The sequence below is a fragment of the Aythya fuligula genome, chromosome 2, assembly GCF_009819795.1.
Source record: "Aythya fuligula isolate bAytFul2 chromosome 2, bAytFul2.pri, whole genome shotgun sequence".
NCBI lineage: Eukaryota > Metazoa > Chordata > Aves > Anseriformes > Anatidae > Aythya > Aythya fuligula.
This window is the reverse complement of record NC_045560.1, coordinates 97852940-98141297: the sequence shown is the minus strand read 5'-3', so window position 1 is coordinate 98141297 and position 288358 is coordinate 97852940. Positions and strand designations below refer to the sequence as shown.

The following is a 288358-nucleotide window of genomic DNA, read 5'->3' as shown; positions in this document are numbered from 1 at the left end:
CTGGTACTAAGCATAATCTAATCCGCTCATAATTACCTAACTACTCAGAGGATTCAAATTATTTAATGATGCATCTGAAACTTGGAGTGCTAGAGGTCGGGAAATGCAGTTTCTTCTATCACTAGAAAATGAGAGAAACCAAGCTCTTGGAGACCTATGCAGCCTATAATGTACCAGAGACAATAGAAAGAGGAGAGGGATTATTCCTTCCACATAACCCCCCATTCTGCTGGCACTGGAATCAAAATGTGGAATCTGAATTTTAACTGAAGCTTATTTTCCTGGACAAATAAGGAAAAGAAGCATTCCACCAGCATTTAGGTCCTCCAGCAGAATGACCAGAGCACCCATGGATATGACTTAACCTTGCCTATCCGAGTGACATCCCCAAGCTACACTAAGCATGTATACAGTTAAGCTGTCTATGATTTTCATTTTAAATAGGAAATTTGGACGCAGGGACTGTCTTCTTCCATATAGCAGCACAAAACAGACCCGTTTAACATCAGGACAGAGAATTCATCCTTTGATGCATATTTAATATGTCAGTAATACATCAATGTTAGTTCAGTATATAAACACACATATGCTCTTGGACAAAAGCACCCATGCATCAAAACTCTGCATCCGTATTTTAATGTATTTAATTAAGAGAGAAACCCATTATCACTAATTATAGTTTATATTTTCATAATACTGTTTTATGGTTATTACCTATTCCCTTCAGTTCTATTTATCTATAAGCCTTACATGCTATGATGCTATGACATGATGTAGAGAGCTCTTCAGCTCTCCAGAGCTAAAACAAAACCTGAAATCAGTACCTAGACTGATCTTAACACTTCGACACTGGATACTCTGCAGTATCTGGAATGCAAACTGACTTTGTCTTCTCACACATCTGCTTGCAGATAATCTCATGAGGAATTTCACATATGATTTCTCATTTTGAGAAACCTATACATGCACATGTGCCCACTCCTTGGGAGGCTTTCCCAGCATTTTCATGAAACACTTCATAACAGCAAACATCACTGGGACAGAAAAGGTGGTGCAAAGATTGGCCAGAAACTACTAATTGTTTTTAAAGCATATTTTTGTTTATTTAATTTTAATTATATTTATTGATTGAAAAGACTGAGGTTGAGGTGAGTCTTTCTTTTAGTTTCTAATAGCACCTCCAATAAGAAACAGTATCACTAAATCACTGCAATATTTCTTATAAAGAAGATAGAGCTTTTAAGCTAACACCTTATTAAACTACATTTACCAGTGCTTTTCAGAAAGCTCCTGGCTCACCACAGTAGGGATGTGGGGTGAAATCTACCCCATTCCAACTCCACATAGCCTTGATCTGAAGCACAGCACTTTGATTTCTGTGAGTGCTGCTGGTGGACTGCTGCAACTGCACAATTGCACCTTGGCATCAGACCAGCACTGCACAGGTTCCTTGGATGCATCACAAGAAGCAAAGCTGCCTCCATGGAGATCTGCCAGGTCTCACAGATTTTTGACACAACCCACAGCTTTAGCTGGGGTGGTCGCACTGCAAAATGCTTCAGTTTTCCTCATCTATATTGTTCCCTTTACTTTTTCTCTGGCTGCAAGGGCAGATATAAGACACAGAGGAAATGGGGTAGGATTTCAGCGGTCAGTTCAACAGCGCAGAAATAATACAAAAAAAAAAAAAAAAAAAAAAAAAAAAGGTAGAAGTAGGACTGTAAACTTTTTTTGTTTTATCAGAATTTGAAGCCACTGTCTCAAAGAAAATTTGTCATCAGTAACCACTGGGAGGTTTTTTAAGGACTCCAAGCAACTCACACAGACTTGAACAACAACTGCAAAATAATTTAGAAATATTAAAACAGACTGAATATACCTCAGTACCCAGAATTAATAATGGTAATTTTTGAGTGACAAATAAAAAAAAATAAAATGTTAGCATATGTATGAAAGTAGGCAGAAAAATATCCACCCGTAATTTAAGTCATTCTGCACTGTGTCTTTAATGAATACAGAAGTATAGACGACTAGTTCCACTGCAGCCCTGTTCATGTATGCTCAGCCTGACCCTCTCATCTTCTCAGTGGTAAAATAAATATTATAGAAAAAAAAATCAAGGGAATTTAAAAAAAAAAAAAAAAAAAAGGAAAAAAATAAAAAAGAGGGGGGGGAGAAAAAAAAAAAAAAGGATAGACAAAGACACTAAGAAAGAAAAGAAGAACTATTGAAAGCCTGTGCAGACAAGTATGAATCAATTATTCTAAAAAGCAGATGTAAAATGAAGCTGCTTAAACATATAAGGCACTTCTACATTGTATTCAAATAATGCTGAAATTATAGAGCTGTCATTCGCAGACCTGTCGAGGGTGCCTTTCTTACTACATTATGATTTAGCGTTTCTCTTGGAAGGTTGTAGCAATTTTGACGTTAGAGTCATTGGACAGAAAAACCATAAAATGTACGTGAAGAACCACCTCTCTTTTTTGAAATCTCATATAGAGCTCCAAGAACTGATTTTGTCACTAAATAATAATAATAATAATAATAATAAGCAAAAAAATAGAATGACCTGAAAGGAAAGTATTCGTGGAAGTGCAGAAATGCTAGTCTCAAGAGAGAGAGCACATGTCTGTAGAACAAATGTAGCTGTGAAGATTTAAATAATTTGATGGCACATAACCTAATCTGACATGGCAGCAGGTTATTTTACAAATTGTGAAGAGCTCTGCCCACCAGTGTCATAATAAGAGCCTCTTTGAGAGACAACTCAAAGATATGGATTTTTTGGAGGCAAACACGCAGGTGACAGAAATGGAGATGAAGCAAGTGAAGGAGTTCCTGCAACATGCTCAGCTCTATGTGAGGCAGTATATACCACATTTCTTCCTAGATCCCCGTACAGCCAGTGGGCAGACCAAACCTAGCACTAACAGTAGGGCACGATTTCATAATTATTTAACAGACTGCACTAGGCAGGGTCCTGTCCTGCAGGTGGGTGGATGGGGGTGCTCCCTGGGGTTGCCACAGCACAGCTCGCCTCTGCCCTGTGCTCGTGTGCTGCTCTGGGAGGAACAGGGTGGATAAAGGTGGCTCAGTCAGGGAGCCTGAATTGCTTGGAGGTAAATGCTGACCCTCACAGGTCTCATTATCTGTTACAAGCTCCCTGAGACAGCCCACGGGGCCAATCCTTTTCCAGACACACACATATTGAAACTTTCACTGCAGTTGGTGTCATGGCTACAAGTGTTACAGTTGCTTTCCAACTGATCAAAGGTATGCTAGGAAGAATGAATGCTGAACCAGCTCTGGACATGAACAGATATATATAGATATCTATATTTATATTGATATCAATATCAATATAGATAGGCATGCATGCATATCACTTAAATACATGAACTGCAAAATGCTGATGAACAAGAAACAAATGCAATATATTTCAGGGGGTATTTTCAATCATTTGCTCTGATTGTTAAAATTTGATGAGATAATCCTAGCCATTTAGCTCTAATAAACTCACAGTTCATGAACAATGGCTGCATTAAATCTATTGTCACCAGCAGTAACACAAGGAGCAAAAGCTCACTGGCTCTTCTCACAGCATTTGTTTTATTCACTCAGTTTCTCATTCCACATCAGCTGCCATCTGGACAAAATTCAGAAACCAAGACACCTGCCTGAAGAATAAGATGCTGATCAGATGGAATGGGCTGGGGCTTCATCTTGAGAGCAGAGATGTGAATTATTGGTAACACAATCGCTTAAAAGGTTTGTAAATTATATGCCTTCAGCTTAGCATACGGCTTATGTGAAATATGGACTTGTGAACTTTTCACAAAACTTGGGCTCAGATGATATAGTGGTGGCTGTTTTATAAACATGTGAAAAATAAGTATGACTTTACATATATACACAGAAAAGAGAGCGTCAATGTCTTTCAACAGCCTTTTAAATAATGTTAATATTTTGTGTTTTCTTAGCAGCATATCAATATTTATTTCACCCAAAATATACAGGCAGCACTCACAGTACTTCTGGAAAAGCCAGTCAAGAAAACCTGTGACTTTCTGGCTATACTGCCCTGGCGTGGAAACAAGCCCCTTCATTGTGCCTGGTCAAGGGGTACTAACATACATGTAAGTCCTCCTTGGGCTGGGCCTGTCTCCCCATCACAAAAGGATAATTTCTGGAAGGGTAAGGTAGGGACAAGAATGTCCTCTTCTCCTCTCCTTGATTTTCATTTTCCACTAGACTACGTTTTATATGGCTTATCAACTAGGAGGGTAGGAGGTCTTTCCAAATGAAGGTTGAGATGGCAGTTAGAGATGAAAATGAGAAATTTTCATAGTGCAGAATTGTTATTTTATGTAGGATTCCTGTAAAATACAGAAATCAAAGTTGAAAGCAAACTCTGAGTAAATTTACAAACACTTTGGCTAGTACTGTACCTGTCAAAAAAAAAGCTTTATTGAATAGTACCACATTATACTGGCTTTTTTGATGACATACCAAAGCCTGAAGCTGGGTATTGCTGTCATCCGAGCATAGGATGCTGCTTTGGTCCCTCTGTGGATTGTGCACAAAAATGGATCTGCAATATCCACTGACCACTTACCTACATGCGTCTTCTAGAAAGAGATTCACAAAGACTGTCAAAGCTTTGATTGCTGTGCAGACTCACCTGAGCAAAAAAAGGCACTTGAGTGAGTTATGGAGGACAGGAACAGTGAACAGCTTTCATCTTCACTGAGTTTGTAGAACTATACAAATCAGTTTGCACACATAAATGAGGACACTGTAAGTGTATCAAGCCTGCTTTTGGTGACCCTCTGGGATATACATCTGTGTAGGTTTCTCACAAAAGAATGAGCGATTTCTGGGTGCTAATAGTAAACCAAATCTGAAAAAACATGGCCTGTTATTGCCTTCACTGAATATAACTAGTGCTGCTGAGACATTAATGAGTGTTGGCTTTTATTTCCCTATTTTGAGGAGAAAAAAAATCCCTTTCAGGACTTTGGAAAGGGGGAGGAGGGTGATAGAGATTTTCAAAAGTTTGTTCCCCACTTTAATGCCAAGTTATGGTGCTTTATAGCAGCCAGCTTTTCAGTGTTAAATAGTTTTCTGCAGCCTCATCCTTCTGCCTGACTACAAGAAATAGTGACAAATTACAGCTGGGGGGGAGACTGAAGAAAGAAATATTCCATTTTTAATTGCCTTTTCATTTTCTTTTTATAGCCATGCTTAAAGTGTGAGTTATCAGAAGCTGTTCAAAGTCTTTTTCTTTTACCATTTTAAAATATATTCCTCCTAAAGCCAGATGAAAAATACGGTTAATGGGGTTTTGTGACTCCCACAAAGTCCCCTACAAATTAAGGGACTTTGAAAAAATGTCAGCTGCCCAGTTCCCAAGAAAGAAAAATTAAACAATAAAGGCTTATCGACTTGTTCCTGAGAAGATAAAGCACTTATGAATGAGACCCTCTCATACTCTCTGGTTTGTGATCAGAGTCTTCAGTTTCCAAGATTCACAGAAAATATTCTGATTAGCAAAAAATATGCCCTGATTAAATGAGTTTTAAGATCTTATAACTGAATCCCATCCTCCCTTCAACCTGTTTTCATACAATGCACTGTCTCTTTCAGTTGTGCTGCTATCACTACCAATTATAACCAGTGCCATAAAAACATCACATTCATGTAGATCAGCTGATTGTGCCAAGTTCAAGAAAGGACAGCAGGATGGAAATGACAGCAGCTTCTGTTGGCTCTGCTCCAAAGTCCCTTCAGGCTTGTTGTTGTTTCTCTCTGTTGCAGACCCCCAGGATTTCAATTCCTCAGAAATTTTAATGCCATCCCTCTAGAGAGAGGCTACCAATGCCATTGAGGGTATTTCTGTTGACTTCAACAGGTCATCTGTGGATCTCTTTATCTTTCATGTCATTCTCTTTTACACTGTTTGTGATCTTTCTGTCATGTGCCAGCCTGAGCAAAAGCCATAAACAACAAACCCCAGTCCCACTATCATATGTTCGACATATACACACCACATACAGATAAACTGCAGGATTGTGGTTGCCTCCTTTGTTGTGCATGTGGCTTGTACATGGTCTAAAAAGCCTTGAAGCCAAGGGGAAATGCGAACTATGAAAGACTTAAAATTTTAAATTTTCTGACTTGTGGAGCCCCACTCATTGCCATTAGAGAAAGGGAGATAACACAAAAGGCAAAGAAGCCTACTAGCTCTGTCTTGTCCAAGTATGGTAAACTCCAAGTACTTCCAGTACTTGAAGGGAGCATAAAAACAGGAGTAAGAACACCTGTTTACATGTGTTGATAGTGATAGGACAAGGGGGAATGGTTTTAAACTAAGACAGGGGAGATTTAGGTTAGAAATCAGGAGAAAGTATTTCACTAAGAGGATGGTGAGGCCCTGGCACAGGCTGCCCAGAGAGGTTGTGGATGCCCCATCACTGGAGGCATTCAAGGCCAGGCTGGATGTGGCTCTGGGCAGCCTGCTCTAGTGGTTGTTAACCCTGCCCAGAGCAGGGGTTTGACACTAGATGATCTTTAAGGCCCTTTTCAATCGAGGCCATTCTATGATTCTATGAAATAAGGCAACTTTCTAGAATCTTGTTAGATTACTGTTCAAAGCACTGGTGCATTTCCATATTTCATTTCTTTGGAAATGGAAAACTGTTTCACCTGGAAGATATTTATAACCATATCTAGATATCCATATTAATTAGGATGATATAGAAATTGAAAATTGGTTTTAAATGTTTTACTCTTGTTAAGGCCATTAGGAAGAGTATGCTGATGAACCCAGTTTCAGCTCTTCTTATGCTGTACAAAGGAAAATGAGATTTCTTCTGTCACTCCATTTTCTTGATGTTAGAAATGTGAGGGCAATTTCATAAACAAGAGAGTGGTCACTTGCTAAAAGAAGGAGACCATTTACTTTTCTGAGCAGCAAAAAAGCCTGTCCTAAAGTATCTACTGCAGATTTTTTAAAAAACCCTACATCGCATTTAAAGACAAATAAAGCATTTTGATCTTATTAGTTTATATCTTAAATAAATAAATAAATACTTCTAACTTCAAGGCAGTTGAATCAGTATTCAACCATCCTTCAGGCTCATAACCTGCCCAGTGCTGTATATTTTTAGCATTTAGCTGATTTGGCAAACTAAGCTTGACAGCACTAATTGCTGCAGGAGGCTGACGTGGAAGAAAGTAGTCACATTCTTTCTTTAACATGGCACAATCTTCCATGACTCTGCAGAGTGACACAGTGAACTCAGAATAGTAACCAAACTAAGCGAGTCTTCCCAATGCCAGATAGGGATGATAGAAAATGATGGATTGTCTTCAAATTAAAGACAAGAAGTTAAAAACTATGTGAAGTCTGGAAAGCCAGCGCATGCCAAAGGAATAGTTGCTTTGATTTAATTGATGATAAAAGAAAACCCAGAAGAAGGGTAAGTTTGGATGACATTCAAGTGTTTGTCCTGTGTTAGGAGGAGGGTAGAGATACCATCTGCTTACCTTTGTTGCTAGAACCACAATGGATAAGTACAACTATGAAAAGAGCCTTTGCTACACAAGAAGAGGCCATAGCCAACAGTCAAAGATTTGTAGTTTCATCAGGTGCTGGCCTCTCCACTAAGCCATCTCCTCTGCAGCTGCTGGAGGAAGGCAGAGCTAGCAGCAGTGGCAAGCAGCAGGAGGAAGCTCCCTGCTCCCTTAGGAATGAATTTTCCCCATACACATTCTCTTCCACATGACAGAGAAATACCAAAGCAGAGCAATAATGCTTCCCTTGTTCCAGCAGAAGTAATTCCAGGCCCATTGGTCTATTGACATGTGGAAAGCGATGCACAGAAATTCTGAAAAATGAAGGTGTGTTTTTTTCCAAGGTGGTATAAACAAGCAAGGAAACAGAGAAGACATTTTCTAAGCTCTGGGAAGAGAAAATACTTTGTCTTCTCAAACAAAAACAGGTTTAAAAATGAGCCAGGCTTCCTTCATCTCATAAAATACCTGATCACTACATCTCTCTCACTCCAGTACAAGATGCAGGAGGCATACAATCACTTTCCTGGTCAAATGCTAAAGAGTCATTGTATATAAAATACACAGACAAGCAGAATAGGTTTACATAATGTTAATATAGACAAATGGCATGTACAACATATCTAGCTGCAATTTAATTAGATTAATTAGATCAATATAATTAGCAGTGCTATATTACACTATCAAGACTTAGCCTTGCAAAGAACAGTGCTAAAAATGGTTTACAGTCTTAAAGCATTGTAACAGTGCATGCTGTATCCATGCTATCACGCATCAATATCACCACTAACACACTGTTCATACTGAGAGTTTATAGGACACTCAAGAGACACATAAAATACTACCCTTGCAGAGGAAAATTTTGATAATGGAGTCTGTGAAATTATTTCAACTGTAGAAAAGAGCTCACTCGAACTTAATTCCAAACTACAGCATGGTCATGATTATATAGCAAGTTAATTTAACCCATCAAGGCAGGGGTAGACATAATGAACAAAACAGATCAAGGTAGCAGGACTTACCAATGAGCGTTTTGCTCAGAGTTCTTCATGAGTTTTGTACACATAATAAATCACAAGTGGCTGTTTAACTATTGCATCATCAACTTGGACGTGGACTAGATGTCACACTTGGTGAAATCTCAAACAGTTATTCTTGGTTTTAATTGTGATTTTGCATTAAACAGGGCTGTGGGATTTTTCTTGGACATCTAAACCTCCAGAGTGGTAAAAATGTTAATTTACATCTGGAAGTGTGCTCAGTACACTTGGGCTTATAACTCACCAAACAAACATGTAGAATCCAACTACTGTGATGTTCTATATTCTGGAAATTTCCTTGCAAGGAGAAAAAAAAATGAATTAAAAAAAAAAAAACAGCTTGTTCAAAGTACAACAGCCTCTAAAATTTAGCAACATGAAGCCATGAAATGATAAATAAACCAGAATTCATGTCTGTGCATTTCTTCCACTAATCAGAGAAGCTAATCTTAACTATTCTATCTGCACTCTCAATTTGATACTTGCCCAAAATTTTACTAAGATAAAAACTGGTACATTCACCACTTAGGCTAGACCAAGACTATTTCTCTTTGCATTTACACACACATAAGAATAAATTTGTTCATGGAAGAGACATAGTAACAGCCCTGGTGTCTGCTGTCTATGCACAAGATACACAGACAAAGCCAAAATGCCAAAATGCATATTTCCTTTAGTGGTGAGAGACAGATGAAACTATATGTCTATTTGATCCTGGAGTACTGAGGAAATAAAATCAACCTATTTCATACAGAAGACCAGATAGTTCAGTTGCAACCAAACTCATCTCCCTAGAAGACTGAAGAGTATCTGAACAATCTGTTTTGTTTCAATATATGCATCCTGACTGACCACAAGAATTAGGTCCCAACCATCCTCAAACTCATTGAGGAAGAGCAAGTGCAGACAGTTTAAATGTGATTTGAGTTTTCTTGATAATAGATGCAATTAAAATGTGTATATTGTTCTGTAACTGTCCAAGGAAGTCCCATTTTCCATAGTTTTGGGGGTTCTACTGTTCACCATTATCAATATAATATGGTTTATGCTAATGGTACTTCAAGTCATCTGTCTTGATCATAATTTTTTGTCAATAAAAAGTTATATGCATGATAAAGAGCCCCTCTGCCTGACCGGTGAGAGCTTACATTAAATGCTGAACTGATAGAAAAAGCATTATTCTGGCTTTAACTGTCTTCAGTATCATGTTGGATGTGCAATAGCTGATTTTGACTTTGGTTAATTTTGCATCATTATGACCTAGTCAGTCTAGTCTTCACTAGATACATGCTGCCAAATAGACAGCACAAATAGAGTAAAGCACTGAGGATTAATATAAATAATGTCTTGTGTCTGGAAATAATCACCTGTATTATAGGAACTGTGAAAGCTTAAAATGAACAATATAGCTTTCTAGCTTTTTTAATGTGATGTTGCTTTTAGCTTCTCTGGTAGAAAACTTTGCTCAGTTTCTGCATGACACGTGCAGAAGAAAGCAGTATTGCTTTTATGTGTGAGTACAATTAGTAAAAAGCGGATAGTCCAGCTGATATTAAAAGAAAAACTTGGGAGCAGAAGCTATCTGTGCGCATTTTCTATTTTGTTACTCTCATTTTCAAATAGCTAATGTAGGACATTCTGTCACACACTAGTGTTTTATGAAATGCATATTTTATGACAACTAAATGACAAATTTGTCTGAAATGAAGATATTCTTTGAAGAGTTAATTATAACCTGTGTAACATTAAAGAAAATCAATATATGTTTGGAATGAGTCACTATTGAATCTTATTCCAAACAGAGGAAATCTCTTCTAAAAAATAAAGCTCTAAAAGTTCTGAAATTTAAAGCTTTTGTTAAATTAACCTAATTTTGGTGTTAATTTATTAAAAAAAAAAAAAAACTGTCAATATATCTGTGTAATAATCTTTTTGTAGAGTAACATTACATAATCTGCTTGTATGATGTTCAGCTGAAAATTTCACATTTAATGCTATTTGACAGCAAAACAATAGGCCAGACTGGTCTAATTGCTGAACACCTTGACATATGTAATATTTGGACTTTGAAAGGCATTGCCAAATGTTGGGTATCTGTTCCAATCTTTCAAGCTCGTTCAAATAAATAGACAAAGATCTAAGAATTTACTCTGAGAATTGCTCATGGAAGAAAAAAAGAAAAATGCATAGAATTTTTCCCATCCTTTCCAGAAGCAGGGGGTTTGTCTCAGATATCTCTCAGTAATTTCAGTATACAGGTTTTTCATTGTTGTTTGTTATAATGTATTCTATTTGCTACAGGAATAGTGTCTCATTTCTGCAGCTACAGTCATCTGGAGTAGAATGAACTACAATTTTAACAAGAAATAACTAAAAATGTTTTCAAGTTGACCTATCCTTTTCTAAGAGTGACTACAAGGCTTAGAAACAGATGTTAAATATTTAATTTGTACACACTGGCAAAATATTAAAATAATAAAGCAAGAACATATACAGTACTAAGAAAGAAAGATATTGAAATAGATTTAAAAAAAAAAAAAAAAAAAAAAAAAGGTTAAGGTTTATCATATTCATTGGTTTTGTAGTTCCAAAAAAAAAAAAAAAAAAAAAAAAAAAAAGTTTGAAGAAAAAACAGGACAAGTCTAAAATAATTTCACACTCTACTTAGGGGAGTACACCTTTTAGTTATATGTGGGTGTTAACTTCACAAACAATTATCTGTAGGTATCTAGAATTCCATCTCACCTGATCATTCAGATAGGTTAGGTAGGCTCTGCAACTGTGTGGTCATTTCAAGAAAATTGGTTTTCTCACAGTATCTGCAAAGAAGCCTGAGGTGATGCAAAACCAATCAATTGTAAAATTAGAGGCAGATTATTATTGGGATTACAGGAGAAAATAGATATATCATCTGCATACAATGAAACTATATTTATGGGGTTTCCAAATTTCATTCCTTGAAGCAGTTCTTGGTTGCTGAAAAATAAGGCTAAAGGTTCAATTACAATTGTTAAAAGAAAGGAGGATAATGGACAGCCTTGTCTAGTTCCCTGGTGTCATTTTAAAAAGGGCGAGTTTAAATTGCTAGTATGTACACACCTGGCCAGGATATTACACAATATTTTTAATCCAATTTTTATGAAGGTCTTTCTAAAATGAAGAGTGTGGGTTTTTTGTGTTTTTTTTGTTGTTGTTGTTACTGTTGTAGATTTTTGCTATTGTTGTAGTTGTTGTTGTGGGGTTTTATTTATATTTTTTTGTTTTGTTTTGGTGTTTCTTTTTTTGGTTGGTGTTTGGTTTTGTATGTGTATTTAAGAACAGTCAAAAATATTTCCATTTTAATGAATCAGGAGTTTCCCAGCCAGTTAAACAGACAAACCTACATTATCAAATTCTCATGGTGAATAAACATACAACTTTGAATCATCCTCAGTGAAATACAATGGAAATAATCCAGATTGATCTGTGTGGACAAGGTTTCCTAATGGAAATCCTTTGTGATGAGCTGAAGAAGTGCTTCAGCAGGCCTCTGCTCCTCTTTAAACCTTCACTTAAGGCTTGCTAGAGATTTGAGTGCCTGTATGTGCACTTTGGGTACAGAAGTGTATTATTTCAGCAACAGTAAATTAATCTAGTCCAGGGTTTAAAACCGATTTCCAATGCAGCAGATTCATAGGAAACAGTTCATTGCGATTGTCAAGTTGTGTAATAGCATGTTTTTTGATTCGAATTTTCAGTTAAACACTTCCAATCACAGTTCAGAAGTGTATGTACAATTTCTCAATGAATGGTTACTGGCAGCTCATCTAAGCATGTTACTTTTTCCAGTGTTAGGCTTTAGCAGTATTTATTATTTCTTACTAAGTCTAGGGTTACACTTTGATCTAGTGAAAGTTTCAATAAAGTGCTTTTGTTTACAAACTTTATCTCCTGTTTAAAGCAACTTGGAAGATTAGAGTGTCTGACAGTGCTCTTTGAAAGTGTTATTTATGATTTCTAGATCATGTGTCAAAGTTTGAGACTTTAGTTTTAATAATTGACGCAGCTTGGGATACTTCATCTTATTCTTTACACAGAACATGTGCCAGCAGTTTCTCATTTGTATTCTCACTGGTTTACTTTATATGAAAGCTTTTCTGCAACCGTGGTGTGTTGTAGTTTGTTCATTTTTTGTCAGCTAATTCAGCTGAGATTTTTTTTTACTGCACATATTAGTATGCATTGATTTTTGTCATTTAAAAACTATTATTCAAAATTACTATTGTTGTATCTTCTCTTTTTTTGAGGTCTGCACCATTGTTAATTGTGGTTTTTAATGATTCTTGTCTTGGATTTTATAGCATATTATTACCATCACAGAATCAAGTTTCAAATTAATATTTTGGTCTGAAGAAGAAAAAAAAAAAAAAAAGAAAGAAAAAAAAAAAAGCACTCCTTTTCTTTTCTCAAGAAGTGTTTGATTTGTTCATGCAGTTTCTTGCTTGTGAGAATTGCAATAGGAAAAATTACTGCTACTTCTACAGTGGGAAAACTGAAGATTTGCTTGGTCATTGGTGGTGAAGATTTTCTGTGGAGAAGAACCTCCATCCATTTCCAAGATAAATACTCTCAAGGTCCATCGTCTGCAGCATACACCCTCCCCCCCTCCCCCTACCACCAGTGGGCACAGGACTATCTTCCAAGTGCTGCAGACACCAGGCTGGTTTTGAAGAGTGAAATATCAAAAGAAAAGTCAAAACTGTATATGTAACACTTGTGTGATATTTTCGCTTTGGCCTCATTTTTCTAAAAGACCAGAGCATATTAATCCACTTCCCATATCTCGTTCATAGGCATCCCAAGACAAAACGAACTGAAATGCTGTAAGCCTGAGACAACTAATAGGCAGATCATTGAAGTTAGTCAATCACTCCAGGAAAATGAGCATACATTTCTTTCTAGCCCCTTAAAAAGGAAGACTTTCCTCAGCCATGCCACCTGTGTACTTTCGAGTGACAGCACTCCCAGCTGAAGTTTGGATCTGTGAATCATGCTGATGATCAGTAGGTAAACCTTCAACAAAAGGTGAGATCCTTGAAGCATTTCCTTTCCCTGTGAAACTCACTGTGTCTTATCCACAAAGAATTGGATCCAGCTTCTTTTCATCCATGTACGTATTTCTCACCAGCACTGGGACATCTGGGCAATAACACTGACTGCCTCTGCAAAAGTAGACAGGCAGCTGTGCGAGTGCTCTTGGTGATAGATCCCACAAATATGTTTGCAAAGGTAGAAGATGGGATTGAAAGCTACATATCCCATGAGGGAGAGTCTTCTGTTATCTGTCCAAGAGGAACATGCAGAGCCCACACAGAGCTGCACATCCAGGCCTGTCAGGTCCTGTAAGTGAACCAGCTGCACCCGAGGGACTGGTGGTGTTGAAGGTTGTTGATGGATCAAGTAACAGTAACATACACGTCTTCCCTCTTTCAGTGGCTGTAAGAAGCTCACCCACCAGGATCATTACAGCTGTACATCATGCTGTACTCCAGACTGATGCCTGATTATGGAAAGCATTGGATTTGGCAGCTGGCGTATTCCTGGAGACTCCTCTACCTGTATTCTGTTTAGACGTGAGAGTTTATATATCTAAAGAATTCATGTTTCACATACTTGTTGAAGTGAAGATAGATGGCAGAAAGAGGTCTAAGAAGCCTTATGTGCCCTAGTTTTCAATCAGTTCTGAGCTTAGCTTTAATGTAAAAATCTATTATTTCAAACCTTAAACCTTCTGTTAGAATTTTAAGTTTAAAATCAAATGCTTCTTTCTCCCAAGATAATTAATTTCTTTATGGATTGTTGTATTAAAATAAAATTTTCCTGTCGATCTTCTCCCTCTTTTTATGATCCTTCCTTATGCACAAGTTTCTTGGTTCTGTACAAGAAATAGATGGAGAAAAAGAGAAAAAATATTTACATATATATATGGATACTTTTATATATGTATATATATAATGGATTTAGAGAATATTTTCTAGGAAGATAATAAAGGAAGGAACGTAGGACAGCAGCTTTATTATGCATAATAGTTATTGCAAATAGAGAGAAATGGTGATGCATTGTTTGTTACTGAAATGACCCACACAGTAACAATTGCACTGTATCATGGGAATTATTGAAAGATCATGTAAAAAATTTCACCATATCTCATGTATTAATTGTCCACATAACTTCCACTACAACTGCACATTGAGAAACAGGCAAGTAAATTCAGAAACTTGAGACAAGAGGTCCTGCCCATAGAATATGAGAGATCATAGAATCATGAAATCATAGAATCACTTAGGTTGAAAGAGACCTAAAGACCAAGTCCATCCATCATCTAGCACTGCAAATCCACCAATATACCGTGTCCCTAGGTGCCATATCCACACATCTCTTAAATACGTCCAGGAACTGTGACTCCATCACTTCCCTGGGCAGCCTGGTGCAATGCCTAACCACTCTTCCCATGAAGAAATTCTTCCTGACACCTAATCTAAACCTCCCCTGATGCATTTTGAGGCCATTTGCTCACATCCTATGAACACCCTTAAGTTATTTTTCATATATTGATGTTCTAAATTCAAATTTCAAATCAACAGTAGTTCCCACGGAATCTCAAATTAAATGCAAGAAATGCTGGAGGTCTATAATTTATTTCTGCCATGCCAAGGCAGCACATATAGCTGCAGATGCAGTGGTAACCAAGGTACTGATATGCTGTTTACAAATACTAACAGGCAACCATGAGAGCACTAGGAGAATGCTAGATGTTCAATTAGCATAGGACAGGGCCTGTACCCTACTTTTATTAATGTAAATATAACTGATTAAACCAGAGGGATCATTCTAATAAATAGTTCTTGTTTAAGCAGGACATTAACTGAAGGAAAAATTATATGAAGACTTAAGGTTAAGATTTGATTGAAGATTTTAGGCTACTGAATCTATTTAGTAATTAGATAAGGACTAAAGGGAACATTTTATCTCAGAATGAATATGAATTATTTGTTGGAACAAAGAGCCAAAGTCCCGGGTGTCATGCTTTCATCTACTTACGGCAAATGGAGGAAACTTGGCTTCCTAGCAGTGGTCAGTAATCAAACGTGAAAATTCAGTGAAGTTAGTATTTTATCAATTACAAAGCTTTTTAATGTATTGTTTTAAAATAATTGAAAATAAGCATCAGTGGGAATAAATTCCTCATTTTAAAAATGTTTCTGCAGCAGGAATACCTAAACAAAATACAGCAAATAACTATTCTGAACAGTCTCTCAGGTAAGTGCTGATGTTAATTACACCAAGGTTCAGAGCTACATCATTTTCTACACTGTATTTTTCTGTTTTGTTTCCAAGGGTAATTTCACATAGGCAGGGTGAAGAGAACCATCAGGAGAGGCCAAATTTGCACAGGACAAGGTTTTCCTCACATTCATTTCTATCTAGTAGTGGATATACAGAAAAAGATTTTTTAAATCTGTAGTGTGGAGAAGGACTTCTTAGTTCAAGGCTTAATTGTGTTTGATCATTTGCAAATGCATAATTACAAACATTTACATGTGGAAACTTTTCAGTGGCTTGTTCAGTCAGGCTTGCTCACTGTGCAACAAACAAAAGAATCACAGGAAGTGGCCACCAACTTGTTTCTTCAAACACAAGTGTTATCTAAAAAAAAAAAAAAAAAAAAAAAAAAAAAAAAGGCAGCTTTTGCTCTCTAGAGCATATGCATGATGGTACAATCTACAGAAAATAAATTGTTATATTCAAATGAGGGATATCAACACTTTACCAGGTAACCATATTTTGTCATTAAATTTGTTTTCCAGACTTCAAGGGATTCGATACTTATTTTTTTTTTTTGTATATCACTTTAAAATAAACCAGAATCCATGCAAAATCTAATTCCAAATTTGTATTCATGATTCAGAATGCATGGATTTGCATTTGTCTTCTATTAAAGCACTATTCTGAAGGATCAAAAGGATTTAGATTTTGGGGGTGTTTATAAACGTGAAATGTAATGAACTTGTCTTCCAGCCCCAGTTTGTTGGGATCAGTCTCTCCAGTGAAGTATACAAGAATCTGAACCTTCACATTGATCCTTTCACATCCTGTTGATAAAAGAGGAGATACAAAGTAGTGTGATCTGCATATTTGCTACTAAAAGCACCCATCCTAGTCTTAGGATACACGGAGCATAGGTACCATGGTGGCATCAGCACAGCTTTGTCTAGTATTCTTGAACAACTTTTGGGCAAGGAAGGCATCTGATATCCTCTTCTGACAACCTTAATGGGGAAAAGATTCAGGATACAAAGAAGAGGTTGTTTGTAATATTTCCATCTGAAATCTGGGAAGCATCAAATGGTGTTATGCAAACTAAGCCAAAATTCCAGAGACAATCTTGGAAGTGGGTTGAGATCTGCCATCTGATGTTTGTCTCAGCACCCATAATTTGAACAGAAAGTTTCCGGAGCTTAGTAGTGCTGAAAAGCCAGGCACAAGTTGACTACATTTGGATGTTTAAAATAGATGCACCCGGGAAGAGGATGAGCTTTGCAAATTCAGCTGCTTAGGCAAAAAAAAAAAAAAATCCAGCCATGACACTTGTGTATGAAGGCAATCTTAGGATAGGAACCACAGCCAAAAATGAAACAAAAGAAGCAAGCACAGTGTGAGTTCTGTCTGTGTAGAAGATAGATCTCCAGAAGGGTATGCGGAGATTTCATAAAATTCTTAAAGTATTTTAAAAATCTATTTATTAAGAAAGTCATAAATAAATAAATAAATAAAATCCTCTTGATTCCCATTATACCAAAATGGAAATTGAAAATAGTTTTGTAAACCTCTCAATTTTGGATATGGGGTATGTGACTATTACAAGCCTCCAAGAAACATACAGCTAAATCAATCAGCTAAAATTGTCATTAAAGCAAAACAGGCTGCAAGTGAAGTAGACAAAATTTGAAATATCAGGCAAATGGAACAGAAAGTAGCATAACAGACAGATCAATTTAGTGACTATCTAAGACTCAGTTCTAAAATAAGTTGAAGGACAAGTATGGGTGAAAAACCTTCCTGACGACATGGTCATTTCTTCATGATCAATTCCTTCATCTGTACTGCATAGTGTTACACAAACTGGTTGAGATTAAAATCTTAACGCTCTTTTTTTTTTTTTTTTTTTTTTTTTTGGATTTGTCTCAACTGGCAGCTTATTCGAGGCTATTAATCAGATCTGATTCATAAGTCTCCAAATGTCATAAAGAGGGCTCACATAAAAAAATAAATAAATCATGTATATCATGCAAACATCTTTCTGAGGATGACTCAGATAACTGTAGGTTGTGCCACAGTTCTGTTCCTTGCTGTGCTGCTGTTTGCTTGCTGTCACTGATTCTAACTGGCTTTTCTGAAGCATATTTTCCATGGAAATCCTACATTTTTCTCTTCTTTTCCTATCCTTAGAAAGACAGACCTTCAACATACCACAGTAATGGAAAACAGTACTTATATCTGTTTGTCTTTTTTTTTTTTTTTTTTTTTTTTTTATGTTTTGGGTCAGATCGCTTTTACTTTCACCAAGCATGAATCAGCTATTAAAGGATCAACAGTCTTCAGGACCAAAAGACCTTTTCTTGTGCAATTTCAGTTTCTGGACAAAATAATCCCTGAGAGGAATACAACGAACGTGGGAAAGCCTGTATGAAGATGCCATCCATGCTGAAGGCTTTTCCGGAATCCTTTAGTTTTCTGACTGAATGTGGAGGATAGGCATGTTATGTCAAGTTAGTTCAGTTAGAACCTCAAGACATCAAAATACTGAGCTGTAGACTGCAGAGCCTGACCCAGATAGCTGAAATATTTTACTAAAACATTACAAAACAAAGACTTTTTCTGAAGGTAATAGCCCTCTGGATTAAGTCTTGAATAAAGCTCATTTAGAAGTCAGCATTTTCCAGGAAAATTTGTTGCTCTTTCAAATAAATTTTAATTCAAATACTAAAAATTTTCTGCAAAAATTATGAACATGCTGGTGTGGAAATACTCCTAAGATGTCACATATATATAAAAAAAATATATGTCACATATATATATAAAAAAATACAATGTCTGATATATATATATATATATATATATATATATCAGACGTATTTTTTTTTCTCTACTCTTGGTCACTTGCAGACAGCTTTCACCCTCAGAAAGTCATTATAACCTTCGCTTTAGGACAATGCAAAGGCAGCATGCTAGGAAGCATTGTGCAGTGTATGTCTTTGGCTACAGTGCACCAGTTGGAAATACTGTATCTGTACACTGTCCCTAAAAGAGAATGGAGACAAAAGAACAACAGCACTGCAACTCTCATGAAGGCAGTGTTTATTTCCAATCAAAATACGTAGCTCTTCAGCCAAAGCTACATAACTTTGTGATCTCTTTAAAGCATATATATATATATAATTTAATTTAGAGAAATTTCAAAGAGAAAAAATCATCTTTAGCAAAACTAACAATATCTGTTGAAAATAATATAAGAATGGAATTACTAGAATGCCTTATCTTTTCAGCTTTAAATACAATATAGAGCTACAATAAATATGATTAATGCAAGAATAGATATTTGTAGAAAAGATAATGGAGGCTCAAATAATACTCATACAGAAAGTTTCATATACTTAAGAAAATATCCAGAAATCACAAAAGATATTTCAAAGTTGCTTTATATGAAAAATATACAGATGTAATTGTATACTGTTTCATTTTTCAGAACAAATTAAACTTCATAAAACAAAAAATCCATCTTTTACCTGTCTATTATATAGTGTCATAAAAGGTAGGAAATGTTTTATCACTGTCAACATGAATATGCAGCTTGTGCTTTTCTTCCTCCATTTTAAGAATAGTCAAGAAGGAAAAAAAAAAAAAAAAAAGAAAAAATATAGAAAAAGCCAACTAATGTAATGTGCTTTATACTGAAAAAGGTAAAAGGCATATTTTGTGATCTTCTGGGTGAACATACTCTTGAAGTTTTATCATATAAATCTGGTTTATTTTAAAGGAATATTTCTTTCATGCTACAGCTTGTACATTCCAAGTTCTGCTTATTTCAAAATACTAAGACAATCTTCTTTTAAGTATTTTCTAAACAGACGTAAAATATGAATGTTTTTAGTTTGAACTGTAAGTATTCATGAACCTATTTCAATTTCACAATTCTATTCAGGTTTCCTAAAAATTAACCTTGTGTTTCTCAAATTTAGGTAAATCTAAGAATATTCCCCAAATTATTATTTATTTTTATTTTTTTTTTTTTTACTAGAATATTAAATCACATTAATGAAATATTCCTGTGTTTGTATCCACCCAAGGTCACCAAGTTCAAATCTATTTTTCTCCATTTTCTCCATTGCTTCAAACTATTGCTGTCAAAGAAGGCTGGGATGGTTTTCCATCACAGAAATGCAGACACAGTAGAAAGCATAACATAACTCTGTATGATCTTAAATAACTCTGTGATGCCCTGATGTGGGTAGAAGCACTCTTAGAAGAATCACTGGAACCTTGTATTATTATTTTATTTTTTGTGTGTTGTTGTTGTTTGTTTTTCCTGAATGATGGCAGATCTCACATGTACCATTATAGCCTTACAATAGTAATTTCCATACATCCACCTTAATATAGTATGTTACTATATGTTAGTATTATAGTCAATATTATTAGTAGTAACACTAATAAATTCACACAATCACACACACATATACAAAAATAGAATATCTATTTCCCTGAAGATAAGTATAGAGCCAGAATGGTCAAAAATGTGGAGGCTATTGTTGTTACAACTAGCTGCAAATACTTCTGATAGAATCATTTTTTAAAGGAAAATTCAAAACTGTCCAAACTAAGTTGCTCTGAACCTTACGTTTTTTTTGTCAAAATTTTGTTTCAGCAAAAAATGAAGACTAAAGTTGCAGAAATGAAGAAAAATGTACTGTTTGGCTATCTTCCAAATGAATCATTTCAGATTTTTAGTGATGTAAGCCTGTGTTTTTCAATACAAAAGTATCAAAAGAAGAGATTGTAATCAAAGGATGTGATTATTTCAGAGAGACATATTTTGATTGATCGGCAATATTTTCATGTAAGTGGAAGAAAGGATCTGATTTTCTTCACTGCAGTGATATGTAAAGCTTGCATCTGTCACGTTTTCTTTCTTTCACCTGCATCCTTCCAGATAGATAGCAGAATGGCAGTTTAGGTTAATTGACTGCTGCTGAAATTCTTCTTGCACAAGGTGATTTTCCTTTGTGTGGAAACTTCACCACAAAATCTTCTGTAAAGACAAATTGAGGTCCATGATGCCCAAGACATGGCCAAACAGATGTATATATAGCTTAATCTACAACAATCTCAGTAGATATTTTTTCCCAGGGATGTTCCTGTAGGCCATGACATGTTCTGGGGAATGTCCTGCTCAAGTAAACTACCTTCACAGGGTACACAAAACCTCTTACAGTAACATTGTCAATGGCTTTGAGAGTCTCAAATGCTTTTGTACATCTGCAAGTTAGAAAAACATGTATATACTTCAGGGAAGGAGCATTCTGGGTACAAATTCAAAAGCTTCATTTCCTCCAGTGCATTAAAAAAATAAATAAATAAATAAATAAAATAAAATAAAAATACAAATATACATTCAAATTGCTACGGAAAAGACATAACTTTAGGAATAACTCCTGCACAGATTTTTGGCTAGCATCAGTAGTTTTGTCTAAGGACATTTTCTGTCTAGTGCCGGCTGCTTGTTGCTTCATAACACCTGACAAATTCTAGGTTCCTAAAAGCAACCATAAATGTTTTGTGAATTGCTTCATTTAACAGAGAGTTCTCAGGACCTCACCCTCATATTCAGTGTGGTTCTGTCTTGCTTTTTTCCTTCCTTTTTTTTTTTTTTTTTTTTATATATATATATATATATATATATATACATTTCCAGCTCTTTTGACCACAGAATAGATTTACCAACTGTAAGACGGAATTTGCCCAGGCATGAGAAATTCTTCTGGAGGGAGCTCTATTTTGGGAGGTCTAAGGCATATGGGAGCAGCCCTTATAAATCCAGCGCTTAGAAGAGAAAGAAGAGGGTAGAGTAACTACAGATTTTGTGCAAGTAAAACAGGATTACTGAAGCATCTATTATATAATCACTCTCCAGAATTACAATATCATATGTTTTGAATAATAATAATTCAAGAAACCAGAAACAGCACCCCTATTCTTTTTTTTTTTTTTTTTTTGAGAGAGAGAACGGGAAAAAAGAACGTATAATGAAAATCCAGTTGAATACCTTGTGAGACTGGCTTCAAACACTAACCTTCAGAAAGCTAGCCTTGTCTGTAATATTTTGCTGCATAAGTTCTATTAAAAATAAGATAGCATATTGTAAATGTAAGATCATGTGTTCAATCGTTGTGTCAGCACTCATAGCTTCTGGTTCACTCCCAAAGTGCAATATTCCAGATATTGTACCACGGCTTTATGGTGCAGGCTTCTATTGCTCAGAAATGCTACCTTTTAAGCTAGAGCATTTTAATGAAATACTTTACACTACAAAACTAACCTTAGGACCAGTGTAACATAATCCTGATTCACTGCTGTGTCCTGTACTACTGAAGGTAGAAAACTTAACCTGCACTAATGAAAAATATCAGTCCTGATTTCACCAGGCGCCTAGACAGGCACTTAAATAATAATTTTGTGCTTCTAGCAAGATTAACAAAGCAACACTCAAGTCAAAATGAAAAACTCAGCTCAAGTTACATTAAATATTTGCTTATGAATAGCTCCAATTTTGCTTTGATTGTATGCTTGAAGTCCACTTTCCTAGAATTCTATAATAATTGCCTGTATAATATTTGTTTTGCATGCAACTAGGGAAATGAAGTTAAACAATCTATTTTCTCTACTATCTTTTAGTTGGTAGTCATGGTAATACCCAAAACATATATTATTTTTGTAGGCTCTCTGACTTCTTCAGTTTGGCAATAGCAAAATAACAAAAGCTATATCAGAGGACATTCATTCTAAAGCCACACAAGCAGAGCTAATTTAGCTATGTGGACAATATAATTGTCAGGAAGTACCCTGGGAATCCTTAGAGATGCTTTTAGGATCTCTCACTCATTCCTAGGACAGCCCTGATTAGTGTTTCCTTCCTATGAAATCAAAGATAGTGTTCAAATAGAAAGGGAATCCTCTTGGAGTCCTCCTTTCAATGTGATACAGCCTATCCTCTCACAAAACAAGAAATTTGCCTTGAAAAATAATTGCTTTGTTTACATCAAGGAGACATGTTAGGTACCTGAAATTTTTACTCCTGCAGAACTATAATTCACATCTTGTTTAAAATGTAGATTCCTGAAATCCTGAAAGCTTGGCCTGTAGCCATGCTCTACCCTTGTCTAAGCAGCATTCCAGATACCTTCATAAAAAAACTGGGGACAGAGAGACAGGCAGGGCCGTGAAGGACAAAAGTGCTGATGAGGAAAAGGAAGAGTATGACCAGTGTATGCTTACAAGTTATGTTATTTTTAAATAGCAGGTTGTTGGGAGAATTTTTGGAGGTGGTTCCTGGCTTTTTCTTTTTCCTTTACTGCATATAGCCTACCAGCTGTTTAAGTCAAAAATATAGTCATCTGCACTCCAGTCATGACTATGGATGAAAATCAAGGCTGGACAAGGTAATATACAAGCAGAACAAAACGAAAATCTCTCCCAACTAAAATCACGTCTACTGTATCATCATTTTTCCAAACAGACACTTGTAAAAAACTGTTAACTTCCTTTTCCCATCCTTTGCTGATTTACAACAGGCAGGTTCTAGGAACAGTTCCTCCTTTTATGGTATACCAGTTTGGTTATATGTGCTCAGTGGTCCATTTCTACACTTCTACAACATTTCTCACCCTGGATACCAAAAACATAAACTTAAAAAAAATAATAAAAATATAAAGCAAAAAGTAGACATTGTGAAAGTTTCAAAAAGCTGTATGTCATTAAAGGAATTGTGCCCCAAATCCTGCTGGTTTATCCCACTGTAAGCAGCACTACATGCTACTTGCATTCTCAATGTGCATCTCAAGAGGCTTTTGGGAGCAACAAGGTCACTCATATTTTTCATATTTGTTGCAAGACTTATCCAGAGAATTTCAGTGTTTCGGCTGTAAACATGATTAAATTGCAGCTAATGCATAATAGGTGCATGTCAGCGTATCTTTGTGTAAACTTGTTGTTCTGTTGTTCTGTATTTGGAGCAGTGACAAATATATTTTATATTCCCAGTCCCTCAGAGCAGCTGGGTTCCCACCTAATCTGAGCAGATCATGGCAATGGAAGAATGTAGAAGAGAGCCCTCTCCTCCTGCAGCCCACAGCCTCAGTAAAGGTGACAATAGGCTTGCAAAAATCATGTCTTCTTTGTTTCTTTCCAATATATATGCCCCTCATTTGTTGCTTTTCTAGCACACTGCAGCACAGTCCTTCCTTCCTAATTTTTTGAGGTAGCATGAAACCTCCACTTCTTTTCTCATTTTGAAGCTGTCTTTATTACATACCATCAGGTAAACTCAAAAAGTTCTTGGAAGATCATGAGATGCTCCGATAAGACCTACATGCCCGTCTCTTTGTATCTAGACTGTCTCCTTGTGCAAAGAAAGCCCTGTATGCTCCTTGACAGGTTGGAAGAAGAGATGTTTCCCAGAGTCAGGAAAGTGCCCTGAGGGACACTTCTGGTCAGTTTGTCCTCTGCTGGCTAAGCAAGCCCATTGTGTTTCCAGGCTTTAGTGGCAGAGCTACTAAGAAACTAAGAGCTACTAAGAGCTATTTAGAAACCTCTAGAGTCCCCAGATCTCCTGCTAAACAGAAAACACACCCATACAAACCAGTTTTCTGTCTCTGACAGATGCTTCTGGAACCATGTTTTTGTATGGCATCCATGTAAACAGGAAACCCCCCAAAACGTAGGTCTCTGCCTCCACACAGCTCCTCAACAAGAAGGCATGTGTTCTAGGCCTCTAGGTCTGCTGAGCTATACCAACCATCCATCCAGGCTGTGATGCCTAGAGATTTGTAAGCGTTACCTGACGGCATATTTCCACAAGTACTGCTGGTCTCCTACCCCAAAAAGGAGACTTCAGCTCCTCAGGCAGGTGAGGATATGATACTGTGCATTAGAATGATATAATACTTTGCAGGCAGAAGGTCATTCCTTCACAAATAAAGGCCTCAGAATACAAAAGCAATCCTATATGTGATGGGCTGCAACAGGTGAGGACAAAGCATGAAATAAACCTTTAAGCTAGCTATCTCAAAGTAAGTATCTTGCACAGTCTTTTCTCCATTCATTGCTGCATCTTGGAAAAGCTGCTGCTTTGCATTTTACTTTTTAAAGATTCCACTTTTTATTAGGAAACTGGACAGTAAAAGCAAAACATTAGAGGAAAAATTTGCAAGTATCCATGCAGCTGAGCTCCCCTGTAGTCTACTCAAAACTTGACCAGTACATCTGCTTTTCAAGTCAGAGAAAATTACAAGCAAGTTAATATGGCAAAGGAGCTTTGGGAATCAAAAACACAGCACCACAAGCATTGGCTAGTGCTGGAATGTGAAGCAGTCCTTGGGAACAGATGGTTTAATACATCACAATAAATCTCTTACCAGCCTTTGCAACATAGTACTTCAGATAAAAATAAGTTTAAGTTACAATCTGTGAACAAAATGCTGTCCTCACAGGCAGAGAGGAACGGCTTTTGACATTCCTGAGAGTTGCAGCTCCATTTTAGAAAGCATTTAATTAATTTGTATTTTTAAAGGAGCTGATCAAAACTCCCTTCTCACCTTATTTCATAATTATGAAATTCAACCCAGAAGACTACTGAATGACTCAATACCAACAAACCCTCAGATAAAAAAATGCCATTCATTGTTTATCCTGCTCACCTGGAACAGCAGCTCATGATCCACCTGCTTCACAGACATTAGAGAGTGCAGGACAATTATCACAGCAAAGGAAGAATGTCATTTGAACTACAAGCACTCATGTTACACACAGCTGACACATCAAAATACCTGCTTTGAGCAACTGTATTTTCATAAGTGAAAGAGCTACAGACCATGACTGTCACAAAGATGTCATGTCAATTGGACTGCGCTTCCTTCTTCATTAGGTTTGTATCAGAGGCAGTCCAGGGAAAGGGAAGAATAAGGGGAAGAAAGAAGGATTAGATATTCTGGATGACATAGTACAGCTGCAGTTTCCGATTTCAACAACTTAAAGATCATATTTTTAGAATTACGAACTTATAGGGGACTAGGTACAAGATGGTAATTTCTTGATCTAAGGAACATTAACATTCATTTATAATTCATATAAGTTGGCACACATCTTCAATTGCATCCACAATGTTTATTCCACCATTTGCTTCATTTCACATGAGTTCTTTCATTTAAACAATATTCTTGTGCAGTAGGGGTGATGGGTCCTAAGCTCTCTCCAGTGGTATCAGCAGCATCTTATGTCTCCCTTGCAGAAGTTAACGGTGGGCAGAGTTTGTACCACATAATTTATCATACTCATGAATGCAGTTCATGAACAAACTGCAGCTTTTACAAGTTTGTTTTCTATTTGAAGCTGTCCAATAAATGTTTTGTGCAAACCAATTTCAGCCTACAAATAGCTCATAAACTGCTCACCGTGAGTAGCACTCCCAGTATTTGCTACTTGTAATTCAGTAGTCAGCCCTTGGGATTGGTTGGGCCAATCCCATGGCTTGTTTTTTTTTCCTGAACATTGAACCAATCTTGCCAAATTCCAAGCAGAGGAGAAAATGGGAGGTTGACTAGGTAATAAACCAGGATATGGTAGGTTTAATGCCCAAGGGAACTGGCAAAAATATGAAGGTCAGTAAGGAGAGACTAATAAATGTTAAAAACAAAACAAAACAAAACAAAACAAACAAACAAAAAAAAAAAAAAAAACAGTGTCACCTTAGATGTTAGATATAGAAGAAAATGAAGAGCAGTTCCCAGTCAGGAGCTATGAGCTACATTTATTCTCTCTATTCTTTATTTGGCAGGACAGCTCAGGCCAAGAGGAAATTCAGGCTCAATCTGGCCAATTACCAAATTTTCAGTGATAAATAAAGTCATTTCATTTCATGAAATTTTTAAAAGTTACATTTGTCACTACTTGACATACAATAAGCCTGTGCTCTTCCCAGATTATTTATTTCAATCATCAGTTCAAAACAGCCAGGTAGGAAAGTAGAAAGATTTGTAGAATATGGACACTAACTTTTTGACACTTCTTAACAAAGCAAATCAAAGCAAAACAAAATGAAAGAATCTGAAAGTATTCTTTGGCCTGCAAGATTTGTTGATATTGTTTGAAAGTGCTTCAGACTCCACTTTATAGAAAACAGGAATACCAAGTATGGAATATCTTCTCCTACTTCTCAAATAGTAATTTTAGAATTGTGAGAGGAAAAAATGTTATTTCTCCATATTACACATAAGCTTAATCACAGTGCATTTTTTTTCCCTTTGCCTTAAGGCAAATTTAAAAATAAATAAATAAATAAATAAATTTTGAAAAGGCAATTTTAGAGAGGGCTGAACAGACATCGATAGTTGGTGGAGGTGTCCAGAAAGGCAGGAAAAGGACGTAACGGTATTATTGGTAAAGCAGAATAATCAAACAGGGACTCAGTAGGAGAATTAGCTGAAATGTAGGTCACAGCTAAGGTCTTCAGGTCCCTGGAGGCTAGAAAAGAATGTATGAAACCACAGTAAAGTCATACAGGGGAAGTGTTTTTCAAGGTGTGATTGTGCACATGACCACTAATGCTGAAGGAACTTGAAAGAATCAACAGTATAATGTAACTGCAATTTCTGTAGTGGGTATTGCAGGAGTTAAATTCTAAAACATTCTGGCACTTTTAATTCAGCACAGAAAATGGTGTTTAACAGGGTCCAGAGCCATTTTATTTCAGCCCTGCAATCACTATTGGAAGAAAAAAGAAATTCAGGCCATGTGAAAGGAAATCCAAAAGACCTATGCATTTGCTTCACTTGAGATGGGTGGATTTCTTTTGAGATTGGGTATTCTTACATGATGCCAAGGCTTCTGCAGCTGGCCGGGTTGTTTGTTGCTTCAAACACAGCAGCAGCCCAGAGCTTCCCAGAGAAGGAAGGGCTCATTCACAATGCAGACATCTAACCCAGAATCTGCTCTGGACTCAAATGTGTTAAACACATCGTATCTTGCCAGTCATGGACAGTTAGTTATCTGTAAATGTTAGGCATAGGAAATACATGTTGGAGAATAAAAATAATGCTTAGAAATATATTTATCTGGTGGGATGAGATTTGGAGGAAATCATGACAGTTTTCCAATCACCAGTCATGAAGAGAAGAAAAAAGAAAAAATCAGCTCCAGCAGAGAATTATCATGAAAAAGCTTGATAGCCTGGAAAGACGAAGTTGAGAACTGAAGCAAGTGTGAAGTAGAGACAATACCACTCATTACTCTTCCATCAGTTAGTGGCAATAGCATTGAGAGGCCAAATATTCATCACCTCCCACCATACAGGTGAACTGTAATTTTGCAGCTTGGAAAAATGTCATCCATCAATTGTACCTTGTTTTTCAATAGGTAGCAAAATACTGCCGTCATGTGTGGGCACATACCATAATGCTTTCAATGCATATCTTTGCACAGATAATTTTATTCTGTAACATCCAGAGAAATTAAATGAGGTCATATGTGAAATACAAAGTGTTATGTGAAAGCCAGCAACACTTTGATTGCATCAAAGCCAGCAAAACATCATACTAACAGCAGTAATAAAACCATTTGTCCAATATTGTTGGATATACACATTTTCAACTCCTCCAGATGGTAGTTATTGTTCAGAGACTTCTAGAATAATAACACATTCTGCATGTAACTCTGTTAGGAGGCATAAGTAGGGATGAGACGGATGATCTTTCCAACTTTCACTCACTGGAATCTTCTCTGCACTTGGTTTCCATAGTCTATCCATTTCATCTGGTCACTTGGGATGTCAGCAAGCAGTGATGATACAAGTATACAGTCAGGTGCTGCTATTTACCAAGCATCATGTTACACCTATTGCTTGAATAAATCTGAACAGCATCTTAAAGCAAAGGAGACACTGCTGCAGTAACATTGACAGAAGACCTAGCTATTAAGCTGTCTACAGAGTCTAGTATCAGTGAAATGTTTGACAGCCGCAGGGACAAATATGTATTAGCAACATTGCTTAATCCATGTTTCAAGGGCAGAATTGAAACCATGCCTTCACCCTATGCAGGCACAGATTGCTGGAAGGATACTGTCATAAATAATAGTGCTGGAGGCCATACCATTATGCACCTCCTCTTCTCCCTCATCCTTCCACTTAGCTCCCCTAGGCCAAGTATATCTCATAAAGCAGAAGATGCACAAGCTCCTGGAACATCAGAGAGTGCAAAAGAAGTAATCGCAGCATACCTGTAGTTCCTGGGTCTTCCTTTATCAGCTCAGAGTGGGGCAGTACCTCCCAGGAAAAACTCAATTTGTCTGTATCATGGGAAGAATCTGTCCATTATGAAAGGTCTATAGGTGTCATGGGAGACCTTTTCATATGCTGGGAAGTGAGAAGTTGACTTTCGAAAAGATATGCTCTAGTTCAGAAAGGAATTAATTCAGCAAAGCCTATGGCCTGTGTTAAGCAGGAGGTCAGATTTGATGATCACAGAGGTCCCTTCTGGCTTTATAATCTATAAAGGCTAACCACTTTAAGGGGAGAAAAGAAAAAAAAAAAAAAAAGGAAAAAAAAAAAAAAAAAAAAGACAAAGAAAGAAACCAATACTAGTATTTTAAACCTCCAAATTCCCCACCATCCAATATGTTCTCAGATTTCATTTTAAGGTATGTTTGTGGCACTGAGACATATCAAAGAAGTGGGCTTAATAAAAAGCACAGCATAGAGCACCTCTTTCTTAAAGGCGTAATTGGAAAGGCTTAGCGAGTTACACATGCAACATGCAGGTGACTCTCTAAATTAGCCTAATGGAGGAGATTGCAGAGGAATCCATCAATCAACATTCTTACAGGAAGGTGAAGAAGCGTATTACCAAGTGTTATGCTTGTATTTCTATTCCCTTTTTTCTCACTTCTCAAACGTTATATAAAAGATTTTCTCTGCTCTCTGCTTGAATAATTTGGCAGAAGTTAAGAATTTTGTGCAAATCTCTGTTTTGTGAGAGCTTTTCCTGAAGCTTTGATTCACCTGGGTTCATAAATCTCTAGGCTTTGATTTGAGGGTTAAGGCCACATAAGCTACAAAACTGCAAACCAATCTCACATTAATAACATGCAAAATTGCAAAATTACAAAGCCATAAATGGATTTGCATTTGCAACTTAGGAACAATGGTCTGACTTTCCCATTTGTAACAAAAATCTACAGTCAGGCACATATTGCTGTACATTCACGGCACTTGTGCACGCAGATAAACATGCAGCTGATTTACTTGCTGGAAATTTGTAGTGAATCTAAAGAGTGAAAGCTCATAGAAAGAAAACAATTTGGAGAATATTCTTTCTCAAAGCACCCTTCATCGTAGGCTTCTAGGGTTTTTCACTTTTATTTTCTCTTGTAGGAGTGAATGCTAAATCAAATAAAATCCACACCATGTAAAACAGGAAATCAGTCAGACTATTCAGACTGTAAGGCTTCTGTTTATATCAGAATATTTAAACAGAAAATACAAATCCCAGATTTAAATGCACAAATCGAGGTAAATTCAGCAGATACATTGAGTAACCATTATTTTTTTTCCTGCACTAATTTCATAATAGAAAAGGTCTTTTCAAGAAAAAGTCAGGAAATAGCCATTGTACTGATATGACACTAACTATTATGTTTACATATCTTCTCTAAAAGCAGTATAAGCAAGCTGCATTACAAAAATAGTAAATTTATCTTCATTTGAAAGGGAATATTTTTGTGAAGGTAGACATGGTGGCTGAAAGGGGCTATTTCACTGATAAAAGTAATTTGGCAAGGGAGGGATATGGTAAGGCATTTACTTCTCGTTTTCCATTTCACACCTGAAATGAAGAGGAAAATGTCTATCTCACTTTTTTCAAAAGACTGACTTTTGAGATCTTCTCTTTTTATTTCAACCATACAGATGTTCCATCATTACTGCTGCAGAGACAAGTATGTGTCTGTTCTCTTGTTATCATCATTACTGGCTTTTCTGGGTGAAAAAAAAGGGGAATCTAGGCTTGAACTTCATTGTCTTAAGTGTTAAGCTTTGGCCTGAAGCTGGGCTCCAACAAGGCTATTTCATGTGTCTCAAAACAGCAACTTTCAGGTTAGCTACAATCCCTAGAAACTACAAAACAGCAGCATTTCGAGATACAAAGTTGTGGAAACATCCGTGTCTAGAAATGGTCCACTTTTCAAAGGAAATTAGGAGCATAACAATGCAGGTAAGCAGAGACAGTTTTGAAAATTCTTCTCTTAAAAACTTTTTTTCCCATGAGATACATGAAAATTAGGTACATAGAGCAAGATCCTCAAAAAGACTAAACATTTCCCTTCCCTTCCCTTCCCTTCCCTTCCCTTCCCTTCCCTTCCCTTCCCTTCCCTTCCCTTCCCTTCCCTTCCCTTCCCTTCCCTTCCCTTCTTCTTTTTTTTTTTTTTTTTTTTTTGCTTTGTGCTAGTGCAAAAGACCCTGCTGAGCTGGGTAGGGGTTCTTTCACCTCCTAGCATTCCTAAATGAAATGACACCCTATTAAGAAGCACCATTGTTTCTGACTATACAGATCTCAGTAGCTCCTCTTGTCCTGGGCAGAAGTGCCAAAACAGCTAATCCTTGCTTTTAGACATGGTAGCTCATGTGTAGCTTGCTGGTTGTGTAGCTTGCTGGTGAAACTACTACCACATGGCTCCCAGCACCATGCAGTTTGCAAGGATCACATTCTGTCTGCCACATCAGTGTTCAAGGACTCTCTTATGCTACCTGGTGCTAAATATAGGGGGAAAACAGACTGCATAGGTAGCAATGGCACTGACTGCTCAGAAAGCAGGTGGGAAAGAGCCTCCACATGCAGGCTCTGAGCACTGTGCTACCCTGTTCTCAAAGATACACACACACAAACTTACAGGCAGACAATTATGCTAAGCAGCTCTGGTGTTTGCCTTCTCTGTCACCCTCAAGACAAGTCAGTCTGGAGAAAACTACTTTGAGATTCCTGCTGCATCCAGATAGCTTCATGACCAGGACCCAGTTACCTTTATGAGCATCCATCAGCAGAAATTCAGGCACTCTGAGGCAGGGACTGTATGTATCAGAAACACATGATGGGTACCTTTACTGCTTCCAGGGTCTGGCAACAAAGCTGCTGCAGTTCTGGAGAGGTGGGTGAAGTTTCATCAGCTAGACAAGGGCATGAAGAAATTTCTGAGGCCTTAGGTCTAGAGCCTTGCCTTTACTAACAACAGTGAGAATCCTAAGGCAAAGGCCTTTCCTGCTGTCATTTTAAAAACTACATTATTTATTCCCACTTGGAACAGAGCTACTAAACACAATATTTAAAAATTACTTTGTCTTCCTATATGAGAGCTCCCAATGGTTTTGGACCTGTGAAGCAACATTGAGAAATATCTGCCAAAAAACCTCCCTCAAATCAGGAAGTATTAGAAAAAAGAGTCTCAGGAAAGCCTAATCCCTCAGTATTTGTAATTCACAGAAGTTTGGCTGAGTCTCCAAGCCTCTGGATGCTTATGTGAACTGGAATCACTGATCTTTTTAAAAATTCACTTCTCCCTCAGAAGCACTTAAAACACCCCAGTCTTGCTGCTCATTTGAACTTAGGTAAAATCTAACAATTTTGTGTCCCCACCATAGTTTTATGCCACCAAAAGCACAGCTATAGCACAGATAGGCTCCTAGCTGGCATGGGTAATGGAAGACCTCTTGGCACAGACTTCAGCTCAGGCTGTGAGATCTCACCAGGGATCTCAGGCATGTGCTCAGATCACTGGTCCCTGCTGAAGCCCATACCAACATGTGTTCACACCTTTTGCTAAAACTCAGGCATTACAGGCTATTCCCCAGCTTCCTGTCCAAGTAACCTAAAACAAGTAGATCACCAGGAGTAAACCCAAGCTTTTTTGTGATTGTTCAGGACTATGTCTTGGCCAGCTGTGCTCTAGCATCATCAGCCAGCTTCGCCTTCCAAGAATGGCAAAGTTCTGGCAAAAATAAATATATAAATAAATAAGGGAGCAGTCAGCAAGAGGGAGACAAGCAGAAGAGAAGGCTTTGCCCAGGGGCAGGCTGAGAGGGGCTGATAATGGATGACTGATGATGGTTACCTGCAATTTTTTACTTCCTGCAAAACGATAGATGCTGGCCAAATCAGCCCCACAGTGCCAGAGTGCTGTGGAGCCAGGCTGGACCCGCCAGCAGACCTCAGCCTCCTCGGCAGGCAGATGGTGGCATGTCCAGCTGCAGAGGACGAGATGCCCTGGGCACCCACAGGGCACCTTGCATGCAGCAGCTCCTGGTGCCATGGTCCCTCAGCAGGAACAGCCAAGGGGAAGGAATGGCAGGAGGTAGGGGAGGAGGAGAAAGGCATGTAACAAAAGTGATTAATGGGTGGGATGAGAGGAAAGTTTGCATACGTACTTGGAGAGGGGAAAGGATGTTCACTAGCTTCCTCCATGACAAATGTAGGTAAGAAACAGGAAGGAAAGAACTATTAATCAGTGGCACAAGCAGATATTTCTTTTTCCCTCAGGAGGAGCTGGCCTAGGTAAACTGCTCAGAGCAGTTGTTTCCAGCTTGCCCTTTTCAGCGTGCCACTCGGCAGGCCCCACTGCTGTCTGCGATGAGCCAGCACCCTTTACACCCAGATTCTCCTTCATCTCCTCACACAAAGAGGAAAACAGTCCTAAAGGCAATGTATGAGTAAAAACCCTCATCTTCTTGTTCCAGAAAATGTTGTTATTCACAGTGTACTGTACAAGCATGGCTACCTGCCAGTCAAACAAATACCACTCTTCCGAGTCCCCTAAACAGCCATCTGATCCTTTCCTAACTGTTGTTTAGAGTTGTTTAGGGGTGCCCATGGAGTGATGATTAACAGCTCCAGGCGCTCTGCAAGCACTTGGAATATGCATTTCTTACTGGTAGGGACATTTTTTCCTTCATATTTTTATTGGTTGTGTTTTATTAGTCACATTGCTCTTCAGCCTCCCTGCAGCATTGGCAGCAATGCCATTAGCCTGAGATGAAGGTGCATGTCCTCCCTTCATGGCTGAGGTGAGGTACCACAATAAAAGCAATATCAATAAACAGTACATTGCAGAAAATTAATAAGCGGTATACTGATGAATTGTTGGCAGCCAGTAGTGACTACAGAATAGGTAACACACTGAATATCAAGTCATTTCTTGTTTTGGTTTCCAGGAATGTATTTAGGAGTCTTGATAGCATGCAGTAAAACAGACCAGGGAAGGTATACAAATATTAAGTGAAGTCCAAGCACATTAATTACTTAGTAAGTGCTTGTAATTATCTGACATCTAGAGCACCTTGTTTGATCTAACATGTGTAGTGTTACTCCCTTACATCAGTCACAAAAAAACATTGTAGAAACATTGGTGCTGTGTGATAAAATATTCCACACTTTTACCCCAGAATCTCAAAGAGCCCTACAGCAAGCTGAGGACTCACTGCATGCCAAAAGGTAAACCTTTCTATACCTATTTTACAGGTGGGCAAACAGAAGCAAAGACCCCCAGAAGGTCTTAAATTATACACCGAGATAAAAATGGAAAGCATCATCCTGCACCAACACTCTCATATAGGAATAAGGACATCCAGCTTTTAATTCTTTGCTTTATCTTAAGGTTCATTTTAACATTTCTAAAATAAGGATAGCAGTACATGTCATCATATGTGAAAAGATCCTACACAACACAAATTAACATGTCATCCACCAAAAAAGCAGTTCCATGTCACTAGTAACAGAGTTAGACTGTAAGCCACAGACATCACTGTGTTCACTACATACAGGAGTGCAGTTTTGGGTGGCAAATTCTTCAGGGTTAAGGACAACCTTTCCTTACACACAGGTGCAGAACAGAGCACAGACAGGGTCTGATTTTGCTTCGTATTTCTAGATGCTGCTGCAATCCAGCCATAAAGAGCACAAGCATGCACACAGCATTCTCCATGTACAATGGATGAGGCATAAAACATGTAGAGAACATCATACACCATCTCCAGCTTTGCAGTGAGAAATAAGAGGTACCACTACAGATGATTTTTTTATTTTATTTTTTTTTCCAGAATTTTGTGGAATACTTTATGGCTCACTGTTTTTATTGTGTTGTTTAGTTACAAAGAGAAAAATTATATGGAGGAAAGAAACGAGGATTAACATATATCCAGCCATGCTATTAATAAAAAAAAAAAAAAAAATAATAAAAAAAAAAAACTGATCCTTACCAGAACTTTCCTGAATAAATTGTTAAAAAGGAAAAAAATTGTACAACATCCCATCCAGATGGTAGTTCCAGTGCTCCGTGGTCAGCCTGTTTATTAATGAACATCTGTTTTCCTTACAAAACAGTGTGGACTTTCTACTCTAAATTCTCCTTTCACATATTTCTTGAAAAATGACATTAGGAGTAATTCACTGTCACATAGATAAGCCAAATTTATTTTTAATTTTAGATATTGCATATTAATTATAGTATTTCTGTCACTCACTAGATTATTGATGTATTTGTAAAACCTGTAGTTGAATATTGAAAATCTAAAAATATGACTTTGTGTTTGAAGATGATTGGCTCCAGTCCCCTTAGTTGTCCTTTCCTTTTAGCTCTCTGCACAACTGGATGAACGTTGGTGGTAGAAATGATAATGGACATCAGACTTCAAAGCACTACAGATATAATGCTAGAGTTTCCTGAAATAATCAATAGACTTGAGCACATCATTGTCTGGTCATGGACACTTTTTGAATAGAAAAATGGCTTAATTGTAATTCAAGGTAAGTTTCTTCTTAATTTTAACCATATCTTACCATTTACTGAATGCTATACATTGAATTATACAGAAAGACTGAGATTTGGTAATCTGAGAGGCAATTAAAATTTGGAAACAGACCAAAGCTACAAGTACATCACCATATGTAGGGCAATATTTTAATTACAAATGAGAACGTGATGGAAGATTTCAGTCCAGTCTCAGGATTTTGAAACATCACAAAATAAAGACATTGAAAGGGAATGTTTAGATGCAAACATTTTTAAAATAAGGTTTAAATTTAAATGCAAAAAACTTTAGTTTTCTATTAATGGTATGCATCTTTAAACACAAGAGCATAAAGATCTGGAAGCTCTTCTAGAACTTTTCTCAATACAATGTCTGTTTTTAAACTCCAGTGCAGAACAATAGTACTCTAACAATATCTTTCCTTTTGTGCTCTGACATTTCTTTAAGAAAGATTCAAGCTAGGAGTTGGCTGGTATACCTACTTATGCAGAAGTTTCAAAGCCATAGACAAGTGACTTCTGTTTATTTTAAACAGAAATACGTATGTGCCTCTGTATGTGAGTGTGTGTGTATCTGTGTGTACAAGTGTGTCTTTGTTTCTGTATTCACCCTGATATCCAAGGTACATGGCTATCTGCAGTTCAGTGGCTGTGATATCACTATGACACATGACAGATCAAAAACGTGTGAATAAACAGAATACTGCTGGAAGCCACTGTTGTTGCTGGAAGCCACAGTAGTGAGGGTGGTGAAACTGTGTTATGTAGAAACTATGGCTCCTTGCTAGTTTCAAACTATGCAGCATGGCTAGCATCAAACTAGTCTTTCCACATCAGTGAGGTGACATTTATAAATTATAAACAATATTTTTTATTTTTTTTTAAAAAAAGGCAACTAAGTGAATGAGATGAAAGCCAGACATTGACTGTGTTGTCCACCCTGCAATCTGCTCTTCCAGCAAAAGCATGTTGTCCATGCAAAATGTCCAGCAAAAATGTTCTTATAGGAAATAGGTCAAAGCAGAGCAATACTGACCTCAGAAGAGGAGACCTTGGGAAGGGAGTTTGGCTTTCAGCTGAGAATGTAATTCCCTTTTTCTGATTGCTTTCTGTCACCGGTAATTAAGATTGCCATGGCAGGAGTTAACTGATGTCATACAAGCAGGGAGGGACCTGCTGGAGGCCCCAGTGGGCTCAGACGCTGGGCAAGCCCTGGGCACCCCACAGCAGCAGCCAGGCAGCTCCCACCTTCCCCGTGCAGTTGTCGTCCGCTCACCTGGGACAATTGCACTGTCCAACAATGAGCTGCTTGGTCATGGACAAGAGCCCAGCCCCTGGTGTGAAGATGTTGCCAGAGTAGTTTTGGCATCCAACCCTTCAATCTGAAGTGAAAGTGCTTATTTAAAATGCTTATTTGAAGATCCAAATGCCCCAGCCTGCACCTGCAGAGACCTAAGGAGGCAAAATCAAGCCAGAATTGCATTTATCTTCACACTACAAGCACAAAAGACAGTTTAAATATCTGGTCTTAAATGCTTCTAAAACTGCAAGTGCAAAACCACACAGAAACATCCTCCCCGAGGAAGGTTTGCAGCCGAGTCACGGAGCAGAAACTGCTCGGGTCTGTTCCAAGTCCATTACAGATGACACAAGTCATATCATTTTTCTGTGCCTCACTGCCACCTTTGGACTCCTCTGTTCAGGCAGTAAACAGTTTCCAGAAGAAATCATCTCTGACTGTGTCTGTGCTGCTCTTAGTTTAGTGTAGCTCAGCTGAGGAGGTATTGTAACTATCTGTTTCTCTGCTGCAACAGCAAATCTCTAATTATAAGCTTAATTTAATGGCCTCAAAAAGGGGGCAGAGCATCATCTTCTATGTATATACATTTAATACAAATGGGGCTGGGAGAAAGCATTGTTCCAGTTAGCAGCTTTCAGAAAAAATTAAACACGATAGAATATTTTGGGATTTTTGGAGTGAGCTCATGACACCCGTGCACTGCTGCATCTAGGAGACATGCATTTTAAGCCCCAAGGTTCTTTCAAAACCTGGCTGCAGTAGTTATTGCTGTTTTATTGCCAACTGAGGGATCCCTTTCTAACCTGAGGGGAAGTCAGTGTCATCTACTGGATAACGTAGTGGCCTGGAACTGCGCAGACTTGCCTCTAATCCCAGCTCTGCTGTTAGTTGGCTGAGATGACCTTGAGTACATCACCTTACTCCTCAAAGCTCTTACTCCCCATACACAAAATGGAGACCCTGACAGTTACTTCATTTTTAAAGAACATGAAGATCCACTGGTGAAGATGTCTTAGATAACAGCCACATATTATCATTAATAACTCATGCTCCTTATGCAATATTCTCTGTGCCAAAGATGGAAGTCATTCAGTTTGCAGAATCTGCCATTAATTGCTCTCTTGCTGTTAAAAAAGAAGAATAAGAGCTTGAAAAAAATTTGTAACAGGAGTAGTGGGGCAAAATCAAGGCCAGTTTTCATGTGAGACTGGTTGAATTTATTATTGATGCAATTGCCTACAACAGAATGAAGGTAGGTCCGCTGACCCAAGGAACTCCCTCCCCATACTCTTTCAGGGGTGTCCTAAATGCTCTTAAAAATGACAGAAGTCTTTTCAGTTCCTCAATCACTGAATCTCTAATCAAGATGAAAAATATTTTGACCCTTTGCTCAATTTCAGTGTTCTTACTCAAAATAGCATAAGGTATTTTAATTAAAAGTAGACTTTATTACGCAGGTTTCTTTTTTCCTTTTTCATTGGCACCTTGAAATTACAAGGTACCAGGAAGCTAAAAAACAATGTGGCCTGTTTGCAGGTTTTTTGTTTTGTTTTGTTTTGTTTTGTTTTGAAATGAAGAAGGTTTAAAAAAAAAAATCCTTGCGTGCATAAAGTGAACATTTGGTAGGTAAGGTGTAAGCACTTCTTTTTTGTTCCATAATTGTAAGAGAAACATTCTTTAATGTGCAGTAATAACATTCAAGCTATGCTATTTTGCAACAAATAATAATACACAACAGCGTGAGGCATGATAGCTAACAAAGTTTTTCCAGTTAATGTATCGCCCACATCTATCTACCTTATTTTCCAATGCCTTGGCTTTGTAATCCAGCCTTTTTTGCTGGAAATCTGATGCTGAGTGGAGCAGTAGTTACTTACCTTTTTAAGGAAAGAGTTTGAAGCAAGACTGCTGAGTATCTCAAATTATTTCCATACAGAGCAGTGTATAATAGATTTCTTTTTCTTGTTTGTTTGAGTCAAATAATACTCAAAGTACAGAAAAGCTGGAGATGTGACTACTTGAATCCTTTAGTCCTGAAAAGCCTTAAGTTGTTTCCAAACTTGCACAATGTTATCTAAACAGGGAGGGGAAACTGTCAGAAAAAAAATGCAGAGGTCATCAAGACCCAGCAATGTGCATCAGTTTTGCTCGCAAATGAAGGAATAAATTTATCATTGCAGAGGTTGCATTAGTTACCGTAGACATGCACCATTTCCAAGATTTCTCGGGGGGTGAGAATACTGCGTATCAGAGCCAGCTTCTCCATTAGGCTTTTAACCGCAATGCTTCCTTGTTTTGTCGATGAGGAGTTAGATTTAGAAACATAGGGAGGGGAAGCAAGCACACACAAAAAAACACCAACTCTCTAGCTAAATTAAACTAAAACCTAGGTGAAGCCTCAGTGGGAAGCCTGCTGTGCAAACTGGATCTCCAAATGCAGAAAAAATTAATTATGCGATGCACAGCAATGAAGTAAGCAACATCTTGAAGTTAACCTGGGCAGAGCTATTGATTCAGCAAGAAGAAAAAAAAAAAATCATTTTGCTTCACCCTCTCTGTTGTTCTAATGTTAGTTTGGACTGTTGCCTGACCATTTCCAGCTAGCATTTCGTTCATCTGCAGCTGTTCTAAATGTGCACTCTTCCCCAATAGTTCAGACAAAAACTGATCCCATCTCAGTTAATATGTTGGTTTTGTGGGGGAAATACTGCGTGTGCAAAAAAAAAAAAAAAAAAGAGTTTGCTGTAAACACAGTAAAACAGACTTTGCCACCAACCTGGAGCTCTGAAGTGGACAATTCTCAAGGTCTCGAGGGCAGCAAATAGAATTACTCATGCAGTTTTGCCTACCTCTGCTCCAACAGTGCCAGTAAATCACTAGCAACCGATGACTGTTCTCCAACCCAGAGAAGTCTCATCTTGCCCCGTCCTACAGAGTTTTCTGCCATCTCCACTTCTACGTGCTGTGTAAATGGGAATGCTGTGGAAGAAAGATGATTTGGGTTGTGCACAAGAGTGATGCAGGGAGCACACAGTCTACCTGACTGCAGTAGCATGCTTGAATTTTAGAGAACTACCTTCAGACTGTTTAGTGGCATGAGAGAAGGCCTTCTTAACAGCAGTGCCCATTTTGCTGTTCAGAAACCCTGTGAACCCCAACATTTTGCTGACCAAAAAACTTTCTGTTTCAGATTTGCTCTGCTGATCACAATCAGCCCCTAACCCAGTACAGCTCCATACTGAGAACTGGTGCTGCTAGTGCATACAACACATGCCTCTGCAATCACTGCTGCCTCCTCGTTCAGCCCCCATCAGCCAATCCTAGAAGATTTGGATCTGGGCAGCTTTAGCCACCCAGGCATCTGTTCAGTTGAATTGTCTTGAATGATAGACCCCTGAATTACCTGGGAGGAAGCACAGCCACAGGACTCTCTAATTGAGGGGTTCCTGGTTCCAGAATTTTTATTTCCCTCCTTAGTTGAGCAGAGCCAAGATTTATTGACCTTCAAGTCGTGCTGCAAAACCTTGCTGTTGTTCTTGGCTTTTCCTGAGGAGGCTATGGAGGCAGACTGAGGCACTATGGAACTTTCTGCTGGAGTACTTTTTCAGATGCTGAACTATTAAAGTCTCTGTATTTTATAATGATTGCTGTTGTGTCTGAAGTTTCAGTCCACTGCCTTTATATAAACCAAAAATAATCAATCAATATATTGTTCTTTATGAACAATGATAAAATCCCATTTTTTGTCAGTGGCTCATCTTTTTACTTCAGCTTCCACTGTTTTACAGGAACATGAAGAAAATTAAGATACATTTAAAAGAAAAAAATTACCTTTTGCTTATTTGGCAGGCTGTATGTAGAAGGTTCTAATCAACTTTCTCTTTTTGTGTCCTCTACTTTGCAACAATGAAGACAAAGTAAAATTTTCCACTGTCTTAATTAGGAAGAAAACAACTTTGTCGCAGGATGAAAATAAGGCCCTCCTCCCCTCCCCACCAGCACTGCAGAGTCCTTTCAGCTGACTCACACAACAGGCCTGGAAGAGCATGATCTCACTTCACAGAAGGTCTTAACAGCTGACATCTGGCGGATTGAAGTGTGTCAACACTAAGGCATTATTCTTTAGGGTAGGAAAAAAATTTACAGTAATGAGGCTGGGATGAGGATACAAAACCCTAGGTATGGTGATGTATTATTTCACTTCAAGAAGAAACAAAAATGTAGACTTATTCCCTGAAACGTTTTCCTAGGAGTAAAGTCTGTTAGACTGTGAAATAGTTTTAGAACAGAGAGAGTCTGTAGTAAAGGAAAAAGAGAAGTAATCCAAAAAAAAGCCAATGAAGGCTTCTGTGGCATTTACTAATTCTAGGCAAGAAATATAAAAAAATAAAAAATAAATAAAAACTGAGATAGATTCATAAGAGGGGTGAGACTCAGTACTCTGGCTTTCAGATATCTTGGCACCTAATGCAAATGCCAGCTACAGGTCAGGTGTCAGTAGTTGCCTACAGATGGAATTCAAAGAACCCAGCATTGTCAGCCAAAAAAACTAAGAAAGCTTGAGGGATTTTTGCCCATAAGCAAAAGAAGTGGCATTAAACCTGCTTTGCAAACAGTATTGAAGCTTGGCATTTCTTTCCCCTTGGGATATGCAGCCATGTAACTCTCCTTAGAGCATGGATGTCCAAGAAACAAATCCAAGCTCAAATCCTTCCTTTGCAAGAGTGGGGGTTGACTCTCCCACATCCCAGTTGGCTGCTCTAAACAGCCTGTATTAATTAAGCCATAGGAGTTAGGTATAATTACCTACATATTATGTTTTCTGAGCAGTTTATTGCTTTCAAAGCATGACTACCGTATTAAATCCTAGTTGCAGATACTGCATGTTAGTCCAATTGGGTTTAGGCACAGGAAGAGCCCAAAGTGCCTTTACAGTATCAAGACAGCTGATTTTGCATACAGTCAATAACAGAAATAGCCAAGAATCTATAAAAGAAATCTAAAGGTATCTCTAGCACGAGAGAAGAGTTCTGGGTATTAATGTCAGACACAAATATCTAAAGAGACATTTAGTCACACAGCTTCTCCCCCTCCCAAAGTTATAATGGTAGCAAATAAAAGCATAAATCCCTGAAACAGTATTGCTTTTCTGATTTCTACTTTCATCATCAACGTCTGAATTTGGATTATCCATATCAGGGAATTTTCCCTTGTTAAAAGGCTCTCTACACCCGTGAACCGTCTTTGACCCCCTGTCCCTCTGAACAGCAAACTCTGTGACCATGCCAAATACCTTGACAGGAAGCACTGTTTGAGCTTCAGTTTCTTCAGCTCAGTAGTTTCTGCTGCAAAGCGGAAGCAAACTACAAGGGATGATGAAACTAGTTTTCCCATCCCTAACGCTATGCTCAACACAGGACTTCTCTAGAACACGATGCTTCTCGGAATTGGTTTGAGACCTGGAGTGGAAGTGCATTACAGGGCATTAAATATGAAGTGGACTATAAAAGCAATATGACCAACTAGAAACTCAACTGGTCTTAATATATGATACTACATCGTTATTACTTCAGGTAGCCAGTTCAATTAAATGCAGTTAAGTGCTTTAGTGACAAAAAAACAGAAAAGTTAGTCAAAGTTGTCATTGACTTTGATGTCTATTTAACACACTCAGTCCCTTGGTGCAACTACGTTGTTGCAAGTTAATTAATGACTGCTTAAATATAAAGAGCTTTACATTTTCTTTCATTTAGGAAACACATTACATTTCAAGGGAAAACAGAAAGCTCATCAACCTGAATTATCCAAAATGATTCAGAGCAAAATGTAGACACTGAGACAAAGCCCACCATTAATATAACAGAACAAGGACATTGAGTATGACTTTGTTTGGAAAGGGAAGCATACCATTCCCAGTGAATAAAGTTAATCATTTTGCTAGGCCTTTTTTTCTCTCCATGAGTTACCTGTTAAGTCCCAGTTGCTCCAAGTTTGCTTAATGTACCCCTTGGATTCTTCATAAACATATGGCACAAATATTAATGAGTCACTGTTGCCCCAGTGTAATTGGTCATCTAACCAAATGGCTCTGTTTGCATTCCTTGATTGGATTACCTCATTTTCTTTACAGAATTGTCTAAAAATTGATTGGAGCTTGGTTTCTTTCAGGAGGTTTTTTCATTACCAACAACACCTTCGCCCAAACCACCTACCAACTCCTCATCCTTAAAATGATTTCTTAACCCCTATGTTCCTCTGCAACAAGCTCATTCTCTACATCCAGTTAAATTACCAATCTATTGTAATGAGCATGGAGACTTTAGCCTAAACGACTTGTGAATTTTATTTGTAGTCTTATGAAAGACACTTTTTTTCTTTAATAACTTCAGTTGCTCAGCTAAATATTCATAAATAATGGACTAGAAGACATTGTAAATGCCAACAAAGCAAGGTGGGATTTTTTTTTTTTTTTTGGTTGTTGTTTGGAGGGGGTGTTTGTTTTTGTTGTTGTTGTTTGTGTTATTTTGTATATTCATCCTGCTGGAGGCAAAAGGAACCCCTAGCATCTATAAAGATCTGAACCATGCATTCCTCCTAGAGTTAAATGCTAATACTTTTAGATAAACTGAACTTATTTATAATAACACCATCTGTGGGATTCTGATAGTGTTGGGGGGAGAGATTAATTTATCTTGCATTTTAAATAGAGATGGCCGCTGGCATCAAAATCCAGATCTAGCTTTTAGCCACCCAGTTATCAGAGAATTCCACATTCAGGGTACTGCATCCCTCACCAGAATGTTTCCATAATACCTATGGACATGTGCTATGAGGTGATGTAGTGGCAGCACAGAGCAGTCCCTCCTTCTCCCCAAAGCAGGCAGCATGTCCAGATGGATCACAATGCAGAATTCCCCCAATAATGGTAAGATCTAAGAGTTAAGAGTGGATTTAATCTCTAGGTTTCTAATTAGCACATTACATGGCATAAGCATCTCACCGTATTTGTGATCAATTGAGTAGGTAGCTTTACTTCTGGAACAAAGGTTTGCAGACCCAGGAAATCTCCACTAAACAGACTATGTAATACATACATACATCTATTACCCACCCTAAACCTGTTGCCATGCTCTTTTTTTTTTGCCTCACTTCATTCAGCATGACTTGTACAGCATTACCAAATGAAATACACCTAGGACAGGAGCCCATATGAACCATGGTGCTGCATTTTCCCTTGCTCAGTATTATACTTCATACACTACTTTTTTTTTTTTTTTTTTTCCATAGTATTGGTTCTTGTAAACTTTATAGCTACCAAAACAGTAGTTGCTGAAATAGAAGTGGTTGGAAAAGAATGCAAAACAAAGTCCTCTGAAAAAAAATAAAAATAAAAATAAAAAATAAAAAATAATTAAAAAAATGAAACAACATAAAGCAACCGTGAAATTAAGTGTTCCATATGATAATGAAAGAGAGACTGGTTACATGACACCCTTCAAACTTCACAGCAGCAGCCTATAGGGAAAGGAAAGGAACTCTGAGACCTTAGGTTTTGTTTCTTACTGTCTTTCACATATTTCCTCCTTTAGCCACCTGAACAGTGACTGTAGATGGTATATATCTGACTAATGAAATCTAAAATGCAATGCAAATACTTGTAGCAGATAAAATTAACATTGGACTCCATCTATAACATTTTATTAATTAATTCCAAGTTGCTCAACCATTTCCTAATGAACATGAAGAAAAGTTTTATTTGCCCTTCCAGTAGAAATAAAATACTGGTTTCCCCTGATGAAAACCAAAATCAGTCTTGTTAAGTCCAAACAGAAGTCAGTTATCACATACCAACATTTCCTTCCTGTGACTTTTTAACTCATCCCAGCCTGTAAAGAAGTCATATTCAACCTGTAAAGGAAGGAAAAAAATGTCATGCTTCAGTAATGAATGACTGCATACGCACAAAGTGGTCAAATGAAAGAAGATTCATGAACACAAGCTCTGGTATTTACTAACTTCTAAGTGTTCCTGTAAAGTTGTAAACCAATATTCTTTTAATATCAGTTTTTCACTTAGTGCCTACGATTTGCAGGTGTGATAAAACTGGGCCTATAAATAAGCTGCATAAAATTCTTTACATTCGTCTCTTAGTTGAACATGTAGGTTGCACAGGAAAAATGGCTGCTGTTCTTGCCAGATAGGACACTGTACACTTTTATATACGATGCATGCTTTGGAAACATATGCAAGCTAATTTCTGAACTGGAAGCAATATAACCATGTTAGTGTCACCAGCACAATCAAGGTGAATTTGTTCCCCTTTGCCTGAACTTCACTCAGGTACCTCCCTGCAGTACTCACCACAGACATACTGCACAGCTGCACACACCTTCTGTGGCATGCTACAAGGTGTCTGAGCAGCAAAGACAGTAAATATATGCAACTCTGTAAGAAGAGGGATTAAAATACACTCAAGGAAGGATTGTATACACATGAGGCAGTATCACGTATGTGTGAATACTATGTGTGAACTTGATACATGTCAGGCAGCATCATGTAAGGAGTGCGTATGCCTAAGAATTTTCACTGAATAGCCAAATATATCAATGTATCCTTGCCACTCCTCCCCAGGCTTCCACTCTAGGTCTCCTGAAGGCACAGATTCAGAAACAGATGCACCCCCACTTATTAAAATACCACATTTACAGGGGAGGAACAGGATTAAATAACAAGAAAACCTTCCCCTCTTAACACAACAGTCTTTAAGAGTCACTGCTTTCTAACTCTTAGAAAAGCTAAAAGCCTTTCTTAGTTGTAGAGTAAATGAAAAGGATACTATGGAGAAGGGGAGTTCATGAGGATAGCAAGGACTAGAAGCAGGAAAGAGGAGTGTATTTGTATTCATCACTCTTGGTGTAATGCATTACTGTTGCTTTAGCTTGGTCGAAAATGTCCATGCAAAAGGATTGGGGGAAGCCTCCTTGTCCCCCCTCCTGCCATGGAGCCTGGTGTGAGGAAGGATGTGCAGGAGGAGCCTGGCAAGAGGCCTCCGTGTGCCAGGTTTTGACTATGTGAGCCCAGGGAGAAATCCACAGGCGGCTACAGGGAGGTGAGAAATCACTCCTGACAACACATTTTACCTGGCAGTCCGACATTTTTTATCAGCATAATAAAAAGTGCCAATATTTACCACCTGTCTAAAATATGCAGTAATAATAAACACAGTTACAGGGCATATTATGGTCAATGATGAGATATTAATTTATACCCCTGGAAGCAGGGGAGGAAGGCAAAGGCTACAGTGCCTTACAGGGGGGTGAAGCTTGCTGTAGATGAGGCCAAGGCCTTTTCTTCTCGGATGAGAACAAATGGAAAGTTGCATTGATTTTTTTGTTTGTTTGTTTGTTCCTTTTTGCTTGTTTTTTTGTTTGTTTGTTTGGTTGGTTGGTTTGTTTGTTTGTTTGTTTGTTTGTTTTTAATTTTAAAATAAGATCCCTGTTTATATGATCAGGTTACAGAAAACAAATGGCCAGGATATCACCTTTCAGCTCCTGTGTCTACTCTTAATGTCTGCACGAGAGCATGTGTTGATTTTGTACAGAATTAAAGATAAATTATCTCAAGTGTGTCGGGGCAGCAGGAGCTCCCCACAGGGTCCACCAGAGAAGGGCCTGTCAGCCTGTCCCCATCCCACTACCCCACCAGGATCAGAACAGCTGGGGACACCAGAGCAGCCCCAGTACCAGGGACTGCTCCTCCAGGCACCTCCCTGGGGAAGGAGAGAGGCCAAGGCCAAGTCCGGAGGTGGACCCGCAGCTAGGCCTGGCTGGGCAGGGCCCATCAGACAGGGCAGGGCTGTCGTAGCTGGAGGCCAGCCCTGCTGGGGCCTTGCTGGGTCCCCAGGACTGACATGGCAGCCTGGGCCATGTGAGAGAACCAGGGACCAGACAGGGACAGGCAGAGCTGGCAGTGCCTCAGGGCCATGGTAGCCAAAATAAATATCAACATGCAGCACTGTCTCATCAGCCTCTGTGTCCTTCACTGAGTTTTTTCCTTTTTCCCCTCCTAGCTCTGAACAAGAGCTCATTTAGGATGCTTTCTTCTTCTCTCTTTTGGCTGTTTTTCCCCTGAGGAGGGTGAGAAGCCATCCAGTGGCCACCACTGGTGCCAGCACCATCCTCATAGAGAAGGAGGAGAGGCCACAAGACATGCACAGCTCTGTCACCACCACTTGTAACCCAATTAAACTCAGTTACCTCTAGTGCAAATTTGGAGGTTTGGGCTCACTGCCAAGTAACAATATATAAATTCTTTGTGCACAGAAGCATTTTTACCTACAAAAGCCAGGGGGTCACCTTCCATTCACAAATAAGAGCCTTGTGAGCACCTCTGCACAATAGAAGCTGCAGGTGGTTGTTACAAAAGATGTGTTTTAATAAACTTGTTCTGTTTTGTAATTTGGAGATGCAATACATTTCTTTCAGAAGAATATCTTCCAGGGCTGTTTTTCACAGTTTTGTTCTGCAGTTTATACAGAAAATTAGGCCACCCATGTTGAACATAACCTTGCAAACATCACTGGTTATCTGCATAATACAGAGAACTTATGTTGTATTTTGCCTTTCGGTTAACATCAGCTGTAAAAACACTGTCATTTGAAAAGGCCAGACTATACATAGAGTGGTAAGGGCTGGCACCAAGTCACTCAACAACTGCATGTTTTTCTATATTATGCTACTAGTTAAGAATATAGTTGGCTGGGAAATTTTCAACAAAAGGCTTATTCTTGCCCATGAAATTTCAATTAGCTCAAGCTTAATTTAATGTCATGGCTATCAAAGGGGTTCACTAGTTTCCCGAAAATGACACGGCACAAGAGCATATCATAGGAAACAACCATGCTCTTAACTACAGTGAAAGAGGTGGACATCTTCTTACCATGCCTATGGACTTCTACAGATAGCTCTCTGCCTATAACTTCAGACCTATGATGAAAGGAGGAGGTAGCCCTATATTTAAAACACCCTTAAGTACTGCAGCAACTGAGTATTCCTCACTGCCATGCCTATGCATGCAACCATCTAGGATAAGACTGGGGTTTCACTTGCCTCACCATGCAGCATATCTGGGAGAGAAATGTGTATGGAAAAGCACACCTTCTCCTGACTTTCTGCCCTCCTGCTGGAAGGCAAAAACAGGGTCCAAGCACTCACGTGTGGGAAAAAGGAGGAAAAAAAAAAAAAAAAAAAAAAAAAAGGTCCTATTGTGTAAAGAGCAGACCTCCTTGGGCCACCTGCAGGATGAGCACAGGGGGCTGCTACAGCATCTAAAGAAGTAGGGGTGCACAAAGAACTGGCACAAGCTCTTTTCCACATACACCCAGGGATGCACAGATCAGCGGTCAGCCATGTTATAGCAAACACAAAGTCGCATGCAGATTTTAGCAGAGCAAACAATTCTTAGTAAATATGTTAAATAGAACTTGTATTCTAATATCTGTGGCCAGAGAAAAATCTTCTAATTAGCACCATAGAGCACAACAGAAAGTCCCAGGAGAGAGAAACCCTAGGATGTTCTTGTTTAAATGTAACCCCCAGTTTTGCTGATGGTCATATAGAAAGACTGGGATTTTTCTGTTTGCCTTCGGCTTTTGGACCAGAAGTACTTTTTCTGTATGTAGCACTAGAGAGCAAAGATGCAGGAAAACAATAATTTTCCTGTCTGATTATTTGGGGAAGTAAGTAGCCCTATGCATCACTTGCCTGCACATTTGTTCTGTATTTTCATAGTATACTATGTGGAGTTATCCCTACAAATGAAATAAAAAAGACAATCTCCCAACTTCAGGAATCTGAGGGCAAGTCAGTTCTAGAAATCCCACATGGACATTTTTGTGGTCTGCAACATGAAGTCAAACACAGGATTTATTCCTCCCCCATTCTCTCCTTCCTTTAGTTCTATCAAGAGTTATTTAAAACTGGTCTGGTTGTGTACCAAACATCTATGCTCTTTCTCTCACACAGACATACACACAGGCACCCCCACACTGCCGCACTGGTGTGTGCATACACATCTCCAGCTGTGTCCTGGAGGTTCCCAGGAGCCTGAAGGGAATGCTCATGAAACATGACTTTCACAGATTCTCAGTCCATCTGGAACACTAGGGCAGCATATGGTGGGGCAGCACAGTAACTGTTTGTGGACATGTCAGACTATTTTTATCTTGTGTATTACCTGATTAAGGTAAGAGAAGATGTGCTGATTTAAGCTCTTTCTCCCACATTAACCCTCTCCAATTTTATTTTTCAATTTAAAAAAAGAAGACATTTTAGCCAGCCCTGCAGGGATAGTATTCCCCAAAAGGTACAAGAATGTTCACATAAACATGCCATTGCTGATACAATTATACCAGCTTAGCATAGACAGAGATTAAAAAAAAAAAAAAAAAAAAAAAAGGTGTGCAAGGGAAGAATGTTTTTTAATATAAATTGTAGGGTTATCCCTGGGGCTGGAGAAAAAGGTACAGTTAAAAAAAAAAAAAAAAAAAAAAAAAAGGATTAGGAAATAATAACTAAAGCTGCATGCTTTATTACTCCAGGTAAAAATATCTTATGAATAATATAATCATTGTCTCTGGTTATTGGGTATGAAAAAGATAAGTGTAATCAGTGTACTGTAATACAGGAACATTAACACTTTCACATTGACTGGATACAGACTTAGAAATGAGTTAAGAATCACTGGGTCATCTAAGTGGAGGATTATTCTACACACAGGCCCCTAGGTCAATTTAAATTATTTAATTTATCTCAGTGACCGCAGGGGCCTAACCATCCCTGTGCCTGCATTTTTATCTTGCAGTCCTGTTAGAATAGGTTTAATTCTAAGGGATCAGAAAAGCTAGACTAACAAGACAGTGCACCAAAATGCAGGCACTGGCTCTTGTAGGGTTAATAATAGAACCACAAAGAGAAATGACTCAAATTATACCAAGGACATTTTATTACCCAGCAGCCTTAATCATTTTTTTTTTTTTTTTTACACATTGTTATACCAAGGGTCCTTTCAGTGCTCATTGGCTTGTTACAGGCATTAAAAGAGGGGACGATGCATTGCAATTAATTCCATGTTTTACTCTGAGTCTCACTGATTTCTTTGAGTAGAGTTGGGAGGAAGCAGACAGATGCAGCCTACCCTGCTGCTGAAAGCTGTCCAAAAATTACCAAGAAGGAAGATGAAGTAAGTTTATCACCACGGTACATTGTCTCTCACTACTTCCACAGACCATTGCTGTCATTTGCCCATGGAACATATTCAGTGCCAAGGCATGCAAGGTTTTCGTAACCTACCATCCAGCCCCACTGCATGTGAACACTAGTCTGATTTCACTAAAGGGTCAGTGTGTCTGATATTCCCACTGATATGTTTTGGAGCTATAAAAATTTAAAATTTTGGCTCTTGCACCTCTAATGAAATATTGTAAAATAATTCCTATTTGGTAGCGTTTCTCTAGAAGTTTCAGCTATAGTGGCTTTCAAGTAGAGGAAGAAAGAAGAGAGTGCAGTAGGGCCAAATGTAAGATGCAAAAGCACTGACAAAACAAATCAGGAAATAGTTAGCGGCTAAAGTCTATAATGAATTATTGACAAATATACTCATGCTTCAATTTGAATTTAAATTAAATCAGTTACACAACCAACTCATCTTGACCCCACAGATAGGAAAGATTAAAAGCTCACTTTAAAATAAAGAACAACCTTCTTTAAGAAACCAAGTCAATGACACCTGTGGGCTGATACAAGACACAACCAGGCTGTGAAATTCCCAAAGGCCACGTGCTCTTATTCTCTAGGAAGTTGGAAAATTCATATTATCCATTTACTCATATTCAACAATAGATCAACATGCTTAAACTTCTCATTGGTTTCACTTCTGAAATGAAGGGAAAATTGTGGTAGATATTAGGGTACTTCTCCTCATGTGGTGCTCTTTGCACAACCATATGGTAGAATGTTATCATATCTCTGTGATCCCTTCAGCTGTGAAAAGCTTCAGCTAAAGTAATCGCAGTTATTGACCAATAATATTTTTTTTAAAAAAAAAAGAGAAAATACCTGCACTGAACCTAGGATATTTAAGGATGACATTTAACAGAGAGCTGACAGCTACCAGTGCTAATTTTTTGAAGCATTATGCCACCAGTTTTGTCTTCAGTAACAGCTGACTAAGAACCATCCAAGGCAATGCTAAACACTCTGTGGAAGTTTTCCTACCAGGAATAAATCAAAAGTTGGCATACATTGTTTTGCAGGGAAACTGTGCCCAGTGAGGCAAGTTGGTTCTGTAAGGTTTTGTTTCTTCTCTATCCAACTTTTTCCTTTTTTTCAGTTCACTTTAAATTTAATGCATTTAAAAAAAAAAAAAAAATCCCAGAAAAAGAAAATTTACCTGAAACAATCAACTATTACCTATTAGCTGCCTGCAAATCTGCAATAGCTCAAGGTTGTCTATTGAGTGAATCTCAGTCTTGACACACAAAGCAAATTCAAAGATGATATCCTCTTGGGAAGCTAAATTTTATGCCAAAACTGGATGCAAAGAAAGAATTACATCTGCTTGGTTGTTTTTGTTTGTTTGTTTGTTTTCCAAAGGGCAAACAGGAAACTCAGACAACTCTGCAGTGCCAAGGAAATTCTGATCTGGATAAAGCTTCTGCAGCTTTAAGTCATGGCAAGGTTTCAAATTGGTTACAAATATTAAAAAATGCAACAAAATCACAGATTTGGTGTAGGTTAGGAGAATAAATGTTTTTTATTTATTTATTTTTAATTAACCACTGAGAAGTCAGTCTTGACAGTATTCCCAGGGCTGGTACTTCCCCTCTGACAGATTAGCCTAGGTTACTTTCAATGGTTTCATACAGCATACTCTTTTTAGCATGGCAAACTTTTCCACCAATGTCAGGGAAAAAAAATAATAAATAAATAAAAATAAAAAAGGTTCTAGTCTCCATGTAGAAACCTGTTTACATGCAGACTTAATCAGTCTATATATAATATTTCAGAGGAAACTCAAGGTGAAAATTGTTGACTCTCTGTATACATTACAACATGAACCTGAAATAATAGTAATTCAATACAAGTGAGTCAGAGCTATTTATTTACTGCTTATTTTTTCCTTTAATTGGAAATTCACAACATTAATTTTAAAAATAAAAACATTCTTTAACAGATTACCTTTTAGAATATGTTTAAACTTAGAAAAAAAGGTCCTACAAGATACTATGTTTCAGTCAGCCAGGTAGAAGAATAGATAGAAGAACAGATACTTTAGAGTTGACAGGCACCAGAAAAAAAAAAAAAAAAAAAATCAGAGAAATCTGGAAGTCTTGAAACAAAATCCTATAGATCAGCAACAGAGCATTTTAGCCAAAAAACATTAGGGCACCTATTGAAAATGATTCTGAAAGCATTTGTAGGTGAAATATTCCTTTATTGTTCCTCCAAGATGCTCAAGAGAAGCAAATTGTTTTATTTGCTAACATTTCTGTATTGGCCAACAGGCTTAGATGTCCACAAGTATATAACTGCTTCTTCCAAAACATTACAGAGAATTGTTGATTATTACCCCACTGCAGCAATGCTCCTTGCCTCAATCAGTATTTTCTTTTTATTAGGGCAATGCTTTGTTTTCCTTCACTGAATAAGCAACACGCAACCAACCTCTCCAGCAAGACTTCAGCTTTACTCCTCTTATCCCTCACATTAATGGTGGAAGGTGAAGTTTGTAAACACACTAGAGCTCATAACATTAGAAACTCTTGCAGTTCCCCATATGCACAGCCTCATTTGCTGCTCAAACTCAGTAGTTCTAACAGTTACCTATGCAGGTCTTACTCTAGAGTTTGAAATTCCCCACCTACAACATATATAGTTAGTCTTAATAAATAAATGACTTGGACCATGCATTATATATCATTCAAATCCATGAGGACACAAATTATGTATAATACATTGGCTGTGTAATTTATTTATTAAGCAAAACGTGAATTTTCCATGCTTGTGTTTTGAGGCACAGTTTGTCACACACAGCTAAATGATGTATTCTTATTAGTCCCACTCAATTACCAAGTCATCCCTCTGTGCACTGTATATTTGTTAATGATAGTGCCACAACGCTGCATCTACAATACCTGTGATTTTAGTGATTCATAACCACTCACTAAAACTGTGAAAATGATAAATTGACTGCTGTTGATTAAATGCCGCCAACAGTATGTTTCGTATGTGTTTGTCGCAGTTAGAAGTTAAAGAAACAGCATTGCTCCAATCATTTAAATATCTAATTAAGCAGAGCCAAGGCTAGATAGAAAGAGCTTGTTGGAATGAAATATCATTAAAAAAAAAAAAAAAAAAAAAAAAAAAAGTATAGCCTCGATTTTTGCATGTGTGTACATAAAGACTTCATCACAACCCTGCTGATCATAAATATGTCATGAACAAAACAAGACCAAAAGATAAAAATTAAAAAGGATGAAAAACTTAGAATGGAGTGGAGTCTTCCCAGACTTACTGCACAGCTGCACATGGTTGATTTGATGGCCTTAGTTGATATCTAAGATTAGTGTGAGACAACAGTGAACTCCAGTAACATATAAGGCAGTCCTTGATGACAGCCCTTAAGACTGGGGCAAATAGAGTGGAGAGGAGATGATGGGAGTATGGGGAGAATGCTATAATCCAGTAAAGCAAGCAACAGCTTTCAACCTCTCACTGTAGGAAAAAGTAAATAAATAAATAAATAAATTTGCACATTTCTAGCAAAGGAATGGCAGATGAAGGGGAAAGCATCTCTTTCAAACTTAGATTAATTATCTTTATTGCTGTGCTTAATGCTTCCCCCCTCCCTCCCCCTGCCTTTAGATTAATCCTGCGTAGAGTCCTCAAGCTAATACTGGAAGCACAGTGGAACGAGACCAAGAAAAGTGGATGTTTCTGTGCCAACTATTTGACTCCTATCTGAGGAAGCTGGAGTAGAGAGTAATAAAAATAAAGACTTGCCAACTTATGGTCATCTATTAAGATAAATTGGAAGTTTGTTTTTTGTTTTTCCCTCCCTCATTTTGAATTTGGAGCTAAGCATATAGATGCCAGAGTACAGTAGAGGGTTTCTGGCTTTTTTTTTTTTTTTTTTACCCTCTTAACCATTCTTCACACAAGCAAAGCTTCCAAATTTCTGTATGTAGATAGGGACTTTCATTTCAAATCATTCTGCACTCTCTGTGCCCAGAAAACTGAGGAGTAGCACATGAGCTGATGCAGGTATGTGACATGCAGGTATGTCGCAGGGACAGCACTACTGAACAGGAGAAGCAGAGAAAGGGGAGTCTGACAAAGAGTCTATGTCTTCTGCAGTCCATTGTAGGTTTTCTATTTCAAACGCACAAACTGTGTCATGTCTAAAAATGCTTCCCATTTAAAAGCTGCAAAGAACACGTATGTGCCATTTATCACACCTAAAGGGTGGAGGTTTGAGCCAATTCTGTTTAAATTTATGCCCACAAGGACAGTAAATACTTCAGATGTGATGCTTACATCACAAAAGTACTTCCTTCAGCAGAGTCTTACCAATATAACATGTATGGTCTTTTTCATTTTGTATGCAAATAGTCTTCTCTCTACAGAAAATGAGTCCCCAATATGGCATATTCCTTCTTGCTCCTGTATCTCTGGACTCCCAGTCAGGGTTTTATAGAAGCCAGTAAGTTAAGAGGAAAGGAAAGATACTTGTCTTTCCTAAGAACAGCTTCCTACAAGAGGAGCAAATATTAATTATGATAAAGAAAGCTCCAAGCTGTGCAACACTCTCACAGAGAAAAAAGCCTTCAAGGTGGGCAATGCCATGGTTAAAGAGGCATGCCTGAATCAACAAAGAAAATAAGGGCTACAATTGTAACTTATACTGAGTCTCTCTGAAATTTAGACTAATGCCTTATTTCCAGATCAACAAATCATCCAATCCTCTTGTCAGTTAATGAGTCTCTTAAAGATACTTTGCCCTTCAAACATTTTTCATCTTTAAAACTGAAAGTGCATATTCCTCTTTACCCTGTACACTTACACACCACATTAGTCAGACCACACAGACTAGAATATTAAATGTTGTTCTGGTACAGAAATCTTGATCTTTCCCCTCAAGTCCAGCAAGTAGTGGTATTGGATAAATCATTTACCTGAGCCATCTTAGTCAGAAATGAGAATCTCCATGCAAAGTCCATCCTTACACCTCCATCAGTAGGACTGTTTACCCAAAGACAGCAGAGTAGGATTTGTTGCTCCCTGCTAAATTTCACACAGCAGCAAAGAAGTTACAACAGTGTAAACTAACTAGAAAGTGCAGCAAATCAGCAAGGCCTTCACTTCCATGCAACTGTGCAGTCACACCTGCCTTAGCCAAGCAGTTCTACAGCTGGCTGTGGGTAAGAAGAAACAGTTTTGTCTTTTATCATTTAGCTACATGCAGTAATGCAGCACTGAGCTTAGCACTGGTTAATTCACCACTTCAAGAAAAAGAAGCCCCTGACACTGTTGCTTTTTTAGAAAAGACTCTTTGGGTGAGACTTGGGTTTATCTCAGGAAATATTTCAAATAAAGAATTTAAAATAAATAAATAAGTAAATAGAAGAAGAATGGAGTAGAAGGAAAGAAAAAGAAGAATCCTTTTTAATCCATGATAGAATGGTCAGAGGATTTTCTCAGTACAGTGTTTCTACTACTACCTCCTCCATCTGAAGCTCTGAGCAACTTGGAAAATCTTCATAAATAATTTCTTCAGCAGAACTCAATTCCTTCAGTGCTCCAGAAGATAAGTCATCCCTGAAGACAAATATACAAAGTACCTGTAAGGAGCTGGCAAACCACTAGGGACCTTCAAAAGCCCTTGGAAAAAGCCTTCTCATGTCAAAAGAGCAAATAACACAACCAAGTTCAACAGAACAACTCAAGAACATGAGCTTATAACCACCAGAGTCCCACTGTTAGCTTATTCAGTGACCTGCCTCAAATACAAGAGAAATTTGACAAAAAGAAAAAGAAAAAAAAAAAAAAAAAAAAAAAAAAGAGAGAGAGAAAGAAAAGGCAAGTGAGCATCCAACCAGAAAACCAGAAACAAAACATATCTGGGCTACATCAAGCTGGGGAGAACACGCGCAGCTATTCATGCACACTTGTGTGTGTGTACACATCAGCCAGTTGTGTATGAGGAAGACAGGCAGAAAAGAAAGACCCAGGGTGCTGGAAAAACTGTTGCTAGGATTAGTTTGTTTTTCCAGGTGAGGTGTGTGCAAGGTAGCATTTGAAGCACATCAGCTAACTGTATGGCAGCAGAAACTTTGAAGTACAGGGAGAAAAGGCAAGATTTTTCTACATGTCAGAGACAAGAGAGACCAGGAATTAATGCCTTTTCATTTTTTTGTGTGTGTTTTTTTTTGTTTTGTTTTGTTTTCATGCTTAGCCCAACCAGACCCCAAATATAAACTCTGAGTCTTGCAACAATGCAAACAGTAAGCCTATTATGCACCAATGGAGAGGGGACCTGGAATCATGGATGTATGTCTAAAATGGGAAGAAAAGATTGTCTAGCACCAAAATAATAAAAGTGGCTTGATTTTTCATGACAAATTCACCATCCCAGCAATTAAATACTTTTAAAAGGCCAGATCTCATGTTACTTTGCATCTGAAAGCCCACAGGAAAAGAATAAATAAAAAGCACTGCATAGAAATACCACACATTAATACTTTAAACACAAAAATCTATAGTATAACAGAATTCTAATGAAACTTACCTTTTAGACAAACTTCTAAATGAGTCTCAACTGTAAACAACTGGGGGAAAAGGGAGAAAAACCACAATTTTGTCAAAATAAAGACCCAAAGTATTAGGTGTCATAGAAAATGCACATGTCATTCTTCCATAAATAAAGTTGCTAAGCAGATTTACTGTGAAACAATTTATGCTGTGTTATGTAAATCACAAAATTCTTAAGCCTGCTCACTTGTAAAGAACAAACCTGTGAAAAGAGTCCATTTTTACCATCAGTAACACCATACATTTAGCAGGTGTCTATTTTACCCACAAGCCTTGCAGATATGCAAATAAATACATAAAATGCCAAATGTATCAGCTATCCTAATAGTATTTTTCCCCTCATTTTTTTTTCCCTAAAGAAATGAACAATTGCCTTATTAGACCTAGATGGATGTCCCTTTCCAATTTCTTTATAATCAAACAGGAACTTGGCAATGAACCAAAGTGTTTACTCTGCACAGAACACAATGTTTTAGCTACCCCTCCTGTAAAAGTGTCCTATCAAGGACTCTATCAAGTATACCATGACGTATATTCATTATTGAGAATAAGCTTCTCAGCTGGCCTATTTCCTACCCACTTCCCAGGCAACACTAAAAAGTCAGGTTAGAGAACCACAGATACTCCTGGTTAGAATCAAGGAATCAAATTAAAATACCAAGAATTCAACGAGAAGGTCAAAACTATGAGTGAACCAAAAGATATAAAACAAAAATCTAAACTTAAGAGGTTGGAAGGAACATGGAATATAAAGAGGTGACAGGGTGATGGGGAGAAGAATAGGATGGAAGTGAGTGAAAAAGATTCAAAAAGCTAAAGTGAACAAAAACTGATTTCAAGGAGCTGAAAGCATAGCACTGAAACATTAGAAGCCAGAAAGTCCATTCACTTTTCACTGAGTGGAACGAAGGGAATGAAGGCAAAGAGGCTTAAGAGACTGAATGAACTGAACCCAGATTTTGTTTACAGATAACATGACAGCAGATAATAAGTACTGAATGAGTAGGGTGACTACAAGTTACCCCTTGGAGGGCATGGCTCTAAGTCACAATATAGCTTTCAATATCTATCATTAGCTATTATTATTAAATAGGTGCCTCCCTGCATTTACTGATACTAGATTTCCTCCCTCAATCAGAAGGGAAAATCTCAATTAAAGTTTTCTGTCTCCACAAATTTCAAGCAGTTGTAACTGAAAAAATAAATCCATCTTTCCAGTCACTCCAGCTTATAGGCCCAGTATTTAGTTTCCATGCACATTCACAAGAACAAAAATGTCAAATGTTCAAATGTCTCTGAGAAGGGTGACTGCAGTCATAACTAAACTGTTCTGAAACCAAGGAAAGGCTAAGAAGATAATTCTTCCTTATGTGCTTAACCCATACACGGGTGTCAAAAAAGCACGGGTTGAAGGTAGGCAGAAGGCACATTTCTGACGTAATGAGAAATAAAGTGCCTGCAGTTTAATTGGTTGCCATGTCCTCACACATTGGTGATGCCAGCACTTGAATTCAGAAATAGCCCATGCTCTTCTGCCTTCCCACATGTTGGAAATGAAGAAGCCAGGCAGCAGAGAGGCACAGGCAAAAGGGGTTCCCCTGACTGCCCACCATCTGACTGTAGCACGCTGATAGAGCCTCCAAGTTTGCAGTGCACCTAGGAAATCAGTGCCCCTGCTAAGCAGAGACAAACACAACAGTAGAAGCAATCAGTTTTGTGTTTGTTTTGGATTCAAGTGTTTTTCTTCTGATCTTGTAGCTGTCTTCTACCATTCCCCATTATTGTTCAGCCTCTGTGATATGAGCACCAATGGAACTTTCCCCTTGCAAAACTGAAGCAAGTGATTATGCAAGGTACTGCAATGAAATTAAGCCTTTCCATCAAAACATCACATAGCTGCTGATGCAAGATGATTTTTAAGGGTTGATCCTTTTCCTTTTTTTCTTTCTTTTTTTTTTTTTCCCCTAAGTTTAGCAGTTCCTGAAATGGTTATGGATGTTAGATTTCTAATCATTTTAGTTGTTTCTCACTGATCACTAAGGATGATTGGCTGGCAGATGGTATCAATCAGTCTGAGTGCAAGGATTTGCACAGTACAGTATTTCCAAAAAATGTGTGGTGAATATTCAAGACTCTGTCCTGACTATATACCCAAATTAGTCTGATTGTCTTCTGCTTTCAACCAGTTCACCTGCAGCAAAATCACTCAGTCTCAGACTCACTCCAGGTAAAATTTCGACATGTATGAGAACAACATTACCAACAAAGTGGGAAATGTAAATTAATAAAAAAGAAAATTCTTAATAAACAAAAATTAACATCTCAATTGACTTCTCTTATATTTGTTCCCATTTGCTCTCTGCACGCAGGTAAAGTTATTGTCTCTATTTTTCCACCAATAATTAATTTATATTTATGGAGTCAAAAGGCTTGATTTCAAATTCTAACATATAATAGAAACCAAATCTTATTGTAATTATAGCAGGAGAGACATGAGCACACATTGTAAAGGAAGAGGAGTACGAAGTAGAAACCATAAGAGAACAAACAATAAAGAAAGAAACTAAGTTATCCCTCAAAAGTTTGTTGGGGTGCTTGGAGAGGTGAATAAGGTGGTATTATTTATGCCTTTTCATTAAAATTGATTTAAGGGTGTTTTCAGTTAACATGGCAAGCCTAATTAAACAAGTGTGTTTTCTTTTTGTATTGCAAAGTATCTGTTAGAATGGCTCTAAATTCATATAAAATATTACGTGCATTTGGTGGTTAGGCCTGCATAAAATCTTAATGGAAACAAAATAGTAGCTTTTTTGGCATCAGTGCTTTCAAGGCATTCCTGTTTACAATGACTCTGACTTTTCTGTTTACTGTTACCTTCAGGTCTCATCTTCTAGAAAAAAAAAATAAAAAATAAAAAAACCATCAAATAGGTATTTGGCCGTCCTATTTGCTCCGTTTAAAGTACAGTTAATACCTCATTAAAAACAAAAACATAAAACTAAAAAACAAACAACAACAAAAAAAAACACATACATTTCTAGTTTGACTGCCTCCAATAAATGCAAAGTTATAAAAGGAGTCTGTCAGTTATAAAAGGGAGTAAGCTTCACTTCTAATGCAAGAAGTAAACTTCGATTTCAGGGGAAATTTACCCTGAGACAACTGTATTAGTCAATACATAAAATAATGACAGTTCTTAGGGAGTAAGGGAATTAGAGATTACTGATGTATCACAGGCTGCCAGAATTACAAACACAAGGACTAGGACAAATTTTGTTGAGCAATACATTCAACTCGCTTGGAATTTCTCTCCCCACCCCCACCAACCCCCATCCCCAGAAAAGAAAAAAGAAAATAAAGAGGAAAAAAAAAAAAGAAAAAAAAAGCAGGAATGAATTTTACTTGAGCTGTTTGGAGTAGACTTAGCCAAATGAGGACACAGAAGAACTACAGAAACCTCAGAACTGTCCACTGCAGTTTTAATGAAGGAAAAAAAAAAAAAAAAAGAAAAAAAAAGAAAGAAAAAAAAAAGACTAACTAGTACTTTTCAGAATAGTTTGGGAGAAAAGATGATGTTTTCTTTCTGGTTTCCAAGCATTTTTTGACCATTCTTTCCCAATGCTTTTTCTTTGAAAACTAAAAGCTGAGAGGATCACCCATAACCTGATTCCAGAGTTGTGATTTTAAAGTTCACAGAAAGCCTTTTCCCCACAGAAGACTAAAAGTTGTATAAAAATACAGATATTGAGAGTGAGAGCTCCACAAGTCTCATGGCATGGTTGTTCCCAACCCAAACCAACAGAAATGCTAAATAGTACAAGAGCTGCTCTATGTTCAGATAATTTTCAGACATCCCAAGTGAAAAAAAGGTACCAAGACAAAAATTTCAACCAATCATCTGCCAATACATGTCAAAACATTGTAAAAACAAGGCTAAGAAACTTGAATAAAAGTTACTTTTCAGTGCTTTTGTTATTTGTTTTCCACAGTTCTGTATGCAAGTTCTTAACCAGGCTGCCAGAATAGACCTATGACATAATGCTATATAAAGTTATGCTTTGAATCTATTTTTGGCACTGTTCCACGCAGTTCTTGCTCTGTTTCCTTAAATGAAAAGTACATTAATTGCTGGGATGCATTTTTAAGCAAACACACTGTTTTGAGCACTGCTGCCTTCTTGATAGCAGATTTCAGTCTACATTTCAATTGCAATCTATTGAGACACACCACAAATCTGAAATTTCATAAAATCCAGAGTAAGGTCACCAAATCCAATTTCAGCTACATAGGACAGGAAACCAAAGTATTTCCACCATGCAAGCTATTATAAATTTCGGTCCTTTGTAGCTGAAATCAGGATTTGGACCACTGAATTTATTTTCCCCATTTGTCTCCTGTGAAACCCAGTTCTGTATAGATGTCCACAGAAGAGACTGGTCGGTTCATTTCAGTTGTTTGAGCTACTTTGCATCAGTTTTAGTAAACAGCAGCATGCCTTCCATTTTTCCTTCTCAGACATTTTCTTTCTTCTTAGAGAAAGCTTTAAAAAAAAAAAAAGTAAGTGCTTTCTTCGTGAGTCTTCGGCCTTACGTAGTGGCCTGTCCTCCCAGTGTCCTTCCCCAGGCCCCGAGTCATGCATCACTCATCTTGTCACATTGAACTCCAGATGCTCCTACCCTAGAGAATGCTCTGACTCTGGCAATTTTTCTTCATTCTCACTAACAATTTGGTAATGAAATATTGATTTTTAGTTAGATTCATATTGATGCTATTAGGTTTGCATTGATAAATCATGCTGGCCTCCTGTCTGAGAGGCTAGAAAGTGCTACACTGAACCCTGGAGATTACAATCAACTCATTGATGTGTTAATTTGATGGATATTTTCGTTCTCTTAGAAGGAGTAGGAGGGGTAGGGGAAGATTTTTCAGTACGGCTGTTGTAAAGTTTTCACAGCAAAATCAGGGACAGTAATTGTGGGTTTTTCTACACACATTTGCTTTAAAAGTATCTTTCTACCTATTTGTCCAGAACATAAAAAGAAAGGAGGGGGGAGAAGGACTTGGGTTGAGAGGATATGACACACCTTGTAAACAGAGCTCCAGACTCCCACATGGAGTGGAAAAAATAGGCACAGTTAAATCCCAATTAAACCGTTCAGAGGTTGCAGTCAAAAAGCATTTCCTTCTGCTAAACAGGTCTTCATGTAGAGCTAAATCCCAGGTGAGGTGAAAGTACTGTGGAAATGGGCACCCCCTCAAGCTGGCTCCACTCTACCTGGAGAGGCAGCAGTGGGATAGCTCCCCCCTTCTCCCTCCAGCAAAGTGCCACTTAGAGAGCCAACCTCCACATGCATCTGCAGCCTATTTAAAACAGCCCTGTAGCTTTGATTTATGGTACTGTGCAAATGTAATGCCTGTCATTAAGGGACAATACGTGCCTAACCAAAGGATTACATTGTGATTTCCTTCAAAGGCACAGCATTTCAAGGGGGTACAGCAGCCACTACAGCATGGGGGGAAAAAGCTTTTAGAGAACACTTAAGTCAAAATTCACTGTGTCATTATTTGGTAAAGAAAACCATTTCACATTTGGGCATTGCTTTACTTATTTTCCCTGAAAGTCTATCATCCTCCCCTCCATTTCCATCTCCCAACATGCCCCTCAGCACCAAGGGAAAGTAGCAAAGCCTGTTCAACAAGAGACTGATCCTGTAAGTAGAATAGACCAAAAGTCTGCTTTATTAATAAAATCATTTCCTCACTGAAATAATCTCTCAAATCCTTAATCTGGATGCTTTTTTTTTTTTTCTTTTTAGTGTTTTCATCTTTTCTTTTACTGCCCTTTTAAAAAAACACTGGTGATCAGACTGCCAAATCAATGACATCTTCACTGAGTCTGAATACCACACAGAGCCTACATTGGACCAAGGGAATTACCAAAAGAGCCTCATGAAAAGACAGTCCACCTACCTTTGATTAATAATTATTGTATGGAGTTGGGGGGAGAGGGGGATTGATTTGAAGAAACTCCATTATCAACTCCTCCTGCCCTTCCAAGAAGCTTTGCTACTCCATTCAAGGTTGAACCATTAAAAATAATAATGCCACTGCACATAGGGCAGTTTATTATTACCTCAGCTATTCTGTTTTGGTGCCAGCTGAAAGAAGGGAGAGGGACTTGGAGGGAAAAAAATAAATAAATAAATAAATAAGGCTTTTTATGCCAGGTGGAAATGGGCATCTTTTTGCTGGAGCCTGATTAAATAAGCCACCTACGTATTAGGACATTTTCTAATTAGCTTCACTTCAAGACTCTCACCACCTCCCTCTCCTTAGTCTCCCTCCCATGTGAAAACATATAAAGAGTCCTGTCCTAAAGAAATATGTCCTGGTACGTAAGGAGGCAATCATCTGTACCTTGAAAAGATGATGTCAGTGATGAAACTGTTAGTTAAATTCTGTTGTACTATTGACGTCTTAATGCCACAAACCCAGCTGGTACGAGATCAGTAACTTAAACAGCTGAGTTCAGATTAATCTCTTTGAACCTCGCTGCTGAGCTGAAACCTCTGTTTGACAGTCTAAACTGCCAACTTCATCTTCTTCTTCCAGTTATACAGTAGGCTAAATGCTAAAAAAAAAAAAAAAAAAAAAAAAAAATCACCCTGCTAATGCAAAGAGGTTTCACATGTAGCAAGGAAATTTAAGCTCTGGCAACCATTTCAAACATAGCTCTGTCTCTTTGCACACATGTAGTAGTTTGCATTATCACATATGCTGTTAACTAATTTACTCATTTATTTAGATTTTTACAGCACTTATCCCATGCTCCAAGTGCTTTTAGAATTATTTAAACATTTAGTGCTACACTTAACATTTAAATTTAGAATACTTAGGTTATGGCAGAACAACCAAATTTAAAACTAATTGACTCTACCAAAGCACCCTCACAGAAAACCCACAGGGACTTAAAGCTATCAGCCCAACTCTATCCCAAAAGTCTACCTGAAAAAAAAAAAAAAAAAAAAAAAAAAAAAAAGGAAAAAAAAAAAAAAAAAAAAGAAAGGAAAGGCAAGCAAGCCTCTGGGCCTCTGCAGTTCAATCCAATAGAGACTCTGAAGACCAGGAAAGACAACTATGGTCCAGGATCAAAAACCCATCAAGAAAGCATCCTGCCAATGGCTCTATTCCTTTGAAAGCCAATTCCAGCCATTCTGTCAATGGCTGACCACATCCCAAACTACTTCATCGGGAGTTATAAATCTCTGTCCGCTGAAGTCATGTCAGCTCTCTCCTATGAGCACAAGGTGGTTCAGGGTTTATACCCACAGTCAGGCTACCATGGCTAAGCAAGTTACCAGAGATCAGTTGAACCTAGATAACTCTCTTTGAGTGCCCTTATAGCCCGTCATAAATATGAGGTAATTCAATTTACCCTGCAATGAAAATAGATTAAACTAAGTCATATCACCTTACATTTGTCAAAGGCGAAGAGGACACACACGAACTGTTTCTGCAGCTTAGCTGATGCATGGTAGCCTGCTAAACTGCAGTAACTCAATTGCAGCTCTGAGCCCTAAACTGCAGTCACTCAGAGGGACCCAACTTTTTGACACTGAAGCATTTTGACACTGAAGCATTTTTACTAGATTTTTTTTCCCAAAACCTCGACATTTGCAAGTGACCACAGTAAGAGCAAAAGTCATGTTGCATGGTTTAACCAAAGGCTAATTTAACTAGATGTGCAAATACTTGTGCCAGACTGCACATCTGAATTCAACTTGAAGCTTTTAGGTCTTGTACTCTTACTATTGAAATGCTCCTACTGCTGATTTAAGAAACTTTCATGGGCAACAGGGTGTCAAGCGATAAATGCAAAGCACTTGCAAGAGTGCAGAGTTTAGTTAAAGCCATGCTGCAGTCCCAATATGAAGTCCCAACAAGAAAAAGAATTGCAGAAATAGTGGGAAGAAATTAAGAAATAAGATTAACGGCTAAGCTCTGGAAACTGGGTCTTTTTTGACTGATTATGTAATATTTGGTGATAATTTCAGGGACTGTATAATTAGGAATAACATGGGGACTTAGGGGTCTGAGTTTTCTACATGACAAAGCACAATGAGAAAGTACATACTACATATAAACAGTAAATGATTTTCTGATTGTTAGCCATTTTCCTAATTATTTCTACATCATAATTCCTCAAAATGTCTTAAATGCACTTGATCCAATTGACTGAGGTTTTTACGTCACCTCTAACACTGTAGTATTGGTTTGCTTCTATGCAGTTCAAAGGTAAAATCCATTGTAAAACTGCCCCTAGAAATCTCAGGGTATCTCCCACTTGATCTTTGCAGTTTTCATACTTTGGACCTTATGTGCACAGACCCTGTCCCTCCTCTTCTTTGGGCCTTTCCTGTTTTCATCATGCAAAGCTCCAGTTCACCTCAATTTCCAGGTCTTGAACAAGCTGGAGAAATGGGCTGGCAGGAACCTCATGAACAAGAAGTGCTGAGTCCTGCACCTGGGTCTTGTCACCGCCACCTCCTGCCAGAGACATGGCCACCAGAAGAACTCCAGCCTTTTTGTTTCACACCTGACATGAAGGTAGCTTCTAGCTGGATGTTCACTTTGCTCAGAAGTGAAAATCTTGAAAACCGTGGCAAATCATAGTAAGTTTTCAGTGAGTTTAGCCCTGGCAGAGGATGAGACCTGATGCCTCCCTTCACAGGGAACAACACCGGGGAGTGACTTTTTTGGCCAGCCCATCTCCCACCTCCTTCCCCATGGATGGTGTCCCCAAAATGAGACCCCAGGCCCAAGGGTGACACTGGGACCGTGGGGTCCGAACTAACCAGGAGGTGTCTTGTGGTTTGCCACTGCAGTTTGTGTGACTAGCCTCCCCCCGAACTGATCCTCCCCAGCCACACACCGCAATTAGATTTTGCGAAAAGATGAAATCTCTCTTTCTCCATCTCACTGTAGGGGGTCTTGGGGAGGGGGCTGCTGAGAGTGGTGAGGGGAGGGATAGAAACATCATCAACATGCAGCATAATTTCCTGCTTGCCAGAATATCTTAAATTGATGCGGCCAACAGCGTTCCTGGTGAATGTTAAATTAATTTGGAAAGTCTTTGTGTATTGTTCCTCACCATGAAAAGCACTCATCACCTCTCGCTGGCTATCTGCCCTGCCTGGGAATGGGGAGGGAAGCTTAATAGGCCACAGCAAAAATGTTCATGAGGCTGCAGCTTGTGGCTTAGCACGAGAGCTGGGAAATTCCCTCGCCAAGATATCCAAAATATCGGGCAGCAACGATAGCTTTGTCTTGAATGCAGAGAATTCAGAATTTATTAATGCTGCTGCACCAACTGTGAAAGGAAGATTGAATTGTCCTTAAAGGAAAATAAAAGTAAATAATGATGTTCTGTTGGCTTCAGACTTACTTAAAGCCTGCTTAAAGGTTCAGTATCTAAAAGCTCCAAACTAACAGCAGTATAGGTACGGAAAACAGTATTATTGAAATGTCAAAAGAACCAAGAAATATTTAAAAACCTAATAAATCATCTTCTGATTAGCTTGAACTGAGCATGTGAAATTGTACCGGGTTTGCTTAAATGCTATAAGGAAGCAAGAATGATTCAAATTAAATTCTGTAGAGCAGGTTTCTTTCTTTGTTCTTTTAAAAACCACTATATTGTCAAAATTTGATTCTATATTATATTTAATTTCCCACTGCTGTTTTACCTCACCGTAGATGCCTCCAAGTGTAGCCAGTCTCTTTTCCAGTGCTTCTCAACTATTAGCTCTATTTATTTTTTTAAAGTTATTGAACTCACTCATGCTCTCCTTCTGCCTTATATTTCAGAGGATGCTGTTACATATTAAGCCATTCTGTCTTTTATCCATCTAGTAATTTTGATTTTTTTTGTTTCCTCCTCAGAATGGATTTTTTTATTATTAAATCCATGTTCCACATCAACCCACTAAGTTAAAGATTGACCTTTAATTTCATTTTGCTTTTAGGCTTCCATTTCCTTCCCTAAAAAATATTTTTGGTATTTCTTTTCTAATTAGAAGTGCATCTGAGTTGCAAGGAATCCCTAATCCCTTCAGCCTCCTGTGCACTTGGATCCAGAGGCTTGAGCAGCCACAGCCAGACTGGCCAGCTGTGGAGCCTGGAAGTGGACCCTTCCTGTAACTCCAGCGGCCTGACGGTCACAACTTTGGGAACCAGAGTTTCTATGAAAGTCACTATTTCGAGAGAGACCAGCTACTTTATTTTTAAAAGCTTCCAGTACAGTAACAAAAGGAGCATGACTCTGGTTTTCCTACCAATTACCCAATTCCCATGTAAGAGAGAAAGGTCTCCCAGTTCATCCACTCAGGAACTAGAGTATTGCCTCATAAAACAGACCAGAACTCCCCTGTTATCACTCAAATTGTTCACTGAACTTTAATTATGAGATATCTCAAAAAGAAGCACTTTAAAAATACATTTTTAAGACTGGCCTTAATAATACTCATACTGCAACAGTGACCAGACAGGGAGACAAAACAAAATGCCCAAAACGTTATTTCTGTCATTCTGCAGAATGGGGGTCTCCTTATAGCTGAGGGTCCAAGACACAGGAACAGCATGAGTAGCATTGTCATTCATCTTTTTGCTCCAGTCTGCATTTACTCCCTCACCAGTTCTAACATAGGAATCAGACTAGAGGATGACTGTTCCTGACCTCAAATTTTTCACCACATCTACTGAAGAGGAGCAGCACGCATTAAACATACATGTTTAATACGTTCAATGTATTAAACAATCTTTCCCACTCGTCCCTCCCCCACGTTGCACCAGCACAAGCAGATGTCTCCTCTGGAGGTATTAGCAGGCTTGCTGGCTTTTCTGACCCGTGTTTCAGGTCAGAGTGTGGGTAGATGCCTGTTTCAAGCAGTTTTTTCATTTCCTGTCTTGCAGACAGAGCTTACGCTCATCCCAGACCAAGCAACAAAGTTGGAAAAATCACTCTCCAGGCTTTCCATTTCAGACTCCTTCAGATTAAAGGTGGCTGACAGCTCAATCCTAAAATGGACTCCTCTTTTGCCGGTGGAAGCCAACATGCACCCCAGAGTTCGCATTTCCAGGCAGGCAGTGCAGACTAAAACAGTATCTCCATTTGATAGAGAGAAGAAAGGCAAAATGATAAAACGACTTGCTTAATGGGGGACCAAGAAACAAACTCTCATCATCTAATGTCCAACCTCATGCCTTTCAGGTAAAACCTTATTATTCATATTTGCCAGAAAAAAAAAAAAAAAACACATAGGACTAATATCAAAGGGTGGAGAGAGGTCTAATTTGAACAATCCAATCATAAAGACACAGTTAGTGAAAGTACCACAAAAGAATATGCCTTCCTGCTTTCTTTGTTTCCAATTCCACATCAAGAGTTCCCAGACTAGGCTTACTTCATTTCAGGTGACCAGAAATGCAAGGAAGCATGGATTTTAACACCATGCACTATCAGGAATAAAGATCAGAGTGACAGGGATCCATATTCATAGCATAGTAAATTAATTAATTAACAGTTACTTGCATTTAGAGGAAGGGAATGGCTACTTAAGTGGCCTGCTTAAGAAAAGACAGTTTAGCAACCTTATTGATTTCCTGTGTACACCTAAGCGGCAGTAACAATTTTGCTTCACCAGTGAGAGCCTGACCTTCAGCCCCAGGTTTCCCTTCCCAGAGTATCCCATATAACACCAAATGATGATACATGATAACAGAAAAAAAAAAAAAAAAAAAAAACAGGAATGATCTTAACAGGCCCCAAGTGCTTGATGGCTTTCAGTAAATGACTTCTCATATGTAGGTTGCCAGCCTCTGCTTAAAATCAACAATTTAATATACTGCATTGGCATCAGCAGGCAAAGGCCCAGGTAAATCTCAGAAAAGATAATCTGTCTCAGGGATCTGGTATATCCTTCAAATCTCTGAAAAAATCAGTATATCGCGCAATAAACATCTCAATCCTTTCTTTCACAATTAGATTACAAGAAAAAGTAAAGTTTGTTTTCTGCAAAATCATTAATTACAAGAGGAAATAACTGGCATCTTAAATGTGTCCCAGGTTATATATATATCACTAGAAAATAAATTAACCTTGACTTTTTTCCCCTTTTCTCTTTTTTTTTTTTTTTTTTTAATTCTATCAGTTTCCATCTGATCTGCTTCCTTTTTCTAACTGGTAGCCTCAGAAACTTTATTCCTAGCCAAATTACACCATAAACTTAGGCTAATGAGTTCTGCCAGGTGTTTCACTGAAAATTAGTTATGTGTGTGAAAGACTTTTAAAAAGACAAGTGTATCAGGTACAATAGGGTGGTAAAAGACTGTGACTGCTTAGTGTAAAATCCATCCCCAGACACTCCTTCCTTCAAAAACCCTGTCCGGGTCATGGGGAAAGCCATGCTCACTAACAGAGAGGTTATTTGCCATGATAGCTGATTGTTGATTACAAGGAAATGCAAACTAAACAGAAACCCTGAAGATTCTCTCCAATGGACCTATTTCAAGAGGGTGAGATGTATATTTCTGATATATTTTAAACATTTGGAAGGGGAAAATTCAATCGCTGCCATGCATATTTTCCGTCTATGTATTTTTTGTGTCAGATCATCTGGCCTGGGTAGATTTCTTAAGCAGAGTGTTTTCTGCAGAGCTAAGCCAGAGATGAAGAGATTTCTTTGTACCCAAAGTTACAGCCCCTTAAATGAGATTTGAACGTGGCCTCCTGAACATGCAATGCCTGTATGTTCCCTTTGTATGTGAATCAGGTAGAGGTCCACCAGCTACAATAACTGGATTGCAATCTTCTAGTAATTATCAATAGGCAGCCTTTCCCCTTCTGCATGCCTGCTGGGAGAAGTAGTATTTATCTGAATAACCTCTACTCAACTTTTTAAAATCTTGCTACTTATTCAGATTAAATGTTACTATCATTGTGTCTAGAAGCTATCAGGTCTTGTTGGGAAAGTAGTTATCTTGCTTCTCCAGTCTATTCTTTGCACTAGAGATACAGTTTTGTGGAGTTGCAAATCAGATTTATTTAAAAAAAAAAAAAATCAGTCCATCAGGATTTCTCAAAACCAGCTAATAGGTGACACAAATAAGATACATTTCTTTAGTAAATGAATAGAAAACAAACAGAGGAAATGCTTATCTTCCTGTTTTAATATGTTACTCCACTTTTTTCTAATATTTAAAATCTGACCACCTGCAAAAGATTATCAAGAGCCTCTGTGGATTTACAGGAATGCTCACAGTACTTGGAGCAAATGAGGTGCTCTCGCTAGCACACACTACTTGCTGTCATTCAGCGTGCTAACAGCGAGAGACAGGGCCATCAGCAATGCAATTGTTATTATTTGGTAAAGGCTGGTGGTGACTTATGAGTTTCAGAATGCAGCTTCCTCATTTGTTTAATGTCGAGAGATTACAGTTTCCATTTGCTATGGTTTTATAACATGCAGGTGGGAAAAATCTCTTTACTGAAAGCCTGTCGGTAACTGATGCCAATGCTGAAATATGCCTGCTCATTCCTTGCAAAATGAACCTGTGCCATATTTGGGTGTGACACGAGGCGCAGATCCTGCGACTGATGTACACTTTTGGCAACTGCCATGGGTGCCCATTGACAGGGCACCCTGGCCAGGTGCTGCACCCCATCAGGGAAGAGTCAGGTGGGGATCAACCTCCATTAGTGATCAGACTGCTGCAGGCTCAGCTCAGCTCCTGGCCCTGCTTGCTTCCTGTCTCTGTGTGGGGAATAAATAGAGCACTTCCAGGTATGAGAGGGGTCCTGTCCCGAGGAACTCTGATGGCCTGGAGAAGGGATCCATCTGTACACAGGCATTTTTAAAGGCTAGGGAGGATTTTACAGACTTCCAAACAGTGGGTTTGAATTGCAAGATAAGTGAAACATGGGCCCTTCCAGCCTCTTTCTGCTGCCTATCCCCAGCCTGACAGCATGGTACCAGCTCATGGTACCACATGCCCATGTGGTACAAGCCTCCTGGCTCCCAAAAACAAGGCTTTGCTTTTTGGGGTTCAGGTTGAGCTGTGTCTTCAGTGCCCCAAATCTACATTGCTTTAGATCAAACCCAGTCTGTTAACCAGGCTGGCAACCCCAGATCATTTTTACACTGGAAAATAAACAGGTTAAGGGTTGGTAGGCACCTATAGGGAAAAAAGGAAATATCTCCTCCACTAAGGAAGGTTCTTTCCTTCATCATAGGAAGACAGAAATCAGACTTTACCACCAGCATAAGCTCAGCACAGGCAGGTAAGGAAAATGTCCATGTTGAATGGATCCCCATAAGCATCTGCAGTGGGTGCTCAGAGGTAAAGACTCATAATACATGTGCTGGCAAGCCACATGGAAAGGATGGTGCAGAGACTTATGGTTGATGCTGCCTTGCAGACTCTGATGGGTGTAAATGGGCTTTGTGCTGTACAAGTCCTGGTTATGGGATGACTGTGCATTACATCTTACTGTGACCCAACAATAGGATTCTGGAAGGGTGGGTGAGTTTGAGGTTAAATTCAACAGCTCTAGAAATAATGCTTCCCGTTGAATTCTGGTTCAAGAAAGAGAAAACTAGGGGGAGGGCTAAGAGCAAGGTTAAGTGCTCAGTGTCCCTCCCTTTCACCAATGTGAAATACATGTTTTAGCACAGCTTGAAAAATTGACTGCTCTGAGTTCCTGATATACTATGAGTGTGAGCATGTAGGAATAAGCATAACTTGGTTACAGGACTTTGCATCTTTCTTTTGAGATCTGAGGGTATTTTCCAGCTCTGCAACACCACCTCATCAACCAGGCTCAATTTGAGGTTAATCTTAGCCATATCAGCATTAGAAATTCTATATGCAGATTTTATTTGACCCTCCCCATCAGAGCCTCAAGGTGCAGTGTACTTAGTATGGTTTTACTCACGTCTACAGATGAAGGAAAGTAGTTATGAGACGGGTCAAAAACCATAGTCAGCTTTCACAGCTTTGGCTCCGTCCCAAACTAGTGTGCAGAAAACCGTTGTTTCACCCAGTGAAAACTGGCATTTTTTCCTTTTCTTTTTCATAAGAAAACTTCCTGCCCATTGCTGTTTGTGAAGGCTTTGGAGGCCTGAACACCCACATAAACACACTGGTCTAAGATGCTGCTAAAAGATGAGCTCAAAGTCTGGATCCTGGAGGGGGACTTAATGTTTTACCTTGCAGACCTTGTTAGCAGGTGCCAGTCTGCCTTTGGAGCACAGGCGATGCCCTCCATTTAGTCACGAATTACATGTTCTGGGAAGCTAAAGCCCATCAGAGTCAGCTCTGAGACAAGGAGGACAACAGAACAAATTTATTTGCATGCTAGGATACGAAGAGTTCTCCTTGATAATTTTATGACCCTCAGAAAAAGGGGTAGTTCACTTCTACCTTGGAAAAAATATTCTTTTTCATTTGGAAAAAAAAAAGTCATACGGAAAGGAAAGAAGAAAATATGGCTTAACATACTTCCTTTTTAAGCTAGTTTTGAAACAGACTGGTTACCTATCCCTTCCCCCATCAATAAAATCTGCACTGTGTGTTTAATTATATCTTACATTTATTTTAGTCTTTGTTTCCAAAGATATCCTAAGTCAAAGCAGAAAAATCACTTCACCCATCACTGAAATTCAGTCACCTCCACGATGAAGAATGGCAGTCAAGGGGACAGCTAGTACACAGTAACCTTGGCCAAAAACCCAGGTGCAGAAATCTGCTACCACCAAAAGTGCCATGGGACCTTGCTTTTAAAGACTTTCCCACAGTAAATTAAATGAAAGTGCATTTATCAGCTTCAGGAAAATGAAATGTTGAGTTGACTCAGCCAAGCCTCAATCTCTCATTTTATAGACTCTGGGCATCTCAAGTGTAATGCAGAAAGCATTGTGTTCCTGCACTTAGCTTATGGCAACGATAGAAAACGTTGCTACAAACCAGTCACCAGGTAAGACTTTGAATTTCTCCAGCAGTTGAGCGTTCCAAAACCACAAGGTGATGGCAGATTCAGAGCTCAGATTCCCTCTGTTACAGACTATACATTTGCTCATCCACACCCTATTACCAATTCAAAAACAGGAAGATTGCTTTTGTCATCATTGGGACCAAGACTCATTTATCTGGCACAAGATACTTATGCACATAACAAACATGTTAATTAATTACTAGTTCAGTGCAATATTATTCACCACATCAAATGGCCCATCTCCAGTGTTGCTTAGACACTTAAATGTATAAGACCCTTCTGAACAAAAGGTTTTCTTCTTTCAATAAGTTTGTGAAGGGGAAGAAACATGATAATGGCCTTTAGAACATACTTAGCAGAAGTACAGATAATGGGCACTGTGACATTACTGTTTTTTCTTACAAACACCAAATTTTTCCTTCCATTTTTTAGGCCCTGGAAAGACAAAATTTCATTGGAAAAGCAGATTTAATAAGTGATTAGAGGGTAATCATTGTTCTCTTGTAATATGTAAAGGGCAATTTTGGGTTGTGAGGTAGTCTGTGGGTCATGTGAATTTAATTGTCATATACAGAGACTTATACCACATTAAGTGTATCCCTAGTGAAACAGCAGAGTTGTAAATCTGTGTATATGTGTATATATATATATATGCACTATTTTATAACAGAGCTATGGGAATAGTCCATTACCTATAAAATAAAGAAACAACGTTAAATATGCCAAATCAATTTCCTCGTGAAACCAGCAACAAATACTTAGCTAGTTACTGCAAGAGACTCCAACATCCAACTGAAGTTCCATACAATGTCCCCATTTCCACAATTTTAGTTAGTGCTTGTATTGCCAATATAAAAAGTGTCAAATCAAAGAAGACATGTTGGAAGACACGTCAGAATAAATCAAGTGTTAAGTTAATTTTCTATATTTATTTGGGGGAAAAAACAAATCTTTACAGGAAAGGGCACTAAAATAAACAGATAGGGACCTCAAGATTGCCTATATGCAAAAACAATGCTAACCATCTTGTTTATAAACTTGGGGGCCTGAGGCTGAAAATTTGGCCCATTTGAGGTCAATGGGGATTGTGTTATTCATCTAAATGAGGATTGTTCTGAATCCTCTTTGTGAATTCTCTGCAGCCTGCAACATGACTCTTAAATTGCTCTCCTAGTACCAACTTCCTTCTCCTTCTTTAGTCTGTCTCACTCCTGAAAGCAGATGCAACTCATCTCTCTCTCCCAAAACTCTCCGTTGCCTTCTGGAACTCTTGGATGATCTCCTCCTTTCTGAGTTACAGCTTATGTAGAAGGGGCTCTCCTAGATAATATAAAAAAAAAAAAAAAGCATTTTTCAGATGCAGCAGCATACCAGTTTGTCAAGTCCTAAGATAGGAATTTTAAGGACTGCTGAAAGGGCATTGCTGAAAAGACAACATTTGCCATTTCACAGTGATTATGTTACAGTGATATCACCAGTTCTATATACAGAAAGATATCCATTACCTCAGGTATCTAAAGCAGAATATGTGAGAAGTGTTTGCTGTAATGAAAGAGAGTAAAGTGAGTGAAGAGACGAGTGTTGTAAAGAAAAAAGGCCACAGTGGAGTTTGAAATCTAGTATACCTCTGCAGCCTTAATGCAATTTTTTTTTTGCATTATTATTATTCTTTTGGCATAAGGCCATGTGCTAAGGCCAGAGCTGCAGCCAGGATTTTCAGCCTTAACCCTGAATTTCCTGGCTTTTATGGGTTTAAAGCCAAGCTTTTATGTTACTCAAACATAGCTCTATGTAGCAGAATTGATTTAACAGTGTGCTTTAGCTAAATGGAGAATTTCCACATAGCAGTTACTTCAAGGGTTTTAGAAGTCGCTCACCTGAACTCACAGAACTCCAAGGCACCCTTTCAAATGTGCCTCCTGATAACGTGTTAATGCCTAGATTTCAGAGGCAGCCAGTTTCATTGGAGGCCTATGCTAAATATTACCCATGTAGCAACAAAACAACCACCTGCTTACTCTTTTACACAAACTGAGAGTGATTTCAAGCCCATTCTTTTGCACAAGGGGACAGCAACACCTGCCTGAGGTTCTTCATCCATTTGGATGAAGAACATATTTCCAAGTTGAATCTCTTTGAAAAGTAAGGCCAGTTTACCAAGACTGCATGTGGAGGCATGGGGTGGTCTCCCAGCATTGAATAAAGTGTCACGTTACATGCATTGCACAGGAGAGGATGAATACATTACAGACATGCAGCTTTAGGTAAAAGGGAAACTGATTTACTATTTCTATTTGGAATCTTCAGTGTTCAAAAATCCTTTATTATTATAGGCTGACCTACATTAAAGTTTCCTTTCCTGTTCTAAGCAACATTCTGCAGGCAGAGATAACCATTCAAAAATGACTCTGCAGCAAAGAAATGACTTGAACTATGGTGCTACAGATATTAAGTATCAGAAATGAGCAGCTGGCTACGTTTTTCTTTTGACAAACCTCTTATTTCCTTTTCTCCTGGCTTTTGTTTTGTTCTAACACCTAGTTATGTATTTTGTGAGCATAAAGCAATCTTCCACGCTGCAAGGCTGAGTGTGTTTAAAACACCAATCATGATTCAGAACTGTAGTGTGGAGATTTGAAGCTGTTTTTGGAGCTGATAATTATTGGCTTTGGCTTCTCGTTGCTTATATCTGAAAACATAAGCCTCAGTTAAAAAGGGAAGGTTGTCCTCTGTAGAAACAATACAGCTAATTCAGAAGTGGCTTAATACTTTAAGTCAACTAAAAGTACTCTACAAAGTACGTAGACATGAACAAAGTACACACAATCAAATGGGAGCGCTTCTAGGTCTATGCACCTGATTAGCTAAATCCCATAAGAGCTTTCTCCTCTATTGTGGATTTCCAGCATAGAAAAGCTTGGTTGCTTTTATAAGTAATGAGAAAGTGGGGGGGACCTTGTCCTCCACGAAGATGGAAGGAATAAAGGGTACTCTTGTAAAATGTTATAAATGTTGCATTTAAATAAAAAAGTCTTAAATTGCGGAGCTGGTCCATGTAATAGAAGGATCAGTAATTTTAAAAGAGTGCCAGAAATGAGCCAATTTCACAAGCTATTTGAAGGATATTTTCATGTAACTTTTGGCCAAAGCAATGTTCCAAAAAGTCTGAAAATTGAATCCTAATTAGTTACGAGGATCCCTCTGGCTCAAGTTGACTATTATATTGTGCTTCATGCTCCCGAAGCAGATGAGAACCATCACACCTTGCCAACATATGACAAGGAAAAAGGTAAACTCACCATGCCATTGCTTTCAGAAGAGTTCAAATCAAAAAAGGAGAGAAAATTACACAAATCTTGAAGGAGAATTGCCATTCTTTCCACATAATAACAGTCATCTGGGATAATATGCCTGTATTTCACTTGTCAAAGCATGCTGTTTACTATTTGGTCTTTTAATAGTGAATTTAGTGAACATTAAGAGACATTAAGGCAAAGCAAGCATTTTTATGTTATATCAGCTCATTCCCCTGGCCCTCAATACACAGGTCTTTACATTCCTTTGTGTGTTCTGAAGAGACCCTATACATCTTTCCATATAGGTTAAGCTGACACTGCAGGAATGAACACGACCGATTTAAATCTTTATTAAAAATATAAATGTCTCAAATACTAAAACTACCTATTCATAAGACTGAGACTTTTACTCTCACACATGCTGAATAGGCTCAGGGGTTGCACAGGGGGCAGTAGCAGTCTTTTTGAGGTTTTGGTTAGTTCTTTTTTTTTTTTTTTTCCTCCTTTCTGAATTTTATCTTGTTGTTCAACAAGAAATGAAATGCTAATCTCAGCTCCACCTCTATTGGGTCATCTTCAGGTCAGCAGATTAGAGAAATCAGTGGAAGAATTAAGACAGTCTACTCCAACTGCAGGGCAGGACAACCCAGTTATTAATCAATCTGATGGCAGCATTTGAACAATGACAGTCATCTGTCAGAAAGCAGGAGGTGGCTCCTCATTAACACACTGCTCACCTGCCCTGAGCTACAACTCTTTTATAATAATATCTATCATTCACCTCCAAGGTGTTGCTTCTTTCTTAGGCTACATGAAATAACAGACACTATTTTCTGCCCTCTCCCTGGTACTTCATTTTCTTGAAGCTCACTCAACCTACACTGCCTTACAAAAAAGAAAACTAAACAAGGAAAAATACCCAACCAAAGCTAGAGAGACCAAAATGACTTCTACATAATTGTTAAGACTTTCAAGCCTCCAAATTAAAATAAATAGAGTTAATAATAACCATTTTAACATCATTAACATACCACAGTTATGTTATCAGTTGTCCACTTTCTTCTGATTAGCGTGTCAACCCTTATTTCTGCCAATCTGATTTCACCACGACCGTCTCAACTCGTTCCCTCACACCAGCTTTATATGGTCACATACCTTTTAGAATTACTCTGTTTTGCTCCGCCAGTTTTCAATCCATGTGCAGATGTCCAGGCCAACATAATATCTTAAGTAAATAATTCTTTCATAAAATACTACTTATCAACATACATATTTGTTATTAGGTGCACACACACGGAGGTCAGACACGGGGCTGAAGACTAACCCAACACAGTACTGCATCTGCCATTATCTGTGCTTAGGAAGGGTCTCACAGCAATTTCCATCAGCCTCCCTGAACGTCTGACCACAAGAGAGATCATTAAAGGGAGGGGAATATACAGGTAATGTAAAATAAAGCTCACCCCACCAATTGTATTTCAGGTTATACACTGAACCAACAGGCTGCTGGGGCACCTGTAGATTTCTTGCTCCCTTGCCTTTGATTCCAGTGCTTTAATTACTGTTCACTCTTAAAAACCTCATCAAACAAAGAACTGGGCACCTATGTAACCTGAGGATTTTCTTTGAAGAAAATCTCCATGACGTTGGTTATAAACACACTGGGTACTACAGTTTTAACCCAAATGTCCTGCTCACCCTATAGCTCCACATGGCCTCCTTCGTCTCTCTTCTCAACACCTTCCTCCACCTCTCAGCCCATAATCTTCTCCCCCCGTTCCTACAACCCACCCCATTTTTGATTTTGTACAGGTTATTTAAAGATGAATTTACACACAGAGGAAATCCTAAAGGGCTGGGGATTTTCTGTAGTGAAAATTGAAGCACCTCTCTCAAACCTAGGGCTCGTGAAAAGGGGTTCCAGATGTGATGGAACATATGAGGGGGGGCAATTGGATCAGCAATATGAGATTATTATTGACCACATAAAGGATGGTGGTGCCTCACACTAACCAAGATCAAAAGCCCTGGTGCTGGGAACAAGCTGTCTGGGACTGACCGTATCCTGAAAGCTTGCAATGAAAATGGGTGGGAGAAACAAATATCGGAGAGAACTTCCAAGCCCACCAAGCAATGATTTTAGTGCCAATGTTACAGGAGAGCTACCATGTCCTTTCTCTGAATTTATTCCCAAAGGGAAATCTACCCCAAGCTGTTAGTGGTCTCCTGTGCCAGCCCCAGCTGCAGACAAACCACCTTCCTCACACAGGCAAGCCCCAGAGTGGACAGGTGAAAAACAGAGAGGCAGCAGCAGCTTAGCAGTCATTAGTAACAGGTAGCACCTCATCCACACTGCTTCTGGAGGATGACTGCAGCACGGCACTTGGAAAAGAGGGAGGAATCACAGGCTCCAACTTCCCAGAAAATGCTGAGCCAAACCCCATCGAAATCATGTCTGTCTGCTCAAATGGGCTGGAAATGTAGCAGAGCTACAAAAGCTCTGGTATTTCTGGCCTTTCCACTCCTACAGCAAGGACAGCATCTCACAAGCTGTCTAAGCTGCTTCCCATTTGAGTCAGGCATTACTAGGGCATAGTGAAACAGGCGAGAAGTTAGCTTTGCAGATGTTTTCAATAATCAAAAAAAAAAAAAAAAAAAAACATTTCAAATATGGGAGTCCAGATCATTTTTGACTCTCACTTAATTGTTAGTAGGCATGTATTATGATTTCACTAAAAAAGCGCAAATTTGTATTTTAATTTTGGCAATAAATCAAGGTAACTATGTATTATGCTGTTTCTTAACACTAGGCACTAGCAAAACAACAATAAAATTTACTGAAAATATGCAACAACAACAACAAAAATAGCCAAACACAACCACATTTTAGGAACACCAGGACCACAGTCTTTCTGTCTAAACTCTGTTTGTTTAGGCAATTACATTGCCTGTTACTTTCCCATAATGTGCTCCTTTTAGTTAGAGTGCTCTGCAGATGATTTGATGCTGCTAATGCCTGGTTCTCTAGGAGGGGAGAGGAGAAAGGAAATGTTATACCCGAACTCTGACCTCAGTGGATGGCTTTCTGGGGAATGCACTACACTAATTGTCTTCTTTTTGAGCTGCAGTGGATGTAATTGCATATATAGGGCCTGTGTTTTGCTTGTGTTACTTTTTACTGCACAGAACAGTGTGTCCACAGTGGTGCATTAAAGCAATAATAATGAAAATAGTATCCATCAAGTCATTTCAGTGCTGTTACCACGCTGGGATGTGACCACCCTGCAAGTCCTGTGTGGTTACAGCTCTGAAGCTCCCAGGCTCACCCCACCCCCGTGCCATTAGCCCTCTCCCTGGATGGCAGGAAAGCAGCACCAAACTCACAATTCCCATGTCTGCAGCTTGCTTTCCACCTAAAGGAGTATTTGGCAGCATGGTTAGTCCTCCCTCCTCTGCTATAGTGACATATGTGTGCTGATGTGTGTGCATCTTCAGTACAGCTGGAACCAGAGCATCGTCACAGGGAAGCAAGCGGGCCCTCAGCCACACCCTCCCATGGAGGAGGTATGTTACAGGTGAACAATCTGATATATTTAAGTAATATACCGAGCACTAGCACGTAGATTAGTTTCAGACTAATGAAGGTGGCCGAGCTGTTATTGAATCTTCCTCTCCCTCTGCAGACATGCCTGCAAATCCTTCCTGGCTGGCTGTTTGTGCAGGAGGCCCCCAGAGCATGTCAGCTGGGGCTGATTTCTCCCTCACAGCTTTTTCCTCCAAATAATGCCTTTTTCCCCAGGAAAAAATAAAATGCTTCATTTTACTCTTCTTCTGACTCTCATTTCCTCCTTCTCTTGAACTGGGCTACTGTTAACATTAGTTCCTGACTAAAGTGATGTGTCTTATTTTTTTTTTCCCCTGTGAAAAACCCTATAAATAAATCATTTGTAAGTGAATATCCACTTTTTTTTTTTTCAATATCGTATTCCTGACTGAAGTTTCTTTATTCATTTGATTAGGAAATTCATATTATAATTTATTTTATCTTGTACTAATTCTGTATGAGTTTTACTTCATTTAAATTTCTTTCTACATACACTTGCATTTTTTGTGCCGGGTATCCTTTATATAGTGTATATATACACATCTAGTCTCTATATATGAATAATAAGAATAATACATCTCCCTCTTATGTTCTTCATATATGTATACATTTATATATGCATGCATGTATGTATATATGTATTCCTCTATATATGTGCATATATATGTGTGTGTGTATGTATATATATGGATGGATGGATGAATAATATATATATATATATATATATATACACATATATATATAATTGCCCGGGCTTTACAAACGGATGCCAGCAAGCGAATACCTGTCTATTGCTCTGTCAAATGTGACTCGCTGGGAAAGCTATTGGGTTTATAGAAGAGACAAACATTTCAGGCACGCCATTCTGGGGTAATGAAGCATGGCAACAAAATATACCTGTGCAACATTTGATAAAGATGAGCTGACACACCAGTCCAAATAGGTTCTTTTGTGTGTCTGCACGTGTCTACCATCATTGCTTTCATCTTAAAACAGGAAGGTAGCAATAGCAGCAGCAGCTGGCAGGAACCACAAGAGGAAGAGCAGCTCACACAATTAAACGTCGTTTACCTCTGGCCTTTATTTCACTTCTCCCTCCCCCTAATTTATTATGTGTTTTCTCCATCTCTATGCAAAAAACATGGGCTCAATTTTTCTTTCTTTCTCGTGCTATCTAGCTCTCTTTATAGGGGGACTAAACAAGACAATAGGCAAAATCCCATGGCATTTAGCTTTGGATCTTAACTTTAAATGCTTCTTAGTGGGGTTTTTATGGCCTTTATTGTTCTTTGATTAATGTAAAGTAAAATTAAACCCTACAGTTACACATTAGTACATCAGCTAGAGAGAAGGCAGAATTGTGCTGCGCACCTCACTGTACAGAAAACACCTTTTTTTTTTTTTTTTTGCTTAATCTTCAGAGCAAAGGAAGGGAAAATCCTCTCCTGGTGGGGGGGGACCTCTGAAGGGAAGGGAAACATGGATTTCAGCCACAGTGCTGAGCACTGGGAGTGACCCAGTTAACACCATGCTTCTTAAGAGGTGCTGGGTAATAGCCCTTCCATTGAGGTCAACAGGAGTTCTTGTGGTACACAGAGCCCAACAAAGAGATCTCGAGGGGTCTGCCTGACCCCCAGAGATTTTGCTTGCAAGGGGCATGGTAACTAGAGATAACCAGATTTTATGGTAGGTGTTATTATGTGAACCTACACCAGTTTTTACCAGAGAGATGGCTGCATAAATCTTTCTCCCAGGTTTAATTTAAAACCATGTTTTCAATGTGTAGAGATGTCATGCTTATGTGCATGCTTGCAAATGTTTGCATTCAACTTAAATGAAAGCTTAATTATGTATAGTATTTTGGCTAACATCTTGTACCAAACAGGCCAAAGTCCTTCTACTATATATATTGTGTAAGGCACTTATGCTATATTAATTTTTTTATTAAATGTGCTCTACCCTCATCTCTTCTCCTTACACGCAATCTTTTTGATTTTTCGCTTTGCCAGCTGGTAACTTCATTTTTACTTTGGGTTTCCAGTGGGTCTTTTCTTCTTCTTTTTCCACAGAAGTTTCTAAGCAGAATGCAATAACAGTTCAGCAGAAGTAAAACTTCCAATATTATGATGCTGGAGTGGGGTTTGAAACCAGACACAATGTGTTTGGCCCCTTGTAATCTCTATACTGTAGCAACATGTAACTGAAAAACTGAAATGGGTCTTTTTCACTAGTAAAATTCCTACTAAATCTAAAAGATGTGTAATAGATTTGGCTTCATGTTTTCCTCAGAGCAGTACTTTTATTATTTAATACAAGTCACTGTGGTTGATAATATATGCCTCTTAGCATGCTTATTCCTTTCAATTTTCATCAGTAGTTAGAGCCTGGGAACTTCAATTTCAACCTCTGATTGTCCCCCACCTCGCACCCATCTCATGAAATCTATTGTATCTTTAGCCAAGTTCACAAGTTAAATGACACATACGTGGCCTTTCTGTTCATTTTGTCTGACACTAAGACAATTCAATTGATGCTCAGCAAAAAGAAAAAAAAATCCCAAAATTACAGAGCATCTCTGCCAAGGGTAAGAACAGGTCAAGAGCCGAAGGAATTTAAGCAAACTGTCTTTTATACACAGGAAGCAGTTAACATATGGAATAAAAGAACAGGGATAGCAATTGATGAAACATTTGGGAGAAACTTAGATAAACAATCATAAAAAAGATTTAGACAAGTACTTGGAGTAGCCAAAAAAATAAATAAAGCTAACATAGAGTGCACAACTCACTTCATAGTCCTTCCACTCTAAAATAGCTGGAATAAAATGGCAATGAGCAGATAAACTGCAAAATATCATTATGATTTAGTACCCATTTCTTTCCATCAGAGCCCCTATTTTAATTTTCATTCTTCCAATTTACAAAGTAACAATAAAACATCCTTTTCGATTTATGGCAATGAGACCCTTTTAATTGAATTTCAGAAATGAGTTGATTTGACTGATGGGTAGGTAATGGGAATGTACTATTTACAGTGGGAAATGGATTTCTAGTGGAAGGTTTTGAAAAAGCAGAGGGAAAGAGCAGATTTTGGGTGGTTTACATGCATACACATGCATGCACACAAATATATATGGTGACCCTGAGGTAAAACAAATAATATTTTCGTTTTAACCTAAAAGTCTCTCCTAAAAATAAGAAGTTCATGAGCACTTAGACCATTTATTCCAGTAACAGCAAAAATGTACAATCACTATGACCTCATTATAACTCTTACTTTTTCTCACTGTGTATAGAGACATGGGATTGAGGTGGGGTTTTTTTTCTATGACTTTTAAGCCAAAACTGGAAATATTGGCAACTTATGGGCCATCTCACTCTGCCCAAGAGTTAATGTGGAGTAGCCTACATCAGCCATCACTCTTTGCATTGCAATGGCAAAGTTCCAGCTGACTTTAATGGAGCCAGAATTTCACCCCAGGTGCACTATTACAATTGACTAGGGCCTGATAGATTGATTCCTGAGATGCTCTGGATTCCAGATGTGGATCTCATAAAATTGTAGAGTGCGGTGTGTGCAAAGCCTTTTTTTTTTTTTCCTTGCCCATTAAATAAATAATAATAATAAAACACAGTCCTTATAAGCAGGGCAAGGGAGAATATGTGTTGTTTTTTAGTCTGTCTTCCAAGAAAAAAATCCTTCTTCTTTCTCTTCTACTTAATATCTCTTAATATCTCACATTTACATAGCAGGAAAAAAAAAAAAAAAAAAAGAGAGAGAGAGAGAGAGAGAGAAAAAATAGGACTAAAAAGAAAAAGAAAAAAAAGAAAAAAAGAAAGAAAAAAACAGCCAGTGAGCTGCATCTGGTTAAAATATATGTGTTGCTGGGCCCATGTGTGCCTGCTGAAATGTTATCAGCAGCACCTACAATAGCAAGTCTAATCAGAAGTCAACTATGTTAACAGAGACAGAAAATTACCCTCAAAAGTCAGGCAGTCCTGGGGACCATAACAAGAATAGAGCATGAGTAGCCTTCACTTGCAGAAAAACATGGGACTATCAAGAAAAGGATGGGTAAGGTGGAGGGATCTCTGATTCTCAGATCAGCCCCGAGAGACCTAGAAATGACAGGGTACCATGAGCAGGGCATGTGTTTCCCATCCTGGACCTTTCTCACCCTGGGGAAGGTAGGGCTTCTGCACTTTCGTAACCAGGTATCTGGTCTGGAGCCTGCACTTGTCCTTCCTCTTCTTTGTGCTTATGGACATTTGAGATAAGTCCATCTAAATCTATCTCCACATCTATAATGAGTCTGGGGAGAACAAAATAAAATCTCTGTTCCCAGTAAACAAGTTATGGTGTGACTATTTCTGCTCAGTAAGGAAATAAGGATAAAATCTGAGCCTTTCCTGTTTCCTACTCCACGTGGTAGTACTGTGGAGAAATGCTCACGCCTGGCAAGACAGAGAAGGAGAGACAGAGACAACAGAAAAGCACAAAAGATGTGCAATGTGCAGTCAGTTGAGTTACCCTGGTGGTGCAGTCTTGCATCCCAGGGACTGGGATAATTTGAGAGCAGAAGTATGGGAGCCCAGGCTGGGACACAACTCTCAGTGCTGCAGCAAAGGCTGGTCACATCATGTTTTCCTACAACGTGGCAGAGCACATATGTCCTGCAAGTAAGTTAAAAGCAGAGATGAAATAGCAGGAAAGTAATCCACATGAGAAAGATGCAATGTAGGGTAAGCTTTCTAATCTAGGATGTGGCGCATCCTAGCAGAGAACAGCAAATGAAAACAAGCAAGCCAACCAAAACAAAACAAAACAAACAAACAAACAAACAAATGGAAATAGTCAGAAGGGGGATGCCTGATTTTGGGGTAGCAGTAGCAGTAGCTGGGACTGTAGAGCCTGCTCTCTCTCAAGTCACTGTGTGCAATAACCACAAAAACAGGCTGCAGATTATCGAGTGAAACCTCTGAAATGGTTGCAGGTGTGTTAGATTTTTTTGAAAGACAGAATGACAAAGGGGGAAGAGGTTTTGTGGAGCTACATGGAGCACAGATTAAAAACAACATACTATATTAAAAAAACAACATATCCACTATATACGCTATAGAGGCATGCCAGAAATAAATGTAACTATCCCTGTGTTTGTGAGCAATATAGAGCTATTTTAAAACTCTCTGAAAAGCAGTCTGTATCCACTGTATTAAAAGGCATGCCTGGTCTTGTATTTCTCAACAAAAGCCCCTGTTTACAATTCCTACTGTGGACACAAAAATATTTTGTGTGAATCTATGTTTGTGTGGAATTATCAGATGCATCTGCCCATGGAAGGACAAACATGGACAAGGTCAAAGGAAAATATTCTTTAGAATAGCCCTTAAGCAGGCAGAGGAATTAGGCCTGATTTATGAATGTATTTCCACAATTCACTTGAAAATTTGTAATGTCTGTGCAGCCTGGCAAGAAAAAAAGGTGAGGGTAATGTGAAGGAATGCTTCTATTCCACTTTATTGTAAAATTATCCCATGTTACCTGCTCTAATCCCCTGAAAACAAATTAAATCCTCACTAAGCTGACTTTAAATCAATAGTTTCATTTAAGAATAGTGTGACTTAATAAAAATAAAAAACTAACTGGTCCAGCCAATTTAAGAGGGAAATAAATCATTGCCCAAGGAAAAAAGCAGATTTGACTTGTATATGGACCACAGTTTTGTTGAGGGGACTAACCTGCTGTCTAAATTAACTCAGGGTATATTACATATCTCATCAGCCTCATTCAGAAACCTGCTCCACTGTACTAAGAAAGAAGATTGCCAAAAAACACAGGGATGTTATGGAATGAGACAATATTTCTGAGAACACTTAGTAAATCATATAAGAAAACACGTCTTTGAATTGCCCTGAAAGATCGCCTCATGTTCCCGCGTCTTCCTTGTCTAACTTGTTGGGAAAGGAAGCTTTGGAAAAAAAATGATGTCATGCATGCAGCCAGAGGAAGAGCAAGCATAACTGCATTGGAAGCAGGAGCAAAAGGAGTAGAGCGATGAACACACCAGCAAGATGCCAGCTGTTTAATTCATTCATACAGTAAAACTAGTTAAAATAGTTGCTTTTTTTTTTTTTCTGTGTGGGTTTAGTTTTTTGTTGTTGTTGTTGTTGTTGTTGTAAATCCATTGATTGAGTTATCCACACAATCTTTATAGGTGGGTGAAGATATTACTTCAATGTTATTAATTGTAGATTACATCACTAATTTACTTTATACCTGTTATGAAACTTGCCTAATAAAGATCTTACAGGTTCTGACTACCAGAATATAAACAGAGGCCACAATGAAGCATCTTACTCAAATCAGTGCAAGTTATGCATTGGAAGTCACTGACAGCAGAATTTAATAATCCTGACTCCAGTTGACTTATTCTAAGTGTTCCCGGATGAATACCTTTCTCTGTCACTTACCACATTTCCAGGCATGCCTTTGAACACTGTCTTTTAAAAAACCTATGTTAGAGCACCCCACAAGTTTGCAAAAGAGGACAGGCCTTGCTTGTCCAGAATCTCAGGAAATGCTTCAACCATACACCTCTCCTGTAGTCCACAGTGACCATCTATGGAAATGAGAAGATTTCAATGTTTGCCTCAGACATCCTATACTAAAGGAAGGGAGGTGGTTCTGTGAGCTTACAGACCTGCGGTACAAGGACAGTGGTCTCATGCTGCACTCTGATTTGTCTGATTCCCTCAACACAATCCCAGACAATGTTAATGTCTTAATCTTATCTTCCTCACTTATAGCACTCATACACCAGTGTTAAGAAACACTGAAGATTTGGGTGATAAGAACTATAAGAATTCACATGATGACTGAGGGAAAAAATTTAGAGGGGTGTATAAATGCAGAGCATAGATTTTAACCTTGGCATTCTCTGTGCTCATCAGTGCAGACTTGCCAACATTGGCAGACCTGAATATAGCTGAACGTAAAGCTACTTCACAGAAATGTTTCGGTGGAGACTGAAAACAAAGACTAAAACTTCCAGTTTTATGGAACTGGGAGAACTGCTCTTTTTCAGTTACCTTTATTCTTCAACACAACCTTTACCATAATAAGTAAGGGTTTTATTATTGTTATTAGTTAGTTAGTTAGCTTGGTAAAAAAATGCTTAAGAGTGCCCAGGTTTGCAAGGAACCTGAAAGAGAATGACGTGGAAGGCAACAGAGGAAACAGAGTGTATTGCAGAGCTAAAAGCACCCAGCTGCCCTGAACCTGTGTGACAGAATACTATATGACTGTGTGTTTAACAGGTAGTTTGAGTTGCACTTATCCGTATTTGTATTCCCCAGTAAGCGCTCCCAGGCTTTGCTATCCCACTGTGATTTTGAGATATGAGGTCTTAAGGAGAGTTGGATCAAGTAGTGTCTCACAAGATCATCTGCGCTGGGCCTTTTTTTCTTTTTTTCTTCCGCTTATCATTTTTCTTATCCTTTCTTGATTCTGAGCCTGCCTATTTATTTGTTATAGGGATAACCATCTGTGTTAGAGCTAGAATGAAGGATCGCCGTACATGTTACATTTGTATTTGACGGACTCCTTCTTGCTAGATAAAAAAATAGTATGCTGTTGTATATTGCATCCAACTAAAAATATAGAAGTTAATTTTCTTTCTGGCTCTGAATTATTTAAAGATGAGCCTCATATTCATTAAAATTTATGGCCACATTCTTTTGTGGGAAGGCCTTCAATATCATCTCACTTTTTCACTTATTTTTTTTTCCAGATTCTGTGAAGAGAACATCTCATATTGTCCAAATCATCAGGTCACCCAGTGCCAAAGTAGCAATATTTTCAAAGCACACTGTCCTTTTGAGCTCCTCAACATCTTCTGAAAAGTCAGGATCTCCAAGCCACAAGTAAGACACTATTAGAAATTACTGTCAGCTTTTGGAAAACTTTGCCTTAAGCCATGGGTCTTGACTTTTCTTTTTGCAAACCCCTTTCTGTTTTGTCGGTCCTCCTCTTGTTGTAAAGGTGAATGTTCAGCAAAAAGTGTCTATTTTGCATGTGCAGAGTACCTTCAAAGCAACTGTTGCATGCAATAACTTGTAGCTTACATGTGCAAACTCAAACCTGTTGAAGAGAAGAATGTGAGGAAGGTAAATCAGGTCAGAATCATGCTGACAAAATGATAACACTCAGAAAGCACTTGTAAGGTTGTACAAAAGGTCCAAACCTTGAAACTGAAATTTGAATACTTGCCCTTTAAATTTTATTATAGGTTTAAGGCAAACCTTAGGACTTCTTAACATTCAGTTTTGACAAGTGAATAAATTACTAGGAGAATATAACTCATTGGTTTAACATAAAGGAAGAATAGGACAGTATGCAATGACAATTGTAAATGACACATTACAGACATCACTATGTCATTAAGGATGATATTGTCCTGGGGTGTAAGATTATTTATTTATTTTTACCTAGTATAAAGTCAAGTACAACTTCACCACTTAAAAAAAAATACATAATAATGATTTTATTAGAACTAAATACTAATAATAATGCACAGCAGTGGCAATGGTAGTGAATATACCATATGCCCACATGATGTATATGGTGCATATGGAAAAGAAGCAAAGAGTTACATTACATTTTAAATCTAAACTGTTGCCAGAGCCTCTGCCTTGTCTAAAGGTCTACTTGTCAGTTGAAGGATTTTTCCTGTTTCAAAATTCTAGGGTCCTGTTATTTTTAAAGAGCATATTGCAACCCAATGGAAAACTGTGTGCTTTATTACTTGCCAAGGTTTACATGTCCCTACCCTGGGATCTCTCTCTCTTTTTCTTTTTTTTTTTTTTTTCCTAGATTCACAGTTACTGGTTGCCCTTTCAAGATACACTCAGTTGTAACTATTTGTAGTACACTGATGAACCATTTGATGATGCTACTTACCAAACTGGCATAACTTCATAAATTAGAGTTTGTAATCCATTCACCGTTGTATTTTATTCTCCCTGGCACATAATGCACCATAATATTTAATCTGGATACCGTAAACCACAAATGCTCAGATGTTCCTCATCACCTGGATGATGAAATACTTACTCGAAGTTTTGTAGATTAAACTGTGAGAGTTGCAATCGTCCAAAGAGCTCTGGGGCAATCCATGGATGTGATCAGCTGGTGCATTCCACAGAGCAATGATCTCTCTGCAGGTGGGCAGCTCAGGGGAGGTTGTGTAGCGACTGCAGTAGCTCAAACACCCATTGCCATGACAGAGAGGGTCTTGTGTTACTTTCACGTGCAGAATTAATCTGGGGCTATATTTGCAGTGCCCAAATAGCTTCTACTAAGAGAGATTTTGGAGGCTATGAAAAATTTTCCTTTAGTAAGGGTGTTTATTGTTAAAGTAAAATAAACAGATGCTCTGAATCTTTAAATAGCTCCTTCTTTTTTATATTTGTTTATGGAATTGTAATAAATATTTGGGGTTCTGGATTTCTTTTTTCCCACCATTTTCCCTTGACATTGCCCATCATATAACTGACTATATGTGGACACTTACCAAGAGACCAAACAAAGAACTATAAATCTCTCTAGTTCTTGGTAATCTCATGCATTCCTGGCTCCCAGCTGATCTATCAAGAGGTCATTTGGTTGAAAGCCAACTTGCCAGACCTCCCTCCCTTGTCACTGTTTTAATTTCCTCTTTTGCTTGCTTTATTCTCAGTACTGGTACATTTTTAAAAATAGCATTTGCATCTTTACAAGGAATTGCATTTTAAATAAGACATTCTTGGGCAGCAACAAAAAAGACCCTCTGTCTCTGAGGATGTGTCTTGACAACTTGTTTTTAGTGTTTGGGAACACATACCACTTTGTTCAGTTCTTCTACACAAGCAGATAGTTTCAGACAACTATTTAATAGTATTCCAGGGAAAAAGAAAAAAAAAAGGCAAAGGGAACACAAATTATTGGCTACTTGTCCCAAGTCTTGATATTTACTGTAGACAGCAGTCTTCTCCCTGTCTGATCACAGAGGCATTTTAAACATAAATGCAATATTTCTCTTGCAGACTTACTTGTCTATAGTCTGACTCAGGGGGAATCAGACACAAGATGGGGGGCAGCACTCTTCCAACACTGCAAAGGACAGACTTCTTGCCTGGCCAGTTTTCTTTTAGCTTTTCTGAGTGAGAAGCACATCTTGGCCTTGATTGCTCTAACAGCCCAGTTTTGGCTCTCAAGTCTTTGGTCTCGTTCCCAAGCTGGCTGTTGACAGGCTATGGAGTATTACATACTGGTTTTAATCTTCAGGAAACATAAAGCATACATAGCTGGCTCCAAATCACCAGCTCTCCCATACCACAGAAGAGGAAAGACCAGGTTTCAGTGATGGGCTAAAGCAGGGAGGGGTGGGAGCAGGGGGATGTTGAATAGTGTTGCATTTAACCCCAGCCACTGCCATTCTCCCACTGAGACTGACACTTCCAAAATTACTTGACCAATGTCTCAGCTATTTGAAGCTAGGCCAGAAACTGTTTGGTCTCTACAAATACCTGAGTAGATATAAAAAAGACAGCATAACTTGTCTGTTTCTTTGCACAACCATAAATATTTCCACTTATATGAAGTTGGTGCATTCAATCCAATATCATGTTTCGTATGTACCTGAGATTCATCAGGAAGTCAAAAACGCCCTTCAGGCAGAAAAAGGCAAAACTTTTTTTTTTTTTTTTCAGATGATGTCACCTCTCTCTCCTCTTCAGGCTTTTGTTGCTATTGTCATTCTTTGTGGTGAAAGAAAAAAGCACAAAGAATACACTGGATTTTCTGTCTGTCTGAAAATGGCAATGCTCTGCTTTGCTCACATGCAGCCCCAAATTTGGGTGATGTGAGTTGAGCCTATCCCACATTCAGACCCATTTCTGGAATACGTCCATCTCCAGTCAACAGTTCCCGTGCCCAGGGTCTATAATACCACCAACCTAAGGAAGATCACTGTCTTCTCATTTGACAAGTCCACAAAACAGGAACTGTTTAGGAAGTTAGCAAATACCCTGTAGCTATGGCAAATTTGGACAGAATAAATGCCTGTGAGCACTTGCATCATCACGCTCTGCAATATAACCCAACAACTGGCCCAGCCTTGCTGTGATTAGAACAGAGTAATCATGGCCTCCCCAAAATCCATGCCAGCTCTCCTTCAGCAGTTCAACACATGAGAAGAAATTTCCTGGATTGATTTAAATCTCACTGTCATTTAATAGCTATGTGAGGAGGGATGAAGGGGTACCCATGGTTTTTAGGGCAGTCCTGGAAGAAGGAGCAGGGAGGGAAGAGGCAGAGAGCTGTCAGATTAGCTACATAAAGGACAGAATTTCCTAGCTGAAGCCAGCAAAAAAAAAACTTTCAGATTTTTACCCTCCTGCCTTTATATTATGGTATTATTGCTCCTTATAGTTTAATAAGTTTCCACACTGTTGTGACACCTGACAGCAGCACCTGTGTTGGTGGATGAAGCAAAATGTGAACAATGCGTTGTTGACTGTAACAAATACCTGTCAATTCCAGATTGACAATTTCTACTTAAGCTAATTTACAAAAGGAAAGGTAAAACACCCTCTCCCAGGGTATTATGAAAAGAAATAACGAAACATTTGATATATGCTTTTACAATTAGAACAAAACCTAAAGCTTTAGCTTAACAGTATAAAAGAAAATAATAGAATGAAAAAACCTAGTATGTGACCTGATTGACAGTTGCTACAGAAAAAAAAAAAAAAATGTTATACATCTGTGTATATATTCTTATCTGTAAAACAAATGTATTCATCTGGAAACTGGGTGAAACTCTTCCTTTTTCTCTTCCAGACTGACCTGGATGTGCCACAAGCAACCCAAAAGCTGTGGTTTACAGGTGATAACAGTGACCTTGGACTTTAGGACCAACCCGCTGCTGATTCACCAGTTCAGTGAACACATGGCCATGTGTTTTTTGTCAGTGGAGCTGGTGTGTTTATAACATTCAGCTGAGCAGAGTGTGATCTCTCCTAGAAAGTGCCGACTGTGCTTGGAAAAGGGAGATCTCTTCTTCTCTTCTCCCCTTTTAGGTACTTAATAGTGGCATTTAACTTTCTCACTACACTGACCAAGTTCAACCGAATCCAAAAGGGGTGTAAATGTTGTGGGAAAAAAAAATCTTTGCCTACCTTCCTACAAATCCTCTGTAGCAGTAGGGACAGTGGCATGCAGAAAGGTGACCTGGAAGGGTCAATGAGCCCTCTTCCCTGCTGCCATATATACACCACATTACTGCCACGTTACCCAGGACAGCCCCAGACCCTGCAGGAGTGTGCTATGCCTAATGGGCCTGTGAGCCAGAGGCTGTGTTCATGGGATGCAGGCAGACAGACGGCAGGTTTCAAGAATGCATTCTCTTAAACACATTGCTTCTCTATTTTCCACCTTCAGCAACTGAGAAAATGGGACTTCATTAATGTTATTCCAGACAAAGAGCGGCAGAGGAATGTAACTTTAAAAAAGCCTATATTTTTTAAATTGAGAGAGACCAATTACAAAAGCTATAAACACTTTAATCATTTCTCTGAACATGTGGAAATACATACATTGTGAACCTTTTTCATAGGAAATGCTAAAATCCTTTCCTTAATGGCACATTTTCTTAATGGCTTTACAGTTTCTCAGTTCATTTCAAAGGGCTGTTATTTGTTATGTGGACATAAGTTTAGATTATGGTCTAGAATGCTGAGAGATGTTTGAAAGAATTATCTGGTGGATGGTGGCAGCTACTTTTGCGTTGCCTTCTGTTCTTGCTTTGAAATATGGGGGGGAGAGAGGGAGGATACGAGGGGGCTGGAATGCCTGTGTGCTAAATATTCGCCATAAAAATGTGGGGTGAAATCCCGTTCCCAGTCAAATGAGGAACGTATTTCACATTTCTCCAACTGCCAGATTTTATCCAGGTATTTTACTTTATTAAGTACTAAAGTAAAAATAAAGTTTATAAAAAGGGATGTCTTTATTCTTTGCAATGAGATATTTTTACCTTATGCTCTGATTCTTTGATCTTTAGGGGCAAAACGATAGTATGTGCAAGATGGAAGGAGTAAAAAAAAAAAAAAAAAAAGAACAAAAATGTGTTGTATAAAAAGAAGTTATGACAGAGGATTTGCAGATGATGAAGTCAGAAATTAGAAAACTGATAATTTCTGGAAACAGAATGTTCTTTGTAAAAGATGAAATGTGGGCTACATGAGTGTCCTAGAGTGATGCGGGGAACTTGGATGAAATCCCAGCCCTGTTGAACTTGATGGGAATTTTTTCTTTCGCTGAAACAAAATCAAGTTTTCACTTGCCCCTTTCTTTAAAGACATGTGGAGACACGGTGGAATTCCTTCTTTAGAAGCAAGTCTCATCCAGCTTAGGCTTTTGCACTGCCTTCTGTTCTGCATCATTCTTCCATGTCTTGCAGAGCTCTAAGCTTGAGCACTAGATATTTACCAAAAGCCTCATTTACACAAATTGCATCAAATAACTGTTGACACACCTCTACTGTTGGTAAACAGGAACTGTTCCACTGACTCTGAGAACAATTATCCAGACTTGGGAAAACCCAAATGAAGTTTTCAGAGTTCCTGCAAATCACCTCTTGTTACAGTCCTCTTGTCCCATTTCAAGACTTGCTGGAAACGGAAGATTTCAGTGGTCTTCTGAAAGGAGACAAGTACAAAATAAATAATAATAATAATTAAAAAAAAAAATGCATATTTTATTGGAAGGTAAATGGTTAAGCCAGCTTTGCTGACTGCATTTGCCATTGCTTCAAAGCAAATAGAGATTTCTAACATTATGCCACACAGTAGGTATATGAGGCAAGAGATCCCTCAGGACCTAAAGTGGGTGCTTTTTCCTCAAGCCCTTTACTTCCTCAGGGCACATTTCGCCACCCTGTGTTCTGTTTTCTATTCCACTTTAAGGAGGGGGGGTGCAGTTGCCTGTGAATCCTAAATATTTGGAGTCCTCAGCACTTTAAACATAAGCTCTAGGAGGTTGCTCCACATGCTCTGCTACAGATATTTTCCTTGTGCATGTTGACCGAAAGGGTCATTGCTCTGTTCTGTTCTATCACAAACCCAGATATTACACTAACACATCTTCTGAAATGGCAAGGCAAATTTGACATGACTTGTGGGATTCCTCCTGTGAGGAGTCACCACTTAGTCCAAACCACAGAGAGTGGAGTTCAGCTGACATGGACACAAATCAGTTAAAAGATTTTTTTTTCCTACTCTGGCTGATTTCACAAACAAGGAAGACATTTTTGCTGAAACTACTGAGCCTTTACCTTTCTTTTTGTTCCCACCACTACCACCACACACACAGGTTGTTCATCTATAATTTGGTAGAGGGACATAGACCCCTCCATACTATGCAGTAATGTGAAAGACTATAGCCCATTTCATTATTATTATTATTATTATTATTATATTATCACATTATCTATTCTGCTTGCAGACTGCTGTCCTTGCAGTACTTATTCTAAATAGAATTAGATGCAAATCACCTTTATATTTGCACCATGGACTGTCACTTGTCACATGCAGGCGTTCCACATGCCCAGTCAGCTCAATTACATTGTTGACACGGCAAACATTACCGAAAAGTTTTAGGATAATTTGTATAATTTGTGCAATTAATCTGCAGTTTGCACATTGCACAGAATTGTTGGAATGTTCTCACTTATTGGGGGAGAGCAGATAAATACACCGAATGTCAGCCTCTAAAGAACATATTCAAACATTGATGTCGTTCTGTGTCTGTGGGGGAGAAGACCGAGCCTGGCAGCCAGATGTCTACAATGCTTATACTCAGAAAAGGCATGCATGTGTGTGTGTGTGTGTGTATGTGTGTGCATGTGTATGTGTAAAAGAAAGATGGTCCTGGAAAGGAAGATCTCTTTCTGTCTTTTATCAGTAAAGTTTAGTGATCAGATTCTTAGTCACAATGCATAGAACCCACTTAGAATAGATTGAACTTTCCTTCCTTATCCAGCACAAATTATTTCTGTTTTAATCCCTGGCCTTGCAGTAGGTCATTTTGTTAAAGTTTCAGTCCAATGACTAGTCTGAGCTCTTTGCAACAAACTGGGAGGTCTGCAATAATTCATGTTGTGGTTCTTCCCTGGATTCCATGTTTCAACTATAGGTTGTACAACTTAAACACTATAACTACTGCAACCTGAGCTACTTCAAAATAACATATAAATAGTGCCTGGAAAAGCTTCCTCCTAGGCATTCAGATAGCCTGGGACTTTCTGAGGAGAGCTGTGGCTGCAGCAGCGTGCATGTGGCTCATGGAAATGTTGCTGCACTGATGAGTGTCACAAGGAGAGAGCGGGGGCTCTGCAGAATGTGTGGGAAGATCCTTGTGCCTTCCTCCTCTGGGAAAGCAAGAATGGACAAACTCTCTGAATGCAAGCTTAGGGAGGGAAAGATGTAAGGAGCTCCATGCAAACCAGAAATATGCATTGCTCACACAGTAAGAGTGAAGCAGTAATTGTACTCTCAGGAGGACTTTTAGCTTTGGGACTTGACTGGGCTTTTAAAAATGCTATGCACAGACCCTTGGAATACAAGAGAACACAAAGACACTCATGTCCAAGAGATCTACACAGCCATCAATAAGATCAGATGGCTTTATTATTTTCATTAACCAGTGTCAGATTTTAATGCCAGCTGAGGCACGTGCAAAGGAAGGATTGGCCTTCTTAAGATATAGCACCTGTATGATTAGCCTTTCCACCCACCCTGGCTCACAACCATGTACTGACATGACCATCATTATAGTACCACCCAGGCACCACAAAATCTGTGGTTTAGTTCTTCTTCCTAATTTCTACAAGAGTCACTGAAATGCTATTTTGCTCATTTCACAAATAAGGAGAAAAAAAAAAAAAAAAAAGAGAGAGAGAGAGACAAACTAAGCAGCCAGAATCACCCTGGAACTACACCCAGGATGAAAAAAGTGCTAAAGCCCCACCTAACAAACCAGATGAGCCTTTTTCTCCTCAATATTTGTATGTGATTTCCTAATATTCCCAGAAGGGCAGATGCTACAACAGCCTTCTCTCCCACCAGTCTGTGAGCATGCTGGGAGGCCCTTCCACTTTGTGGGTTTCAGGTCACATTTAGCCTAAATCCATCTCTTTGCAACCAAATGGAGGCAAACCTGTCAGTTTTGGGGAATGCACTGGAAGGTGAGGGACACTGAATGTGGAGAGAAGAACAAAAGAACATCTGCTGATGCTCACCCCAGGGCAGGAGAACAAAGATCACCCTTTTTCAAAGGTGATCATACTGTCCAGGAGCATAAAACAAAATAAAAGACAAACTGTGATTGATATGTAGATCCTACCTCTGCATAGACCCCTAACAACAGAGAAAATGTGTGTTTATATTTCTGTATAGCCCTTTTTATATTGCTCCTTCCTTCCCTCAGCACTTGTCATTGGATTTCATCTTGCTTAGCAATCTTTTTCATTATTGTATTCCCTACACTTTGGATTCTGGTTTATGTTCAAGTTCTTGTTTTACTAGAAATGCTACATCCTGGTGGAATTAAAATCCAAATTGGATTTAGGAAAGTGCCTAATTTGGGTCTAGTGTCCCAGATGTTGGTTAGGTGCTGTGAACACTGTAAAATCTAATAACATTTCTCACCTAAAAAAAAAAAAAAAATCCATTAATATATTGCTAGGAATGAGACGTGCTGAGAGCCAATGGAAGCCAAAAGAAATCTGAGTAAAGGTTGCCAAAACGCTTTTTCTCTCCTCAATTCCCACCTTCTCCCTGGGCTTTGGGTATTGCAGCACATGTGAAAGGTCCTTATGACACTCGGAAATGCTATACAGTTGTGATTTCATAGAACAAAACAAATAGTCTTACCTCCCCTAGTATTTAATCCAGATTTGTAGTTTTCCAGTGTACTGCTGTAAAATCACACAGTTCTGTGGGGTCCTTCATCAGCGCTGCAGCGCCAAGCCTCAAGGTGGCTGAGTTGAAGGTTATGTTTCAATTTGGCAGTGTAGCACCATTTCCATAGACAAATTAACATTGTTTCATTTCATTTTGACACCATAATGTCTTTTCCATAGACCCGCACTGACACCATCATGAAATCATTGTATCCCAATCAAGTGAATGGGAAATTAGCACCGTGACACAAAACACACCAAGAAAGTAGCCACAGCCTAGTTTATTTGTCAAACTGAAATACCTTGGCCACACTCAGAAACATTTTCTGAAGCACTGAAAGAGACAAATACAGGAATCAACACTAACAAAACGTGCCCTGTATAATACCCTGCTCTGATTTGAGATTTAGGAAACTGTCCAGAAACGAATGCCACCCACTGCAGGCTTTGCAGCGCAGGGCTCTTCCCTTTCCTCTGTCCCCACCTCCTGTCCAGCAGTGTGCACCTCCCTCAGCATGTCCCTGGTAGTGGGTCCTACCTCTGTGTCCCCAACAGCTGGGTGCACTCAGCATGAGGACACTGAGAGGATGTTGCTGGTGTTATTTTGATCAGACCAAACTGGGAATTGCCTTGGGGTTTCCAGGGCTTGAGCTTGAGATCCTCAGTAAAAGTGCTACTGTGAGAGCTGAGTTGGAAACCACAAAAATCTGTTTATAGAATAAATGTCCTGTTTACTTTGACACAGAACAAGCAGAAAAAAACAGTAGCCCAGATCACTGATTCTTTAAACTTTTTTTTCCTCTCAGACCTCATTTGAAGAACAGCAAAGACATTTGTGTACCAGCTTAAGCATGTTAAAGGGGTCACATATACCATATTCATTCATGCCAGTGATATATTTAATGTTAGAATACCAATGTGCATACCAATTTTCATTTCTCTCCCTCCCATCCACACACATATACTAACATTCAAAGAAATCAAAATTGCACAGCCAGCACTCAAAATATGCAAACATAGTGTCTTGCCTCTCTCACATGTACAACAAATACTGCTCCATTCCTACCACTGCTCACCTTTTTCTTTTGCACCAGTGGACCTCTCCCCACACCCAGCAGCTGCTCTCTCCCCATCACAGCCCCCAAACCCTCTCAGCCCTTCCCTGAACCCCAGAGCCTTCCTGCAGATGCTTCTCCCGCACATCCTGCTCCTGCATCCCACATCCCTCCTGCCCCTCCGGCACCCCCCTGCTCAGATTTTCATGCACTGAGGGAACAAGGGGACAAGTCTTCTCATTCTTTGTCCCGTGGCTGAAGCATGCCTCTGGTAAGCAGGAGTTAGAATCACAGGCATGTTACTATACCTTGTGGTAGCCACAAGCAACCTAAGGAAGGTCCTGTTCTGCTAGGGGTAGGACACAGACTGCTGCCAAACTTCATTGCTTCTCCGCTAAACATGTGTGAGAATAAGACTTTTATAGAGGATTACAATCCTATGAAACATGGGCAGATTTTCACATGGGATTTAAGCTCTAAGAGTATCACCCTCCCACTTTATCTGAACCTGAACCTTTTTTTCATGTTTCTTTTCTAAAAAATCAAATCTGAGACAAAAAAAAAAATGTTTTAGAATTCAGTCCATAACATGAAAGTATAATAACTGAAAAGACATCATACTAATGGTGATGTATTCAACAGCCTTAGCTGTAGCCTCATAACTGACCCACAATGGCAAGAGCCTTGCACATCATGTTTCAACATAGTAACTATATACACATCCATGGACATGTCTCACCTACAACTCAGAAGATTATCCCAGTTGGTAATGGGATCAGGAACTCTACAAGTCCCACTGGAAGAAAAGTGTCTTCAAGGCACTACAAATATATGGGCTAAAACCAAAAAGGGCTGAGGACAACATAAAAATTAGAGTCAAGAAAGTAAAACCATTTTGAGTACAGAGAGAGCAGCTGGGCTTAAACACAGACAATATGTTTTACATGTGTTCATGTGTCTAAGACTAGAACATAAAACAAATATAAACATTTCAAACTAGTGCAAGCACATGCAGATTCTCCTCCTGGAACTAGGCCCTATACCTCAAGAAAGCCCATGTCCTCCATCCTGTGTCCCCCAACCTGCAGGCATTTTTTCTAGGGAAAGAGATGTCAGAGTTTGTGATATGGACTCAGTTGAGTTTCAAGCAGAGCCTCAAAGATCTCCATCAGGGACACAGATAACCCAACCATCCCATCTAACAAAGTACCCTTCTGCTGCCCCTGGGCTCAAGGGGACAATGGCTTCTGTGACCCTGTGGGGTGATAGCACCGAGTGACAGAGTTGTTCTACTTTGATGTAGTTATGGAAAATGTTTTTTTTAAGCCCAAAACCCAGTTCCCAAACACTGTGATTACAGTGGATGCCTTTGGGACTTCAGTTTAGTAAGAAGACACCCTCAGGTAAGGAGAAGGTAGTACTTCTAAAAGCAATGGTCATTTCCATCTTGTGTATCAGTGCACAGCTTGCACTTGCTATTGAGCAAGCAGGGCAACAGGGACTGATGGAACTACCAGTTTATTTAACACTCAGTCACTCCTCCATGGACCCCTGCCTATGGGATGGTCCTGCACAGACTTCATTACTGCACTGGTCCCAGGCATGTTTGCTCACTTGTGCTCTTGGAAAGGGAAGGAAGAGGCATAAAGTGTGGGTAAAAGGGAAAATAAAGGCATAATTTGTGTCCATATTCAGCTACAAAGCAGTTGTGTTTCATTCCTTCACATTCCTCACTGCTCCCCACTCTGCATTTGTAGGGACTGCATTAAATTGAGCCGAACTGACCTCTGTAAAAACATCTACGTACAGCCTTGTAATTTGCAGTGCCTTTTCCTCTTTGATGTGCTTATAGTTTCCATTTACACTATGCAAGAATCTCAGATATTCATGAGCAAGCAGCTGGGCCAACTCGCCCGTCACTTCTCTCTCTTCTGCACTGCCCTGACAGCATGGAGCAGATGAACTCTAGTGGGTATCACCCTCTGGAAGATTTCCCTTGCCTGATGGGAACCCTCTGTTGTCATCAGGCTGTTGGCCAAGGCACTGACTTGAGAGGAGTTTGCCTCTTCCCAGCTGGCATCAAATTACTGCAGCAACCTCTTGGGCCTTCTGCAACAAGCAGGCGTTTGGGATTAAACTAACTCCCATCCTTCTTGTAACAACAGTACCCAGAATCACATCTGTCCTACCCATCCCACCCTGAGGGTGCAGAGCTCAGGTAGATTCACCCGTCCCAAATGCCAGCACAAAAATCCAAGCATGCGTTCCCTTTCCCACCAAGCAGGGAGTCCTCAAGAAGCAGGTTCTGTCCATCTGGTACCATGCTTGCACCCTGGATTGCTTTCAGCCACAACCATGGCCTGTAATGGTCCATGGACCATTTTACCCTTCCATAACCTTTTTATCCCGCAAAAAGAAGCCAGAACAGAGGCACAAATCTTGCTCTTGGATCTTGCCCTGACTGCTGCACTCCAGCTCCTTCAAAGAATCTGGTGGTGAGAGATTAATTAGGACTCTCTAATTGTAATTCCCAATTCCTCCATTCATTTACGTTGGCAGAACTGCTTTTGGTTACATTATATTCTAACTATTTTGCATGGAGAACACACCACAGAATTCCTGCCTGGCTGGATCATTTTGAATCGCCTTTCCAGCATTTTTTTAGTCTCAAGTTTATGCTTATTCAAATTCTAGTTAGTCTGTTTATCAAAATCCTATGTGGAAAATATGTTAATTGGCAGAGAAGTTCTTTTTTTCAACGTCAGCTTGCTCAGCCTGGATTCCTTACAAATGGAGCTGCAGTTTATTTAACAGGATACTTCACAGCCCACAACTTCCTCAGGTACCCAGTGCGAGCCCAGAAATGCGTGCAGCTGACATCCTCCCGTGCTCCATCTGATTCACGGGCTGAAACCACCACTGTGATAATGCATTGCAAGGACTGCTAATGAGCAAGTTGATTGGAGCAATGCTGTATGCGGCTACATTGCTTTCATTTCAAGAGCTAACAAGGCTGCTGCTTTGATGTAACTTCTCCAAAGAGTGGCACTGGTCTGTTATCCAGGACCTGAGCTGTTCGTGGTGACATTTGGCCAGTAGCCTGGCTGCAGAGAGAAAGAGGAAGGGTGGCAGGGGAAAGAGAAAAAGAACTCAGGGCCTATTTCAAGGCCTAAAACATGGACAGGTTTGGTGAGAGATATCTCAGAGCTGTGCAAGGTAAACATGGTCTAAATCACCTGCTTTAGGAAGATAAGTACGCTGAGTTCCCTAAGCTAAATGTACGCGACTGCACTTTGATTGAAAACTTTGTGATGTGAAGACTGAAAATCACAAGGAGGAGGCAGGCAGCATTTAATCTCCTGTTGGATGACGATTCAAGATAGACCGATAGAGATACCTGCTGCCTGATAAACCAGTCAATACTGTAGATGGTAGATACTTGCAGGAAACAGACACAGCAGAGGCGGGGGGAAAGGGGGGGGATTCTCAGTATTTTTACATTTTCCGTCTGTTCTCAGCTCCCTGCTAAGCAAGATGAGATTTGTATTTTCCTGCGTTATCACACTTCAGATGCTGCTAACATCCAAATATTCTTTTAAAGGGCATGTTGTCTAAGTTAGGAGTAATGTGTATACCAATTGTATACCAAAATCCAGGGAATTCCTAGTGCCTGGCAACTCTGGCATGATCCCGCCAGGATTCTTTATTACTTCTTTCTTGTATATTATGGAAGAATTACTTGCCCACCAACCTATTTCAGACTGAACGGTGTTGTTTTGTACAAACAGCAGGTCATACCTGGCTGTGAGACAGGAAAAAAAAAAAAAAGAAAGAAGAAAAAAAAAAAAAGAAAAAATAAAGCATAAAGTTTGAAAAAGCACGAGGAAATCACAGACAAGCAGAAAGCACATTTCACACTTCTCTTTGAAAGGACTTGCATAAGTTGGTTTGTACATATTCTTACTGCAACACTTCAGTTTTTGTGTGCACCTATCCTTCATGCTATGTTTATTATGAGAGCTAAGACAGCAGGCTTTCTAACAGCTCTCTGCTGCTGCTGTCTTACTATGATTTTCCTATCTTTTAATTAAAAGTATATTTCACAGCCAAGCCAAATGCTTTACAATAACAAGAAGGAAACACAGAGAAACAGCAAGGAAAACTTTTGACCTGCTGTGGACTGAACATACTTCTTCTTGCCATGCAACAAGACTAAATCATCACATGTGCTGCTGATGGACATTCATCATTATTTCTTCCCAAACTGAAGGCATATTTCATTTTCCTGAAACCTGGATTTTCTCCAGATTCACAGGAAAATGTTGCTGCCATTGGAGCTTGTTGCTGTATGTCACCACCTGCTGGCAAATATCAGTCGAGGGTTTCTATCTTGATTGCACAGATGAAACAGTGTAGACAAGGACTTTTATCTTCCTTGATAGAGACAGATAGGTGGCCACAAAGAGAACATATGTTATTTAAACAGATTTTTGGTCTTGAATGCATATATTCAGACCAAACTGTTTGTATAACATGCAGTCTGGATCCTGCCAGCCATTACTCAAACTAGTTCTTAATAAAGGAGAATAGATGAAATTGCATGGAAAAGGTTACCAATGTGGGCAAGTGTTCACAGACTCCCCTGGTTCATAGACCTGAGTTTGCTAGGAAAATAAATGAGAGTTTAAAAATGCATGGTATAGGCTTTTACTGTATTTAATTAACAACAACATAGAGTGAAAACTCCCAATAACCTTCTAGATACAATCTCAGATTTGAATATTCTGATCTATGCTATTTATTTCACAAGTTTAATGATGAGAGTTTGTGCTTTTTTGCCCTCCCCCCCTGATATTTTTAGAAATAGCTCTTTTGAATATGAAAGCATATTTTCAAGCTCCTAGTATTTATTCTATCCACTCTAATAGGTAAACGTGCATTGCAGTGTGGGCACTAATGCTGATAATTCATATCATTTATCTGATAGATCAGGAGCCATTATGGCCTGTTGTGTAAATTCATATTTTGGCACTCTTTAAAAAGTGGATTATTATTGACCCAATAGACCGTAACAGCTCCAAAGAAGCCATTACTGTCTATTGTGTAAATCCTTCATGGTGCATGTTTTATTGACCCTTTGGAGCCATCATGGTCTGTCTTGTCAATCCAGATGCCATGCATGCGTATTAGGGCTGCCTGCGTAACATCCGTATGAAATGGTAGTTACGTTATTGATGTGGGCCTCTACAAAATTACATTTTGAGCCACATTAGTGAGCTATTTTTTCCTCAGGTTCCAAAATATCTATTGTTCTAGTTCACGTTCTGAGCTAAAGATCAGGGCTACAAAAATCATTTTGAAATAATGAAGCCGTTACTCTTTTTTTTTTTTTTTTTTTTTTAAGAGTGAAAATCTAACTTGACTTAACCAGGGAAAACACAAAAACAGCCATAGGCAGTCAGATCACAGCCTGCCTGGTCTAGGATGCTGCTCACACCAGACAAGGCTCCTGAGGAAGAGCATCCAACATGCTGTTGAGCATGACCATCAGGCTGGGCTCTTCACCACTGCTTGCATCGCCTGTGCTGGATGATCCATCTCTGGCGTTGCCCCTGAGGCACTGGATGATAATTTCATCCCAGTTCTGCCCTGAATCAACCAATCCTGTCCTTTGTTCTCTTCATCTTGTTCTCTGTCCCCCCACCCTCACCCCTCCCTGCAGCATGTGCCTGACTGTACATGTATAGGACAGATCTATAAATTTAGGCAGAGCAAATGAAATCAGAGAATCATAGTATCACTGAGGTTGGAAGAGAACTCCAAGAACATCTGGTCCAACTGTCTCCCTACCACCAATGTCACCCACTAAACCATGTCCCTAAGCACCAGGTCCAACCTTTCCTTATACACCACAGGGACGGTGACTCCACTACCTTCCTGGGCAACCCATTCAAATGCCTGACTGCTCTTTCTGAGAAGAAATTTAATCTAATTTCCAAATATGAACCTCCCCTGGCTCAACTTGAGGTCATTCCCTCTTCTAAGTGTCCTCTCGTCCCATCAGGATCCACAAAACCCTTCTTGCTGGACAGCAGGATCAGCAGTTTCCCTGCTTGTGGGAGAGGCTGAGCAATAAAATGGCTGTGGTTTTAAAAAAATTACACAAGGAGCAAGCAAGTGAACATGTTCAGGTGAAAGTGCTCAGAAGTGCAGTATGCATTGAGGTGCCTGCATCTGAGAACTTTAATGAGAAGCAGAACCCAAACTTTCCTGGGGGAAAGTCTGTCCTTAGGAGGTGCCTACCCCTGCTCCCAGGCTGAAAGTGTTCATTTGGATAAGCCAAGTCCTTGCAAACCCTTTCTGGCTCATCATCAGCAGGGGAGTGGTGCAGACACAGGGAAGTGTGTCCCCATGCAGCTCTCCTCCCCACACTTCCCCATCTACCTCTTCCATGTCCTCTAGCCCCACACCTCCCCAGCCTCCAGTCCTGTCCTGAACCACAGGCATCACTGCACCAGGCACATGCCCCACAAGGTAAGCACATTTCCTGGTCAAGCCCACCACATGCAACTGGTCTTGCTCCTTTCCTTAAATGATTCCCAAATAAAAACTACACAGGAACAACATAATCTGAGTTGCTGCAGAAATAAAGTCTTCCTGAGGCAAGAATGAATTGAACTGCACAGCTAGTGGGGCTAAGTTCAACCTGAAACTGCCTAAATGCTTGAATTATTCCTATGCCTGGCATAATAAAGATCTAGTGTTGGCACTGGTTCCTTGTCTTATACATTCATAAATATTTATCCAAATATTAATGAGCAGAAAACAATTTATTTCCTTTTTTTTTCCCTAATTGTAACATCAATTCTAATATGTTTTGTTACTTAGTCACCTCACAAGTAAATTGATTTTCTTATCCACCAATAAGTATTTAAATGTTTTACAAGTGTATGCCAGGATTCTGAAATGAGAACTGTGTTTGGAACTCATAGCAGGGCTGGTACTTTCAGATTCCTTATTATTTTATTTTGTTAACAAAGTTGTAAAGTACAGTTATGTAATAAAAACTTGGCATAAGGAATGGGTAGCAGTTTCATGCAATGCACATCTCTGAAGTCTTCTTCCAACAACAGGCAGCTGCAACGTATGCATGCAAAATGCATGGCACATACTACAGAAGAACATTTGCTCCTCTTCTTCCTCTGCACACATTATTTTCTCTTTTCACACACAAACTCCTCTAGTGCATAATATTGACACGATTTATGATTACCAATTGTATGTGTGAGTATCTAGTTTCCAAGATGGCATTCGAGAACACTTTTTGAAATTTAGTTTTCAATTCAGCAGCTTACTAAAGCCCACGACTGACTCAACATATGCAGACAGTCCCAGCAAAGTCAACTCCCTGCTTAATCACCTTGCTAAACTGGGGCCTCACTTTTGCTACATCTCAACAACTTTTCATCACCCACCTAGCTAATGAGAGATTCGGGTAATCCGACCTTCCATAGTAACTGAATTTTTTTCAATGTTATGACTTGTGAGAGCTGTATATTTCCTTGGAGGAGAAGATGAAGTCTTTGGTCTATGCAGCTCACTAAAGGAGCACTTTATTAGTCCAGCATTTCCTAGTGTGTGGCTGGAAAATGTATCAGATGCTCACTGACATCCTGCTGTGCATTAATGCCAGGGGACCACAGCAAACAATCCCTTGTGCTTGTAGGAATTGGGCAAGGGACCCTATTCTTCCCATTATCTTTCTAGGCGGGATGTATGGGAGATGTAGCTTCTCTGACATAAACAGACTTACATGAGGCTCATATATTTCAGGCAGTCCAGAAACACTTCATACCTTGATGGTGCCTTGGAGAGCTACCCCACCTATTCCATGTAGCTGGGCACTGGAACAGTTGCTTTAAAGCTATCCCAGATGAGGAAAGTGGAGTTTATACATGTCTTTTCCGTTAACATTTTGTCATTTGTCACTTACCCTGAGAGTGATTTATTTGCCGTTTTTCTGAACAAGAGAATAAAAAGCTCTCCTGATTTAGTAAAATATACAAAATCCTTTTGTTTTTTCCCTAATACAATTAAAAAGAATTTAGGTAGATCTAATATTGATGAAGTTCATATACTGGACACAATGTTTACCAAATAAACACATTTATTTTATAAATGGTAGCTTTACCTCTTTTCTAATCCACTTATTTTTAGACCTAGGAATTGATTTGTTCAGATGTAAGAATAGCCTCTCTACCACCAGCTTCAGGGGAGTTGTACTCAGCACACATTGGTGTAAGCATAGGCAAAATTTCAACCCATCATTTTGGTTTATCATCTGCTTGCTTCCTCCTCATGGATTTCTGAGACAAGAGACAACTTGCAACGTTGCCAAATGAACTCCTGGAAGGAGAGGATGAGGGCTCAGAGAAGCAAAGCTCAAAGTCTCAGACAGCCAGGTCTCAGCTGAAGTGAGGAATAAAGACTGTACCTTCTGGGAATATTCCCTACACCACGTTGGTCCCCATTTAACTACAGGAAAGAGGAGCTAGACCAGGCAGCTGGGCATCTCAGTGCTGTGAAGTTTGCACTCTTCTGTGTCCCTACTGCTGCAATGCCATAAAATTCCCTGAAAGCCTGCACCACCCATCATCGTAGTTTTGCAGGGCTGAAGTAGAAACTCCCAGGGTCTGACAGCCTTCTGTTTCAACACATAGCCTTATGCTTGACTTTTTTATATGCAAACAATAAATGCTCAAGGTCTGGATTTTTGTATCTGTATTGTGTCATTCCATTTATGGTCAGAAAACCATGAAAAAAAAAATGGCTTTTGACTGTCTTTCTCAGAGTGTACAGCCGATGGGTTACATGAAACAGCAGGGCCGCTGTGAAAAAATACAACCAAAATTTTTAGCACCAGGATTACCTCATTAATAAACTCCTGGCAGACTGAACACACTGGAGCTGGAATTACTGGAAGGACGGGAAGGATGATTTACCTTCAGACTTCCCAACTGCAGCTGACTCTGAATCCTGCCACAAAAGGCAAACAAACAAAGCAAAACAAAACAAAACAAGAAAATATTTGATGACTTTGACTTTCTGTTTTTCTGTGACAACCAACATCATTTATGACCCATTATGTAATGACATGAGCATTATATATTGAAAAGCTGTCTTGAAAGATGTTGTAAATAAACATTTCTGGTTTGCAAACAGGAAGCCAGAAATATTACTGTGGAAGCTGAGAGGATGGGGTTAGATTCTTGAAATGCCAGTGATTTGTTTTTCCTTCCATCTTTCCCAAGCTTGTGGTGCAGTCATATTGTTATTAGCTAATGCATTTCCTTTTCTCTCCACTCCCATAGCTAAAATATAACTAAATAATAATAATAGTAATAGTAATAGTAATAATAATAGTAGTAGTAGTAATAATAATAATAATAATAACAATAATAATAATAATAATAATAATAATAATAATAATAATAATAATAATAATGGAACAGCAATAGAAAGAGAAAATAGACAGATGAAAAATAAGAAGTGGTAAAAAAAAAAATGAATGAATTGGGGGTATAAAGTATTTGGGGCTACAGGGGTTTACAGGGGTTCAAACCAAGAGAAAGGAGTCCAACATCCAATAGCGGCCCATCTTAGACATTTCAGCAGAAGGCACAAAATCAGCAAGAACAAATTTTCCCTTGCAGAAGCATCTTCAAACTCCACATAAAAGTGGTGTCTGGCACCATGCAGGGGTGGGTTTTTCAGGTATGTGTAGTTATGCTGACAATGGTGAGCATAAAGGGAGAGCTAATAGTTTTTACTAGCCTAAGTATTTTGTGGAGGAAAAAAAAAAAAAAAATGTGAAAAGGCTTTGGGGGTTCAAAACTTTTCTTCAGGACTGAAACTTGAAACTTCAAGCTAGGCTTTACTGCTTCCTTTCATGATGTGAAGAAGAACTCGTACGCTCAAAATCGGTCTGTTTTTTGAGCTGTTTCTGAGCCCAGTAACTCCCTCTCAGCCCTTACGAACACCAGACGCTGTTGCAAGCTCCCAGCAGCTGTAGGTTTCCGACAGCCCCATTGCAATCCTAGCTCGACTCTGCTGCCCTGAGCATGGACCAGGAGCTGACATGGGAGACGCAGGAGGCTCACCAGCCAGTTCCACCAGAGGAGGATCAGGCCCTTTCTCCCTTGGACGCATTTCAAAACATCCCTCTTTTTTTTCTTTGCTGACTGCTCATAACAGTTGCCTGGTCCAGGCATCAAATAAACACTGGCTTTTATATGCCGGCACTAGTGTTATTGTGAAGGAAGTGTTCAGTCAAACAATACCGCTGAACAAAATCTTTTCTCCTACTGATGTCGTGTGACAATTTTTTATTTTTTTTCACTCTAACCTGAATTTCTAACCCACTTTAAACGTGCCATTTTTTCACACATTAATGGGAAGATATTTTTTTTTTACTCTATTCTCTGCCTTTCCCCCCCCCCTTCAGTAGATGAACTTTAAATGCAATAGTGTGCTCATCCTGAGTGACCCTGCCTGCTGGGAGTAATTGTCTAGAGGAGAATAGAAGAATCTAAGAGCTTTTGTGAAAGGGAATAGAGAAGACAGACTTTATTATGATTCTGAATCGTAAGCGCACTCTCTTTTTTTTTCATTCTCTCTTTTTTTTTTTTTTTTCGGGTTCTAACAGCTGTTTCCCATCACAACCGGTGTTTGAAAGACACAGCAAAATTGAGTGTATCAGTATCACAATTAGTTTCACAGGCGGCTAATAACTTACTTGCCAGCCATGCCTGATTTAATCAGGACAGTCCTGATTTATGGTTGTTTGTCCCAGTGTCCGATTTTCTCTGCCAGCTCCATCACAAGGAGATGCATGTAGCCTGCTCCTGTGCGCCGTCAGGGCCACCGGTTCACGACGGTGGGCTGGCTGCACTGGAGGGGAAAAAGGAGGAGGCAGCTGAAATTAGAGGTCTGGAGTCCTCTAACAAAACTCAGGGAGCATATCCTTCTTGCTGTGATAAACGGAGTGGCTCGCACTGGTGCAGGCATGCCAGGCTGTCTTATGTGGGCTTGTACATTTATCAAGGTACCTCACAGTGGCCTGCTACTCCCTCTTCCCTTGTGACCTGGAGGAACCTCCTGGGTTAAGGTCAAGAGGTGATTTTAGCAGCACATTATCTCAAGCCTGCAAGGCCCCGAGCTGCTGCTAGTGAGTCTTCTGTCAATGGTGCCAAATTACGCGTGGCTCATTTCTGCAAAGTGATCTACTGCTGCTGCTCACTGGGGACAGAGCTGAGACCATCCAACTCATTTTTCTTAGGACTGCAAGCTGGCCTGGATGAAGTCCCAGCAGTGAGAGCCCAGCTCATGCCTTTCTCACTCAGCAACTCTACTCCTTGAAGTTGAAAAAAACGTCTATGAGAAGCTATTTGATGGATCAGTTGTAGCACATAAAAGATGAGATCTGAGATAGTCTTGCCTGTAGACACAAAATGGCAGGAAAAAGAAGAGAAGATAGGTTTTTAGGAAGCTTTTAACTAGGCTGGTGATACCACTGTCCCTCCAATTTATAAATATGGGAAATATGCAATACGGGAAACATGGGAAATATCCAAATATTTTCCCTAAAGAACAAAGAGATGTTAAGATGTTACAGACAGGCACCTCAACTGACACCTGCGCAACCCTTTAGGGCTGTATTCCCTGCAGTTTCATCTGCAGATAAAACTCTCTCTGTAAAGGTCTCTTTGCTGTGATGTTCACAGTACCAGGAAGGTGATTAGGCCACCACTGAGCTGAGACCACTGCCCATAGCTGTCTCTCTCTTTCTTTGTGATCCCTAGTCTGCTTTTTTCTCTCTTTCTCACTCTTTTTTTTTTTTTTTTTCTTTTTTTTTTTGGTTTGGTTTGGTTTCGTTTTGCCTATGGTGATGGAGGAGGGTGTCAAATCTTCGACCCCAGTTTCTAGGTGCCACTACCCTTAGGGATGTCTAATTAGTGCAGAAGTAGCACATTCATGTCAGAGGGAGCTTGTGCATCATGTTTTCAACTTGTGAACAGAGGTACCCTGCTTTAGTTTGAAAGGCTATTGTGGAAAATCCCTCATGCCACCTGTTTTTAAAGATGTGTATTTCATGTCTATAGTTAGCTCTGAAATGTGAAAGACAATATGGGCCTTGTCATCACCTTCTTAAGTCAGGAACCCAGTAATCTCAGGCCCCAAGTTTGAAAGGGGAGATGTAAGCAGGCACTTTGCACCTTCCTTATGCATACTGGGCAATCATGCTGCATGGGCATTGCTTGGGGTCTCATGCAGCCCTGGTCCTTGCCCTGAGGAACTCACAGTTTGGGTAGAAAAGCAAAAACGTCTCTGGGACACTAGAAAAGAGGAGGGTTGTTTTGGTTTTGTTTTGTTTTTCTTATTTTCCTCTTTTTCTTACCATATGTAGAGTGTTTGGTAACAGAAGAGACAGAATACAAGCTACTCAAATCAGAACAACTAACCAGGCTACAGGAGAAGTCATTGCCTAGTTCTCTACGTGACAAGATAACAAGCAGAGGCCACAGCACGTGTTTTTCTCCAGCTGGAAGAATCAAATCTACATTTGCAAGCCGCCTTCTCCTTATGGAGCAAGAAAGGAGCAGTTGCCGATTTCACTCAATTTTAAACAGAACCAAAATGCAAATCTGCATTCAGATTTTTGAGCTGAATGGAAGAGTTCTTGCACAATGCCTTTCACAGGAGGTATTCACACAGCTTAACCTGGAGTATTTCCCTCCACCTCTCAGGTTTCCTATCAGCTGTTTGTAGCTGGCCACACACTTGATATGGAGACATTCTGACTTGCCCAACAGCAGGCTCCAGATTCTTTGTACAGTCTCTAGTGGAGAACTTGGGCTTTCCCCAGAAGCCTCTGGAGGGGCCTCACTCTCTTCTTTCTTTCAAGTGGAAGGGAACCAAGTCAGTCTGGAAAGTTTATGTGAGGCAGCAGCCTCAGGTTTAAGTTTTACAATGGCTAGCTTAAGTCTTGAAAAAAAAAAAAAAAGATGGGCCTGGCATGTCCTCACAGGCAGGTACCAAGGCTTTCTGCAGGCACACGGGGGCTTGAGTGCTGACATCTCCACCCTTTGCAGCAGAACATCATCATTTTTCCATCAAAGGCAGTATAAAGTGGGGCTGGAGCCGCAGCGACTCCAGTAAGAAAGCTGCACTGGGGATTCTCTTTTCTTTCCTCTGTTTACACAAAAGGCAGACCACATTCAATGATATCAGCACAACCCAACCATGATACTCATTGAGCAGTTAACACACACACATACAAAGAGAAAAAGAAAAAGAAAAAGTGACAGTCTATCCATCTCACTTGGCATGTTTATATGTCCTTCTTAACCATAAAAAAGGAGGCTGTTTACAAAGTGGAGTGTCAGTAACATTGTGTAAAGGAACACTTATCTGAGAAACTTTGATCTCATCCTGAAGCACCATTACTCTGAGACGGAACGGCTAATGGCTCTTTGGGTGGGAGAGAAAGTTTTTCAACAAGAAAAGAAGGAAGTTTATTGTGCTATCTAGTGGACACATTTAGAAAATCCTGCTCCTCGGAAATAAGTTGTGGCTGTGTCACCGGCAGCCTTATCCCGCATTGTGCAGGCTGCTGAATGAGGATGAAATAACAAGATGCTGAGGCCTGGTGTAATGGGATAGTGGGGAAGTTGTTACTCTAGGGCAGGCCTGTTATCTCACTCATTTAAGTAATGGACATATTAATGGAGTTGAGAGCTAAACCAGACACATAGCCTGCCTATTGGATCTAACGTTTTCCATTTCCAGACTCTGAGCCACATTTTACAATACTGATTCACATATCTAGACCCTACTTGAGTGAGTAATTCTGTTGGCTTCGTGAGCACGAGCAGAACATTGGCCTCAACAACAGGAGTAAAAAAACTCTGCCAGAAGTGTAATGGGATCAGATCCTAAAACAACTAGTGATGAGTTATCATTAGAAATAAAAATATGAACACTTTTTTTGAAAAGGAATTGCAAATTCCTGTGATCCAAAAAGTGGGTTGAAAAACACACATAGCACTCAGGTAGATTCTGTTTCTGATAGGCCAGAAATTCCATAACAGCAGAATCATTTACTCCACTGCCTTTGCAAAAACAGCACGAAGTCTTGTCTAATCATTCTTTTTATTTTTTTTTTTTTTTCTAATTTCAAGTGTACCAGATCTCCCTAAGATGCCGAGGTTCACTCGATACTTCACTATCATCAAATATTGGGGCACCTCTGATCTCTCCTGCAAACGTATTTCTCTTTAAAAAAAAATAATAAATAAATAAATAAATAAAGTTAAAATGCACCAACAGATTGAAACTCAGTCACAGAGACCTTCACAACAAACATAAACAGCTCCTCCTGAGGCTCACACATCACTGGTCCTAGCTTGCATCTGTCCTTCTGCTCTCCATTTTATTTCTCCGTGCTGCCGCCTGCACTTTTCAACTTCTTCTATCTGTCGCCGAGCCCCTCACTCAGAGACTGCTGAAAACCTTGGGAGCCCGTCCAGTACCTGCCGCAGGCTTTGGACCCCACTGCTCAAGTTCTGCCCTGCAAGCACTTAACGCTTCCCACAAGGTGCCGAACAAGCCCATTAACTAATCTTGTTAAAAATATTACTTGCCAGCCAGCCTTTGAGCCGTTGTGCCTATCGTATAAACGTGTATTTCTCTTACAAACATTCCTGGAAAGACAATCTGGAGATAAGCTGGAGCTGTCTTTTACAAGTTGCTTGTCCTGTTGAAACAATTAGCTTGAAAAGGCAGACTTTAAAAGATGAGGGGTTTGTGCCCGTGAAAGAAAAGCAGTGGCTTCAAAAGGGTGTGATTTATATGAAAGGGAGAAAAATAAAAGGAAGCAGAACAGTTAGGCTCAGTGAGTTTCCATCCTGTAGTTTCCTGATTTTGCTGGGCTATGAAAGACTGCGGCCAGGCTCTATAGAGAGTGCACATTTTAACTCAGGCTCACTAAAGACTGACACGGCAGTCATGAAAGTTCGATTTATGTCTTTCCTCTTCCAAAAAAACAAGCTGCTCATACGGCACCGTATTTTTTGGTGAGAGACAAATAAGGCAACTGTTATTGCAGGACGTTTAAAATAGATAATACCCCATTTGGAAACGGAGATGAAGTACCCTTCTATCTGGCATAGCCCTGAAACATTTACAGAAAGCCTTTTAATGGAGATTTAGTGCATATATAATAATAACACAGAATTTGATACCCTCTAGGAAAAAACTGCCCAGTGCTCCCTTAACAACCACAATTACCGCACAACTTGTTATACCTAAAGTTAATAAACTGGAATTAAGGTTATGAATAAACTTTATTAACCAGCAGGAGCTGGTGTCTTCTCCCCCTTGTGACTGTCCTACAAGCACTGAAGCCCCTACATTCATCCCTTGTTTTACCTTGCCTGGGGCACGCAGCCAGCCCCCGAAAGCTCTGGCGGTGACTGAAATTCACTGGGACCGAGCCAAAAAAATAGTAATAATAATACTAAAGTGAAAGGGAATAAAATGGGGTAAGGTAGAATAAAGTGGAATGGAATGGAATAAATAAAATTGAAATAAAGTTAGACGTAAAATAAAGCAAAACAAAATAAAATAAAAAATGAAAGTAGAGTAAAACAAAATAAAAATTAAAAATAAAATAACAAAAGTAAAGTAAAATAAATAAAATTAGAATAGAGTAAAATAAAAATAAGTAAATAAAAACAAATAAAATAAAGATAATGAAATAAATTAAATAAAATAATTAAAATAAAAATAAAATAGAAGCAAATAGAAATGAATGAAATAATAAAATAAAATAAAATAAAATAAAATAAAATAAAATAAAATAAAATAAAATAAAATAAAATAAAATAAAATAAAATAAAATAAAATAAAATAATAAAATAAAAATAAAATAAAATAAAACAAAACAAAGTAAAATAAAATAAAGTAAAATAAAGTAAAATAGTAAAATAAAGTAAAACGAAACAAAAAAAAAAGGGATTTCTTCTGGCACCCAGCGCTCATCGGCACTTCCCCGGAGCCCCCGAGGCGAGGAGGGGCGGCCGGGGGCCGGGGCCGGGTGGCTGCGCGCAGCCGAGCGGTGCGGGCGACACCGTGTGGCCGCCTTCGGCAGCGCCCCGCGGGGCCCCGGAGGACTCGGGGGGAGACTTTCGCCTTATCACTGCCTTTCAGGCAGCAGCAGAGGAGAGAGGGAGGCTTGCAGGTGCCCTTTGAGGGCAAGGTGGGCGAGTCGGGGAGAAGTTGGCCGTCCTCTCCCCTTGGGTCCGCAGAAAAGCCCCGTTTTGGAAACGAAGTGCTCCAGCGAGCGGGAGGACAATGGCACGGCACGGCGCTCTGTGCCGGTGCCGTTTCTGGGTCAGCGTGCTCGTGGGGAGATGGCTTTATTTAGGCAGAGTAGGTGATGATGAGATATCAGTTGTTGGGCCAACAGAATTACAGTGCATGTGGTTTGGGCCTCCGCAAGCCTGTCCTCAATTATTTTTGTTTACTTTGGTGCTGCCCCAAGTCTTTCAGATAGTGTGTCTTCACTCATGTTTTTGTTCTGTCAGGAACAGGCATAAGAACCCAAAAGCCAGGCCTCCTCTGACAGCTCATCCCTGTGCCAAAAAGGCCGAAGCTGTTGCAACTGCTGTCAGAAACAAGCTTTCAGCAGGCCCCTGCGAGCCGAGGCGGCAAACTAAAAACAATCCTTCCCTTCCTTGCCCCCCAAAATGCCTGTAAACTTTGATCTGCTGGCAGAGAAGGCCCAGTGGTGGAAAGGGTGGGCTGCAGAGTCATGACCTCGGCTAATGGACCTCCCGCTTCAGAAGCGGTGCAGTACCGCCACCTGCTCTCCCCAGAGGTATTGAATAAACAAACGCGAAATAGTGAAAAGCTTTGTAGCATAGCTGCTCTCACAGGTAGAGGAGGAGGCTGTACGCTTCGTGCTCGTCAGGGTATGTCAAATTGGAGGTATACATTAACATTTTGTGCCTGACGGTGAGTCTTTGGTTAGCCTTTTCCCCTTCTGAACACCATTGGGACATTTCAGGGTTTTGAACACAAGGGTTTTTTTGCATTATTTTAGCTTCTGTAGGATTGCTGAGGTGTCTGTGTGACCTGAAAGATATGACAGGAGCTGCAGAAGAATATCTTCCCAGAGAATTGGCTGGTTGCCAGGTGGGATAGTCACAAATACCTGAAATGGCAGTAGGAAAGCAGGTTTAGGACACTTTAACCCACCCATGTATCATTTTTATTTATTTATTTATTATACCTTTATTACATACAGATGCTGAACTAAATGGATGTTAAATGAGACATCTGGGACCCTTCATGCATCCTTGGTACAGAGCTGGCAAGAATAAAGGTGGAAGACCACCCAAAATCAGGCAGTATTTTCATTAGGGCAAGTGCAGGCTAGGCAGTCAATAGCTGCAGTGTTGGTTGCTGCACCACTGTGTTCATGCTCAGACATTAACTCAGATTTTGCCTCGCCAGGTTCATAACCTGTTGCTATTAACCCCCAATGGACCTGGTAGAAGGAGTGTACACAGTCCTTGGACATCCAAAAGTCATCTTCAGTGGTGGACACCAGAACATTGTCCACCTCCTGCTGCAGCTGATTCAAACAAAGCACCCGGTGTCCATCAGACCACTCTATTCCCTCTCTGCTGTTTGACAAGATTTAAGGACAGAAAGGAAGTCGATTTCACTCCAGCAAAATGTTCAGATGACAGATCACAAAATCAGAAACAAGGTCACAAAATAGAAAAATAATGAAGATTATTTATAGGTATGGCCTTTCAGAGCAGAGCTCTTCACTCAAGATACAATGTCTAGGTATATAATGGGAAAGCCATCTCATCTTTAGTTCAGTGTAGAGAAATTATTGAAGTATCTTCTCAAGAAACATGGCTTTCTTCCTGGCTCACCCCTCAATCTAAGGAAATATCTTGAATGTGATCTTAAATCAACAGATACACAGAAAAGAGACCATTCTTAAGCCTACTAGGAGCCACTGCACCTTTCTTCTCCTCCTCCCTGTGGTTCTCTTTAAAGCAAGAACTATCTGGGGCTAGGAATAATGCAACTACAGCTTTATTTCTGTGGCTGCAGGGAAAAGAGACTTCTTTCTTTCTGAGCCAGTTCAGTTTCACCTGAGGTCCTGTTCACTCCTCCTGCAACATAAATGGATTAAGAGGTTTCTCAGACCTCCCTCACAAATAACACTTTTTCAGCTAGTTGCAGTATTTCATAATCATGTGTCTTAAAAATTAATGATTACATATCAAACATACTCTTACATAATTTAACATAAATGATAACACCATAGTCGCCTCCAGCATATCAAAGAAGCCAAGCATGACACAAAGAGAGTTTGAACATTCTTTGGTTAGAATAGATATCTTAATGTCAAACAGAGTTTATTTGCAGGGGAACTTTTAAAACACCTACGCTATGCATATGTTAAAAGCACATTTGTCATTAATCTCTGAAAACTGGTGCCCACTAAACTGTGCTACATCTCCTTTTTCTCGTCTGCCATACAGAAAGATTGTAGAGCTAGGATTGCCTCGGCTCTTTGGAAAGGGATTGGTGAAGGCCAGGGAAAGAGATGAGTACTACAAATACTGGTGTAGCATCGACACCCAGTACCTTTGGTATCGCACACAAAATCACACATCTACTGTGATATCAGTACCTCACTGTGCCCATGTTATTCTCCATTTCAATGGGCAGTGTGGGAAGAAAGACCACGGAATACATTCCTGTATAAAAGGCTTGCAAAAGTGCTTTTCTCAGAAGGTCTCTGAGGAATTTCCCCAGCAGGTCAGTGCCTTCAGAGTGTTAGAGCAACCTTTTCATTTCAGTAACTGTTCCTCTCCTCTCTCTCTGTCTGCCTAAATTTGTGTTCTGGGCTTGAAACAATACCACCATGCATGTGAGTTTTCAGATAATCTGAATGATGAAATCAGCTCCCTATTGATTTATTTGTGGTGAAAAAAATCCTTGATGAGATATGTGCACTTTAGCTCTATCTCTGCCTCTAAGCAGCCAGTTGGTAGTGCCCAAAGTTATCACAATGCAGCTATGTCACTTAATGGCTTACACTGGTCACACAATCCCAATGCTAAGAAGCATCTCTTTGTATTCATCAAAGGGAGAGCTGCCTATCTCTCAATTAAAAAAAAAAAAATCCTAAATGTACGCAATGCATTGTAAAAAATTACTAACAAGACATCTAACTCATGACACAGGCTGAACAATAAGTGGGAGAAAATGATTTTAGGAGTTAGTAAAACAGAGTGGAGAAAATGTTAGAGCAAGGAGCCTTCCAGGAACCTGGCAAGTCTGTTGTTTTATCTCATTCCCACAGAAGGAACCTCAGATGTGACACCACCTCTGTCAACCCTAAGTATACGCCGTGGAAATCTTCATGTAAGGAAGTCCCCCAGCCAAAGAAGTCCGTCACCTAAGAGAACTGCATCAGTGAAAGCCAACACACCAAACCTAACTGAAGACTAAATGAAGGCTGGATGACAGTTCAGACTACAGAATTACCGACATGCAGTTAATACCTCTTGTATTCTGCACTGGCTTGAGCTTTATATTATTATTATTATTATTATTATTATTATTATTATTATTATTATTATTATTATTATTATTATTATTATTATTATTATTATTATTATTAATAATAATAATAATAATATAATTATATATATATTATATAATAATATAAATAATATTAATAATAATAATAATAATAATAATAATAATAATAATAATAATAATAATAATAATAATAATAATAATAATAATAATTTATTATTATTATTATTAACACATTCAAACACCATGTATTCCAAAAGAGTACCAAATATGAGCAATTGTGCCCTCTCAGGAAGGAAAAGTCATACACCATGTCTTGCCAGGTACAAATGAAACCGGTATTGAATTTAACTGAATACAAAGGCAGTCCTAGTTCTATGGATGAGAAAAGTTTCGCCAGTTCTCACTCATCTGAGCATTCAGTTTCATATGATTAAACATCCCAACAGGAGGAAAAAAAAAAAAAAAAAAGGCCTTTGCCACAGTGAAAGTTAAGCCCTGACTTAAAACCTTAACCTCAAGTGTGTTCACAGTTGAAAATCCAATCTGGATGACATTTTGTCTTTAACACATGCTATCATAACCTCAAATTAAAGGCAGCACTTACATTGCACCAGGTTAAATCATGCACACTTTGGAAACTTTGTCATGTAAAGGAAGCATGGGGCAACATGAAGATGGTGTCAGAACACTTTTTCAGCCTTCTTTTCTTGATATCTTGAATTTTACTCAGACCTTCAAGGTTATATACTTTTCATGGCTTAATTTCTGTATTTCCCTAAGGCACTGATGCATATTTACCTGCTAACTATAATAATTCCTTTGAAACTAAATAATTTATATTAGGCATATTATGATCCTTTCAGATTTGTTGTGATCTAATCAGCAAGCACATATTTAGGAAATCGAAAATCCTTTCGGGGCTTTTACTTTGAGACAGGCTAATGCACAATGCATAAACACAAATTCATAATAGTTCACATTTTGATAAGGTGATCCATTCTCCAAAGCCAGCAAATACATGTAATAAAGTTAATTGAGCATTAGCCACTTTTCAAACCTTAATTGCACTGCTTGCTTAAAAATAAATAAATAAATAAATAAATATTTAAAAAAAAAAAAAAAAGCGTTTGAAGAAGAGTTTTTGTATATCAAAGGCATGTTCAAACTGCAAACAAAGAATTGGGGTTGGTCATGTCTGACTGAATTGTCATGTAGGTATGATTTTGAGTTTATACATTTAAGTCAGAATCTAAATGTGTCTTAAAGAAAGGATATTTTTACCCTGTTGATGGCCAGACTTCAGGAGTTTGATCAGCACATCATGGACCAAAACGAGTTTTCAGTAGTTTAATCATTTTTCCTGTGGGTTGTGTGAACTCTCAAGTAACTCTCAACCTAGTTCAATGCACCTTTATTTGCACAACAATGTCATGATGCAAGGCACTACACCACACGATTTCTGCTCAGAAGAGACTTTCTATAGTAGCACTGTACCAGCCTGAAAGTGCTTTGTTCCTGCTAAGGGATTAGTGCTGATAAATAAATTACAATAGTAGGGAAAGTAGGAGACAAGTTGGAAAATTTGGTAAAGTTTGGCAGTTTGGCAGTTTGATATGATGAATGGCTATATTCATTTATTTTGTGTCATAGGATACAGACTTCATACTTCAGTGGATTTACCTGAGATTGGACTAGTGTGAGTCAGAGAAAAATTATGATTATAATGAGCATGCATATTACTATTTGTGATAAATAAATAATAAATAAATAAAATAACATTTTCTCCCAACATTCCCTAGTAAAAAATTTTTCTCCCACAAGGATTTCATAATAAATCAGAGCTCATACTGTGTACCACCTTACCTCAAACCTCCACTTGCAAAGAAGAGCTATGTTGTCTAGTAGTTGTACCATTTTTTTATATAAACTTGTAATTGTAATAACCACAAGCTAAAGCTTGAAAATGTGAACACCGCAGACTAAGATGCCAGCAGGTATGTCAAATGAACTCAAATCTTTTAATTCTTAAAAACATTTGTAATCTTTTGAATGTTGTCCTTACCACCGTAATCCAGATCATTCTTTTAAAACTCTTCTTCTCAAAACCAACACATACACAGCACATCATTTATTACTTAATAATTATATTATTATTAGAACAAGAATTTCACACACACAAAGGCCATTGATAAGGTAGATACTTCTGATGACACCAACCAAGTTCTTGGTGAATATTTCCCTTATGTAATGAAAGTTAAATCATTGGGTTGACATGTTGAATTTTAAAACATTAACCAAAAAAAATCCTATTTAGTGTTTTGATTTTCCAGAGCTTTAGTGCAACTGATATATTTTGCCCATTTAAACCACGCTCCATAAAACAGAAGAAAAACCTGAAGCAAAATTCCTTTCTGAAAGCATCTCAGTAGTCACACCATCCCATACTTCTTCATGAATTAAGCTGTCCCTGGTTGGTTCATCCCTGAGACACCATCCTTAACAAAAAGAAAGCAGTGTAGAGAAGGTAGGCAGATTTTGGTGGTATGTAAAATTCTGTGATACTCTTCTGGACTATAACAACACATAAGTGTTGCAAGCATTGTGAAGAAAATGAGAGAAGAAAAGGAGGAGGAAGTAAAAGAACTGTGACGTGATGGGTTGGGGAGTATAATTTGGAGAAATAAGGAATGCTTCACCTATCGCTCCACTCTGATTACCTAGATTTCAAATGTAGACATTGGTTATGGGTGCCTCAGCCTGCGGATGTCTACCTTGAAGTGTTTCCTAATATCTCAAGTAAATAAACCATATATCAGGCAAAGGGCCTATCTCTAGTGGTATTAGATCATCTTTTGCTTAAAGCTTAAAGCAGAAGACCTTACTCCCCTTAACACTGATAATTTTTCCTGTTTTTTTCAGTAGGCAGCAATAAGGGCCTCATCAAACTCTAATCCACATGAATTGAAACTTAGATGGACTTTGGGTAAATCCTTCAGAGACAAAATTAAAGATAGATAGGTAGATAGACAGAGACATAAAAGCATCTCTTTGTCTGGAACTTGAACTTTCATTGTAGACAGATACTTCCAGGCTAAGCGCATAAGCAAATGTCCTGCTCCCCTCATTGTTCTGCGTAGTCTCATGGGACAGGGCATAGCCTAACCTTACTCCAATTTCTCTGTTTTCAACTGCTGAGGGACAGTGAACAGATCAGGAAGACTGTTATTCCAAATCTGAAATTCCAAGTGCATTACTTGTTCAAATTAAGCCATGTGATACTGTTTTAGTTCATTGATTTGACAACTGTGACATTTAAAACAATGTTTCTGATACAGAAACTGCTGGAAAAGCAAATGAAAAATGTCCCAAAAGCAAACGATTGTGGAAAGTAAGCACAGCTGGGCCTTAATTCTTTAATAAATTGGAATGAATATTCCCAGAACAGATTTTCAGTATTTAGCCATGTTTTTAAATTGCAAGACTCCTGAACTTGCATGACACCTGGAAAACATACCATTCTTTCTCTCTCCCCAAACTGACTATTTTAAGAACTTTTCTTGTCTGAAATTAAAAAAAAAAAAAAAAAAATGCCTGTAAGTTCAAGCATGATTATTCCCATTTTAAGCATAATGTTTAAAGATACGATATGCAGAACTTTGAAATAATTTAGGCATCTAATGGTACAAATATTCATTTACTGAGATCTCCCAAAATATCAAAGCAGGTTAAAAGACACACAAAGGTACCTTTTAAAATGCTATTGATTATCGACTTGCATCTCTAAGAGTCTAGAAAAGCTTTTCAAAATCTATCAGTCACCTTTTGGAGGCCACATGGATGTCATAGGCAGAGAAGAGCAATAGAAACACCTAAACCACCAATCCTTAGTCCTAGACAAGCTCTTGGAGGATGGGATTTTAGTTCATTCAGCTCTGGATTAATTTTTAATACTGAGTGTATCCATGTCTACAGCAGCATATAGACACTTCACAGGAATCAAAGTGTCAGAACGAAACAATAGCAAGGAGACACAGATGGGGTGCCCTGGCAAGGCTACTATTTTGCTCCCTGAGGTAATTGGCATGTATTTACTTACTAATTCAAACTCCATTCCACCCACATTCTCCAGTCCTTTTATTTTTTACATTAGATGATTAATATTTTTTTTTTCTCTCTCTCTGTTTTGACCACTTTCCTCCCCATACTGCCCCAGTGTTCTTCACCTGCTTCCTTTCATGTGTTTTCATTCCTCCTAGGTGAGGAACCTGCACAATTTGTTGGCCGGTCTGTTCTTTCTTCCCCGCTCATCCATAAGGAGTTGAAAAGGGCAGAGCCCAAGAAGCACGAAATGGGAGTGAGACTTGTAAAGACAATGAAACAAAATGAATAGACATAGGTAAAATAATCCTAAACCAATGACAGCTCTCTTTATTGTAAAAACCTAGATGATAAAACAGATAGTAAAACTCTTAATTGCCTCTTTACCACACTGTGCAAGGCTGCTGCTGTCAGGGTCCTGCAGTCAAGCCATGGCTAGGATGAGCAGATTTTTTAGAGTTTCATTCTTCATCTGCAGATTTCAGGAACAAAAGGATTGTTCCTAGGAGAGGAAGTTAAAATTTAAATTGTCCAATTTCTTCCTTAGGCTGGCATAAATCAAAAGTATCAATTGAGTTACGCTGGTTGGAAAGAGCTCAAAATCTGGCCTGCAATCTTTAAAAGAAAATGCATTTCTATTGTACATTACCAGAAAATTAATTTTTGTTGCCTCCATAAGATGACCATAGGCTCGGAAGAGAAAATAAAAAGGAACAAAATATTAGATTTATTTCAACGTACTGCACTAGGCCGCATGGTCTCTTCTTGGAGCATCAATCCATCATCAGTCTGAAAATAAGATCCTCCAAGGCTACAACAGTCTCCAGCTTTAAAAGAATCCCAAAACTGTGGCTAGAAGCCAAGGGTCTTGACAGCTGACCAGGAAGAAAGGGGAGGCTTCCACCACAAACCTGTCAAACCTGAAACATTTCCATGAAGCATTTCAGGTTAAACTAATTTCCCCTTTCTTAGTTTTGTCCTGGCTCCCCTCTGCTATAGTGGTGCCAGAAGATTTCTGCAAGCAAAGAACAGGAAAGCTTGAACCAAAACTTTCCAGTTTTAGATGCAGATGATCCGAGAAGCTATGTCAGAATCTGGCCTGCGTGGGGTTCCAGCTCTTCATTTGCCATTTATAATTTTTTCCCCTAAATTTATTTCAAAAACACAATCTTTCTCCTCTTTTGGTCTGGGATATATTTCATGAACTGAATCCCAGCTGCCACTCCTGCTGATGCTTGCATCTATTTCTAAATTAAGGCTAAGAGTAAACTGCAGCATGTCTGAGCCAGGCTGGGATGTGAGGGACAAGAGGGATGCTGGCAGTAGAGAAGTAATGAGTCAGAGATTTAGGCTCTATGTTCATTTTCAGTTTGGGGAAGACCACTCTTTGCTCTTTACCAACAGAAGAGGAACAAAGTCATCCCTCTCCCTGCTGCTCCACAACACAGGAACAGGGAAAGGAGAAGATATTTGTGTGGCTCATCCATCCACCCTACAGATCCTGGAGCCCACACTACTCCATCCCAGTAAGAGCCCTCCCCAGAGCACAGGGGCTACAGGCTGTAACTGTATGTCTGACAGAGCTGGCAGGCAAACCGGGATGGATTTGAAACATCTCCTTCTAACACAGAAGAAAAACAGATTAAAACAAATGGACAACAAGGTGGCTAATAGTGCTGGTACAGTCCCTGGCAATAGCAGCTGTAATAGAGTCAGCCTTGCAGTGAGCTGTGGAGTGCTGATGTTACTTTATTCTTAGTAATGATCAGTGTTAACTAACATTTGTCTGCTGAGTGCCTACAGGTCCTTGTCAAGGATCAGGCCCTCACCAAGCCTGGCTCTGAATTCAACCCAATAAAAAGCTGCCATCCTCAAAGCTTGAAATTGAAGTACCAGTCAGAAAACAATAAGTGAATTCTGCAGAGAAACAGGTGGACCCCAGGGTAAGAATGAGACAAATGTGTGATGACATGGCCTGAAAGTGGCCAAGCAGTTACATACAAGAGGATGAGAAATGAAGCTATTTCTGTTAATTTGAAGAGTCCCTTGGACAGTCTATCCAAGTTAAAGTTGCCAGGTCTTTTGATGCTGTTTCAGAGTTCAAGTCCCCCTCCCGGTACACAGCTGTCACAGAGGCGGGGAGGAGGTGGCCTCTCTCTGGAGGTGATGTGAAGTGAATGTAGGAGCAGCAATGTTGATACCTAAGGCTAGCTCTCAGCACACAGTCCATTTGAACTGCATCTTCTAGAAGCCAAACCTGACTTCTCAGGCAGCTAACAAAGGGGATTCATCTTCTGTGCAAACTGGCTGCTGCCAAATGCCTGCTGCAAACCGAGCAACCGGTCCCTTCCACAGGCGTGTGCTCTTCTGAAAATAGAATTGGTTTCACTGTCTGTGCTGACCAGCTCTGTACCAAAATGGGAAGGGCTCCATACATGTAATAGGAGCTCAGAGACCACGGTAATGAGTACGGTATAAAAAATGATAGATAGGTGGATGGACAGATATCTCTTTATCATTTCCCTGAGCCATCCAGTTTCCCCAGGCACAGAGTACACCCTGGAGATTTGATTTTAAGGCAGAGAAAGCTTTACACGATGGATTGAGTGTTGTGTAAATATGTAAATAAAGAATAGGTCTTTAATTTTTTATGAGGAGTACATTTTAAAGCCTTGCTTTGGCCTCCCTACTCAAGCAAAATTGCCACCTGAGAAAATGCCAGTCATACCTGAACAAACATAACTACCATCTGCAAATAAAACATCTGTATTTTAAATTAGCTAATGAAAAAATATTTGGATAATATTAAGAAAGTAAACTTGTACTGAACATCAGACGAAAAATTCCTGGGGTATGAAGTGCATTAGACTAGGACGACTCCCTTAATAGGCCAAATGCTGCATGCTCACATGCTCAAATCCCAAATAAACAGGCTTTGCACAGGGAAGCCAAGGAGGTTCAGAGGCAAGCAGAGTGTCAGAGCTGCCCTACCACCACGCATGACATGTCTTGAGGCAGTCTGTGCACAGCAGCGTGCAGGGGTGACACAGCACAGGGATGAGCTTTTCAGCAACAAGAATGGCACCTAAGCATCTCAAAGACGCTGGGCCGTTGATATGCCTATTGGGCAGAAGTGTCAAGAAAGCCTGAGATGGGATTTTAGCAAGCAAGCTCCTGAACTGGAAGCTACAGTGCCATGCCAAGTTGGAGGGCTAGTTGCTCCACACACAGCACCACTTGCCCTGGCTGCACAGAGGAGCCAGCATGCTCCTGCCTGACCATCTTCCCCCATCCTGGAGGGATGAAACCAGGGAAGGAAGGGAGCCCCACAATGCAACAAGCAACCCATTGCAAACAATTTATGTAAAGACTGGCTAAGACAAAGCAATGGACACAACCAGGAACAATCCTGAGCTGGTAGGAGCACAGACAAGATGGTCTTCTCCTAATAGCTCTATATGTCCTCCAGTGTCACCAGCAAGATGTGAGAAGTTTCACTGACTGATCACCATCATTCAAATGAAACTTTTTTTTTTTTAAAAAAAAAAAAAAAACTCTGGTCCTGCTCACATATGAGAAAAAATCTCTGACCTGTTTTTCTGTAAAAAGTGCAAGGGTAAATATCACCCACTAAGAGAGACTCTGCCATTAAAAACATCGTTGTTTTGTTCATACCACCAAAGACACAGTGTTCTGCCTAACTAAAGGTCACAAAACAGCAGAAATTTGAATGCTTCTCTCAACATCCCAAGAATTTTCATACAAAGCCTGTAACCCAACCAGTAAACACATCTACATACATATGCACAGATAGATGTTTACACACGTGCATGTATATAATGAAGGAGGAAATGTTTCCGTTAATAAAGTGACCTTGTTGAGTGGTGCCACTGTTTAAGAAAGGGGTTATTAATGAAGCCAGCAGAAGTGCAGCAATGTTTGTTAAGGCAGTGAAAACACCCTTTTTCTCTTTTTCCTTTTTTTTTTTTTTCAGCTGAACTGAAACCCGCACACATGATCCACACTCTTGCAGTGTTTAGGTGTAAATAACACTTGGTGTGTACAAAGCTCCCCCTTTCATATTCATTACTGTCATAGCTTTGAAAGGGAAAAAGCAGAGGTCATTTATTAGAGGTTACTTTTCATGCAAAACACCCTGTGGTTGCTGTCATTCAGAACTACTTAGTCTACGCCCTCAGTCATCTATTAGCAGGGCTTCAGGTCATAACCTTTAGTGGCATTTGGAATTCCAGAACCTCTGATTAGTGCAGGATTTACATATCCTTCAGTAAAAAATGCTCTGCTATAGAAATGCATGAAGTGTTGTAAATTTGTTTGGCCTTTTGTCTGGAATACATATGAACTCTGCATTCAAAGTAGGGTGCATTAAACTATATTTGTTTGTCGTGTTATGGCTCTTCTATTAACGTGGCATCAGTTAACCCATTAAAGACAAACTACCATTTCAACATGGTCTCGTAATTGAGCACAAAGAGGAGGTGGATGATGGTACAATTAATAAGTTCAGGTTACATGTGCAACTGCTAGCACTTCTTTAGGCCCGTTACCTTTTTCTCAAAGAAGTAGCCATGCAAGTACAAAGTTTGATTTAATAGTCTCTTCTGGGATCCATATCATGAAATTTTACTGGAAGGTGAGAGAATACTACTGAGTCGTTGTCTCAGCAGATGGTAGTAAGGTGCAACCCATCATGCACTTTTTGGGTTTCAGTAGCACAGAAATGTCATTCATTTCCCATACAGGATCAATACAACTTATTTTTTTGTTGCTGGAATTTGGAAATAAAGCCAAATTACACTGTTCTTCTAACAGAAATACCATTAACAAGCATTAGCATGACTAATTGGTTGATTTAGTTCTGCAGTGAGGATTTGTCAAACAATGCTAAGCTAGTTTCCCAGATATTCAAGTACTTGGGGCATTCTTCTGTATTCTAAGGTATTTCAAGGAAAACATTTTTAAAGAGGAATAACATTCACAGTGCATGACTAGAACCAGTCATTTGTGCATTTGAGAAGACCCCAAGTGAATTGAAGTTCTCTAAGTCATTCACAGTGACAGACCATCTATGTTTTCTTCAGGCAGTGTTATGACTCTCTTATCTGGATACGAATTCTAATAGTGATAACAAAAATGGTAGTCTGCTGCGGGGGTGGCTCCTCTATCTCCTCTATACCATCACAGAGCTTCACTAGGCTGTCCAGCCTTTGAGTTCAATTAAATGACACCAAGAAGACCGTTTAGACTATGGTCTTCCTGCTGAGGTAATTAATTAGGATAAAAGTGAGGGGTAATACACAGTGACCAGAATACCTGTCAGAGATATTTTCCACATATATATTTTGACTTCTGGTGCTTATATGTCCTCTCTAGCTAAAGCTTGAGATTTTTTTTGCCCTAATTTTCAATTATATATATATTTGGGGCGTACCTCTTTACATGAAATCAGTCCACAAGCATATAGGTTGGTGGATGATTTTGGCCCATGTTTTCTCTTAATGTACAATCCAATTAGGAGGTGGCATGCTGAACAAAGAGGAAAAAAAAAAAAAAAAAAAAAGGGTGAAAAGAGATGAGGAGCCAGGAGACAGACAATCTCAACACATAACAAGATAGCAGTTAACAGTTCGAAGCATTACTTTACACCTAGAATTAGTCTTATAGTCCTGTGTTCAAACAGCAGTTTCAGCCACCTCCCTGACAAATCCAGCATTATTTCCAGACAACTCGTTGTTTCATAAATTTAGAATGATATATGATCAACAAAGTGGGCTTCAACTCTGCAAGTGTATGACGTGTCTTAACATACTGCCAGTTGTCCAGTTCTGTAGGTACTCTTTGACTTTCCTGCAGCAAGTTGAGAACATCTGAATGACCTGGCCTTCTGAGTATAAAACTTGACTTTTGATGTCAAGGTTGCACAATGTTTCATGTGAAGGCTGCAGTCCTGGAGGACAGAGGTCAAGTACCTAAATTTATCTTCTAGTTTGACTTAAACTCAATCATAAAAGGCAGAAAGACTCCACATTTAGATGATTGCTGCAGTGGCTTGGAATCAGCCCACCTTCCAGCTCAACAGAAGGACACATCTCACCTTTAAATTGACAGTGGTGGGGAAAGACTGTCAACACATGAAATGTGTCTGAGGTGACAGCAAACTTGAGGTGTTTACTTCAAGAAAGTATTTCAAGGCACTAGAGGGGCTGGAACTGAGGGCTCAGATTTGGACATACCCCAGAAAGGAAACATGACCCTTTCAGAGAATGGTTACACTTACAAAGGACCTGTAGTGATCATCTGCTCCAACCACCCTGCTCAAGCAGGGACACCTAGAGCAGGTTACCCAGGACCACGTCCAGATGGTTTTCGAAGATCTCCAAAGAGGGAGACTCCACATGCTCTCTTTGGCTCTGTTTTTTTTTACCACATGATCAACACCTCTTCAATCGTAAGATACTTCAGGAATCTTATATGTAACCAGAAGAAGGCCAAAATACCTATTTAGGAAATGTCATTGTCCTGCAGCATCAGGTCTGACATGGCTACCTTGATTGATGTGGCTTCATAAGTTCCCAGGTTATCAAACTCATCTGGGTGGAATCACATGTGCCCCATCTTATTTTACTTTTCGTATATCCAACTGAAAAAACAGAAGAAAGGCAGATAAAAATTTTCTGTTCTGCACAACCAGAAAAGGGTATAACAAAGCCAGCAATAACATGCACTCAGGAGCAAAGCTGAGGACATTTCCAACAGGAAACTGAGATGGAGAATGATCAACCACAGGATACCTCCAGACTGAAAATACCATCAAGGATCTAGCCATGTCTCCCATTCATGTCTGAAAGCCTGAAATGCTTCAGGTTCTCCAACACTGTAGTCAGAATTCATAGGAGGCAGGACACTGCCAGGTGAACATGTTTTCTGGTACACATGACACGGGGAGAGCCTCAAATGCACAGTCTCTGCCACTCTTATCCAGATGTGGCACTGCCCCCCCACACATGAATACCTAGAGTAAACACATTAAAAGTGCAACAGTAGATGTTAAGGTTTTTCTCTAGGGACACAGATGAGAGCTGATTTTTTATGCTTTCACGAGATTTCAGAAAAAAAAAATTCATCAGTCATCCCCCAATGATAAAAGAAGCTTCATGCATGGGACAATGCTCACCACCCGCAGAATAAGAGCCCTGGGGGACATATCAAGGGTAGGGAAGGATTAATAATGGGAAACAATGAAAAGTAATAGAGAATAGAGAGTAAGAAGCAGTAAAAGACATGGAGGCATGGGATCAAAGCAGTAAAACCACTTTGAAAGCAAACTCTTTCTCACATGGCTAGTTGAAAAGAACAGATGGCATACGGACACTCCTTGACTTATATAGCTGTTTGTCAGCGCAAGTAAGAAGGCTAGCCTACAGATACCCCTGAGCCTGATGATTTCTGGCTGCCTGTGGCCCATGCATTTATTCAAAGTTCAAATGGGCAGAGGGAGCACCACTCCAAAACAGAGATCTTTTCTGGTGATATGAAGAATGCGGACTGGAATGACACTACAAATTCTGCTCCACAGGGGTCAGTGATGAAAAAGATGGCTAGCTCCAGTAATTTGTAAGGGAATTTGTTTTCTTGTATTTGTTCAGCAGCTAATCCTCATTCAGCTGGAGCTTTTGCACTAACTTTAGACAACTGGACACCAACAGGTCTTCAGCCCACCTTTAGTTAAGCTAGAACAAATATATCTTGCTAAAATGAACCTCAAGAAAACCGTCTGTGTACACAAAACTCAGAGAATGCTCTGTCATCAGCTTCTGCATGAGAAGACTTAATCTAATATTGCACAGTTATAAATTGTATAAAAATATGAAATTAATTTAGAAATCATTTTAATAAGATAAACACAGTAATCTCTTCCTCAAGTAAATCCTCTACCCTTCAACTATTTTCCTCAAATCCTAGTTTTATAAAACTACAAAAATCAGGAGAATATTTGATATAATGTTCATGTTTAAGCTGAAAATGATAAATTCAAGCACTCCATGATACTGAGCATGAAGTGCTGCTGTGGAGGTTAGAACTGCAAAGAGTTGCCACCAGTTCACTACCATATCCCATCAGCTACACGTTTGTGGTGTACAGGATACCTACTGGGATTTAGTTAGATGAGGTGTTTTTAGCTTCTTATGGAACAGTAATGTGGATCAAATACTCTCATCTAAACAAATAGAAATGTATAGAATTAATTACAACTCAAGCCAACTTTCTACCATAAGTGAAAGTGTTGTGTTTGTATGTACTGATACATATATGTCCATATATGCATGCAGATTTTGGTAGATTACTCTGATTGCCTGCCTTACAGCTGCAGCATTTTTACTCTGTTTAAGAATGCTGTGACCTTCCCCTGCATAGCAGACTATGAATGCAAGAGCAGAAGATGCTTCCATATGTTCTCCCCTGTGCTTTTCCCTCCTCTGCTTCAGCACTCCCCCACATCCTGACACTTGCTCAGACACAAAAGTCTGATTTTTGCCTACTTCACAGGTTAGCTCAGTTTATTACACCACCATTCCTCAAAATTCACCACTGCTGTCTATGTCTGCACTACCTATGCACTACAGCGCCTTCAAATCTAACTCTGCTCTGTCTTAGGTGGTTGTGCACTGACCTTATCAACTTGCCTCAGAACAATAATTATCAACAGCTATTTAAACCCCGGATTTATTTAAAAAATGAAGTGATCAAGTGAGCACAGCATGACCAGCAATCAGGAAACCTGTTTTTTTTTTTTTTTATGCCTGGCTCTCTCACTGACTGGGTATTAAGACTTCAGGCAAGTTACTGAATTTCTCTTCAGTGCTCAGGCATGGCTCTCTTTAAACTTCACAATCTCAGAGACAAGGATTGTCTTTACTCCACGTTTGTAAAGCGAGTGACACAGTAAGGCCTTGTCAGCAGCTGAGATCTGTAGCTATTATGGTAATACCGCAAGCACTCTTAAGATTTTATAATCAAATACCATACTGCAAATGTATTTAGCACTCAATAGCCAAATAATGTAATAGGTCCCAGCCACCTAATCAAGGTTAGATTTCACTTAAAACAATAACACTTAAAGGAGGCATTCAAGTATGGAAGATGGAGCAGACACGAGGTACAGTTTCTCTGAAATTTTGCAGGCTTACTCAATCATTTCCCACCTTCCATCTGAGCTGCCATGGTTTGACTCAGTCGCCCTCCCTGAAGACCAGTAAGCACCTGCATTTAGCAGTGCTGCACCCAGCAGCAGCTAACAATCTCTGGGGATTATTAGCACAGTGCATGGGTAGCAAGAGTACTTCTGCCTGAAAGAGGCTCTTTGTAGGAACAGCCACCATCAGGAGGTGGCTGAGAGTGAAGCTGCTCAACCTGCTGGGTCCAGGTGGGGCCCTGCTGGTGCCCCCTGCAAAGAGGAGGTTGCAGGAGCTGCACCTGCTGACCACAACACAACGCAGAAACCTGCAGCAGAGAGGAAGGAGGGGACAAACGCCAAGTGCCTGATTTCTTAGGAATGTGTATTTGTACTTTGTAGGCACGTGCATATATTGCTGAGCACTGTTGGGGTCTAAACAATTCATGTGTGCTGATTTTTGCACTTGACTCAAGCTGTTTGGTTCACTTTTGACATATCTTGGACAATTTTATTTTTTTTTAACTATCACATGACACAAAGTAAAAAAAAGATCCCTGTTGAGCTGTCTCTATCAGAAGTGTCTCCAGCCCTCTGAGCTTTCCCAGTAAAACATCCATGAGAAACACAATAATGCCATTTTTAGTCAGTGTCTCATTTTCCAGTTGTCGGTAATGGACATACTGTGCTTTAGCTTGTAATGATAAAGCTGAAACCACACTCTCCATGTTTATAGGTCTCTGCTCTTTCCAAGTGACATCTTTGCCAAAGTAGGTCTTTTACTCTCTCTTTTTTTTTTTTTACCTACAGATGAAAAAAAAATATATCAATAAGACACTTAGCTGAAACTTATTTTATCTCAAAGAGGTAAAAAGGATTATTGCAAAAAATCCCATAAACATATGATTAAAAAATATTAAAGAAGCATTTGATTTATAAGGAAAACCAAATAGTAATAGTAGTAACAATAATGACAACAACAACCTAGTCTGCATTGGCTTTGGTCTTTCTGTATCATAAATTCCTTAAATTTCTTTTAGCTGTAGATATGGCTCAGTGAAATATCTTCTGAATCTTCCTGGGCGAGAGAACCCAGCAAATCCAGCCAGAACAATCTGTTTATTTACTGGGTATGAGTAATTCAGTGCTGCAGGAACCGAGAATGAGACTGCCTGGTGAAGACTAAAAGAAAACCTCTAGTCTGACATGTTGCCATAAATGACCATCTGAAGGCTTTTCCAGAGAACAATCCATGATTAATAGAGAGCTGAGACAGTGGGTGGTATTTCCAAACCAGAGATGTCACGGTCTCATCTCAAGGGACTCCAGCAACATGCGGTTGATGGGAGAATGCCCTGGAGTCATTACTGAGTCATTACTGGTCATTACTGAGATACATCACTGCCCTAAATTCTACAAGGAAAGAACTGCCTCCAGGTGATGCAAGATTTGGGAGACCTCAAAAGATATAATAAAGTCATTTTTTGCTGTGCCTCCCACTCCCCACTGTCCTAGACTGCATGTCAGATATTCCTTGGCTGGAAGGTTTCTATGAACCAGAGTCATTTTGAAGGTCTGCTACCCACCAAACCTCCTTTTCTACCTAATGGCAACACACACAGCTACCATATTTAAGCAAATAGACAGATGCTGTTCTGTGCTTATGCCTCCAAAAAGCAAAGCATACTGAGAAAATAAATAAATAAATAAATAAATAAATGCCCATGAATTGTCCCCTTTTGTTTTCCCACTATTACACCCATCACAATACGAGTGACTGGGAGGTGAGGATGGGAGAAGAAGGAGGAGCAGATATTTCAAAAGCTCCTGTCTAGAAGACATCTCATGGGAGGGACAACATTCATGTATCAACAGCAGTAGCTACTTAATTCCTGTACTCACAGAAAATTGGAAAAGACTGAGGCCTTTCTGTTGGTTCCTCTTGAAAGCCCCTGTTTTGGCAACCAATCAAGTAAGCCTAAGTTGATATATATCAATTCTTTTTTACCTTGCCCCTCTCTCCACTCCCTCATCACCAGTTTAATCTGGGAACCAATCAAATGTTTTTCTTAGGCCTACAAGTCTAATTCTATGTAGTTGGGTAAGGTGTGTTTGTTTTATTTTTTTTTTTTCAGTTTAAAATGCCTAGTTATGTGTAAAATATGGACCTTATAAAGGTGTCTACATATTAAAGGTAAAACAGAAAAATGAAAGAATAAAGTTTATTATTTTGTACAGTGAAGTGGACGCTCTATATGGCTGATTTTTGAGTTAAATGAGTTTTCCAATAAAATGTTTAGTCTTTCATTGAACAATTATTTTAAATACTTTGCCACCAAGAAAGTAAGGCAGTGTAAGTTTTATGAACATATATTTTTTTCCTTTCACGGAAACATTTGCTTGACTGATCCCTTACAGTTCCAGAAACAAATACGAGTGCATTTGCTTAAAATAACAAAACCACACACAATACTTAACTCATTAGGATGATTTAGCAGTGGTTCAGTATTTCTCTTGGCTGAGTGCTTTGGATGAAATCCCACATATACAGTCTTGTATTTTACACCCCTACTTTTATTTCAGGTTATACAGTAATCTCTGTCAGACGCCATACCCCAAGTAGTATAAAAAGATAGCTGCTTATGGAATATCCCTGTCAAAAGGGCATGTGCAAAAGAGATTTTTAAAATTAAACTTGTTTAATGCATTATACTTTATGAGTGTTGGAGCAGAGAATTAACTGAGATAGTAAACCCATATTGCCCACCACTTAGAAGATAAACACAGTTGCTGAGCAAAGGTTACATTCACAATGATTTGGCAAAAATTTGTCTCAGTTCTAGAAAATCTACATCAGAGTGTCCTCTTTTCATGATTAACATGTGTAGAAATAAAATCTCTGAAATGAAAATTTAGTTAAATCTCATAAAATATATTAGTACAATCTCTATGAGTATTCCTCTATACCAAACTTTTGTTGGCTTTCCTATTTATATGCCAAAATAATCCTTTATGAGATTTCTCTTTAAATATCTTGAAGTTGTGCATCTCTGGTTGGTGGCACTCAATCTTAGCATCCCTGCAGTACAAAGGCAGTTGATGATAGCCCAAGTATCATGTATTGAGTGTTGCTCCCCAAGATTTTGTATCTAAAAGTCACCTAATGCAATAGTGTGACCTCATTCTCAGATACCAACTGCTCAAGACCTGCTCAATGTACTAATATGTGACTTTGTCTTGGGAAAGGTGACAGAACTTCATCCTTCATCCAAGAGGAACATGTCCCATCCCATCCACCATCCTTCCCCAGATATGTTTCTTGTTGGCTTCATCAGAACTACAGGGGACCTTCTAATTTTTCTGGTCACATTTTATCATCCTTTGATTATTAGACATTACTCCACTTTTATCCGTTTTGTTATTGTTGTTGTTGGTTCATTTTGCTATTTCAATACATTTAATTTAAAAAATGGCCAAGGATGAGATATGTGTTGAAAATCAATTTATCCTTTTGTCAAAGTAATTTCTAGCTGGGGATAGTAATTTCTTTGTTCAGAGCAGATATAGGACTATTGTCTTGGCCTTCTAAATTGGTACGCCATACCCCATGCTGCCTGCAAGTATCAGTATGGAGCCATGCACAGTAGATGCTGAATATACTATGTAATGGAGGTGTCCCTGTCTAACAAAAACTCTTTTTTTTTTTTTTTTTAAATGGAAGAAAAATAATGAGACAACCGCACAGTATTTTAGTCCACGTTTCTCTATTTCCTTCCCATAAAAGGTCTCAAAGAAATGCAAAGCACCATTGAAGAGTTCAAAGACATACCTCAGAATGTGACTGCACATTCAAGGCATACTGACATATTCAAGACTGGATAGCTCTATTGGAGAAAAAAAAAGAGAGACAGAGAAGAAAGAAAAGGCTCAGCATACAAAATACAATACACAATATCGGGTTCTACTGTGTGAGACTCACTGCATTCATTTTGCTCACTGAGCAAACTGGGTCCCAGAGTATAACACATACAATAAATCTACCCCATTTTCCATAGGAACTGATTTCTAGAGAAGCTAAAAATTACTTGGTGTAAATGATGCAGAGGCTGATGCAGCTGAATTTATAAATTAGGTTGAAAAGTTTGACATGCTGAATTAGATTATACCATATAATGCATCACTAAGTAATTGATATGTACATTATGTGCAAAGAAAGCCCCGCTAACTCAAGTGTAACTTTTTTTTCATTATTGTGTAACTCGGCCATCAGTTCATTGTCAGTTGAACAAATTTTCAAAAGGAGATTTAGTCCTTTATTAGCTGAATAAAAATACAATTTTGTTATATCCTGGTATATATATATATTTAAAAAAAAAAAAAAAAGAGAGAGAAAGAGAGAGAGAGAGAGAGAGAGAGAATAAAGATTAAAAAGATTTAAAAAAAAAAAAAAAAAAAGAGAGAGAGAGAAAATAAATAGAAATGCATCAGAACATTTAAAGACATTTGGGGAGATGAACTTCTGATTTTTAGGGAAGTTTTCCCTACATTCATTCAAGAAATGTAAAAGTCCAGATGAAAGATGTGCAGTACCAGCAGCAGCTGGAGAGTTGATTAGGAATGGACAGGAATGGGGAATGTACAATTTCCCCAGTTAGAAGAAAGCATCATAACATAGAGTTCACAGGGAGGTTTGGGGAGCAGAAGAGAAATTTAAAAAATCCTACTGAAAAGACGTCTCAGTTTTATACTAGCTGCTTGGTACACTTCAAGTCTTCCACTGATGATCTGCATTTATTTCAAGGAGATGAGAGCATTTCCCTCTGCAATTACTAGAATATCTGCCCTGATCCAATGCTGATTAAAGCACAAGGTCTTAAATCTCTGTAATCTGTCTGAAATGTTATTAAATATTAGATTTCAGTGTGATTTGTTTTCTTATCACTTTACTTGTAACTTTACTGCCATTCACCGCCAAGAGACCTTGAACTGGAGGCTGCTGCTTTAATCTCAATTTGTTATACTAAAATGCAAAATTAAAGAAAAATGAAGAAAGTTGAATATTACCAAGGAATGTGATTGATAACATTGTGTCATTTTTGAGTTTTAATATTATAAACTGAATTTTATGATACTCTACCCTAATAGTGACATATTTAACATTTTAAGACTGGATATAATAATTTTATGGGGCAAAATGGGTATTGTTAGATTATACAGTAGTACTTTGTCAAATCCTTGTATATTAAATACCAAAACACTATGATAAAATAATGGTAAGAGTCTGAATTCTTCTCAGAGAAGTAAGATAATCCGTCCTTATGCCTCATCTCTGCTTTAAGATCTCCTAGAGGTCTCTGGTCAGCGAGAATTGCAGTGTGTAGCATGTGCCACCATACCTTGGTGCACAGGGGTAATGGACAGTTAGCATTTATGACATCCTGGCTGTTTTAATTTGAAAATGCAAAGTAGGGACATTTTTATATCCTGACAAATTCTACTTTGCTTCCAGGCAATTCCAGTTTGATATATACCCAAAGGACGTATACTAAAGGGAACAGAAATGAGCATGCTTTCAAATAGCACAGGAGCAACCAGGAATGGATGGTTTTGTTTTTCTTTATGTATTTGACCATTTCTCAAAAGAAGCATCCTTTCTTCCATATCACCAGCCAGGCTCAGACTTTCCTACATCCAAGTTATTCTAATGCATTTCTGGCATGCTGCTGATAATGATGCTTGTTGATTTGTATCATATTTTCTTCTGGTGTCCTCCTTCCCCGACCACCGTCTACCTTTCTCTCATTCCACCCTAAAACTCTGGGGATCTTGAATACAGATCTTGAAACACCCAAATCTGTGTTTAGAGTGAGCAACCTCACTAGAGTGCAGTATAATATCAAGCTAATTATAACATTGGTAGGGGTCAGTCATAGTAGAGGATGGTGACCTTCTAGCCTCCTGGATTGAGAACAGGAAATTATTCTCTGCAGTCTGGAACTCAGACCATGGTCAAACCCAAAATAAAACCAAAGAAATTACAATTAATCAGTAGCAGTGTCAGACAGTGTATATATAAAACCATAGTATGAGATATACAAGTGGCAATAACACACTGCAGGGTACAGACATACTAAGGAGGATAGCACAGGATTTGTAAATCTGCAGATCAGGGTGCAAAGTGACCAATTCCACTGTGCTTTGTCTGCCCAAGTCACTATTAGCCGTCATCCAAGCAACATTCCTCCTTAAGTCTATCCTTAAAGTGCACACAATAAAATGAGGCCACTGAGACTTGTACATGGCTGGCTGTCTCTACTGATTTTAATTCACTAAGTAGCAATGCTGCACAAGGTCAGTTTATGTGGAAAAATCCATACTGGTGGAGGCACATGTTAACCTTCCTCTCAGGAGAAAATTGTAGGATTTCAGGTTAGGTTTCCTGTGTAGATGAGCAGATCCTTACAATAAGATAGGTGTACACAGAAAAGAATGGCAACAAAAATGTTTATACATGTATATAGAGGCTTGAAGTAGCAATGCCACAGATTTTTATTTATGTAGGTCTCTTTGGAGATCTGTAAAGACTGTGAATTCACAAAAATTCAACAATTCAGACCTGTCAAATGAAAAGTGTCAAATAATTGAGGTCTGAAGGAATTTTCAAATCCATTTTAACTATAGTAATAGTTTTATACTTGGCATATCCTTAAGTGTGAAAAGACTATCTAGCTATATTTGATGTTCACAAAGGGGTTAATTTTAGAGTTGACCGCTCTAGAAAGCGTTACAGTTTTGCCGAACAAGCTCTGGTGCCAGTGATGTAGCACTCCAAGCATGATAATTTATTGCTTAAGTTTGTCATCTCCTACTGGTGAGATCCAGGGAGGGAGTTCTTTCCTTAAACCCTCTTCAGCAAATGCAAGTTCTTACTAGGTGAGTGCTTTCCTAGCTTGCTCTCAGATTCCCATCCTTGACGAATAACCTAACACCTCCACTGGCTTTATTCTGCTCCCTCCCTGTTGTTTTTTTTGTGCACTTAAACACAGAAAGGGAAACACTTCATTTTAGTCTGTCAGAGACTAAAATGATTTTTTTTTTTTATTGCATCCTAAGTTCTAAAGAATCACAGGACAGGAAAACTTTAGAGTAAAATTTAGAGAAATTCAAGGAAGCTTATTTATAGGAAGAGAAATTATTAGATTAGTTCATTTGTTGTATCCCGTTTAAAGCTACTAAAAATCTCAGCAAGTATTAAGGACAAACTTCACCCAGGACAATCTGAGGAAGCTAAAATATGTTCTCCCTCCATCCATGGGGGATCCTGGGAAGAAAAGTCACAACTGTCTCCCAAATTCTACCTGCAACATAATTCATCAGACATTAGTTTGAAAAAAGCATCTATAACTCTGCCTACAACATTATCCCAGGACTCAGTACAGAATAGAAAAAAATATTTAAAAGATGCCAGTTTTGTTCAAAGTGAAAGAGAATTCCCTTAAAAAATATTTTCAAAATAGAAATGAACAGCAATAAATATATATATATATAAAAATCTGTCCACATTTATGGACTGAGATGAGAAATAAAAATAAAAATAAAAATAAAAATAAAAATAAAAATAAAAATAAAATAAAAATAAAAATAAAAATAAAAATAAAATAAAAATAATCTGATCATACTGATTATACTGTACAGTCTTGTAATGCACAGCAAGGAAATGATGTTGGTAAATTTTCTGTTAAGTTTTTTGTTTTGGTTTGGTTTGGTTTGGCTTTGTTTTGTTTTGTTTTGTTTTCAGAAAACAAACACCAAAAAAAAAGGGAAAGAAAAGTGGGGGTAGAAAAATGAAGGGAAAAGGAAGCACTAGATACCAGGGCTCTCTCTAATTCCACCTTTGGAGATGCTGGCAAACATAAAGAGATACAACAGTGAGGGAGTGAATGGTTACAGCTATTAGGAGCCACATATTTCGCATCGGGCTTGCACCCTCCCTGCCCGGCATAAGGGCACTGCAGCAAAAGGAAGAGGACTCTGTGTGCTTACACAGCAGGGTGCGTACACAGCAGGGTGCTCTGCTAGAAGTGACTCTTCCTGACACATCACATCATTGCTGGGACTCAGCTCAACAATTTTTTTATTATTATTTTTTTTTTGTAATCCACCTAATACATTAGGTAGACTTCTAGAAAAAAATCTGATTGCTTTCCAGCCACACTTCAGCAAAAAGCCCAAACAGCCAAGAGGCTGTCCCCGAGCCCTACTACCCCAGCAATAATTTCAATAATTTCAGGGAACATTTTTATGCTATGAGACAGTTGTGGCACAATGCAGTCATGGTGTTTGGACTTGTCAAAACAAACAAACCATGCTCAGTGAAATTTGTTGCACAAAAGAGCTAAACAAATTATGGGGTAGAGGCAAACATGGCCACACCATCAGCATTCAAGACCTGAAGGAAAGAGTGGAAACTTTCAGGGTCTGAATGCAAGAGTGGGAAAGCTAATTGAGCACAAATGAAAGGATCTATTACGGCTGAAAGAATAAGTGAGAGTACAGGCAGGACAATACTCTCATTTATGATTCAAATATCCACAGATAGCGTGGAGTACAGCTTTAAATACAATTTACAGCCTTGATTACAAATGACTATGTGCATCAACTTGGAAGGAATGCAAAGACCATGAGCAAGAGAAAGAGCCTGCCTTGTCTAAAAGGAAAGAAAAGGGGATAAGTGAAGGCAAAACTCGGCTGGACAGTCAGAAGCAATTGGAATGTGCAGAATTATGAAATAGCGCTTTTAGAAACCTGAAGATGAACTGATTAGTGGGCAAGAAGGCCCACATTTAAAATAACTGAATTGCCCAGTGATAAGATTATAAAGGGAGATTTATGCTAGATGATTGCAGCAAGATCAGGGGAAGAGGGAGTAGCGTTCTCTCCCTGTGTCTTCCAAAAGCAAGATATAAAAATATGAATGCGGTAAAAATAATAAGTGCTGGAAATGAAGAGCAAGGATGGGCTCCTATTTTTATGGAAAGCAGCAGCAGCTTTTTCCCTTAACCTACAGGAGACCCAAAACTGGTCTCAAACCACACAAATTATGAATTACTTTCCACCCAAAAGCTGCCTGTATCCTCACTGTACATTTTTGTAATTCTTAAGCTGTGTGTTAGGCAATTTAACATTACTTCTGATAAATTGACTTTTTTTTTTTTCAAAGATTTTGAAAATTCTAAAAATCTTACAAAATCTCTGGCGTAACTTGGGCTGTGTAGCAAGCAAGTTAGTAACAGCCTCTATTGGATGGACACTTGCACAAAATGTAGTGTACCTTCAGACTGCACAGGTTGTATTTTCTCATGCTTTCTATCCTATAACCACTTCAAGCTCCCAATGATATTATGTACCAAAACAACTAGCAATATTCAGAAAAAAAAGCCATCATCTCACCACAGGTCACAACTTCCCAATTCTGAAATCAGAAAGTCACAAAAAGGCAACTGGTGGGAGCTACAGTTTGGCTACAGGGAAGTAGGCACAAGCAGAAGCAAAACAGCTGGCTCAATTTATGACTTGCAGAACATCAGTACCTGAGCGCTCAGCCCTGGGACTGGCTATACGGTAAGGGTAAGGATGCATTTATCTCCAGGTAGCCCTAAAACGCTCTTTCTTCCAGGTGGAAATTGGTCACTCAAAGTGGCCCATGCATCCCTGACTGGTAGGCTTAATTAGCAGCAGTGCACCACATGCTCAGGGCTAAAACCCAAATTTATGAAGCCTCCATTCCCAGTGTAATGTGCAGCAGCCCCTCAACTAAATAACTATAAGGAACTATACACTGCAACATCACAAACAGCTCCTGTTGAAGACACATCAGAACTGTTTTCTAAAATTCACAGGTAGTGAGAATGATGAAATGTCAGGAGCTGCCTCCCCTCCCCTAACTGAGAGCCACGTTCTTCATGATTGTGTGCATGGGAGGCTATGACTGTGCAACGAGGAGAAAGGAAAGGAAAGGAAAGGAAAGGAAAGGAAAGGAAAGGAAAGGAAAGGAAAGGAAAGGAAAGGAAAGGAAAGGAAAGGAAAGGAAAGGAAAGGAAAGGAAAGGAAAGGAAAGGAAAGGAAAGGAAAGGAAAGGAAAGGAAAGGAAAGGAAAGGAAAGGAAAGGAAAGGAAAGGAAAGGAAAGGAAAGGAAAGGAAAGGAAAGGAAAGGAAAGGAAAGGAAAGGAAAGGAAAGGAAAGGAAAGGAAAGGAAAGGAAAGGAAAGGAAAGGAAAGGAAAGGAAAGGAAAGGAAAGGAAAGGCAAGGCATCTGGATGACTAATTCAAGTCTATGGAGACCTCATCTGTGAGCCCGAAAAGTAACCACACAAAGGATAAAGCCAAGGTCTCCTCTGCTTTCCTCATCATAACCACTCATTGCAGAGCCAAACAATGCTGGGACAAGTGTGTGTATTTTTACTTCTTTTGTAAGGGCTCAGCTGGCACCTTAAGCAGGGCAGTTAACATGAATAGCCAAGCATAGTACCATTTCCCCACAATTATTCATTTTTAAGGACATTGTTTTTTAAAAAGAAAAGAGAATGAAACTATATGGCATGTGCTCCCAGTCTCAGATTGGGTGTGGAAGAAAATAATGGCCACACACTGCTATACAATTAGGTCTGCCTTGGAAAGGAATTATACTGATGTTTTTCTAAGCAATGCCAGGTGGTTTATTCACCAAATAATGAGACACTAAATGGATCTAAAGATTCTTGGCAACTGGTAAGTGCTTACTTTGGACTCCCTATTCCTGCCTTCAAGAAATGGTTTGCTTTTCCCAAGAGTTTCCTTAAGTAGCTCCTCAGCTGTGATTAAAAACAAATAACAGTGGACTGAAGGTTGGTTAAGTTATACTTGTTTAATGATACAGCTCAGAGAACTGTGAATGCACATGAGATGTCTCTCATTGATTTAGTAAACAGCTTAAGCTATCGGACAACCTTGTTTTCAAAGGCCATAATTCCCTTAAAAAATAATAATAAATTAAAAAAAACACCTGTTGTGGTTAAATTGATCTATGACCAAAAACCTATTAAAAAAAAAATCTACATTTTTAGCAAGAGCAACAAAAGTGTACAATTATTTTTAACTACACTGCAGGGGAAAGAAATTATCCCAAAAGGAGGAGCACTTCTGGGATCACAAGGCAAGGTTCTCCATAGCTCAGCATAGAGAACCATGGGAGACAGGTTCCTGGCTGTCTCTGAAGGCAAGCAAGACAAGCAAAGGCCATTTCTCAACAGACTTATGGCAGCCTCCCTGCTCCATATCGACTGTGAAGCACATCTGCTCCATGGAGGGAGAATAGGGAATTGAGTAGTCCCAGTTCCTACACGTCCCCAAGCCCAAGTGCCAGTCAAGCGCAAAGCTGGGCTGGGTGGTCTGCAGACACTCCTGGGGTTGTCCTATGTGTTCAACAAGAGCCCCAGGCCCAGAGAAATGTCATATGAAGCCTTCCATTAATCACCAGGAAACTTGATATATCCCAACCTGGCTGTCCCCTTGCATATCCCACTGCTCTGTGCTGCGCCATATTTGAAAATTGGAAAGAAAGTGCTCTAGCTCCAAACAAAACTAACCTGGAAATGGTGCACCTCATATATGTGTGTACACAAAGCAACATATTGAATAAACCTAGGACTGCCAGGGACTGCTGATGTGGGCTTCTTTGTTTTCTTTCTTGCTGCACATCTGCATTGGGCCCTCATGGAGCAGGGTCGAAGCCAAGGTGGAGTCAAGCACTAGCGCCCAGCAGACAACAGCAGCTGAATGTACTGCAAGAGAAAGACTTCACAGAAATACTTTCATAAATGGCATTTCATAAAGGCCAGCAGATAGTTAATCAATTAGCCAATGAATTTTACTTCTCTTTCTCTTTGTTAATTTATAGGGCAAGGCACATAATAAAATAAATCAATGATGTAAATAAAAAATGCTGTGAATAATTCTTTGCTTATGGTTTCTCTTGTAAACATTTGATATTTAAAATTAGTACTGCTTTGGTCATCTCTGTCCAAAGACCTCTCCTGTAGTCATTTCAAGAGATGACTACTCACAGCCAACAATTCAAAATGTCATTTATGTGAATACAAATGTATACCTACGTAAAATCCTACATCTCAAGTACATCTGTTTAAGAGTCATTTTCTAGAACATTCTGCGTAACACTAAACATGCTGAGCATTGCAAGGCTTCTCAAGAAGAGCCAATTACAATGCTCAAATTAATAGTTGAAGAAAATCTCGAAGCAATAGCTCTGTTGTCATTTAAATATGTGACTACTGTCTTTATAATGTGCAAAGCATTACTACCATTTATATGTGCTCCGAGTGATATATCACCAATCTGAACTTAGAGTTTCCCCTTCTTTTCTTCTGGGTTCATAACCTTGCTGTATTATCTTCCATAACTCTATAGCTTGCTAATGCATAATTCAAGCCTCTCTTATTGACAAAAAGTGGCAGAAAGAAAGAATATTTCAATGACACTTTCCCACGTAGATAGTATTGCTTTTACTTCAACTGTTATCATTTCCATATTAAAGCCAAATCTTTTAAGGTATATTAAGTATCATTTTCCTTGCTTCCTTGCAGTCAATTCACTAGGACAACTATACCTGTTTACCTCCATCTTCCAAGAATACTGAATTGCAACATTTTTTTTTCTTTTTCAAGATGGGTTTCTTGCTAAAAGAACAAACTTTGGTTAAAGCATGATGAGTTAATGTATGACATTAGCTGCATGCTGATCTCTTGATTTAACTAGAGCTTGGCTTCAGAACTGGTGTCACTGTTTCCTCAAATGTGTGTAGGCATCAGGATCATTGTGTGATCATTCTTCAATCTTTGTTTTAATTCCTTCCCTTAGCAAAATAAGCATGGAAATAGGCATAGTTTGAATTTCCGTGCGTCACTGACTGGAGGTCAACTTTGTCAATCTATGCTCACATACAGCTATACAATATGCAAAAATTCCACTTGTGCTGGTGCAGTTGCTTCAAATGCACACAGGAGGGAAGGAGAAGAAAGTTTGACCTTTTTCCACATTGGAGAAGGATGGTGAGAACACCAACGGCTTTTAGTCTCTACTTTGCATTCTTCCAACAGTACAAAACATGACAAAGACTTGTAGTCAGGCAGAATAATTAGAAACAACCATTAAAGGCTCTACAGAAACAGTGAAGTATCAAAATGGGCAGGTTAAGATTGGTGAGCTCTTGTGCCTCCACAGACCCTCAGCTCAATATCCTCTTGTTAGAGTGTCTTTAGGACATATAAAAAGGACATAACACCTTTCTTTACAGACTGCTGTAGGGCAGGGGGCAGCTAGAGAGAGAGCCTTTGCAGGGAGAGAGCTTCATCACATCCGTTGTGTATTCCCTGTTGTCTGAGGCTCGACATACTGTGCAAGGGCCTGTGAGACTCCCCCACAGCTATCCTGCAAGTCCATACATGTACCTGAGCTATGAAATCCTGCTCTCTTCCATCCAAACTGCCCTTTTAGGCAGCCTGGACTCAGTCCGAAGCCAGACTGCCTACAGCTCCCACCCGCCCTTGTGACAAGCTATGTCCATGACCCAGCCAGCATTGTTTGTTTGCTACATGTATCTTGGTTGCAGTAATGAAACCAGGTGTGCCAGGGCCCATCCACATGGCTGGTAACGCCTCTAGAGCATTGCACGCAACCCCTATGCATTGCAGTTCGCTTCTCAAAGCAGCAAGACATTTACCTTGAAGGCAGCTTAAAGTCACTCAAGCAGGTAAGTAAGGTGGGCAGAAGGTGGGTTTGCCCTCAAGCCCAGCTCAGAGTCACTTCTGCACAGCAGCCTACACACAGCTATACAGTGCCTGGCACAGACGGACACCTACCTAAAAGGCCCTTTATCTAATAATGGAAAGTGCAATCTTACAATAAATAAATAAATAAATAAATCTGCCAAATGTAGTAAGAATAATCATCAGAGGGGTCCCTGCAAGGTACCTGTACTCCCTGAAGCCACATCTACCAAACCAGCTTCAGTACCACTGTGGCCAAATCAAAAATTAACCAGGTTTACAGCCATGATGCTTCTTCCCATGCCACCTAATTCCTGCAAGTTCAAATTCCTGAAGCACTGCAGCTCTTGCTACAACCAAAATAATTCTCTAAACTTATGAGCTTGTATTCTTCTAAAAGCTCACAAAGTCTTAATAAAGACTCACTTTCGGCAAAATACTCAGAAAATACAACCCAGGAAGCAAAATTCAAGCGGGTTTAATGGTGTCTCCAGCTGTGTCTCATTTTAAAGTCACTGTTTATTTAACAGAACCAATGTAAAGAAGAAAGAACCCAGTTACCAAATAATTTAGTGTCGTGCTCAGAAAAAGTAGCAGTTTAGGACAGCAGCACTGCTGCTGCTTGAACTATTCCCCTTCTCCTCACCTCACCTTAAAAGCCACCTAATTTCTCACATCTTGTGCTCACGAAGGAGAAAAAAATAAAAATGACTTCAGTAACTTTGCAGGGAACTCCTTAGATGTTCCTAACCCTGAATTCACTAAAACTTCCAGCAGCAGAGTAGGAAATGGAGTAGACCATAAACAGTATGCTGGGAGGTAAATCATCAGCCTCTCCCGCAGCAGGTGAAAAGCCTATGTCATTTCTGACACTTGCTCACTATCTGTCCTTCCTGCTACCCTGAACACTGTAACTGGCAAATTGCTTTGTCAAACATCACGTACAACGCTGAGCAAAGAAACAGATCTATAAAATCATCCATCAGATTATCCTCAGCAATAACAAATGGTGAATTCGCTGGAATTTCCCTTGGGTCTGCTTGGATTTAACCCTAGCGCTGCGGTCAGCCTAGCTCAGGAAGTTCCCACAGGCTTCCTGCATGTCACTCCTGCCCATGAATGACCTCCAGATAAACACTAGGGAGCCCTTTCACTTGCAGAGGGTGAAGACAAACTTGCCAAGAGCCTCTCCAGAAATCACTGGCCAAAGTCTCAGTTAGTCTTCACACCCATGTGCCCAGGGAGACCTGGCACGTGTCCCCAGCTCAGGTACTGGGGGCTGCTGGCTCCTGTCAAAGCAAGGATGGTGAACAACCAGGGACCAAGCACCAAAGCAAATTTCCACATAATCCCTCCTTCTAATTAGCAAATTTTCACAAGTCCTCCACTGCAAAGGGCCCCAGAGCCTTTCCAGTAGGCCTACCACTCCAAGGTACATAAAAAGTGCTTTAATACTGCATCTGCGCCAGGCTTCCTTCAGACTGACTCCGCAATAATGCATTCCAGGTATGCTCTACTTGAAAAGAAAAATAAAAGAGGAAGAAAACAATAATTCCCATATTTGCAGCAGGTTTTTGAGCCTTATTTGGAGCACAGCCACACAACTGCTCCGCCATTTGGCAGTGGGGGGGAGGGGGAAGAGAGGAAACCCCTGGCAGAAGGGACAAGACTCTCAGCAAGCCCCTGACGTGGGTTCCTTGTTGACAGAAAGTTCCCACCGCTCCTCTGGAAGCGTCACCTCCTCCATCATGCAAGCAGCCACGTATGGCTATGCTCTCTGTGTGGGAAGGAGAGGAACGTGTGAAAAAGGCAAGGCTGGAGAAGCAGCAGGCAGCAAAGCAGGCACCGTTTAACAGTCCTATATCACGGCAGTCTCCTAGGCAAGCTGACTGAAGCGACCTCCCATCCCTGGCTCCCTCCTGGAAGAGCACACCTAGTTTTCCTGCAGAAATCAGCACTGCTCTCCTGAAAGCTCATGCTAAAAGCAGGAAATGATGGAGTTTGTGACCTACCGTCATGGAGGGAGATTCCTAGCAGAAGCATGTTTTCCGGAGCACCACTCCAGCACTCTGTTGGGAAGCCACGGGTCTCAGGAAGCAGCAGTGGCTCCTTAACTGTCCCAGGCAAGGCACAACATAGCTGTGTCCCAGAAAAGAAAGCTGGATCCTGGCAGTAAAATGAACTGCAGGGCCAGTGCCTCTTTCCTTTTATATCATACCAGAACAAAGAATACTTAGAATATATATATACATATGTATATAGCTATTTTTTTCTATTATATCATACCAGAACAAACAACACTTAGAATATATATGTATATATATATTTTTATTATTATTATTTTTTTTTTTCCTCTTGGAAAAAATCTTCTAAGATCCCTGTAATACTTAGGACGATGATGATGAAATAAGCCACAGATTTTCACTTACAGAAGGGGAACATGGGTACCTCACATTTTCTAAACTCTTGAAAGTAACTCACCTTTGTAGATAACGCTGATGACATAGGAACAAACAAATCAAGCCATCCATACCAATCTTACATGCACCAGAACTGAAGTTTGTGATAGAAAGGATTTCAAAGTGAGCCAAGTGTTTGAAGCCATCTTAATATTGGGTACTTTTTATTAGCTTCAAGCATCCCCAGCTTTTCTATCTAGCATACTATGAGGCATCTTTAAATATGTTATGTTAGAGAATGCTATCTGAATGTACCCTCTAGCATCCTCAAAGGATTGCTGCAGTTCAGCATCTGCTTAAAACACTATGCCTTCTTGCCTTCCTTTTTTTCCCCTTTTTTTTTTTTTTTTTTTCCCCTCATTCTGCTTGAGGCTAGTCAGAGTCTGCTTGTTTCTTGAAAAGAGCAATATGCTTTTCAAAACCCACTGGGTATTGCACCCTTCAGTCCAGCCTCAACTACTCATAATTATAGTCCTAACTGTGGTTCGCCTAACAGTCAAGAGAATAAAGACCCAAAAAGGCATTCCCTTATTTTCTGTCATTCAAGCTCACACCACAAAAGTTTTGCAGAATAATTCATCAAGTTTAAATTTCGTGATTAATTTCTGAAGCTCCATATCCACACCTCTTATTTCTCACACTGTTAACTGCAACATTTTTTGCAACCTTTGCACACTGAAGACTTTGGTGATTCTCCTATGAACCTCTTGTTGCACTCCTGGCTCCTCCTTAGTCCCACCCTCAGTCTTAGCCTTTCTCAGATTTTGCCTTCCATCTACTTGAACTTCACAGGGTCAAAAGTTAGCCCCCTACTTTCACATGTCTTCTCCATCTCTTTTTCCCATAGCCTTGTATGCAACATCCACTTCAGTATTCAAACCCCACAAAGCTGCGTCATGCTCATGTTCTTGACCCCTTACCCCAAGCTAAAACCAAATGATCTTGATTTGTGCCTGCTTCCTACTCCTGACATGACATCCTTTCCCATCCCTTTCAGTGGAAGAAGTGCCCCTCATTTTATCTAGTAATAGGTGATCAATTTGGAAACAATACTTGTTTAAAGCACCATAACTGCCCAAACAGTTTTGGTTGGTTGGTTTTTCTCCCATCTATGCTTTGTCCTTTGTCCACCAGCCTTCAGGTAATGGCAACTTCAGATGGGAGATTAGAGTTGGGTTTTTCTTTTTTTATCCCCAAAATAGCACAAATGAAGAGCAAGAAAAATAAATATAGATGTGACTCCAAATAAAATTGTAATGATTACAGCCTACCATGAGACAGCTAAGGTTGTCAATAGATGGTTAAAATGCTTCTCAACAATGCCAGCATGCCCACAGCCCCAAAGAAAGCATCTAACAGAGGAGTACACCTATGCTTTCAATGATTTTTCAATTGTTTTATGCCCCTAGCTGTTCCAGAAACAATCATAATTTATAATTAATGAAAAACTAAATTTGAAGGATTTTTAAATGTATATTAACATATTCCCTTTCCTTTTAGTTTCTCTCCAAATGTTGGGTTAAGTACACACGTGTCTACCTCCAAGATCCAAGTGAATCCACGAAAGCTTTGCATCAGAGCATTGGATTGCACTGAAATATGTGACTGTCTGACAACTTTGTACAACTCAGTGCTTTGTATGAAACTGCTGGCTTAAAGTTCTGGCTTGCTGGGTGAGCGGGAAATTTGATTTGACATAAAATGCAACCTTTCCTCCTTTTAACCCAACATACTTTATATAGCAGAAAATTAATAAAGTTACCTCTTGCTTCGTTCCAGGTCTTCTACCACGGATTGATTGTTGAAGCAGAAATCCTAAAATGTGTCAATGAATTCTAGCAATTCTGTTGGAGCTGCTGAGGTATACTCTAAGTAGCTTAACACAGGAGTACAGCAAGGAAAGAAAATGAAAAAACCCTACTGACTTGGTCAAGAACCCATGAAGTATGAAACCAGGCAAACAGTTGGATGCCTTCTCGTTAGAAGGACATGATTTCATACAGTGGTTCAAAATATCATACATACTCTGAAGTATCCAGCAAGCCAAATAGATGTGCGCTCCAAGACACACAGCACCAGGAGAAGGCAACATGTTTAGAGGTCATCCTGAACCCACAAGATGTCAAAGCCTGGAAATCACTCAAGTAACAGATTTTTAACTGACAGTTAATACCAGAAGAGGTTTTTTTTGCACAAATTGAAGACGCTATCTTCCCGAGGATGATTGTCTTAACTAGCTGTTTGCATGTAAGCAGTCTTCTAGAGTATGGGGGTGGCAATTTATGCTTAGTCTTTTCACTAAGTGCTTTAAGTGGTTTTCAAATACAAAACTAAAACTGTTTTGGCTCATTCGCTTTCCATTTTGCACTATGTAACGATTTATTCATAATATTTTTGACAGAAAGAACTTCAGGAATGCAAACAGAATTATGACAATGTGGTAGCTACAGAAGTTTCTCCAAGTTCAACTTCCAGTTAGTGCAGGACGTATGGGATAGAAAAACATTATTGCAAAGAGCTCTTTCTTTTACCTGCACTTTAGCTATAATGAAACACACAAAAACAGAGAGAGAGTGAGAGAGAAAGAGAGAGAGATGGCAGATACACTGAGAATCTACAGTGTAGGTAATCAAACCCTTTATTGTCTAAGTTACATTAGACTTGCAACACCATAAAAACCTGTTAAGAAGAAGAAACAGTAGATTGGTAGAGGTAGTAGAAAGTCCCTGTAACAGTCATAAAAGGGCTTTTACAGGAGTGTGTCATGCCAAAAAAAAAAAAAACTTATCACGTTGTTTAAAGGAGCTGATCAAAGCCCATTGACTAAATAAATAAGGAACACAACTCAATTTAAATACTAAGGCCTAACTAAAATAACAAATCAATACAATACAACAATAAAGAAGAAAAAAGAAATCATGGGATTCATTTCTGAAAACAGATGGTCTTTAAGGTTGGCTTTCTCCCACCCACTCTTATTTCTTGCTTAATTAAGTGAAAATCTCATTTCTGTGCTATACACAGCATATAATTATTTAAACTGATTTTCCCTACTGTTGTTCTTCGTGTAGCTAAATTATGATTGTAAACTTTGCTGATTAGTACCCTGGTAATGGCAGTGACAGCACTAGCTTCTCTGTCAGATATTTGGAAGAAAAGCTCCAGAAAGAAGCTTTTGGCTCTAAATATTAACTAAGATCTTCTGTATCAGCTTGAAAAAAATAAAAAAAAATAAAAAGAAAAAGAAAGAGAGATTACAAATGTACACTACACTTTCGTGCCATTTTGGGTACACAAGAGTTTTTAATAACTAAAACACAAACAAATAGGCTAAGCAACTAGCTTTGTGCATTCCTGAACTCTCACTCATGAAGAATATGATCCAGAAAAGCAACAAAAAAACAAAAACAAACAAACAAAAAAAAGAAAGCTAGTGCAAACCCAAAATGATAATCATTAAGCAACACAGCAAAATATTTCTTTTTTTTTCTCTCTTTTTTTTTTTTTTTTTTGGTGTACAATGGAATGTGTCTATGCGACCTCCCTCGAAATAACTTCACAGAACAGTTAATTACAGTCACTTTTAAGCATTTGCACAGACATTCCTACCTACACCAAGACTTACAGAGAACTCTGGTATACATCTGGTGTAATAGTATAAGGAAAAACTAGTTAAAAAATACATAAGAAAGTTAATTTGCATTGTTGCAAGTGTTGCAAAGTAACAAAAACTGTCAAGTAATTAAAAACAAGTAACAAGTAGTATCCAGAACCAATTACTGACTAGATTGTTTTAAAAAAGACCCTCCCCCAACCAGAACTGTTAGAACAGAAAGATCAAGCTTTAAGGTTTTTTTGTTTTGTTTTGTTTTTTAAACAAATCTTTGTGTCAGAAGCCCTACAAAAACAGCACTATTCCATTATTGTATTAAGTAAACTGTTGCTCTCACCTGTATTAAAGGTTAGCATCATTTCTGTACATGTAAAATTATTGCTTTTTTGAAAAATATATTTAGCATGCTAGGTTTTTTTTAATCCATTTCCTGCCTTTACAAAATGTTACAATTTAAAAAAAAAAAGAAAAAAAACTAGTAAAGCTTTTGCAAAAATTTTCACAGAACATTTTCTTTCAAGGCAGCAGTAACTTTTGATAATGCATAAAATTATATGTGCAAAATCTGAAACTCTCAGAAATATTACCATCACACATAGTGTCACAGCAATAAGAAAAGAAAATATTTATATCTGTGGAATACATTTTTAATTGCTTACACTGCATGGTTTAACAACCTGTTATGTGCCACAACCCCACCTCGAAAACTTGCAGTTAAAGAGTTACTGTAGAAGAGGTATATAAAGCTTTTTTTTTCTTTTTTTTTTTTTTTTTTTCCTAACACCACCAGTGATCACCAAATACAAGACATGACACATTATATGAACATTAACCTGCCACCACAAAAGAAGGTATTCATCTTCTCGAAGCGTCACCAGGCCCAGGGAGGACCAGTAGCTGGCCTGCTGGACAAAACACAGGAGCCTACGGTGCCTTCATCAGGGCCGAGGTACTCCATGCCACCTTCTCCATTAGAAACATACAGATCAGCGGCGTTAGACAGCTGAGCGCTTGTTGTTTGTTTTTTTTTTAATTTTTATTTTTTTAACATGAAGACTTCCTTTGTGATCAGGTCGAAGAAAGTAGCCCTGTTACAAAAAAGGTCCTGAGAGTAAAACACAGAAGCCTGTTTTTCTTAGTGTTCAACTAACTTTTCTTTTCCAAAGCAGAATAGAAGCTTTTCTGTGGAAGTGTTTCAATTTCCATATTCACATACTATTAACGGTGCGCAGTCAAGAACAAGAGCACTAGAAATGCAAGTGGTCCCCAAACTGTAATGAAACAAACCATTGCAGAGTGACGGTCTTTCTCTTTAGTCCCTTTAATCCTTCATCAAGCATTGCTTTCTCAGCACCGAATGCCACCTTTTCCCCGCACCCCCCCTTCTTCCCCTCTCTCTCTCTCTTTTTTAATTTGCTTTTCAGCATGACAGGCAGTGGCAGTTTCATTAATTAATACTTCTCCAGCCCTCAAATCCACTGCTGTTTTTCAAATGTATCAAATAGTCATTGTGAGCATCAGGGAGGTTTTTGTTACAGTGCTTAACTTCTTCATGCTGTCCAAATCACATAAAGTTTAATTTTTCCAGTGTCTCAAACTTCTCTTGATTAATATAGATGCCTTGTGCTGCCACAGTGCTTGCCAACTCCACTGTTTATTATAAAGGAAATAAGGAACCATGGGACTGATTAGTACGTCAATTTATATATATCTCACGGAGCATCTTCATTTATTTTAAAATGATTAACAGCGCGGCGGCACCCCCCTCCTAGCGGAGTGCAGCGCTGTTCCCAATCCTACACGGTGGTGACAAGCAAGGGGATGCTTCACAAGGATGCTCCAACGCCGGCATCGCGGGGGGCTGCCCCACGGGGCAGGGGCTGCGGTTGAAGGGCAGCCGGGGTGCAGGCTCCTCCGCCAGGGCTCTAGGTTCCCTTCCGAAGAGGCAGCGTGTGGGCGACATCGGCGCTCATGTGGTCTCTCCCCTGTAAGAAGGAGAGAGGAAAAAACTCATTCTCACCTCCTCGCCTTATCCTTTTCGCGCCTGCGTCGCTGCTCCCACTCACAATGAGTCCAGCAAGCCCTCCTGGCACTCATTACCTCGAATTAGCATCACGTGTGTTTGCTTGTTTGGGCCCCTGTAAGGTCTCTGACGGACCAGAAGAGCAAGTGATAGCGTCTGATGGAGCAACGCAGAAACAGTTAAGGACATGGAGGGAAGGAGGCCTCCTAAAGGAGGAATTTTGTGCTAGCCAAGAGGGATTCAGAGCTAGACCAGAGTTTCAAATGGGCTGAAGTTGGAGGTCATAGAGGCCGCTTGGAGAAGGAAAACTGAATTCTTGTGCAGGTCTGTCAAAAGCTAAGAAGGCTTTCTCTTCCCCTCGTCATCTTCCTTTTAGTTTTTTAGCCAATTTTCATGAATAATTACCACGTGGAAAAAATAGAAGGGATATTCTGAAAATCAAGTGAAATTAAAGATAACATCATGAATAAGTGGGAGCCTGCAGCTCCTGAGAAAAGCTTTAAAATGACATTTAGAACATCACTGTCGGAACAATGCAGTTTACAATCCTGATCCTAAAACAACATGGCAAGATTAATCTTACATAAATGCATTATCCTTAAGCTAAAGTCTTGATGAAGTGAAACAGACCATTTTAAATTAATGCAACATAAAATACGGCACCCATGTAAAATCCAAGCAAGTTTCAAGCTGTGCCTATGGCAGCCCTAGAAATAGCTAAAGAAAGCCCAGCTCTGGTTGACATAATGTATTAAGTGCATCTCTTTTGTTAATAGATTTAGAAAATTCCTAATTAAACCTGGCCTGAGATTCATGACATTTACCAGTCAAAGTTTGGTTTAAGTCGGAAAGATTTGCAACAAAATTAAAGAAAAAAAAAGCCGCTGTACAGAGCGCAGTATATTTGAAATGTAGGAAACAGTAACTGAATGAGAGATGTGATAAAACTTCCTTAGTTGGATGCTGAATTTCCTGCAGTAAACTAAGAAAGATGCTTTACATTTTTGCACGGCTACATCATGCCTGAGAGACAGAGCCACAATTCCGAGAGGAGGCATTCATCATTAAAACATCTCGTATCGAACCAGCTCCCCGTACACGGGGGAGCACGGCAGGCTTCCTCCCAGCCGGGGGTGGAGAGGAGGGGGGGCGGGCGTCATGCCCTAGTTTCCCTGGGTAAGACCCAAAAAAAAGGGGTAATTCAGGGAGTTCTTTGGGACAGCTATCCTGTGGGGTGCTGGTAGCGGTGGCTTGCCCTGTGGGTCTGGCCACCACCCATCCACAGACCATGCAGCATCAGGGGCATGTAAAAGGGAAGATTTTTCTTCTTTCCACACGACAGGGATCCATAAAGGGGGCTGGGGCTGGGGATCTCCCCCATTGGCCATCTTGGCATCGGAGAAGTCCTCCTCCTCCACAGGGAGGCAGCTTTTCCTGCAGTGGCGCTAGCGAGAGGGAGAGATGAAGTCTTCAACACTTGGTTGAAATACAGAGTTAGCAAATGCAAGTGTGTGGTTTCTGCCTGGAGAATACCAGTGAAAGGAGGACAAAGAAAGCCTCCCAGAAATAGCCTCCCCAAAGCGGAGGAAGCTGCAGGTGGGTGGAAGCAAAGGATGTTTCCCTGGGCAGGAGGCTTTATGTCTGCAGAAGTCTACCCAGTGGCTCACCCTGTAGGCATCCAAGGAAGTAAAGGTTTCCTCCCCGTTTCCCCCTTTCACAGTGGGACCAAGGGCAGGTTTTCCAGCAGATCAAACACTACCACTAAATCTTTGGTTCTTTGATATGCTAGCATGCACATCAGTTTTTGAACCATCTGATACACGGCTGGACTGAATTCTTCCTGAAGTGAAAAATTTACCATTTTAAAAAGTAAGCTTTCTTCACTTCCAGAATTTTAGAGGGGAAAAAAAACACACAAAAAAACTTTTTGGTAGATGAAACCTATAGCTTCCATGCCAAAAGCTGTTTTCATTTTGAATTCTAGGGCGTCACACCAGTTAACTACAAAAAAGAAAAATTAGTCTGTGCACATTTTAATATATTGGAGACAGCTGATCACATGACATGCCATTGAAATAAATTGCAATAATCAGTTTGGAGCATGGACACCTTTCCAGTTTGCTGGCAAGGGGAAAATGCAGGGACAAGACCTACAGCTGCTAATCCTGTCTATAATGCTCTGAAACTGATGGATAGCTAACACATGCATATTACTCAGATTCCAGTACAGCAGCCTCCATGATTCCTTGATTGTTTGCATTATAATCTCCATATGTATGAACGAGACAAATTAGGTTGCCATTTATTTGTTCATTATCTATTATTTTGATTAATGGAATTCTTGTTCTCAGAATAACTATTTAAAAATAACATTTGCAATAATGAGGACTGAACTATTAATCATGATCTTTAGAAGAAACTCTGCAAGGAACTGGGACAAGACATTTCATATGAACAAATGTCATAAATAGGACTTCTAACAGACAGTGCCAAAATTTCAGATCCAAATAAAAACACCAAGCCAATGGCTTAAATAACTTTTTTTCTTTTTTGCTCCTCCCTTTCTCCCTTTTTACAAGCAGGGCTGTACTGTAGCTGGACTAGAAACACACTGGAGGTAACGTGTCCCCAGCAAAAGGATCCCAGGTCCCTTTGCAGCACAGATTTTTTTTTCTTGACGGTTTCTTCCAGTCTATCATCCAAATTCTGATTACTCACATCATTATCTCAAGATTGAGTACTAAAAGAAATGTTTTTAAACAGTCATAGCACAGAAAGCTAAAGCTCATGGACTCCTCAATGAAGGTGTTATGCTCCTGTGATTCACGATCTGCTGCATACCTCTCTTTTCTGCGAATTACATTCCAAAACTGTAGTGTCTGTAGTTCTTTCACAGAAAAGGAGATCCACTGCCTTCTGGCATGTGAAAAGCTTCAGCCAGAAATATCCATGATACGAACTGTTCACTTTTTTTCCCTAGCGGGTAGCTTTTTCTTGATTTTCTATGAGTAAAAGGATGCTTTTCTGCAGAGGGCAATGGTTTGAGTTTTGGGGGGTTTTGCTTGCTTCTCTTGAATGAAAAGTCAATCTGTAGAGAGAACTACAGATGTACAGACGTACTAGAATGTCTTTGGCTCCAGCCCTGTAAATATGCTTCACATACATATATATATAGGCTCTTAATTAGACAGAGCTCTTGGTGCTAACCAGTAAATTATGCCTTCGAAAAATCCAATTACTTGTCCTTTAAAATTTTTAGAGCATATTTTTTGACGTCACTGATAGATGATATTTCTAAAGTGGGCCATGTTTTTATGTTTTTAAAAATACAATAGGTGAGGTTAAATATGAGGCATACGCATTAGAAACTGCCACCAGTGCTGTTACCATTTTGCATGAGCAGGCTACAGACCAATTCTTGTGCCACTGAGTGCACTTGGGAATTGGGCTACTGGCTGCAACATCACAGAATCAGGCGGTTCCTCTGAAATGACCCCAAGGTTTAGGAAAGCTTTGCTTCAAGAGCTACAGCCCCTTTGAGATTCACACTGGTGCAGGGGCCCTTCAGAGAGGGAGCCAGCTTTTGTCTTGCTATGTACAAGCGACTGGAGTGTGCTCCCGGAATTCATGCTTACTAAATCAGGTCTTTGGATGCTGCTTCGTGTATTCCAAATTAAGATACATATTCATCGTGGATAAGCAAGCTTAATTATGGATATATTGGGATATTTAGCATTTATAAGAATATTCAGAATATTCAGTATGTTTAATATGGCAGCATTTCAAGAGAATCTGCATGACTTTGCACAGATTGTATTGACTTGGGGTATATAATAAGCATTTTTTGACCTTTAGATAAAGAAGACTAAGAAATATTCTAGAGTTCAACAGAAATTCATTTGATGGATTTTTTTAAGCATTCAGGTAGAAGAGAACACAGCAAATAGCGTTAAGAAAGAAGTATAAACAAAACATAGGAAATACGGTATTTATTTTATTGGTGTTAATGCCAAAGCATGAAATGTAGCCTAATGCTAATATTATCAAAATGGGGTGTGTATGGAATTCTTTACACACCCCTATAGGTGGCCTACTTTGCAGTGCTGCTGCACACCTGCATCTCCTGTTAGCAGTTCATTACCCTAAAGTAGGTTTCCTATTTGGACACCTAAATATAGATTTAGCTGTCTCATTTTTTAAAAAGCCTGGCTGTGGACCCTATTTTTAACATGCGGAATTAAAATTATTCTGTGAGAAAACTGCTATATAATGCAGCACCATTGTAAGCTACTATGCTGGGGAATTTTAAAAGCCCTACGTAACCTTCTTTTATAAAGGAAACCTTTAGAGATGATCTTCCATGACTACTGAAGGGAATGGGGGAACTGCAAAATACTAATGTTAATATTTTCACTCTTTAGCTGACTACTCCAGGGAAGATATTTCACCTGTGAGGAGGAAACATTATGTAAAGTGAATCGTTTCCACTTAACATTAAAAAAAAAAAAATCATCCTAAAGCTACTGTACGTGCTAACTATTGTTTCTCGCTCAGAGCATGTGCATGGCACTTCTGTAACTTGAACTGACTTTACACTGTAAACTCTCAAGAATAGATCTGTCCCCAATTAAAATGAAATGAAGACACAGAGTGACAATGTTTAAAGTGGGAAATAGTAATGTTTCCAGAGCGCTGCAGGCATTGTTCTTGGTGCGAGAGCTACTCTCTGTGCTTCTAAAGGTCCCTGCAGCTGCAGGTAGAAATGAACGAATTCCCTTGCTAAAACCCAGGGACTGTGCAGGTGGAGGCTTCTGGGGGAGTGCAAAGCCTGCTTGCGATGAGAACAAGGAAAACAGCAGACAACTGAATAATCCTAACTGACACAGACACCGACAAACTGAGACACAGGCTGATACTGAAGAACAAATAAGACAAAAGAAAGGAAGATATCTCCTGGAAAAGCGATCATGCTACAGCCTCTGTGGGAGAAATACTGATTGGGAAGAGACAAAACGATTCATGAGCCTAACCTCTACCCAGTATTCTGCTGTATTGAAAGATGCTGTAATTTAATCAAATACTTTGAAGACAGATTGACATGGACTGTTGTCTGCAACAGCAAACTACATTTGCTGTGGAAGAAGTTAGTCAATAAATTGTGGTGTGGCAGCAGTTTACAAAGACAAGATTATGAGTAAATTTATTGTGCAGTAATACAACCCAAATTACAAAAAGAGTCCAGATGAGCTGCCACAGTTCTTTTTGGGTAGAAATGACCACTTCAGAAGTTTTCAGAACTGTATTTCCAACTTTGACCTTACATTGCCTTTTAGAGAAAAAAAAAAAACAAACAAAAAAAAAAACAACCACAACCAACCAACCAAAAAGAAAAACAAAACACTGCCTTCACAATTCAATTTCAACTACATATGAGATAAACTGTGAGCATGAAAAGATGAAAGAGCGTTTTCAAGGTGCTTAGGTTTATTAAATCTAGATCATTAAAAGGATGAGAAACAAAGAAGAGTTGAGCTAGTTTGCAGAGCTGCAGCTTATCTCCCTGGCATATACTTTTCCTAAGAGGGATGTCCTTGCACAATTTGGTTAGGTAAACATCAAAGAGAGCATTTTTCATCTAGTTCTCCCCCTAGAGCAGAATTTTGCTGCTACTGTCCCATAAAACCAAAAGAAATACCACCCAGAACAACATGAAGTGCTATGTCGTCTTGAAAACTTTATGAGGAGAGTTGTTGGCCACTCCTACAGCCTAATGGCAGGTCAGATAATTCCTGCGGCAGGGGATGAATTCCCAGAGTAGCCTCCAGGGCAAAAAGAAGCAAGCACAACGGAGAAGATGCCAAGGGTCTCCACAAAGGGTGCAGCACATGAACTAAGCAACATGGTGAGGATGCTTACTGAATAAGTAGAAAAGGTTCCTAAACTTTATGAAGGTAGGACTGATATTGAGCTACATTCTTTAAGGACAGCAAAAAATATCTGCAATTGCTTAGTAAGATATGGGAGGGCAGTACGTAGAACTTCTTTGTGGTAAAAATTATACTAAAAATGTGGATGAAAGCAGGAGTGAATGATGCTGGAGGCAACTCTGATATGAAAGAAAATTGCCCATGAGAAGATATGCCCTGAAACCCACCTGCCAAGCTTGAAGATGGAGTAGGAAGGTCCACCTTCCTAGGTGTGACAGTGGTCTCCAAAGACACAGGATATATGAAATTTCAGTTTAATGGTTTTCTACATAAGAGCTGTGTCATGTATAATTCAGAGTGCTGAGAAGTGTTTGTTAAGACAGGAAACACTAGTCTAGAAAGAGGAAAGTGCAGTAACTTGCAAAGTCCACAGGAACTGGAAGATGAGCCTTTCAGAGACTAGATACTGGATATTATGGTATAAAGACTCTTCAGAAAAATACAGACTAAGCATTAATTGCATTGCTGCAGCAGAAAACGTATTAGTTGTAAAAGCAAACTATTTGTAGGAATTATTTAAATCCCGTCTCACTACTACATATCATTGTGCATTAGTGTTATCTATCCCACCCACTCCCCAGTAAGTCAGTAACATGTTTAATTAAACACTAACTACCTGGTCTACAATTAACTGACTCTATATAACAGACTTTGATAAAATGCTTAAAAAATTTAAGAGCTAAATATCAAGCAACACCATTATTATTTATACATGTTATAAAACAGTCAGTACTTTACTGATAAGTATCACTGTGCAACGTATCCCCAGCTACCACATTAAAAACCAAACATCCAATTAATTGTAAAACATACTTGTTTTGGGGCATCTGCGGAGGTGGTGTGAACTTCAGTACCTCGGAGTCCATTAGACTCAAACACCACTGTGGGAACAAGGGGGCTTGTTAACAGATGAACATTCAAGCTTCGTTAGTGTGTGTACATTATTTGAGACCATTACAGATTAACCACGTTCAAAAAAAGACACCAGCTACTAGCCTGTGGCCGGAAAATACCAATTTACCGTAACACTTACTGTAAGAGAGTGTGCTAATGGCAGCCTAGGGCCACTGCCCTTTTTAATTCAGACTTCAGCGCTGAAGAAAGCAATCACTGACAACATTAATTATCAGTCTATGTGTAAAGGGACCCTCTTCTTGCATTACTTACCATTTGGCCTCTGTCATTTTGCATCAGACTGGCTTATGTATGCATCATTCACACTTCTCAGAAAGAGCCCGCTAGTCTCACTGTCTCGTGCAATGCTCAGGAGGTAACGACACTGGTGGCTTTCGCCTCCCCCAGTCTCAACAACAGACTGTGCCAGGTTAAAAACGGCTGGTAGGGATTTCTGATTTTAGGACTGACCGACCGGTCTGAGGAAAATCTCGTTTCCTGCAAAAACGGTCCTGTCAACAGCAATGATGAGGCAAAACAAAGCCTTATGTTCTGCTGAAAGGGGTACTTTGATTTCAATTTGTGCTGGTGGCAACAGAATTCATTAGCATATTCATTTCTGAGTACCCTACTCTCTAATTAAAATAAAACATTTGCAAACAGACTTATCTTAAATGCATTGCAATTTTATGGAGTTCGGGCAGGGATCAGGTAAGCAATATCCGGAGAACAAGAGCAATAGTCGTAAAAATAAAAAACCTGCGTATTAGATTTAGGTATTGGAATTACTGAGGTTAACGTGGTACGTGAAACGTAATTCTCTGCATTTTGTCACCTGGATCTGAAAGAAGGCAAACAGGAAAGGGAGAAAGCAAGAGCAAGTGTGAAAATATACCTGTATGGGACCTCTGATGAGTCCTGAGGTGACTGGGTTGGTTAAAGCATTTTCCACATTCCCTGCAGACGCAGTCTCCTTGGCGTGTTTGTGTCCTAAGCATCCCTGTAGTTGATAGGGAGGAAGGGAGGGAGAGAGGGAGGAAGGGAGGGGGTGGTGGGGAGAGGAGAGAGGAAAGTTGAGAAGAAAACATTATGCCAGAAGAAAACATCATTAGTATGTCTAATGTGTCATTATGTGAGGCTACCTTCAGGCCCTGGATGACAACTGTCAGCCTTCATCTAGGCACTGGCTGACAGGCCAGGCACACACAGGACTGCAAGAATGCATAAATTACATTGAATTAAAAAATGCTCCCCATGATGTGCCCGCACCAGGACTGGCATGTCAGGTGTGCGCTTTTCAGAGCAGCTGGATCCACTTTTCAGCCATCACCCAGCTTTGTCAAGCAGTACATCAGGCAAATCAAAGTGACTCCAGCGTGGCGGAGACAAGTCACATGGATAATAGGAAGTGAGTAGGACCAGAGCCCGACTGTCCCCCCCGGGCGGCAATACCTCAGAGACAAATGCAGAGTGAGTGGAGCCATCACAAACTGATCAAACCTTTAGCCCCTGCCTACCTGCCTGCCGGTGCTGCTTTGACCCCGGAGCTTGGAGGCACAGACGAAAGACATCTGTGAATGAAAGTGTCATTCCGGACATTTTGAGCTAGTCGCGGCACAGCAGCCTTCCTCCAGCCCTCGGTAAACATGTTTTCTAGGCCATTAGCATTTGTGGAAAACCACTCAAACCTCTCCTTTTTCTCCAAAGGTCAGTTTACAGTATCTGACTTAAAGGGCTGGTCTTTGTCTTTTTGCTGCTGATCAAAAAAGACACATTTGACTTTTATTGGGCCTTTTTTTAAAAAAATAATATGGCTGAACATCATCTTTTCTATTTTGGTAAAAACACCCTCCTCAGAAGGGAAGAGTTGATGTTTTCATTTGCCACTGGAGTACTTTGGCTTTTAAAGAAATTCTCAGGGGGTTGTCAGCGGAAGTGAAGTTTCAGCTTTTCGATCTTTTTTTTTTTTTTTCTCCCATTATAGCATTTTAAATGAATAAAATTGTGAACAAAAAAGTGTCAAGAAAAAAAAAATGATTGAAAATCAAGGGCAGCATGCCAGAGGGCTCGTCCAAAATACAGACATCTGTACCTCAAAGGGAATGGAAAATGAGATGGGCTACCACTTCCTCTGCTTGTATGGCACCAAGTGTCCTATGATTTTTACCACAATATAGACTGCGAAGAAAAGTCTGGCTAAAAAAAAAAAAAAAAAAAAAAAAAAAAACCACATTAAAAACCTACAGCTGATTTCTCATTTCATAACATTTCATAACAGCACCTCCTGTAGATGGCAGCACAGCCTATATTATATAACTGAACATTCATCTCCAACAAGTTCCTGGCACTCAAATACAAGATCGTGATTATTTAGGGCCAAATCCACATCACACACACACACACACACACGAGAGAGACAGAAGGGAAGAGATGAGACAGATTTGCCTCGTGTGGGAGAAAAGGTTAAAGCGGATTTCCTCTTATGTTACCAACATTTCCCCTCCACTGGCCAGAGCTATAGCTTCAAGCTCGAGACCAAAGCTAAACGAAGTGCATGGAAGGACCAGAAGCAGCCCTTGCTGGCTTGCTGCCCCAAGCAGTGGCCTGTAGAGACAGCCCAGGCTCTGCTGTCAGGAGAGCCCAGGAGGCTGCCAGTAGAGCCCAGGCCCAGGGGAAGCCCTGAACCCCTTCATACCCCAGGCCTCAGAATCACAGACGGTTGCAAGAGACCTCCAAGATCACCTAGTCCAACCTCTTACCTAACACTAACCAGTCCTCCACTAAACCATATCACTAAGCTCTACATCTAAATGTATTTTCAAGACCTTCAGGGATGGTGACTCCACCACTTCCCTGGGCAGCCCATTCCAATGCCTAACAACCCTTTTGGTAAAGAAGTTTTTCCTAATATCCAACCCCTGGTGCAAGTTTAGCCCGTTCCCCCTCATCCTGTCACCAGGCAGGTGGGAGAATAGACCAACCCCCACCTCGTTACAGCCTCCTTTAATGTGCCTATAGAGAGCAGTAAGGTCGCCCCTGAGCCTCCTCTTCTCTAGGCTGAACAATCCCAGCTCCCTCAGCCGCTCCTCGTAAGACTTGTTCTCCAGACCCCTCACCAGCTTCATCGCCCTTCTCTGGACTTGCTCAAGCACATCAATGTCCTTCGTGTAGCGAGGGGCCCAAAACTGAACACAATACTTGAGGTACAGCCTCACCAGAGCCGAGTACAGGGGGACAATCACTTCCGTAGACCTGCTGGCTACACTGTTCCTTATACAAACCAGGATGCTGTTGGCCTTCTTGGCCACCTGAGCACACTGCTGGCTCATATTCATCTGACTATCAACCAATACACTCTTTTTTTTTTTTTTTTTTGGTGATGCTATGCACTCTGGGAAGCAGGAAATGGCTTTTCTGATACCAAAGACAGCCAGAACCATCCTATCCTGTTGTTTACAACATGAACAACCACCACAAGAGCCCAGAGGCCTTCAGATATAGTGAGGCTTATTTCCTGCTCCATCCACACATGCTGCTCATATGCCCTAGCGAGCACAGCTCAGAATCACAGGACCTTGATCCTCCAGCTATGGAACCTGCACACCTCAGCCCCAGGAGCACCATGGAGATGGGGAAGCCTCGAGCCAGGCCCTAGAGACACTTGCATTAATAGCAGGCTCTGAACCAAGACCCAAAGTTGTCCCAGCAGTCATTGTAGGTCTGATCTCATGGTCTCTGTGGAAGCGTTGTTCCCACCCGCATCTTGTGCTTTGAGGAGGGAAGGCTGAGAATCACTGTGGTAAGCTAAAAGCATACAAATGCCAAGGAGAATGGGTTAGCACTTTCATCCAACCCATCCCTGGCACTGATGTTATGGCAGTTGTTTAAAAAAAAATAGGTAGAAGAAAATGGATAGCTTCCAGGTACGTTTGCCATTGTTGTATTTTTGAAAGAGCCTGTAAGGCTTTTGATTTTGATTTGAAGGCTTTGTGCTATGGGCGTTGCTGTTGCAAGGTAATGCCCCCCTGAGCCATTACTCAGAACACAATGGGGTGAACAAAAGAGGGTGGATGACTGCAGGTGCTGGCAAATCTAGGCAGCTGGAGGTGACCACCTGAATGGGGGCTCTTGTGAAAACAAGACTCGAAGTTGGCCTCAAAGGAGCCCCAGGAAAAGAGTGTATCTGCTACCATAACCCATCCTTTCCTAATACCGCAATTCATATAAATACCATGAGCAAAATAAATAACTATTATGTCTAACAATGAGATTTTCCCTGCAACATTTGGGAAGTTTGGGCAGTGTGAAACGAACCTAGCCTAAGTGCAGAAAGCTTTGTGTTTGCAGCTGCATCACAACAGCACGTACAACTTTCCAAGGGCATGCTGGAATAAACACAAATGTAAAAAGAAGGATCCCAGATATAAACCCAGACAATATAAAGGAAGTTATACCCTGCACAACCACGCACTAAAATGTTCTAATATCATCCAAGATGTGGGTAGATTAGCACCAAACACCCTAGTAAAGTTTATCAGGAACATTTAAGTGGGAAAAAGCATGTGACAAATAGCATATCTAAGTAGGATTTCTGGTTGTCGTTTATGTCATGATTGCCCTATTCACATTGCCATATGAAGACTTAATTGTATGATGCATACTGACAGAGGGCTCAGTCTAGGACCATGTGTTATTTCAGACAAGGTTCATTTAGCTTCCTCTATTTGCAGTTGGTAGGATCTTGTTCCTTTTGCCTGCAGCAGCTTTTTATTTTAGTGCTATGAAAAACAGCCATCATGCCAATTGGTTTGAAGAACCATCAACAACCTGGAAGTTGTATATAAAATGAAGACAAGCTACATTTAAAAAAAAAAAAAAAAAAAGTTTAAAGTTCTGAAAACTTGATTGCTATAAAACACTAAGAATGAAAGAAGAGACTTCAAAGCAGAGATAGGCACTAAATAACTTCCAGTTAAAGTGTCTCTGGAAATCACTGCCCAGAAAAAACATTTTGGCAATAAAATCCCTCTAAAAAAAACAAAACAAAACAAAACAAAACAAAAAAAAAAAAACAGGTAAATGGAGACCTCTTTGTAAATCCTGCCCTAGTGTTCCACGTGGGTTTTCTATTGTCTGCATTCACTTGAGTCAGCTTCCAGTTCGTGGCTGTTAATGTTTCTCTCTATTCCTCTTAACAAGGCTAGGAGCTCACTGGATCAGTAAGATTTCACTGAGCAGGTTGACATGTTAGAGTCTTAAGTAACATCAGGGAGTTCACCCACATTAAGGTACCCCAAGTTGATGGTAGAATAATTAACCAGTATTTAGAGCAGGAAGACAACATTCCTGCACCCTGTGATGGCAAAGGGAAGTCAGCTGCAGTCTGTACCCAAGAACGCTGACCCTGCGTATTTAGCAACCAAGAAAGTCTTTCTCTGCTTCCTTAACAAAACCCAAAAGCTTCATGATAGTTACAGTAATTACATGGCCTCTAACCACCTGCTGAATGATCTGTTCAATAGTAATAAAAATCATCTCCTATGCAGCAGTACTGTTTACCTGATTACCAGTGCAACAGAGTGGCTGAAAGGTACACCTCATGGGCTATTTCAGACAGATTTTGCCTCTGTCTTCTCCAAAAGACCTTTCACAAAGACCTGACTGAACATCATGGCTCCTTTCATGCCTCACAGCTGCCAGAGCAATCGACTTGCATACACCTTCTGGGACCTAGACCACAACTTCAGCTGTTAGCTTCTGAACGTCCTGTCATCCCCCTTACAAAGTGGGGTCACAGGCTCCATTTCACACACTTCTTTGATGAAATAGAGAGCATTATGTCAGGTGAGCATACTAGCCATTTCCAGTTGTAGGAGTAAAGGTGAGAAACAAGTACTTTTTGTATGTGAAAGTCAGTTCTTGCACAGCTTCTACTAACAGAAGTGCTTAAAATTGGGATGATTTACAAAAGGCAAAAGCAGGGACTGTGGTTCCTGTTCTCCACCCCCACACACCCACCTCAAGAGTAATAAATCAGTGTGATTTTTCAATTTCCACTGAGGCAAAATAATTTTGGCAGATAGTCAGAAGAGTATGGTTTCAAATGCAAATGCACAGGTTTCTTTTCCACCCCCCTTTTATTTTTTTTAAATGTGGCAGTACTTTTTCAGTCCCTAAACTTTAAACTGGTTATTTGAACAGCAGCCTTTCCAGCTTATGTGAATGAGCAGGCACATATTCAGCTATACTTCTTTTTAATTATAAACATACAAATAGATCAAAAGAATCATTTGAAAAATACTATAGTATTTTTTGATATGGACAAGGAGATCTTAAGACTTCTGTGAAAAAAAGACAAAGGACACTGACAAGTGATTACCTCTCTGTTGTTGGAAGACTTGTTTGCAGACAAAATTGAACAAAACCTCCAAAATAACATCACAGATAAGCCCCAGAGGATGTTTATTTTGCCCGAAGCAAAAAGATTATGATGTTTGCCAGCACCGGCATATCAGTGGGATCATAGTGTGACAGCACATCTGTGTAACTCTAGCCTGCTTGAAGGGAGGGGACGAAGCAACAGGAATACTCCAGGTGGAACCAACTACATTTAACCTGTGACAGAAATGTCACACAGTGCATGAGGGGGGATGCTGCAATGTTAAAGATCGGTAAACAAGTCTATTCAAGCCTATCCAGAAATGATAGAACAATGAATTTATAATCCCAACAGCTAAAAGGAGAAGGAGAAAGCTGCAAAACAACGTGCTGTGGCTCAAAATGAAGAAGGAGCACGCAAACCACATCCCCAGCTGTGGAAGGGCTTATGAAATCTTACCTGTGTGATCCAGGACAGGGCTATTGGCACCACAGGTTTGGTACAACGAAGCGAGGTCCTTTGGAATGTATGTTTTAAAGATATTTAAAATGTCCAAACGTTTCTCATGCCCATCTGATCCCGGATCCTGTTTACTGGAGTGTAAAGCTGAAGAAATTCCTGCTGCGCTGGGCTGAGGCTGCATCAGTGGACTTGCTCGTGCCACGGCTGTGCAGTTTGCCAATGTCCTCATCTCGTTCCCAGCCTTTATGTGAGACTCCCTCTGAGGCACCGATGGCTCTTCGTGTTTAGTGTACTGCTCACTTTTGCACAGGGGATGATACTGTGGTGGTGGGTTGAATTTGGCCTTCACAGAATCAGACGTACAGTGCTTACCTGAAGGGACAAAACCAGTACTTCCCTGGGGAACCACATACTTTTCCACCTGTTTACTGTTGCTGGACTGTGTGCTAGGCCTGGATATGACTGTCTGAGTAGGCGTTACACTTCTGCTATAGGCTCCCATTTGCATAAGTTTGGAATTTGCTTCATATTTATTTTTCAGTGGAGGCTGTTGTGCTGCTATGCTGTATTGCTCCTGGGAATGGTTTAATTTGGGCTGTCTGTACCCATCAAGACCTGATAAGCGTGGACCACAGTGGCCGAACGCATGGCTGTCCTTTGACTGATGCATACTCCCAGACTTTGCAGTCATCCCAACAGGAAGAGAGCTGCTTTTGGACCCTGGCAATGCACTTGGCACTTGAGTGCGCGTAAATCTGGCAACAGGCAAAGGCTGGCATTCCTTACCACCGAGAACAGGAGGGGGGCCGGTACGCCCACTCCTTGCCAGAAAAACCAGGTTGTTTTTAATACTCTTGAATCCATTCTGTTGAACCCAAGGGGGGACCATTGAGTTACAGCTGATTTTGTGCAAAACTCTTTTGTGCATCCACAGGACTTCGGGGTAGTAGGTCTTGTGACTGCAGAAAGGACACGGGTAGATAATTAAAGCAGCCTGCAAGGATGTATTCAAATTTTTATTGCATGAATTATCCCTTGTTGATTTTTCACTCAAATCAAGTGGAGCTGCCTCGTGAGCTTCAGCACCTTTTTCTATTAGAGGATGCTCCCTGTGTAAGTCTAGCAAATTTTCTCTAGAGCGACTAGCTTGCACTTCAACTGACGTTTTCAAGTCCATGACCATGTTTGAAGATGTCTGGCCCACACCTGAAACAAAGCCAGCAAAGTGACTGGAGCAAGAAAGCCCTTGGCTGTGGTGAAATGCTGGCATCTTTATGTCTACAGAACCTTTCAGATCGTGGTATTTCGAAAAGGGCTCCTTGATGACACTCTCCAGTGCTGACACCAAAGCTGGAATCTCTGGCTTAGATTCACTGGCCTCGTTTTCTCTGGCATTGCGGCTTCCCAGCTTCGGAATTTCCTCCAGCTGAGATGTTACCATAGGGGTTTCCTCTTCAGAAAAATTGCAGTGGTATGGCTTTTCATCTGAATGGGACAAACCAAAAACATAACTGTCATTTTGTGTAAAAAGAAGCACAACAGACAAAATAAAATTCAAGAATACTGTACAATAGATGGAAAAAATACTTTCGTATTAGTATTGTAATGACATACTACAAACTAAATGTACTGTACGAGCAAGAAAATCACAGAATAAGACACAACAGTTCAATTTATTTTTAAAGATCACCGTAAAGTCTGGATAAACTCTCAAATGTTCATGACATTTTGAAGAAAGAACAATTCAATAATATACCCATGTTAAAATTCTGGGACTGTGAGAAAGATAAACAAATATGCAGCCATTTAATGCTTTAACAAAAACAAAGATAATGGAGCCAGATAAGACTGACCTAGTTAAAGGTCTGTCAGCGTTTCCATTACAAGCCCCCTTTTTTTTTTTTTTTTTTTTTTTCCAAAGGGTTTATAACTCAGCAATAAAAATTGGCTCCACACTGAAACCAAGCATATAAGCAGATACAGCATACAACATAAATTGCTCACTTAAGAGGGACTTTTGCAGTGGCCCAATATAAAAGATGAGTTATGAAGAACGTAAATTTTGAATTTTTTGTCCGTTAGTTTAAAGGAGATACATTTTTATTTTAACATACGTTTATGTTTGAGTCAAACTTTAGGTAAATTTTACGACTGCTCAATCCACTGAGAGATAAGGAATTCAACATTTTCAGCCACTGAGATTACGGAATTCAAACCAGACTCTCAGTTCTTCCCAGTTTCTTCTTCACTTCTCAGCTTTCCAGAGCAAATTTGTCTAACACATGTCCTGGAAAGGGAACATACTGGGCAGTAATTAAAGCAGTTTAGGGGGGAACAGAGGAGTATGATTTGTTTTGCTTGGAGCACAGCTACCTCCACGCGCTCTCACAACGTTCCTCTCTCAGAGCTGCTGATAAAGTCGTTGAATCCCTCCAAATCAGTTCACAAATCAATTCCAGAGAGATTTTCATCACAGCAGTAATGCTTACTTCACTGAATCCATTTAACATGTAACTGAATTGAATCATCTGACAAACTTTCAGTTTCAATTAACATGCAGTTAATGAGCCACTGCCAGGCAAGTGTAAGGAGCCTGTGCTCCATCTAAAATGTCACCAGTCCAAAGCGATCACCATATCAGGAGGAGTGGTGAGAATGGGAAAGGAGTGAACTGCTCTATTGCTGCATATCCTCTCCCATCAACTCAGAAAAGGCAGTGCTTCAGAAAATCAAGTGCTGTTCCTTAGCAGGACACAGTGCCACGGGCATTTTTCTAAACGGCACAATGGAAGTACAGCTTCAGCTGGAGTCTCACTGCAAATAAAGTCCCTTTAACCTCATCTTCAACTCAAGCCAAAAACAAATAATAATAAATAAATCGTAAGCTTTTGTTTAATTCGAGGTAATTAGGTTAAAAATAGCCCATAGATTTGCAGTCCTGCAGGGCTGAGTGCTCACTCTGCTAAGATCATTTTCCTTTCAAACTCTCTAAGGGGATAAAGTCAGGAAAAAAAAATACAAGGAAAAAAATAAAACATAACCCCCAAACTTGTTTTTCCGTGTTACAGGGGGCAAAGCTTTGGGAAAGCACATGCCCAGCACTGCTGGCTAAATTTACAGTTTGAAACAAAGACACTGCATGCAGCAGTGAAATCTGACACTGCACATCTGTGTTATTTTCAAAGCACATCTGTCAAAGCCCAAAATATTTGTGCTCTTAAATAAGATTTTAAGGCTTCCCTTTACGATCACAAGGAGCGGGTCCTTTGATCATCGTAGTAAATAATGAAGGAAAGCAAAAACAAATCATTCAATCGCAGCAGTAACTCCGTGGGGGCTGAACCAACCTCCTGGCTAAGCAGAGCCCGGCGCAGGGAGCAGGGGAGGTGGCGAGCACCCCCAGCCCCGCTCTCGGGCCTGGTCCCTGTGGCCATGATGACAGAGCCCTTCCACAGGGGCCAGCAGCTCCTGGGGAGCTCTGCCCACACCTGATACCCTTTGGGGGTCCCTGGCTTCGCCAAAACTCACTCAGCATGCTGTTTCAGCCAAACTGGCTGAGGCAAGCTGTTGATGAGGCAGGGAGACAGTTTGGTTTGGGCCTGGACATGAGGAGAGGAGAAGGAGGAGGGGGAAGCAGCAGATGGACAGACGTTTTTTCTGCCCTGACTGTGGGTATATAGCCTGGGAGATGGCCACAGTTCTTTCATCCCCCTTGGGGTAGTGCAGTCGTCAAAGCAAAAGGGATTTTCCAGGTGGAAACTGCAGCACAGAATAAATGTGAAAACGCAGGGAGGCAGCGGTGAGGTAACGCTGGGTGCTGCCTGTAATCACCACAGAGCTGAAGTCGGATGCTGCCAGGGTAACGTATCAGAATTTGTAAGGTTAGGACAACACACAGCTCCTAACAATCTTGCAGTAGCTTCCTGCTGCATTCAGTTCCTCTGACGTCTTACACAAACAGTACCAAACATACCAGGAATCATTTTAAAAGCTTACTTCAGAAGCCTCAATAGCATTATTTGTATTAATTGCTCAAGCTGTACTTCTAGCAATAAATAACAATAATAAATAAAAATACACACTAAACAAACACCCCCTTACCTGTCTTCCCCAAGCTTTGCACACACTTTCCACATACAGGCCAAACCACGCTTTTCCCCAACAGCACAAACACAGCCTAAGCATCTCCCTAACCCCCTCCTGCCCTCCCCAGGACCCGACACCACAGACACTCATCAGGCCAAAAGGCTGCCCCATACCCCTTTGTATCCCCCTGGTGTGCAGGCAGCAAAAGCCAGGGGGAGAAGGAAGATGCCAGCAAAAGGAAGAGGAGCCAGCACTCAACCCAGTGATATCGTCAGAGCCTTTTTAGAAAAATAGATTGAATTTATTTCTGCTTGCTCCCAGCCGCTTGCCCCAGCTGAAAAGGGGTACTAACAATCCTTTTAAATCACTGGTATAAAATATTGCTCTAACCAGTGCAGTGCAGGCATTACTGTCACCAGAAACTTTCGAGATTTTATTATGGCCAGGTCAAAGCAAAAAGCCATGAATGGGATGCCTTTTGCGTGATCTCCTGGGACTATAACTCACGTTCCCCATTGAAAGACTTCTTGGCTAAGCACTCTCTCACTGTCTTCCCTTCAGTCCCTGTCATCTTCTCATTTTTGTCTCAATTCCTTTGTTTCTTCTCCAAAACTGCACTTTACCTCTTATACTTGAGAGTGAGAAAGGTCCTTTCACCACAGCCCTGAAGTGTTACAGGTTTTGTGTGTTGCAGACACCTGGCCAACAGTTGAAGGGGAGGAATTTCGTGAAGTGCTCAGGATGGAGCTGGCTGCTGATGCCACCTCATGCCTCCAGCTTGGATTTGGCTTTAGGTATCAGTGCCCTTAAATTAGACTATAAGGCTTCTCTTCGGAATTTTTTGGACTTAGCTTCAGAGACCCCAGGAAAGCAAAGCAGGACAACACACAACACTCAACGATATGGGAAGCCAAGGCCTAGAAATACAAGAAGACTTGGGGATTCAACTGCTTTTTCAAAAGTATATCTAACTGCTACCCCTTAGTCATGTACCTTACACAGGCAGACGAAAATAGCTCCCCTTCCCCACACGCAACCCCTTCTCTCCTCCTTCCTCTCACATACACAAACTCCACTTATTTCCTCCCAGCTCCGCTCTCCACAAAACCAAAATTCAGAACGGGACGCACAGCTGTTTTAATTCATGAGGCTTCCTATAAAGTAAACCAGGCTACAAGCCTGAGGACAATGAAACCGTGATTTCTATTCAGAAGAGCAGAACTGTCGAGAAATTGGCCCCTTTTCTGGCTAGCACTGCAACACTAGGAGTTGAAGGGAAAGGAGCAGATGTGGTGTGTTTGATTTTCAGTAAACATTTGATAGTGATTTGCACTTTTGAATGCTCTGGCTTGATTTGAAAACTGACTGAAAATAAATTACAATAAAAGCAAAGGACAACATTGGAAGAAAGTGCAATATTGCTAAGATCTATATTAGGTCCTATTTCACTTGGTATTTTCCTTAATGATCCAAAAGAGACTCTAGACGGCATGCTAACTTAGGTCTCCAGGAAATATCTCATTTGGAGGAGCTGCAAAAATAATGGGGACAAGGAAGTAATGCACAGGGACTTGCAAAGAATAGAAACACAGTCTGAAAATAATCAAATTGGATTCATTCTGGGGAGGAAAAAAAAAAAGGCAAGCTAAGACAAGTGAAGGGAAATGATCCAAAAACCCATGCAGTGAGAGGGTGAAAACTGGGAAGGAGCAATGCTGAATATAACAGATGTTACAGTAGACAACAAGTTAAATATGAGTGTACTAGGTGAGGTTCTTCAGCTTAGCTTTCACAAATAAAAGCAGGTTATTAAAATAAAATAAATAAATAAAAAAGCTAAAACTACTCCTGTAAAAGAGAGGCATGATGGCCATACCAGTTGCATCGTTATATCGTTATATATGCATTAAACATAATATAAGCACCACAGTCATGGGCAGCATGCAAAAGCCTGCAGTAAGTACCACACAATGACATGGCAGGGGAAAAAGGCAAAAAGCAGTTCTGCAGCACAGATTTGAAGCATTTTACCCTGAGAAAAGAAGGTCCAACAAAAATGTACCACGCACTTAAAATATCTGTGCTGACCTGCAAATATGGACAATTTTGAAGGAGTTTCAAAGAACTGCAACAGAAAAGTTACTGACTACAAAATAAAGATGAAGAGTTAAACATCCCCAACCTTGCTGGCGGAAGACAGCAAGGTGACAGGCCAACGCCTGCAGGCTCCTGAGGAGTGCCAGGTTCCCAAAGAGAATTATGTCATCCTGAGCACTGGAGTGTATCACAACAATAAGATATAATCGCACACAGGAAAACCCACAATGAACAGAAAAAAAATAAATCCTAATTATGTGTATTTGCAGCTTGTAGAATAAATGTCAAGGGAAGAGGTGGAACACCATGTGGAATGTGAAACTTACACAGACAAAACGCTGCTTATGCATGATAAAATTCAATCCTTTCCACGAGGAGACAGAAAGCACGACTTACTCCTGCCCTTCACTCTACCCACACAGCAACCCCAAACCCCTCGTAAGCTAAATCCACATACTACAGCTGCATTGTAGATGTGTGCCAAACCCAGCCTTTCCATACTAAATCCCTACATGGTTAGCCAAGGAACGAACTTATGGAGAATTCACTGGTGAGCCTCTGATCCTGTTTAACAGTTGGATCCTCCAAGCGTGGGTCGGGCTGTTCAGACAGACCTGTTATCTGTTTTGCAGAGGATGATTTGTCTTATGCTGATGATGCCCTCTCTTCAAGTTCATGTCCTCTACACACTATACATCACCTCCTCCGCTTTCTGCCCCAGCTACATCACACAGCAGAACCCCAGCACAGTGCTAAATAGGATGCGAGGCAAGAGACAACTCCTGCATATCTCTCAGCTTTCCCTACAGCACAAGGCCACTTGCTACAATGAGATACTGGAAGAAAAAGTTACTTTGCTTTGATATGAGAGCCAGCTTCTCATCTGCAAAGCTCACCTTGCTTTATATGTTGCTAGACATTTTTAGATGCAGCTGCAACAGCTCCTCGATAATTCACAAAAACAGATGAACACGATTAGATTGGAATACTCAGTACTGCATGATGGGGCATGCTAGCAGATGAGAGGGTAATATTAAAGGGCAGAAAGCACATGATCAACTAATATCCCTGCTTCCTCTTGAACTAATTTTAGAACAACAGGGAGTGTTTTTGGCTAAAGTTTGAGGTTTTCAACAAGGCATAAACCCAACATAACTCTTGCGATTCAGATGTTGACCAATAGAGGTGGTTTATCAGTCTGCTAACTCACCTCACCCTGCAGTGATTGCACTGCAGCTATGCCAGGGGGAAAGTGGAGTAACGTAGCCCTGAACCAGAGCCCAGCAGCACACAGAGGAAACAAGTCCCAGACTCTCCAAGAAGTCCTGAATTTCCCAGTCATCTGGTCACGAATGAGAAGTTTGTTTCTGTTTAATAGCACCCTGTTTTTCCTTATTGCTCTTCAGCAGTTTATTATTTTATTTTCTTTTCATGGCTAGATGTTGCGGACTTACCTTTTCCCTTCTAATCTATTAGAGTGCATTTGTAACAGCTTATACATCCTTAGCAAATGAAATAATGGAAATGCTTGATTTGTCTTAATAATGAGATACCATTTTTAGCATACTGATCGGACTAGATGCCCTTTGGTTTAGCTGGTATTCATGATCTCCATTCTCCCTTCACATATCTAAATCTTTGAATTTCTAAGATGATCTCTCATTTATTTTTTTAGTCTCATGGCCAACAATTTCAAGACAAGGATGCATGATGGTGACTGCCAACTTTCAACTAAATACTTCCTAAGGATGGATGCAGATGACAAAAAAAGCATCATCTCACAAGTACAGAGAGAAGAACTGCAGTTTTGTATTACTGTTTTGGAGAGTGGGGCCAGGGAGGGGAAATTATTATGTGAGCAAGGCAATTTTAAGCCTTTTAGGAACCTTACAGTAACAGTTGGGTTTTTTTCTTTCTTTTTTCTTTTCACTCTTTTGTTCCCAAGCAGCACTATCACACTTTCCATATTGTGTAAATGACTAACACTTGGAGCCCTGAACTCAACATGTATTATAACTGTTATGTTTCTTGCACATTTGTTTTCAGGCTTCCCTGTTCCTTCTCTGTTCCAGGAACAACAGCTTTTGGAGTCATTCCAAAGGCCAGCTTGTTTTATTTTACTATTTTTACACTCTACAACTTCTAATTTTACCTGCACGTCACTTTTTAGCCTCGCTGTCCAGCACCTAAAATATCATGCTGCCCGAGTCCTCCAGAAACCACGTCCCCAGCGTGCAAACAGCCAAAGGGCCCTTTATACTGCTCACTTCTTCACTGCAGAACTGCGAGACATTCCACGAGATGAATGAGAAAAATGCCAGCCCAATCCGCCCCTCATAACACTCTTGATTCTCCATTTGACTAATCTCTCCTGCATTGTCTGGGAGGACACCTGCTGCTTGTGAAAACAAAACCCACTGAGCTCTTACAATCTGGGCAGCAGAAAACATGAATAGGCGACCATCAGACTAATTCAATAAAGTTTGTTCAGTCCCGGACTTCACATGTTGATTTTTTAGATTATTTTAGGTCATTATTATCATTATCACTGATACTGACTGCATTAGTTTTGCATTTTGGAAAGAATGTGAAAGGTCACTGAGCTGATAAGAAAAATAACACAAAAATTTTAGTTGATTAAATTTGAAACTTAACCTTTTAATATGAGTGAAATCTGAGTCTGAGAAGAATTACGGTAAAGCACACAAAAGACTCCTTCTGCAAGGTATTCCCTAGCTCAGTAAAATTACAAATTCCTTTGCACAGCAGAAATGCTTTAGAGTTATGTCACACTTCAAGGATCACTTTTTTTTTTTTCCTTTTCTTTTTTAAAGGGGCTTGAAACCATCTTCCATGCACACAGCTACAGATGCAAATGTCAGCAGGTTTACTGCAACTTCAAGCACTATCAGAGAATATGCACCAACAAAGTAACTGAGGAATTAAGTGGGAAAGGGTATCAGGTCCAGAATTTGTCTGTAGCACATGTTGTTAGGTACTGGAGGCACCAAATAAATAAATAAATAAATAAATAAATAAATAAATAAATAAATAAGGAAGTTTACAGTGAACTTTTTATTTCCAGCTATTTGTATACAATTTTTCATCACAGGATATTTGGCTCTGTTATCTAGGGTACTGATGCTACAAGGCTTTCAAAGGCCAACTGATTGCAAGAGCAGCTCCACGTGCAAATTACTCCACTCTTCCCTTGCATAATATCTTCCTATTATCCTCAGCTTCACACAGGTGCTCATCCAGCGCTACAGGCTTCGAGCTGAAGCCCAAACGCAAACTCTCTTCTAGCACCAGGTACTTTGGGACCTGTCTCCCAGGCATCAGCCTCACAAGGGTCAACATGGGCTTTTATCTGAGGGTGAGGGAGAGAAAGCATCTGCAGTAGTGTATAGAGAAGTAGAAGTGCATGCGTGGGTAAAATGGCTGCTGCTGGCAGCATGCCACAGAGACACTACGTTTTCAGTGTTTATCATGTCACTCCATACCTCCCCACTGGGACTTTTGTAAGGTATTGGATACATAGTGCAAAGGAATTTGGGGCAATGGCGGAGCTCACGATGACTTACCAACCCTTTCCCTCTGTGTTTCTCACAAGGAGGTGTAATCTCTGCCCAGCAGTAGGGAAAAAGACCCACAAAACAACCTGTATGTATCTGCAGGCAGAGCTGCAGCCCTTGTTATCAGAGTATTTCCAAGTGCCTTTTTCACCCTTCATCCACACCAGCTTGACATAGGGGTAGTTTGCACTTCAGAAGAAAACCTGTCCTTTAAATGGAGAGCCGTGGGGAGGCTTCAAAGAGCTGCCAAGCCTCACACAGCAAGGCTGCAACTCACATCGCTGCTGCATCCTTCTCACATCCCCAGCAGAGTCCTGGAACATGCCGTGTGTGTGGCCACCTCGACTGTCACCAGGAGAAGGAATACAGCAGGGGGGCTGGCACTGTGCTACCGGTGCCACCTGCAAGCCCCTGAGCAGGGCATTGTGCCCCACATCCCTACTTTGCCCTGCGAACACCCAGTGCATTCATTTCCCCATCACCCATTGGGATGCTGCAGCTACAGCCAGGAAAAGCACGGTGCTGGGAAATGGAAGTGAATGGTCCACATCACACAAAGCCTTCTCGCCTCTGCCTCCATGCCACAAACCTTCAAACTGGCTTTTCTTCCCGGAGGAAACTTCAGGCACAAGTGCACGCACAGGAAAACATCCGCCAGTCCCACCAGGGACTGAACCAGAGTGACAGCACCACAAGGGTTTAATACGTACAGGTACCCTCACAGTCATTTCACCTGGATCTTGAGGGGGTGGTAAGCGCTTAGCTACACAGTTTGAGTAAAAGAGAGAGAGAGAGAAATGAATACTTACACAGGACCAGTGCAAAACACTTGCAGGGACAGCATGCCAAAAATGAAAACTGTACAATTTGGCATTGCCGTACATGTTGCTGATCATAATGTACTTAAAGAAAATTATGGGATATAAAACCCTTGGAATGCTCTGCAAAATTAGGAAGTGATTAGGCCAGATGATACCAATTTAACTGTAACACAGCTTTGTCGTAATTCCAGGCTTAATAGCAATGCTGTATGAACTGGCCCAAAACCCAAGTGCAGTACTTCCAGGGCGCACTGTAGCTGCCGGGCATTTCATTGTGTGTGGCCCTGCTTGTTAACTTTGGTGCAGGTAGAAGGGGGGAAAAAAGGGGGCATAAGACTATTAACACAGCAGGATAAATAATTAAATTTGAGAGGGTTAGACTTGGGTAGGGGGGTTGGTTTTTTATTATTATTATTTAAGGCACAGAAAGAAGCCCAAATGGCTTTGATGCAACAAAACTACTTGCAGAGGAGATGGAAAATTATGACTCAGATTTTTTTTTATTTATTTTTTTAAGCAAGTGGCAGCCTGCCTGTACAGCCACTCCAAACACAGAACGACACAGCTGTAAATCTTTCTCGAGATTTTCCCTTTCGTTCCAACAGTCAGACATGCCACAATGTCTGCTCCAGAGCGTCTTCTTGACCACCACCTGTTCCTCTTCCTTCAAGCGTATTAAGGAAAAAGGCTTTCCAGGCCAGGACTGGGGGCTGGCAGCTACCCCATACAGCTTAACATTCCTCAGCCAATATTTCATTTCTCCTATCATTTGTTAAGCATGGCTAACATATTGCCATACATCATAAAACTCGTTCCTAGAGCTGCTCAGTCGAAAAGCAGAGGGTACAGCTGTGCTGCAGGCCAGCCTTCTGCAGAAGTACCTCAGCTGCAGCCAACAAGCCCAACGTGGTAACAGAGGTAGCACAGCTATGGAAACACAGAGCTCCCTCCGCGTGAGCTAACTTACCTTGTTTCTCATACTAAAGGCCATGCTACCACCCTGGTTCCTATGTTCACCGACTTAAAGGCAGTCAGGGACCTCTACTCTGCACGTCAGTCACGTCAAATGTAGTGGTACCTCACTGAAAGGTGAGCTTAGATTGTTATTTGGAAAGTATTACAAGTATTTAAAGATGCTCTACTTGTACAGTATTTGGTTAGAAAATCAGTTTCGTTATGTCACCACTTCTTTCAGGCTATCAGAGGAAAAAGGATTTGGGGGCCAGGCTGCTGGAGCCAGACTTTCCCCACCAGCATGGTGGGAAGGACATGGCAGGGCAGGTGAGCATGGGACACAGTTTCCTCCAGCGAGGCTCAGCAGCAGGAAGGCTCCAAGCTACTGCTGGATCGAGCAAAAGTTGTTTTTAACACTTCTGCTGTGGATAAGCCAAGGAAACAAGGGCTACCAGTGAGGACTTTGGTTCAGCCACAAGGGCAGTTGATGATGTATGGCCTGCCGTGACTGCAACACCCTTCACTGGGAATGGGGTTCAAGCCACCAAACATGTCATACACATGCCACAAAACCCGCAGCTGTGTGCCAAAGGCCTTGAAAACAGGCTCGAGGCCCTGCCTGCTGGACCCAGCTGCCTCTGCTGAGCCTCCAGCACGCCAATGGTGGCATTTGCTCCAGTTGACCTCGCATGGCAGCGATATTCACAGTCTGGTTAATTGCTAGGTAAGTAGCATTTCCTTTCCCTTTCTATCCAGTATCCTCCCTTGCTCTTTTGTGCGGGAACAGAGGAAATGGTCACAATAACTATGGGAGGCATTTCCAACAAAGTAAACGGCCTTTCAGAGCAGGCTTGAAACAACTCTGTGACAGCCTTGCGGAGATCACTAAAGACATCAGTCATTTACTGGCAACTTCCATAATCCCCCTGAAGAGCTAATAGACAAAGAACCCTGCAACCTACCGCCACGAACAAGAACGCAGAAAAGGCACTTGTTTGAGGCTGAACAGCGCTCTTAAAGGAATTTGGGCTTTTAATTTTTTGCTCTCACTTTTCCTTTTATACCAAGAGGTAAATTTTACAGCCCTTGGGAGCACCAAAATCCTTGGCTGACTTAAATTCTTGCTTTTTGAAGTATTTGTAATTTGCAAAATGAGTAATGAAACATATTTCTCAAGATGTAATCTAAAAGACGCAAGAAATTCCAGCATCTATTCATCTCTGCTGTGTAGGCTTCCCATTTGAAGAAAGAGGAAGCCCTCTGTTTGGGGAGGAAGTCAGATGAGAATCATCCCACGGTGCATAATGTAGATCAGAAAGGTCAAGAGACAAGGGGATGTCTCAAAGATATATTGGAAAAAAAGAAGAACTGTCTGTAAATGTGTTTTATTCAATCTTTCAAATAATAGAAACATTGTTATGGTAAAGGAGGAAGGGGTGAGAAATCAAATCTATTAGAAAAAAAGGAATAGCAACACATTGCATTTAAAATAAGCTTCATAGACAACTAGCTAGTAATTCTGCACCTGTGAGTCATGATTATTTATAACATACACTCATTTTAATAAATAAAGGATTGTGTTAAAATGCTAAAATGTTAAATACCGGAATTAACTATTGCATATAGTGCATAGGAAGCTTCCCAACTTTTCCAATTAGTACCAAGGCTTAAGCTTTAAATGCAGAAGCAAAAGAAATGCTGAAAAACACTGCCACGGGCTGGCTTAATTTGGAATTTCTCCTTCTCAAAAGGATTAGGAAAATGTGCACATATACACAGTACCAGAAGGGCTGGAAAGTACTTCAGCTTTCCTACCTCTCCCCAGCCTTAGTGCTGTTACGTACATTACAAGAGAGCAGGAAAGTACATTCAAGGGCAATTTGCAATCTTGGTTTGATAGAAAAGAGCTTCTTCATGAGCATCTGCGGCAGACTGCAAACACCATTTTAGGTGAAAGGCCTTGTTAACCTCACTGCTGCCTTTCACCTCCATATTGAGAGCAAGCCCATACAAAGCAGCATGAAAAATCCCTGTGCCTGACACAGGATTAACAAAAGGAGATTTTAAAATTTTGATCATCAGCTATTGAAATGAGGCATCCTTAAATAGAAAGTCACTTGCCATCTCAGCGGAAAACCCTTCTTCAGGTAAAACATCCCACCAAGAACAGGGAAAAGATGTATTGTTTCTTGGGTGAGAGCTGTGGTCTTGTATATTTTTGTAGAAGAAGTACTGACACCTCTCCTCCTGAGGAGCTTTGGTGTTAAGACCTGAACACTGGAGAATAATTAACATGGAACTGATTTTTTTGGAACCTCAGGGGGGCCATCTGCTCTCCCAGCAGCTCACAGCAGGTCAGAGGAGCTCCAGCAGGGTTAACCAGTATATCGGGGAGGGATGAGGCGAACAGGGGGTAACCAAACCACCTCCCAGCCCCAATGCCTGAGAGGGGTATCAGCTGTGGGCTTTGTTGTTACACACATAAAACTCCACCAAAAAAAAAAAAAAGGGGGGGGGATTAAGTTATCAAAAAAGAGCTCATCAGATCACCCACATCACTTTACCTACCATTTATTCATACCCTCCTGTCATCAAAGACCAGACACTCCCTATCCCAACCCCTTGGCTCCTTAGAACTGCTTCCAGATCAACAGACATAAAACTCGCACGAAGAATAGTGGGCTTAAGAAATACATCTGGTTCATTCAGATTCACAAATAGCAGAAAACCATACTGAGAAACAGATGTTTGATCGGCCAGGTATTTCCAAAAAGAGAGAGGTAAACAATTGCATGCCTTGCCCCTCTTCTCTCTCCTCTTCCCCCACCCCCACCCCCACCTCCCCCAACATCACACTAAGAATACTACCATAATTACTGTAGCAAATATATAGCTTAGACTGATGTCAGAAAAATGAAGTGTTTGGTAAATCCTCCTCAGAGTCATTTACTAAGATATATCTAATCTACGAGTTAGTTCAGTTGCTATGTGCAAGGTTCAGGTGGTAACTGTACTTTTGTGGCACAGACGTTGCATCAAACTGACTTCAGATTTCATTTCCTTAGTCAAAAGAGGAAAATAGTAGTGGCTCAAGCAGTCACAAGAGAGGTGGTGTGGCTAACGGCATTACCTACCCACACCAAATAAGACACACAGTTAAATCACTACAACTCTGGTGGACTTCCCCGTGGCGCACTCCCTCTGCATGAAGTTAAAATGTTGTGCTACACAAATAAAGATAAACGCAGCACCTCACATTTCAAAAACAAACAAAAAAAAAATACTACGGTAGCTGATAAGTATCGGAAAGTACAGCTAAAGGAGACTTTCATATTCAAAGGAAAAAGGAAAAAAAAAAAAAAAAAAAAAAAAAAAAAAAAGAGTAGCGTTGTCAGTGCCATTCCAGGGTCAGGCCGCCGCCAGATGGCGCCGCCGCCCAGCGGATGAGCCCCGCCGCCGCCTCGGCGCGGCCTAGCGCTGAGGCCTTCACAGTAACGTGCTGTTGTGTGTTGGGCCTCGGCCTCCTGCTCCAAAACAGTACCAAGCAGCACCAAAAGTAGCCCAAACCAAACAAAACACGGGGGACAGCATTCCCACAGCATGCCAACCGCCCCCTCCTCACTGCTAAGTGGAGATCTGCCCCCCAAAACACAGCTTGGTGACCCCTGGCACCACGAATGCCCATGATCGTCGTTGGGTCCTCTGCCCAGAAAACAACTCAAAGCAAGCACAAAAAGGATCAAAACAAGCATAAAGAGGGATTTATCCCGCAGAAGTATCCCCCAGGGACAGTACTGCCCCACAAGGTGCAGCTCTTAGCAAGGTTCCTCCCCGTCACACCTTCTGCTTGGGACAATACCTCCATGCAGAGGTTGAGCTACATTGACAGAGGTGTTTGGACTAAGGATATGTGTGTAGCCCAGCACCTGCAGACATGTGATGTGGAAGTTCCTCACTTTCCCAAAAGGGGGAGAGAGAAGCTGGACTGAGAACATGCAGCCAACAGCTCTGAGAGCTTCCCATGACACCTTCTACCAACCAACAACTTGGGAAAATCATGTAAAATGAAAATCTTCCTCTCTGTACGCTGAGGAAGTCTCTGAACAGAGCTTCCCTGCTGTCAATTGACAATACATACCTTTATATCTCTGCATCATGGGACTCAAGTCATTTAACAATAAAGTGTGTGGCACTGTGGGATGGAGGTTGTGCATCTACATACTTCAAACCAGCAGAAGATGCTACTTCTGTATGGCTACAGAAGACAGTGGTATTCTGACACGTTCAACAATGATAAGCAAAACTAACTCTGGTTGAACATGAATGCGACCACCACAAGCACAAGGAGTATAAAAACCTTCTTGTAGATGAGGACATATCTGGTCGAATGATTGGGGATGTGATTAAAGAAACAGTAAGGACAGGAAATACAGAACCTTCATGGTTTTTCTTACATAATATGCCATATTATACTGTCCCCCGTCTCCTTCCCCTTTTTTAAAAAATAAACTACAACTCCCTTGAAATAAATAGCCCTGATAGACTAATACAGATTACTTTAATAAGAAACAACATATTCAGGAAAAAAGAAAAAAAAAAAAAAAAAACAGATACAAAGGTTTTGACTTTTGTCCATTGCTTCTGCTACGTAGAAGGATCTCAGTCAAAACAGGCTGAAGTTTGTGCAGTCAGCAGCAGAATGAGGTAATGCCAATCTGTATCTTTCTTTTCAGAGAGTCAGTCTTGATGAATGGTTATCAGCCCACATGCATCTCTGCATGAAAGTATCGCCTGAACTTTTCTATCAGACACTCAGGAAAATATAAAAGTGTGGAGGAAGAAAATATAAAGACCTCACAAGTGTAAAATTTTTGCCTGCAGAGAGCATTCTTACAGAATAAAAAGGTAAAGTGCTGCAAGAGGGGGAGAAGCTTTACTTAAAAACAATTAACAGGAAGGTAAAACAACGAGCAGTAACACATACAAGAAAACATATATGAAGATAGAATCCAGTATTTGCCACAAGGTCATTTCTGACTGCTTTTTTATAGTTAGATGAAAACAAGCTAAGATGCAGCAACAACACATTATTAAATTTAAAATATTTCCAGAGGGCATGTAAAATTCCTTCAAATTTTGCCAAATCTAACAATGAAAAAATTATGCTTTTATGTTTGGTATTCAACTTCAAGCCTAAAACAAAGACCAGGAATAGGAAAAATAGAGCCAACTCTTTATTCTCAGCAGAAATACATAAATAAGTAGACAGATAGGTAGAGGATTTAGGGAGAACAGTCTCTGATTCAAAGGCCTAGGTTTGTTAATGCTATTAAGGATTTGGGGTAGTGCTTGCTTGTTTGTTTTTTAAATATATACATATATAAATTGTTTTAGCATTAAAGCATACTTCATATGCTTTAATTAATAAGGCATAGCTTTCAGACAAGTGAGTATCTATCATTATATTCTGAAAACTTGGAAATGATACCTGTCGCTAGGCACCCAAGTGCACTTGGTACTTTGATTGGCATCTATTTTCCATTTTAGCTTATTGAGGGATGAGATCAAACCAATCACTCTTCCTTAATGCTGCACTTTGCCTCTGAGTATTCAGGAACTCAGGGGAACAGTAGCAAATACTAAACATGCAGTTTAAGGATGTTTTATGAAAGTTTAACAAAAAAGAGGTGCTTCTGAGCTGGGTTCTCAAAAAAACAAACAAACAAAAAACTTTAAACGTGTAGGTTTAATTTATATAATAATTCTTTCATTATTTCAGAATGAATGTTTCCCTCAAAAAAAATCAGAATATAAATGAGCACTGAGCTCACAAGGGACTTTCCAAGGCTGTCTTACATATTTGTTGATGAAATACTGACTTTCCCAAGGTCAATGTCTACAATTAACACACAAACACACACACTTTTTGTTTGTGTGAGAGAGAGAGAGTCTTTAAAGCTTTCTTTTGTCTACTATTAAAGAACTGTTAAAGATTCTACATAAGAGGTAACTCTTTCCACTTTGTTTGGGGTTTGCAAGCAGGATTCCCCAGGAGGAGGGGATCATTACCGCAGGCTCTGTATTTAATTGGATGATATTCCAGACGTAAGTGTGAAACCCACCCTCCACAGCAGCCATGCAGAATTCAGCCCAAGTGCCTTCTGCATACTACGAAGCTGAGTCAACCTTTGAATCTCTTTTGAGCTCTCATGAAAGAGCTTTCCTCTAATGATTTCCTCCCTTGTCCTTCCTGTTCGAATTTTCCTATCTATCTTTCTGTATTATCCAGCCTGTGGAAAAGCTAGTCACAGCTTGTTTTGCCTTAGTCAAAACCATAAAGGTGCCTTTTGGAGCTTTTGCCTCTACATCCTTCCACCACCTTGAGAATACATCCTTCTTGCTACTCAGCAATAATCTTTCTCCCTAATTTTGTTGTGCTTCCCCCTTTGCTCCATAAGAAAAACGTATCACAGAGAATGGATGGTTTCGCAGTTAAAGTCATCCAAAGACATTCCAAGTTACAATTCTCAGTTTTACCACATGCTTTTTTTTTTTTTTTTTTTTTTTTTTTTTTACCATAAATGACCACGAGATAGTTCTTCAGTCCCTCTGAGATTAAAGTCATCTGCCCACTAGAACAGGAGTACTGTTATTCAGAAGTAAGAGCATCTCTTAACTCCAGATAAATTAGATTTGTCCTCTGACTGACTGAACTCTCCATGTAGTCTCTCACATAAGTTCAGTTGTGGTTCCTTGCCCATCTGCCCGGTCAGGACAGGAAACTTAAATTGGTGCACTGCCAGTTTTTAAAGATGTAATGCAGTGAGAACAGACATACTAATCGTAACTTCTCAGCAAAGCCAGTCTTCATTTACTACAACTGGGTATTTAGATCAGAGTCTGTAGACTGGTTATTCCTTCTTTTCACTCAAGTTAACTCTAGCAGTGAAGCTCTAGGTAAATACAAACGACAAAATAGTCCCAGTCATTATGAAAAAGAAGTTTAAAATAAACAGCACTTTACATGCCCATCACCTTTCTGCCCCACCCCACCCCCAACATCTCTCCACACCACTTTTATTTTTTTTTCCCAACTTCTTTATTTTTTCAATGATTTGTATTTGTGCTTATGGTAAGTAGAAAAACTTCCTTTAGGCAATAACTCTTTCCTAAAAAAATTCAGTCTCCCTCCACCTAAACATAAAATTCAGACTTCAATTAAACTACCAGGAATTTCACATAACTGGATTTTACTGGCACTTGCACTGTGCTAGATACCTTCTTGTTGTTTAGTGTTGGACATCAAAGTGAAGTAAAGTTTTATCCTGGAAATCTTCTCAACAGAAACAAAGCAGTTAAAACTAAGGAGTACTTTTAACATTGTGGTAAAATAAAACCCTTGTTTTCAAACAAGTCTAAAGTGCAAGTACCAGGTCTGCTCTTCTTAAAAAAAAAAAAAACAACTCTATTGTTTACCTTAAAATTCATTGTTACTGCAGTGTTGCACTCCTGTATTTACACTGTGCAGTGCTCTAAAAAAGGAGCTGAATTTTTTATGCATATCCTATTTCAGTTTGAAATTGATCCCCTAACTGTATTGGTCACAGGCTTAACCTGTAGCGTTAAGAATATAAAACTTTTTTATTTTTTAACAGAAATTGTTTCTGTGTCATCTAATTATCCAGGTTACTATCTGAGTCATCTTGTTACTAGGTAGAAGAGAGAAAAACAACAAAGCAATACTTTGTGTAACGACATTACTGAATCACAAGAAATAATTATTTTCTGTGGAAAGCAGTGGTTTAAAAATTATAATATCGTCCTTATAAAAACCAGTATTTTTAAAAATGCATATTGGGATCTTAGACTCATTTTAAGGAGCTTTCATGAAATCGTTCTAACCTTCACTGCAAAAATGAAAAGATATGTATCAGCATTAACTCAGTTGAAGTTGCTTCCAAATTACAGACTGACATGCTTAATAATTCAAGGTGGGTTGTGAAGATCCTGTCTGTTTTTCTGCCAGTCTTCTCAACCCCAAATCCTCACTGATTTTGTTTTCTGCATCCTGCAGTCTCTATGCGAGAAATGGCTGCACCCTCAAAATGGAGAGCCACCACTGAAGAAGTCTCACCTCTCTTTCAAAGAGCCTTGGAGGTTTTACACTCCTCCAAACCTAGAAACACGCTATCAACGGCCTCTGCTACTGTGAGTGCTTTGTGGAGTTGGGTGCCAACCTGTCTCTTTTATCAAGCTCCTTCCCGCATCTAAGAGGATCTAAGAAATCCCTTATTTGGTGTGGTCTGTCCTCTAAGACATGGAGACTGGGGGGGTGATAATGGGTCAATACAGTCTAAAGATAGATCAGCCTGCCCTAACAACTTAATAGCTTGTTACAGGGAGATGTAGCACTTAGTAAGGCATACAACCCAGCTTCTGAGATGTGCTGGCTCCCAATTGCAGGGAGTGGTGCTCCCCAGCTTGGCCAAACAAACAAAAAAGAGAACCACAAATGGTGTACATCATTTTACTATTCAGTGCTAAGCCAATCTTAGAGCTGATGACAGTATCTGCATAGCCCAGATGCAAAACTCTCGTTTAACAGGTGATGCTGCTCAGAGACAGAAAGGATAAATCACCTCTGCCTACTCAGCCACTGCGCTGGTACTCCAACAGGCTGGCCAGCAGTTTGCTGGAAGCAGATGCCAGCTCCACCACATCTCCTCCTCATCAATTTAAAAGCTGTTGGTTGGTCTGACAGCTCTTGCCCTTTCCCTTGTTGAACTGCAGCACTGGATCATCTGCTTGGCAGCCTGTCTTCACCCAGCCTTAACCTATGTGCCTACCGAGCGCTGCCAAAGAGCCCTGACACTGGCGCTACAGCCTCGGGGTACATGGTTTGGAAGAACACAAAAGCTCGACCTGCTTAATTAGTTAATTCCTCAGAAGGAGTTCATTCCAGGGAACATCTGCTGTTCCAGGGAACGAAGTTTTATTGGAAGACGCGAAATGGTGCCAAATCCACAGTATCCATAGGATTGACGTTTTTACATAAAAGTCGCATGACAGTTACAATAAAGGCCTTTGTCTTTAAACAATCTTGTCGATCTTGTCATAGCCCATTAGCACAAGACCCCAGAGAAGCCCCACCTCTCCTGTCAGAGGCTGCTAAATCAGCTCCCTTAATGCATGCCATTTTCAGATTAGTAAAATCTGCAGGTTTATATTTTGCAGGGAAAAAGTGATAAAGGATAGGCTATTGCAGGCATATCTTTATATATATAAATATATTTAATGAAAAAATGTTAGTACTGCTAGGACACTGCAGGGATTGGATTCCAATCCATTTCCATATTAAAAAAAAAAAAAAAGATAATTTGGACCTGATAAGAAATAACCAAAATTGCTGTTGCTTCCCCTGTGAGCAAAACAAGCCAGGAACAGAAATGTATGAGCCACTGCCCCAAATGCTACAATGGTACTTGGAGGCGCATCAGACTGTGCTGAGCAGCGAAGCATCCCTGAAGCACTATACCTTGGATTACAACTTATAATTCAGAAATCTCCCAGTGACCCCATTATCAGCATAGCATAGAGAAGCAGACTCGAACGTGGTATAGGATGGCAATGGCTATTCAGGGAGCTTTAATCAGAAGGAATTTAACTGAACAAACAGCCGTGGCTCCCAGAGAAGGGCTGAGTACTTTCAAAAAAAAAAAAAAAAAACTGAAAGTAGTTGACCGTATGCTTTAGAACAATAAGATAGAATTATTACACTAAAACCCTTTAATTAATGCATGCAACAGAAGCTGTGATTTTAAAACCCTAATCTCCCTGTCATTTCAGTTTTTAAGAAATAGTAAGAAGCACCCATCTGCTCAAGCTGCCACAGGAGGCCCAAAGTTCTGTTCTCACACCAGTTTTGCGCCGGATGTCTCAATAAATTTACTGCTTATTTACATCAGCCAAAATGGAGGAAAAAGCTGCTGATCTCGTAAGTTTGCCCTCCTGCAAAAATGACTAAAATGCATTTTGCTGTTACACACGCCACTTTTTCACCCCTAAGAGCAGGGGCTTGTCTCCCTCCTCCCTAAAAGAAAACCCATAGGGCATTTTGAAAATCCTGACAGATGTTTAATTACAGAGCCACTAGCAGGCATTATTTTGATAAGGTCAAACACAGAACAACTCTAGCTGACGACCAAATGGCTTAAGTGTCTGCTGTACTCCTAGCGAAGCAAAAACTTTGCTAATCCACATTTTGCTAATTCAAACACCTAATAATTCACATACAAGCAAAAAACGGCTTGTAGTGCAACACTTCTGAATAAGAATTTAATAGCAGGAATCCGTAGTGCTATCTCATGTTACTGGGGGACATATTACAAAATACACCAAACAGCAGTCAGCACAGTGTTATGAAATATCAAACCAAACTCTTAGTCTCAACATCTAAGAACAAAGTACCTTTTGAAAGGCATTTTTTTCCCTCTGCACTTATTAATTCATGAAGTTCATTCATTTAAATAGGTCCTTTAGTCACTGATGTAAATGAACAGGGTTCCACAGTACGTCAGTGGGTTTTGTGGCAGGGACAGAATAGAGATGGCACTGCCTTCTCCACTGTTATTTCCAGTTGCTTCTTAGAAATTTCCCACTGATTCCCTGGAAGTTCTCACGCTAGATTACAATACAAAAGCTTTCTTTTATTCAGAAAGCTAGAAAATCCTATTTTGACTTATTAAAAAAAAAAAAAAAAAGGCAGACAAAATATAGACACCTGGACGTGTGACTAAAATTTCTTGGATTTGACTCTGAATGAGGCAGGACCTGCCCCTTCTTTGCTGAGTCAAATTCAGTAGCAATTAGGCTTTATACATTATTCACCTTCACAGCTGAAAGCGAGGCATAGGCGCTTTGCAGTGTTTTTGCATTGTGTACCGAGCATGCACAAACATGCAATATTTTACTAACAGATTTAAGCATGCCTCAAAGCACATTGTTCTGACAGCGCCTGGGTCTCCGTCATCACTCTCGTAACTATCAATGATTCTGGTTAATTTTACAATCGCAAGAGGTACAAGCCTCCATCTGGTTAGTCTACATATTACTGCGGAGCTGGAATCACACTGATCAACAAAATATGTTAGCCTGGAAGGCTCTGTTAAGGTGGACCGGTGAGTGGAGAGCAACCCTACTTTAAATTACACTGACGACCCACCACGACTACTGCTGCTCCCTGTGGAGAGGCAAGTGGCACTGCAGGGCTCCCTGGCAAGTAAAGGTAACTGGAGCAGGACTCAGGTGTGCTGGTTGAATTGCTCGGCCACACATCACGTTTAGTCTCCTGCGTGTCTATGGTGTGCACGGCAAATCCCCACCCTGCATTTTTCCCTGGAACGAAGGCAGAAACTGAGGGGAGAGATTTCCTGGTTTAATGCCTATGACTGAAGAGACCTTGTAAGCGCATGTTATATGTGGAGTGGTAATTCGTGTCGAGAAAATGGTGATATTAATAAAGAAGGGGGAGATGCAGGAGTGTGGCCATGGGGGTCGAAAGCCCCGTGGTTAATGATAACATTAGACTCTTAACGATGAAGCCATTAGGAATGTAGAAGAGTTTAGAGGGAACAAAGAAGGGTGATTCAGGAGACTTCATGCAGTCTCCGGTTGCTTGTTCTCCAGCCATTAAGGCGTGGAAGTTTCTGGGTGTTTACTGCTGTTGTTATATGCAAAGTTGTTTGACCAATGAAAAGTTGTTTTTGAAAAGAACTGCTGTGGGGAGAAGGGTATAAGAGGGGAGCCTGTCCTCAAGATTAAAAAAAATAAAATAAAATAAAAAAGGCAACACAATGTGATGAAGTTATGTCATCAATAAGTCACTGAAAACAGGCGCACCGGAGCTGGGAAGAAGCTCAAGATGAGAGAAGCGGAACCACGCACACAACTGCCTCTTGCTGCTAAGCAGTTGCGCATTATGGGGAATCATACGTCCTTAGAAATAAAGACTGTCCTGGTAACCTTACAGCTTATTCTCCTTATTAACAGACAGTTTATGATCCTGAAATATGGGCCCAAATTGAGGTCAAGGTGTGGGACTCTGCAACTAAAAACGACAAGGTTGCGGTGGGATTGCTCAGCACCTGGCAAGCAATCTCTGAGGCCTTAAAGAGCCATGTGGCACCACAATCAGAAATACGTAGTTTGCCAGACAGTGAGGGAACTGCAGGCTCCTTTACTGATCCGACTGCTACACCATGGGCCTCTCTGCTGCTACAGCCATCGAAGGCTTTTGCTGTTACGCCCACTGCTGACCTGGACGTGCCTTTTGACCCAGGCCCTATTGGCCTTGAAAAGGAGATGGGTATGCTTTTCTTCGATCCGGGAAGATTATGATACATAAGGCCCGAAGACAGAGTTGCTTGACAACTTAAAGCAAGACATATTGTTCAAAAGGAATGGAAAATGGAGACTTATTTGTAATCAAGAAAAGGAATGGAAAATGGAGACTGTTAAGTCATGGAACGTAAAGGATTGTTTGTTACCTTTCCTGATTATACGTACGTATAGGCATACTCGGGTTTAGTATGTAAAGCAATGTTCTGTCTATTTAGAATGTTTGATGTTCATGTGTGCGTGTTGGTGGAGCGTAGACTCCCCGCACACCCAGTGCTGTTTACTTGCCTTTTATAGCTTTTATAAATAGTTCTTTTATAAATATTACTAAATTCAGATTGAGTTGAGACTTCATTTATAACACGCACAAGGCAGGGCTTCCAAATGCCTTTTGTTCCCTGCTTGTGCAAACACCAAGGGCAACAGCACCCTCTCCCACAACAGAGAAGCAGCATAGCTGTTACTACAACACAAGCCACCACCATGCCTGTCACCCATCCCTCACAGAGAAGGATGCCTCACCAAGCAGGTGAGGATCAGACTGGGAGACCAGCCGTAGTGTCACTGTGGGGTACCCCAAGCCAAGAGTCCCAAGGCCACATCCATGCCAGGAGCCAAAGTCAGACACCACAGGACTGTCAGTATGGATGGAGATACCCTGGCAAGACTGCCACTTCTGTTTTTACAGTCAAAACCTCCTCTCACTACGGAAGACCAGGTTAAAGTGCCACCTGACTGACAGCTGTATCTGCATCACGGGTCCTTCCCACCAGACCTATACCAGCCATGGGGTGAGCACTCTTAAAACCTAACAGACCATGCTGCTGGCAAGGCCTGCAATGCAGGCCGCACCAAGGCCTCCTGTGAAAGAGGTGTTTCCTACTCGTTCTCCAGCTGGGCTTCACTTTTGGCTCTTGCCATGGTCTGGGACTTTCCCCCACTCACTTCTCTCTTCCTGTACAAGCCCCAGTGTTGATTCCTCTCAAGTCTGGCTGAATTTTACTCCTATCTTCTAAGCACGCCCTTTATGTGAACTCCCAGTGAATAGCACATTCAAATGCATCAATAAGTGTATATCTGTACCTACAGCACATCCTCATACCAATTACTAAATACCCAAATCACTGTTTGTAAGCATTGTACTCTATAAGCAAAACAAATGCAAAACTGAGCATTTTCTAATTCTCAACTTCAGAAAACACTTTTCCAGTAGGACACAGAGTAAACAGATCTAAACGCACTTAAAACTTCATCTTATTCTGTAGTGCTATATTTGCATCTAAGTCTCTTCACAGCACAGCCTACATAATGTGTGATTATACAGTGAAACTCCCTTATGCATACAGGTAGGAAGCAAAACAACTCAACCCTCTGTCTCAGTCCATATTTTGTATTCATCTACCACAGAAACAGGCCATGAGCAAAAGGAAAAACAAACAAACAAACACACACTTTTTTCTCTGCTCTTGTTGAAGACAACTCCCCATAGATAACTCCATGGCTGACACCATCAGCCATAGTAGAGGATCTCCCAACCATGTTTTATTTCATTTACCTAATATCATTCTAAGTATGTAAAACAAGAATTCTGCTATGATCCTGCTGAAATCACCGGTGAAAGAACTGCTAATCTCAAAGGAAGAAAAACTGGTCTGAAGAATATGAATAGATAAGTAAATTCAGAGGGTCTCTCAGCTCTGGACAGCTTCAGTTTTTAAAAACCCAGTGGCTCCATAGCATAAGCAATGAAAACCAGGTTATAAAACTCAGAAAAAGGAATTAATAAAAATGACCAGGGGTCACCCATAGTCTGTCAATCACTGTATCATTTACAGTTCATACAACAGTAAAAAGGCATGAATGTTGTCAGTGCTGTACACTGGCTACTCTGAGATCTATCATGAATAATTGATAGAGGTTATCCATTTGAGTCCCAGCCTATTATTCAAAACTCTAAAACTGCCGTTCACCAACAGCAAAGAGCACTCCAGATGAAGGATGGAGGGGTGCTATAGGGAACTATTTTCAACGATGCAAGTGGTGATGAGGTAATGAAGATTATCTGAAAACAAAAGCTGGATTTTTCTGAGACCCGATGCACTACCATTTTATACAGCAAAACAGTGCTTCATGTCTACCTACTTTGCACAGTTGACTGTCAAGAACAAAATACACCAACTAAATCTGAACTTGACGCTTCAGTCTTAAATCTCTTAAAAGCTTAGTTGTTTAAGTCTGAAAAGTGCATTTGACTCATATTCTCTTACATATTTTGGCATTGAGCACCTGGTATGTGTATTTTTGATAAAGTGACTTTGACCCACAATCAAAGAATAAAGAGACTTACCATAACGGGGTAATGTTTTGATGATAACTTTTAAATATGTAATAAAAAGGAAGAGCTATGTTTACAAACTAAAATGGATGCCCAAGGAACTAAAACGTGCAAAATGACATACACTGTATGAAACCTGACGTAGCTGTTAGCCAAGTAACTTACTCTACTGATGGCATTAATTCCAACGTAGGCAAATGGCAACACACATTTGGAACTAGGAGCAAGGTTAATATGCCAAATAGGAATCTGTTAACCACTAACATACCTATTAACTTGCAAGATGTGATAATTTACAGTTCGCTGTGACTGCACTGAAGAATCACCATCTTGGACTCTACGTACATGCTACAGGGTACAAAACAGCTCATATTTTCATCTCAGATTTAAGAAGGTCAAACTCACTGAGCCTTCTTTTTTTGCTCTGTGTCAGAATAATCTTTTACTACAATGACCGCCTGAGACATAGAATGGATTGTCTAAAAACAGCAGCTCTGTTTAATTCTCACAGCAGCAGCTAATCAGCAGTGTTTGAACAAGCCATAATGTAGTCAAATCCTTTGACGAGCAACACCTGAAACACCTTCCTTATCTTCATACATCCCAGAACACAGTAGAAATGCAACATTTTTTCCCATTAAATATGAAAGGCAGGTAGTAGAACGAAAGATTCCTCCACAAATTCAGGGACATCAGAGCCTGCTCTTAATTCCCTTTGCTGAAACACAAGGCCCTGTCTAGACACCAGCCTTAAGGCTCTCTCTTTGCATATACGGAAGGGTAGAGTATATTGAAAGTGCAAGGATTGTCAAAAAACCTGTTTGGGCTTTAGCAAATTAGTATTATATATTGTGTAGACAGCAAAATTTCCAGGTTTATATCCAACAGGAGGAAAAGAAAAACATACAACACTCCAGTCCTTTTGAACAACTCAACCTTTCCATACCAACAGCCATTTTTCCAATTCAGCCTGTTAGGAAGTCAAGCCTGAAGAAGGCTTTGTTCAAGTATCCACTTTTTTTTTTTTTTTTTTTTTTTTTTTGTGTGTGGCAGAAGACAAATTCTGTTTATTTTGACTGAGTTTTGGAACCTCCATACTTTGGTCTTTTGGATTTCCAAACTGTCTAACACTGGTATCATACTTCACTTCTTACAACCACCCACTCATCATTCTCATCAGCTCTGTGGTGCCACTTTTTGACCAGAAACAAATTAACATTTTGCCTTAATGAACCGACAGCACCCCTTTTCTTACATGTCACATAAACAGCAAAATACAATCCCACTCCCATTTCACTTTAGAATATTTTTCTCACGCCAAGCTCTGGTGTGTAGTGGTCAGGCCCCCCGTGACTGTCAACACCTTCAACGTGGACAGTCAGTGGTTACTTTTGATGGAGCAAATCCTTATTACTCCACTCCCAAGGCTTACAGGTACAGACAGCGAGGAAAGTGGGTGGCACGGGTCTGAAACTGAAGAGACTGAGCAGTTTTCACCAAGAAATTTGCAGTTGAATTGGCTGAGTCAGTGGTATGGTGGAAGGGTGGTGAGAGAAAAGACAGAGGGGGAAACAGATTTGATTACACACAAAGAATGTATCACTAACATAACTCTGCAGCTTACACATCATTCCTTAGCTAGTTCCAAGGTCAAAAGACCGGTACCATATTTGATGTGGACAGGCAAATAACAACATTTAGTAAATCAATTATGAGGATTAGCTTTGCCTTACATCTGAGCAAAACACAGGATCTAAAGCCCAAATGAACTTCATAATGTAAGAAAAAACTAATTGCACTTTAAAGAAACCCCGGTAAAATTACTGCACAATCAGAAAGCACTCATTTATTAATACATAATGATCATATATTTCTGTTCTTTTTAGTTAAGCTTAGATCTGAAATATGAGCCTTATATGGAAGGAAGCTTTGATGACAGTCATTTATTTGGGAAAGCTTTTCCAGCCTTTTTGTTTCGCACAAATGATTTGAGTGTTTAAAGCATTTAAAGAATTTCATGTCTAAGTATTAATAAAGAGATGTTGTCTTTTCCATCTTTTATGTTTTTATTAAGCTTCTAATAAAAATGCAGCTGCTGACTTATGAACAACTCAAAACTTATATACAAGCAGGCAGCCATTTCCACAATCTGCCAAGTAGCACATTTCCATAAATAACAAAGAATACAGGGTCATGATATCAGCTGTTCAGAAATTTTTACAAAGTCACAATGCCTCTAATTTTGCAGTAACCATTTGCTGGATTGTTTTATTTATGGCTTGAAATTGAATTTAGAAATGCGTTTACTAAGATATCACTGAACTTTAAACGTTCCCAATTTAACAGCTTTCTCTCCACTGCCTTCTTACTACATTTCCACATGCCTTTGTCCATACTGAGTACAGTGTATGGTAACAGGCCACAAGCTTGGTGGGCAGTGGTTTGTGAATGTGCAGGTCTGCTTTCATGCATTTGTATGTATACACTGCATCCGCATTGGGTGATTTGCCCACATACGTGGTCAGACATGCTGTTATTTGGCTCTTCAGACACTCAACATTAATTAATTGCATGGCACATCACCTTTACATAATTAGACACAGCTGTATGTTTGAAAAATAGCAACACACAGTGGGAAATCCTGCTGGAAGATTTTGGTCATAAACACTTCTGTGGTTCTCAGATATACTATTATCTACTCCTTACATCTCTGTTTTGATCACTGTTCAAAGTTGTGTTTTTTTTTTTTGTTTGTTTGTTTTTGTTTTGTTTGTTTGTTTGGTTTTGTTTTGTTTTGTTTGTTTCTACTTTTTCCCTTGGGGACTTTGCCAAGCATTCCACTTAAAAAAATTTGGTGGCATTGTCACTCTGCTTCTAGTAGAAAAAAAAATATATAGAGAGATAATACTGTGAAAATGCAAACTATTTCCTTTAAAAGAACCAAGGAAAAAGAAAAACAAAATAGTATTTTGAAACTGACAGAGCTGATGGACAGTAAGGGGTTATTAACATTTTCTTTTAAATAGCATGTGAAATAATGCAATTCAATCTTCATTTTCTCTGGGAACAAATCCCCCTCCCCCCTCCCTGCCCCCAAAGCTGACAATTTTTCCATGAAGAGACAGGAAGCTGCACAAGCATTAAAAAAAAAAAAAAAAAAAAAAAAAAAAAAAAAAAAAAAAAAAAAAAAAAAAAAAAAAGCATCTCAGATCTGGTCAATTCATCTTCTTTCACATACATAAAAGTGTCAAAATCCATTCTAAGTTAACATAGCTTGTAAATCTCTTTACTTCTTGATTCAGGTGACTAGAAAAATTCCATGTTACATTTATTCATAACAATTACAAGACTATTCTTGTTATTTCCTATCTGAAAATACAAACAAGTCAGCTCTCAGACACCTAGTAAGGCTGATTTGGTTTGTTTCGTTGCATTGGAGGGCAATGTTTTAGCATAATCAGGTGATTTCTCTCTGCATGGCTTCTGGAGTACAGATGCAGAAGTGCTGTGATAATACATGTAACTCCAGAAAACAGAGAAGAGATCTGCCCTTTAATTTTGATTCACAATCTACATTTTTTTTCTTTTTTTCCTTCCTTTTTTATTATTATTTTTTTAACTGCTACTAACACTGTATTTTTGGCCTTCTGCATCAAGTGAACTCCAAGCTACTGGATGATTTCCTAAGTGGGATTACCTGTGTTTCTTCAGTCCCTACTAGCCACTTTCAGGTGCACCTGTGACAATTTAACTAAGCTTGCTATCAATGACAAGCAACCAAATGTGAGGAAATAGTAGATAGGTTTAAGCTGTTTCAGACATAAAGCATGTGTAGAAAACATAACTTTGGGATGGGGTTCATTTTTCATCTGAAATTCATAAGAACTTCTAATTCCTGAAAAAGAACAGAAAATCTAAGCTATCCTAAAAACTTCCGCCTTTTGTTGAAAGAATGTTGTTTTTCCATTCAACTTTTGCTGAGGTACAGTCACGGTGCAGAATATAATTGACTCCTGAGTAAGGAAATAATGGGAAAATGGTTTCCCTTCCATTCTCAGGAGAAGCCTTTTGGGGGTGGGGGGAGTGGGGGAGTCAAAACAGAAAAGCATCACAGCTTAAAGTAAAAGAGAGGCGTAATTAAGCTTTTATACAACATCTGTATGACATTTGCACATGCACTCACTTCCAGTGAAGAGACAGACTTCAAAACTAATGGAGAACATCCCAACTCCCCGCATGCAGGAAGAATTCTGTAGCCTTCCTAGCTCCACTTTCAAGATCGTAAAATAGGAGGATCAGCAAAAAAAGCCTAATTTGTCTTAAATGGCTTTTACTGTTGTTTTTGGCCAGGTAGTGTTATGAAGGTCTTAAACAGGTCTATCATACTTCTCCATGTACTAAGAGACTTACGTACGTCGAGACTACTGGAAAACAATTGCTACAGAATAAGCCTCATCATCTTCTGCTTGTTCTACACAGTAATTGGTTCCAGGGTCAACACTGCCATGCTGCAACAAAAGACTATAGCTTAAGGGTAAGGAATAAACTGCAGTAGTTAATGGAAGTTCTGGTACTACATAACTGTCACTAAAATTAAAGGAAAAACAGAAAATAAAATATTATGTATTAGTAAAATTGATTACGAATCCAGCGTTCAACCTTAGCTGTCCACAGACTAAAATTTCATTGAAAGAAAGAAATGCAGCTAAAAAAAAACTTGAAGTATCTGAAACAAACAAATAACATTGCTGATATATTATGATTTTGAAGCTGGTTTGACAAACACAGTACTTGCCATCAGTGCTAACTTATTTGTGTTAAAATACAGGCAAAGAAAAGTATCTGAAATTACAGTATCATTTGTAAAATAACCATTATTAGGGGTAAGGCATCTTTGTTCAAAGGACCACATGGGATTGCTCGACTGAATCTAAACATCTGGGGCAAGTTATGTATCTGGCTTTAGTGCCTTTGAAATGACATGCTACATTTAAGCCAAGAGGTCTAGCCACATCACTTTTAACAGTCATGTTTTCAAAGTCCATTACTTTATCATTTTTAATCTTCCCACTCAATGACACTTTCAATTAAAAAAATGCTTATTCTATTTCCCCACACACCAGGAAAATGAAACAGATGGAGAATCGCAAATCTCTTCTTTCAAAGTGTTTTCCCAAACGTAGTGATTACCACACGACACTCAAGCACTCAGATGAAAAGGTACAAAGTAATACAGGCACCCTTACAATTCACAACATGAAACACTAAGATACAGAACATACCAAAATGCAATCCCTCATTTATACACTTTATTGTTATCACTTTTCTTTTACTTTCTGATGTTTTCAGGACCTAAGAGAAACTTGTATCTGTTTTTCTTTCACCTGTTTGCCTCCTCACCCTGCCTTGAGCACTGGGATTGCTCCTGCAGGGTTGTGGCAGCTGCTCTGCTAAACCTCCTGTGCTGACAAACCTCCCACCCAACACAGCCAGGATTGTGCTCATCTTCAGCCTTCCCTGGTACTCCACTTTCTCTGTGTGCACTCAATCATTTCCTTCCTTTAAACAACCCTAGTTTTTTTGCCTACCAACAGTGTCTTTGCAGCCTAATTCCTCGCAGCGTGCCAACCTCTCCAGCACATGCTGGTCCAGGGCTGGGCTGTCCTCGTGGCCCTCCGTCCATTAATGCCATGACACCACTTACACAACCATAAAACACTTACCTTCAGCTTAATTCCTTATGCCATAGATTCACCCTTTTTTTCAAGGCTCATATTTGCTACAATTCCTCTGCAAACATACAGTTAATGGCTGACAAGAGCAGCTGAAATGGTTAATGTGGGATTTTCTGTAAGAGAGCAGAAAGTAAATGCTCAGCTGTGTCCATGACCACTCCACCAGGCTCAGCCAGGTGCTTCCCACGAGGTCTCCTACATTCCTCAGTTTTACTGTCCAGCCTAAATTCAAACCCATCTCTTTGATGCAAACTCTTCTACTCCTCCTTTTGAGAAACCCCAAAACACTTCTCATATGGTCCACAACTGTGTGACCACCACAGCTAGCTAGATCGAGGGAAATGCCCCCAAACCACCTACACTGTCACAATGGCAAGCAGTGTTCTGCCATAAAGCTGCATCCCACAAGGTGCTGTCAGGACACCCGTCTCCTTGCAACTCCCACTGAAGCCCAACATACGCAGGCAGTGCTGTGGAGATAAGGTGGGAAATGGCACTCCTGTCTTACTCATGCTTCAAACTGTCAACAAAAGAAATTTAGATTGGTTATCTCACCGTGTATATGTTGTGTGGTACTTGTGATACTGTGAATCAGACCAAATATATTCACGTTAGAAAGCAAACTCCCAGATAGGGCAATTATTGCAGAAGACCGCATTTGGGGCTTGTACTTTTGCATGCCCTCTGTTACCTGCCACTGCAATGATCCCTGGAGGACGTCTGTTTAGAAGTATTAACGAGCTCCCAGAATAAGCTGTTTGTTATACTTGGATGCATCCCTACCAGCAACACACCAGACTTTTCCCACTTATATATGTTACTTTATAGATGTTATACACAAAGACACTTCCTGAATTTTTGCCTTGCCTTTCTGAGATCTTTTTCAGCCTGATAAAGTTTTTAATTACATTACATTTTGGAGCCATTGTAGACTTCACCTCCCTAGGTATCCTAGCTCCTTTCTTTTGGCTTCTGCAGGTCTCAAAAGAAAGTTGCAAAACTGGACTTTGAGTAAATACTCTACAAAGAGTACCTCCCATGATGCATTGGTTAAGTGAATTAAGTATTTCAACTTACTGGATATATCCTAAGAGATTTTAATTCTGGCTCTAATATAACCAACCAAGAAAGGTCAGTCTAGCAGAAAATTTTACTGCACATAAAAATTTCATTATGCATTAATAACATCTAATTTCTGAGTGTTAATATTAGGCACTTGCACGCTGATAACATCAGAGATTAAAAAACTAACAACTCAATTTGCAAAATAAAGTGATTATATTTGAATTATAACTAATATGCCATGTCTGTGTGTATAAATTAATGCAAACAAAAACCAACACCCCATATTTCCCACACAAATAACAGTACTGAGGCTCCCGTGTCGAATGTATTTAGCACGACGGTAGCAAATACGTGATTCTCACTGACGTGCACCCATTTTGTTGTCCCAGAGTGATCCAAGTAAAAATTAACTTTTTCCTGTTACAACTTCACTCGCTGTTCCGTGTTTGACAATTTTTTCTAAGGCTTCTCCAGGCTTCAGAAGTACTTAAGGTTAAGTCATTTCTGGGAAACTGGTGTGCGTGTGGATACAGTCATGTATAAGGACAAGAAACTTCTGCAAAGTATTAGAAGGGGGTTAGAATTAATGTGTTCCATGTGCAGTGTAAGCTGTACTTCCTGAATGCTCTTTTAAGGAAAGAGAAAGATCTCCTTGCTTCGTTATCTAGTAAAAAAGGCTTCATTACCTACTGAGTATAGGCTAAATCACAGAAAATGGAACATACCTTTGGTCCGCTGATGGTACACACTTACAAAACATGTAAAAGGCCAAGCCAAAATGCAGCATCTGCTGCACACACCTTGGGGTATAGAGGGGATGGGAAGAGAAGACGCCATTTACACCCCACTACGATCCTGATTCATATGATACATTGCACTCTTTCACCATCATGACGCTTGCTCGCAACCACTATTGTTAAAACACATAAATGTTCCAAGCAGGGGAAAAAAAAGTTATGTTTAGACTCGAGGTTCGTGTTTCTGAAAGAACCTGTGTTTTTCCCTTGTGGCTGTGTTCTTTCCCCCCAAATATTTAGTTTTTGCTGACAGCAGCTTGCCTCAAATGCTATTTAAGCAGTAAGACATCACAAGACATATGCTATTCTGAGATAACACACACCTCTAAAGTACTGTTAGGTGTAGCTGATGCCTTCAACTGGCTGATGAATTTGTTATCTCAAAGAAACACAAGGTTTGGGAGTGTCTTGTATTGCAGATTAAATCCAAATTTAGTATTAAAGTTTGTGGGTTTAATTTTATTTTATTTTTTAAGTGTTCTTCTATTCCTTTAGAAAAAAAAGGGAGATCTTCTTTGGAGTAACCACCCCTAACTTACAGCTCCAAACAAAACTAAAATTACAGCTGTGATATGACAACCAAATCATTTTAATGGCTGTTTGTTTTTCTGTTATTTGAAGTAACAGAGATAAGGAAGTAGTATTTGAAGTTTGAGACAACCAACCTGGGAAACAAATTTCTAAAATGCAGGAGGGCAAATCTTCCCCAACACGCCCTGTAAAGAATATGTGATCCTGGCAAAGAGGAGCATCTCATGCTCTACATCAGTGATGAGTAAACAGCCGTACCCAAGTTGCAATAGCCATCAACTGAGGAAATACTTTTCTCTTACATGAACATTTTCTTAGTAGAGATTTTGCACTTTAAATGGATGAAGTGTTGGATTTTTATTGTTAACATCACTAAACCAAAAGTGAATCCATTAACAGAGTATCCATGAAAGAGAATTTTGAAACTTGCTCCTCTCCTGTGTCTTATCCCTTATGTGTAATGTTTGCATGCTAGAGTAGATTCCAGGATATGTAATTTACACTGGCATTGATTACTGAAAAGAAATATTTCCCTATTTTTCCTCTAACCTCAAGCCATTAGGTGCCAACTGGTTCAACAAAGCAGTTAATAATGACTCCGACCTGACTGCTCAGATGCTGAAAATCAGGGCAATAGTTATGAGTTCTGCTGGATCAGTGCCAAAGTGTTCTGCAATGTGCCAGTTCAAACCCATGCTGTATATAAAGAAGAAAAACAAATTCTCCATGAAAATAAGTTCTCTACACTTCAACAAATCCATTCCATGCACTAAAAATAATGTCTAGAAACAGGTGGCCAAACATGGCACAGTGGTAGTCTCTGAGCAAGTGTAAGAAGAATCCCAAAGTCTCATACAAAGACTAGTTCCTGCACACTGAAATAATCAGTATAATTATAAATTGAAAGACTTCCTCCACAGTTTCCATAAAATTCACTATATGCTTTTCCTCTCTCTCCAAATCCATGTTTGCCACTGATAAATCTTACAGGCAACCAAGAACACAGCCAGATCCATTCAGGTTTATCCAGTGAATGAATGAGACTGCTGGTGGAAACCAAACAAACACACCCCCTCCACAGAGGGACACTGAGAGCATCCACTGCCAACCCTAGCATCTTATGGAAAAAAAAACTGACTCTCAGTTTAAGATGGATCAAGGGCAGACTTTGAACCATAACTCCAAGAGCGGCAAAAAGATCTAACATCAAAGATAGCTACGCAAATCCCCTGTTGGAGGCCATTTACAGATCAGCAAAATCCCACTCAATACAGCCCTGGTGCTACCAAAATATTTGGAAATCGGATTAAAACCATTACCATTGTAATTTGCATCGTTCAAATCTTGTTTTACTAGCAGGGGGAGAAGAGTCCTGCTCACTAATCAGAAACTGATAAAAAATAAAAACGCTACACAAAGTGGTTTTATGACTGTAAATGTCACAGAGTAATATTTCATGTGCTATAGCTTGATGTAGTAGAAACAATCCAATACTAAGAACTACCAGAATTGCTATACTGGCTTTTAAAGGGCAGCAAGGTTAGGGTAAGCATAAAGGAGTGAGGTTTCTGAGGAAGCTGCGTAACTTACTGAGCAGCTGCATTCAAAAGTAGAAGTCGTATTTGCAAATGTTTATAATACTTGTTGAAGAAGAGCTAAAAGCCTGCTATGAAAACTGGACCCACTGTGCAAATGAATTAAACATAAAGGGAGATATTTCTGAATGCACAAACTACAGCCAACATTGCTAATAGCTTTCCATACCCCTGATTTTATTTTTATTTTTATTTTTATTTTTTTTTTTACATGCTAGCAATGGATGTTGGCAGTTGAGAAGGGATTCATCAGACACCAGCAGTCCTTAAAGCAGTTGTTGTGACACTTCCAAAAGCTACTGTAGAAGTATGAATAACTAATCTTGCTTTGGACATCTTACACAAGCTTCAGGGCAAAGTGTATCCTACTATCACCCACCTTGAAGAAACCACACTCACCTCCTTGCTTCAAGACAGATGAAAGAAAGGCTGGGTAAACCTATCTCTCTCTTAGCATCTTGGTACAAATTTGTTTCCAGGTTGAGCCATGTTTTGGTTGCTCATATCACATACCTACAGCTACAGTAAACTGTCTAAACAACATGCTGGTCTAATTGTGTGAGTTGTTAGAGTGTATGGCAACCTGCACAAAAGGAACACTAGCAAAACTAAACACCGTGGAAGTATCCTTGACATGGTACATCAAAATACCACACACCAAATTCTTCAGGACTTAACCAACAAGCTCCCCCATTGAAACATTTGCAAAGAACAAAAATAGTCCAACAGCTGGATAAGGAAATTCAAAATGTGGCAAAAAAAATTCACTCTCAGCAACAACAAAGACCATTTCTGGCAGGAGACGTGGTGCATTTACTGAGGGATCATCCCAAGCTCAGCCAGCAAGCCTTAGTTCTGACTTGAGCTGACTGCGTTATCTGTTCCCAATCACCCTGCCCCGCTGCACAAGGAACTTGAATTACTGTTCAACACTTGGGCTGGCCACCCACATTACATCAGACTGAGTAAAACAGGACCTAGTAACAAGGAACACAGTGGAAATTACCCAAGATGCCTACAGGGCAATCGTTAAACGTTCTTTAGTTAGTAATGATGTCAGGGTAATATATAGCATTAAAGGGTACAGACTGCATTATCCCAAAGCATTGCTGCCCTGCTCCAATCAATCACTTTTTGCATGAGCTTCTTGGAGCAGAGCTCCCTCCGTGAGCCTAAAATAAAGGGCTAAACAACTTCACATTTATGAAGTACATATGCCAAGGAAGTTTTTTAACCACATCTCTAGACGTCCTATGGCTCTTCTCTTTCCCTCTCCTTGACACACACCTCAGTGATTCTGACTGTCTGAACTGTTCTGGCCATCCATTTCCTTGAGATGATCAGCATAATTTATGTTTTATTCTGTTCCCTCAGTTCTCCTTCCAATTCATATTGTCCCCCCGTTAAAAAAGACAAATGAAAACTATTGCTGATGGCATGAACATACACACAGATTTCCACTGCGGTCCCAAGGAATGTACTAGAGTCCAAAGTGGAGAGGAGAGGCAATAAAATACTGCTGTGGAGATACACACAGGCCTGTACTGATCAAAAATGATGCTTAAACTTGCAGTGCTTTGCAAAGAAATTTCAGAACATAAGACCACACCACACCACATGTGGCTTTCCTATATGCATCAGAATTGACTACCTGCATTATAGCAAGGTACATACAAAAAAGAAGTTTGTGAATGGTATTGTTTGGCACTGTGAAACTACGTAGGTGATGATTTAACCCTGATCCACCCAATTTGTTCTAAGGAACAGCCTGAACTTTGCTAAATCCCACACCATACCCAATGAATCTTACTTCTGCAAGCACAGGGTGCTTGCCTCTGCCCAACTTCCCTGACAATCTGAATCATCAACCTGCTGTACTTGAAAGTCCCAGCATTAACAACCCAAACAATTAGTTTGGGTTGGAAAGTTGAGGAAGTTTTAGATTACAACAACCACTCCCTGGCAATGCCAAAATTAACTGGGCGAAGTGCATAATCACAGCGAAATGTTACCTTCATGGTATGGATCTAACAGAAGCCACTGACACTGTTCTGTCTTGAAACTATTTAATTTCTAGGGCAGTAGCTACCAGTTGTCCACCGCAGGGACACTCTCCAATTTGTTGTAGACTTATTCTGCAGAATAAATTTGCTAAATAACTTCAGCATACTTAAGACTGTACACACAGAACAAGATCTACATTTGGAGTAAAATGTCATAACAGGACTGCCTTCAGTGGCATTAAACTGATTTAGAGTAAGTGGGAGTCTGGCATGAGAAGTATCTAAAGTGTAATTATTTGATTAAGATATATAGCAAAAACATTTGATTTTTCAATAGTGGAGAGGATTTCCCTTGTATACAGAGGAAATGTTTTTCATATAAGCAGAGCAAGGAAGTTCTGGTATTGGATCCTGGCAGCTGTATTTCATGAACTCAATTTTCCAACAGAATATACTTACCAGAACTATCTTTCTCTCTTTATTCTTTGGTTTCTCTCCAGAGTTAATATACAGTTTTATTTGTCAATTTTCACTTACTTAGCTGCCTTACTCTTACTGTTAATTTCCTCCCCCAAATTATACTCTTGCCACTATACTGGAAAACAAGAGGAACTCTGGACAATTTTTACTTCTTGTTTATTTTAAATCAAATGCCTTGCAAGACTATGCACTGCCTTTTGTTTTGTACGTGGAAATCCTCCTGTAGTCACCCACCTCAGCCCTTGATGCCACAAGTCTTTCCAGCTTCGGCCGAGGATGCCCAACACCTTGGCCCTGCTTTGTAAGGTTCATATCCTGATGCTGTCCCACATTCCTCTCAGTCTTGCCTCCTCTTCTAAACCTCCACCAGAGCACAGCTCCCTTCAGCATGGTCTCCCCACTCCAAAGCTGACCCTCCTGATCTTCTCTGCCTCTCTTCGCCCTCTTTTCTCTCCTTGCTGCACCACACTCCCATCTCTCGTCTTACCCTTCCATTGAGCTCATCTTCTCCTGAGCATGTCCCAGCAAACCACTGGCAATTTCTGATGCAAGAAAAATGTGGCTACATGCTGGGTTTTTATTTTTGTTTTGGTATTCGGTGCTTTCCGTCCATTTGTGTCCATCTTATCTTTTCAGACTAGGAACTCCTTGAACCTGTAACTGAATTTGTACAGGGCTTTGCACAATGGTTTTTCTTTGCAATCAGTCCCTTCCTGCATTAGCCAGTGTAATAAAAACAGCATGTGTTGAGAAAGAATGAATCAGTTTCTCCTTAAAGCATTTCAAAAATCCGGAGGAGTCTGACAGCAGGGAAAAAAAAAAAAAAAGAAGAGGCAGAGAGAGAAAAAACAAAATGGAGGTGATTTCCACTCAAAGCAGCATCCAGTCTAAGGCATAGCCTTAGACTCCTTTCACTTACTTCCCTCCTTAGTAAGCTCAGATGAGAACAAGAAGCATTCCTCTCCTTTATTCCTACATAACATTCCTGTTTTTGGTCATGATTTTCTCCTCTTAGATTAATTTTAACATTTTTTTTTCCTGCCTGATTATTAAATGGTGCTTTAATGCAAAAAGAAGTAACTTTATGATATTCTCTTCCTTTCCCAAGATTTAGACTTCAATATCAAGGACCTGCTCTGTTACTATGTGTTTGCTGAGCACCAAGTGGTATTTGAGTTGTTTTCACTTCTTTTCTTCATCTCCCCACCTGTCAAAGGCAAAATGATGCTTCCTTCTTCATTTCAGGACTGAAATAGTTTATAGTGCCTAGCGTAAGAAACTAATACCCCAATTGCTAAATGCACCATGACAATGTAGATGCCCATGTTAAGCCTTAAAAATACTAACCACTGAATGCACACATATGTACATGCACACAGACTGAACTATTTCTTTAGCACAGCAAATACTACATTTTAGATGAGAAACTGTTAAATATATATTTCTCCTTCCACTTCTATCAATGTACAATCCCCGTCAGTCATAACCATGGGATTCTTCTAATTAAAAAAAAATCAAAATCATAAAAGACCCTCAAACTGGCGAAGTGCTAAGCAACAACTTGCAGGTGGCTCAAAAAGCTTCAGATTCATCTGAGTGGAAATTCGGGTACAGTTTGCTAGTGGCTTGAATGCCAAATAAAAATGAAGACTCATCTGGGGCAGGGAGACCTCAACAATATTCACAGTCTGCTCTTTACAGTCTGTGCTCTGGGGCACCTTTTCCCATGTGGCTGTCACACAAAGCACATCTACATCATGCATATGACAACTTTGTATGGCAGGTATCACACACTACTCCACCTATGTGACACATGAAAATGATTACTTTTCTACTCTCCTTCCAATAAGACAGAAAGCAGTTTGTAACCAGCCAGCTTCCCCCTGGCAACTGATACGCTGGGTCTGCAAACACTGCTCTCATGCCTGAGAAATCATTATGTTACTCTACATACACAGCAGAGACAAATTACTTATGTGTTAAGAGTAAAGAAGTGGCTGCCCTAGAGGCTCTCAATCCCATTTCACATGCAAGGTGCATTTCTTGCTTTTTTCCCAGTAAACCCTATCACTATTCCCCAGCTCCAGTCACCCTGTGCCTCAACATCTGCTGACCCTAGGAGTCAGAGGTACTCAGAGGTACTTTGCCAGCTGCTAAGACACTGGGCAAGCCACCTACCACCCTGCGTGTCACCAGGGCTACTTAGATTATTAAGAGTTAAATGCACAAAGAGGTACATTCAGCTGAAACAAGACCAGAACATTCAATACCTGGTAGTATCAAGCTCCTTTTCTAACCTTGCATAACAAAGCAACTTGCCAAAATGTCAAATGGGGGGGAGATGTGAAAGTAAAAAAAAAATATTTAAAATAATCTTACGAGTAACACGAGATTTTCCTGACCACAGTCTGAGTAAAAATAATACCATAGCTGACATGTCAGGAAGAGGAACTGAGAGCACGGTTTGCCCACCTCTGCTGGGGGCGGCTGCTGTCTGGAGCACTGGAGCTCTGCTCTCGCCAGAAAAGGTTCACCAGCAAGAATAACTAAAACGAGCCACAGCAGAGGAAATCAAACCACTGCACTTCTAGGACAAAACAGACTTGAAGGCCACATCAGAACATCTGATTTTAACGGGAGCATACACAAGGGTGGAATTTGGCCTATATTCTGTAGACCTTATGTTTCTGTTAGTAGAGGAGGAAAAAAAAAAAAAAAGCCTCTCAAGTTAAAACAGCAATTTGCATAAGAGTAAAACTAATCCTACAGCTTGCTGGACAGAAGGGCAACAGTCCCCTTGGAAACTATGTAAGAGCAGTCTCAGTAAATGTGACACCAGAAAGAGAAAACTGAGAAACTTAAGTCTTGAATCTTGACCTACTGAAAACAAACACATAAAAAAACACCTTTCTTTTTAATTAAAAAGTCTTTGTCACTTGTTAAATATAAAACGCAGCAGCCACCCTCTCACCTAATCAATGCAAAATGCATCCCTTTTCCAAGTTGCTCCTTTATTTAGGCCGATCAGTTTGCTGCTTCTTTAATGCTCAGCAAAATAGATAAGAATCCATTTGGCACCCAAAGAAATGAGTTTCCTGGTGTTGGCTAGAGACAGTGGTTAATCCAGTCACCTTAATTCCTGTGAGAGAAATTGCTGTGCAACTTAAACTCTCACCTTTCATTCATGAGACAAAGGCTGAGCTTGAACCAAGGTAAGAACTGGGACAGAGAAAGAGATGAGACAGCTCTTCTTGTTAAAAATAAAGTACTGAATAGGGAGAGCATAGAAGAACAACTTTACTGTTTGAATATCGTGTGAAAAGTGTTCCAGTGTTTTCAGCCTGTCTCCAGAGAGATGGTTTTCCATCACAGCGGTTTCCATAAGGGCACTGGTACATTACACCGGTAAAACACAGCAGCCCCATTTAACTCCAGTGGAAGCTGCAGCTTTGTAACTACGTTTTGTGTCAACTGCATGGAGGTGTTTCAGGCAGCAGCTGAAGGATTTTCACACAAAGCAAGTACACTCCCATAAACAACTTTTTTAAAGGACCCAAATCCAACAAACTGTAGATGAGAAAGACAAATTTTGAAATTTTTAAATGTGCAAGTAATCACAGTGAAAATATTTCTCAACTTGTCACTAGGACTTTTCAGAGTTGTGCAATGGAGAAAAAAGCATTAACAAAGAAGGGGGGGGGAGATGGATGGTAGAGATGATGTCCTAGTTAAATTTAAATTTCTGTTCTACTGTGCATCCAATTTGTCCATGGAAGTCTTGATCCAAACTGTAGCAAAATCAAGTTTAGGACACTTCTTTTAAGTTTTAAGGACAAACAGGTGGGTTTCATCCCCTCTCATCCTCCCAGTTTCAGTCCTTTGGCTCTCTCTTCCCTCTAAGCCTACACATTGCAAGCCACATTGCCAAGCAGCACCGGCCCCCACTTCAGCTGTCCTACAAGCCTGAAAATTTTAGGAAAGAAACTTAATGACACAAAATATATCCAAGACTGCTTTATGAAAAATGTGTAATTAACACACAATCCTGGCAAGCATTGTGCTTTACTGTTGCAGGGTCTGTAGCCACTGGAGAAGTCACATTATAAAAAATCCACCCAAAAACATAGCTAATTAAGTATATCCACCCTCTTCAACAATGAAGACAAACAATTATGAAACAACAATGAAGACAATAAATTACTTCATTAGAGATAATCTTGAAAATTAGTTAAATTCTACAGATAAGGTTATTCTTCAGAAAAAAAAAATAAGGAACAAAAATAGGAGGAATATATTAATGCTTACCAAGCAAAACAAATTAACAAAAAACACACAAGGGTAGTAAGGAAAGAATGGTTAATATCACGTATTTAAAATGTGCTATAAAACAAATAATGGTGAACAACAAAAATCAGAAGAAGAAAAAAAGAAACAATACAAAAGTGCTTAATAGTGTTCTTTCAAATATTTACTTTGCTGCTATTTGGAGAATAATTTGTTCCATTTAGTAGTGTTGGGCTCAAAGGACCGCTTTAACCCAGAGAGATTAATTATAGCCCTTGGAGTTATAAACACAAGTTTGGGAAGCAAAGCAGAAGGGAGAGGAGAGAAATGACTCTCATGCTGGCAATTAATGACTTTATGCACTTTGGGGGCAACACCATGCAGTCTGCACCCTTACCACACCTGCATGCTAAAGGCAAGATAAGGTGCTGGGTGTCCATAAATTGGGGCAAAATAGCTCCTTAGATGTGCAGGGAGGACACCCCGTCCCTAGGGTAACAGTAGAGGTGACTGTTGCTACAGGTAACCAAGTTACTTCTCAAGAGTCCTTCGTTGAACCAAGTTTACCTGTACTTTCTGAACATGTCCTCAGATCTCATTTTTATTACTTGCACCAGCAACAAAGAAATTGCCACGCTGAGACAAGGAGCAATGCACCTCCTGCCCGCTCCCTTTGCTCATTGCATGGGGACCACAGGTCCCAGCAGCCCTGAGAGAGCAGTGCCAGCCAGCAGCCATCTTACCTAATGATGGGTCAGCTGCTCCCTCCTCCGAGCTCTCCTCGGCCCCTTCCTCCCCCAAGCCAGAGGTGGCTGAGTCCTCTGGGGCGGACGCAGAACCAGGCGTGCTGGGCCCGCTGACGGAGCCCAAGTCCCCTTCCTCACTGCTGGAGCCATAGCGGTCGGGCTGGGTGGCCGTCCCCCCCTCACGGCAGCTCCTCCGCTCTTTGCGGTGCACCCGGGAGTGCAGCACCATTTGGTGGTAGGTGCGGAAGACCTTGCCGCACTCAAAGCACTCAGTGGACTTGTTCTGGGTCGCCCGCCTGCCCTGCCGCGAGGAGGGACGGTAGTCCAGGTCACCCTGGGCGAGCGGGCAGCTCTCCCCTGTCGGGGCACTGCTCGTCTTCTCTGGGCGCCCACTGGGACAACTCTTCTTCTTGGGGTTGCTGGAGGAGCTGGGCAAATCCTGCTCCCGCTTGCGCTTCTCCTGGTTGACGAGGATGTACTCCCTCTTATCCTTGTCATAAGTCACGTCCGCGTCCGCCAGGGCCTCATCCCACCCCACATACTTCACATACTCGGAGGGCTCTGCTACTTTTCCTTTGGTGGCCAGCTGCCAAGCTTGGTAGCTACTGACTGGATCCAGCTCGGCTACTCTTTTTCCAGTCTGTCCCCTTGTAACTCTATCCAGCCCTACAGATGGCCTTAGATTGAGACACTGCAAGAAAAACTGCTTTGTTACTGAGGGGCTCAGGCTCCCGTCAATTAAGCCCTCGGCTTTATCCCCGGTGCTGCTCCGCTGAGCCCGGTAGTGAACAGCATTATGCGCTTTTAGGCTTTCCATGTTTGTAAACAGATTTCCACACTTGGTGCAGACTTCGTACAAAGACAGGCCCGTCACAATCGTTTCCTCCTGTATCACGTCATTGATAGTGGCTATGAGCTCCAGCTCATTTTTCAGTTTGTTTTTGTTCCCAGCTTTTGGGCCGTGTGACTTCATGTGGTTTTTGAGAAACCAGGGCTCTTTGAATCTTCTGCCACAAATGTGGCAGCCGTGATCAAACGAGCCCCTGTGCTTTTTCATGTGAGCTTTCAGGAACCAGGTCTGACTGAAGGCCTGGCCGCAAACTTCACAAGGAAACTCGCCGGCGCTCAGCTCACTCTTGCAGTTCTCAGCATAGGCCTCCCCATTCGGGACCTGAGCAGTTATATGGTCCTTCTCTACATGATTTAATAATGTCTCCTCCCTCAAGGTCATGTAGCTACACAACCTGCACTTGAAAGGTTTGTGGACCTGGTGCAGGTGCTGCTCCAGGTCTTTCTTCCTTTCGAATTTGCTTTTGCAGAAGGTGCATGGATAAGCGGTTAGCTTGCCATCCTCCTCAGCAGGTGCCACCTCTGCGACCTCCTTCTTGCTGCTTCTCAACAAGATCTTGCTGCTGTCTACCTGAGCAGTGCCATTCAAGATCTTGTTGCAGGCAGATGTACTTTTGGTGGGACTGGTGCAGCCACCGAGACCCTCCGAAACACCCATCTCACCCAGCTGCACCTCTCCCATCTCCACCTCGTGTCCCTGACTTAAAGTGCCTGTCCTGTGACTACGGATGTGGATCTTCAGGTTGCCCTTTTGGGAAGCTCTGTGATCGCAGTACGGACATTTGTAGGGCTTCTCACCCGTGTGCTTCCTCATGTGCTGAGATAAGGAGCTCTGAAAAGGGAAACTTTTACCGCAGATGCAGCAGCTGTGGCACATGGTCTTGTCAGCATCCATGTCGTTCTTGCTCAGCTTGCCTGGGCTGGAGGATCGCCGTAACTCCATTTCTGCCTCTCTGCCACGATCCATCTGTACTACTGCAACATTGGGTGAGAGGGGCAGGAGGACAGAAGCATGTCCGGCAGCAGAGGAGGGCTGGACTGCGTTTTCAATCATACGGTTCTGCAGGGAGACGTTTTACAGCTTCATTCTCAGGGTAACGTTTCTCCTTGCAGCTGCTCAAGAGAGTCCAAAGCACCGATTTATTTCAGTGTGTTCTGTTAGTGAATAGGATAGATTACCTGAAACAAGAATAAAATCACGTAAACATACAAAAATCATGTAAGTAGACTCTTTAAATATATTTAAGCCTATTAATATTTTTACTTCAACAGTTTCTGTCACTCACACCAACATTCAAAAGCATACTGTACTAAAATTTATTTCACCAAAAAGCAGCAGCTTATCTTTTCACTGATATTCTAGACTTCAATGTCAAGTATTCAAAGGATCATTAATAAACAAAATCCAAAAAGGAGCAACAGTGAAAAAAAAGAGTTCATTTCCATACACTGACATCACATCATCTTAAAGAAACATGAACTTTAAAAATATTTTTGTTTTAAAACCAAGCAAAAGCAACTAAAAATACACCTTAAATGAGGAAAACATTTCTTGAGGGGGTTATTACACTTTAAATCTGTGGCTTTACCATCATGTGTAATTTCATGTAAAATACTTACTTGCCAAAGATAAAAGGGTTTCCTAGAGACTTTAGCAAATATCATATTCCTGCTGGCAACTGCATTACTTTGCGTCTCAGACAGTTCTGCTGTGCTTGATGTGGCATGCACAGAGACTGCATACACTTACTACTTTGATTAAAGAGAAAACAAGAACACAGAGTCTGACAAAACATTCTGTATAACTAGAAGTTATCTCCTGATGGATAACAAGGAAGAAAACTCCAAGTGTAATATTTAGTCTCCATCTTAAAGTAAACTGATAATGTGCTTAGGTATCAACTCATCTTAAAAGTGAGTGATTTATGTCAGCAAGCTATACAGGAAACCACAAGAATACCCACCTCAATGAAGAAGAATCTTAATCATAAACAAAGTGAGAAGCAAACTCTGATTAAACAACAACAACAACAACAACAAAAGATTAATAAAAGTTTAGAAGTATTTGTATCTTGCCACAATAAATTACAAGGGTCACTATCTGCCTCAGCAATGCAAGATACAATGCACCAGCAGTTCTCCACCTTGCATATGCCAAAAATCAATGGTTAGATTTTAATAGATGGCTTCTTTTCCAATTACCACAACTGTAAAACAAAATCTCCCCCCTTTCCTATGCTCATTAAGTACTACAAACAGCACACAACTAGATCAAACAATACTGCGTTCTCTAATAAACAAAACTGAGCTATTACTGCGTTTAGAAAACATTGCATGTTAAGATTTAGCTAAAAATACGGAGAACAATAACAAGACTGTATATTCACACACCCATCACGTGATATCTATGACTCAAAAAATAAAGAGCTGCAGATCTAAAATTGCAAATACTGAGGTTTCTCATAGTATTCACCTGTGTCTCTCCAATATGTAAATGAATAAATACAGTTTAACCACATCAACAGCATAAGCGTAACAAAAAGCAAGGTAAAACTGATGCAATGTTCATCTCAGTTACACATTATAGAATAATTTCATTATGTTTACGTTAATCTAGACCTCTTATTTGCTACAAAATCATTCATTTCTGGGTTTGATTTTCCGCATATCTAGTATCTGTACAGCACATTAAGAGCTATCTACAGCATCTAACCAAACAACCTTTTCCTCAGAGAGCTGATAGTAATATCTAAAACAGATGTATTACAAATGCAATCTCATTTCTTGAATGAAGCATTTTTATGTCATGACTGTATGACTAACGTATTAGTCCTTGGGAGGTAAAAAATAAAAAAAAACACATCAGATCACAAATTCAGAAGTCCAAATATGCATGAAGTTACAAACAAGAGTATCTAAATTAATCCCTGAAATTTGTTACTCAAGACCAAGTTAAAGGGCAGCCCCACAACAAACGTCCTGAGTGGCAGCCACTAGAAGTTGTTGCTGTACCAGACAGTACAAACATGCAAAACAGCAAATAAAAAATGTGCTTTCCATGGCATATTGATGGATGAAACAAAGTAATATCTTCATTTATTTGACCCACAATCCAAGTCTGCCAAGTAGCAAACCACATTGTCTCATAATCAAAGACTTGACCTAAAATGTATTAAACAATAAAAAGAAACAGCAACTTTTTTCTTTTCTGTTTTTGTTTTGTTGGTTTTTTTTTGCATTTAACACTACAGTATACTTGGACAAGCAGCAGCTGCTTCTGAAATGTTCTGCACCAGTGTAGAGCAGGGAAAAAAAAAAAAGCCAATAAGCCTTGGGGACAGATCGTTCTGGGTATTTTAGATAGTATTTTCTACATTCTGCATTTTCTGTACCAGCGAGTAAGCTTACTTAAGCTTACTTAACTGTAAGCTTGTACAGTACTTTTAAAATAGGACCTACATTTTTTGTTTAATTCAACTTTCTATAGTGCTTCCTGTCCTAACATTCAGAAGAGTTTTAAGAGCCAAACTTAGTCAGATGAGAATGTTGCAAGCAGCAGTTCAGGCACATATAAATCCCAAGCTTTAGAGTCCCTTTGTTTGCTTGGCTACAGCTTTCCTATGCTTAGTCCTGACATATTTCACTTCAATTATTCATAGCATTTTCATTAATGAAGCTTCGTTACGAAAACAAGAATATGAAGAAAGCACTACTTGCGAGAGAGATCCAGCCACTCACAGGAGATTCCCCATGCCCTATATTCAATTAGGCCTGAGGGGGAAAAATAAGTCAGAGCTAAAAAATAAATAAATAAACACCAAATGATTTCATTAATCTAAAATACTTAATGGAAATGTATCATCTTCACCATAATATTCTGAGAAAAATGGTTCAGCTTTGTTACTTTAGCTTGGCCTGCGCACTGCGATTTATAACTTAAGGAGTTGAAATAAAGTATTCCTGGTTTTGAACTGTTTGAATTCATATGCATTTAAAACCAGCAGAATTTCAAGTCTGATCTTCCACAGATAGAAATTCCTGGGGGAGGATGAATGTTCACCAAATCCGAGTCTTCTTTACGCAGTACGTGTAGGCCTGCTTTAGGCTTTGGCAAACTGACTGACAGCCGTCCAGGAGCAGCTCACAACTCCCTCCTCGCATCCTTTGAGTGTCACTTAGAAGTAATTCTCTTAGAGGGGATCTTTGCACAACAACAAAGCTGGTGTTCGTTGGAAGGGAAACAAGCAGCAAATACTAAATAAAAATGACAACTTTGAAAACTGCTTCCATTCCGGAGACTGAACATACAAAACAAGGAAAACAACAACAAAGAATTCTAACAATTTTAGCTTAGTAACGTCCACCTTCGTTATCAGACAATTATTTCAACAACATCAAAAATGGCACAAGAGATGACAGATGTCACCTCGTAAACCAAACCACACTATTTAGTCCTTTGCAACAAGTAAATTTTGCAATGTCTTTTTTTTTTTTTTCTCCTTTCTTTCTGGCTGACTGCAGTGATAAAGATATTTGGACATAATTATGAATTTGGAAGTATTCTGAGATAATGCTCTTTCAGCACACATGGAATCCGGCCACCTCCAGCTACCCTAAGGCTACTAAAAATGCATGAAGTAATTTCAGGTGGTAACTGATAACCTTTCATCACTGTGGTCCAAGTTCAGCCTGCAGTTCCTCAGCTTTAGGTTGTCACACACAATTCAGAGCAGAGTTGCATCAAGCCTGCAGATTTCTCTCAGGCTGCCAAGGTATGGAGATCCCTACAGGCACAAGCCGTAAGGAAATGTAAATCGATTCTATTTCAAACATGTAGGCACCAAAATGTCTAACAAGCTCCGATTTTAAAAAACGACCTTGGAAAGAGTTTTTGGCTTGAGGGAAAAGGCATTTGGCCAAAGCCAACCTGCTGCCACAAGGGAGTCCCAGTATCACCCACAGCTTCCCCAAGAGACCATTAGACCCTGCCAGCACTGCAGCAGGTATACTCAGCTGTATTGCCCTTGTGGCTGCTGCAAGACCTTCACATTACTTGTAAAGTGAGGCACGCAGGTAAAAGTGCAGGGAGCAGTGGTTTAAATAAAATGGGAGCACTCTGCAATACCTGATACTCTACTCTTTATGTCACTTGTACGTTCTGGAAGAGGATGAGATAGGCTGTGCCCCCAAAGCTGGCTACACAGACCCCTCTTAAAGCCTTTCTGTGCCACTCAGAAAAAATACAACACAAGAGATACCACACTGAAAACGTAACTGCAAATTCATTTCTGTCATATACTTGCATAAAAATATCTTGTTCGGTGTAGATGGAAAAAAAACTTTGGATAAAATTATTCCCATTCCAGCATTCAGAAAACTATAAAGTCTTTGTTTTTCCTCAATTTAACTTGACTTTAAAAACAATATTGCATGGGCTGGAGTGGCAGGATGAGAGAACTTTTCAATAGGTAATAAACAAGAATATACAATTTAGGAAGCCTCACAGACCTTTTCAAATAGCAACATGTATATTTTGAAATCAAATGCTTTCTGTTTGGGTGTAAATATTTCAAGTCACATCTACAGTGCGTAAATGCACTGTAGAAATATTGCTCTTCTCATCTCCAAGAGGCTTGAATATGCACTCCAATCACTCCATCATGCTCCTCTGCCAAAAGGAACAGTGACTTAAAAACAAAAAAAAAAAACCACATACACACACATCATTGTGAGGTGTGATCTTGTGGAAGAAAATATCTTGCTGAAATTCTTTCTAGATGATGCAATGATACTGCAGGCAGACATCTAGGTGAATTTGAGAAAGTTGTATCTTTCAAAGAACAGCAGCCTGGAGACCAACTCTCTCCAGATTTGAGGAGGCTCGGATTGCCCCCAAGTCAGAGAAACTTTGCTGTTCACAGTAAGGCACTAGAAGACAGCTAAGTAGAGAAAAAGAGCGGATGAAAGGTTTTACAGCTGCCTTGCAAGCCTTCACACTCACTGAATTGCAGACACCTTTCTCCTCCTCCATATCTTCTCTTCAAGCTTCAGAGCCACTGCTCTCCACAAATGTACTCCTTAGTGTATCTGAGTGCCCTCTTCCTCTCTTTGTGAGGGGACGTGGCTCCTTCTCTCAACACCCAGAGTCACTGGTCCACAGCCTTATCAAAGATCTGATCCTGACATCCCCATTTATGCTCCCATCCTACAGAGATGACTTATGGACCAATCACTTGTCTATAGACTGCATTGAGCTGGTAACTGCCTTTTATATACCTTTATATCTACCATTGTCTTGAAATAATCAGCCCACCCTTAAATTTACAGAAAATCCTAGTGTCCACTGACCTGGAGAATAAACTTGTCCTTAGGTAAATGCAGCATAGCTCAGAACTGATTTTTTTGGCAGTAATCCAAACTAATCCAGGAAAAAAAAAAAAAAAAAGTTATCAGAAAATCCAGAGCCAGTTATGGAAGAAGATTCTCTAATTTTCAAATGTACTCAATTATTACAAACAGTCATCTTAACAAGAGACCTCCTGAAGTTTGTTTAAGCCTGCCAAAACTGACACGAGGACTGGAAAGGAAAAATAAAAAGCTCCTGGAAAAATGCAGAATTTCTATTAGCCTAAATTTATTTCAGCTGATGTTTTAGAAAATCCTTAAGCAGCATTTTGCAATACTTTTTGTTTAATCATTTTAAACCAGCCTTTCTCTGCAGCGGAGGAAGCTGCTCCCGCTTGAGAAGTTTGCCATTTGAACAGTCAAACATTATTTTGAGCTCCTCTGACTGCATCGTATGTTTTCGTGTCTTTCTCCTTCCATGAGCTAATGACATTTTGCAGCAGGCTCCAAACCGGCAGCCAGGGCTGCGAAAGCAGAGTCCGGCCTTTCTGAACCAATGCCGCACCCTTAGCAAGGGAACGAATCCACTGGAATAGAGATAAAAAAACACCAAGGCTGAAAAAGCTCGAGGTAGGCATCTGCAGGGAGGTGACCTCTCTCGAAACCAAGCCAGCAAGACAATAGGAACAGCATAACCCAGTTTTTTGGTTGGTCCTACAGAAGCAGTTCAGGAGTGCGGGGGGCAGGGGAGGGATTGCTCTGCACTGCTCCGGGGTTTGTGGAGAAACACAGAGCTGTCACCCACTCAGTACATATTTTGTGTTTTAGTGTACTGTGCGTGTTTGTCTTCTGGAGACAAAGCAATGCGCTTTATTAGTTACACTGTAGTATTACGAGCAAGGAATTAAAATATATCATTAACATCCAGGACAAGCTTTATCTTGCTAGCAAAACAAAGGGGCCATTCTCTGAACAAATTGAGGGGGAAAATCCCATAATGACAATGAAGAGTTCCTCTCCCTAAAAACGGCGCTGTACAAGATTAACAATTACGGGCTTATATCCTACAGACTGGGTTTGCGAATAGCTGCATGAAGTGATGCATTCACTATTGGGAGAGTAAGTACCATTGATGACAAGGCCTTGGGGCTTCTGCTGTTCTCAGACCAATCAATAATCCATTATGAACAAACTACATTTCCACTCTAATATGAAGAAATGAATAAAAGGGAACCAGTATCAGCAGTACTTTCATGGAACGAAAACAACAACGCAGAAATCACAAAATGCCACCATCACAAGGCTTAATCTAGTGGTGATATGTAACACTGACACAACCACCCACAATAACCCTTTATTTTAAAGCAGTTGTAGAAGACCACCACATTCTAGTCCAAAATAAAAAGCTTATTTTAAAGGCAAGATTCTTTCAAGACTAGTTACTCTGGCTGCAGGACAAAACAAAAAAGCAACATTAATCTTGCAAGGCAAGGAGGAGAAAATGAACCAACTTCATTCAAATAACTATCAGTTTGTTTCAAACTATTTTCTAATGCAACATAAATAAGAACTTCTAATTAGAAATAACTGTCCAAATGTGACTGGTCAACCATAACAAGACTTTATTGCAGCAGCTGTGTTACCATCCAGACAAGAAGCCCTTAAATTGTTGTCCTCCCATTGTTATGGTCACATTCAATAATACAATGAAGAAGGGATCCATTTAAATAGCAAAACCATAGCAAACTTCACTATCCTCAAATTCCTACCTAGGTATCTCAACACAACACCAGAAGGTAGGGAGAGGTGAAAAGCTCCCCTGAAAAATGACAGATAAGGAATTAGAAAAAAAAAAAAAAAAAAGTAAAAAGTAAAAATGAAGGAAAAATGTTACTGACTTTTGATGGGGTAACAGTAAATTAGATCCAAAGGAAACACTGAGACCAATACTATTAATGTATAAGGCAGTCTATGTCCTTTTTCTGAAATATAAAGACTAGTAGTTAAAGTTGACCTTGCAGGGTAGGGGGCTGGGGGGAATGAATACACAATGTGATTATTGATCAGCCCTAGAAAAGCCAAGAACTGAACTAGTGCAGATGTGATTTTTTCTTTTCCTAGGGTCATTAATGATATATGTTGGAAAGTCAAAAGCTTTTATTTCGACATGCTGCAATACCATTGCTAATTCTGAATACGAGCCTCGTTTTAAATTAGAGCAAATTTTAACAAAATAAAAATAAAAATTAATGCATCCATTGTACTTTAATTTAACAATAATGTTCTCTTATTTGGCCACATACACCAAGTGAGTTACTTTAGCGTCTTAGCATTTTCAAGTACTAAAAATTAAAAAGTTGAAGAAACGTTCCCAATTCTGACAGCATCAAAATAAACACAAGGCATTTCCAAATACAAGCAAAGTCACCTCAATACCGTATATTACCTCCTTATTCAAATCGATGGCATTGATGCTGTCCATTCATGCACGTCCATGGAGATGCACACATGTATGTGTAGCACAGTACCTTCCCAGCATCCAACAGTGCTTTTATATTTAATGATCTTGTTAGGGTTTCCACCGCAAACCAATTTGCAGGGAGTTGCAACATGGCCATTTTAAATCTGCAGCATGGGGGCTGATTTCCAACTGTATAGGCAGGGCATTTTCCTGCCAATATGCTCCATTATGTTCTGCTCAGTTTCTATCTTAAAACGGGGGGTAAAAAATAAAATAAATAAATATATGCTTTTATTTGCAGCATCATGACAAGAAAATATTTACTTTTATTATATTTGCATTATCTGCAGAAGAATGGGGACTGGATCATCAGCTGGCATAACCTGCTGGTACACCGCACACACACACACCTCCTTTCACCCTCTTTCATCTGTCCCATCAATGCAAGCCCCATACAAACCACATCCCCGGCTGCTGGAAGCACACACGGTGCCATGAGATCAATTTATATCAAATGAGAAGCCATACCATTAGCTAAAATTGGAATGCCTTCGTGCTGTGTAAATCAAGTCCTGAATGCAAGAAAAACATGTGTGTAATTAAAAGTAAACATGCTGGATTGCAGATTTCCTACCCCAGCAAAAGTACATGAAGAACCTTGTCCTAAGTGCCCCAATTCTTCCCTCTCACAATTACACCAAGAAGGCACAAACTTCAGTGCTTTAAAACATGCATACAGCACTGGAATGGCTTATCCACAGCAGACCTTGAATGCAAAAAGCTGTGTTTTTAATACAAAGCAAATTTATTAGATACAGCTAGGTGTTCAGCAGGTCAATGGGAGGTAAAGATTATTTCTACGGTACATGGCTATGAAATAGGCTGTGTGGAGAATTAAGAAATTCAAGGTAATAAATCGGTTTCTCTTATACCTAATATATCCTACTGCTCAAATTACTAGAGTAAAATCATTACCTTATAAATATAAGTGTTGCCAAGCGTTAACCTGTTAACAGATTTAGAATTACAGCACTGTTATTTGATTAACTATTAAAGCCTTAGTGTAATAAAAGAATAATAATTCTGAACACCAGTAAGTTGTTTGCTTACTTTTTCCCCCTGCAGAGTATTATCTCTTTTCAAAGTCCCATTTTCAAGAGAGCTTAAAAAAATAAAAATAAAAATAAATAAAAAACAAAAACACCCACAAAAACAACACAAGAGTACAGAGAAATGGGGGGCAGGGGAAGGAGAAGAACTGTGCCCTGAAATACAAGGAGGGATAATTATATGCAGTAAGCCATAAAAGCATTCTGTTAAACATTACCTTTGGAGGTAGCACAGTTTAGCACTGAAAAGTGACACAAAGCTCACAAAATACACAACATAGAAAACTCATTTTCAGTTGTTGGGTTACTTTATTTTATAGATAGTATTTTCCTGTAAGGTCTTGCAAAGCACTAAACAGAATGAACTAGCTCTATTTTAGGAAGCTTTCTTAAACATTTAAGAACTTAAGCAGGTAATCAAGACGTTCAATCACAGTTTTTCCATTCTCTGCAACATTTCTGAATGTCAAGCACGCAGGCTATGCCCACGCCAGGACACAGACACTGCCATCAGAGATCCCAAACCAGTGAAGGTGGAGTCTGGCTCATACCAGATGAGACTCCGGACCCAGTGTGTTACTGAAACTGCACACAGCTTTGGCTCAGCAAAACCACCCCCAACGCAGAACAGGACAGCACTGAAGGCAAATCTGCCTTCAGATATCCAGTGCCTTGGAAATATTTTGATTTCATTTTCTTTTCACTAACATACACAGTACCACTGAAGATCACTTAATCCACAATTTGTGATGATGAGCTTATTTAAGACTTGGTAATAAGCCAGAAGACTGCTGGTAGTTTAAGTGAGAGCTCACAACTTTCTAAGTTCACCAGCAGTTTTAAAGACCAGAAGATGTCTGCTGTTGTTTCACTACTCCATAAATTCATTTTAGAGAGTTTTCTGTAGTTCTCATTGTTAAGATCTACTTCCATTATGTATGTGATAAATCCAACTGTGAAATACACTGAGCCTTGCACTGGCCTGTCACTGTCAGCACAGGAAAGGAAACAGGTACAGCTAGCATAACAAAAGCGATGTTACCATAAAACATGAGTTGACTTACACAGCAGGGTAACTATTTTTCCCCTCTTTTTACTATTTCATTTTTTAAACACAATGGGAAGAAAGCAATAGCCCCGTATGCCAAATGAATACAAAGCACGAGATGACTTTTTCTGGATTTCAAAGCTCCCAGCCAGGAGAAGAGAAACTGAACCCAAAATCAAATCTTTCAGCTGTCAGTTGGCCAGGCTTATTTTGGTCTGAAGTGCTGAACTATCTCTGTGGAACATCACTGCAATGTATCACACAGAGACAAACAGATTCCATGCATTGCTTATAAATATGATTTCAAGGCCCATTTTACCAACCCTGTTAACTTTGCTCTCATTACTGCACAATGTAAGGCATGCTTCAGATTTTGGCAGGTCAGTACATTGTGGATATCATAAGATAAACCCTGACAACTCTGTTCAGGGCTACTCCGCCTTCCTTACATAAATAGGTACAGATACCTCCTCTTACCTTGCCATTTAACCAAAGACTATGAATCACTGGGCCAATCCCTCACATACAACACACGTGTAATTTCCCCCAAAATCCAGACAGATAATGATTTACCCAAGTGCACTAAGTGATTCCACGTTGCATCCTACATAAAAGAAAAGGGTCTAGATGGACATCCATCCCCTGAACCAACCCTGAGCTCATTGCTAGCCTTCTCTGGCAAGATTTTTCTGCAGCAGTATGAACAGGAAGGCAGACCAGTGCCCTAACATCAGAGAAAAGCAAAGGAACAAAAACCACCCCCAACTTAGAAAGTCTCATGAAATCTTTGTGTGCAAATGCTGAGGAACTACCAGAGAGAAGAAACAAAAACAAACAAAAAAAAAAAATCTGAAATTATCACTCAAAATATAGCAAGCAAACAAGACTGCAGGGAAGAAAAAAAAAAAAAAAAGGTCTACTGCACAGGCTGTTACTAGTTTGCTTACTTTTAGATACGCTACAACTTCCAAGACAGATCTATCGACTGGTAAAACAAACATGAACCGCACACACCCTAAGGCACACAAAACATGAATTTGTTTGCATCTCTAGATATTATAGTTAGACTTTATCCTTTCAAACAACTGCGGCTACTTAACACACAGCCACAAACACCCTCTGTGACAGAGAAGTCAACCTAATGTTATCCCTACACATGCTTCACTTCACCTTCCACCTCAGTGTATGCCCACACCATCTCACTCTTGCACACACACCAAACTTTGGTGGCACTGACCTCCTTAATTCCCCTCTCCCACCCAGCTCCACCTGGCCTTCGTCACCTGCAATGCCTCCAAGCCTGAGCTATCCACATGCGCCGCCTACCTGGCCAGGCTGTCAAATCCCTTCTGGATCATCTGCATGCAGCTTCCATGCTCTTTACCTCTCCCAAGCCACCACCATCCTGCTGACATAGTTTAAAGGTCACTTTTCCCCACCTCTCTCTTTCTGTCTGCTCAGCCTTCAGCCTCTGCTTTCTCAGTTCTCCTTAGCACTTCTGCTTCTTCCAAAAGTACCTCCTCCTCCTCTTCTCTCTCTCAAACCTGTTTGGGCCCTTTGTGACTAATTCTTCCATTTGGGCTCTCCCTCTCTTACACAGCTTCAGTCCTGGCTCACTGGCTATCCATTTGCAAGGTCATTTCAGCCTCCACAGTCACAGCCTCCAGGCACACAGCCTCCTTCCTTCCTTTCGCCTTTCCCCTTCCTCCCTCCTTTCCCCTTTCACAGACTCCTCTCTGTGGGTGCTGTCTCCCTGCGAATGCTCTGCCAGCCATTTCAAACTCAATATTTAAAAACTCACTAAACATCTCCCCTTTGTTCCTCCTCTACAATTGTTTAGAACAGTAATGCATTACCACTCCATGCATTCATCACTGCCTTGCTGTACCTCTTCTGAACATACAGGGCCTCTGGAATCCTTCTTGTCCCTTCTGTCCTCTTCCCTAGAAGACACCCATTCTCCAGGCATTTCTGCCTTCAGTTACTACAGAAGGGTCTCCAGCCACCTAGCTCATAACTTGTTCCCCTCTGGTCTATTCAAGTAACACTGGTACTAACAGCACCATACCCTCCCAAATATCAAAGGATGCCAAAACCCAGGTCAAATATCTTGTGCCATTCATCTCAAGTTCAAGTGTCATTCACCTCCTTCAGGGACCTTCACAGTTCTACCCTATTTTCTTTTCCCTGGGCAGTGATTCATTTTCCCTAATGTATCTTTTGTATCCTTTCCCCTCGTGTGACTTTGTGTCACAACACTGCACTTAGAACCAGTTTTCCCATTATTTTTTATTCATCCTTAAAAACATTTTCCATAAATGATTCAAAATGATTTTCCAAAATGAAATCCATCACTCGGTGTTGTTTATTTCCACGAATGCGTAATACATACAGCATATATTACATGTTCTAATTGGTGTGTATATTCCTCAAGGCAGGGACTTGAAATCTTTTATACATACTCTTTTATACACTTTTATACAGTGCCAAGTGTTCTTACTTCAAATAATTTCTAAGAGCAAATCATCACTATAAAGTCAAGCTTCATCTTTCAAAGAGGCAAAGTCTCTCTTTCATCAACAGGCACAGCTAAAAGCAGAGAAACAAAGATTCATTTCCGTGACCCCCAAAAGTAAACTAATCCCCTCTGTTGTCTACCCGGAATTTGTCTCTTATTGAGCCTCCATTGACCATCAGGTACTGAAGAAACGAGCAAAGCATAAATCAAGAGTCACTGCTCTTAATTCTTCCCTCCACACTTACATGGCTCTCTCTGCCCAGCTTCATGGCTCTTCTCAGGCTCTCCTGCGGCACCCAGGCTGACGTGAAGCAACTGATGCTTTCCTGAAGCACCCTACTAGCCATCTCTTGCAGGGAACTCAAACATCTCACTTCATTGCCTAAGACATAAGTTTCCAGCCAGTATCACCCATTTACATGGTAACAACAACAAGCAAGAAGCATCATAACAAACAAGTGCCCTGCACCAAAGGAAACGCTTTTCTCTCCACTTCTTCAAATCACAAGCAACTGGAAGTTGGTTTTGCAGGATATTAAACTAAGATCTAAGATGCCCAGCAGTGAGTCTCACATCAGTGAGATATTCTTCTTAAAGGTGTTTGTCTCTTTCTATAACTAGGACTACAGCTCTGATCTAAAGGCTTTCCAAAACAAGTTTACTCCAGCATGTACACGCTGATTCATATTACACATTTCACTGTTCTGCAAGTACAAATACTCCTTTACTCTTTCAGGCAATGCTTAGATGCATCGATTTTCCATCCAAGAAGTACGGTGTAACTGTGACTCTTCAACTCCGAGAGTAGAATTTGAGCCACGCTGCTAAATCCTTAAACCTGTTACACAACAAATAAGCGTGGATTACTGCACGACTGACTCATTGTGGGATGTTTGGGGATTCTGTTCCTAACACACAAATGTAGTTTGTCTTAGCCACATACACACAGACCATCCTCCTACTTTCTGCTACATATCTTTTGATCGCTTCCACTTCTCTGCGTGTCACATTTATTACTCACCTATTCCTTCTTAATATACATGCACACCTTAGAGAGTGCTAAATAATTGTGATGTAACAGCACAGTATTATACTTGCTCTGTATATAAATGACTGCTTGCACTAGAGTTACTTGACACTTCTTACTATCAGAACAAACCATTTATAGCCATACATAATCTTTAGTACTCCATGGCTACTTTACTTTCAGTGCTGAACACAGAGCATAAAAATAAAAAGGGAGCAATCTCCACTGAAATGAAGAGGTTTTTATATCAGTAGAAATACCAAGCAAAACTACAGAAAATGCCTGACTAAAAGCACATTTTTAGGTAGATGTAATCTAATTTTGGCAAGTCTACAATACTCAGCTACATTGTTTGCTAATACTTTGTAGAGGATTTTGGATTTTAGCAGGTTTAGATAAGCAGTCCCGTATTTACTTCCTTAGGTAATGGGTACTTTTATCAAAGTCACTGCTTATAATCTGAAGAGAAGATTTCCTTGCAAGAAAAAACTTTTTTTTTTTTTTTTCCCAAGAAAAAGTTAGTCTTAAAACTTAACTAATGCTAAAAAGTAAAACAGAACACATTCTTGATGGAAAAATATACGTCCCATTATTGCTACTATGTACAGAGTCACAAGTATAGTACCTTATCTAATATCATTTACTTCCTAAACATAAAGAAGCTTCTTAACATGTATCAGGCTTTTAATCAAGTAGGGCAATTTGTTCTGACATCACACTCTTAAAATACAGCTTTACTACTAAATGCTATATTTCATTCCTCATTCTATTACACTTCTCTACTGATAGGTTTTTGAGTACCTCCTGAACTTCCCACATGTGATTAATTCAATTAACAAATGAAGACAAGGTGTCACTTAAAAACACTATCCAGAAAACAAGGTATGTTTAAAACCTGCACATAAAGTACAATAAAGATTGTGATTATAGTACTGCCAACTCAAAGCACTAAACCTCATGAGTCAAGCACTCAAATCATGAGATATCCAAAGACTTAGGAGAGGTTTTTAAATATAATATAGCTGTGGATTCTTTTATTTGCCTTTTGAGCTGTTACAGTACACTCAGTCAAGTCTCAAGCTTCTTCCAACAACTGTGAAGCATAGGAATTTACTACTGTGTTTTGGATGCTTACATCTTTTGTTTTGCAGTCACCAGGCTGCAGAAAAAGCACCTTTGGGAAACAATCTCCATCCCTTCTATTGACAAAATCGTAAGTAGAAACATGACAACTGAAGTAGACAGACATGGTATCCCCTTCTCCATCCATTTCACCCTTAAAACTCTCCTGAGAAGGCTACAGCAGCTCTCCTATAAGCATCTAATGCTGGGTGACAGAATAATCCCTCCATGTATTCATTCAGTAGAGGTCAGATGTACAAAGCATACATAGCTGCCACTTACTTCATAAGATTTGCGTCAAAAAAAAGCCTAAGAATACAAACTATTTTATTTCTGTTTGGGGAAAAAGAAAGAAAGAAAGAAAGAAAAAAAAAAAGTACTTGATTTAGGTATTGAATGTAAGTTCAATATAAGTTCATAAATATTTTCTTCCATGATGCTTTTGACTACACTTAACAAAATTAAGAACAGTAAAGATAAAATACAGTGTTAAAAATATCTTAATTTGAAGAGTTTGTATAACCAAGAAAAATTAAGGATACTCAATGACAGACATCCAGTGTCACATTCTCCCTGGCCCCAGCCACTCCTCCTACAAGACACAAGTCCTTTGTCATATCTGCCAGGTGCCTTGCAGTGTGAATGCAGCACAGACATCGCAAAACCTTGAAAGATAATAAATATAACTTGATCTCTTCTCAGAATCTCTCTCATAAACTATAACCTGGAATATAAATAGAATAGATGGTGATAATACCATCAGAAGATAGGACAGCACTAAGGGTAACACTAAGATAAGCCCCACAGTGTCTCAGTGGGTTTGTCATTTGCAAAACTAGTTTCTCATAGGTACAGCTAGTGCCTCGTAGGTATTCTTGTAGGTATCTGCTAGTGCCACAGCCAGTGAGAGTGAAAGGATTGGGTTGTTTTGATCCAAATTACTATGTATCTTGTGAAAGACACGTCAGCAGGCCAACTCACTGAGATGCACCAATGATGTTAAAAAAGAAAGGATGGACTAGCATCTATTTGATCGTTTTATTCGCTAGCAATATTACCTTGGACTAGTATCTATTTCACCATCTTATTCACTAGCAATATCAACAATGTCAAACTTGTGCAGATGAGGCTGCTAACTATAGACATGAGGTACAAATGAGTGCTGATCTCATGCTGCTACCTTTGTGCCTCCGAGATGACTGTGTGTCCTAAGGATCAGCCTATGGAGCAGTGTCTGGCCAGCTCAAAAACTGCTCCAGCCCTTCAGCAGCTGCTTGCAAGAGCCAGGTACTTCAGGTCTTCTGCCAACAAGTGGCAGCCCCCTAGCTACACCCATTATCTCACTCAAATGTGCCTACAAAAGGCTTCTCACAGGGACACATTCAAGGGGTAGCCCTGGGGCAGCACAGTACCTCTTGCATGGGGGAAGTCTTCTCTGGGATCCTCTTCCTGACAGTTTTATATAGCTCTTTTATTCCACAAGGACCTCTCACCTCAGGGCTAGCAAGAAAGATCGCCAGCTCACAGGAGGTTTAGGCACACTCAAAGCTGTTTTTGTTACAAGCTATGAGTCAAACTCCGATCTGAGTCACATGGGTGTCAATCCGGATTTACTGCACTGACTTCAGCGCAGTCATTGCACGCTTAGGCCCACACAAGAAAGGAGATGTCAGCCCTTCGCTTTTAAGTACCAGGCTGCCATTTTATCTTCCTCACACTTCTGGAATTGCTTCCTTTCGCATCAGCAGAGGGCAAAACTTCTTTTTAAACCCAGACCAAGTCTACTATATGAAAATCAGCTGGAAAGCAAGGCACCTAAGATTTTAAGAAAGCTCTCAATTTGCTTAGCATCACCACCACCTGACTGGTTCAAATGATGAACAAAAGGAAATGAACAACTTCATGCAAAAGAATCCTACTGAGGGCTCCACTTCTTCAAAAAGACAGACACAACCTTTAGCTTAGGAAGTCACTAAACTGAAAACTGGTCAAAACTGTACCCCAGGAGGGCTTGTCACCAAAGGCTCGTCCCATTATCTCATGCTTTTTCCCAAGCATTGGACACAGAGCACCGTCTAAGGGAGGATGCTGCAGAACTTGAACCTTCATCCTGAGCCAGTTCAGACCTTCTGATGTTCTCATGGCTATTAATACCAAACCTTAACCCATCTGCTGCTGCACAAGATTAGGCTGTAGGACTCCCTGTGCTCAGATCTTACAGCCCAGCCACCTCCAGTTTAAGGGTGGGGAAGTTGCTTTTATGTGACCGCAGAATTTCAGGCCAAGCCTTATCTTTAACAGCGAGTTGCAAAACAGCAAGTGCTGCAACCACCCAGCACACGCCGAGCATCTCGGGTGGCACGGTGGGAGTACAAGGTGAAGCTGACTCCATTTCCCTCCTTTTTATGAACATATGGGAGAGGTCACCAGTCTCCAGGAAAGCTGACACCACCACTTCCAACCTGGGAAGACAAACAGCACCGGTTCCCCGGAACATAAAAAACTGCTCTGAAAAGCAAGCACGCCTCCTCCCACTGTGAATGCTACCTGGTGTGTGTCTGTGTCACAGCTTCCCATCGCACAGCAGCACCGACCACTTCATTGCTGCAAGCCAGATACCACTGCAGCTACATAACAGAGACAAACTAGTTGCATCTCAATCAGGTGGATTCAGTGACAAACCCAAGTCAAGTGTCTTCTAGCCGAAGGGGAGGAGGAAAAATCAAGGCAAAAGACATACATAATTAATCACATGGATTTTGCTTGCTTAAGCAACGTAATTTGAAAAGATGTAAATTTTAAAAGGCTTCAATACCCAACACCATCCAATTTCTTGAGTGAATGGTGTACTGCTAGGAAGAAACAGAGGACACTATTAGCGTATTTACCGCCACACAGTGACCTCCAGAGCTTTCACTGCAAGACCAGAAGTTTCTCTGTTTGATACAGTGAAACTCATCTGTAGAGATGTTGTGGCTTACAAGCATTTGATTTCACTTTCCAGCAACAATACAGCCATCATATTAGAAATACCATCATATGAAATTTTAATTATTTTCTAAGAGTCACTTGGTAGCTGTTAATGAAGGCAAACTGGTAGGGAAATCCTGCCAAAAGAAAGTAATGACCAGATGTGTATCAGTGCCATGAGGTCTAATTTAACTGAATAACAACTTTAAATCATTAAAAAAGAGTCAGACACATTTATTGTCTACATGCATCTAAGCAGTCATTTTTAAGCATTTCTCCTAACCAAGAATATACACAAACACAGATATACCCTTGAAAAAAATAGTTTAGGAACCATGAAATATATGGAAATAACTGAATAAGAAAATCAGGAATACTTTTATAGTCTTCCCCATTTAAATCTCGAATTGTACTCAGTAACTTCTATTAACCTTTCTTCACAGCTTTTTCAGATTTTATAATGTTTCCTGCAACCTAAAATACAACAAACTGTAGAGATGTCATAAAGTTACAGACGTGCACTTCAATTACCATAAGTTAATAATGTTTGTCATCTCTATTAGCATTGTAAATGAAAGCAACACATGCAAATTCTGGGATTTGCTTGCAATAGTTTATACACTTTACTGCCACACCTATGTGTTAGCAGCTCATTACGGCAGTGAGTTATGCCAATACTGAGCTGTTGCTAGGCTATGTGATACTGCATTACAACTCCTTGGATTGCAAAAACATCAATTTATATTCCAGCTTAGTTTTAACTGCACAGCGGGTGACTTCAGGAAGACTCGCTTTTCTTATTGATATTATTAGATTAATGGCTTTCACAAACCTAAAGTGAACTATGTTTCCGTATGCATTAAATAATTGGAAAGTGCAACTGAAAGAGCAGCTTGTATCACCTTACATTTCCTTATAAGGTCTCTGCAACCCAAAAATATTTAAACTACTACCATAGCCCTTTGTGACATAAACATATTGAATGCCAAGGCATAAAACCACAACATATCTTCGGCATAGCACAGAAATACAGAAATTAAAAGCTACTTCATTTGTAAATGCTTCCTTATTAGAGGAATGTTTATTGCTTCACTGGTTCATATTCCCATGTCTCCAGCCTATTGTTCAAATAAGCGAAACAACATCTACGCATTTTATAATTAAGTTATCTCCACGTTATTGTTATTGTTCTTCACTGGTGAAAGCCCTAAAGGAAGAAATGCAGCTGTTCAGGCATTGAAGGCACTCCTCTTAAAGTACCTCACAAAACAACGGAGAACAAAGACTGAAGCCAAAAGTTGGTCTCATTCATTCAGCACAATAAAATCTTTCCAGGGAGATTCTCCACAATGATGAAATACAAACACGCACAAAACCAGAGCTCTTCACCCAACAATTCTAGCGCCCACAGGCAGATTTCCTCAGAGCATTATAATTATTTTTACCAAATCACTTATCTGAAGAAACATAACCAACAACTGATAAACTATATACAAGGTTTTAATTATTCTGTTAGTGCCTTCGCATCAAGTTTGTTCTAACATTTTTTCATCTGGCCAAGAAAAGCAAACATGTGTCAAGGTCAGGAAGAAATAGGTGGTTCTTGCTTCATCTTAATTCCAGTTCTGGGCAACAACAAGAAGAGAGAGGAGAAAAAAACAAAAACAAAAACAAAAACAAACAAACAAAAAAAAAACAGCCGTTTAAACAGGAAACTGGCTTGATAGTATTGAATTCAGCTTTTCCATGAATGGAGAAGCAATGTGCAGCAAATCTGCTTGTTGCTGATGCTCACTTCATCACTGAAGGAAAAAACAACAAAAAAAAAAAAAAAAAAAAAAAAAAAAAAAAAAAAAAAAAAAAAAAACACCACAAACAACACACGAGATCAATCCACACCTCAGATTTGGTCTCTAGAGTAGATCTGCAAGGAGTTGCTGGTTTAATAACATTGTTCTTGAAATGAAGCGTATGAGATGTAGATTGCAGAGTAAAGAAGTTACCTTCCTAAAAATACAGTGTTTATTTCTAATACGAACTGACTCTCATATACAAAGCATTTCTAAGACAGACAGTAATCAAGGGCAAGTGCTGCCAGTTCACCATTCATCTAAACTAGTGGAGCCAGAAAAATTGCAAGCACTCTGTGGCTTTACTTTGGCTGATCTAGAACTTAACTGCTATGCTGGTGTGTTTTTTTGTTTGTTTATTTGTTTCATTGGAATACAGAGCCATTTTATGGCATACATTGTTCGTATCTGTCACTAAGATTAACAGAGCATGCACCATCATGAGGATAGTTTGTCAAAATTTGAACCTCTATAGCAATGATTCACAGAAAAAAAAGAAAAAAAAAAACTTTTTGTAAAAATAGCATCATCACAACAACATAAGAAAAGCCACACGAGATGATGCCCCCAACTGTAGAGATGCAAAGTAATACAGAAGCAGGCTACAGCATCCTTGCTTGAAAAGTTGTCTTTCTAACTTCGTGCTCTTAGTAGTTCTTTTATGCCATAAGGCATATGTCGTAACCTCTTCATTACTTAGTCTGAGACGTAATGTTAACTCTGATAACATCTCAGTACAGTGAGTTCCCTAGATCAAATGTCTTTGAGAGGTCAGCTCATTCTTGCATCCAGCCACATGAAGACATTTCTTTCTTCTACATCTTCTGTGACCCAGCCTGATATTTTTACTTAAGCATAACTGTAACTCCACAAATTATTATTATGCAGGTTCACCATAAAATATTGGTAAAATAAAGTCTCACCTCAGCCTGGTCCTTTTTATTAAGGAAAACTCACTTTTCTTTCTCCCTTTGACATGAAAGAGATATCGTCAGTTTTATAACACAGCATATTTCATGTATTTACTTGTATTCAGGTGTACAACAATTAGACAAAAATGAGAACTGTAAATTAAAAATTTCAAAGTAGCCAAGGAGAGTTAGGCAGCTAATTTTCGAGGTTCCCTTGGAAATACCAGCTGTGTTTTTATGTATCTTCTCAAATGCCCTTTTATTTTACTTTATTTTTATTAGGAGTAATCAGCCAGTTTAGCGTAAAGTACTTAAGAATGCACACCTAGAAAGGGAAAAGAAAATCTCTCTTGTACAGAGAAGGAATGAAAAAAGGAGAGGGAAAGGGTGTTACAGAGCGACTTTTTGAAGGAAGTAACATTTTGTCCATCTTTTAGTGTAGAAGGTTTTAGCACACTTTAACTGCTGCTTGAAAGTGCCCCATTTTGTCTGAAGAGCAAGCCAAAAAACACCTGAAACCATTAAACTTCCAAATATTACCTAGAATGTCTATTTTAAAGGACATGCAGTGTTTAAAATTTAATAGCAACAAAGCATTTTATATTGTCTGAGAAAATCTAGGATGTTCTGAACCTCATGGTTTGTCCACACGCTAACACAGTATTACAGGATCTATTTTAAAACTGCTATTTCATGAATATACTTTCCTAAAAGATGTAGTCATACCATTTCCACATGTTCTGTTGTATACTGCCTGAATACAAATATCTGATGCACATAAATTACAGTGTCCTGAAGTGCCCTGCATTAATGAAAGCCTCATCCATCTCCTCATTCCATATAAAACCATTTACTGCTCTGAATGGTCAAGTCAGCATTTCATAATTACAACTCTAAATTAAGGTTTTTGTGTTGTTATTCTCCAGGAAAACTTGCACCTACATTTTACAATTAGAGAAAAAATATTAGAACACGTCTTCGCAAAGGTTTATGAATGAATCCATTGTGACAATGACGAAACATGCAAAAAGCCAAAATCTCTTCTATTTCCACATTGCTTTTTTTCCCTTCTACAGAAACAAAAGTTGACCTTAAAATGATTTTCCTTTCTGAAACGGAATGCAGAGAGTGGGCTGTGCTGTAAATGCAGGCTTTTCAGACATTTTTTAAAAGCTATTAGACAACTGAACAAAAAAGAAACTTAAGTCATTAACTGAAACTTTACACAAGCCCCAATTCTGCAAACACTTACGCAACTGAGTAGCTTCACACACATAAATAATCTGATTAAGTCCAGTGGGGCTGCTCATATTTTCAAAGCTACTCATACATATTAAGTGTTAGTAGAATCATGTCACAGTAAATTTAAGAAAAACTGAAATCAGAGATTTCAGTGTGATACTTCAAGATTTCTTTCAGAAGGCAGTACTAAAACACTTTATCAAATTCTATTCATCTGCTCTAAGTAAAAAAAAAAAAACAAAAACAAAAAAAAACACAACAGTATTTAAAGTTATTTAACATTAAAGCTGAAGTTTTCAAAATGATGTGCAAATATTTTCTGAACAGTTAATTGGCTCTGGAGATATTAACTAGGTTACTAATTTAGGCAAACACTTTTCAAGTCTCAGGTATCTCTATAAACCGTCATGTTTAAGTGCTTAACAAGGAGAGCCTGCTTTTCAAAGTGCTTATTACTGCAATTCGCGTTGACTGCAATGGGATTTCTAAGTACTCAGCTCTTTTGAGTAAGGGAATACCTTAATACCAGGACACAGGACTGCCAATTTAGACATCCTTAATTAGGTCATCCAGATTTTACAGTTTTTGTCTGAATAAGTAATTTGAGCATTGTTTTAGCAATGGTAAACCAACACACATGAAAAACAAGGAATTGTCACAGTGAAATAAAAAGCACACTCCCTTTCAAAGAATTGTACGAAAGGATGCCAACAGAAGACCAGAGCTTTGATCTTCTTTTTAAACAATCACTAACACAGCGGATACAGTGGCAAAAATAATCTTAACGCTCAAAATATATTCAACCAACACGACAAGATGCCTGTGCTTTCCCAAAAAGCATTAAGTAGAGGATGACCTCACCTGAGAAGTCCTTTAATCCTCCCAGCATTACTTTGTCTAAGCACATAGCAAAAACCTCTCCATCATACTTCTCCCTGTATCTGTGGATGGCATTCTCTACGACTTGGAAGCAATAAACTGCAGTTCATTTTTCAAATGTAAAATCAATACTATTAAGTGGGAATGTTTTGTGTTATTTTTTCCCTTTGTATGAATGCTTGTAACCATTATTGAAACATTTCTCTTCTGCTATCTTGCATAATGTCAGTGTTCACTCTTTCAAGTTTTCCCTTTGTTTTTGCTGCATCTCCACTTTTAGAACCTGCTTCCAGACTCATTTGGGAGGCATTTAGTCACAGCAGTGTTGTAAAATCATTTCTTTGGGATGCTCACTAAGTGCAGTGTTAATCAAACACACAACACACCAAATATATAAAAATCAACACTTTCCAATACTTTTATTGATTTCTCTTCCCCTCAATTTTAGGGTATCAGTGAGTTCTCTCCCAAATGAAACTGACGCTGGAAAGCTGTCAGGAAACTATTTGTAATCTTGGAAGTTACAAAGTGCTGAGAATGCTTATGGTTTAATTTACAAATATTACCTGCTACCAATACTTCGGTCCTTTCAACCACTTGTTTCCCCATGTAACACACACACAACTGAAAGACCAATAGAGGTTTGATAATCACCAAACACAAATTGTCCATCTATAGTATTGATCGGCAGCGTTTTGCATTTGCAATAGTTTGAGTGAGTAACAATCCCTTGGCAGCATCACCACCATGCTGACAGAACGAGAAACCGGCTGGCATTCGTGCAACATCATGTCACTAGATACCGTGTCCATCAAAAACTGACAGTTTGGCAGATCAGGCACTCTCTGCCATAATGTCATAATGACTTCAATTCATTTCTCCACAGCACCCAAAGGCTGCAATTTCATCAGCTATCCAAGTATCTCTTCTTCAAGAAGAAGACTCTGTGTCTTTTACATTCCTGACAGCTATACGTATTTCCTTGAAGCTTCCTAGGAGGCAGAATGAGAACACCAAGAAACACAAAGCTGTTACCACTTCCCTTGTAATCCATACAAATAACCACCTGCTGATGGAGGAAAGCAAGGGCAGCTGTGGGCATTTAGGCCTGAACTGAAGAACAAGCATGTGTCACTCCATGAAGTCAACAAGACACAGTCAGCAAACAAGAGATACTCAGGTGTTTCCTCACAGTTATTCAGATGTTGCAACGGGGGCAACTATCATGTCATTCTACAGTTGAAATGAAATTGCCATCTGAGTTTTGGCAGAAAAAATGTTGAGGTCTGATTTCACTGCACCATTACTTTTTAGCTCCTCTTCCTTTGCCACCTCCCAACTCACTAAGATTCTCTCTGCTTACCAAGAAAATTATTTCAAATGTTTTACATGGTCTTGAATAATGTAATTTGAATCTTTTTCTGTAAAACTAAATGAGTGGAACAAGAAAAAAAAAAAAAACAAACAACACACAACCAAAAACCCCAACTTTTTTTCTGATAGAGAACAGAGACTCAGAATTGAGAAATCAAACATGTTTCTGTACATAACTTCTGTTTTCAACAGGAAACATTTTCTTCTTGTAAAGCATGGCAGCTAAACCTACACTTCTGGTAAAGTGTAGGTAGAAAAACCCAGCCACCTGACAGTGAAGACAGGGGGCGAGGAGGAAGTGTTTCCATCAGAAGACTTCAAAGCTCTCAACTCAAACAAAACCGCCTGAACACATCCAGCAGAGGTGAGCCACCACTTCAACACCATACCCCTGCCTTCTCCTCCTTCCTAGGAGGTATGGCATGAAGGTCCCCATATCACCACTCCCTAATCTGCCCCCCGCTGTGAGATGCTGGGACAAAGACACAACACAGCGAGGGATAGTGGTTCTCTTACATGGGATTTGGTTGCCCAAGGAGCTTGACCCACTGGCTTGCACGGATGGGTAAGAAATCCTCATAGTATGAGGCATTCAAGCCATAGACACAGTTTAAGAACAGCCTGAACCAAAATAAACTAATTTTGAGTCACTTCAAATGCCTTCTAGATTCCACCACTGCACAGAGTAAAATAATCCTATACACAGAGTAAAAAAAAAAAAAAAAAAAAAAGCCACACTCCTATATTCAATTTATATTAAAAAACACCCACCAATTTCTCAGCCAACTAATAGCGTTTAGAAATGAAGTAACAAGAAACAATCTTAAAGGAAAGTTTATATAAACTACCTAGTATACACCAATCCAAGCAATTGTTATATAAATACAGAGTAATTACATTTTAATCCTGTCTTAAAAGACAGATCTTGCTAATCTGAAGAGGTAGGCAAACTCCTTTTGTTATGCTGTAATACGGCTCCAAATTATTGAATCGGTAAGATAATGAACTGTATGAGCTGGCTCATACACATAGATGCCCTGCTACACTACGGGATGTCTCATCGGCCAATGCCACCAGAGTCCCAGTGTCAGTAACCAGAGGAAGAGTAACAAGCACAGTACTGTACCCTGGTAATTGCATCAACTTGGCCTTACCACACTTGAGCATACTTGCTAATTGCTACATCCCAGCCAAATCCTTTCCTCCTCCCCCTTGCGAAATTACATAGGACACCTCGTGTGTTAACAAAATCTCTCAGCAGATACAGTCTTCACAGGCATGAGTGTCAAAACCACAAAAGAAACAATGTGGATAGATTAGGAAAAAAACAAACAAAAATCTCTTAATATAGATTCAGCTATTTCATACAATCTCTTTCCTGAAAGGACGACTAGAACAGGCTGAAGAACCAACCCAGCCCAGGACCTCTGGGAAGGTCATCTGTCCACCAACAGCCATGGTAAGGCATCATTTCTATGCCCAAGCGCATACACCATAGTGGTTAGAAAAAATACAAACAGACAAACAAAAACCACACACTTCTACTTTTGACTGGGCAAGAGGGTGTATTTTTTATTATTCTCTGAAGATGACTTTGGTGTTTGAACTTTACTTTCAGTCCCAGAACATTTTCTCCTTTTACATAATGAGGAATATTTCCTGTTCATGTGTCTCTAAAGTGATCTAGTGAGTATATCAGCCTTGCCTATGAGCTTAGCATTTGCACATTCCTACTCAGACCACTGAGCTAAGTAAAGCCCCCCATCAATGAAAAAGTAGCAAGGTTTGGGTAAAACAAGTGTACCTGACACTGCACTGAGCACTTCTTTGCAGATGTTAAACCACCATTTTGGATTAAGCAAAACCTTTTGTATTAGCAAATACATTTTCCTTCACCTGGAACCATCTAAAACAAACATGTCATTAAAACAAATAGACTCCCCAGAGGTAAAGCCAACATTGATACATCATTTCCTAACATTTATATGCTGTTTTCAGCAAGAAGAGTAGTTGCTCTTCTTAAAAAAGTAATTCTCCCTGATTTCTTTGTCTTCGAGTCTTCCAACTGCACACCAGAAAAGAGCCTTATCTGCAGTGACACCTGCAGTGACTCCCTCTAAGAGCATATGCAAGCCGACACTGTCAAAACATGCTTCCTAAAATGATACCAGAGGGGAATTTTTGGCCAAAAGACATCCGTATAGGGGTTGCAGCACAAGAGCTCAGGGAGGGGAATGGGGTGACTTGACAGAGATGTGCTTTCCCTGCTCAACGCCTTGTGCTGCCACGATGGGACACAAGGAAGAAGGGGAAAAATCTTACCTAGGTGGTTAGCAGGGAAGTCATTTAAATCATCGCTTGTCTCATTTACTCATGTCAACATTTTAGCTTTCCTGAATCTTTTTTCCCCACTTTCTCCTCATTGCTTTTAGAAAACGAGACAACAAAACCCACTCCTGCCTGTGACTCAGTTTCCCAACTCCACAGCTGTTGCAGGAGCACATTCCCAGCCCGCAGGTCCCCAGCCCAGACCTGAGCCCCGACCAGCATCATGGACATAACCACGCCTTTAACTTGCATAAACCGCTCCGGCAGCTGCCGTTTTGAAGCTGACAGTGTTTCTGAGGATAATTGCAATGCTATCGTTTGGGCTGCCTGAGACTCTTCTGACCAAGCATAAATTACAGCTGACTTGGGGAAGAGCACCAAGCGTGCTCTTTCCAGTGCCCTGGAAAAACACAGCCAGCGGGGAGCTGCAAAAGTTCAGACACTTCATAGATCTGGAAAGTACATCTGAGCTTCAACTGCTAAGCATAGCACCCGGGGCACTGTGGACTTGTGGCATTTCCAGGAGGATTCTGAATCTGTAAACTAATGGCTGGGTTATGTTGATATGCAAACGTAGCATCTCCATGCAGTTAACAGCCAAATTGTTTCCCCTGAAATGTAAGGTACAATACCTGTGTTTTTATCCTTGTTATAAACATTTCAAAGAAAGGCAGAGTTTCTCCTCATAATTAAATGGAGCAATTATTTGAGCTCTAAAATTGGGCAACAGTGAGTCATTAATTGCCTCTGAAACTAATCCCCCAATTGTACAGACTGACCCACACGAGCAACTCTTTGCCACCAGTTCAATATGTTTCCAAGTGGCCACTAGCATCTGCCTAGATGGATCAGCTTGGCAGATCAAGGACGGGTGTTAAATTACAAGCTTTGTACTCTTGGCAAGTATGTTGATTAAAAAAAAAAAAAAAAAAAAAAAGTAAATCCATTTTAATATTGGCAGCACAGCAACCCCACAGAAAAAATTCAAAACATATTTAAATTTTGAGCTTACTCTAATATTAGTTTAAAATATCAAATCAATAACATCCTTTAATGTTTAACCAAACAGCTACATTTGTCCCTGGTTAAACTCTGCCAACACTGGAAATGAACCAGAGATTAATTTGGTTCAATGAATTTGGCTTTTAACCTAGACAATAAAATTTACTTGTATAAAAGCTCAAATCCCAACTGGCAATGTAAGGATGCCTTAGGGTACATTCTGGTTATTGCCAGCACCACACATCCACCTTTATAGCTTCAAAATAAATCTTGTGACCTTTTTTTCCATGTGTGTAAGCACAGTATATGCCTATATTCCAAACAATGAACATGCAAGGGTTAATAATACGGTCCTTGCTAATGTATAACCTCAGAAGTATAGAGGATTAGTAACAACCTACTTCCGCAAAACCAGAAGGGAGGGGAGGGAGAGGGGATCTTTTGCTCTTTAACGAAGATAAGAAAAGCAGAAATACTGAAAAACTGCTGGATTCTTAAGTCACCATTAATTAAGTTGCATTCTTGCCTTTGCCATTAAATGTATCACCCACTGTGATTCTGTCAAGAAAGTGTATTTTCTTAAACAATACTTAGAAGGCATCTTTTAGCATATTTGAGGAAGTAAAGAAAACAGAACCTCTGTATCAGCCTAAAGATGTCATAACAATAACATTGCCTTCATTTTCCCCTTACTTACCAAGCCATGTGCCACTTTTCCCCTAACAATGGACCTGTAGTTTAAACAAAGACATTCACGGGACTCACATGTGCATGTCCCATACATGCAGAGCACCAACTTAGCCAGACTTGCACCCCCGAAATCTCCACTTCAGTGGGTAGTGATGGCAATTCACCATAGTGAATCGAGTCCACCAGGATGAACAGGAGGCAGGGGGATAAAAACGCATCACAATGTGCTGTCACAAAGATGAAGTGTTCTACATGATGCTGCGCTACCAAGGAGGCATTTTTACCTACGGGGCTATAGGTACTATGTTTGCCTGGTTTAAAATAGGTTGCCAGCATCAATAACAGAAGTGAAAACAACAATTGCACATTTTTCAAATCATTACCTGGTACCACCAGCACCTGGTTTTGTCTCCAAAAGAAATGCCACGCTTAGAATGAGTAATAACACCAGTCAGTGGGGCCAGACTGGGAAACCATTGCTAACACTGGTAAACTCTTATTCATGAGAAAGTGTCTCTGAGGTCAGGGAGACTCCTCATATGAGTAATAAGCGCTCAGTGATGTCAGGAAAGATTATTCAGTGAGGGCTTTGAAGATTTTATTTTGTAGCAGTGCATGTGTGTGTCTGTGTGCACACACACAGGAGCGTATGAGACTACACAAAAGCGATGAATTCATCACCAGCCTACACAGCAGGTTGGGTTACAGAGAAAAGCAGTCAGAAAATGAGACAAACGACCCTGTTCTGTGACCCAGAGGGAGTCGGTGTAGGCTGTACCTACCTGTGCTAGGACTAAACATGACTCAGGGAGAACAAGGGTTGAAGTAAAGCACAGAGGCACGGGAGATACTCCATTAGCATTTCTCTGTTAGCTGATTTTCCTTCCATCCTGCTACACTTTCTATGTCACAGCACATATTTAGCACACTGAATATCAACCTTTGGTTTCACGTATGCTGACATAAGTTTAAATTAATGTGGCTGAAGCTAGGGGAGGAAATCCCAGTGAAATTCAAAATGTTAGTCTCCAGGGGCCAAAATGATACAAGTTCCTAAAGCGAAGGGATTTGTATCATTTTCTAACCAGCATACCCAAGAAACTATAAAGCCATTTACATGTCCATGAGATACGGCACCACTTTACTCCCAGCTGCACTGCACTGCTCAGAAAACACATAAATGTGAGCTTTGTATCTGTGCATATTCACTGTGCCATACAGCCCTTACTAATAAGCTGCATGACCAAAACCAAAGTGTTGACACTGCAGTTTGAGAAAGCAGAGCATCTTTGCACTGAGGGGAAAACTGCATAAACGATACCTTACCCCACGGGCAAGCACTGCACCCATATGAAGATATCCATGCTAGGTGTCATGCTAAACTTTCTCCTTCCTGGTTGCTCTCATTTTATGGGACTTTTCTCTGTCATTTTGTCACTACTACCCCACTGATACAAAGCGGGCTAGCGTACAGACGAATCGCCTTTGTTTTTCCTGTTCCCTAACCTCTGTGACAACCCAGGCATGCTGGCATTACCTCCATTTCTGGGCACCCGCAGAGTTTTCCTGGAAGCTTTGGGAAGGACTGGATGTGGCCCATGGTCCCTGCACAGACACCAGCCAGGTTTTTGGAGGAGAGAAAAAATGCAGACAGTGTTTCCAGAGCATGAACACACAGGCAGCAGCGATCACTACCAGAAAGACTGTTGGCAAATTATTGCCACATATTGTGGATACGCATTCAAATGCCAGCTGGGGATCAAATGCTGAAGTTGGCTTCCCCTTTCTCTAGTAAAACACACAGTAAATTTAATTCTAATAACTTATTATTGTGAAGAGGGCTATGATAATTAACTGACATTTATTAGCATTTAACTTGACAGCAGATATGCTTTGAAGAATTTTAATGACCCGTTAATGGATCCATACAACCACATGTACACAAATAAGATACAATCGAGTCCAGGGACTGATTCTTACTGTGTGTTTGTACACATCCCGGGAACAACAGAAACAGATAATCACTGCTACTGGGTGCCACCACATGACAATAGTTATAATTATAATGCCCTGATAAATCATCATCTTTTGTAAGCCTAAACCACTGAGTTTGTGTCAGATAAAAACAAATGCCTGGCATGTTTCCACACACCTTTACCTGATCATCATGCTGTGGTTTGATTTATAGGATGACTGTTAGCAAGAAGAACTATCAAAACTAGAGAAGCTTGGAAGAAGAAACCGCTGTGTGTCTTCATTTTAACCCCTTTAAAATGCTCAAAACATTAGGTTATTAATCCTTTCTAACAGATCAGAAACATTATATCCAGCACATTCTTTGTAAAAGTAATCAGAGTTAAAGTCATAGCAGTAAAGGACATGTCTAGAAAATGTGCACTTTCATCAGATTCATGAGTATTCACAAAAAAGACGAGGTATGAACAACAGACTTCAATACATATATATCTTTTTAATGGCTGATTTTGCTGGCATGCATCTTTCACAAACCTAGCTAGTTCCAACAAATTCTCTTCGTTCTCAGGAATTTCTTGGTTTCTTCTCTTTAGGAAGTTTGCTGCCAGCACCAAATATCGATTAGGCTTGGGTGCCTGTCAGCAGCCTGCCCGCCACCCTCCCAGCCAACACCCCACGTTCCCAGCATAGGCCCATTCTTCTCGTGGTCCCCTTGCAACACTCGGATTGCTCCTGTCCTCATCCTGAACACAAACCTGCTCCGCTTCATATTCCTCCCCCAAAACCCCCACATGCTCAGCGTGCCACATCCACCCACTCATCCCAAGTCCCTGCCATGTTCTGGTTCTAAATGTCGGCACCAGATCAAGTTCAGAAGTGCACAGCAGCCAGGAGACGGGAATCACAGAGCAAAGCAGATCTGGGCGACAGAGAGGCAGGAGATGAGCAGTGCAATGGGAACCAAGTCCTAAGTCCCTTAAAGTAGCTGTGCAAAGAAAACTCCAGCTACTTCTCGCATAAGCAGGCACATATGCTTGGCCAACCACCTCCTCTTCTGCTTAAGATCTCCTCTCCTCACCCCCCTACAATTATTTGCACTGTAATTCTTCCCAGGACCCCTGGTGACAGAGCAGGACCACCCAGTGCTAGGCACTGCACAAACACCAGACATCTACACAGCTCTTCACATGCCCTGCCTCCTTCCCATGCTGCTGTGGGATGGCGGAGGCAACCAGGCAGGCCAGTGCCAAGGGAAATAAAGAAGATTTCAGTCAGACCATTTTAAGTCATCCCAGGCAGTGATATCCAGTGATTCTGGACTGGAGGAGCTCCAGTCGTCACCTTATCCTCTCTGCTTACAAAGGAAAAACATCACCAAGGGGCAGTGATACTTTTACTACTGTAACACAAATAAATCCAGATTCCTGATATGGAGATTTCTAAGGAAACAAATAATACTGAAACTCATCTACAGAAACCAAGTGTCCCAAGGCATGGGAGAGAGTGGTTCTCCACCATTCCAGTCTTCCTGGACATCCATGGATCCTCCTGAAACACCCTTCCCTCTGCCTTTTCTCCCCTCCCCACCCCCCTTATTTCTGTACATTCTTGTTGTATACCCCTTTTCCTTCAAGGTTGTGTTCAGCTCCTCACAGCCTGGTTTTCTGTTTTCCTTAGGCTCTTAGAGCAGATGCTGCCCGTACCACCTCCAGTTTCTCCACAGAGACCAACACTGATGCCAGTTGTGAAATGGCTGAGAGATCTTTACAAGTCAACCAGCTAATCCTCACACAGCTCTGCTGTCCCAAACGCAAGGTATAACCTTGTGGGTAGAATCCCACAAGAAGTAACTTCGTGCATCGTTTCCTCAGCAAAGTTCTCTGAGTGGCAGTAAGACTCCATGAGAAAACTAAGTTTTACCAGTTAAAACCCATCAGACTTCTATGTCACACAAGGAAAGCAGGGGTGACTGTGTAAAGAGCATTTTTATTACTCTGCAAAATTACTTCTCATACATTTTTTTTACATTCATATACCCCTATGCCTACGTAGGTATCTTATTTTTTAAAACAGATTACTGAGAAAATTAAAACCGAAAACTTCAGTTTGGATATTAGAATGACAAAGTGGGATCTCAGCCCTACTGTTCTCTTCTCCGAAGCATAAAGTATACTCAACAAAGCAGACTGAAATGGTTTTGTAAGAACAACATCAATCTGTTTCATGTCTAGCATCTTTGCTGTCAGTCTTGCACTTCTGATCACCATGTCCTTTTTTCTTAAATGCTGAAAAGTGTTTAAGACAGAGTGTGTCCTCCATGGGTGGGACAAAGGGCAGAGTCTCTCCTGTGTCATGTTTTCTTCCTGGTGTAGAGGAAATACCAGCCCGGATGGCCATGTTTCCAACCCTACCAGCAGGAATGCTGGAAGTCCCTACATGCTGCAGAGTAAACAATGCTGGTCTGCACAAGGACCTGGAAGACAGGCCTTGAAGCAAACTTCTGACAAACTTCTTGACCCTGCCATTGCCCTGGACTCCTTATCCTTGACCATGTCCACCATGCTTTCTCTCCAATCTCCCACCCTCTGTGAGCACAAAACTCTCACACAGACCCAAAAGAGCCATATTAAGAGAATAACCATCTGCCTTTCTCTTCAGGACAGAGATGCAAGCCTTGGCAAGCCTCACCACCAATCTTCTCCAGTGCCCGAGATCTAGGTATAAAGATATAGAAGTCTTCTTCATATGTCATTTGACTGCATTTCACTCAGCAAGTATTCAAAAGCTAATAAATGTCACTAGGTTATCTCAAACTTAACATCAGGACACTATAGCAGAGGGTGTGAAGGCCACAGAACCTCCCAAGCTACATAGCACTGATAAGATTAATATCTAAAGGACTCCATCACAGCACTTATTTTTTAGGTAATTTCTGAGGGAATGCTCTGGTTTGCAATTCTCTGTTTAGCTCAGAGATGAACATGTGACCTGCAACATACAGGTGGCAGCTAGAACATCTTGTTACACATGAAAGCTGTTTGTTTGCAAGTTAGAATAGGACAGAAAAAAAGTCATCAATCTATTGCACACTGCAGCTCCCATGCTATGAGAGGCCTCTGTGGCATCTCAGAATGGGTGAGGCTGGCAGGGATCTCTGAACACCATCTGGTCCAGCTCCCTGCTCAAGCAAGACCAGAGCAGGTTTCCCAGGACCATGTCCAGGCAGCTTTTGCATAACTCCAAAGAGGGACTAATCTTAACTTTACATCTGTTCAAAAAGGGGAAGGCTAGTGATCACTACAGGGTGTCCACAACTTAACTATCCCACGATCACACCTCATCTTCCTACATCACATATATTGTCATGTCTTATAAAGTGCTGTAGGTTCTTCATTGAAGCAGCAAGAAACATAAAAACAAACAATTCGTTTATTAAATTTACTGTTTTTTCAAGTCTAGCTCTTAGTAGCCTGCAAGCTTCACCAACTGCCTTAGTGTCTTAGCTTTGTTTTTCAGACCCTAAAGAAGCCAAGCCACCACTTTACAACACCCAGGCGCCTTGGAAACCCACTTCAGAACACCAAAACCTGGGCAACACACTCCAGAAGACACTTTCGAGCTCCAGACACCTGACTTTTAAGCATGTGAAACTGAAATGAAATATTAGAAATCCTAGCCTTTTGCACTGCTTACTTTTGTGATAGAAATACATGGCAACCTATAATCCCTAATCAACTTAGAAAATAAATGACTGATAAACCAATCTGCTTGTAACCCCATTAACAGATTCTGGCTTCAGTATCAACAGGGTAATTTGCTAAGACTATTTTTAATCCCAACTGCTAAACCATTAATCCCATGATTTCCACATAGTATTTTCCCCTCTAAATTTACCCACGGTTACCAAAACTTTTTTAAATCGTGAAAAAAAAGTAGATAAAGAACAACATTTGCACACGTACCAGCATTGGAGCACTGAGAGACTCCGATTACCAGCTTTATCCCTTTAAAGCCATTACTTTCTAATTGGAAGGAGTCATTCAGAAGCAAAGCTGTGTGCCTGGCATGTCACTTGACACCTGGTATGTACCACTCACGATAACACAAACTCTCTAATATGCTTGCTACAAGGAGAAGAAGTGAATTATTTCCTCCTATCATCAATAGCCATTGCTCTTTCTACTAAAATCAGTTCAGATTTAATGGGATGAGGGTTAACAACATAAACTGTAATGTTTTCTCAAACCGACATTAGAAGATTCTCCAAGTATCATTATTAATGTCAATATAAATTATGCATTGAAGATCACAGCATTCATTACAGAGGTAAAATTCAGCTGGGGAAAAAGGAAGAAAAAGACAAACAGAGCAAGCCTAATTGAAGTATGTATTTATAGATTTCTTGCAGCATTTCTCAGCATTGATGAAAATACTTCTCTAAAATGCTCTTAAAATAAGCTTTCACAGAGTTGTTTAAAACAGTATCAAGAAAGTATTGTGTTAATCAACTAAAGGTACAGTTATACACAGGATGTCGCAAAGGAGCTGACGTGATAATTTACAAGACTGGTAGTTTACTCAAGGATACATCAATGTGATAGCACAACAATCTGGAAGACAGACCCTTGGTTTCATGCAAGCAGCTACATACTGGAAGAAAAGCTACATTTAATGTTGGAAGGGTAGTGTTTAATGCTCCCTTCAACTTCTGTAAATTACAACGTTAGACATTTCTAATTGTTATAAATTGGTATTCAAACACCACATTGAAACTGGAAGAAGCTTAGCAGTTTTTTGGTACTATTATAAACACTTTGCACAAACAAGGGAATAACCCCGTTGAAATATTTTTGTATTCCAAGGTTAAAAGAAGTGGGTTTAGGAGACAGATGGTGAGCAACTGGTATCTCATCAAGGAGCACCAATGAGTTTTGGAAGTTCTCACACAACACACCAAGTGTGGCTAACTGCATATCTTGGTGCTTCCCAGTAGAGCCCCAGCTCCTGAAGCCCCAAAAATGTCCATACCTATGAATGCACAGAGAAAATATGAAAAGACAACCACTAGGGGCTTGAAATCCAAAGGGAAAATAAATGACCTCATTTCCCTAATTGCACGGTTTAAGTCAATCCTTCAGCTGCCTGATTCATGGTTTTATCATACTTGTGGCTGCCAATACTGGTACCAGCACACCAATGTGGATGCCTCACAGTCTACTGCAAGAGAAGACAGAGTGTACCTACTAAAACTGGCAAATAAGCAACTTCTGTGAGACTGTACGGAGGGGGAGGGAAGGAGGAAAAAAAAAAAAAAAAAAAAAAAAAGTCTTTCCAAGCACATCCTCAGCTATCAAAGGAGCAGCTCTAGTTTCAGCCAGCAGAGTAACACTTCGCCCCGCAATTCTTTACAGCATGTCATGCCACGGGCTATTGTTCGTAACACTTCCCGCAAATCATTTCAACATTCAGAGCTCAACTATTTCTTAAGAAGTTATTTCAGGAGGAAAAAAAAAATCGCTTACTCATGAACCTGGTATCATTATAACGAGGCAAAATAGCAAAAGACATAGTTACATTGCACAACTTTAAATGCATCATTTATTGTACTGGATCTGAGAAAAAGAACGGTCTAAATGCTAAAACAAGTCAGAGCATAAATGCGACTTGTTGCCAGTTCACACAATATGGGTTAAACACTACCACATGGTGACTGAACACACACTGTCCTTTAAAAAAAATTTAAAAAATAGTTTCTTTCCCCAACCTATTGTTAATGAATAAACATTATTTTAAAACTAGACTACAGTTATGACTAAAGCACTTGTGAGCACCTCTGTTTCTACCAGTCTATTTCCTGAAAATGAATGCCACTTAACTGATCACCATCTTGGTAAAAACTTAAAAAAAAATAAAAAATAAAAAAAAAATACTACTGAGGCAGCTTTATCACTGCAACAAACCAACACGAGCGTTTCCGCACAGCATAAAAATAGCAGCAAGCCAACTCACTGTTCTTCCTTTATTCTACCTGCTTGAAAAGAAAAGCATGTGTGTGTTTGGAATACATTAAAACTCACTGACATATGATCTGATTTTCAGCAAAACACTCCCAACCGGAACTACCTGATGTACAGAGCTCTCATTTTCTCTACACCCCTCTGTAATGTACTGAGATACACAGTTTTGTTAGACTCCCAACCAACCAAAAACAAACAAATCAAACAAAACAAACAAACAAACAACAACAAAAAAAAAAAAGACAAAAAAAAAGCGAACATGTATGAAATAACATACAGTGTAGATGAAGCGGATGCTGTTGGGTTTGAAAATTGTCTGCCTACCTCGGGTGCTGAGTATTTGTTTTTATCATTTCAGTATGAACTAAACATGTCAGGATGCTAAAAATAGCCACAAATTGTAATTACATGTGCTTTGTAGTTTCTATTTTACTTTGAAAAGAAGATTAAAAGCTAGATCATTTTAGAAACTGTCCTTAAAGATTTGGGGAGCCACAAAATTATCCTGCTTTGCAATTTGGAGTAGACTGCTGGAACACATTTCCTCCGAGACGTAAATATGACAGCCATAGCATGGGGAGGCAAGCTCCCAACGATGGATGGCGAGACAGTAAGCAAGAAAATGGAGAAGAGCAGACAAAGAAAAAAGTAATTTCTTAGAGATTCTAAGAGTGCCCTGATTACTGATGTAATGCTATAAGCTTTAATTAGGAGCTAAGTGCTGTGTGCTAAATTCATCCCCACATACAGCCCTGTAAATTCAGCCCAACTCTACTAAAGTTACCTTGGCTTTACGACGGTTGTGCAACAGCAATGCCTGGCCTATGGCTTCTGCCACTGCCTATAATGAAACATGGATTTTGTGGAACAAGTATTATGCTACACAATATCCTGCTGATACGAATTTAACTCCTTTCCAAAATCAATCATTTCAATGAACAATTAGCAAAAGGGAATTTTAATAGTCATCCAAATGTAAGCAACTGTGAATCCCCAGTAAAAGCCTCTGCTTCCATACCGTAAGGTTTGCAGCAGCTCAGCGCACCGTCTTCATTAACAAACCTGAACATGTGACTTCATTATCGCATAAATAGCTGCCTTCCCAGTGCCCCTGCACCACATGCTATTCACAACATTAGCACACGACTCAGGAGCAGTAAACAAACGTATTATCTCACAGCAGCCAAGTGCTACTGCTATAAAATACCTGCTAGAACTTATTAGGCAATAAATAGTTTGGCTGCAACTGAAGGGATACAAGCACTGTCCATCCATGCACTAATTTAATCTTGGAACATATGCTTAATTCCCTGAGTCTGTTTGCATAAGAAGTGTTGCCGTAATACAGTTTCTGGAATGCAAAGAGAAACTGCTAACATGAAACATGTAACAGCATTGATGCGGCTCTACAGATAACCAAGATGTAAACAACATCAAAAAATGAATAATCAACGTTGAGCAATCATTGCATCAAAAAAAAAAAAAAAAAGAAAACACACACAACACAAAGCTCAACAGCTTCGAATAGCAAAGCAGGTTCAGCAGATCAAGAGACAGAACATTTGCTGACTAACAGTTGGGTAATGAAAGTAAACATTTGCAATGAAGTCATCATCCTAATGAAAGCTATGGCAATGGTAACTACCTGGACCATAACCCACTAGCATGTTTTAACGCAGGCTCCCTACCATAATATTTACTAGAATCGCTTCTGCTGGAAAAGGAAAGGAAGTCTCACTTACTTCTCATGTACAAGTTACAAAGAAGAAAGCTGCTATTCGTTACGTCCTAACTCCAAAGCACTGTGCAGATGATGCCCCCCCAGAGTTACTGTGCAGTTACAGTGGGTAACTGAAAATCAGAATTTTGCCTTAAGTGACTGAGTCATAACAGCTTTATCCTAGCACTGAAACATATAAACATTCGCAGCATGTAAGATGTCTGCTTTCAAAAAAGCAATGTTGCTCCAAGGTTCAAATATTTATGTTGCAGATATCTAATCAAATAAATGTGACTTTTTTTTTTTTGGCTGCTTTTTTTTTTGCAATGCTGTGATTAATTATCCAGATGAAGTTTATGGCTACAGAGAAAAAGAGTAATAAGAAAAAAAGAACACCACAGTAAGTTTTAGTTGATTAAGCATCAATATTCTTAAGGATTTCAGGCTCTGCTATTGAAACACAGAAACTGTAATTCCACCCTGAGAAACCCTCATGCAACTCCCAGTAGTCAAAGGGAGTGGCAAGCATGCTCATTAGGGGACAGCACTGCGCCCACAAGCAGCAAGTCAATTTATGGGAAGGTTGTACACGCTCTTACCCAACAGAGGAACACCACATAATCAGGAAAAACAGCAGTCCATTTCCTCAACTTCTCTTTCTGAGCAGAAATCCAGTGCCCATTCAGGCTTAAAAGGTGTGTATCTACAAAGTCATACTTGTGTCTCAAAAATTTAAACCGGCACATTTTACTTGTAAATTTAGCGAGCTCAGACAAGTTACTTCCTGTAAAATGCAATCACTTTGTATTTCAGCTTTCTATTTTGATGACTTTAAGAAACAAGACAGTCAAACCCAGCTTTCCAGTTTGAGTATTCATGCGCAGACTTTGTCACCGGTCTCACAAATCTTACACGTTTGCTCTTTCTGCAGACAGTATGTACTCCAAAAGAAGTCACAGAAGTACTTGGCTAAATGTGAATTTAAGCATTTTCAGAAGTGAGGTCTTTCAAAGTTGTTACTAATTTGACTGGATTTGGACCACGCTAAATATAGAATCTGCCTTTCGCTAGATAGGATCTCAATGTAAAACCCACCAGGCAATATCACAGGTAACAACAGGTAGCTCTTGAAGTCACCTGCACATAAAACCCTTAAAAACAGACCCAAATAAGTAGACCACCCAAAGTTTGCAGAAGTTCATGACTATATCATTCATACAGCTACGCTGTTCCAGGCTGTCCCCTGTGGCATCAGCTACACAAGCACCCACATCAAGGTGCATTTTAAAGCGTATTCATATTTTCAGTCAGTTGAAGAAAACGTCCCTGCTTCCTAAGCAGACATGTAAAACATTAAGTCTTAAACATCTTTGTGTGCTAAAATGAAGGGTGACTGCACTTAGAAGGGCAGTTGGACAGGCAGAGGTTCAGAGGACAGCACAACCCTTTTCACCTCTCCGATGGGTACTTTTGTGTTGATAATTGGCATTATTAAATCTCAGTGACAACACGATACTATGACCAACTATAAAAACATACAATGAGCCTAATTTTTAAAGCAAAGACATTAGTCACTGTCACAGGAAAACTTTAAACTCCAAAAGTTAAATGTCACCTCCTCGCTCCATCCCAGCCAGCAACACTGTTACTGAGGTCACTGGCAAGTAACAATAGGTAGCTTTCATCTTGGTGATGTAAACTGTTTTCTTTTCTGTGATGTGCAGAGAAATAGCTGTACATATTTACGGAGGGACTGCATGCAGCTCTGGATGCATATTGTTTTAGTCGCGGCCAGCAATTGAGGAGGTCATGCTGCGCCTAGATAGGAGCCATGTTCACAAACACCACTCCCTTCTTTAAGCATGTTTTGGATAACCTGTTACATCATTCCTTGCTTTAAAACAATGTTATTCCCACTGCTGCTTAATATAATATTTCCTTTTTTTTTCCCCCCCTCCTTTTGTATTATCCCTACATATTCAACTAACAGTTTGGGGGCCTCGGGGGGTGGTGGTGGTAAATAATGCCCTATTGTTCACGCAGGCCACACAATACTAACTAGGTACCCCTCCTATGTCACTGGGCTTTAAAGGTACTGGAGGCTTGACAATGAGGCCCAGACAAGAATTATCAGAGAAATCTGAGCAGTATTTTACACCAGGCACTGGCAAGGGCATGCGTGATGCCTGTCACACAAAGCCAACCAGCCCTCCACGAAATCACTTGGCGACATGGAGCTCATTCACGATGGCTACGGAGGTTTTATCCTGTGAGACTGAAGATGTCCCCTTGAACAACCCAACCATAGGGCTCCTCATGCCACAGGTGCTCCCGCACAACTTTGGCCGCCAGCTTCACGGGGCAGAAAGCTCCCTAACATCCCAGTGATCATCCTTGGCAGGTCCAGGTGTACAGGGAGGGGACAGCCAACATTGGGTTTGTAAAGACAGAGCCAAAGGATGCATTGGTGGAAAACAAAGTGGCAGCACTCACTGCTCTTCCACGCCAGCTCATTGCATGAGCAAAACTCCCCAAATACTCCCCACCTTGATGAAAACCTTGCTCCAAATGCTGCTTTTCCCCAAAAACACCCAAGACCTCTTGCAATACAGTTATTCCTGACATGCTATCCCCCAGCAACAGCAAGCCTGAGGGTCTTGGGGGGCTGCACGGGGGGAGCACAGCTGTGATCCCCAACCCCACACACATACGCGTTCACACACCTGCCTCAGTGCAGCACCCACATCCCCGCATGCATGCACACACCTGCACCTAAAACTCTGCTTTTTTTTTTGGGGGGGGAGGGGGGCAACCAAAGGGTGGTTGCCAAGCCGAGTTAATGAAAAACCCTCTCGCTGCTAACTCATTTAGCGCAGCGAGCGTGAAATACAGCCGGTGGCACAGCGCCAACGCGCGGGGGGACCTTCGCTACGGGCCCGGGGGGGGCGGGGGGGATCGGCTGGGGTACTTCTGCGTTCTCTTCCCCAAAACAAATAATGTTATATATATATATATATATATACACACATATATATAGATATAAAATAAAAAAGCACCAAGCACCACCCCCGTTTGCAGGGAGCCTGGATGCAAATAACGAGGCAGGGGCGGAGGATGCGCCGGGGGCTGAAGGCAGCGCCGCACCTCGCCACGCCCGGACCCCCCCCCCCCCCCAAAATCCTGCCCCCAAATCCCCCCCAGCGGGACCGGGCGGGGCCGGGGGCGGGCTCGGGGCTCTCGGGAGCCGCCCCGGCGGGGTGGGGACCGCGGGCGGGCGGGGACCGGGCGGTGTCCCCCCCCCTTTCCTTGTCCCCCCCTCTCCGGGCTGCCTCCGCCCCCCCGGCCGTGACACCCCCAGCGCCCCTCCCCGCCGAGGGAACTTGGGCTCCCCGGGGGGGGAGGCAGTCCGGGGCGGGGAGGAAGAGGAGGAGGAGGAGGAGGAGGAAAGAGTCGAGTCTCTCCCCAAAAAGGGACTTTGACCTTACGCTGCTCCCCCTCGCCCCCCCCCACCCCCTTCGAATTGCATGTTTTTGTCACAGGTCAGGTTATAGATGCTGCCGACCCGCGTTAATTTATGAACTCATCAGCCTAATTTCATTATTTAATCATGCGGCCGGCAATCGCGTTTCCTTAAGAAAGGCCTGACCTATTTTTGGCTGGAGATAAACGATCATGTTAACAGATGTTAATCTTGTAATCTGTTTTTCCTGTAAGCACTCCGCATACCCGGGTTTCAGACATTAAAAAATAAATAATAATAATAAAAAAAAATCTTTCCCAAACGACCTGACGTCACGATTCGGTTCTTGTAAAAAAAAAATAAATAAATAAAAAAATAAAAAAAAATCTCGCAGTGCTTTCAAAGACATTAAATCTTTTTCACTTTATAAATGCTGATTTGTTCTGCCTCAACTCCCACAGGCTTTTATTTGCATTTCAAATTCCACAGGTTACACCAGTCGCCTTTTCAGAAAACGTAAACCAACAATAAGGCAGCAAAAGGGGGGGGGGGGGGGGGAGGGAGGGGAGGGGAGCCGTGCATCTGGATTAAATAAAGAGCAGAATTAATGTTTTCCAAAGTAGCCCGAGCAAATTTTACATTCGCACGTCGAGCGCCCATAGCCGCAACGCGGGGACCGGGCTCGGGACGCACAATGCGCATTGCCCCGAAGATCCCTGCCTGCTGCCGGCAGCTTTATTAAAGGCTCCTGAGAAATAAACGGTGCCGGCTCCGACCCGGCACTTCCTCAGCTTCGAGGACACGGTTCGGCTACGGCAGTTAATTGCGGGGGTTTGCTGCTTTTTCGAGCAGAAAATAGAATAATAATAATAATTAAAAAAAAAAAAAAAAAAAAACACGGTTCGGCTGGCTGTCATTCCCCACAAGCCTCCGCACACGTACCCGCCCGCTTTAATCCCCCACCTTGGTCGCCCGGAACAAAGTTTACCCATAGAAAACTTTCCCTAAACTTGCCCGGGTGCTTAATTCGCATTAGGCTCGCAACTCCGCCGGATGCTAATGAGCACCGAAGATAGGAGCGGGGGGAGGGAGGACGAGGAGGAGGAGGAGGAAAGCTTTTATAGCACAAAATGTCTGGAACTGCATTATTTCTATTCTTCTTGCCTCTCCAGCCACCCCCCCACACCCTTTTTTTTTTTTTTTTTTTTTTTCTTTTTTTTGCCATCCACATCCAACTCCCCCCACCCCACCCGGGCTGTTTTCTCCCTTCTCCTGGAAAGGATCGCTCCGGGGACACCGTCCTTCGAGCCCTTCTCGCTGTCTATGCGAGAAGAATTGTTTTCTCTCCCCACCCACCCCCAACTTCCTTTGATAAACTGTGCACTTCTTTAATGGGGAGCACTCACTTATCTGCCAGCAACTGCGAGCAACTCGGGAACAAGGGCGCAATACGAGGCGTTTTTACGCGCACGCCGAGCCGACACCATCGGGAAAATAATAATAAGAGTAAGAAAGGCGAAGAAAACACTCAATAATTTAAGCGGCTCCTCGGGCTCGGAGCCCCATCACCCACCTTCATTAGCTGCAGCGTTTTACTTTCAAGGAAGGCAATTTGCTCTTTGTCTCTTAACGGGCTAACACGGCGCTCAGCGCCCCCCTCCCGAGCGTGCAAAGCCCCCCCGGAGCCCCCTGCCCCCCCCAGCGGCCACACCGGTCCCCGACACCCCAAAAGTTCCCATTTTGGACCCGAGGGACTGCAAGCAGGGATGGGGGGGGGACGGACACCCCAATCCCATGCGTGCTAGCGGGGGGGGGGGGGAGGGCGAACTTTTCCCCCAAGGGCGCTGCCCCCCACCCCCGGGTCCCCTCCCTCACCTCTTCCTCGGCCGCTTTCCTCCGCGGGGAAGCCCCCCCGCCGCCCTGAAGGTGAAGCCGAGCGCCGCATGCGAGCGGCGGCGGCGAGGAGCTGCACATGATCCGCCGAGCGGCTCCACGGGGGCGGCCCCCGGCCCCCGCCGGCCCCCGCCGGCCCCCGCCGCGCCCCGCGCCCGCGGACCGCCCCCGCGCACCGCCCGCGCCCGTGCCGGGGGGGAGAGGGGGGCGCCGGGGGGGGGGCTGCCGCTGCCCCGCTTCCCACGGCCCTCCCTCCGCCCGGCAAGGTGCGGGGCTGCCCCAGATGCATTTCCAAGAGAAACTTTGCTTTTCCCCTTTCCCCCCCTTTTTTCCTCATTTTTTTCCCCTTCTTTTTCATTTTTTTCATTTTTTTTTCATTTTTTCCTTTTTTTCCCCTTTTTTATTTTTTCTTTTTCCACTTTTCTTTTTTTTTTTCTTCCTTTTTATTATTTCTTTTCTCTCTTCCTTTCTCTTTTTCTTCTTTTTTCTTTTTATTTCTTTTTCATTCTTTTTATTATTTTTTTTTTTGGGGGGGGGAGTGGGGAGCGAATGGCGCTGCTGAAACATTTACGGACCCATCACAACGCCAAAAAGTCCTCAGCCGAGAGACATCAAAGCCTTGATACCGTTCAGCGGCCGCGCTGGGGAAGTTGAAAGCCCTCCGACCGAATCAATCTGCCATATGGCTCCCCCCCCAAAAAAAAAAAAAACAAACAACAAACAGCACAACACCACCACCGCCACACGTAAACCCGGTCCTGCGCCTGAAAAAAAAAAAAAAAAAAAAAAAAAAAAAAAAGTTCAAGCCCTATTTCCCTGTGTATTTGCGAAGCTCGCCTTAATCACGCCAAATATGTGTGCCATAGGCGACCAGAATATGTTTAGTCTACGGCTGGAAAACCCGAATTTAATCTGCTAAAGCTTGCTCCTAGACATCAAGGGTGGGGAGGCTTTTTTTTTTTTTTTTCCTTTTTTTTTTTTTTCCCTTTTTTCTCCCTTTTTATTCATTTTCTTTTCCCTTATTTTTTTTTTCTCTTTTTTTCCTCTTTTTTTTTTTTTTTTTCCTTTCTTTGTCTCGTAACGTGCGATGACGTCGAATTGACACGGAGCACATTGGAGGAGGCTCCCCACTTTATCCCCCCCCCACACCCCTAGTGCCGGACCCCCGCTCCCCTCCCGGCCTTCCTCCGGGCTCCGTCTTGCGCTCCGGGACGCGAGCTGCTCCGGCACCGCTTGCAAAAAAAAAATAATAAATAAATAAATAAATAAAAAAGAAAGAAAGAACACCAAGAAACAGCAAAACAAGACCGGGAGGAGGGAAAGGGGGGGCTCCGAGCTCGGCCGTTTGCAGCACGGCTTGCCAGAGCCCTCAGAATAAAGAAAAGGGGAGAGGGTGGAGGGGGGAAGCAAGCGAGAGGGAAAGTTGGTAATGAAGGATACACGAATCATAAAATGTAAGCTATGTGTGATTAATGATCTGCACTAATTTGAATAGCAGGCGTGTTAAAGGTCATTGACAATTGTTGCTGCTTTCAGCATGAATGCCTGAGTGGGATGTATTTGGGACAATCACGTTTACTTCTAATTCACAGAAAAAAAAATAAAAATTACTGGACATGAGTAGCAGCTAGTCAAAATACAGAGAGGGCACCCCCAAAAAAAAGCCCTTTGCTTATTCTTCCAAAGCACCTTCATTACCTTAAGGCAGTGTTTTTAATGCCACAATGGTAAATAATATATCTGGATCGCCTGGATTTTGTTCCTTATGTATACATCAGCATCTTTCCTACACACTTTTGCAATCCAGGCCAAATTCTGGCCTCGGTTGCCCCAAACCTTTGGGACAACTGTGTTTGCTCATTGTGGATGCACCCACGTGGAGACCAAAGCAGAAGTCACCACTGCGAGCTTCAAGAATTCACCCTGGGCACACGCATACAACACGAGAGCGCGGATCCCCTAATCACAGTTTATATAGTAGTTCAGCATTTCTTTACACAAAGAGTAAAAAATCCATTATAAATCAGCATTCCTGGGCAGTATTTAGAACTACAGTATTAGGCTAATAATTTCCATATGGTGAAAATTGACAAGTTAGAGCAATGAAAGGTGCATGAGACTTCCAAACTCCTCTACATAGAAATGCGATTTTCATGACCTACCCCTTTTCTTTCATAGTCTGTGTAGGTTCTCTTTGTTAGACAGTAAATTGTGAGCACACTCAACACTGTGCTTGCTGTATTGCTTGACGGAGTCCTGAAAATGCTTAATATTTTCCATATTTGCTTCCATACAGCTCAGTCTTGCACCCCTTGCTCCCATTAAAAGAATAGTGGGGCTACAGGGGCGAAGGGACGGGAGAGCCCATCTGAAGCCCACCAAGTGAGGGGCATTCCACTTTAATGGAAAGGCAATTAAAAATTCAGAAGATGCAGAGACTTTAAAAACAATCAAGCGGTATATTAATTTCACGGAAAGCCACTAGCAGAGTTCCTCTGTCCATGTAATTTTAAATAGGAGATTTTCTCACATTTCTTCTGCTGATCCCAGCACTTCTGAGTTTTGAAAGCAAACCTGGAACAGGGGGGTAAGAATTCATATGCTGAGAAGACGCGCAGAATGTCTTTGGCCTGACATCCTCGATGGCATTAGACATTTCAGGTGGAGGAGACATCCTTAATTTTCGAACCGTTATTAACATGCCATTACCCCGGGTGATTAATCTGTTTGCAGACATTGTTTACCCACTTTATCTTTGCCAGAAATCTTCCAGGAGATGTCCTCCTGTTTCAAATTCTTTAAATTACAGTATTTTGTATGAGAATGTCAGTGATATTAATGGCTCAATACGCATTTTGCTATTTATAGACTCGTATGTATAATAATTCTGGCTAATGAAATACTTGGAGCAGGAAAGCATTTATTTACTTTTGCTATAGCCTAATAAATTATTTGTTCAGCGTTTGGGACTCGGCTTTCTCAAGTTAAGGAAAATGGCATTTTGATGAAAATCTGTGCAATGACTTGTCTGCATAACTTAGCCTTAGGAATGATTGGTGGAAGTTTAGATAAGAAAGGTTCCTGAGAAACACCATAATAGAATAGCGAGGAATAAAGGCCGTGTCTCTAAAAGCAAAGTTGAAAGCATGTATAAATACTTCAAGGCAGGCAAACAAGCCAAGTTTGAATTACATTTTATATGTGTGTGTGTGCGTGTCACATACACAGATATTTTCAGTGAAATGTAACTAGAGGAGTCAGTTTTAGTTTTCACTGGGTGCTTGCTCAGAGCTTTTGTGCTGGCAAGTATTTTTTGTTGCCACAAACCTATCTGAAATGTAGAGGATGTATGGAAATAATGCAAATCCAGGATGGCTTGAGGCTCTTGGGATTTTTTTAAGGATTCTGCCCCTCCATCTCAGGACTCAGACTAGCATTTTTCTTGGTGTCGCCCTTCATATTTCTCTCTCAACCATCCCTTCTAAACGCAGCCCTTAGCTTTAGTTAGTTCTCCAGTTCTGCCAATAAAGCAATATATTTTATTTTAATCTAAACCAGAGATTTTGCTTTCAAAGTCTACTTGGGTTAAAAAAAAAAAAAAAAGTCTGACAACAAATAATCTTGCACTAATCTTCTGTGCTCTAAAACAGGCTTTTTCTTAGTACATTTGAAAATACAGAGAGCATGTGTAGAACTTGCAAACTAGAGGGCACAGATGCCACTAATACCCATGTACATCTGCAGAACAGTGCACAGAAACGCTCCCAGAGATGTTTTTTAACTAGAAAGTCAAATTTCTGATTCCAGTTAAAATCGGCCCTTCTACCACTCATGTGTTTTCAGAGTTTCTGTGGGTGGCACAAATTTCCCCGTAAAACAAAATGGTTTTGATCAATAATATGCATACTCTCTTTGATAAAATGCATCAACTTCTCTCACGCGCACTGCAAAAATTTGTCTGGTGCACGGTGTGAGGCCAATCCTGAAGTTTGTCCTGTGGGAATGTACCATGCTCGAACAAAGATTTGCGCCCTAATGTATTTGGTCTGCATGGAGTAAGGTCAAGCTCTTGTGCCCCATTAATTTGGTCATGCACTGATCCAGCAAACAGACTGCAAAATAGTTTTCCATTTGAAGAGCTGAACGTATTTCTGGATCTGAGGAATCTATTAGCACATAACCACAATAAGAGACTTGGGCATATCTGATGACAAACTGGATGGGGTGTCAGGTTGTGGTCGTATCCTCTCTACCTTTTACTCATCACACAAGTTGCCCCATTGCTATTAGTGGAATTACTCTAACGATAAATATGACCTGCATTTGTCTCCGCCATCTTATTTATGGCACATGAAAAACTTTTCCTTACGGCAGAAATAATCCAGAGAACTTTCTTGAAGACACAGCATTTTTAACTCTAATGCCTTTCATACTTGCCCCTACCATCAACACAGTTGCTAGGATATAGCCTGATTTTGATTTTTGTGCTCTGCTCCTCTCAAAACCACATTTTCTTACATCAAGCTATTTGACATTGCTTTTATAATGACATTGAGGAAGAGAGCAGAACAAGTTAATGCTGCAGAGTACGTACAGCCCCAGCATACATGGTTATTTTAGGTTCAGGCTACACGCTGTATATAGTACCAACTTTTCCAGCCCTGGCAGTCAGATTTTCTCACCCATATGTAATTTTATAAACTACATCACGGCTTCACAGCAGGTAGGGAACCCACAAACCTGTTCTTAATTTTGAGTTAACTGAAAGAATCTCGGCAGCAGCTGGTTTCAGCATAGCTGATACAGGATTCCACAGATGTGGCCCATAATAGGTTCAGAAATAAAAAGAACTAGGCCACGATGTCGAATTAATTTCAAGGAAGACAAATTCAATAAGGATGCCACTTTTACAGAGATTTTTAAGAGATCTTTGGGAGGGCATATTTTGGTGGCCTGGGCTTTTTCATGCTGTCTACCGATTGCAACGCTGCATTTTCTAGCAGGCTGAACCTGGCTGTTGGCGTGCCGCACGCCCTCGGAGAGGAGAAATGGGCTGTTTCTGAGTTTTTGTCCCCTCCCCCCGACCCTCTTCTGCTCCTCCAAGCATAACTGATAGTACTGGCCTGTCTGAGCGCCTCTCAGACTGGACCAGACAAAGGGGTGCCACAGCTAAAGACGCCTCTGATGCACCGAACGCACCCCTCGAGCAAACCAAAGAAACTGGTTGCTAGTGTGACAGAAAGTGCTACTGGGCAGACCTTCACAAACATGAATAAAAGGAATAAATAAATAAATAAAAGTTTCAAAAACATTCATTCCTGGAGTTCAGTAATGGAAATGCTTTGAACAATTTGCGTAGCAGCACAGCAAATTCATTGATGCACTGTCTTCTGCTGAGTAAAAAATCCCTCAAAAGTAAAAGTGGAACAAACCAGTCACTTGTCCTCGCTGGCAAATTTTCCCTTGACATTCTGTGCAGTGGCCTAAGTGTTTGAACAATCTCAGTTTATATGGTTTTTCAACTCAGGCATGCAAGGAAAAAGGAACTTCACAAAGAGAATATTTTACCTGACGTACTATTTTAAGGCTTCAGTAATTAGAGAACTGCAAAGGTTAAAATAGCCATCAATATCATGAGCAGCAGTGTAGAAGTAACATGTTTAAGAGGAAGTTAGTTGGTTGTCTGTAACATAATATGCCATAGGATGTGGACCTCCAATGACGAGCAATAGAAGAAACAGCAAAACTTAACCACCATCAGATATTTATTTTGCTGCAATCACGTGAAAACCTGCAAACAAGAAATAGAGATCCTTTTGAGTCCAAATCCCAGATTTTATTATCTCACTGCACAGATGCTGCAACCGATACAGAAGTCTGTCCACAAAGGTCTATTCACAGGCTGGAGAAAAAGTTTGCCTGTGCCCTCTAACTTTTCAATTAGTCAGACAAAAACCTGGGATTCAGAAGCTCCCAAGCCTTTTTTTCCACACTCTGGTTCTCCTTCCGATCAGAAAAGTGTGGCATTTGCCTATTTTTAGTGTATTACTACCTACCTCTTAAATTCAAATCATGAAATACCAGATTAAGGTGGGTAGTTAAGATGTAGTTGTATATCTGCTATGCTTAAAATTGTGTGCTGCAGCCTGTATTTCTGAAATAGCATAAATTAAAAACCAGTAACAGTTCTGTGATTACATCTGAAGATGCAATAGTTTACAACACTGTAAGTCATAATAAAGATGTACAATTCTGGGGAAAATTATTTTGAGAATGGGAACTCTTCCAAAACCTTCCCACTATTTCTTTCATTGCTGATAGACCATTTTTCTTGCCTGTACAATTTTATGCCAAATTGGCCACTTTTCTAATTTACCCATAAATCATACAAAATTCATGACTCTTTTTTCCACATTTGGATCCACAAATCAACTGAGTGAATTCTTTGCCTGAGAGCAAGAGGCTGAAACAAACATAAAGATTATTAACCAAAAAATGATTAGCATCAGATTATCCTCACTTCTAACAGAAACTGCAGAAGACTTCAACTTTGTTGTTTCCATTTGGTTGGAAAGGCAGAAGTGAGTTATGGAAGTCAGTCTGCTACAGACTTTGAGAGGCATTTGCCTTTTTCCTCTGTTAAACTCCAAAGCTAATAAACCCGGAGCATTCAGTAACAAGTGAGGCACTCATGTCAACAAAGGCCTTACTTAGAGGCTGCTAGGTTTTTAGAAACTTCTGTGGTGAGGATTTGAAGATATTTTAGTAATACGTGGCATACTCAGGATTTCAACATGCACTTTTGCTTCTCTGTTTCCTACAGTGTAATCCCCTTTGCTTTTTCCCCTGGTGTTTTCAAACGAGCACAGAAAAGGCCGAGTGTTAAACTACAATATACGATTGTCCATTAAGTACACAAATTCTGTTCAACCCAGAACAAACTTTTAAGTCGACAGAAAGCACTATTTGGATTTCCATTTCATCCCAGAGACCCTGCTGAACACCAGTGTGGCAGGGAATACAGCTGTATCAGGCCAACAAAAGGCTCCTGATGTAGCAAGACCTCCTCCCCCTCCTCCCCGAGGAAGCTGACGGGCAAGGCTTTTGCTATCGTAATTGTTTGCAGAATAACCAAACCTGTTCTGAAGCAGTTCCCTGTGTGGGTGCCTTCTTTGGGAAAAAGAAGCACTTTTATTCCAGAATACCTATCTTACTTCCCAAGGAGAGGAACAAGGTATTTGGAAGATATTTCTTCATTTCGAATGTTGTTCTTTTTGAGTGATGCCTCATTTTCTTTCCTTCTATTTACACTTCCTTTTGCTCCTCTGACACAAGCAATGATCTACTCACCCAAATAAAGGAATTACCATGTATACCAGCAACTCTTGGATTCCCTCTGCTGCACAAAGGATTCCTGAGTACTGGTTTTATTGCAGAGGATCCCATTGATATCAATGGTGCGAGCATCCTGTTCACTCCTAGGAGCTTCATATATTAAAAGGATTATGCTTAATAAAGTCAAATGCAGTAGACAGATCTGCTCTTTACAACACCAGTACAACAAGGTTCTTGTAATACAAGCCATACCACTAGCCATACTTTTATTACTCTGCAGTAGGTTGCCATGTGATATCTCAGATATTTCCCCCTGAGACATTAGAACATTTCATGCCAAATCCCTCTAACATCTAAGGAGTTCAGGATCCTATTTATTTTGATGGGACTTGGTGTAATAAAAGTAATATACTGAAAAATAAGTTTGGTAACAACACTGCCAAAAGTGCTCACAGAATGATGCTGACAGTACCGCCCAAGCCAATGTTTTGTCTCTCAAGAGAAGAAGGATGCATATGAATGTGTACTGGCACCTCCATTTGGTTTGCCTGCATAGTGACTAAAAGCTAAACTTGTTCTTTTGTTTGTTTGTTTGTTTGTTTTACAGAATTAAAGAAAGCTGGGTACACCATTTGGTGCTTAACTCCTGGAAAGCTTCCCTAGGTAGAATTTACCTAATCCATGCATCTTTCCTCTTGAAGTCTGTAGGAGAGGTGACATGAAGAGAAAGAAGGGGTGAAGGGGCTGTGAAGAGAGGGAAGAAACCTTCTGTCTGTGCTCTCTGCCATATAGCCCCAACCACTGTGACTGTCCTGGTGCAAGGTCTGTGCGAGGTTAGTGGAAGAAAGCTGGGTGCAGAGCGTGATGTGAGTAGATGACAATGAGCCCAAGGTCTGCCTAAGAGCTGGAGGCAGCTGAGGTCTCAGCTGGGCAGTGGGGAGTTGTATGGTGACCCCAAAAAAGCTACCTGTTTTAGCAGACCCCTGCCTGTGGTGCCACTCTACATCGGCTCCTGAAACCTGCTCTGTTCTCACCTCTGCCTCATGGAAGAGGCAACACAGCAGAGCAAGAGCAGCATCCTGAAACACTCCTAACCTTAGTGTGTCCCGATTCACTTGAGAGAAAGGGAGCACGAGTGCTTCTGCAAAGAGCATGTAACCATACTGGCTTTTCTCTCAAGAGTTTTCTACTCAGAGTCCACAACGCTCTGCTGCAGGGCAGGAATAGTAGACAGAATCTTGCTATAAAAAAAAAAAAAAAAAAAAAAAAAAAAAAAAAAAAAAAAAAAAAAAAGCCAGTGAATGGGATATTTGCATGAATGATCTCATTTTTCACTTGCTCCCTTCAAATTTTTTAAAAGGAAGTATTTGCTTGGTCATTAGCCAAGTGTTTTCCCCTTGACTACCACGTGTGTTTAGCCCATATTAACGATAAGATTCTCTCCAAAGTTCACTGGTGACTTACAGACCCTGTAAGATCTGCATGCAAGAGGCTGAAACCAACATTCTCATTTAATAATCTCCCACCATATTAAAAAAAAAAAAAAGAAAAAAAAAAGTGGTTTTCCAGATTCTCGTGACTTCCAAATGAAAAGTGGAAAATTTCCCAAAATGGCATTAGTTCATCTCACGCCATTTATTTAGCACACATAAAATCCTGCTGTGCTTCTGCCACTGTATCAAAAGCAAGTGGATGTGTCACTAGTTTATGTAACCTAAAGTTTTGGCTTATCTGGACTCGCATAAATGCATTCAGCAGCTTTCTCAGATGTGTAGTTAATAGGAAATTCTGTGAGTTTTACACTTGAACTTAATCAGAGATATGAATGGAAGAATGCAGCCATCAAAGCTGTTGCAGAGTCCTCCACTCCCTGACCTTTGGGCCCATAAACCCATGAATGAATTACATTCATCCACACACTAGCACATTTTTTTCATCAGTAATGCAAACCATGGTTAAAACTCTGTCTATTCATCTACATTGAACTTCACGTGAGCTGTGCACTAGTGGATGCTCAGACTTTACCAAGCATTTGCAAGACTTTTTCCCTTTTTCACACTGCACAGCTTGGGCCCATCTGAATCCAATGCCAAGCAGATGAATAAGGAGAGCCCTTTCCCCAGGCATTGTATGGATTGTGCCACAGCTCTATCCCATAGGCCTCAGTGTGGACTCAGAATGTCTCATTTGGACCCAAAACGCTGCCCAGGGAATTACTGCCATGTGATACCATTAGTCATAGCTGGAGGAGATGAGAGAGAGACAGCAGCAGGGATGAAGGAGGAGAACAGAGATTTAGCAAGGGGCTTCAAGAATAGCACATCTGCCCTCTGCTAGCCAGGCACTGTGCTGAGCCTGGCTGTGGTTGAAGCAGTATATACTGGGATTTTCTCACTTTCAGAGTGATGTAGCATAAGCCACATTTTCTCTCAGTGCCTCAATTTTTGCAGCTGTAAAATGGGTCAGTGCCTTTAGGCAGCTACGCTCATGACTGGCATTTGTTTAATGGTATACTTGGAGGCTTCTACTGATCCAGCCTGAGCAAACAGTGGCACGCTTTGTGCACTGCTCCTGTGCTTGGAATCATGCTTTAGTGTTTTTACCTGACATTGTGCGTAGCAAGGATAATATTCATGCACCAATCTCTACTGAAACAGTTTTGCACCTGCCTTGAGTTGGCTGTGCAATCAGAGAGAGGTGGTCACACAGCTAAAGGAGGAGAAATATCCTTTGAATGGAACAAAGGTCTGTCCCAAAGACATGCCAGAGAAAAGAACAGGCCCCAGTGGTGATCCAGTATGGGTTAGTTTGGCTTCCATCAGTACTCCAAGGTGGTAGATCAAGTGCAAGTCGCGAAGTGCCTACTTAGGTAATGATGTCTAAGATAAGAATATCCCCCTCAATACAAACTGAGTAGGAACCAAAAGATTTAATGGACAGCATGGGGCTTTTTTGGTGAAATGTTTTGTTTCTGTTCAGATTATGGATGGAATAAACTGCCTGAAAGCAAATTTTATATATATATATATATATATATATATATATATATATTCCTCAGTGCTGATTGATAAAATTTAATTTTGTTGTTAAAAAAATAGAAGAGCAATACCCAGACACACCTGTGTGTTGAGCTTCACCCTGATGCAATATGATACAGGTGAGATATTAAACCCCGAAGACCAAGTTAACAATGGAAGCAGGGACAGACTGCTAACAGTGGCAGGCGTGTGGCTGCCATTGGAGTAGCAAGTTGCACATTTTTCACAGCATAGTGGGACGGCTGACAAACTGTGAACCTGCCTGCTGGCTGGCTGCAAAACCTGCGGTGTGTTTAGCCAGCATGGCTCTTGAAGTGGCCTCGTGTTTGCCCATTAGTTCTGGATGGAATTAGGGCACTAAAACCAACTGGAATATTTTTAATATCAAGAGTATTTCGCTGGGTTTCTTCATTGTCTTTGTAATTTAAATATCCTGTTGTGTAAGTATAAAGACAGGAAGTGAGCTATACAAAACCTTACAATAACAGTATTAGGTTTCAGATAAGCTGATGTGCTCAGTGTTGTTGGGTATTTTTTTACCCGGGGTAATGTAAGTTTTGCAAATGCTAGGAGAGATTATGTTTGCTCTTAGGAAAACATTTAAAAATCTTGCAAAATAAGCTTTGCCTGTGATGCACAAAAAAATACCCTCCTGATAACAATAAATGACTTGCCCTTTAACGCCAGGCTTTAATTATTTAGCGTTGTGCTTTATTTGTGTTCCTGCCATGAAACCAAAACCTCTCTAGCAGGCAGACCTGGGTGCTGGGGTAGGTGCCTACCCATACACTCTCTCATTGTTTTCCCTTCTGTTCAGAGCTGGTTTTAGGCAAATCCAAACCTTTGTGCACATGCAGCTAGTGCAGATATTCTTGCACTTTGGGCACGCCACAGTGAACTTTCCTGCTGGGACTGCTGCTGGGTTGTGTCATCTCACCTTGTGGTGATCACTCTTGGCTCTCTACAGAAAAGAAAAGAACAACTTCTTTGTGGGTTATAATCACAAGCTTATTTTTATATACCTGGATTTATGGGCCTAAAGAAGAATGATGTGTTAATGGGAATATTTATAATTTCTCAATCAAATGAAATCACTTTTGCAATCATTTAACAAAACTAGGACATGATTTCTGAACCTATTCTCCTTTAATAAGATTATAATTTCAACCACCCCTTTCTCACTGAAGTCAGTGTTCATGTTGTTGCCGAGTGGCTCAGGAGCAGCCAGTTTGTGTGCTTGCATAGCTGATTCCCAATTACACACAGCAGCTATCAACGGGCAATAATCTTCAGCGGGGCAAAACTTTTGATGCTCAAGTGTATTTACACAAGCACTTTCACACACACATAGCAGATACACATTCATTATCACATGCACAACTTTACGTATAAAGAGATTTTTGCATTTGTATATATGCACAGTGCCAAATTGCCTGACACTTTGCCTTTATAAGCCTCTCTTTGCAGACAGCTGAATTTTATTAAGAGTTTAGCCATTCTGCTGTAATTTGCATGCAGGGTCTGATTTGTGCTAAAATTTTAATCAAATTTTCAGCCAAATATATTTAGCTGTTTCTGCGACCAAGGTTAACAGAAACCAGGATGTTTTGCCCATCTTTAAACATTCAGGATCTTCTCTTGGAATTGTTCTAGCACCATCACAATTTGAAGCCAGAGCCTGAAAAATCTGAAGAGGCTCTCTATGCAAGGGCTTTGCCTTTTGCTATTCTCGTTATACATTTGGCTGTGTTATAAGCCTGTGAAAAATCACAGTTTGCACATGCTCCATCACTACTTGTTCAATTTTAGTTGCTAAATTCTGAGAAGATTCTGCTGTAGCCGAGGATGCTCAGGTTTCTCACAGCTGGTAGCGCTGACTGCACCACATATGCTGCATCCTCAGTTACAGTGTCCTCACTATTGCATGCTAGAATATATTATTCTAGTATGGATTACAGGGGCACAGCCAAAATTCACTATAGTGAGAACTCACAGCCGTAAGGTTGGGGTGAGTTCCAACAGCAACTGCTAAGAGGAAGGTAGATTAGTTTTGTGTTCTTGAAGAATTCAGTTATTACAAAACTGGCCACCATGGAAAATCTCAAGAGGAGTTTAATTATTCTTCTTCTTGAGAGACATATCTGGATAGTATACAGCAAACTAGGCATGGGATAACAAACTGAAATTCGAAAGTAACAAAATATTGAATTGCTGCTAGTTCCTGAAACTTAAATGATATTTTGTCTTAAAGTTAGTATGTGGCTGTGCAATTAAAGATTAGAGCACACATTATAAGGGGCTGAGTGATCAGACATCCTTAGCAGTGGCATTTTATCTAGTGTTTTGTCTACATGACTTAAGAGGACTATAAAGAACATGGTTGCTGTAATGTGTGCTGTGTGTTTATACATTCACACAGGCACATTTGTGGAAATGCACGTGCCTATGGACAGCTTGCCTCCAGTCCAGAATAATCAACTATTGATGGACCGTGCAGTGGTTAATAGTTAATTGCATTTGACAATATGAAAAAGTCAGGAATAACTAATACAAAGTTATCAGAGCCAATCATTTACTAGACATTATGGTCGACCCATGGTGTGGAGCTTTCCGCTATCCCACACAGAATATTAAAATCTGGGATAATTGGTGAAGTACCAAGTGGGGCTTTATGGAGTTGCCATTCATGTCTCAGCTAGCTCTAAGCAGAACAACGGGGGAGGTCTTTCTACTGTGAACTTTTCTTTACCTTCACCTCTTCCAGCTGTAGGAAGGGATGAGTTCCACTTTCAGCAATGGAAATGAACCATGATTTCAGTTTTATGAGGTCTTATTTCAGTAGCCTGCTTGGAATAATAAACAACGATTAACTTTCAGGGCACACAGAAAAACACACAATTTTTAAAGCACATCCTGTTTCAAGGACTCTCGGATATAAAGCATTTAAGAGAAATGAATTAATGAAACAAATGTGGGATAACAGCTAAAAATTGTTCCTGATACAGTGAGGTTGTCAATCTTTCCACACTTGTCATTATATATATACATTCGGCCTGATTTCCCAACTTCATTTAAGGTCCTTTGGGGAAGAACGAAGTAAAATAATGGGGAAGCATGTTCTTTCTCTAAGATTTATTTTGGGGGGGGGGCAGTCTAGCATGGTGCTTTAAAGGCTTACAAGAACAGCACAGGTTACGTGATTTCCTTTTGGCTTGCTCAATGGTGCAGTATGGTGCTGCTTGTACAGCCTTGTTTCTTGACAGCCCATTTAAGCAGGTTTTAGTGTTAACTTAAACTTATTAACAAGCTTAAGTACAGCATCGCATTTTATTTGGTTTTGCAAATGTCTGGAACTTTTCATGTGGAATTAGCAGAACTCAGTCTTAAAGCCTAATGAACTCAGATAAAACTCAGCAGGATATCCTGCTAGGAACTAATTTTTTTGTACAAAGACAGCTCTTTGGTCCTCTTTTTTTTTTTTTTTTCCTTTTTTTTTTTCTTTATTTTTTTTTTCCTTTTTTTTTTTCTTTTTTTTTTTTTTTTTTTTCAGTGCATTCATTGGCTTGTCTCAGAGGCTGGTGAACTATCAGCTCTCTTATTGATCTACTCTGGAGTCACTTGAAAACATAATTTTGAAAGCATCATTTCAGCACCCTTCCTTGCTTGATCTCTTTGCTGTGGTGAACTGTGGCACAATTTTCCAAGAACTAGTCTGAAAATCAATGCATTTTTTATGGTTAATAATACATATACATTTTTTTAAATCTTTACATCTGCCTAGTTGTATTTGAGATGCCTCTCTGTATGTTACATCTTCTGCTTTATTAAAACCTGTCCTAGGATTCACATCCCTCCACTCTAATTTAGCTACAAATTGATTCTTAAAGTATCACATTTAATAGCCTTTGGGGTTTGATGCACAAACTATTCTGACGTCTATTCATAGACCCTTATAATGGGACCCACTCCAGTTTATCCCTTGAACTGTCAGGCTCTCTGGGAAATAATGGCTCCTGACAGTTGTAGAGTTAAAATATAGGATTAATGATCAGCTTTTAATGTGCAAATGGGGTATTCAGCTTTCCTCTTACCCATCTTATTTAATGCAAATTCACTGTTGAAACAGGTAGCTTGAGTTGCTTCTCTAACTAAACATAGATTAATCTATCAGGGTAAATTCCTGAATCAAAATAGAAATTCGGATACACACCCCAGAGTAAATACCACACACTACATTTGTGCTGACTTACAACCAAGTATTTTTTGCCCTGCCAAACTCATCATCTATTTTTAAGGTTTCAAAACCTCACTTTCACACAAAAATAAAAATAGCTGTGCATTGCAGCAAGCAATTTAACCAGCAGGAAGGAGTCTGCCCTTCTCTATTAAATACAGCTGTAGAAAGCCCCATGGACTTTGATTTAATTGTTTCCAATAGGCCAAAACAATCTGCTACCTGCATTTAGTAAAAAGTAAAAAAAAAAAAAAAAAAAAAAAAGTTATTTCTACATTGAAGCATGGAGCAGTTCACGTTTTCATTATGAGATTAATAACATGGATTTTAAGAATTGTATGGTAACTTTCAATTGTGGCATCCTATCAAAAAGCTATATACATAAAATCAGAGTATTTGTTTAGAAAATCTTATGCATTCGTTGAATTGGAAAATACTTTGGTATATAGTATATTTGGAAGCACTTGTCCATTATGTTCTGCAGTGACAGGCAGTGTTATATCTGAGGAGTGGACCACTGAGAGGAGACATTGGATTAGAGTGAAATTTAGCAAACCTTGCACCTTTCTTGGAATATCTACAAGAAAAATGATTTGGCTGAGAGTTAAATACAAGTCAAAACATATAAAAATAAAATAAACACTAAGTCATACTGAAAAATCTTTCATTTTTTTAAGCCAGTCACACACCTGTCCATATGCTTCTCATAACCACTGGCTTTCCCAAGCACATGAAACAGAAAGGTGTTCCTCAAAACATGAGACTTAATCCTTGCAGTACTTGAGTGCCTTAAGCTGCCAATAAAGCAAAGAGTGAAGCCTCTTGTCTGCAATAATTCCTTTGAAAGTGGTAACATCCAAGCAGCAGGCACATGGGAGTACCCTGAGAAGTGATGGATGAGTAAGAAGAGCAAGAGCACGCAGCACCTCACAGACATGTGGCTTCACGTGCCCTGTTACTATTGCTTATATCTTTGAGTGTATGCTTTAACACACAAACAGGGAAGAATACACTCACAATATTTGGTAAATCTGGTTCAAACAGCTTCTAAATGCCCCCAGGGATTTCTTTTGTTGTTTTGCCAGCAGTGTCAATTTACTCCGTTATCACTTGTTTTTAAGAAAGCAAAACAATATATCATTAATAACATAAGCTACATTTAAATTAAGCTCACAGACATTGTTTATAACATACTTTGCTATTCTGTGCTTCATTTTCCACTGCCTTCTACCTTGTATTCACAGCTGTGCAAAGCAAGTCAAAACAGCAGTGTAAATTAGGGACAGTTCAGATGGGAACATGTGGTTGCAGACATGCTGATTAATATATATTTAATAGCCATAGCAGGCAGTGGGTCTCTAAATTGAGTGAAGCTCTGATCTGGCTCTCTGTGGGCCACAGGATGCTCGAGCTGCCCTCTGCACTGTCCTTTGCTGGCAATTAGTTCTGCTGTGTCCCTCCTCCTGTACTGTCCTGGCAGTGTGGTAGGATGGAAGGGGTACACAACCCCTGGGAGAAGAAGCCAGAAAAGAAAAAATAGAAAAATAAATAGGAAATATAAGAAGTAATGGCTGTTTTCCCAGGGATTCAGTTCCCTCTCCCAGTTCACCACGTGGCTGGGCAAACAATGCCAAGGACAACATGAAGTAGTGGCAAGGGAAGGGGGAGAAGAGGCTGCTGGCAGCACTGCTAAGTTGCTCATCAAATCACTCCAGGAGAAATAGAAATATTGCAAATAGAGCCAAGGAACGTGCCTTCCACAAGAGGCAGCAAGGAAATGATGGAGATACAGCTCCTGCTCCAGCTTCTTCATGTGCTGCTGCCACCACACACTCCAGGCTTCTTGGGACAGAGCAGGAGTGCTATTTCCCCAGCATAAGGTATTGTTTGTGATGCAGCACACAAGCAGCAAAGTCCTCAGACCTGGAGCTTTAGTTTTCAACATCCCAGGGGTTTGGGTTTGTGCTGGCTCCAGAAGGCCTTCAGCTTGCAAAACGGTTATGGCACTTCGAAGTTAAGCTCACAGGTTTTAAATTATTTGACTGTTTCTTTGTGTTTTGAGAGATTTTTTTTATGGAGATGTTTTTAGATAGATATTTATTCTATGATTCTGTGATTTTTTAGACTTTCCGCAAAACCTTTTTAGAGCACACAACTGAATAATTTTAGTGGAAAATTAGATTTTGTGTTTATCAAGTTTCATTGAGAAATCTTTAAGTCACTTGTGGCTGATCTGATTTCTCTGCCACAGCCAGTAAACTTTAATATTTCCTTTCCAATTCGCTTGCTCAGAATTTACAAACAGAGGCCTCCAAAAGTACAGCTCTCAACCAGGCAGAAAAATTTTCACTAACTCAGTGGGCAGAGCTGAACATAGTTTGGGATTCAACTAACAAGGGGGAAAATTACTGAAAACTAGGAACTGGGATAGATGCCTGAGGCGCAATTTGAGGGAAAAGGAGGCTGCAAGGAAGGGGAGCTGGGAGCACCCCAGAAATCAGCCAGGGCAAAGCCAGGAATCACAGCCCCCTCCCAGCTACCCTCAACACATCAGTGCACTGAACTTTGAAAAAGGCACCGATGGATCAGAGTGTCCTTGGTGTTTTGCTTAGCCTGGCTTTTGTGACTAATGTTTGTGGAAAAAAGGGACGGGCCTGTGATGGGAGGATGGGTTCCAGCCCACGGGTTTGAAGGTCCATCTGTCCCCCTGTTTTCCCCAGAGGTTGCTCTTGAACCACAGTGCACAGTGTTCTTTTTTTTTTTTTTTTTTTTTTTTCTTAATTTTTTTTTTTTAAGCTAGTAGCCTAAAATAAAGTCAGGATTGGAAACTCTCAGAAACTGGAGTCTGAGCTCCTAGGCCTAAGGGGGCACCCCCAGCTCAGCCCCACACAACTCCCTCCTGCCTCACGCCAGGGGGCTGATCCTGCATGGCTGAAGTGAGGCCTACTATCCCCTAGTCTTGGCCTGTAGCTCTTCATTCACCTTTCTGTTTCATTTTGGTTGATTTTTGTTTGTTGGTTTGCTTGCTCACTTGTTTCTTTGTTTCTTTGCCTTTCTTTGCTTTTTTACAGAATCAGAATTTTTCTTTATTTATATTTTCTGACTTTGCATAACTTTCCAAAGGCCATGCAAAATCTTTTGGAAAGTTCCCATCTGGGGCAGAAATCCTTCCCGACAGGTTCAGCAAAGACTGACATTTAATAGATTTGCTTCAAATTCTTTAAAATTGGGGTTTAAAATGGCTTGGGCACCAGTTGCAGCATGAACACGATCACAGCACAGCAGAGGGTGTGCAAGAAGGTGCTGTTTCTGTTTCCCTGCATTTTTACAGCTGGTTTATGTGCTGTTTGGATGTAAATATGGGGTCAGATTCAATCCCAGTCAGCACTGGTGATATATCTCCTGGTGATATAAACCCTGAATATGAACCCTGAACCCAAGGTGGAAAATCGGTTGGTAGATGTGTTTGCCATAACTGAAACCCACCATAAGCTATCGCTTAAAGAAAAACAAATCTAATAAAAGTGAGACTGACAGCTGAAAGGGCAACTGGATAGTCTGGTTGCAGGGATGCACGTGCAGTCCTATGGAGCTGAATGGATGGTCTTGTATTCCCGTATTTACTAAAAAGACACCCTATTAGCACTAGCAACCTGCAGGGAAACCAACCAAACAAACACACCCTTCTGGGGTTTCCTTCCCCTCCCCATCCCCCTGCCTTGTTATTTTTAAAACAGGAGCACAGGGGCAAAAGAGCAATCCTTGCCATTGCCAGCCAGTATATCTGGTGAAACAATGGGACAAATAGTTAAGAAGGGAGAAAAGGGAGACACAAAATAATGGGGTCATGAGCAGTTGAAAGGTTTGGCCAAATCCAACCTTTGTTTTAATGTAGTTTTAAACCAGCAGTACTATATCAGGCAAAAATTCATCTGCCTAGCTTTTGGGATTTTTTATTTTTTATTTTTAAGAATTAATGCCAAAGAAACTCAGTTCATCTGGTGGAACCAGAAGATGCAGTGGGAAAAAGTATGTTTTATTCGTTGTTGCAACAGCTGTTAAACTTCAGTGTGTAAAATCATATATAGGAGTAAAAAAAAAAAAAAAAAAAAAAAAAAAAAAAGTCTTAAAATCCTTATATCTCTCTCATTTAAGCTGGAAAAGAGTCCATAATAAAGTCCCAGTCACTCCCTCAAAATCATCTAACATCTTCATCCCCAAGCAAGCAAGGGGAAAGCAGGAAAGCAGGCTTGACATTGATATTACTGGCTGAAAGAGATTATGTAGTTTTCCTCTCCGTTGCACTCCCCTCACTTTATAAATCAGCACGTTTGCCAGATTAATTTATATTGCGTGTATGTGCATGTGTATTTATAAAAGAAAGGGTTACAAATCCCGTCCCTTAAAAAAAATAAAATAATAATAATAATAAGGGAAAAAAAAACGAAAAAAAAAAACACAACTGTTTTACATGAGGTTTTAAAATCAGCCAGAACTAAACATTGTACTTCAGGAGTTGCTCCTCTTGCTGCGTAGCACCCTTGCAAGACACCTTGGGTGCAGTTTCCAGGCAGTTTAAGTGATCAAACAAGCTACAGCCCTACCCCTTCCCTGGGCCATGCCCCATGTTGATGATGCACAGGAGTGCATTAGTGCTGCTGCTTATCTGACTCCTTCCTGAGCCAATTTAAACAACTCACCATTTTTTTGCTGGGTTACTTTTCAGCTGGTTTGAGACTTGAAAGTGAGTCACAGGGAGGTCAGGGGAGCACCAGGGCCAGCAAGAGGGCAGAGTCTAGAAACACATCACCAAGTCCAAGGTGAGGATGGCAGCATGCATTGGGACACTGTTTCTTGCACCATCCAGCTTCAGTTTCTCCTACTCTCACTATTTATTTTGAACAAAAATTGAACAGGAATTAATCCAACTGAAGACTGTCCAGACAGATCTGCTGCTCAGTGCAGCTCAGTGGGCAGCTGTGCCAGCATAGCAGAAGCTTTTGAAGAACAGAAGCAAGAGTGGGCATCCAGGGACAAGGATGCACTGCTCCCTAAAAAATACATTGCTTAGACTGGGACTGTTTTTTGAGGAAACAGTGTCTCTGATTGAGAATCTCCTGATGAAAAAGCAAAACAAACAAACAAACAAACAAAAAACCAACAACAACAAACAAAACAAACAAACAAACAAACAAACAAACCACCACCACCAAAAAAAAAAAAACAAAACAGTTCTTAAATCCAATCTATTTGTTACAGACACGTCTGTTAATGAACTTCTAACCAAAGGGACAAGTTTCAGTTCACTCTGGTTCTTCTCCCACCATTCAGTGCTCAGTGTCCTCAGAAGACAGTAATTATCAATCCTAAAGCCAACAAGAATGATGTCATTTTTAGTTCATCGAATACCAGGTATCCCAAGGGTGTCCTTCACCAGAAATGTAGTAGTTCTGAAACCCGTTTTGAATTTTGGCTTTTGTGGGAGGGTGGTAACTATGGGACTAAAAGCATTTGAAAACTCAAAATGCATCATGGAATAATGACTTTCTGACAGACTCTGCAATAGGCTACCAACGTGAGTAATAGTTGACATTTCAGACTCTGTGTGACCCCTGGATATTTTCTACCCCCCACCCCCTTTTTTTTTTTTAATTATTCCTAAACAATAAGTTTCTGAATAACTGTAAAATACAACAACGTAAACTATGCTGAATACATCGGATTACCTATATGCTGGATGTAGTCATTTTAACCATACCATCTTGCAATAAAGATTGATTTTACATGTGAATACTACAAACATGTAACCTATTGTGCAATGTTGTTTTTAAGTCAGATGGCAAAATAGATGAGATCACAATATGATGCAGAGATCACATGGTAATTCCTGCGTAGTCTTACTGGATTTATTCTGAGGAGTTATTGAGGCTTTCTGCAGAGATTGTATAATAGCTGCAGTGGAAATAGGCAAGCTTTTCTAATAATACTGTTGAACAAATCAGGACTTTCCAATATCCAACCAAAGCCTGATTACACTCATTGAAATACTAATGTCAATATTTATTAACTAATATTAAAATTACTGTCATCTAATTTTTGCAGTTAGCCAGAAAATCATTATGTATCCCTTTTCAAAAACCATTGACTTTTCCTTAGCACAGAAAACTCTATTATCAGTCTTTATAAAATATTTATGGCTTTCCCTGACATTCTCATAATATCCCTAGGAGAACAATCAGCATTCCTTTCGCTGAAAATAAGACAAACCTTTTCTCCCTTAAAAAAATAATTAATGAATTAAATATGAATGATACTCAAGCTAGAAAAGTATAAAAGCTACTGCCCATTCATCTGCCATGCCAATGGGTGATGTGGGTCATTTCCTTTTCTTTTAGGAACAATCACAGGAATCTGGTTTAACTGCTTTATTATTATTATTAGGAAAAAAATGCTCCTTCGAGGAGCTGTCTTGAAGTGTCACTGAGGGGCAAATTATTATTCATTTCACACCTGATAATATGGAGAGTGTTACCAGGCTAAATGGAGGGAGCTGTTCACTGATTCTGTGAGGGCTTGTTCCGTGCCCTTGATTGTTTGTGCCACCATTTCCCCACGAACAGCAAGCCTCCTTGCCAACGTCTGGGGCAGGGCTATTTTCAGAAGTGCTGCATCACCCGTATTTTCATTAGAAGCTGCTAGAGCTCTACACCGTCTCACATTTTCATGTTACTGCAATATTATTTGATGCTGATTTCCCCTGCTATACCTGATTTACAAACTGTGATGTGTCAGGTTGCATCTTATTGTTTGCATTTTCACCTGTAACCACTTTGTAATGGGAAAAGATAAAAAGGGGAAAACCCCCGATATCCCTGCAGGATCCATATCAACAATGCCAGCTGTTTAGTTCGCAATTTCTGCCTTTGTTCAAACTTTTAGCACGCATTTGGCTTGTTGCACCTCTCTGTGTACTTAGCTGCATCGCCATGGCAATAGGAAAAAAAAAAAAAAAATACACAACACAATGATGCAGATTTGGAGAGAAAGGAAGAAAAAAGATAAAACACCACAGTCATGTCAAGGCTCGATGAGGTCGGAATTGGCTAATTTATCTGTGAAGTTAAGAGACATTCAATTTGAAAGATCAGAGAGGTTAAGAGGAGTCTTGAAGTGGAAAATTTCCAATTCATAAACATACAAAGGTGTCCAACATGAGGGTCTGGATTTCCCTAAATTGGGTCAAATAAGTTAGCCTTCACTCAGATACGACACCCAATAAAAATCCTCAACTAAGGACTGGAGGACTGGCCTAGCACTTTTTAAAGAGACATGGTAGAGAAACTAAGAATCAGCTTCTGTCTTTATCAAATAATTTAATAATATATATTTATATACATATAAATGATATATATGATTATCATATAAAAAATAGACTCATTTCTATTTACACACACATATATATGATACTATTTACATACAATAGTAATAAAATTAGATATTTTTTCCCCAATTTCTGACTATTTCTATCTTTTGCCTTTAAATTCTTTTGGCTCAAGTATTTGCAATTCCAAAATCCCAGTGTGGTGCTAGTTCAACTCAAGCATCTAGAGAGATCAGCCAACATGGACAGAACAGTATAAGAGTTTCACCAGAGAGTTCAAAGGCTAATCTTGTAATCATTTACTCATGCGAATATCTTTAAGCTCAATAGCATTACTCTAGTGACAATGGTACTCTGACAGAAATTGAATCTTTCAAATGCTTGCACAGTTGAATAATTTTATGCATCTGAGTAGTCCTCTTCTGTGGAGCTACTGCCTTGTGCCAAGCTAGCCATGTGCAGATGCATTTCTGAGGAGGAGAGGGTTCCCCAGATAGTGATCCTGGGGGTTTATGAGAGTAAGCCATATTGACCAGTGTGTGAATAAAGCATCATACATCTGATGAGGCTATTAGCAACGCATAAAAATTCATCAAGCAATATCGATGAAATGTAAATCTAAATTTTAAAGAACATGTAGATTTTATTTTAAACGGGGATTTTTAACATGAAAATGTATCTTTAAAAATTCACTGCAGCAAGATCAGTAAATATAAATAAAACATGTGAAGAATATTAATCTTAGTAAAATTGAAGAAGCAAGCTGTCAATGACTGTCAGACACAATATGAACTGACAGTTGCATGGCTTACAGTCTGACACCGGGATCGTTACCTGTCTGTTTCTCTATCAAAATACCTACAGGGAATAAGAGTTTGCAGATTGCAGGCATGGGTGGCAGTGGGGAGAGGGGAAGAGTGGTGAAAATGGAAGCCTAATGACAGCTGTGAAACATATGTATGCAACATATTCATTAGGATTAATCATCAATCTTAAGGAATGGCTTACATCATTCATTATCATCATTACTGGAGAAGAGCTTTAAAATAGCATCCTTATCTTGCAGATCCCACTCTCCCCCCACAATCAGAATAAAAAAAAAACAACAAAAAATAAACCAAAAAAAAAAAACAGACCCAACCCTCTCCTTCTTAACTGCAGGAGAACTGCAATGTGTGTATGGCTGCCACATACACAAAACATGTGGATGAATGTTTAATTGGGTTTACGCATTGATAAAGCTTGCAGGACAGGGTCAGAGAGTATCTGCAGACACTCATGCAAAAGGACACTGCAGGCGTGACGCTCGTCTGCTCTCCCAGCGGTCTACCCTGGGAACAGCCATCCCAGTAGGTGCTGATTTAACTTTGGGACTGTACGGTGACAGGGTGGCTGTGGTCACAGAGATCACAGAGTGTGTTTCCTCTGGGCTCCCAGGATGCTTAAACTTTGTGTGAATATTTATATGACTGGGAAAGAACTGCTGGGGACACTTCTGTTCTTGGCAGTCCCTTTCCATAGCTTTACCACCAGCTTTACCCACACCCGTGAGTCCTTGCTATGAGTTAAGCACAGTGGGCTGAGATTAGTTACATTAGAAAAGCTTGAATAAGTGTGATATTCCCAGGGATCAGCAGAGAAGATAGGTCAAGATCATATCCAGACATGGAGTCACTTGAATATCTTTTTGTACTTGTTTTGGACAATTAGGTGCACAAAACCACTGATCTGTTACCATTTATTGTAACGGCAATTGGCCAGAGAGGCTGGCACATGTGGAGCCTCCATGATGTCACCACACTGAATTCTTGAAGGAATACCTGTTGACAAACAGTACTGCATGCCAGAAATGCTCCAGGGTTCATTTAACCCTTAAAGAACAACCATAACCAGGCTTGCAAGCAAATCAGGATCCTGTTATCTTAAGACTTCGGAATACCCATAAAAGATAGGAAAAGTCAGTTTTTGCCCCTTCAAATCTACAACTGCACGTTCATGTGCTCTAAGGTGAGGTGTCCACCAGTCTCAATGTTTCCATCTTCCCAGGCTGTCTGGCTTGGGAAAGCCACTGTGGATCATAGGAGCCTTGTCTGTGCGCTTTTCTAAAACTTCTGAGTGGCTTTCCTGGATAAATGTCAACTAAAACAATACACAGTTGGGTGAACAACACAAACTTTTTCTATTAAATTTTGTTCGGTGTTAAAATGTCCATTTCCATTCCTCCCATGCTGAAAAGTCTTCATGACTCCATGTCATAAACATTCATGCAAGAAAGGAGTACTAGTACTTCATGGAAGATTTTATGCACGTATATACTGAAGACTCAGTTTGAAATGTATTTCTTGCAAGGCTTCAGACAAGAAACCAGATGAAGGTTGCAACCATCCACTCTAGGAACAGAAGCAATACCATGTGACAAATCACCATCAAAAATGCAGCTGTGGTGGCAAGTATTTAATATCAGCTAGAGAGTGAAAAACAGCTCATAGGAAGAATCTTTGCAACATTTATCAAGAATTCTAATGACAAATACATAAATATAATGCAATTTCCTGCTAGCTACAGCTTGTTAAAACTTGACTGAATCTGAGAATTTCAGCAGAACATTTCATTAAAATTTCAGCTGCCAAACAAAACTAAAACACATTGTTAATGATAATTTACAAGGCAGAATTTCATGGTTTTCAACTAGTTTTACCAAGTTAACTACTAGAAAAAAAATGGCACTAATGAAATGCATTCCTAAGGACTCCCTATGCTATACCAGTGAATGTGAAGACAATGGACAGAGCAATAGGAAGAAGTCTCACTATTCTCATACAGCTTGTTTTTACTTTATTTTTAAAAATTAGAAAACTTGGTATGATAAGTCTCTCACACTTGGTAATTTCCATTAAAAAAAAAAATCACTGAAAAGTAAAGAAGAAGAAATGTGTATATGCATTGTATTATATTATCCAGGTATTTATTTTTATTTAAAACTGCATAGCTATTTAATATTAATACGTTGTAGATGGTAAAGTAGTTATTTTCAGTTCTTCCTTGAGTAGAATTTCCATTACTAATTATTTATAATTATTTCTTCAGCAGCAGTAGCTACAATCTGCAGCTCCAATCTCTAATCTCTTTAAAGAAGGCACTTTTACAAAATGTAGAAGGACTGCTTGTCTCTAAGAGCTACAGAGCTGACTGCAAACTTCAAAGTGAGGAAACAATATCGTCTGATTTCATATTTGCTCAGGATACAGTAGAGTCAACATTATGACTGGTATACTGCGTAACAAAGGTAATTTCCAAAGGCATACTAGCCCACGCTAGAGCCAGAAATAGCAGAAATTACACAATCCATTATGTAGACACCTTTTCATACCACAGATGAAGTGGATTTTGGTGTGGGTTTAGCAGGCAGGAAGTTAGTACCCATCATGATTCATAACATCATCACCCTGTCCTACAGCAGATGTTAGAGGGTCTGGACTTCCTATTGTCCTCTCTGCAGGTGGAGTTCCAGCATGCTAAAGTTGACAATATTCCCACTGCCATGTCATTGCAGCATGCACACTGAATTCCTAGGATATTAAAAAACATATGCACTTAATTCCTATTTGTTTAACAAAATACCAAACCCTTTGGGACAACAAAAGCAAAATTTTCCCAAGGTTATGGCCATAATTTATGTGGAGATTTCTTCCGCAGTGGCAGGGGCCTCAGGCAGTGACTATAGGCTTTCCTGTCTCCCTCCATCTCCTCCCTCTGGTGTCAGTCGTGATGTACGCCATGAAAGTCTATCTCTTAATGCTAAGGATTTGACCTGGGGACTACAAACAGGTCTTAGTTGGGGTCACAGAAAGGCAGAGCTAGGAAATGGAAGGCTTTATTTTTTTTTTCTTCTGTTTTTCTTGCACATTCTTCAAGCAGCTATAGGAACAAATCTATTTTTACTCTCTGTTGTGTTGTTTGGTTTGGCTTTTAAAATTAACCTAGATGAGTTCAAACCCAAAATCCTAGCCATAATGATTCCTCTTTTTTAACTATACTCTTTTCCCCATGCTTCAATAACCAAGTGCAGTAGTCCTTTGATGTTAAGAGGAGACTTGACTTTCAAACGTTCATGTAGAGAAAAAGCCTGCCCATCTCTGCAGTGGTGATGCCTTTCTAGGATGGGAAGCCCATGGGAGATGGCCACGCTGAACCTCCCTCCCAGCTTCCCAGGCATTGGACCATGGGCAGCAGGGAAGGGTACCTACAGTACTTGCACAGTGCTCGGGAATTCACCCCAGGAGCACAGAGCATCTCAGGAGACTGAAGGATAAGCTTTTGAAGGTGTCCTGGTGCCTAATTCCTATAGCACCCAAGAGATGTCTTTAAATCTTTGTCCTTAAATCAAGTGTGCAGAGTGAGAAAGAGGCAATCAGGCAGGGAGCAAGCACCCTTAAGCACACACATTTTTGACTGAAATATTTAGGCAGAGGAAGAACTTACTTCCTTCTAAGAACCTGATCCAAAAGTGAAAGATACCTGAATTTGATACCTTTGGATCAAGGCTTTATGACGCCTGTGTATAACCATGAAGAAGCACTCTCATTCAGGCAGAAAGCATCCCTTTTACCCAGCCAAAATATGCATTTGTACTAGGCTTATTACTTTCCTCCTAGACACAGCAAAGTTCAGTCTCTACTACAGACATGCAGCCCTCCAAGGTCTGCTTGATGCTATGGGCTTGGGGGCAGTGCACCGCTTTTCCCCTAAAGCTGTAAGAGCCACAGTGTTCTAAATAAATTACTGTGGAGGTCTTGCTATCACAGCTGGACCCAGATGCTACAAGTTTGGTTCCTAAGCCACTTGTTGGACATCCAAGTGACATTATCTAAGCCTCAGTACAGCTCACCTTACTGAATAAAAGCAACAGAAGACACAGATGCTTAGCAATTTTGTTCAGGGCCACAAGATAGATTTCAATGTCTAACCTATGTTTAAAAATATACTCTGTAGTCTGAAAAAGCCTTTCTTAAAGTATGGCACATTCTAAATGTATATGGTAATTTAAAAATATACTTAGTTCATATTTCTTACTTTTAAATTAAAGTCTTTCATTCTAATGGTTTTTCAGTAAAAGTAATATAGACATAAGCACCGACTTCAGACCTGTCCAAAGCAATGAAAGCAATCTGTGGATAGAATAAAAAAGGTGTTTCCTGGGTGTTCACGGATGTACAGGTTTGACTTCAGGATGGAAATTAACAGGAGGCTAAGAGATAATAAAATCACCAGGGACCTGCTTATGCCACTGTTATTTACATGAAGCCTGATCTTGACCTGTATACAATTAAAGCTTGACGAGTAATGACATTCTCCCTCATCCAAGATTTCTGGAAGTACTGAATATTAACTTACTCTTAATGCATTCCTTAAATTGATAAACAAGCAGAACTGGCCCCTTCATAGGTAACACAGCAAATAAGGAAATCATCAGGTTCCTGGGAAATGAATGCTAGACATTATTTTACTCCACTAGGGCTGCATGCCCTATCCAAGAATAAAAACTTTCTGTGTGGAACAAAGGAAGTTTGATAAAAACACACACACACATTCCTCTCTGCTCCCTTATTTACACATTTTATATGTGAACCAATAAACCACACATTTTTCATCCATGCTATTCATATTGAGCAGGGAGTCATGACAGAACAGTGCAGGCTGGTAAAAGCTTTCAGTGACAAATTTAACCCATCTGGAGTGTTGAAGATCACCCGATTGTTTTAAGATATTTTTAGTGAGAAGGATAGTTAGTCTTTAAATTAAAAATTAAAAATCTCTGTCCTCTGCCAGATGCTTTTACTACCTTGTCAAGAACTTCACATTTTTGCCTGTTAGTGATAATCGGATGGTTTGAGGCTTAAGTGTTTACTAGAAGACAAAATATGGTTTATTCTATGCCTGATAGCCAGTTTACATATTCATGTATACTTCTCCATCTTCATGATAGCTCTATAAACTTTATAATTTGCTGGATTAGGAAACTATCATCTGTTTTACACTGTAGCAAAACATAACATTTTTGTTTCACTCTGGAGAGAATTCTGTGGTCAGCCTGCATGAAAAATTGAATTTTTATATGTTAATAAGTTGCTATTGATCTTACCCACAAGAACGGTATTCTAAAACAAGACCTGAGTGTAACTATACAAATAACATGAACCAACAGCCATGTGTAAAACTATCCAAAAATGTGCTGTGAAATCTTTATTTATTATTCCTCTCTTAAGTCACAGTCCAGACCCTGAGTGATCCACAGAAAAAGGCCTGTGAACCTTTCCCTCTGGGCTGCCCATCACTGTTCTAAGTGGGACTTCAGTCACCACTTCAGTCTCACCTCAAGTCACCTGTTGAAGTTAATGACAAAGCATCATCAAGATGATGAGGCACTTGCGGTTTCTTTAAGGCTGCCCCAACCCTAAGGAACTACCTGAATTCCAACTGTGACTCTAAGATAATAACTTAATTATAGGTAACACCATCCTGCATAGGATTACACTATGCAAGAATGAGACGTGTTTCTCATTTCTTCTTCCCCTGTCTCCACACTTACCATATCTCCTGTTACTCTTTGCTCAGTTCTCTTCTGCCTCTTCTATGTTTTTTCATCTTTGTCTCTACCTCAGCTTTAGTCTAAACTATTCCCAATATCCATCCTATCTATTTAGCATTTGCATTGTCCCCGTTCCTGACTTGTGTGCTAGCCGTGTGCTATCAGGAGTTCAGAGAGCTCTCCAGAAACCACAGCTGCTGAAGAGATGTAATTTTTACTAGAAAACCCTTCTGAATTACCACTCTGTCCTGAATGTAAAACTTATTTATTATTTAAAATTAAGACTCTTCATACAGAAATCTTGACATTCTTCTTGTTTTACCTGAAATTAGATGTGAATTGTGTAAGTGATATTTTCAGCAAAATCCTACAGCCAATGTGGAGAACTTCACATAAACCTAGCATAACAGCCCATGCAGACTGGAAGGCTAGCTTTCATTTTTGTAATTATAATCAACTTGTTACACATGTAGAATGTGCAGCACCACTTGTATCTCAGAGGAACTTTGTGCCAAAATGCATCAAACCTCTGCAGCTCTTGGTTCACTGTGAGTCAGAGTTGGCATGCTGCAGAAGCTATACATTTTCACTGAACACTTATATTTGTAGCATGTGTTTGATTTTACTATAACAAAAAACATTCATATTTTTATTTTATTTTTTTATATTTTTATATTTCTCTATATTTTTATTTTTTAAATTTATATTTATTTTACTTACCCGTGGATTCTAGGCTTTCTTTAGTGTTCAAGAAAAAAAAAAAAAAGCATTTAATACATTGCAATTTCAATAGAACTTCATGCTTTTGTCCTGAGACCTTGAGGTACCTCAAACACATATCTGAATATCAGCAATGCTTATATAATAGCTAAGGAAAATATCTCAGGATGCAAAATGACTCATTTGAGGCCAGAAAGGGAATCAGAGGTGGAGCTGGGAGTAGAAGCCCAGACTTCTGTCTGCTGCTCCTCATTCATTGACTCCTGCTGCCATATGTCTGCAGTGACTTTCATCTGAAGAGTGAAGTCCGTGCCTCTAAGAAGTAGAAAGCATTGTATTTATCTATCTCTCTGCTGCACATGTTCAGAGAGATTTATAACTTGTATATATTATAACAGTATATTTGTTGCCAACGGTAAGCCTAGATGACATCTGGTCAGAGATGTCATCGTGTTTTCAGACTACCTTGGCTTCTTCCTTTCATTAATGCCTTGAAATTCAGACTAGATATATAAAAAGGTTCACTCTGAGCATATATACACTGAAATAATGCATATTGTCTGATAATTAGCCTTTCACAGTGATACTGAGATCATAACCCAACTGCAACCAACACAAACTTTGTTTTATTTTGAGTTTTAGAGAAACATCTAAAGCTTCTAAGACACCCCAAACAGGTATTCAAAGTTAAGCCAACAGCCATTGTTTGCATGAATCTTTATAAAATTAAACCACAGTCATTATTCAGTTCCTTTTCTGATTTTGTTTCTTGCATGATCCTTTAGAGTACATTGCATCCTTAATCCTATGCTGCCAGCTGCACACATTCTCTGAGATCCAAGTCTTTATACTTAATACAGAACACACTAGTACCAAATTTGTACCATTACACTGCCTGAAGTAATTATCCTTAGAAATTGAGCAACTATTATTTAACTTAACATTATCTTTAGCATCAATATTAAAAGATAAGATAAATTTTAAAAATGAGCTTTCAGAAAACACATCTTCCACTGAAAATTGCTGTAAGAAGCTAAAGAAAGCAACAAAGAATTAAATCTGTTCCACAGTGTTTTGATGTGTCTAGAAAAACAAAACAAAACAAAAAAACCCACAGTTTTACATTAAATTCCATTTAAGTTCACTATTAAATTTCCCAGATGTTTTAAAATGGCATCTACTGAGTGTTTTCTATTATATTCTGCATAATGATATAATATCTCCTAGAAAGTGAATTAGCAAAATACATATCTGAATGATTTTTATACAAAGTATGTGTTGGTACTGCACAGATTTTGAAAACAGTAAGAAACAGGTCAGGTAAGTTTTTATTTCTGTAGCAGTAGATGTTCTGCTGCCCCATATCTGCAAAGCTAAAAAGATATTCTTTATCTTTTCAAGCATTAAAGAAATCTTGAATAATTCATACCCAGAAGTATTAACTCTACAACAACAACAAAAAAGAGAGAATTTCTTTTATAGGTTTCCCAGTTTGAAGACATTTCAAAATATTTGTGAGATACTAATTTTACAAATGTAATGTCCTTGGGAAATGAAACTTGATGCCTGCTTCCCTAATCAGCCTTGACTCCTTGTTTACTTTATATATTATTCAGTTTCTGCCTACTCTGTCCTTATTGAAAAAAAAATAGATGAAATTCCTGAATAGTGGCAGAATGGGTATTCTTAATTATTCGTGGCTATCATAAGATTTCAAATCACTACTGAATTCTTGGATTACTTTAGAGTATGTTTCAAAAGTTTGGATAAGAGGGAGAGATGGGAGAGAGAGATAATGAGGCATGAAACTATTTTTTCTTCAGCCATAAAAATGAAAAGTTATAAAAGATACTGAAAAAAAAAGGGGGGGGGGGGGCTGCGAGGGAGGAATCTAATTTTTGCAGCTTTTCGAGCCAGTCTGCGTCTTGGCAGGTAGATTTATCAGTAAGAATACACTGAAAAGCTTTACCTTTGCTCTGCTTTTATGATGTATCACTTCAAAAGACTGAGCAACTTGGGAAATGAAAAATCATCTTTGTTAAACAGGATAGCAATTGTAATTTATTTCTCAGGTATTCTGAGTGCCTTCTTCAGCATAGTCAGCATGCTCTTTGGGGTGAGATTATGGTACTTGCTACTAACTGGACTTAGGACTCCAAGTTGGTGTGAGTATAATTTCTCTATTACAAAGCCCTGGGAAAAATAAGAAAAAATAAAATAAAATAAGAAAAAATAAGAAAAAATAAAATAAAATAAGAAAAAATAAAATAAAATAAATAAAATAAAATAAAATAAAATAAAATAAAATAAAATAAAATAAAATAAAATAAAATAAAATAAAATAAAATAAAATAAAATAAAGGACATCAGAATTGGAGAATTTGTTAACCTTGGAAGAAGAATTGCGTAAGGAATTTCAACAGCTACAAGCTCAGTATTATTTAAAATAAACTACTAAAATGATCAGATTGAGCTCTTCATTCCTGCAGTGTGTTTCATACAGCTTAAAAGCATTTCTATGCCCTCTGGATGTTTTAGGCTTGCCAGTTTAGTATTAAGGCAGGGGTTGGCTCCCAGTGGGTGCTGCTAGTGTGCCGACCCCGTTCCTGGCTGCAGTCCCTGCAGCACTGTCAGCACCTCTGTGCCGCCAGCAGACCACCCGATGAAACCCAAAAGCCCTAAGTTCAAAAGGGGAACAGGCTCATGAAAGGATGGGGTGAAACAAAAAAGCACAGTGCACAAGAGAAAATCTAGATAAGTTCAGTGTCAGATGCGGAGATGTTAATTCATACTCTATTCAAAGCATTAAGTGCCTCAATAAATCAGGAATATATGGGGAATAGGTTCTGAAAGACCAGGAAGAAATTAGAGAGGTGATAGAAGGGATGTGTCAGTGCCCAGGAACCAGCTCTTACATGAGGAAGGCTGTAAAATACATATCTTCATCAGGGGATGCTCCAGGAGATCTGTCAGCAGAAGATGCTGAAGGGCAGTTCCTGAAACCAAATTCCCGTCTCTGCACAAAACAGGTGTTAGTAAAGTCAGCAGTGTAGTGTTAGCTCTGCTCCATCTCCTCACCTTGTGGTAGGGGGAGACTGAGATTTTGTTTGTGTACTCAAAAGTTTGTACCCAAAGTTTGGAGTCTCTGCTTCCATAGCCACAAGGTGCCACTTCAGGTGGTTCCAGCATTGTAAGAAATTGGTGGCCAACCAATGCCAGCACCTAAAGGCCACTGGGCACAGATTAGATGGCACTACCATGACTTTCACCAACAACCTGAGCTCACTTCAAGTCAGTAAACTGGAAGGAAAAGGTACCATATCCTGCTAGCTGGCCCCTGAGTCAGGTCCCTATTAGTGGCTGCTCTGCAAACCAGTATCCAGCATCCTTTCATTTTTTTTTTCCTTTAGAAACAAGGGGAAGCTCCCTGTTTATGCTTTTGCCCAATGGGAAGCTGTACATAAGCAGCTCATTTTAGTGCTTACCGTAAATTATTGCTCTATTTCTCTTACTTCTGTATCTTCAACAATTTTGTAAATTGAAAATGTATTGGCAAGCAATAAATGCAGTCCTGACATCTAACTCGTGCAATGTGTCACCAAAGGAACTCTGAATTGTTTTTCTTTTTGAAATAGATATTTAAAATGCAACCCACAGGGTTCAGGACTGCTTTCTGTATCAGAGTAGCACAGAAAAGACATATGTGATTATTATATTTTACTGTGGTGTTAAATATGTATGTACAGATGGAAGGACAGTTAGCAGACAACATTATGCAATTAGTTTTCAGAAAATAACTATTATGAGAAATTTTTCTTTTTTATCATGATACCAAACAGAGTCAGTAATAGAACTTCAGTTTCCAATACCACCAAAAATATAATAAGCAATTGCAATGGCTCCTAAATGGAGGGAGTCCTTGTTCCTGTGTATTCAAAAGGTATGCATCATTAAAATACTAGAAAATATATACCTGCAGATTGATCCTGCTGTATTTCTGTGAAGTTGTTTTGAAAGTGGTATGGTTTTTACTACTGTTAAAGTACCTCCAGCTGAAGCCCAGTACACCAGGGAACAGTTTTAAGCCAGACTTCAGGTTAGAAGACCTGTCTTTAAACTAGATGATGAGGCTTGTGTCTGTGGTGTGTCATCTTGCTTGGCAGCAGCGATGTGGTAGGGCTGCCTTATTCTATT

At 39.9% G+C, this 288358-nt stretch overlaps 1 protein-coding gene across 4 annotated transcripts; it reads right to left on the bottom strand.

Moving 5' to 3' along the window:
• Positions 1-151590: 151590 nt before the first annotated feature.
• On the bottom strand, positions 151591-254958 carry ZNF516 (zinc finger protein 516). Of its 4 annotated transcripts, none has more exons than XM_032181620.1 (6): positions 254850-254958; positions 210076-212106; positions 166576-168063; positions 160633-160737; positions 159657-159724; positions 151591-152818 (listed from the first exon to the last, which is right to left on the bottom strand). In XM_032181620.1, exons 2-6 carry the CDS (start codon positions 211979-211981, stop codon positions 152759-152761), a joined length of 3627 nt encoding a protein of 1208 aa, XP_032037511.1. In that variant the 5' UTR covers positions 211982-212106; positions 254850-254958; the 3' UTR covers positions 151591-152758. The 4 variants fall into 4 exon arrangements, with proteins under 4 accessions (XP_032037511.1, XP_032037513.1, XP_032037514.1 ...); XM_032181622.1 differs by lacking the exon at positions 254850-254958 and adding an exon at positions 223217-223256; XM_032181623.1 differs by lacking the exon at positions 254850-254958 and adding an exon at positions 217276-217307.
• Positions 254959-288358: the final 33400 nt, after the last annotated feature.

What these genes read in the sequence shown, in the direction of transcription:
- ZNF516 (XM_032181620.1), bottom strand. Translation starts at nt 211,981, where the DNA reads ATGATTGAAAACGCAGTCCAGCCCTCCTCTGCTGCCGGACATGCTTCT. An exon ending in AGCAGCTGACCCATCATTAG is followed by an intron (nt 168,064 to 210,075) that starts GTAAGATGGCTG and finishes TGTCCCATTCAG; the next exon opens with ATGAAAAGCCATACCACTGC. An exon ending in CCCTGTCCTGGATCACACAG is followed by an intron (nt 160,738 to 166,575) that starts GTAAGATTTCAT and finishes TATCAACTACAG; the next exon opens with GGATGCTTAGGACACAAACA.